General features: G+C 40.2%; 3 protein-coding genes across 9 annotated transcripts; 2 read left to right on the forward strand and 1 right to left on the reverse strand.

Moving 5' to 3' along the window:
• Positions 1 to 13623: 13623 nt before the first annotated feature.
• Positions 13624 to 37535, reverse strand: RAB23 (RAB23, member RAS oncogene family). 3 transcript variants are annotated; one of them, XM_075202559.1, is made up of 7 exons: positions 37437 to 37535; positions 29527 to 29730; positions 25329 to 25414; positions 21268 to 21424; positions 16841 to 16923; positions 15703 to 15795; positions 13624 to 14462 (listed from the first exon to the last, which is right to left on the reverse strand). In XM_075202559.1, the coding sequence occupies exons 2-7, from the start codon at positions 29679 to 29681 to the stop codon at positions 14323 to 14325; spliced, it is 714 nt and encodes a 237-aa protein (XP_075058660.1). In that variant the 5' UTR covers positions 29682 to 29730; positions 37437 to 37535; the 3' UTR covers positions 13624 to 14322. The 3 variants fall into 3 exon arrangements, with proteins under 3 accessions (XP_075058660.1, XP_075058659.1, XP_075058661.1); XM_075202558.1 differs by lacking the exon at positions 37437 to 37535 and adding an exon at positions 37287 to 37430; XM_075202560.1 differs by lacking the exon at positions 37437 to 37535 and adding an exon at positions 37167 to 37236.
• A 224-nt stretch (positions 37536 to 37759) lies between these two features.
• CEP43 (centrosomal protein 43) lies at positions 37760 to 40381 on the forward strand. Its single transcript, XM_075202557.1, has one exon. The coding sequence runs from the start codon at positions 37775 to 37777 to the stop codon at positions 39110 to 39112; it is 1338 nt and encodes a 445-aa protein (XP_075058658.1). The 5' UTR covers positions 37760 to 37774; the 3' UTR covers positions 39113 to 40381.
• A 12721-nt stretch (positions 40382 to 53102) lies between these two features.
• Positions 53103 to 193549, forward strand: PRIM2 (DNA primase subunit 2). Of its 5 annotated transcripts, none has more exons than XM_075202562.1 (14): positions 53104 to 53251; positions 53691 to 53889; positions 56092 to 56195; positions 56664 to 56743; positions 78934 to 79054; positions 94286 to 94381; positions 99952 to 100089; positions 140190 to 140257; positions 146668 to 146740; positions 148530 to 148715; positions 170340 to 170466; positions 171211 to 171293; positions 183195 to 183263; positions 193172 to 193549. In XM_075202562.1, the coding sequence occupies exons 2-14, from the start codon at positions 53733 to 53735 to the stop codon at positions 193394 to 193396; spliced, it is 1527 nt and encodes a 508-aa protein (XP_075058663.1). In that variant the 5' UTR covers positions 53104 to 53251; positions 53691 to 53732; the 3' UTR covers positions 193397 to 193549. The 5 variants fall into 5 exon arrangements, with proteins under 5 accessions (XP_075058666.1, XP_075058667.1, XP_075058663.1 ...); XM_075202563.1 differs by lacking the exon at positions 53104 to 53251 and adding an exon at positions 53270 to 53413; XM_075202564.1 differs by lacking the exon at positions 53104 to 53251 and adding an exon at positions 53279 to 53339.
• Positions 193550 to 288358: the final 94809 nt, after the last annotated feature.

Below are 288358 nucleotides of genomic sequence, written 5' to 3' on the forward strand. Positions count from 1 at the left end.
ACAGAATTCAGGGACCAAGAAGATCTGCACTATCCTTCCACATGTGTCGAACCAACAAGAAAACATCAACAAAATGAGAATATAGGGCAGTAATGGCTAACCTGTGACACTGCAGGTGTTGTGAAACTACAAGTCCCAGCATGCTTTGCCAGCTATCAGCTAGTTATCTACTGGCAAAGCATGCTGGGGCTTGTAGTTTCACAACACCTGGAGTGTCACAGGTTAGCCATCACTGATATAGGGTATACTATTTTAACCAAATGGTAATGAATTAAAATGATGTGCTTCTCACCCTTTTTTTTTTTTTTTTTATAATTTTTTATTTTCAGTGGTCAATCAAGAAAATACAGACAAACTATAACACTGTGTAGCATACACAGTAAAATCACAACAGTTATTGTGGTGTATCGCATATTAGGAAACCTTTAGATAAAAATGACCGGTTTTTACATTTTTAAAGAGTAATATAAAATGGGTGTAGGAACAAAAGGGATTGCGGGGGAGGGGTGAGGGGGGTAGGACCACAAAGATAAGCACTGTAAGTATTTAGAGGATAACTAGGGTGTGTTGAGCCTATAACAGAGGGGGAGATATGTGTCGGGAAGAGTTAGGGTCATCGCACATGGGTCAGGTCGGAGGACGCGGAGCGTTGAGGGGGGAAGGTGAGTTCCACGGCTAGCCATGGAGCACAGACTTGATTGAAGACATGGCCTCTATCGTGGAGGTAGTACGTAATCTCCTCCATAGCGGCCACGTGCCAAATCTGCCTCTTGAGAGCCAAAAGGGATGGAGGTGAGGTCTTTTTCCAATTAAGGGCTATGAGTGATTTGGCTGCTGTCAGGATGTGGGCAGTTACTTTTTTGGAGAATTTATCCACTTCTCACCCTTTTTAAATGTGATCTACTCATGTAAACATATATGCTGAAAATGTGATTACTTCCTATCTTGTAGTCTTCTCAATTTTCTAAAATTTAAATGTAAAAAAAATATAATAGTGCAGAATATAGTGGTAATCTGGTTCACTTTATAATATTGAATATATTTTTCTCACCTTAAATAGGTGAGAAGAAAATATTGAAATCAATTCCAAAATATCAATAATCTTATATTCACTTACACCATCTCCTAGCACATCAGGGATGGATGTCCATTATGTGATCAGTTCACTTATTTACACTCAGTATGGATCCCTTTACATCTGGACTACTAAATCCACTTTTGTTCACCTGTATTACCTATCTAAAACTGTACTTTCCGTTAAGCAGAAATGCACTGTAAACCATTAATTGCCTTTACAAGTCTATCAGTTTATACTGCACTACAGCCTGCAACAAAAGTCTCATCATTGCTGTTTGACTAGGGCAGGGGTCGGCAACCCGCGGCTCTTTCAGTCATCTGCTGCGGCTCCGGAGTCCGGGTGTTAGTGGCAAATGGGGTGACAGAGCGCCTCTCTGTCACCCCCTTTGCTAAACTAATTGCAATTTGAAAATAAAAAAACCGAATGGGAGCCTGCAGAGGAGAGAGCGCTCCTCCCCCGCCACTGCTCCCTGCTGGCTGAATGACCTTAAGGTCACGTCAGCATCATTCAGTTGACAGAGAGCACACCGAGGAGAAGCAGAAAAGACCCAGGAACGGGACACCACCTGAGTGAAGGTAAGTAAATAAGGGTTTTGTGGCTCCCAAAGTTTTTTTTTCCTCAGGAAAAAGAGTCAAAATGGCTCTTTAAATTTTTAATGTTACCTACCCCTGGACTAGGGTCTTCATATTGAACCTAATTAACCTCCAAGTGACATCACACTTGCTGTTTCAGCACACCCATCCAATCTATGCTACACCTGGTCATAATGGTAATCAAGCAATTGAGTTTTCACCCCACTATAGCCTGGCTTATATATCATAGCAAAACAGACTATTCAACCCTTTACATCCCTGTGGAAGCCCACATTTGAAGGATGAAACGCATTGGCTTTCATTGACTTTATTGCCTTAGTCTTTTACTCACTAACAGACCTCGGTCCTCCACTTTACTTTCCCCCACTAACCAGAGCGGCTGCTGTCAGTGCTGCGGCTCATGCAGCTAGCCGCTACATGCTGACTTTGTGGAGTTTCTATGTTCTCCCCGTGTTTTTGTGGATTTCCTCTGGGTGCTCCGGTTTCCTATATAAATAGCTGCTGCTGATGATGATGAAGCAGTCACTGCTGTGACTCTCGGCTTAACCGTTGGAGCTACATCAGCACTTAGTACAGCACCATTTCTACCAGGCACTTCAGTCACCCCCGCACAGCGGTAAAAACCTTGACTGCCGTCTACTGAACTACCGTGAATGGACAGACACAACAATCTCGCTATTAGAAAGACAGCTAACCCCTGTGGGATAAGAACTCGAGACTTGCAGAACATGCTACACATGTAAGTCATTTTCTAAAGTTTGGGGTAAATTATTTGAAGGGATTCTGAAATAAATTGTAGAAAATAATTTGGTGTCAGCATTGTTTTATGAAGGACCAACTTGCCTAACAAATATGATTATGATGTTATTGTTGTCACTGATGTTTCAGTACACTGGTAGAGGCAGAGTCCAGAATGGACACCAATTCTTTGGAAGCAGGCAGGGGAGGCTAAGCAGCCATTTTCAAAAATATCCTGGGAACCCCAAAACCAGCCTATTGAAATTGTCAGGGACATCAGATATTATGGTAAAGGTCAGATTGCCAGTCCAGGCCCATGAAATGCATTCACTTTTTTTAAAAAAATTTTTTACACTGGTCAAAAAAACAGATAGTTGAGAACTAGTCCCTCATAGATTACAACATGTTTAATATATTTGTTTACTAATTCATGTTCTATTAAGTTCTCACAATCAGAAATGAAAACAATTATAGAGAATAAACAGGAAAGATTATGATGTATCAAACAAATTAAATAGATTGTAAGCTTGCGAACAGGGCCCTCTTACCTCTCTGTCTGTCTGTATTACCCAGTATTGTTGTATTTATGTTTGTTCCCAATTGTAAAGCGCTACGGAATCTGCTGGCGCTATATAAATAAATGATGATGACGACAAAGAAAAAAAAGACCATCTTTATTATGCTTCAGCACTCAAGGACAGAGTCCCTGATGCTGAGTAGGATGTTTGCCTGTTTGTGTACAGTAAAATCTGTACTGCGCAGAAAATAAACCACACGCATATGAAAGCATGCTGAGTTGCACATATCCACACTTGCGCCACCTTATGTCTGGAGAGGTGGGACAGGGGAGGAAGGTGGATTACAGTAAGGTTCACACAAATGTGGCTGAAGTAGACCAGCGTAGAGACGCGTATACACCTGTTAGGAGCTGTTTCTTTTGCACCTGCTAGAGGGCAGGTGCAAGTACGTTCTAATGATGAGGACGATGACTACCTAGCCGCTGCTGATTGCAAATTCACCTCTGAAGCCGATAGGTGCTCTCTTCATTGATCTTGCATATATTTTATGATTTTGTGGGCATATTTTAAAAGTATTATTTTTCGCTACCACAACAAATGTTAACTTTTCTTGTGTTTATGACCAGATTATATGTATATGTATGTGTGTATGTGTATATGGGTGTACGTATGCCAGGCATATGTGCTGCAGGTGCAGATCTTATGATGCCTATGACTCAGCATGCTGGAGTGAACATGCTATTTTCATGGGTGCCTTTTGTTTATGCCCAACATGTGTCCAAATCAGCATTAGGCCCATAGTCTTTACCTTTGCTCTGCTGCCCTTCAAGTTGACAGTCAAAAATATTCTGATTATTGGGAATCTGATGAAGAAGCTTTCAGTACTTAGAGTCTCAGAATGGTTGAGGCAGGTGACCACTCAGAGAGTGAGTAATCACACAAAGACAATGTCTGCACCATGTCCTGCTGGGACACCAAACAAATTGTCCTTTGGCAAGTGTACTACACCTGAGAAAAGGGATTTATTCAAGTACAGTGCTTTAAACACTAACCCCACAGCATCCAAGACACTGCCCCCAATAACTTTTTCACACACGACTCCAAATAATGTTATTACACAGACACTAGCTAAAATTAAAACCTGAGGCTCATTATATACTATGACCACACTACTGATAATATAGGTGAGTGAGACTTCTGTGTTCCATCCAACAAAATGTTTCAAGCTACTGGACAAAGGTTTATGGTTTACACAAAATGTATTCTTGAACTTTCAAATGTCACTTACTGCTCCATCTTTGTGAACACACCTGTCCTACCGCGCATTTTGAATGGTTTGTGCATACTGCTCAATCTGCTTTATATACTGATCTGGCACACCTATGACATGACGGCTTGTATGCACACCTATATTTGCCAACATCACTCGCACTGGTAAGGTATGTTTGTCCTTGTGCACAGTGCCTGAGCAATACAGGTGATCCAGTGTTAGTTTCAAACCTTTGTATCTGTTCTTGTTATTGTCATCATCTGTTACTGACACAGCATGTCTCTGCTTATGATTGATTGCTAGGGACACGGCGTTGGCTCGTGTACTGGCTGTGTTGATTGACCAGTCCCTGACTACTTTATTCATCCCCATTTCATCTCCTTGTCCTGTCCCTTTTCAGCTGCTGCCCAGTGGGGCTATATGGAGGTCACAACCTGTAAGTTTATTACATTTCCAATACCCAGCATAGATTTAGGTTTCAAAAAACGTGAAAAAGATCCTGAAAATCATAAACTGCTGGTTATGAAATTAATTTATGTCATCTGATTGTCCACATTTTATACAAATGAAATATGGCTACAATTTACACATTGTAGGAATTGAAATGTTAACACAGCAATTAGATGTTTGCTATAATTGGATATCTAGTTTACATAATCAACATTGGCTCATAATAGGATTTTTTTTCCCCATGCACCCAAAAAACATAAATCAGGGCTGGAAAGATACTAAGTGCCCCTCCACCTCAGACAACCCCTATCAGAATGTCTCCTCTCCAAAACTGTACCCCCATTTATTATCCTGTGTAGGCAGCAGACAGAGTAGGGGGGTGTCCATATTAATGCTGCCTTCAACAATGGCGGCTGTCACTGACGCAGAAAAGTAGCAACACAGCAAAATGTCAAATTCCCAGTATATCACTGACATTATGACATGATTATGGTGTTCTTCCAGTTGATTAGTTTAGGAAGCAGCAACATCTTCCTGCAGTATAGTAGCTTGGTGATATTATACATTAATTTTATTAGTTATTATTTCATTTTATTTATTTTGTGGCATGTGAACAGCAGTTGGAGTAAGCTGTTTGCCCAAGCTCCCGCTTTTCCTTATTGTCACAAATTTAAATCACTGAATATTTCTGAATACTGTTGGCAAACATCACAGCAACGCTGCGGATCAACTTCATACCAAAAACAAGGCTGCTCTAGGACCTACTGAACGACCATCTCTGTCCAGGCGGCAAACATCAGTTCAGCTGCCCACTAAGCTCCATTGCAATTGCTGTTGCCATCTCTGGCTGCTGGACCCTCCGCACCCAGCTGTCAGTGTCCTGGACTTTATCGTGTAAGAGCTACAGAAACTGCCTACACTATTAACCGCAGCCAGGGGGCAGTAAAGTATCCTTCAACTCTTCCTTTGCCCTGTACCATTTGAATCAATTGTCCCTTTCCACTCTCATCACGTACGCCAGCTGACACAAATTCATTCACATCTCTCCATCCTGCACCTACTCAATTTATAATCTGTCCTATTTACCATCACCACACTTCTCTTCAAACTCCTCTTCTCCCTCCCCTTCCCTATTTCCCTCCTCACTAATCTGCACGCATTAACTTTTTGTTTCCTGCACTCACCAGCCTACATAAACAGAAATAAACCTCACACCCACAAATCCTCCTCGCATACCCTCTTCCTCTCTCTGCTCCTACTCATGGCTGCTGGTGACATCTTGCCTAACCCTGGACCCTGTTCAATCCCCACTCTCTGCTCAATCTCCTTGCTGCATGCCAAACTTTTCCATCAATGCCATACTTGCAATCCCCCTCCAACCTTATCCACATATCTCCATTACCCTCTCTTCCCTTCTCCTGTGCACTATGGAAAGTCAGATCTGTTTATAACAAACTTGCCTTCATTCATGATCTATTCATTTCTAAATGCCTCAACCTCCTTGCCTTTACAGAAACTTGGCTCACCTCGTCTGACACTAGTCATGGCCAATAGTTTTGAGAATGACACAAATATTGTTTTTCACAAAGTTTGCTACTTCAGTGGTTTTAGACCTTTTTGTCAGATGCTGCTATGGTATACTGAAGTAAAGTTACAAGCATTTCATAGGTGGCAAAGGCTTTTATTGACAATTACATTACGTTTATGCGAAGAGTCAATATTTGCAGTGTTGACCCTTCTTTTTGAAGACCTCTGCAATTAGCCCTGGCATGTTGTCATTCAACTTCTGGGCCACATAATGACTCATTCTTGCCTAATCACTGCTTGGAGTTTGTCAGAATTTGTGGAGTTTTGTTTGTCCACCCGCCTCTTGAGGAATGACCACAAGTTCTCAATGGATTAAGATCTGCAGAGCTTACTGGCCATGGACCCAAAATGTTCATGTTTTGATACCAGAGTCACTTAGTTATCAATTTTGGCGTATGGCAAGGTGCTCCATCAAGCTGGAAAAGGCATTGTTCATCACCAAACTGTTCTTGGATGGTTGGGAGAATTGAATGATGTTTTGGTACCATTATTTCTCTTTCATCCAATTTGGGGGACACTGCTACCATGGGGTTGTATGAGGACACATTGAGTTGGCACTTAAATAGTTAAACTGTCAATGTAACTGTTGACAGCAGCTCCTCCCCTCTGCAACCCCTGAAGTCAGTGTTATTTAAGTGCCCAAGGAGTTGGGCTGTTCTCAGTACTGCTCTGCAGTACTTGATGTTAGTTAAAATAGATTTTCTGTTATTTATTATTACTATTGTTTATTTTTACTTAGGATGGGGTAAGTGCTGTAAGCAGCACCTGCACCTACACCCATAGAACTAAACGGAGCCCCGCTCCGTCCATTTCAGTTACGCTGGAAGATTTCTTCAGTTAGAGGCAGTGACAGCCGCGCGTTGACGAGACGGACACTGATTTCACCTGACAGGTCCGTGCCTCAGACATAGAGCGTTGTGCCCTGATCAGTGAGCGGCCATTACAGGGAGAGACCAAGTCTCCCGCTGAGGCGGAGGGGGGGACTTGAATCTAACTGGCCAGAAAAATGGGAGAGCAGACAGTGCGGGGAGTGAGAGCAGAGTTTAGAGTTTTATTATAGAAGGCTCTAAAGTTAATGCAGACAGTATTTTACATGAGTGTTCAGTTAAATTATTCTGAGACGTTCATTTTATTAACCAGGTATTCATTTCCATACTGTTTTGAGGCATTAGCCAGGGTCAAAACAAAAGTGGTTCTACTATCTATTATCTCTGTGGTCTGATTGTTTATGGCCTGTCTGTTTTCCTTTTAAATAATAACACATACATTTTACTTGACAGATACAAGTACTATTACACACATATAGTGGTAAAAACCTGAGGAGGAGCCTGTCATGTTCATATAGGACTGCTCCCCCTACACAAATTGGTATGTTCCATTGGAGCCAGTGCAGGAGAAGTGACAGTTGGAGACAGTTAAACAAACTCCTGAGCAGTTTTACCTCAGACACTGTTTGAAAAAAAAACCCCACAAAAACCCCTCTGCCCTAGACCTGGTTCTGGAGGGATGAGACCTTACATCAGTTGTAACTTACACATATCTGTACAAATAGATATCAGTAAAAGTATGTAAGTATTCTACAAATTCCTTCACATAGATAGTCTTACTGTTGAGATTCTATTGTGAAGATTTTTCCATATATTATATTAACACAAATTGTGTTGGGGAGTACAACTCTGGGTTTATCCCTGTAGATTTAGGAGATATGTATGTATGTGTGTTTATATAAACACATAACTATCTATATATATATATATATATTTAGTTATATGTTTAGTTCAAAATAAATAAATAAATGTAGTGTAACTGGGACTATTGATATAGAGTTGCAGGTTACTTATTTCTGTTGCATCATAAATATTGCGAAAACATGTCCGACAAAAGTAAAACAAACAAGGTGGAATATTTTACCTCTGCAAAATGTTTAACCAAACTAACCCAGTGGATGGTAGGACCTTGAGTAAGTTTGTGTGGACTGTGGTGCAGATGGCTAAGATGTGTGCTCACAAGGGCATCCCTTATATGGGGATCCAGCATAGGCGACTGCATTGGGACAGTCAGTGGCGACAGTATTTCAGTTGCGCGCCCATTCTGTAGAGATACTCACAGTGGATGCAATTATCATTCTGCTTCAAAATCAGTGCAGCTTTCTAAGACAGCTGCCCTTACGACATCTTCAAAGGTTGCAGGGGAAGTCTGTCCTATCAACTCTCCTTGATTCCCAGGGTCAAATCCAGGTGGAAGTTTCTTGGTCTACTTCATTGGCACAGAAACTTGAAAAATTAAATACATTTCTTGAGTCCATGAAAACTCAGACTTCCTGTAAAAGGCATAAGTCTGCTCCTCCTCTCTTAGTGGTCTCTGCTTCAGACCAAAGTGGTAAAGAGGCTGAAGGTGTGTAGTCTGCCTTCCTCCTTCTGAAGAGCTGACAAATCTCATTGAGTCAGCATGGAAATGGCTCGGAATGCAGCCTTAGGGGTATATTTAGTAAACTGCGGGCTTGAAAAAGTGGAGATGTTGCCTATAGCAACCAATCAGATACTAGCTGACATTTTGTAGTCTGTTATTCAAACTCAATCAGCATGACAAAGTGATCTCCAGCGTTGTCCTCGTCAACACTCTCACCTGTGTTAACGAGAGAATCACCGACCTGATGTCAGCTGATCCTTTTGTGGCAGGGCTGAAATGCAGTGGAAATGTTGTCTTTGGGATAAAGTGCATTGTCATGGCAAAGAGGGACTTTGAAATTAATTGCAATTCATCTGATCACTCTTCATGACATTATGGAGTATATGCAAATTGTCATCATAAAAACTGAGGCAGCGAAAATTATTTGTGTCATTCTCAAAACTTTTGGCCATGACTGTACATCCCCTGCAGCTTTCTCCTATGGGGGGGGGGGGACTCTCCCTCAGCCATACACCCAAACTCAGAAACAGACAAGGTAGTGTAGTAGGCATTCAACTTTCTCCAAGTTGACCCTTCCAAATCATACCCTCTGAATCCTCACTTTCATTCTCTTCCTTTTGAAGTCCAAACTATCCGTCTATTTTATGCTCTCCACCTTCGGCGTTGCTCTCATTTAACACCCCCCTATGTCGAGTTTCACAATTTTTTGACAACTTTGTAGCCGGGCTGTTATTTCCTATCCTTTGACCTGCCTACTCATACTAGACGATTACAACATTCCCATGGATAATCCCACTGTCGTTTTTATCACTAAACTTCTTTCACTTACTTCCTCCTTTTGTCTCTCCGAGTGGACCTCATCTCCCACTCCCTCGTCCACTCTCACTATTGCACCATCTCTAGTTTCACTAACTTAGCATTCCCACTTTCCAACAACAACCTCCTTTCCTTCAGCCATGCCTTACCTCATGCCCCCCCCCTTCCCCCTTGCACCAAAAGCCACACATACACACCACCTAAGTACCCTTAACCCAATCCACTTTTCATCTTCACTAAAACAACTATTTTCTCCTATGTGTGTCCTGCCCTAATCAGGCCTCCTCTTTCTGCAACAAAATACTCACTTCAGTTCTAGACAATGCAGCTCCAGCTAAAGCATACAGTCTCCGATGATCCAAACCATGGCACACCAAACAGACTCGCTACCTGCAAAAGTGCTCCCACACTGCAGAGAGCCACTGGAGGAAATCTTGTTCCTATCCCAATTTCCTTCACTATAAACACTACCCTTTCAATTGCCAAACATTCTTCAAATCTCTAATATCCACCCAGTCTTCAAACCCACGTCGCCCTTCAACTCGCTTCTTAGCCCACCTGCACCTCCTCCCCCTTCCCCAGTCACAGCCCATGATTTTGCCACCTCTTGCAAAGACAAAATCGGCACCATTCGACAAGATATTTCCTCATGCCAAATTTCACACACTGCACCCACCTACACTCCCCAATCCACCCTTAATTTTCTCCAGTAACTGAACACGAAGTCTCTACACTCCTCATCCTACAACCTGTCCCCTCAACCCTATTCCCTTCCGACTTCTCTGCTCCCTCTCCTCTACTGCATGCCCACCTCTAAATCATCTATTCAACCTCTCTCTCGCCACCGACACATTTCATGTGCTCATTTCACCAATTCTAAAGAAACTACCGCCCTATTTCTCTCTCCTTTGCCTCCAAACTACTTGAGCGATTAGTTTACAAATGCCTGTCTCGCTCTCTCTCCTCTTGCTCCATTCTCTGAAATCAGGCTTCCGTCCCAAACGTTTCACTGAAAAACTGCAGTAAGTAGACCATCTATAACTTTTGTGAGCAAAGTCTGAGGTTTATATTTACTAAACTGTGGGTTTGAAAAAGTGGACATGTTGCCTATATAGGCAACAGCTCCACTTTTTAAACCTGCAGCTTAGTAAATATATCCCTGAGGGTCATTTCTCTATATACTCATTCTCCTGGACTTCTCTCCTGCTTTTGACACTGTTGATCACCCTCTTATACACACCCTTTACTCCATTGGGCCTTCGTAACAGTTCTTTCCTGGGTCACTGCCTACCTACTGAACAGTACATTTAGTGTTTCTACCCCTCCGACACATCCTCCACTCCACTCCCACTACCTGTTGGGGACTCGCAAGGTTCTTTTCTTGGCCATTTGCTTTTTTGATCATACCCAAATCTATAGCTCTTCCCCTGATCTCTCCCCTTCTGTACTATCATTCGGCTACCGCCACATGGATGTCCCAACGCTACCTAAGGCTCAACATATCCAAAACTGAGATTATTATCTTCCCTCCTGCCAGAATCACCACCTCCCCTCAAATCTCCCTCACTGTTAATAACGCCACAATCTCCTCAGTCTCCCAAGGGCACTGCCTTGGTGTCACTTCACACCGCCCTCTGCTTTGTTCCGCACATCCAGACTCTCTCCCAGTCCTGTCAATTCCATCTTAAAACCATTGACCCTTTTCTTACTCAATATGCTACCAAAACTGTTATCCATTCTCTCATCATCTCCAGTCTTGATTATTGCAACCTCCTGCTATCTGGCCTTCCCAACACCCATATATCCACACTTCAATCCATCCTAACTGCTGCAAGACTGATCTTCCTCTCTCACTGCTCCACCACTTTGCAAATCCCTACACTGACTCCATGGGTCCTCCAGAATCCAAATCAAATTACACACCCTTACCTACAAAACCCTCAACACCACCACCCCTTCATACATCTCAAATCTCATATCAAAATACTCTACCTCTGACCTGCGCCTTGTCTCGACTCTGGTAACCACCTTTCACTCTCGCCTACAAAATTTCTGCTCCCACTTTCAAATCTTTAAAAACTCATTTTTTTTTTTATAGCCTACCTTTTCTGATACTATTTGCACTAATGCAACCTCATAGCTGTCTCAATCTCCACTCTAAGCCACACTCACTCCTCTTGTTTCAGCTGTGCCCTCTTTCACTTAGAATGTAAGCTCTCTAATGAGCAGGGTCCTCTACCTTTTGTTTTCATGTCTACATTTCTTTTGTCTGCCTTGTGTGTCCTGGTTTTATGCATGCCCTATTTTCCCTACTGTACAGCTCTGCGGAGCACTGTAGCACCTTACAAATCTACGATAATAAATAAATTAGCACTTATTGCTAAAATTTAGATTTTTCTTCCATTTTGTATTTATATATACAAGGTTGTTAATCTTCCTGCCATACAAACATCTTTTATAGCTGTAAGCAAAAACAAATTTACTTTTGGATTACCCATTGTGCTTGATCTTCAATCTCTTGCTTCCCATTTCAAACCCGATGTCCCATGACCTTTGACAGCTGGCTTTCTACATTGTGGTGCCACAGTGAAAAAGTCAAATTGTCTGGTGTGGTGCCCTTGGACAAACTGTTGTGACTTTTTAATTGCCAAATAGCGGAACCCAGAAATCACATTTTCAATTTTGTATGTTGTCAAAAGCAGAGAACCTTTCAAACGAAATCCTATCAAGCCACATTTAAGTGAATGACTGGAAAAAAAACAAAAATACCACTACAGATATAAATTGTATGTAGTGTGAAATATGTAAAATAAGAAAGCACTGTAATGTATTTCAAAGCTACAGACAAAGAAGTCCAATTTGTCAAAGTGGTTTATTTACACAAGATAATAAACAAATATTCCATATTAAGAATACAGACAAGCAAACCTGGAATCTGATCCAAGCCACCCTATGGAGTCCCCGGATCCAAGTGGAATCCTCTTCTATATGTACTGAATGACTAGTGTGTAAAGCAGTTTCTTTTCTTGTGCTTTTTTCTGCACATATTACAGCCCCTATACAGTATGTGCTCACTCTGCACAGGCAAACAATTGTGTGCAATTAAACTTTTGCCCTGCACATTCTGTAGTGACATGTAGGCTTTGGAAATTTTCATTAAAGTGCACCTGAGTTGAGGTTTGTCTAAACATTAGTTAGTATCAAGTTTCAGTTAAATCACCTATTAATAAACTCTGCCTTTAAAAAATATAAGTAATCATACACTTTAATATATTGTTTAATACAGAACTAAAATTTGCAGTTTAAAAGGCTTATAGTTTTGTACTTTGTTTTGGAAAACTTCGTTTTAAGTATACTGACCCACAGGGTACTAATTAGTTTTGGGTAATGTTATTTCCCCATCACCTTCTTAGCATGAGCAGTCACTTGGAGTTATTAACTGACAAAGTGCAAATGTCCGGTAACCCACAGAACCAGACATTTGTTTTCACGTACTAACTTGCATTAAAATTGACCAAAACCAAGTAATCCCCACTATGTGATTACCTTTATATTATTTAGCTAATGCAGCCTTCCGCCAAACAAATAGGATAACAATTACTATACATTGTCACAAGTAGGCATTGATATTTATCACTAATATTTTAAGTAAATGCACTAAATTCTGAGAAATAAGAACAATTAAAGTCCTGCCAAAAGTATTTGAAATTCAGCAGGAAAATCAGTTTAGTATTTATATATGCCACATAAGACCAACCTTAAGGCCTCATACACTGGTGCTGTAAAGCATCCGTACTGAGGGTGCCTCCCAAGTGCTGAGAAAATTAGGGTTCGAAGAAGCCTTTGGCAAATGCTCACTCTGTACACAGAGCACTCGCTGTGATTGCCGGGTTGTCTTTGGACAGAGGCAATGCAACGCTGCCTTGTCCAGCGCCCATGTGTCTAAGACATGACAAATCTTGGAATAAGTGACAGCCTAAATCTCCAGAATTACATCCAGACCAGTTATGTGTTATCCTGACTGTTAAATAATACAACTGATTTAGAGATATACATATATATATATATATATATATATATATATATATATATATATATATATATATATATATATATATATGTATATATATATATATATATATGTATATGTATAAAAAAAAAAAAAAAATCAAATGTTTTCAAGAAATAGAATTAGGTCACTCAAGTTATTTTACAAAATAAACAAACAAGAAACAACCCCAAACTCACATTAGCAGCTCAATGTGAAAAAGAAGTTTGGCACTGTGCACATCACTTAGTCAGTTCAAGGTCCCCAAACATGTACACATTTCATCAGATATAACCTGTATTTCTGTGTAAATTGAATATTAAGAATTTTGCAATGTTTGACTGTCAAAACTGGAATTAACATCCTTTATGAAGAGTTTAATAAACCTGACAATTTCATCGACAGTAGGCAATGTTTAGTGATTTAAATTAATATTGCACATGTATCATGTATGATGTACCCTATTTTTACATAGACGATGCAGCCAAGCATCCCTGTATTTTGTTATATTAAATATGTATTTATCCTCAAATACTATCAATATTTGGGTTTATTCAAATTCAAAACACTGTAAAAACCATATTTGGGCAGCATTTGTTCTGTTGATACACCAAACATGTGATATCATTGTAGAACACTAGGTGGCCTAAGAGCTCATGTAACATTTCTGAAGTAACCCGCACTGCATTATCTTGACAAGAACAAATTCAGCTAAATATGGACTGTTATCTCTGGAAGTGGCTGTATTCCTCTTTCGTTAATTGCACTGCAGTCCCAGATTCCTAGTTCTTCTTCTTGATCTTATAAATACAGTTCTAGAGGACGCTACAACTGCTGAAAGGACTTTTGCTTTTCTTGGTCCTCTGTTTATTTGGCCTTAGATTGATTACATCTCCTCCATTCATAGCATTAGATTTCTGTCCGGAGTGGCTGCCACCAGCTGTGTTAAATACACCTTAATTGAGAAAGATATTGTACAAATTATAGTTTACAAGCATAATTATACAGTTAAACGTAGAAAAAGTAAATACAAAATATATGTTTATTTCTTCATTACTGAGGGAAATCTACTGTAATATAGTTACCACTTGCCACTGCGGCTCGCTTCCCCTCAATGCCCCTCGTCCTGGCCTCGTCATGACGTCCAGGACGTCTGTTCCGCCGCTACCCGGCTGTTGCCAGGGCAACGGTCGGGGCGCTCCTTCAGTCGCTGTACGCGTCCCAGCAGGCAAAACACTGCCGAGCGCGTGACCATCCAATTAGCGCTGCGACCCGCAGGCGCAGTTTTATCAGTTCAACATCTGGATCCCATTATCTGATTATGGAGCTTGCCTCCTTATTGGCTGTTGTCCGTACTTAGGGCTTAGCCTCCCTGACTGCTATAGCGTCCAGTCTGTGCTGTGCTGACCTGCTCTGTATTCTTGTATTGCTGTATTACTGTTGTGATCCTCTGCCTGTACCTTGGAACTTGCCTGCTTGCCTGTGACCCTGGCCTGCCGCTGCGGTGTTGTATAACAAACTTGCACTACGCTAAGGTAAAGGTGGCTGCTAAAGGTGAAGACCTCTGTCATCAAACTGGCAGCCTAACACCACTTCATTCCTTTGCTCATTCTTTTAATATTTCATCACTCTTACAGCTGATCACAGCTTAATTTTTCTCTCTTTTGGTCACAGTTGACACACACACAAACGTTGTTACGATGGCAATGCTATGTCAAAATTGTAGTGTGTCTAATGTGTGTCTAAAGCCCAAGTCACAAGAATGCCCCTAATGATCAAGAAGGATATGGGGGTGGAAGGTACCCCCAATACAACTTACTTAACAATTCTCTGAACGGACTCATTTTGGGCTGACCATACATAAAAATTGTATCAAGAAATAAGCATGCAACCTATTAATTCACCAAGAATGTTTGAAATTAATGAGAATGCAGACTATTCACTAGAATTCAGTGTTCCTAGTGAATCAATAGGCTGCGTTCTCATTAGTGTCCCTGGTTCCTCTCAATATCCTCCTAATGTAATTTCACCACCAGCTATGTTCACTGCACACCATGACACACCAAAATGCCACCTTAGCTATATCAGTTTTAGCTTACATTATAATATAAACTAAAATGTCTTATTATACAAACAAAACCCTAAAAAAAAAAATCTCATACTGAACCTTTGCCTTAATATATTCATATACTTACCAATTTTGTTGCCACTAGTATGCACAACTTCTGTATCTTCAGCAGTCTGTTGTTTTAGCCTTTGTAGATACTTGTCAGCCAAATATTTAAAAACTGAAAGAGAATATTTGGTTAACTGCTGTACAACCAATCTATACTTTAGTATAATTTATTAAGGGTGTTAGTGACCCTGAAATTATAATTTATCAAGATCACTTGATACACGGTGGCTAAGTGATTAGCCCTTCTGCCTTACAGCACTGGGGTCATGAGTTCGATTCCCGACCATGGCCTTATCTGTGTGGAGTTTGTATGTTCTCCCTGTGTTTGCGTGGGTTTCCTCCGGGTGCTACGGTTTCCTCCCACACTCCAAAAACATACTAATAGGTTAATTGGTTGCTATCAAAATTGACCCTAGTCTATCTCTGTCTGTGGAGCTTACAGTCTAAATTCCCTAACATACGCACAATGGGGCAGGGACTGATGTGAATGAGTTCTCTGTACAGCGCTGCAGTTTCAGTGGTGCTATATAAATAAATAGTGATGATGATACTATCAGAACGTTTGATTGCATGGACAACAAATTGGTTAGAATTAAATGAAAAAAAAAAAAGTGACCTCTGGATTGTTATGGACACAATCGGCACATAAGGACATGGAGCAGTATCAGTTAGTTTCCTGTACTTACACGAACATCTGAAAAATTATTAACCTACACATTTGGCAAATTAACTTTTGTTCTTGATTACAGTATAAAAGGCACCCTTTATTTACATGGATTAAAGTGACACTTATTGACATTTTAAGGTCCTGCCGAGAAGCGCTTCCTGAAGTCTTATATACTTTGTGGAAAGAGTGTCTTTGGCATCTGTTAAATAGCCTACATAAATGAAGACACAACATTTTGTGGTATGATAACCATATGATCATGCCCCGTCCTTTCTAGAGTACTGTTGGGAGGACGCCATTATCCTGGCATAATGTCTACCCAAAGCTGAACCATTCGAAAGCACTTGTCAGAGTAAGTTATTTCCCACCAAGTGACTGGTATGATGGCAAATCCACAAGAGATTTAAAATTAAGTAAATTGCTCTCCTTTTACATCCCTGTGGGTGGGATATACTGGTGCTTTATAAATTTGAGTAATAAAATAACTCACCTTCAGTAACATTTAAATCTTCCTTAACAGATGTCCTGTAAAATCGCAGTTTTAACCTTTTAGCAAGACCTTCTGCTTCTTCACTTTAATAAAATAAAAAGGGAGAAAATAAACATCTATGAGTCACTAAAAAAAACAGTACAGGGCTGCATAACAAAATACTTATTAAAAAAAGATTTCAAGAGATAAAGCTCTGTACAGCTTATAGGGAGAAGGCATATAGGTAATATTATAGAAACATTGCAATATATCAAAAGTATTAACAGGAAGGCAGTAGCTTCATCATCATCATCATTTATTTATATAGCGCCAGCAAATTCCGTAGCGCTTTACAATTGGGAACAAACATTAATAAGACAATACTGGGTAATACATACAGACAGAGAGGTAAGAGAACCCTGCTCGAAAGCTTACAATCTATAGGACAATGGGAGTTAGAAACACAAGGGCATGTGCTACATCATTTTGCATAATGGACCAGCCAGACCGCAAAGGTAAAAGTACTGAGTGGGCTGTGTGTGTTGCAATGTTGGTCAGAAAGTTGTTGTCTTGCGTTAGCAGTGTAGAGGATGGTAATAGGGTAATCTAGGGAAATTAAGATGATGGTTGAGGAATATCATAACCTTGTCTGAAGAGGTGGGTTTTCAGTGAACGCTTGAAGGTTTGAAGGCTAGAGGAAAGTCTTACTGTGCGTGGGAGGGAATTCCACAAAGTAGGTGCAGCCCGAAAAAAATCCTGTAACCGAGAATGGGAGGATGTGATGAGAGTGAAGGAGAGACGTAGATGTCGAGTAGGGAGATATTTAGAGACAAGTGAGGAAATGTATGTCGGTGCAATTTTGTTGATGGCCTTGTACGTTAGTAGAAGAATTTTATATTGGATTCGTTGAAATACAGGCAGCCAATGTAGAGACTGACAGAGTGGCTCAGCTGAGGAATAACGGTTTGTAAGGAAAATCAATCTAGCCGCTGCATGCAAAATAGATTGTAGGGGTTCAAGTCTGACTTTGGGAAGACCAGTAAGGAGGAAATTGCAATAGTCGATGCGGGAGATGATGAGTGCGTGAATTGATGTTTTTGCGGTGTCTTGTGTCAGATATGTGCGTATTCTGGAAATGTTCTTTAGGTGTATGTAACGTGATTTAGATATAGAGTTGATGTGGGGAATAAACGACAGTTGTGAATCAAGGATTACACCTAGGCAACGAGCTTGCGGGGTGGGATTTATGGTCATGTTATCAACAGAAATAGAAATGTCAGGCTGGAAGCTTCTGTTGGTGGGTTGGAATATTATTAATTCAGTTTTTGAAAGATTGAGTTGGAGTTGGTGAGAAGACATCCAAGATGAAATGGCAGAAAGAGAGTCAGTAACGCGAGACAACACAGATGGTGAAAGATCAGGAGAGGATAGATAAATTTGTGTATCATCCGCATAGAGATGATACTGAAATCCAAAGGAGCTTATTAGTTTTCCAAGAGAAGTGGTGTAGATAGAGAATAGCAGAGGACCTAGGACTGAGCCTTGTGGAACTCCAACTGATAAAGGAAGCGGAGCAGATGTGGATCCAGAGAAATTAACACTGAAAGAGCGATTAGATAGGTAGGATGAGAACCAGGATAGGGCAGTGCCTTCAAGACCTAGGGATTGTAGCATTTGTATGAGGAGAGAGTGGTCAACAGTGTCAAATGCAACAGAGAAATCCAGGAGAATTAGAAGAGAGTATTTATTATTATTTGCTGTGATCAAATCATTGACAACTTTGGTCAGCGCAGTCTCTGTGGAGTGTTGAGAGCGAAAGCCTGACTGCATGACTGCTTTAAAAATAAATATTCTAGACAAGGGACACTTTGTAATCAGAGAAAGATTTAAAAGTAACACAAGTAAGAACTTTTTAGAGAAAGGGTGATAGATCTTACAGTAAAAGAATAAACACAGGGGAAGGCAAGAATAAAAATTTTATTTAATTTAGCCCTTTTCTCCCAATAGGGCTCAAAAGATAGCCGAACACATCCTGCAGGTCCACCTAGTCTATCAATGTCTCCATGTGTATAAGTAAAATGTTATTTTTAAAAAGGTTCTCCAGTGGGGTGTTCAAGTTTTTGGTTTTATGTGGTAGCAATCTGAAGCATTACTCTTTTTCTTTTTTTTTTTTTTTAAATAAAAGTTTATTTTTATTGTTTTTGTAGAATTACAAAACTTACAAACAAGGTACATACACTATGGTCTATAGTTAACGAACGAAACATACAGATTATGGTTGGACGTTGCTTCATACTGTGATAAGTAACTAAAGCTAGATAATTAACCAACACTGACAACACTGTTTATTTATAGAAACAGTAATACATTCATGACCTGGGGCCTGATTCATTAAGGATCTTAACTTCAGAAACGTCTTATTTCAGTCTCCTGGACCAAACCATGTTACAATGCAAGGGGTGCAAATTAGGATTTTGTTTTGCACATAAGTTAAATACTGACTGTTTTTTCATGTAGCACACAAATATCAACTTTCAATATTTCAGTGTACAAATAAGCTATCAAGTATTTGTGTGCTACATGAAAAAACAGGCATTTAACTTATGTGCAAAACAAAATCCTAATTTGCACCCCTTGCATTGTTACATGGTTTGGTCCAGGAGACTTCAGAAACTTTTTATTTCAGTTAAGATCCTTAATGAATCAGGCCCCTGATCTACATCAATGCAGTGTACTGGGTGCTCAAGATTCTGCACCCGCAGGCACGTCATTGTTTGTGAGACCTACAGCAGAACAAGTGTGGGTCCACCCTTCCCAAATTTGGTCAAATATTAAAACCCAATTTCTCTTGGTGTATATAAGTTTCTCATACTCCACCGTATAATTTACTACAGTTATCCAGTCTCTGAGTTTGGGGGGGAAGGGATGGTTGCACGTTCATTAGGTATTGCCCGATTATCCCTTTTATTACATCCTTCAGTTTTAGTCCTGGGGCTGAGAGTGGGATGGAGATGCAAGTTCTGGTAATGCATATTCTGACCATTCGCCAGTATGTTTGTATCACAGAGCTCTCCCAGAGTAGGTGCCAGAATATTCAAGCCACAAAGTGACATTTAGGACAACGCAGGCTCAGAATTCCCCCAAACCTTAACCAGCCTTGTAGGAATAAGATACACCCTATGTATGATGTAACCATGAATCTGAGGTCATTTCCCACGGCTGCACATTATAGCCTCCCATGCCTTGTCCTGCATGGCTCCTAAATCCACTTGTTGCCTCCATGGGGGTAGTGAAGAAACGTGTTCTTTAATTTGCCAAGACGCAAAGATGCTCAGGATAAAGCAGAGAACAAGGGTGTTGAAACTCAAATAATTTGGCCTAGACCTGAATGAATTGGAAACAATTTTTCTGAATTTCCATGGCACAATCTGGGAAAACTCTTGGTTGTCATGCTTTAGACCATGCTGTCTAACTAATTTGAAATCTGTGTCAGGGTTTTTAGAATATAAAAACATGAAAATGAATATATGAGGCGGGCCTCAAGATTGCAGGCCATGGGGTGAGAGTGGATGCGTTCTCTACACTGCAAACTGTGGGGCAAAAGCATCCCTGCCAAATTCCTGAGTGAGCCATATTTCCAAAATTGCTTCCAGGTTGGACCCTTTCGGGAACATCCACAAATCGAACATTATTTCTGTGTGCGTGGCCTTCAAGGTCTGAGAGCATTTGCTTCCAGGTGTTAATTTACAATATTATATCACTCACCGTTGTCTTACTAAGTTGGGGAGGAGGACGGTTGCAGAGGTAGCCCCCTTCTTACCAATAGAAAACTTGCCTTTGATAAAGATGCTGGTTTGGCAGGAGTTTTCATGCCACTGCCGGTCTTTGAATGGGAAGTAGTAAAGTTTGTACTGGAAGCTAGTTTCACCTCGTGCTGGATGCTCTGGTCTATGGAGGGATGTAGTATGCACTCGCCGGAGGGGAGTCAGAGGGAAATGCCGCACACCACAGAATATTCGCTCACAGGCAACAGCCCCTCTCTGTCTGGAGGCTATGTACATCGGCAGACTGTCAACTGTGCTATCAACTCAGACAAGTAAGGGAAACTGCCAAAAGACTGTCACCAAATCACTTAAAAGCAGGAAAAAAAAGCAGGTTCACTAGCGGGAGAATAGGCAGTGTGCATCACACTTTTACACTCAGGAGGCCATGTCACCACTCATTATTTTTAAGAATTTACCCAACACAACAAAATATTAAATCAGTTTTAGGAGGGAAACCAATATAAAAAAATTGTTTTCATTCTGGGCTTTAATGATTCATTTAACAAAATGATTAAGTTTTGCACCTTAATTTTCCATATCCTCTTGTTTTTACACATCAAGACAAGCAGATAATACAGGGTAAATATTTCTCAAAGATGGTATACAGCAAATTTAGTGACTTACTTCTTAATAACTGTATCGTCAAGCAGGTCAATTTTATTTTGAACAAGAACAGTGGGAATATCTCCAACTTCAGCCATCACCTTCTCTCTCCAGCTGGGCACTGCTTCAAAGGATTCCCGGTCCGTGGTAGAAAATACCAGTACACAAGCTTGGGCACCTATCATTACAGGATTAATGCAATCACTTATACAACATATAAATACAGAAGTCCTTAAATTCACTAAACCAAGACAATGGGACTACCACTGCTTGGAGAATCAGCAATTGATATATACTCAAAATAGGTTTTTGATGCAGCAAAACAAGTGTCAAATAACTGAAAATAACTAGAATCCCGACAGTATGTATGTGTTTGAAATAATATTAACAGGGTTTCTTTTAGCAGTTTGGTGCATTTATACTTATAAGGGACACTGAATATAATACAATACAATACAATACAATATATAAAACACATATACACCGATCAGCCACAACATTAAAACCACCTGCCTAATATTGTGTAGGTCCCCCTCGTGCCACCAAAATAGTTCTGACCTGTCAACCAGGGACTCCACAAGACCTCTGAAGGGGTCCTATGGTATCTGGCACCAAGATGTTAGCAGCAGATCCTTTAAGTCCTGCAAGTTGTGAGGTGGGGCCTCCATGGCTTGGACTTGTTTTTTCCTGCACATCTCAAGTGTTTGATCGGATTGAGATCTGGGGAATGGAGATCAAGTCAACACCTTGAACTCTTTGTCATGTTCCTCAGACCATTCCTGAACATTTTTTGCAGTGTGGCAGGGCACATTATCCTTCTGAAAGAGGCCACTAACATCAGAAAATACCGTTGCATGAAATGTGTACTTGGTCTGCAACAATATTTCGGTAGGTGGCAGATGTCAAAGTAACATCCACATGAATACCAGGGCCCAAGGTCTCCCAGCAAAACATTGCCCAGAGCATCACACTGCTGGTTTGCCCTCTTCCCATAGTGCATCCTTGTGCCATCTCTTCCCCAGGTAAACGCCGCACACGCAACAGACCGTCCACATGATGTAAAAGAAAACTAACACTCATCAGACCAGGGCACCTTCTACCATTGCTCAATGGTCCTGTTCTGGCTTTCTCATGCCCATTGTAAGCACTTTTGGTGGTGGGCAGGGATCAACATGGGCACTTCTGACTGGTATGCAGCAAGCTGTAGTGCATTGTGTGCAAATTTTTCAGCAATTGTGCTACACTAGTTCTTCTGTGGAATTAGACCAAACGAGCTAGCCTTTGCTTCCCACGTGCATCAATGAGCCTTGGGCGCCCATAACCCTATCGCTGGTTTCGAGATTGTCCTTCCCTAGACCACATTTGGTAGGCTATGACCACTGCATGTTGGGAGCACCCCACAAGACCTGCCATTTTGGAGATGTTGTGATCCGGTTGCCTAGCCATTACAATTTGGCCCCTGTCAAAGTCGCTCAGATCCTTATGCTTGCCCATTTCTCTTGTTTCCAACACATCAACTTCAAGAAATGACTGTTAACTTGCTGCCTAATACACCTTGACAGTTGTCATTGTAATGAGATAATCAATTTTAAACACTTCACTTGTCAGTGGTTTTAAAGTTCTGGTTGACCGTTGTGTATATACACACACACACAAAATTTCAAGGGGGGATGGTCCGCACACACCCTAATTTCCAAAATTTAGAGGCACTAAATGAGGCAAGTCACATATCCTAAAATTATAAATTGTTAGTGTAGGTACCCATCTGAAAGAGGTCAATTTGGCGTGATAGATTGGCATCGCCACTTCGATCAAAATGTGCACCTCATGTTTATTCTAGTTGTATTATAAGGTGTATTTTACTGCAGAGTTTAACATATCTGTCTTTAAATTATTTATATATACACACACACACACACACACACACACACACACACACACACACACAAGTTAACCCGTGCATGATACTCATGCATTCTAGAAAATGTTTGTTCCCCGGGGGGATGTTAGGGCAGGGCGATTTAGGCCCCGCCCCCTTTCCGACTTCTGAGGCTGCACAGTATGTGCAGTGTGCAGGTCTGCTCAGCAGTGACAGTGTGCTGCCCGGCTGCTCCGATTGTGTTTAAAACACAATCAGAGCAGCCGGGCAGCACACTGTCACTGCCAAACAGACCTGCACATACTGTGCAGCCGTCGGCAGCAAACCCCTGCTGGGGGGGGGGGGGGGGGGGGCGATTGCCCCGATCGCACCCCCCTGGATCCGCCACTGTACACATGTGTGTTCATGAGGTAAAATTACCTCACGAAAATGAGTTTGACCCCTCAACTCGTCAATAATGTCAGTATACCAAATTTCAGCCCTTTTTGAGGGTTTTTTTCCCACACACACTAAGAATTTAGTAGGTCAGTTAACCCGTGCATGATACTCATGCATTCTAGTCAAATCAAGCTACTTAAGGTGTTAAAGACTCCCCACTGTCACCCCCGGCAACCACCAACCACTCCCAACTGTCACTTCTCCTTCAAGAAATATATATAATTTTTTTTTAAAATCTTTATAAACACTTTTAACAATTAACAAATTAAATTAAATTAAAAACATCTTAGTATATCAAATTTCAGCCCTTTCTGAATTTTTTTTTCCACACACACTAAGAATTTAGTAGGTCAGTGTATAACTCCGCCCAGCAGGTGGCGCTGCAGCTTGGTTTTATTTTTTCCACACACAAACAGACTAACACACGCCACTAGCCATTTATAATTATATATATATATATATATATATACACACACACACAGGATATCGATTTAGGTAATTTCTAACTCAACATATTTTTTTTTCCTAACTCAATAACAAGGCAATTTCCAAGTACAGAATATAAACCGCTCTCTGTTGTTCTAGTTCTTCCAATAACATCAGATCACAATCCATTTATATAGGTCATGCACTTAAGCTGTCTTCTTGCGAGAGGACTATCACACGATTAACATTAATATAAGGATTTTAATTTTCCTTCCAAGCCAAGGCACTAGGTAGGTTTGCCTCCTGTACTTACTTGGTTATGCCCTTGCTAAGGAGCAGCTTGTGCCTAGTACTCAGCTGTGAAGGTTTGTGTGTGGAAAATAAAGGGAAATGTTGATCTTTACATAGAGATTAAAGGTGTTGTATTTGGACGCCCTGGTCCATTGCTGTAGAGATGAATATATCATTATGGATTTCTGGCAAATACTCAGTCTCAGTATTAACTGGGGTATATCCTCCCTGCAGAATGAGACAAATGTGTCCGTTGCTGCATATATACAGGCACCACTATAATAAGTGAACCATGGTATGTATGTACATAGGTTACATAAAGAGGACCAAACAAAAAAAACAAGAAACCACACAACCTCCTTGCCTAAATTAGTAACGGATATGAATTTCTTAAAATTCCTGCCAGTCACCCATTCTGGGTAAAATGTTATTAGACAGATTCTCCTCTCCAATATAACTAATAACACTAGAGTCCACTATATGCGCTCCCTGTCCTTGTGTATCCTCCTATGTTAGGGATAACAGATATCCGGATTTGGTGAATAACATTACATGGTCCCTGTCATAGAATGAAACAGCCCGATCAAACTTAGGTTTCCATTTCTGCTATAAGCGTAGACATATCTACTCTCCAAAGTGCCCTTTTATTTGATTACAGTGCCTCTTCCCATCTTGTTTGATGATCATATAGTTACAGAAACACTCTGTTAGGCTGCTGTGATGTATAAGTAACCAGTTACTTAAACTCCTCAATGAATGCACTGCTGCCCAGAAAATTAGATTTATATATTTTTTTTTTTTTTAAAGTTTGTCTCACCAGACAGCTTCACACAGTCAACAGAAATCATCCACAGCCATATGGAATAACTTAGCTTCATTTCACTTAAAATAAATAAATAACCTCTGCCTTGTACACTGTTCCCGTGGGTTTAACACTAGAATACCAACATTGTTTTCCTTGACAAAACAAGTTTCTTGGTTGGAACAATTATTTTTTGTTTTTGGCTTAAACAGTGGTTTATCGCAGATCATTTTTTGCTATACTAACCCCTGTAATATGCTTTAGTAATTGCATCAAACTCCTCTTGACCAGCAGTGTCCCACAGCATAAGTCGAACATCTTCATCATTTATCCTAAAAGACAAAAATCAAATGCGAATATTAGTCATAGAGGCTCTAATGGTGTACAAAAGCATGCAATCTCTGATCTCAGCTATGTTGCCTGAACATTTCCTGTACCATTATGTTTGATTAGATTGTCACCCATGTTTGCCATTGCCAAATTCAAGAAGGGAATTAACAAGTTTAAACTGACAAGGCACTTTCTGGCTGTGCCGCAGAATTACAGCCTTGCTTTAATGTAAAACAGCTTGTTAGTTTCTCAACACACTGTACCTGGATCTTTATAATATAATACTAATGAAAGCAAAAGTGGCTCAGAAAGACAGTGGTGTTATGTTTGTCTTAAATTTTTCTTGGGTTGAGTGAATACAACTTTTCATGAACATGGTTGGTAGGGGGGTGAAATGTAATGTAAGAATGTAACCAACAATTGTAAATAATTAAGGCCCATAGAAGAAAAATATATTAGGCGATTACTTAAAAAAACAAAACAAAAACACAATTCCTGATTAGGCAGGAGAATGTGCTTATTGAGTAGGTGGTGTCGGTGTTTAGTTTTAAAATATGAATGTATCATTTATTTTTGGATTAAATAGCGCTGAACTATACAGCATCTAAATGTGCTTGTGATCAAACCAACAATGCGCATGTTTAAAGCAGAATTAAACATGACAATTCTAGATGCACCTTTTTAATGTCTTATGCAAATATTAAACTGTAATGTTATCCCTATAATGGCAGCTCTCATAATTGACTATTTTTTTTTAAGTTTAAGAAAATGTTATTGTAAAACACAACAATAAAAAATGGTCTTTAATACCTCCTTTAAAGAGCATAAGGTCATGCTCTAAACGCCAAACACAGTGCTACTGAACTCTACATTCTCTAGGTCATGCGGTCTGGAGGGTGAAGCAGTCTAGACTAGAAGAAGTCTTACCACCTTATCCTGCCTCAACACTATAAAGCTTAGTGAGCTGGAGTAATGCAAAAATGTGTCAACAGAAGCACAATTGTAAATCAAAAACTAGCTACAAAGCCAAGTGACTTCTGAGATGTGCAATGTTTTACTTGCACTTTCCTGACGACTGTCCGAAAAGTGTAGTTATTCTTAGGATTGCTTAGTTTCATTCACAGGATTACGAAAGCAATGTTTTTTTTCTTTGTGGCACGTTTATTCAAAAGCTTATGATTATTTTTGTACTCATCTATTTTAAAAAATATTATATTGTAGCTGTAAGTAGCTCAATGGTACTGTAATACTACATAAATATTCTGCAGTAGTACTCTCATATTACCTACTGGGGCTTTAGTTGTAAGTGAACCCATGAATCCAGCTCTGTGAGGCAGCAATGCTAGCCTTGGTGCCACCGTGCCATGACATGGAGGCAAAACATAATCTAACAAACACAAAAAATAATATGCCATATTGGTTTATAATGGAGATGTCAGCTCAGGAGTAACATGGATAGCTTAACAACCTGCACAAAGACTATTCAAGTAAAGATGGGAGCAGGAGTGTAGTGAAGGTGAGACATGTTGATGGTAGGGGGTTCAGTTGCTAGGATGACACATACAGTGTAAGGTTATCAGAACAGTCTTCCATCTCCTGGATGCTCGGGTTTGGCATATGGTGGACTGGGTTGATATATTGGTGGAAGGGATATGGGAGAACCCAGCGGTTATTGCTACTAGTAACAAAGTTAATAGTAAACCGATAAGCCTCAGAAATCAGGTCAGGGAATTAGGCTGTGAACTTACCGCAAAGACCCCCAATGTAGTATTGTCTGAAGCACTACCTGTGCCACATGCTACACCTGAAAGACAGCGGGATGTTAATAGTTGTTGAAGTTGGGGTTTGGATTTTCAGAGAACAGGGCCGATTTCTCTCTCGACTACAGACTCTACACTAGGGAGAGGCTACAGATCAATGGGGTGGGGGGGGTACGGCTATAAATAGAAGCTTGCCCAGAGTTTGGACTAAGAACTGGCAGGTGAAGATGGAAGACGTAAGCAATATAGCGTACATGTAGAACAGGCCGTATAGAATCGGGGAGAGGGTGGGGGTAGGAATTAGAAAAGGAGATGAGGAGTGTAAAATAAAATAGCAGACCTATAGCAACTAATGCTAGAGGGTATATTTACTAAACTGAGGGGCTGAAAAAGTGGAGATGTTACCTATAGCAACCAGACTCCAGTTATCATATATTTAGTACATTCTACAAAATGACAGCCGTTGGTTGCTATAGGCAACATTTCCACTTTTTCCAAACCTGCAGTTTAGTAAATATACCCCAAGGTGTCTTTCAAACAAAATAGCTGCGATGCAATTAATGGCGTTAGAACAAAGTTATTATACAGTGAGCTTAATAGAGACTTGGCTGAATTAAAATCATGACTGGACCCTGAATTTGGAAGGATAGAACCTGGAAAGATAAGAAAGGGGTAGGGTTTTGTCTACATGTAGAAGACCTGCACAGCGGAATGATATCTGAAGAGTATGACAATAAATTCTCATGGAGAAAAAGTACTCACTGGGGTTTGTGAAAAAACACCTAGCATAAATGATTGTATGGAATATTACATATTGAAATGGAAGAATAGGAAAATGTGATCCTCCTAATGGATGATTTTAGCTAATGAAATTATGAATTTATGAATTTAGCAATGAAAATAGCGCAGGCTCTGGCAAAGAAAGTCAATTTTAATCTATTTTATGTGAGAGGATCTCGAGGAATAGTGATCACAACATGGTAATATTTTACTTGAGGTTCAATGGAACATTCTGTAAAGGAGCTACAAAAATGGAATTTGCTCTCAATTTCTGAGAGAAGCATTAAAGAAGAATGAAAAATATTTGCATTAACTACTGTTGCAAGTAAATATCATATAGCAACAACGTTTAGTGGCATAAAAAGAATTGCTAAAGAAAGCAAGAGCAATCCCAACATGTTCTCTTTCCCAAGTATATAAATTAGAAAGAAAAAAAAAAAAAAAAAAAAAGAACTGACACCTGACACACCAAACCTTTAAGAAAAATGATTGTAGTAGCTTAAAATGAAGCTGATCTTTTATTGTTTTTGTCTGTATTCACAAAGGTGGAAAAAAAGCCAAGATATAGGGTGTGCATACCATAAAATGTTACTTGTCAACATTTGCAAATGGGTACACATTCCTAGAGTAAATTCATGAACAGAATCTAAAGATGGATTGGATGCCTCTCTTTCAAGAAATGATATATCTAGCTTTATTAATTACCGGACATCATGGGGTGATTGAACTAGGACATTTACCATGTCGCAACTTTTGGGGTTCAGAAAGAACCCCCCCATAGATTATTTTGCCCTCCTCCGAATCAACACAATTATAAGCTATGAAAGGTTGCACATGAAGGACCATTCTCTTTATTTTCCCAAGCTAACTATGTAATTATCTAACATTTGCTTTAGGTAAGACAGATTTCCACAAATTGATCACCTGTTGCAAGTGCCGTTTCACCTCCAGTAGGGCTACAATCTAAACTGGGTGAGCACAGCAGACTGGAGACGGCCTAACTATACCAACAGTTGGAACACGCAGTTCATACCTGACTGCAGTTTTCCCCAAGGTGCTTTAGGGCAATTCCAAAAATAAGTTCAGAAATTCTGTTCATTTCTAAGCATTTCAAAATAGAGTTAGTTATGCACAATGGAAGTAATGTTGGATCTGAGAAACAGACACATTTCTGTTTTGGACCTTTTTATTTGCAAATATATGTTACTTAATTACGTCAATGGTTACCAGAGCATGGCTAGAGAAGGAACTGTGCTGCAGACCAAACTTTATGTTTATCTTCTGAACTGTCAGGTGAGAGACAGAATGTGATAGACTCCTATCTAAACATAGTGGGCAGCAACCCTGCAGACCTGGGCACTCGGGGCACATTTCATTTCTCAAATTAAAGCTTTTTTGGTCTAGGGTGTAAACTTTTATATTTGTAGAAAAACAGCTTATATTTTCTATGGTACATCACTACTATATATATTTTAACATCCAACATTCTGTACCGATATTTTATGCATATATTTATTTTACTTTAATAAGGAAATAAAGAAAGAGGAAAAAATGTCAAAATTACTAATACATACTCAAGTTGCCTTTCCAAGAAGTCTACTCCAATTGTTTTCTTGTAATCCTTTGTAAATATCCCCTTGCAGTATCTCTGAATCATACTTGATTTCCCAACGGCACCATTTCCAACCACCACCACCTTAATGGCCACCTCCATATCCTCTTCCAACATTCTGCTTGTCTGATGTAATCTGTGCTGTAGGAAATCGGCTTTGTTCAGTCTGCAAACATTACACAGAAAGTTTAACCTCTTACAGTTTAGAGAAGACAAACATAATGCAATATACTAAATTAAATCAAGTTAAAATGGAAGATAACATTCAATTTATATTAATATTGTTTGTATTTAATTAAAGTTAACAGTATAGGCAGAGTTTGGCACAATCAACATTTATTCATATAGCGTCAGCAAATTCCGTAGCGCTTTACATTTTGGAACAAGCACAGTAATAAAACAATACTGGGCAAGACAGACAAAAAGATAAGAGACTTGCAAGCTTACAATCTATAGGACAATGGGAGTATGCTACATATCGCATATAGGTTCAGTCAGATGGCAAAGGTAAAAAGTGCTTAGTGGGCAATATAATCCAATCACACAGCAATGTTGGCCAAAGGGTTGTTGTCTTATGTGAACTGTGTAAGGGTGGTAATAAGGTATCCTAGGGAGATTCAGATGGTGGTTGAGGAATATTATAAGCTTGCCACCTGATTTTGCCACCTACTTCAAGGCCAAAAATCGACACCATTCAACAAGATATTTCCTCATGTCAAATTCCACACATTCGCTCCTCTTTTTTCAGCTGTGCACTCTTTCACTTAGAATGAAAACTCTGTAATGAGCAGGGTCCTCCGCACCCTTTGTTTTCATGTCTGCATTTATTTCATCTACCTTGTATATCCCTGTTTTACAGTCTACATTTTAATTCCAAACATACAAATTGATTATAAACAGTAGGTAACATGTAAGGTGTCCTTGGCCGGAGCACCTAGATCTTGAGCCAGTATTTTCCTACAGTACAAATAAGGCCTTTTAGGAGCTTCTGTAGCTTAAACATCAGGGTGTATGTATCTCAAATAGGGTAGTCAGGTATGAATGTGCACACACAGTTAGATCACAGAGATTGTTTAATTGTATTTTCTGTCTGCTAACAATCAGATGTAGATCCAAATTGGTAGTCATTTTGAATCTACAACTATTGGCGATAATTTATTCTAACACTACTATATTACAAACAGTAAGAGTTTAGAGGGCTCTGCTTGTGACAGCTTATAATTCAAAGGACTATGTTCCATCTCTGTCTATGATTTGGCATAAACAATAGACAAGGATCCTTCTATTTTCACATGCTTCTTAATAGCAGTTATTTTAAGTAGTACTGCATGGGTGGAAGCGTAAGTCCATAAGCTGATGAAAAGCCAGTAAACTGACATTATTCCAGTACTACATAACATTTGCTAGAGCAACATACAAGAAGTCTATAGATATAAAGGGCTTTAACACAAAACAGTTAACTAAAAACAAAGAAATACACTTAATCATCTATGTATTGTGAGTCAGGCAGACAATCTGCAGAAAGAATTATTGGCCCAAGTCTAATACCACTTTCATACTGCCGCCCCTGCAATATCCCGGGTTTTTGCAGGGTCTCAGAGCGTCCCAGCTCAGAAACACCATTCATACTGCACCTCGGACCCGGGAATTTCCCGGGTTGACTCCATTCATACTGCACAAGTCTGTGCCCTGGCAATTTGTGGGAGTCATCACCAGAGCACTTTTCAATGGCTGAAAAAAGGTGATGTCATTCAAAGGTGACTGGTTTGTTGACGCATAAAGATGATGCAAAAGTGGGTGGTGATTGTTTACCACATTACTTTTCATCATGGCCGACGACTCACTTTTGTGTAGCCCAGAGTTCATGTTTACTAGTGTGTTTTTGCTGTTTTATGCAGCAAATGAGAGTTTGCTGCAGCTGCTGACACTGTGCCCTCTTGCACAGTCCCAGTTCAGGAGGAGGAAGGCGAAGTTTATGGCACAACAGAAGAAAACTCGGTGTCTGTATATGCGCAGAAGGAGAGCTTTTCTCAGGGCCAGCATTGCCTCAATTTTGAGATTCAGTGCTGCCAGTAACCGAACCATGCGTGCCAGAGAGCGTAGCCACGGAGAAGCTTTCTGGTCTACTGTGGAAGCGTTTGAGGAACAGCAGTGGATGCAACACTTCTGAATGTCACGTGGGAAATTTAACTATGTGCTGGACCTTATTACCCCAGCACTTTCCAGGAAGGCCACTAACTTTGGGAAACCTATTCCACCATGTAGGCGCCTTTCTATTGTGTTGTGGTGGTATGCTACCCCTGGAGAATACCGGACAATCTCCTGCTTGTTTGGAGTGGGGATATCCACGGTATGCACTCTAGTGCATGAAGTCACCACGGCATTGCTGGAAGCCCTGTATCATCGCTTCATCTCCTTACCGCAAGGTCAGCGCCTGGATGATACAATTGCAGGATTCCTGAAGCGTGGGTTTCCACAGTGTGCTGGAGCCATAGACGGGACACACATCCCCATCATTGCCCCCACAGACAACCATGCGGATTACTACAACCGCAAAGGCTGGCCCACAATTATTGGTAAGCATTTTTTATGGGGTTTTTTATGTGACTGTGCCATGTGTAATGCGTATTGTAAAACATTGCTATATGTATTTTTTTATGTCAGTTTCACAGATGTTTTCATCGACTGGCCTGGACGTTCCCATGACGCCAGAGTTCTAGAAAATTCAGACCTTTACCAAATTGCCGGCCTTACCTCAATATCATAATCACACAAGAGGGCATGTCACTGTCCCCGACCAATTCTGCACCATTCACTGGAATACGCTACAGTACTGTGAACATTGCAATGATCTGACTGGCTGAAAATTGAATGAGATCCATAATAGGAACGATTTTACGCCTAGATACAATAAGGTACTGACCACAGTAAAATGCTCCAACCATTGCCGAGTGGAATAGAGAGGAGCACTTACCTTGCCATATGTATACCAACTATTTCTGTACCTTGGTCCAGCAGATACTCGGGCATTAAAAGATCTGTCTTCTGTGACCTTTGCTACATGTATCTGGTAGGAGTACCTGCACTCTATATCATGTATTGTTTTTACCTTGGATTTTAACATTTTATTATAATAAAGTGGTTTGTACATGTTTGACAAATTACACTAGATTTTTTCTTTCAAATTGACTATGTTTTCATTCACAGTTCACCATTTGTTTATATGGAGATAGACAGCGCTTGATCTCACTTCATTTGTTTGTTGCGCACTTTAGAGAGGCTAGTACACTGATTGAAGCAAGCAGCCAGAGAACATGGCCCAGATCTATCACAATCCATACAGGTGAGCAGCAAGACCACATGAAGAAGCGTTAATTTCGCCACTTCCTCAGAGAATGGGGAGGGGCGGAAAGTGTTCTGGCAACAGCTTTGATCTTCAAACACCAAATGTAAATGCAAGAGTTGTGCATTTCTCAGAAGATGGCCAAACATAACACTACATTCCCTATTGACTAGATGAGGGCGCTCCTAGTTTTTCCACAGTGTATTTACATTTGCATGAATTGGACAATTAGGACTGAACTGAATTGGTAAAGCATATTAATCCACTATTGGCAGCATAGTAACAAAGAGATAAGGTTTCTATGCACTACCAAAATATGAAATGTTATTCTGCACACACAACTTAATTTCACAGCATATTTTCATGTATTAATGTAAGTGAGATCTGCTCTCTGTTAAATGAAATATATACGCTTTCAAAAGCCTCTGGCCAAATTTTGAAAGTAAAAAAAAAACAAAAAAACAAAAACCTATGGACTAATGGTCTTACATTACAAACTATGTTTAATCTAGCATCGCCTAATAGATGTGAGTATACAGTCATACAAAATAAGAATTACTTTTAAAATAAATGTATTGTTTCAAATAAAATAGCTATTTAATTGAAACATTTTATAATTACTTTTATAAGATAAGTAAGCATGGAGCAGATCAGGACACAGAGTAGTGTAAAGTAGGTAAACAACATAGCTTAATGTACCTATAATAATACAATCAGCTGATATGATAATTCTGTAGACTGTATAGCTCAATATTTCAAAAAATACATGCAAAGCTTTCAGATCTACTTGCTTTGCAGGATATAATAATCATGAGTGCAGCATTGACATAAAATTGAATATTCTAATTATTTTAAATCTACCAAATTAAAAAGTACATTGCTAATGCTATATAAATATGCCATTAATGCCCTGTGAACCAAAGGCACGAAGCTTAAAATCATTCACATTAGTTCGGAAAGAACATAACTGTACAGCCATAGACGATTCTTGGGATGTTTCACATTCATTAGCAAAATATTTTGGTTGGAAACATATGTTCAGGGCGTTGGCAAAGAACACTTCAGTATTTCCAATCTGCTGAAATGAAATAGAAATCTGAAAATGTGTGCTGAAAAGGAAAGCAAATACAGATCTCTTATAGAACAGGATATTAAAAAAACATTTTCCCAGTATTAACTAGTTATGTATCATAAGGTAAACAGAGTAATCATACATAACATGGTATCTATTCACATGCAGCAAAGACACCTAAAACAGGCTGAAATTTAGGTGTGTACACAATGGCAGATCAATGCTCTCCAGGTTGCACTAACATTTATCAAGATAACAATGACAGATTTGTATGTCTTCCCTGTAAGGGGTGTTGGGTGGAGATGGCTGCAAAGCAGTTGCCATGGTAAGGTCAGTTTATTTAGCCAAGGGCTGAAACAAAAACAAAGTGTAACAGACATTGACCCAAGCCATCCTCATGATACCCATCAATCACCGCAGGAGTGATTTTTACCAGGAAATTAAGTTACACCTTCAGCTATAACTGATCATGGAGACAATGTGTAAGAGCTCAACAACTTTTAGCACCCATGGTTTGACAAGCTTTTGTTTCTGACTTGTCATACAATTACATGTTCTAATAGAGTGCTTTAAAAAGAAAAAGGCTTAAGTTAAACAAAAATATTACTTAAGTTTAATAAAAATGTGTCTGTAGTGATCTTCTTGGCAAAACTAAAATATGGGCATTACCATGTATGAAAAATACAGGGTATGACCTACTAACAATGTGAAATCTGTAACCCATAGGAACTAGACATTTGCCTGCATTATATAACATGAACTACTGTAAATCAATCAGCCCTTACTTGTCCAGATGTTTTGTTTTTTTACCCCTTCATGACAACACCATTTTTCACAAATATGCCATGAGTTGGTTAATGTAGGGAAATCTATGTTATCACTTAGTCTTCCCCAAGGAATTTTATTCCCTCAGAGACACAAGGGCTTTCTTTTTGAAGATATATCTATATTATATCCATCCATCTATCTATAATACATACACAAAATTCCTTTCAAAAGGTTATTACAGAAAACTCATTAAGTTGAATTCATCGTCTTATTCACAATACAAAGCTAAATGGGACAATTTTTGGGCAAACATCTGTGTGGATCCATATTTGGAAAAAATTGCAATATTATCTCATAAACCTCAACGGAACTGCTTGTACCGGTTAGTGATAATGGGCCCGATTCATTAAGGCAAGAACTTTCTTACTGAAGTCTCCTGGACAAAACCATGTTAAAATGAAAGGGGTGAAAATTAGTTTTCCATTTTGCACATAAGTTAAATACTGCCTGTTTTTTCATGTAGCACACAAATATCAACTTTAAATTTCAGTGAACAAATACACTATCAAGTATTTTCACCCCTTTCATTTTAACATGGTTTTGTCCAGGAGACTTCAGTAAGAAATTTCTTGCCCAAGTTCCTTAATGAATCAGGTCCAACGGGTTTATTTGTAGCAGGCCAACTAACTGCAGAATCCCTTACTTTATGAAAATGAGCACTGGCTCTCAAGTGGATGATTATTTTATGCGGCATGTTTGCAATAGTGAAGTCAGGAAGGAAAGGGAACCATTATGTTCTTTTTACATATAGTGTTAAAACTATTCTATCTACATACAAGATCAGTGATCGAACATCTCAAACAATATCTGGAAGTCTATTACTCATAAATATGTCTGGTGAAAGACACCAGTCTACACAGATACATGCCTGTTATACTTTACCAAACAGGTGCAAAGTCGTGTCTAGCATCACCTCCCATTAAGTGCTAGATACACGCGCTTCAATCTATTTATTAACCACTATGTTCTACTTCGCAAAAAAATCATAGTAAATGCATTAATAGCAATAACTTTCATATAGGAAAGTGTGGTATGTACAGTAGCTTCATTGTGACCATGCACAACGCAGAGAAACGCCTACATTTGTCTTGCCGTAATCTCACAAATTGTACAGAAAAAAAAAAGGAGAGACTGGCATACCAGCTACACAACCAACAGAAATGATGCCCATGACACTGATCATATGATCAATTTCTTTACATGATGTAGTCATATCAAGCTCAAATTCATGCAAAAAGATGACAGCTGAAGCCAAAATTATACATTTTGGGCACTTAGTTAAATGACCCTCTAAACTTTAAAAAGAAAAAATATATATTACTACCCATATGCCTCCTACTCATCCAGAATGTAGATCTATTGGGTTAAGCAATGCATGCAATAAAAAGTATTCAATATTACTTAAGTATTCACAATTTAGAATAGATTAAGAAAAAGCAACATATTCTTCTATTCCTCACAAAAAAAGCGGATACAGTTACAATGTAAGCTATTTAAATAACATTACACCAATATATAAGATTGGTCCAAAACAGCACGATGGCTAAGTGGTTAGCACTTCTGCCTCACAGCACTGTGGTCATGAGTTCAATTCCCGACCATGGTCTTGATCTGTGTGGAGTTTGTATGTTCTCCCAGTGTTTCCAAAAACATACTGGTAGGTTAATTGGCTGCTTTCAAATTGACCATAGTCTCTCCCTCTGTGTCTGTCCCCCTCTCTGTGTCTGTCCCCCTCTCTGTGTCTGTCCCCCTCTCTGTGTCTGTGTGTATGTATGTTAGGGAATTTAGACTGTAAGCTCCAATGGGACAGGGACTGATGTGAATGAGTTCTCTGTACAGCGCTGTGGAATTAGTGGCGCTATATAAATAAATGGTGATGATGATAACAGATAAAAGAAAAACTATTTTAAACTCAAAATATATAGGTTTATTAGATAGGAACCTCCATGTATGCAAAATAAATTAAATGCACACCCATAAGCTAAACCAACTGTTCGCATTACAGTAATACAAATTGCTCGGTAAAATATAACTGTATTAGCAGAGACAATAGTCTTAACCAGGTTAGCTTCTAGAACAGTGTTAACGTATTGTAAAACGTACTATATATACACACACACACAAGATGAGGAGAAACAACAAATCCTGCAGCAACAGACAGTCCTAGAAGTCGCGGCAGATATACAGAATAGTGATGAGAGGACCATCCGGGGAGTTGTCAGGGTGATACCGGCTGTCACTGGGAGGGATGTGCTATATACACGACACCGTACAGAGCTACTAACACCTCGGGGTATGGAAGCCGCTCCCACCCGGACCACACAGCTCATACAACCCACAGGCCGGGGCGCTGACTGACCCACAGATAGCGGATGAGAGGATGGAGCGGTACCACCGGGCAGGTACACACTGACGGATGGGGCGTATAACTATGGCCACACACTCACATAACCAGACAGACAGAGAACCAGCTCCTCACCTGCTTCCGGCGGCGGTCACCAGGGTATAGCTGCCACGCTCTGCGCCGCACGGTTGCCAGGTGCCCGGGGAACGCGGGGAGAACTAGTCAGAGAAACACAGATAACAAGACCAGAGCAGTCGAGCAACAAAAATCGATTCAAGGCTTCACCTTCATCATGGTGCGGCATACAATGCCTGAGAGGGAGGAGCTTTACGTTGCTTGGCTACGAGTGAATGGAAACAGTAATGAACTGAGTTGTGTATCAGTTGGCGCTGAAACTTAGCGCGTCTGTGGCGTCACACACTCCACCCTGTGCATCCTCAGCTCTACTTCAGCAGCTCCATGACAGTTGTGGGCATTAGGACTGAGCGGTTAGTGACGTTACTGCAAGAAGCGAATCGAGTCAGCAGTTGTCACGCTCGATGATTTCGGCGATCCTCGCAGCCTAGCCAGCTATCCCCGGCTGTGGAGCCGCTGTTCCAGCACGTTTTACTGTGTGGTGGGAGATGTCTGCGGCGGAGGAGGACACCGAGCTGAGGGATCTGCTGATCCACACCCTGGAGAATAACGGCGTGCTGAACAAGATCAAGGCGGAGCTGCGGGCCTCGGTCTTCCTGGCGCTCGATGAGCAGGAGCGGGCTGATAACAAGTCCTCACTCATCAACGAAAGTCTCCGGCAGTTTCTCGGCACTAGAGATGGCCGCCTGGTTGTCGGCCTGGTCACTGACTTTCTGCAGCACTTCCACCTGGACTTCACCCTGGCCGTGCTACAGCCAGAAGCCGGCCTGCCCAACACACCTGATGACCGGGCTGTCACTGCCCGGGAGCTGGGGCTGTCAGAGGCGGGGAGGAAGGGTCCCCTCATCCTTGAGCTGCTCAGACACTACCAGCAGAAGGAATCTGCAGTACATGGAGATGAAAGGCCCCGGTCCCTGCTCCAGGAGCTGTCCCCCGGCCACACAGCTGAAGCGCAGGCAAAGTTTGAACTATATGCCCGGGATAAAAATGGCGAACTCGGTAAAGAAGAGTTACTGGCGCTCCTTGCTGATCTCTTCCCCCATATACAGAAGAACACGCTGGACAGATATGTCACCGAGTTGACAGTCGCAGACAATGACTCCAGAAATGATGGTATCGGCTTGCAGGAGTTCCTGGGTATGTATATACGTCTGTCCAATCAGTGCAGAAGTGTGTCAGCCCAGGACTGCTCCGACCTCATACACTCCCAGCACAGGCAGCTGGATGGCCACAGCAGGACTGAGAGCCACAGTGACAGGATCGGCTCATCCTCCACAAACCTCACGGACAACCAGAATGCAGACATTGAGCTGAAGCTGAGTGATGTCCCGTCCGCACATGTGGAAATTGAAGACCCCAAATTGGACGAGGACGACATTGAGGGGGACTCTTTCTTTGATGACCCCATACCAAAGCCAGATAAAACGTATGGATGGAAAAAAGAGACCAGCAAGCCCAATGGGAGTCTTTCAGTCCACACAAGTTTGCTAGCTTTAAAATCAGAGCAGAGCTCCCTATCAGGGGCTCCTAAGTTTAATGATTTAGACAGAGATGCCCAACACAACACCTTAAAGTACCTAAAAACAACTTATGATAAAATGGCTTCTCTGGAAATAGGAGCTGGTAATGAGGATGACTATATTGATGACTTCAATAGCACCAGTCAGCGTTCAGATAAAAGTGAAGTCAGCATTGGAGAAGATCTGGAAGAAGATCTGTCTGTTGATGATCTTACTGGTAGTGACAACAAACTAGAGGACCTAACCTTGGATAATTCCATATCTCATATAAGTGATGTCGCAGACTACCTGGAAGATGTTTCATGAACACTGTGATGCTATCTTGTTTCAAAATATAACTATTTTCTATGGCTTAATTTCATTCTCTTCCTATTTTGTTTGTGTGGGATATTTTTTTAATGTAAATATATAAAAAGTACCTCTAAATAGTAAGTGTTATATGATTCAAGGTGTCATTTCATCCTTACACGAAACATGTTTACAGAACATGTAGTTCTCTTCAGGGAGAACCCTGTACTGTAGTACTAAAAGTGACTGTGAAACGCTTAAAAAGAAATGAAGGGAGAAGTGTGATGTTATTTTTCTTTGATTTATTATTACCTGTGCTGATTTAAATATAGTTTCCCAGAGATGCATTATGTCTCAATATCATGTCCTAGAATTTCACACAATTACTGTTAAATGTTAATACTGCTCATTTAAAATATTGCCACCTGTGAAACACAAAGGGTAAGACCAGGTAACGCACCACTTGCTGGCAAAGGATTATGAATGTAAAGGATATTTTATGTTTTGGGGTTTTTTGAAAGAGAAAAAAATATATATCTATCTCTATATCGGTGGTAGTTAGTGTAATGATACTGACAACACCGACTGGGAAGAGCCTGTCACTGCTAATTTAAGGAGGCACCGGCTGTACATAGCTCTTTACGAAGCCTACAACATTGTACAGCCGGCGCTTCCTTGAATTACCATCTTAACAGTCAGAATGACAGTGGGGAACTTGAAAGTGATGTCATTGTAGCCTGCCAGGATGTTCCTTCATCGGAAGCTATTTCAAGTGTCGTTTTCAACCTCTGTATTATCAGCCTGTTGTGGATTGCACCTTTGGTGTAATCGTGTCAGCCTCTTCATAGTCTGTGTTATCACTATTGTTATAAGGTACCTCACCTGTGTGTGTATGTATGTATGTATGTATGTATGTATGTATACTTATGGGGGGAAAAAGTAGGCAAATTGACCTATAAACCTACACATACCCTTTCTGCTCAGCCTTCACATTTGAATGTTTCTTGCATAATTCACAGGTGTTGATGCTTGGTAAAATACAGTGGAGTTCTATGGGAGCATTTTAAGTACATTTAATACTATGCTGCAGCCAAGCAAGAACAAAATTGTTTGGCTGCTATCAAATTGACCTTAGTCTCTGTGTGTGTGTGTGTGTGTGTGTGTGTATGTATGTTAGTGAATTTAGACTGTAAGCTCTATTGGGGCAGGGACTGATGGGAGTGAGTTCTCTCTACAGTGCTGCAGAATTATTGACGCTATATAAATAAATGATGAATGCTCATGGAATGTGCAAGTCTTAATACTATTAATTTACACTGGAGAGTACACAGAAATAATTTGTTAGGATCTATTTATGGAGTCCAATACATTGTTGTTATCAGGAGGTCGCTCTACATGTTCATTATGACGTAGGAAGAAGCCACCCAGGAGTGAATAATAATCCTTAGCAACTGTTATTTGTGATATTCATATATGTGTACAAAGCTATTTCATCTCTTGGTGGAGGGAGTATTGGTGTACTTTTTAGGACATACAGAGGCAGATTCAATTAGCCTCAATCTTCTGCATTTTTACTATTTATACGGTAAAAAGTAACGCTAACTTTTACTCTCATTTTTATGGGGCACAAGCAAAAGTGAGTGGATATTTCACTAAAAGAAATCGCCATGGAGTGTCTCGCGGCCGTTCTGGGACACTATGCTCCAAATTTTTTATTTTTTTTTACAATTGAATCTGCTCCACAAAGTGCATAATGCACTATGTAAAATCTCCCTTAGGTGAAATATGACTGGTCCTTATTATTATGGTTCAAAACGTAGACCAGGGGCTAGATTTACCAAGCTGCGGGTTTGAAAAAGTGGGGATGTTGCCTATAGCAACCAATCAGATTTTAGCTTTCATTTATTTAGTGCTTTCTACAAAATGACAGCTAGAATTTAATTGGTTGCTATAGGCAACATCCCCACTTTTTCAAACCCGCAGCTTAGTAAATCTAGCCCCAAGCCTTCAATAAAGTACACATTTGGTATGCCTTTTTAATATTAGAAGTTGCATATAGGATATATTCTACATGTTGAATTAATTTTGTGAAAGTAGCTAAGGGAAAAATTATTAAAGTACATTTTTTTTTTTAAAACATGTTTTTCGCCATGTAATGGCCATGAATTGATAAGCTATTTACTGGCCTGTTTTCTCAGAAAGAAAGCCCAATCTGTCATAAAAAAAACAAACTACAAAGCAAAGAAACTCCCCAAAACTATATATAATTTTATTTAGGTAGAGTATAAACAGCTAATCTAGTCCAAGCCAAATCATGGCTTCCTGCAGCATAACCATTGGTATTGGACAATAGCTAAAAGCTTCATCAGTCAATGGCAGGTCAGATGATGAAAGCAGATCTGGCTGCTATGCTTTGTTGCACATTTGCATTTGTCAGTAAATAACTCCCCACTATATACTAGTCTAGGGGTCATCAACTCCAGGCAAGTGTGCCAGACATGGCACACAGATCAATTCTCTCTGGCACACAGTCACTAAAGTAGCCAATGATGGCCGAAATGGAGTTTCGTCCGTCATCGGCTGCTCTAGTGAAGTAGCTTCCAGGTTTCTGGAACGGAAGTTGTATCGCCAAAGGTAAGTATGAGAAACACTATAAATTGAAGGACACATCGATGTGACATGTTATGAATTGGGGGCACATCTATGTGGCAGACTGAATTGAGGGGCACATTTCTAGCATCTGTGTTTTTCACCAAGGCCTTTTTCATCCATACATTTTTGCATAAATGTATTGCCCTTGGATATTGCATGCTACAGCTCTGTGAATAGTATGTAATTTGAGTTGTGTTTTAGTCAAGTGGCAATGAAAATAAACTGCCCTAACTGTGAAATATATATATTCTGCTAGTTAGTTTTTGCTTTTTTTGTCTTTTAGTCTTAAACGATTTCTTGTGATTTTTAAAGAAAAATAATGCAATAGGGAATATATAAATTGCATAGTCAGGGCTATGTGTATGTGTGTTTACTATATATTTTCATTGCAAGCATATTGAAAATGTGACATTGAGGGGGGAATTCAATTCCCCAAGGAGTGCAGCCAGAACGCATTCCACGGCAATGTAACATCACAGATATTTTTCAACACTGTGGAAGGAAATCAGTTGGCCGTGTTACTGCCGAAAGAAACGTGGCCTGCGCTATGTTACAGTTAATATGGTAATTTTAATCCGGATTTCTGCTTGTGACTCAGCTGCAAGCAGAAATCAGCGTTAAACATTACCGTACTAACGGTAATAATGCGCAATATTACTTTAGTGGCGGTAATAGTACACAGGACTCGTTACTTTTGGCAGTAATGCGGCCAATTGAATTCCCCCCTGTGCGCTCCCCTTGAATGCCTCTAAACGTGTGTGGCTGTTATATAAATAGCAAGTTCAGTTAGTGGAGTTTACTTCCATAACTGACTTCTTCAGAAATCATCATATAGGAACAAACATTTATGTTGGGGCTTTTTCTGATGGCTCCATGTTGAGTACAATTATGAATTATTTGTTCTTCTTAAAAATAAATAAATTAACTAATGCATGTTTCTGCTCTGCTGGCAGAGTAATATAGTTTACATGCAAATCGGACAGTACATTAGGTAGAATAGCTGTGTGTGTCCATAGCAGAAGATAATCAATGTCTCTTTGCACCATAACACATCCAGTTCTCTTATTCTGGCAGAGGTAATTGCCACCAAGAATTATACTTAAATAATAGTGACATTTCCTGCAAAGGCCCAAAATGAATTGACAATAATGCCTTTAGCATAATAAGATCCCGTTGTGCTAAGAAGGGTCTAATGTGTGCTACTAAAATATTCAATGGCCGTCTTCTGTCGATAATGACGCTCAGTGCTGATACTTGTACTTTCAGAATTTTGGGAGCAAAATATTGTCTTTAATTCTTCCTGCAGGAATTGTAGAGCGCTTCTTCTGTTTGTACAGCAGAAGATAAATGACGCCCCCCCTCAAATTCTGTAGTAAATCACTGCCAAATTCTGGTTCTGACAATACCTCAATTACATTACTAAAGACTTGTCGCTAGACAATGCCTACTACATTTCTACACCATCTAGGGGAGTGTACTCTGGTTCTGGTACAAAACTGGTCCCTGATGCAGGGGGTCCAGTTAAAGTGAGAGGCCAAGGTTGTTCTAGATGTATCTCCCAGGCAATGGGAGAATGGCTATCACTTTCACTGCTTCCTTCTTCGTCTTCAAGGGTTGTGGGATGAGAGTAAATGGAGGGAAAACATATCCCAAATGGAAGTCCAAGGACATTGGCAAAGCATCATTTCTTCTGCTCTAGATCTTTGTGATAGGCAAGAAAAAACATTCATCTTGGTATTTTGAACCGTTGCAATTAAATCTGTTTGAGAGTAGCCAAACTTCTCTATAAGTATTTGAAAAACCTTGTGCAGTGACCATTTGCTTGACTGAATTTGATAGCGGTTGAGAGACTGCCACTATGTTGCTTCTGCTTGGCTTCATGAAGTGCTAAAGAAGAGATTGTTCTCTCCCCAAGCCATGGTTATTATTATTATCATTTATTTGTTAGGCGCCACAAGGTTTCCGCAGCGCCGTACATAATACAAACAGGAGACCATACAGGGTGACATAGTACAGAGCAAAAAACACAAAGTACCAATACTTTAGTGTCATTTTGATCTGCACATTACTATCTCTAATCTGCTACTTTCGGCTTTGCGATCGATTCCTGCGATCAATAGCTATGGAAGATAAAGTATTAAATGTTCAAAATGACATTGTACGAAAACTGGTTTTGGTCAGTTTCCTTGAGAAGCATGTTTTCAGCTGTTGGGGGAAGGTGATCACACCTTCCCAGAGAAATCCTTTGAATTAGCCTATGATCAGCAGACAACTGGAACATCATTAACCCTGAGCCAATGAAGACCCCTAGACATGATGGTTGTTTACATAGTAACATCACCAGTAGTTTTTTCTTTACTGAAGCTGCATTTAAGCACGATGGCTCATTGTTCTCCCTCTCTGATCCTGACTACAGACAACATGAAATTATCTTGTCCTGGATGAAGTGTAATAGGAGATGTCATGTATTCCGTGTTTTTATACTTTCCTGCTTTATTGTAACATCTTTAATGCGTAATAATGGCTTGCTGTAAATCCTGCTATATTTTACAATTAAATATCTTTGTGTTTTGGAACCACTATAATCGCATTGGACAGTGTTTTATTGGCTTAAATACTATTAAAAAAAAATTCTCGCTTACCAAGATCTGCCAATTCAGTTTTTATTTTTTAAACGGTTGCTCTGAACTCGGAAGTTATGTCTGTTTTGAAAGTGGTTAACAAGAATTGGATAGATCGAAGAGTAACAGGGCCATCGATTTCAATAAACTGGGCGTCATCCTGAAAGGGAGGAGAGCTCTTTTGCGATCCGGTGGTAGTCACTATCACGATGACAGCAGCACAGACATCAAAGACAGCGACATAAAAATAACGAATAACATGACTGCGACAGTGAGTATATATGTAAATACCATAATTTAGATGTACAGCATCTCCAACAGCTCTAATACCCGTCACCTGTAAATTTCGAATACACAAAAGGCGGCGACTGGGAAGGACGTCATTCACACTGCTGACAGTGCGATTGCTGCTTTTAAGGCGGCAATGGGTGGAGCCCCCACCTCTATCATGTATTCTGGCGCGGGTCCACCCATTGCCGCCTGAAAAGCAGCAATCGCACTGTCAGCAGTGAGAATGACGTCCTTCCTAATCGCCTTTTGTTTATTCGAAATTTACAGGTGACTGGTAAAAGAGCTGTCGGAGTTGCTGTACATCTAAATTATCATCATCATCATCATCATTTATTTATATAGCGCCACTAATTCCGCAGCGCTGTACAGAGAACTCATTCACATCAGTCCCTGCCCCATTGGAGCTCACAGTCTAAATTCCCTACTATAGACACACACTCACACACACAGACAGACAGAGAGAGAGGGAGAAACTAGGGTCAATTTTTTTTTTTTTTTTTTTTTTATTGCAGCCAATTAACCTACCAGTATGTTTTTGGAGTGTGGGAGGAAACCGGAGCACCCGGAGGAAACCCACGCAAACACAGGGAGAACATACAAACTCCACACAGATAAGGCCATGGTCGGGAATTGAACTCATGACCCCAATGCTGTGAGGCAGACGTGCTAACCACTACGCCACTGTACATGTAAACTCACTGTCGCAGTCATGTTAATCATTATTTTTATGTTGCTGTCTTTGTTGTTGGTGTTACTGTCATCGGGTATACATAACCCACCCCTGCGATCTGGGTGATGATACCTGTGCTACCTGACGTGGTGTTTTGGAGATTGCATGTGATTGGGTTTGGTGATAGGTTGATGGAGTGGCATTGGAGCCATAGAAATTTACTGGAGGAGCCAATTTGGTCAGTTCCACTTTTTTAGGTGCCATAATGGTATGAAACAGTGTTTTTGTTATGTCAGTAAGTGCTTACAGGCCCCCTGAGGGTCTTTGGATATTCCCAGCTTGCAAAGCGTGTTTTTTATGGCACTGGGCAAAGGTATGTCAATTATAGGTTCAGTGTTAGAAGTAAACTATGCATATCTGAACATAGGGCATTTATTGCCAGTGGAAGATTTTGTGACTTATTGCAGTTGGTTACAACAATGAGTTGCAGCAATTAGTTGGAACAGCCAGAAGGTGGCATTGGAGCATCACATTCAGCAACTTGTGTAATCTGGAGAGGGACTCCTGCTGTTGAAATTTGTTGTATGAGATCAGAAAAGTAAATTGTAAGACTCAAAATCCAGACAGTGAGTGTATGTATTGATATGGTTACAGTACAATGAAAAGAGATGTGTAATGCAGGTCAAATGTGAGCCTTGCATGTGGTAATATACAAAGGAAAGCTCACAGGTCTCAGGGAGCTAATGGCAGATTTATCAGAAGCTATACTAACTTAAACAAGGCTAGATCATAAGGGGTCCAAGGACTCCAAAATACAGATGGGCAGTGCAGCTTCAGCGAGGATGGAAGTTCAGGACCTGTGATGAGGAGCACAGCGTTGCTCCTCTGTGGTTCCCAATATGGCAGGCTGGTCAGGGTATAAACAGCCCAGGAGGCAGGTCAACGTTGTGCAGCAGGTGTGAACTGTGTATGTCCACCAGTGAGTATGATAAAAGTAAGTTCTGTAGGGGCTGTAAAGTGATGCAACAAGATCTGGATATTCCAAAACTTGAGGCCGTGGCTTCACGGACCTGTTGATGGTAATGCATAGCAGTGCCTTGTTCTTGGCTCCCTGTTAGGGCATCAAAATACTTCTTTATATCTTACCCAGGTAGATGTGGGTCAAGTTGGTCTGTTTGAGGAAGGCAAGTCCCAAATAAATCTTGATTTATTTATTTTTGCTGAAAGGAGTCCACTGTAACAACATCTGTTCAGAATGGCCACGCTACCTGTAATATAATTTTAATTGTATGAATTGAAATATCCTTAACACAATATTTTTAAAGAAGTTGTTTCCAAGTAGATAAACTTTCTCAGATGTCCCAAAGGCTAGTTTATTTGAGAAGTAAGGACTAACCACAGGACAGAAGGTCCAGGAATACATTGTAAAGCAGGAAAACCACAAATTACTTGTGTAAGGTGTAGGGTGGCTACATGTGACATTATCACATGACAATGAGCCTGTTGTAATCCTATTGATGTTTACAGTACAGCATAATTAAAATATGATGTATGAAGTGTATAAAAGTTTTAGCTCATGTTTAATAACCATAATGTCTCCTGTTTAAAATTTTGGACTCCTAAGACAATGTTAATCAGTAAATTTATATATGTTTGGAAATTTAATGCTGTAGTAAAGAATGTTTTTCTTCCCAAATTTGTTTCAATTGGGAGATTGTAGATTTTTTTTCTGGAACATCCAAGGAAGGAGGCAGTGTGAGGGGAGTGTCCTGGGATGACTGCAGTATGGAAAGTTGCTGTCTATTTGATAATCTGAAACAAAGCACCTTAAATACCGTTCCAAAGATTCATAAATGTGTTTTTTTCTGACCATTATTTTGAGGATGAAGTGAGAAAGAAAGGGATCTGTCAAAAGGCCTTATGAATTTTTGTTTTACTCATTTTTATTTGTTTTTCAAAATTATAAAAGGGAAAGGGTACAGAAAAAAAAGTTAGAAAGAGGGAGGAAGCGGTATAAGTCTACGGGCATTACTGTTTGCATTTCTTATAATACTTTAGTTCATGCAATATAGTAAACATTTTTGTGGGTTGTAAACATAAGGTTTTTAAAGATTGAGGAGATGTAGAAGCACCCTAAGTGGGATCTGAGAAAGGAGGAAAAATGCTGGCATATTAGTATTGGTATGGTAGGGAGAAAGAAAGATGGGGGGGAGGGGGGGGGCAAAAGCTAATTCTGTGTTCATGTCAAAGCCTTTAGTCCTGGTGTTTCGTTTGTCATGGAACCCTGGCTCCATTGCATTGTTATGGAATGGAGGCAGGGTTTAATCGGTCTTCATGGGAATGAATTGAAAGCCAGGCAAGCAGGCTGGGGGTGTAAACGGGTTGTGACTAACATGCAAAGGGTAGGCATGGAGAGAGTCTGGGGGCCCAGAGCTGAGTCAACACAATGAGACAGGACTCTAACCCTTTGGTTTGGCCACAGCCCAAACAAAAGGGTGACTGCACAACAAGACAGGCTGGTAGTACCACAGACAGCTCTCCAGAGAAGAGAGCAAACATATAAAATATAACATTATGAACTTTTGTAGAATGCTTGCAAAAACAAACGAGAACAAATGTTGCATAAAACTGAAAAAGGTATGGGAATAAAGCCTAGCCTGGTCAGGGGCGCACGCAGGGGGGAAACCCCTCCCCTCCGCTAACGAAGTGCCCCACATAGCCTCGGCTGCTGTATAGTACAGTGCTGCCGAAACGGAGCTGCTGCGCGGACGCATGCGCAGCAGCTCTCTCGCGTTTTTTTTTGTTTTGTTTTTTGGGAAGGGGGGGAAACCCCCCCCTGTCCCCTAAAAATCCTGCGTGCGCCCCTGCTGGTTTACAATGTAAAAAAAGAGACTGTTATCAAACCTAGACTCAAAGTTTTCATCTTTTTTGCAGTGTTTTCTACTGCATTTCATCCTCGTCCCTCTCTTGGGGCCTGATTAATTAAGGAAAGTTAAGCAAGAAGTTAAGTAAGTTTTCTTACTCAGGTTTTCTGGACAAAACCATGTTGCAATGCAAGGGGTGCAAATGAGTTTATTATTTTGCACACAGGGCCCGATCAAGGGTACCAGCCGCCCTAGGCTATTACCGCCGCAGCGCCCCCCCTCCCCTCGCTGCTAGCTGCCTGTCAGGACGGCCACGGGCGCTTCTTACTGTGGTCACGTGAGATGCGGAAGTCCTGATCTCACGTGACCACAGTAAGAAGCTACCGCGGCCGTCCTGACAGGCAGCTAGCAGCGATCGCTGCCAGACTGCCTGTCATGTAGTAGTGACAGTCGGGCCGCCCCCTTTACACCAGGGGCGATCCCGATGATGCAGGCCCCGGCGCTGCCTGAATAAAAAAAATAAAAAAAGGCAGTGAAAAAAAAATTAATCTCCGTGACGCTGCGCCCCCCCAGGCTCCAGCGCCCCAGGCTGCAGCCTGGTCAGCCTATTGGCTGATCAGGCCCTGTTTGCACATAAGGAAAATACTGGCAGTTTTTTCATGTAGCACACAAATACTTGATAGCTTATTTGTACACTGATCTAGGAAAAAAAGCCAGTATATAACTTATGTGCAAAATAACAAAATAAAAAACTAATTTGCACCCCTTGCATTGTAACATAGTTTTCTCCTGGACAAAACTATCATAGCTACATTTTTCTGACTATTGGGATATCATGGAGGAGCGGGGCATCACCAGGGGCTGTAAAAAAAAATAAAAAAAATAAATACATAGGTTTCAGTTTGAAGAGATCAGGGTTAGCACTAAACTAATACCTGCCTATTCAGGAGAAGCCAGGAATTAAAGCACTGTTTCTTTTTTTTTCAGCATGTATCAAACACCAAGAACATTACAGTATTTAAGCTTTCTTAAAGCAAGGCTTTTCTTATTTCCATGGTTGGGTAAGATCCTAGACTGAGTTGCTTCAGGCAGAGCCTGTGGTATCCCTAAACTCTTAAGTCTGTCCTCAGGAAATTACCTCTGTGCAAGACACTTTCATGAGGAGGTGGAATGGGCAGCGCAATCCAGTTGGAAATCTGAGAATGGAGGCTTGGGGAGGCATTGTTGGAGTAGTCCCTTGAGATATTTTGAAAGGGTATCGCCGTCAACTGATTTTGGAATATTTTTTAACCATATATTGTTCTGTTTTGATCCCCTAGTTCAGGCCTGTTCAACCTGTGGCCCTCCAGGTGTTGTGAAACTACAAGTCCCAGCATGCCCTTCCAGCTATCAGCTGGTTGTCCACCAGCAAAGCATGCTGGGGCTTGTAGTTTCACAACACCTGGAGAGCCACAAGTTGGACAGGCCTGCCCTAGTTGGACATTTATTATTTCATTATTTCCAGTTCCTGACACACATCTGTCAACTTCTGTTCTACTGTCGTTTTGTAATTACATATTTCATCAAACATCTTTTTGAATGAGTCTGTGCGAGACCCTAAGTTTCCTTTACATTTGTGGATGATTGCCCACATTTCAGCTTGTATTGTGGTCTAAGGGCTAGATTTACTAAGCTGCGGTTTGAAAAAGTGGGGATGTTGCCTATAGCAACCAATCAGATTCTAGCTTTTATTTATTTAGTACCTTCTACAAAATGACAGCTAGAATCTGATTGGTTGCTATAGGCAACATCCCCACTTTTTCAAACCCGCAGCTTAGTAAATCTAGCCCTAAGTCAATTTCATCAGCTCAGGAGATGAACAAATAATAACTGTTGATTTCTCTGCTTAAGAGTCTGTGATTGGAAAGGTCCTTGATCCAGTTTTTCTTTAAATTTGAAGAAGGATAAGATGTCTGCGTGTGCAGTTTTTATTGGACGGTGAGGCATGTCTCTTTTGCGGCACAGGGATATTGGTGGATGGATTAGATTTCAGTGTATAGCTCGGGCCAATTGTGATGTTGTGTTCTCTCATGTTTTAATTCAGTTGCAAGGCCAAGACCCTTAGGTCATCTAGTTGAATAAGGAATTAGGAAACTGCTCCCTATGCTGCTTGACTGCAGCAACCAGATGGCTATTTTTCTGCTTACAAAATGGCCACCTGCTTTAGGTAACTTTCCACAAAGTAGTGTGGAGACCATACAGATTAATCCCCCAGCACACTGCTGTGGATCAGTAAAGGAGATACTATGCTATTTGTACATAAAATGCAGGAGTCTCATTTGCACACATTTGCATATATAGGTTAAGTCATCCGCATAGCTCCAAACATCCAGAATCCCGAAAGAGCAATAAAACAAGCTTCCCGTCCAGCACAAACGTCGACCGGTTATACCCAAAATCCACCCACAAATGGCCATATTTGGTAAAAACACAACTGCTTTCCCATTAAGCCCCTGTACCTTTTGTTTGTGGGCTGCGCATCGGGACGTCCTGCCAAAATAGGGACAGTTGAGAGGTGTGCACTCGCCACCTCAAGGCGCTTTTGATAAAAGAGTGGACCTGTCACGAGCCGCGGCGGTGCCCAGCCGCCGAGACTCCCCTGCCCGCGTCCCGGCCGTCGCTATGACGACCGGGACGTCACTCTCGGGGCCAACCGGACCGTTGCCGTAGCAACGTCCGGACGCTAAGTAAGTTTAGCGGGGCGTCCCGGCACTATGGGGCAGCCGGGCGCGTGCGCAATATGCTTACAAGCCTGCGGGCTATTTAATTATTTTATCAGTGGCCAGGCAGACTGCTAGGAGAGAGCTAGGCTCTTATTGGTTCACTTCTGTATTTAAGGCAGGGAGGGCTTAGCCGGTTATAGCTTCCAGTTACTGTGTTTCTGCCTGCTGCTGTGTTCCTGTTGTTAGCCTTTTGGATCTCTGTTTGCCCATGTATGACCCCTTGGCCTGGATTTGGACTCTGCTTGTGTTTCCTGTGACCCTGACCTCTGGCGTGTTTACCGTTCTTCCAGTTTGCTCGTGACCTCGACCCCTGGCGTGTTTTCTGACGATTCTTCCCAGCAAGTGACCCCTGACCTCGGCCTGTTCCTTGGATTTGCTATCTGCCATTTCCCTCTGCTCCTGGGTTTCCCGCAGCCAGTGCACACCACACGACCCTCTGTAGTCTGCGGCCAAGTCTGTCCCCACCACTAGGGGCTCCAGCGAACACCAGACTGTCAGAGCAGACTCCGGGTGCTGCTGTACTGGCTGAGGGGTTCCTGACAGGACCTAACTGTAAAAAATTAAAGTCCTCATATTGGGTCATAAATTTTAAATTGAGAGCTAATTTACCCAGAAGTACCCCAGCAAACTCCAAAATGTCAATAAAAGGACCAGCTACTGATACCATACATGCCTCACTGACAGCAAAACAGAAATTGAAGTTGGTCAATGTTGGCCCGAACAGCCGCTAGACTGAGCGGTCCGGGTGCCCGCTGCCCCCCCGGTCCAGCCTGCCCCTGGATGCGCCTGCTTAACAACAGACACATTCCTCAGACACATCCAGCTTGCAAACATCTAAAAAAATTATTTTAACTTCAATAACCTAGCTAATACGGCAGGATCAACTTCCCGTCATGCGTACAAAAATATATTTTTATTTTATCCGGCTGGGATTATGAAAAAAACATGTAGCCCAGGGAAAAATGACTGCACATAGCAGCCCCTGGGGTTCCTGCTAGGGGAATCACTAAGTTAGTAAAACATATATGGCAGACTTGCCAACTCTCCCGGAATATCTGGGAGACTCCTGGATTCTGGGTAACTCTCCCCGACTCCCGGGAGAGTATGGCAACCTCCTGCATGAGCAGAATTGGATCCAAAATGCCGCAATTCTCAGGGAATCGCGGCAGTTAACCCCACCCCCCCCGCTGTAAAATGTTTGCGTCATTGCGCCACAGGGGTGATGCCAAAATTACGCGGTTTTCTGAGCCCCACCCCGCACGCTCACCTCGGCAGCTCCCGGACGCCGACTTCAAGAAGTCGCCAAGAATGATATATATTGGATAGTGGTGCAGCTTTAATGTTAATTAATTCAGCCAAAGTTGGTACAGTAGGAAGATAAATGAGAAAAGCAAAGGCAAATTATGCTCACACTATCATCTTCAATTTATTTCATAGTTGCCTACTCTCCCGGAATTTCCGGGAGACTCACGAATTTCTTGGGAGAGCAGGGCAACCTCCTGGTTCCTAAAATAAATCTAGAATAAAGTGACGGGGTGGGGGACTTATGACGCAAATCAAGTGTCATCTTTGCCACATCCCCTGCTGTAATTGGACAGAAACTGTGATGGACACGCACATTAATCTACTAGTGTGTTTTGTTGGAGGAAACTGGAGCAAGCACGGGGAGTACATACAAACTCCACATAAATAAGGACATGGTCAGGAATCAAACTCATGACACTAGTGCTGAGAGGCAGAAGTGCTAACCACTAAGCCACCATGCTGAATAAAATTGGCAGTTTTATTTTATATTGGGTACACTTGCTTAAGAAATGTAATGTGCGTGAAATTAAATAATAATTCAATACAATAATCATACTTGTATAATTCCTAAATCGTATGTTTGATCTATTGACATTTTAAAATAACTATAAACATTCTGGTATCGAAAATAACTATAGCGCGCCCTTGTGACAACAAACATAACAGCAATAGCTCATTTCCACCAAGTTAATGGCCGCGTCTCCTTTTTTGGCGTCAAGTCTGAGGGTTTGACGTTCTCCCAATCAGTAACTAGAGCATCTCTGTGACAGTGCCCCAAGCTCTGCTATTGGACGTGCATTGGCAGAATAGGTAATTAGACGTCGAATTCCGAACGCTGAATCGGCGATCAGCCCTGTCGTCCTTACTTTCAACCACATCTTGTAGTGTCTTAATGACTTAATCGATCTGTTCACTTGTGCAATTGCTTTGGTCTAGGCTCAGCTTTCATTTCCCGCGTTCAATTTGGCGGCGCGTTAGCAGGAGAGGAGAAGGTAGTGATGTTATTACTGTCTCTGGCTGTAGGGCTGCTCCTAGTCTCATGGCAGCTACAGATGTGTTTATACTGAATCGCTTGCAGTAGTTAGTAGTACAGTTCATGTATAATTCGGAGACGCTGAAGTATTTCATAGCGCTGTACATGAAATGATACACAAGTGCGATATCCCCTGTTGTATTTATGTTCCAGTGATGATTTTGTGGTTGCGCTACCACTTAGCATAAAGATATTACAAATGTGATTCCAATAATAGGAGCCCCTGTGGTTTTATTGTGGGTGGGTTCAATATATAAAATGGGAACGCTTCAAATCTTAGAATAAAACAGCGGCAGCATGTTATAAAAGTTAAATGCAGACCAACTTTTTCAATTAAGTATTTGTCTTTAGTTACAGTAAAGGATATTATGCAACTAACTGTTTTCATGTAATTGCAGGCAATTGATTTTGATTGACTACATCATCATTTGTGTTTGGCAATGGAGTTCAGGAAAAGAGGTGCAAGGCTTAACCCCAGACTAAATGGGGATAGGAAGGGTGAACTTTTTCCTTACAGTCTTCAGTTCTACCAGCTTCCACCTACTGAAAATATTTCTCTCTCAGAGTTTGAGACCTTTGCCATTGAGAGGCTTAAACGTAAGTTGTGATGTCATTATTCGTGCTCTCCAGTGTGTAATTCTGCTGAAGTGCATATATGATTACAGCAACTCGTGCCTTGCTAAATTAAAGCTTTGCAAATGCGATTGTTGTGTTTAAATTTAGAACCGAGTAAAGCTACAAGGCTGCAGTTAGCTTCTTATTTGGCCAGCTGCTTATTCACTTCTTCATGCTCCAGCTTCTTATTCAGGAAAGCTTATTTTTAAAGGATTAAATCAAGTTGGATCACTGATTTCACAACAGATTAACACTAAAGGGTGTCCCTTATACAAACTGCAATAGTATTTAGCCTGACCCAACAGATAGTATTCTGCACAAGGTTTGGAAAATAATGGAAATGGAGAGGGGCTGGTTGGATGCTATAAGCTGGGGTAGTCTCTGGCAGAGGTTAAGACATCCCTACTTGGTAACTAACATTTGGCAGTCTCTCGATTCTTAACTATTTATCCTGTTATTTCACTATTAGATTTTGAGGAATCCTATTTTTTTTTTTTTTTTAGTAAGGTTTACATACGTTTAAAGTTTCTTTTCATTTCCTGACTAAAGGGTGTGTGGGTGCTATTACAGATTGGTGACAGGGTTGTTGAATGCAGAGTATTGTGTTGGAGGATGTCATGTTTCTTTGATGTATCTAATTATTCTCATTGGTGAAGTGATGCAGTAGTTTTTGTGCAGGGATTGTAGGATAATTGGGTTTTATGATAATGTGAAGTGTATAGTCTGTTTTATTTTGGACAAAGTGATATGGGATTTATTTTTGTCATTAATTAAAAAAAATCAACCCTTGCAAAACTACAGCTACATATTCAAAATGATCGAAATGCTATCTGTGCCCACTTCGCCACCTGATTTCATGCCCAAAACAGTGTTAAGCCAGGCAAAGGACAGGTGTTTTTTATGTAACTGATCACCCTGTATTGATTCTCACTATTAAGTTAGTGGCCCAACGGCATTCTACCCTTGCAAAACTACGGCTACTTATTCAAAATGATAAAATATGGTGACTTTGCCCCCTGATTTCATGCCCAAAACCTTGTTGGGTCAGGCTAAATACTATTGCAGTTTGTATAAGGGACACCCTTTAGTGTTAATCTGATGTGAAATCAGTGATCCAACTTGATTTATTCCGTTATAAATAAGCTTTTCCTGGGAACATTTTAGCTAGGAGGCTGGGAGGTACCGGTGTGTTTGAAGGTGTATAAGACCGATGTCAGTGTGCAGTTAGGGTGTCAGGTGTAGATCACACTAACCTGGCAGTCTGATTGCGGTCCTTGTAAGGGAGCCGATCATGTGGTGAGGAGAAAGTGAGAGAGAGAGCGCCTGGTGGGTGCTGTTTGCAATCTCGGGCGGCTGACGGGCAGATCACTTGGTATCCGTATCGGAACGTTATCCTTGTGATGTCTATCCTGTAGACCAGCCTGATGTGAAGCAGGGTGTAGCTGGGGGCTGCAGGGTCTGCAGCGCGTGTTGTGCGGTTCGCCCCAAAACTGGTATTGGGCTGTATACAGGCATTGGAACCGCTGTGGCGCCCAAGACGGGTACCGAAAAGAAGCTCAGCGTGTCGGCAATCCAGTGAGGTGTATTTCAGCTGGCCTAGCCACACCAGAAACAGAATATCTGCACTTTTCAATTCACTGTGGCAGGAGCCGTTGGAGAGTGTGTTCGTCCTTCTTGGCTACCAAGCCACGCCCCCTTAGTGTACTTGTAATGTAAGATCAGTGAAAAGGACTCTGAGCCTGTCGTCGTGGTGCCGCTGGAGGAAACCCTACCAGGACAGGGTCTGTGTGAGCCAGTAACTGTTTTGCTAATCGGTAGTGGTAATATTGCGGGAGGATAAGACTCTAAAAGAGACTGAGATTATTACTTGCTACATACATGCTACCATTTACCCTGGTAGCATCTCGTGGTGTTGTGCTGTCGTAATAAAGCCTCATTTTGGATATATTCTGGTCTACCCAAGTGAGTTGAATCCCACAGAAGGTAACTGCCATCCCAGCTAAGGGTGGGATCCTCACAGCGACCATACACACAGACATTGTCTTTGAGCACCTTCTAATAAAGTAACTGAGGAATGCAGCTTTCTTTTTCTTTCTTTAAAAAAAAATAGGCACTGCTGATATACAATGAGATATGTATCTATAACTTTCAGTCATAGATTTATGTATGCGTTTTGCCTTTTAGTTTTGAAGGCCATAGAGAATCTTGGTGTTAGCTATGTGAAACATACAGATGACTACAATAAAAAGCTGGAGAGTGAACTAAGAAAGCTCAAGTTTCCATTTCATGTAAGTACAAATGTGTGGAACATCTTTTACCACAATAAGTTCCTTCAGTAATACTAGAAGAGGAAAACAGCGCTACATATGTCAGAATATTTTGTTTGATTCAGTCATTTCCTGTAATGTAGATGTTTGTTTGCATATTGTCACTAGAAAATTTCTTCAATATCTCTCTTTTCAGTTTCAATGAGGTTAATATCTAAAATATTTATATTCACAGTACAGAAGGTTAAATATTGTCTTATTGCTTGTGTATAGAGCCCTTTTTAAATATGCAGGGAAATTAATTTGATTAACATAACAAAATATATCCCTAATTGGTAAACAGAATCCTTTAGTATGTCACAACTCTAGAAACATATTTAGGTTTTCATTTCCATTGTTTTCATACAAATGAACCTTTAACTTGATATGTAGCTAGCACATTTCTTGATATATTTATATTAATCTGTTACAAATTAATTGTGTACTCAGCTTCTACAGGATGACCCTTATGACCAACGGAGGAAAGATTACATATCTCACTTTATTCTGCGTCTTGCATACTGCCAATCGTAAGTTAACATTCACTTTTATCACTACACAAATGCTCTTTCTTACTGAGCTCTTTGTTTTATTGTGTACCTGTAAAAACATATTTTTAGTTTAGTGTGTTTAATGCTGTACATCCACTAAAATGTTATTCTAATAGAGAACTAGCAATTCTGTTCTGTTCTGCACTTTGTATGGAGGCAATGTGTTAGAGAATGGACTATCTAGAATCTCTTGGGAATCGGTTTCCTGTGGAATCAGCAGGTTGGTTAAATTTAAGTTGGGAAAAGTAACTAGTGATGGCACAAATCAAAAAATATGACTCTTGCATGATTTGCTCAGTGGAGGCGCATCTTATGGGAAAGCCACCTTTAAGAAAGGTTGGGTACGAATTTCCGACGCTAAAACTGTCGACAGTTAGGCTGTTGACACCAAAATGTCAACAGTCTACCTTTCAACAGACTGTCTACATACTTAAAATGGGACATTGTGATTGTCGACAATAGTAAGGACCTTAAACAAGCATTGCTGGTGGGTCCAGTGACTATGCAGCTGGCACAAAACAGTGATAATAAATAAAAACACTAAAAAAGCTTCATCAGCTATTTATATAGCGACACTAATTCCGCAGCACTGTACAGAGAATTTGCTCACGTCCGTCCCTGCCCCATTGGCGCTTAGTTTAAATTCACACACACACTGGCTCAATTTGATAGCAGCCAATTAACCTACCAGTATGTTTTTGGAGTGTGGGAGGAAACTGTAGCGCCTGGAGGAAACCCACGCATATATGGGGAGAACATACAAATTGCTTGGGCTTGCTGGGACCTCTAGTGCACCAACACAAAATGGTGTCTTACTAAAACATTTTATTACCCCACACCCACTACCCATTTTTTTGTGGACCCCATCTTCCTAGGGAATTCCCATACTGTAATACAATTAGGTGGGACCCTAACATTTTTGTCCAACTGATTTTGCCAGTAACAGCACTAGGGTTTATTTGATTAGGGGTGCTCTTCCAGAACAAGTTTACATGTGTTTTGTGAGTGCGGAAGGAGGGTAGTTTTAAGCATGGGTAGCACTGTGGCTTAGTGGTTAGCACCTCTGCCTCACAGCACTGGGGCCATGTGTTCGATTCCCAACCATGCCCTTGTCTGTGTGAAGTTTGTATGTTCTCTCTGTGTTTGCGGGGGTTACCCCTGGGCGCTTCAGTTTCCTCCCATAATCCTAAAACATAAGAGTAGGTTAATTAGCTGCTTGATTGACCATAGTCTGTCTGTGTATATAGGGAATTTGGACTATAAGATCAATTTGGGCAGGGACTGATGTGGGTTTTCTGTACAATGCTCTGAAATTAGTGGCGTTATATAAATAAACGATGATGATAAATTAGTGATATTGTTGCCTATCGTCACCAATAAAGATTATCCAATGCGTCCACTGTGGTTCCAAAGCACAAAGGTTTTATTAGCAAAGAATTTGAAAGCAAAGTTTAGTATACATAGGCTTGCACTCAAGGACACCAACTCGAGCTTCAATCTGACTTTGGAAACCAGAGCGTTCTGAGGTGAACAATTTATACACCGTACAGTTGGAAAAAAGTGACATCATAAAGATTCACAGTTAAAGTATTAAGGTCTTCATTCATAGGTCTCCCACATGATGTGTATGAATCGAAGTTTCTAGACTTCCAAAAATCTGCTATACGATCACAATGGCCAGGAGGAAAAAGTGGATGCTTGGCAAATTCACTTATATTTTCCATAAGGTCTATCTTACACTGACTAATCTGCATAAGATGGGCAGAGGTGTAACTCTGTATGCTCAAAAATGTAGGTTTCCTAAGGCTACATTCTGGCTTATGGTAATGGAATGGTCCTAGGTAAACACATTTTGGGTCTCTGCTTGGAAATGTTTTCAGAATACCCTTCCTGTAGTTTCATATATTGTGTTCTGGGACCCAATGGAGGAGCTATTTGAAGAGTATGTGGGTCCCAGTATACAATGTAGGAGATACCGGAGGAAGCCTTTAAATATATAGTTAACTTGACATTCCTTGCTAAAGTCATTATAGTATGAAGATGGCTAGCTGCTAACCCCCCACCCCCACGATGGGATAGATTTAGTTAACCATACAATGAGCCATGAGATTTATGTACGCAAAGAGAAACACCAGCAAGAAATATCGCACAATTTTGTGTCATTTGTATAACTAAATTTGCTTAAAGGTCTCTGGATCATGTGGATGAATAAAAAACATATGAGTGAGGCACTTATAAATTTACACTTTGACCACTGGATGCAAATATGAATGTCTCATGCTGGCACACTTCGAGCACTGTGTGTGTGTGTGTGTGTGTACAGTCATGGCCAAAAGCTTTGAGAATGACACAAATATTGTTTTTGTCAGATGTTGCTATGGTATACTGAAGTAAAATTACAAGCATTTCATAAGTCTCAAAGGCTTTTATTGACAACTACCTTAAGTTATGCAGAGAGTCAATATTTGCAGTGTTGACCCTTCTTTTTGAAGACCTTTGCAATACGCCCTGGCATGCTGTCAATCAACTTCTGGGCCACTTACTGACTGATAGCCGCCCATTCTCGCCTAATCAATGCTTTGAGTTCTCAATGGTATTAAGGTCTGGGGAGTTTCCTGGCCATGGACCCAAAATTTCGATGTTTTGATCTCCGAGCCACTTAGTTAATAGTGGAAAAGGCATTGTTTCACCAAACTGTTCTTGGATGGTTGGGAGAAGTTGGTCTTGGAGGATGTTTTGGTACCATTCTTTATTCATGGCTGTGTCCTTAGGCAACATTGTGAATTATCCCACTCCCACTAGTGCAGAGCTTGCTCAGTAAAGGCAGCAGGCAGGTGTGAATGCATCTGCAGGCACATTGAGGCGAAAGCTTTTGGAGGATGGCATGGTGTCAGGAAGGCCAGCAAAGAAGCCACTTCTCTCCAGGAAAAACATCAGCAACAGACTGATATTCTAATAAAGGTACAGTGATTGGACTGCTGAAGACTGGGGTAAAGTAATTTTCTCTGATGAATCCCTTTTCAGATTGTTTGGGGCATCTGGAGAAAGAAAGGTGAGCGCTACCATCAGTCCTGTGTCATGCCAGCAGTGAAGCATCCTGAGACCATTCGTTTGTGGGGTTGCTTCTCAGCCAAGGGAGTGGGCTCACTGACAATTTTGCCTAAGATCACAGCCATGAATAAGGAATGGAATCAAAACATCCTCCAAGAGCAACTTCTCCCAACCGTCCGAGAACAGTCTGGTGATGAACAATGCCTTTTCCAGCATGATGGAGCACCTTGCAATAAGGCAAAAGTGATAACGAAGTGGCTCGGAGAACAAAACATCGAAATTTTAGGTCCATGGCCAGGAAACTCCCCAGACCTTAATTCCATTGGGAACTTGCGGTCAGTCCTCAAGAGGCGTGTGGACAAACTAAAACCCAGAAATTGTGACCAACTCTAAGCACTGAGTAGGCAAGAATGGGCGGCCATCAGTCAGTATGTGGCCCAGAAGTACTTACCCTTGTACTTACCTGCAGACATCTGTTGGAGACATTCTCTGTAGAGAATAATGGGTCCGCTCTGCACTGACAGGCAACATGGCACCAGTCTGATATGTTGCCTGGCTGCCCGTCTCCATCAGATCACTAACCGGCTGAACCGGTTAGCCCCGCCCCACCTATCTGGTAAGTGGAGGGGGGGCAGGTGGTATTCAGTGCGGGCCTGGGCCCCTGTAATTAGTACCTGCTCCTCCACCCTCTCAGCGCCCCTACCTCCAGTGACAGGTGAGCAGTGTTGTAGGAATCCAATATCCGGAGGAGGGAGCATTGTGCCCTGTGACGCTTGATAGCAGGTCACCCTGCTGCCCCCCCCACTGATGACATGAATGACACCTGTGGCACCGACTTGCAGTATGTAATTTGCAGCATGTCCCAATTTAATAAGTTATAGTCAGATCTAACTAAATGTTGTTTAGTGTGCTATAGATCTTCATGTACCATTGCATAATCATAAAGTACTGTATATTAGAATATAACAATGCTTTGCTGTGCCTGGTTATATGTTTAAGTAGATAAGTGATTATTCCCTCTTAAGTTTTAGTCAGATGGATTACTCTGGTTGCTCAACCTATAAGGTTTATGCTAAATCAAAAACCCAGTACTGGCAGGGGTTTTATGAAAATAATCTAATCAAAGTAGTTTGCAACGTTTAAGTTATCGGATACTAAATAAAGGGGTGTGGTACGAAATTCCGACGCTGAAAAGGCAGACACCAATAGAACACACTAAAATTACAATTCCTACAATACAGACATGTTAGTAATACCGACCATAATAAACAGATGCAAGAAAGACAATATAATAAATAATTGCTAAAATGCAGACACAATAAAATGTCGACAGTGTGATTGCTGACACTGAAAATGCCATCGGTGACACTGCCTAAATTAAAGGGGCAATGCAAGCGGGTCCGGCAACAATACAGCAGCAAGACCCGCCGGCTGTATCTTCTATAAAACTAGATAAATTAAAAAAATAAAATGAAAAATGTGAGGTCCCCCCTCTAACCAGTATTAACCCTAGCGTTGTTGGGCTAAGTGCTAGATGCGGCAAAATTGGAGGGAAAAAATGTGGGTACCCCAGATTTCACCATAGCCAGCACTAGGCCAACCAGCCAGGGGATGGGTGGCACTATGGCAGGGGTCCCCCTGCCATAATGACAACTAAGCCCAGGCTGGTCAGCACTGGGCTGAATTTCCTAGGCAGTGGTGTCCGCAACAAAATTGTGTGGGCCTCCCCTCTAGAAAGAACTAGTCCAGTGCTGAAAGCACTAGGGCTCTTCCTACTCCCCTGGGGCGATGGGTGAATGGTAATACGACGGGAAAAAGTTAAAGAAAGAAAATGCCATTTTTGTTTGTGGAACTGCAAGTCTCATCTGGCCTGGGCAGAAATTAAGTTTGGCCTGCTGGTAGAGTTACAAGCATCGGCATACCCATGGCGGCCAGGGCATGCTGGCACTTGAAGAACCACAAGTGCCAACATGCCCTGACACCGATGGCTTGCTGCATTCTGTAGTACCACAAACAAAAATGTTAAATAGATCTCAACACCCTTTTTAATACCACATTATTTTAATAAAAATAAAACAAAACACAACACTCTTTATAATCACATCTGTTTATTAAAAATAAAAAAAAATAAAAAATGCTTACCAACAGATGTTTTCTTTGATATCATCTTTTGTTCTGAGAAGCTTGCAATCCAATTATGCTAAACCATGTCCAAATAAAACCCTCATATTTCAAATTGGTCCATGAAGTTGTCACAAATAATTTTTAATTCCAAATTGGTCAATGGAGTTGTTTTTTTTGTTTTTTTTTAACTTTTTATTTATAACAGCAGATGGTACAGGTCATACACAGTATCCCAGTACCGGGATTACAAAAATATAAAGACTTCAGATAAGAAAAATAAAGAGCGCAGAAGAACAACAGAAAAGATATAAATATATTTTACACATCCAAGTACATTCCGAGAGGGAGTTAAAGATCTGCAAAATGAACAATGAGATATAATATTTTTCCCAATTCCTAAGGTGCATCCTGTACCCTTGTACATATCCAGCGGATAGAACAAACTGCCATGATTTTTTTTTTTTTTGGGGAGGTACGGGGGGAAAGGAGGGAAGGGGAAGGGACAGAGGGGGAAAGGTGAACAGAGGGAACACTAAGAGAGAAGAAGAAATAAAGTTATAGAGATTGAAGAAAGAAGAGGAGGGGAAAGCATCTAAGACTTAGGAGAGGCCTGGCATAGAACTGTTGTTAAAGCTATACCAAGGATCCCACACTTTGTGGAACGTGGGAACTGTGTCATGGAGGAGACTTTTCACATATTCCATGGAAGCCGTGTGCCAAGTTCTTTTCATAACACCCTCTCTAGAAGGTTGTGAGGCCTTCTTCCATTCACTAGCTATTTGTAACTTAGCTGCGTTATAGACGTGTCGGATCAGCTTATCTGATGTTTTGGTAATGCCCTTGATAGGTTGGTAAAGGAGCACCGAGAGTGGGGTCTTAGGCACATTGATTGAGGTAACCTGTCGGACTAATGAAATTACCTCGTCCCAAAATTTGGCCACCAGAGGGCAATTCCACCAGATATGAAGGAAAGAGCCCACAATCACGCCAACAAAGATCTGAAGTTTGAGGAAAGATAAAATGGAGTTTCTCAGGGACCATATACCATCTGGTATAGACCTTGTATGAGTTTTCACGGATAGCTGTATTAATAGATGACCTCGAAATTCTTTCACGAATGAGCGACCATCTCTCCTCGTCTAGGGTCACCCCAAGATCCTGTTCCCAAGCCTGCTCGAACGGTTCCTTAGGAGGAGATGAGGAGGTCACGAGAGAACTATACAGGATCGATATTTCGCCTCGGCGACCCGAACTATAAATACAGTGTCTCTCGAAGGGTGTTGGCAACCGCAACCTAGATGAATGAGTATGGGCCTGAATAAAGCTTTTAATTTGCATATAATGAAAGTAGAGGTTGCTTGGAAGTGCGTGTCTCTCGCTCAGGTCTGTGAAAGAGTGTAGAGCATGCTCACCCACCAAATGAAAGAATCGGTCTAACCCTGCTTGCCTCCAAGGGTAAGCAAAAGCATTGATGCACCCCTGTGGGAAACGAGGGTGTCTCCACAGCTGGGTGAGAGGCGAGGGTATGGGGCCAGTGTATATTTTTTGTTCAATTTGTCCCATACCTCCAGCGTAAAACGGATGGAGGGCGTAACAAAGGCTGAGGCTGGTCTGACACTCCTAGGGATCCAAGGTAAGAAGCGAACTCATATATGGAGACAACAATTCTTCAATATCCACCCACTTCTTGAGTCCCAATGGTGAGAGCCAAGAAATGAGATGAGTCAATTGTGTAGCTTGGTAATATTTGTCAAACAAGGGGAGGCCCAGACCACCGTTATATCTAGATTTAGCTAAACAAAGTTTACTACGTCTGGGTCTCTTACCCTGCCACACAAACCCACCGCACATAGATTGAATAGAGCTCAAGAAAGAATCAGGGACTTTGACTGGAAGGGTCTGGAATAAATATAAAAGTCTGGGTAAGACATTCATTTTAATGGCATTGATCCTTCCAAACCACGAGATGTACAGAGAACCCCAGGTCAATAAGTCATGTTTTATTGTGGACAACAAAGGGGGGGGTAATTAGCCTGAAACAAAGTTTCGTAGGAGCTTGTTATATAGACTCCCAGATATCGGATTTGCTCGGGGACGCCATTGAAACTCAAAATTAAGCTCTAAGACTTTCTTTATGTGAGGTGGAAGATGTAGTGGAAGCGCTTCTGATTTGGAGTTGTTCACTTTATATCCGGGAAGAAAACCGAAATTTTGCAGTTCCGCGAATAAATTAGGAAGAGAGGTTTGAGGTGATGATAATGTGAGAAGGACATCATCTGCAAACAGCGATATCTTATATTGTCTACTCCTGACCTGGATTCCCCTCACATCCGGGTTCAGTTGGATCCGAACAGCAAGTGGTTCGATGCATAGTGCATAAATAAGAGGAGAGAGAGGGCATCCTGGTCTCGTCCCATTCTTAATGCCAAACACGGAAGAGCTCAAACCATTTGTCGACACCGAGAAGGATGGGCTATGGATATAGGGCTTGAATACCTTGAAGAAAATTACCAAAGAATCCAAAGGATTGGAGGGTTTGAAACAAATGGCCAGGAGAGCCTATCAAAGGCTTTCTCTGCGTCTAACGCCAAAACTACAGAAGGGAGTTTGGTTTGGTTTATATAAGAAATCAAGTCTATAGTTCTGGTGTTGTCCAGAGCTTGTCTGTTTGGGACAAATCCAACTTGATCCGAGTCTATATGGTGTGGCAGATGGTTGTTCAACCTATTCGCCAGAATTTTGGCAAATAGTTTAATATCCGTGTTTAGCAACGAAATGGGACGATAATTAGCGCAAACTGTGAGATCCTTATTGGGCTTGGGTATTACTATAATATTGGAACGTGTGGTGTCTCTATGAAATTGCTCCCCCCGAAGGATTGAATTGAAAAAAGAAAGTAGATGCGAAGACAGAATGTGTTTAAAAGTTTTATAGTAAGAGGTGGCGAATCCATCAGGACCAGGAGCCTTGGAGGTTTTTTGGGATTTAAGAGCTGCCTTAAGCTCCTTCACTGGTGTCCTCGTTCAGTTTAGAAGCTATGTTCTTGTCTAGTTTTGGAAGGTTACACGTCCTTAGGAATTGTTGGATCATAGATGGTGAGGGGGGTACAGGGGCGCCCTCTTTATTCAAATTATATAAAGATTTGTAGTAACTGTAGAAAGAGTCGTTGATAACTTTTGGGTCATAACTCAACATGCCCTTCTTGTCTGTTACTGCCATTATTGCCTGAGCTGCTCGTTTTGCTTTCAGTTTATTTGCTAGCATAGTGTCAGATTTATTACTTTTCTCATAAAATTTTTGATTGTGCCAACAAAGGGCTCTCTCGGTCTTTTCCGCTAACAAAGATTGCATTTCCCCTCTAATGGAGAGGATTTGCTTATAAACTAGTTTTGAATGATTTTGTGTTTGAGTTCCCTCGAGCTGTTGCAACTGGGCAGTAAGGGAGTTTAGTTTCAGGGTTTGTTGTTTTTTACGAAAAGAGGCAACTTAATAATGGCCCCTCTAATGACTGATTTATGCGCCTCCCAAATCGTGGAAAGTGAAATGTCAGGCATTAGATTAAGATCAAAGTATTCTTGGAGGTGAGACTCTATCTGCTCTTTGAACACGGGCAGTTTGAGTAAAGATTCGTTTAATCTCCATGATGAGCTACTTTTAGCTTTATCCAACAGATCAAACGAAGCCGTGACTATTGAGTGATCCGACCAAGGGTTGGGGAGAATGTCAGTGCGAGTGAGAAGTTGTATAACTTCACTGCAGCCCATAATCATATCAATTCTGGAGTAAGAATTGTGTGGGTGGGAGTAAAAGGTATAGTCACGAGAGGAGGGGTTATGGGCTCTCCAAGAGTCGAACAGACCAGCCCCAGCCATGTGTTTGATCAGCGCTTTTGTTTGGGTAGTAGGCGTGGGGACATGCCGCGTTCCTGATCGGTCTAGTTCCTCCAACAGAATAGTATTAAAGTCCCCGCCTAGTAGGAGAAGACCTCTCTGTATTTTACTTAGCTCAAGGAAAAACTTGTTAAAGAAACTAGACTGCCCTGTATTAGGGGCATACAAATTTTCCACAGTAATAGTTTGATGTCCCACCTGACCCACCAATATAATGAAGCGGCCCTCATGATCTAGACTAGATGCTGTAAGCTGAAAGGGTACGGAGTTCCATGACGGCAACTCCACACCGCTTGACTGGTAGGGAAGCATATTCCACAATGGGAAATCTACGGGAGGACAAGGAGGGATGGTCGGCCTGTGTAAATTGAGTCTCCTGTAATCATACAAAATCAACTTTCAAATCTTTTACAGTTCTATGTAGTAGTGATCTCTTTTGTGGTGTGTTAAGCCCCTTAGCATTAATGGAAGCAAAGGTCAGCGACATGATGTTCTACAAGAGTATCGAGGGGCGTACTAAGTTAAACAAAAAGAGCGAGGGGGAGCAAATAGAACTCTGCTAGCAAAGAGAAAGGAAAGTATAGGAGGGGAGTATTGGTGAGGGGATAAGGGTAGCTAGTGATCGACCACCCCACCCAACGAAGTGTGGGGGGAGAGGTGACCACAGAGGTTGAGCCCACGGAAAAGTGGGAATTCGAACCGTTTCAAATAGAACGGGTCGAATGGGCTCAGAGGTTGGGTTTCAAGTAACTAAGTTTAAGGTATTGTGAACAGGGAGATTATGAGGACTAACCTGTCCCCACACTCCTATGACCCAATGTATATGGGGTGCAAGGCCGGGCAGACAAACCTAGCCCAACCCACCCAGAAACACGTATTACAAACAGAAGTGCAAATCCTTACAGAAAGCTCCAATAAAACAATAACGTACATGCAGGAACATTTTAAGCAATATTAAAGACTTAAATTCTAAAACATAATTAAAGTTAAAATTCCGGGGGACCATAAATCATCACCCGATCTCCGGCACCAGGATGCGGCCATGCCCCACGAGCAACCCAACAAAGTCCTCAGGTACCGGCTGTAAACAGAACCATGATGGCGACCAGGCCCCATCACTCACAATATGTGAAACAGCAGGAGAGCCCAGGAGACATGGCCACCCCCCAATCGCAGGAAGTTATCCTAAAGAACAATCCGAAAAACAAAGTATAAGCAGAACATGAACACATTTAAACGAGCAATAGCAAAAATAACACTTGAATAAATGATCAACATATTGTATGTCATTTTTATAGAACAAACTAACTAATATAATTTGTAGTTCAAACTTTACTAAACAACTACACCTAGTTCCTTTCAGTTGAAGGTGTCAGGACCAGTGATACTTGCCGAGGATGACAGATTTCGATCCATGGAACGTCACACTTGACGGGAAGCCATAGAAGCCCAAACTCCATTCCAGGAGGCTGACGTTTAAAGTAGTCACTTAGTAACAAAAGGAATGAAAAACTTTCTATCGCTGGCCGGTGATCGGATCCGGAACTGGACGACCCAAATCAAGTTTACGTACCAAGTCCTTGCCTTCGGTCGGATCCCTTATGGTGATTTGGTGGCCATCTGCTTCTACAATTAAGCGGAAGGGAAAACCCCATTTGTATTTATATCCATGCTCTCGTAAAGTTCTTGTAACGTCCTTTAATTCCCTACGCTTCAAGATTGTAGCAGGAGCCAGGTCCTGGAAGATTTGAATCTTCAAATAGAATATAAGGAGAGTTCCTGCTTGCTGTAGTTATGCCCTCTTTAGTTTTAAAGGACAGGAATTTAAGGACCACATCCCTGGGCGGTTCAGTGTCTTTAGGCTTAGGGCGCAAGGCCCTATGTGCACGTTCAATGCATATGATTTGATCTGAGAGCTCAGGGACTAGTTTTTGAAATAGTCGAACCAGATAGGGTTCTAACTGCTGATGGTCCACCGTCTCCGGAATGTTACGTATCCGAAGATTGTTCCGGCGTTCTCTGTTTTCAAGATCTTCTGATTTCTCTTTGTAGAATAGCAACTCCCTATTTAGATAGTCAATATCTTGTGTTGTTTCCTGCAGCACTTTAGAATTTGATTCCACTTTATGTTCGATAGAGGCAGTGCGTTTGGTCAACTGCGCAATTTTGCCGCGGAGATCCGCCGACCGCTTTTGGAATTCAGTTGTGAAGGTGTTCTGGAGTGATAACATCATAGCCTGAATAGTGGCTAAAGCGTCCGCAGAGTCAGTCGGGGTTCCCGCTGAGGCTTGAGGAGACGGAGGGGGAGAGGTGGTGTGCACGGGAGAATCCTGTCTTGACATGTGTTGGAGGATTCCCGTCTGTGTCCCCTTTTTGCCTCTGGAGCTGTTCTTATGCATGATTAGTAGTAGGACACCAAGCAGGATTTATAGGCAAAAATAAGTGTGTCTCCGGGTGGGCCGGGCCAGATAGTATTAATTAAAAGAGCATGACGGGAGAACAAATGTCCACTCCGAAATGGAAACTAGAAGATGTTGTTTAAGGCTGGAGTGATTAAAAAGCCACTTGGTTGTGTTAAACTCGTTCCAGCTGAACTATCACTGGTTGGCCCCTATATCGCAGTGTAGGCACAGTAACAGAGAAACTGTGTTATATAGCAGGCATAAGAAAGTCCAGATGGCCAAATTTATAACCTACACAAGTTGGCCACTAGATGGCAGAAGGGCACCGAATAAGATTTGTGACGAATATAGTGTATAATTTAGCCACAAGATGGCAGCACCAACTCTTTGAGAATTTTTCTTTACAGATGTAGTAGCACAAAAACGCCACAAGGTGGCAGCAAAGTCTGACTTTTTGTGTGTAATCTGCCCGGTAAAGACGTAGAGCCTCACTTTAGGTGCGATATTACAGACTCTAAGATTTTCTTGAGGCACAATAACAGTGAGGATACTCAGCACTGATATGTGCTTTGGAGGCTTCAGTAATCGGGCACCGCTGGGCCACTCAGGCAGACTGGTTAGAGATTTCTCGGTAAGCCCCGGAGGACTTCCCAGCAGGCACTGCACTGGCTCCAGTAGCGGAAGTGAAGGTGGTAATGGCGCCAGTGATATCCGGTCACTTTCAATCCTTACACCGGGACCCAGGGAGAGCGAGGGGAATCATTGCAGCCTCTCAGCAGCGCAGACACCCCAACAATTCTTGCAGGTACTTAGTATAAACGGGCACTGTCCGTTCTCTGGCCTCCTCCCGCGCTGCCTCACCTCTATACTTCCCGATGCTGCGTCCCCTGGGTTGATTTTATTACAGCCTGCAACTCTCATAACCTCCAGAGTGTACTTGGTAACAGCAGCTTTTCACCTCCTGGTGGAACAGCGAACTGCGGCTAGCACTGTGCGGGTCCCCGCATCTCCAAAACCCCTGGTCCATCTCCACGCTCGGGGTTAAGAGACCCCAGCTAGTCAGCCCAGGACTTAAATAACTTTTATGGCGCTGTTTAATAGATGTTACTTTTGGGAAAACCGCCAATATAAGAAGGTATTTAAGGTAGATGAGCGGAGCTCAGATGGAACACGTCCGCTCTATATGGCAGTCAGGCCACGCCCCCAATGGAGTTGTTTTTTGAAGCATACTTTTTACATTATCTACAAAAAAATGTAATTCCCTCTTTCTTAGGCATAAGTTTAGGATGCCTTGGGGTATATTGTAAATTCTAGGCTTCCAAACTGTTTACATAAAATTATCTGCTATCTCCTCCTCCTCCTATACCCTGCTTCTGCAAGGACTTCAGATTGGTTTGTGCCTGGCAGTGGAGGGGGCACTTTTCATATATGGGAGATGCCTTTGTATATGTTTGTATATTTGTAATTTATTTTCTGTTTGCGGCTGTGGTTTTCAGAAGTTGCAAGCACACAAAACAGCTGAATGTTGTTGAAAAGAGGGCATCGGAGGTGTTCAGGCTGATGCCTCCCCCCAGCTCGAGGTTCCGGGAATCTTGTTATTGCTGTCAAGGGGCCCATTTTAGCCACTGCCTGAGTGAACAGAGGAATTGGCACCACAGTGGGCAATGGTCTGCTCCTAAGGGGGGGGGGGGGGAGTATATGCAAAGGGGGAGACTGGGCCAGTAGCAGGCATAATGAACATTCTGCCCACCCAGAATACGGTGTGGGAGGGTCCTGTTTACTCCTTTTCCGAGGTCAGTTTTTCTGTACTACACAGTTGCTTGGGTGAGAGGAATTGGGGATACATGATAGATCTCCTCAGTATTCAATGGGTCTTACACAGACCAGAAAAATCTTTTGGCTCTGAGATAGGACATTCAGTCCCTGCCTTCTTCAGGGGTGGTTTTAACAGTCCTGAACCATCAAAATGGGGTTTTTCTCCAACCCGTGCTTGGTTCTAAAACCTGAGTGCTTGGGCAGGCCCATCAAGAATCTGAAATTCTTAAACACTCAGCTTCGGGTGGACAGATTCAACTTGTAGTCCTTGAAATCGGTAGGAAACAGCATGGAGTGGGACACGTTTTTATTGGCTTTGGACAATAACACATATTTACATGTTTCCATCTGGGAGGGACATCAATGCCCTCTCAGATTTGATGGTCAGTCCTATCATTACCAGTTTTGGGGCTTTTCCCTTTGGGGTTGCCATGGCCCCAAGGGTTTTCACCAAAGTCGTGGTGACTCTGTTGCGGTTCAAAGAAGTGACAATCGTTCCCGTGAAGGGAGAGTCATTGTCCGTGCTTCTGTTCCATGTGCAGGTGTTGTTTCCATAACAGCGGATGATATTTTTCAGTTATCTTTTTGACGTTAAGAAACAGTGTATTCTTGCCACCCACCTGGCCTGTGTCTTTTGAGGCAGTGGTATTCTGGTCTCAAAGGTGCGTCAATTCGTCCTTCTTTGTGTGCTTATGGAGAATCTCTGCAGGGGTCGTCGATTCTCAATCTGGGATTGGCCTTTGGTAACAATGGACGTGAACCTTCAGGGTTGGAGGGCTGTCATTTTTCCTGTCTGCTTTCAGGAACTTTGGCCCTTGTAGGAATCCGATAAATATGTTGGAATTGCGAGTTCTGTTCTGCGCTCTGATCAACACAGAGCAGTTGCTGTAAGGAATGGCAGTGAAGATAAATGGACAGTACTACAGTGGTAGTATTCCTCGTCCTCAGGGCAGCATCAGGAGTGGGTTTTTGCCATGCGAGAGACTTGCAGGATCTTTCGGTGGGCCTTCTGAGACGTTCAGACCATCATAGCAGTTTTAATCTCGGTGGAGAACTGGGAGGAAGATGTTCTGAGCTTGCAGACTTTTCATCCAGGCGAATGTTCTCTTCACGTCGGCATGACAACGCCTTGGTTGAACTACAAGGTGGAGCTGTTCTGCTCCAGGTCCAGATCTAAGGGTTGTTTTCCTAGAGATATCATCACCTGGTTTACTTGTTTTCTTTAGTAGCAATGTCCTGAAGGTCTTCAAGAAGGTGAAGAAAGAGTGTTTTGGTCATTCTGGTATTTACAAATTGGCCTAGAAGGGCCTGATACACCGATGTTCTTCTTTGCATGGTGGCGGGTCAGTTGTGGCATCTGCCACTCATCCAGGTCTATGATGTCAAGGGCCGTTTTGTTTCAATTTGGAAGCAAAAGTGTTGTATGGCGCAAACCATGCTTCGTCGGACAGAGATTTCCAGAGTGTGGAGAACATATTTCCTGGTGAGAGAGGAAAGGACTTTCTACCTCTTTTCATTTACCGAGGTTATGTTCTTGCAAAAGTTGTTGGAGACAGATTTACACCTTAATTCTCAAGGTTCAGGTTTCTTTTCTCTCTTTCAAAAGAAGAGTGGCTCGGTTGCAGATGTTCAGACATTTTTTGCAGGGTTTTCTACAGCATCCATATGTCTCTCCGGTGACCCCATGGGATCTCAACCTCTGGTCTTCAATGCTCTGCAGCATTCGACCTCTGAACCGTTGGACTCTGCATAGTTAAAATTTCTCATGTGAAAGACTGTATTCCATTTTGTCATTTTTTTTTTTTCTGCAAGAAGAGTTTGAGCTGGCAGCCATTTCCTGCAAGTTCCTCTTTTCTATGAGGATAGGTAGTTCTTCGAGCCAAACCTTCCTTTCAACCCTAAGGTGGCTTTCAGATTTCATCTTAATCAGTACATTGTCATCCTGGCTCTGGTCAAGAGTAAGTTTCCAGAGGAAGAGGGCTCTTTTGGCTCTCTGGATGCGTCAGAGCCTTGTGGACCTATGAGACAAAATGTATGTATAGGAGTATTCAGTGCTGCTGATTGTAATCACATGGATACATCAGAATACAAACTTGTATTCTTATATAAGCACTACTAGTGATCACATATGTGCGTTTCAACATCTCACACTTTCTCAAGGAACTATCCTTGAGAAAGACCTTAATTGAGAGGTTGAAACGCGTTGGTTTGTATGGGCTGTCCATTTTGGAGTAGGTTGGATTCTTGTATCAACATTGCAGCATACCAGAGGAACTAAGTTTGAGCAGACTCCTGGGAATTTACTATCATACGCTCATCCAGACTTCTTTCTGGCAGGGGTCCATCTATTATCCAATTGGTTTTGATTTTACTTGATATTTTTATATTCCAGTATTTATGTGGTGGTCTATTTTTGTATGTTTGAAGCTGCCATGTCAGCCACTATGTCAAATAAAAATATTTTCTAACGTCAAATGGTATCGCACTAGATTTGTTTCGTTCCATCTTCTCCACATATCGCACTGAGGGATTTTCCCTGATGCAAAAAAGAAGCAAAGACATTTCTGATATCCTGCCTGTTTCTATCTCTCTTCCTGTAAGTGTTCTCACATAAGAATTGGATGGTGAAGGAGTAATTTCGATCACATACCATAAGCATTGGAGCAATTAAGGCGAATATACATTTATTGTCTAGTAAGTTGAACCACAAAGGAGATGGAGCACAGTGGAACTTACTGTATGAACTTACATTTATTGTTAAAAAGAATCAATGGGATTCCTTATAATGTTGAATTATTAGTATTATCTTAAATGATGTAGCACTATGTTGCACTTTATTTCTTTTTACATGTCATGTTTCACTGTACACCTATGAGGAAGAAGTGATCACCAAAAGTGACACGTGGATTTTCTCACCAGTTGAATTTAAGTATTCTCTTTTTTTTATTCATATTGTAATTTGTTATACTGCAATTGGTTTATTATCATCTGACACTTGAAGTTATATGTATGTGAATATACTCAATAACACAGGAGACTTATCACTATATATTCAAATTTCACATTTAGGAACACAGCGTGGTTCCTGTAAGAGGATGTAGTAGTAATGGGGAAGAGTGTATATATACCTATTTAACATATGTGATTATCACTAGTAGTTTGTATTCTGATGTATCCATGTGATTACAATCAGCAGCGCTGAATACTCCTATACATACATTTTTTTTCTCAAATTTCCCCCTTGGAATATTGTGCGATTCCATTAGGAAGGTTAGCAGCAGCTGATTTTTAGCGCAATCCACCATTTTTATATATTTTTTATCTTGTGGGCCTATGTTCATAGGACTGCAAAAGTGCGCAGGATATTTTGGTACTCCATGATGAGCATAAGAGGGTCTGGACGTGTTACCTGCTTCTTTGTTCACCTATTTGCTAGATTTTTTTGGTTTAATGTGTTTTGAATGCATGAGAAAAAGGATTTTTATACCTTTTTTTTATATAAATGCTTTACTTCTAGTCCATTGGTGCACTGAATGCCCTTTACGCTCTAGGTTCTCCTTTCGTGTAACATGTTTGATTAGTGATTTTTCAGGCGCATTTTGTTTTCCTCCTTTGTTCGTTTTTAGTTTCTTTCTGGTGCAAGTTAAACATAACTGAGGTCCTTGCAGGGGCAGGCTATAGAGGGGGATATATTTTAAAGTATAAAATGCCTGGGGGGAGTGGCCTGGTCTAACATGGAGTAGCATGTCTTGCTGCATGCTCTGTGTCCTCATTATCCGACAAATTATCCTGCTGTGGTGTACTCTTGTCTCCGGACCCTCTCCAGAGGAGTTTTGATCCCCCTTTTGTTTGTGCCCACTGTGGTCTGCCTTGCAGATCCCAACTGTCCCCCCTTTGCTGCTGCTCTGTGTTGGCAGCCTATGATCCTCCCGTCTGTGTGGTCACCCACCACGCACCTTTATTGCTAAAATCTTCACTTCAAGGACAGGGATACTGTTTTATGCTTAGCTCACACCAAAGGTCTTTTGCAGTACCAAAATCAACGGGTGGCTGTATTTCCTGATTTCTATATTAATGTTCAAAAGAGCAGGGCCCAATTAGTTTAGAGACTGTTGCAGGAGCTCCAGTTATCATATACTCTTTCTCGCAAGGTTACGTATGGTTACGGATGGCACCACTCACTACTTTGATTCTCCGCATGATGCTGCTACATAGCTGGATAGCAATGTCCCTCACTGGTCCTCCTCTGGGCTGCCTCCTACTCCTTTCTATGCATAATTTCTGACCTGCATTGTCGTTGGACTGCTTGAGTGCTTTATGCTACTGTTTATTGTTTGGTACGATGTTATACTTTTTTTTATAGCTTACAGTTCCTCTCTAACATCGGCCATTTGTATTGTTTATGTATGTGGGATGCTGTCAGGTGTTAATTGGGTACACAAACTACTGTTCATCCAGTTCATTGCTTTTGTTATATGGATGGAGGCCCCATGATAAGGCCAATTACATCCACTTCCTCTCATTTTAAGTTTTATGTTACTGTAGTTTATATTTTGTTTTCTTTACATTGATTCTGGCACCTTGGGAATCTTTTGGGAAGGTTTTATTTAATTATGTTTGGGATCCAGGTATGCCAAAGTTAGGTTGGGGTGTTCAGGGCGGGGGGTGGGGGATGTTTTTGTTTTTTTTTTCTGTTTGTTAGTGCATCACATTTATTTGCATTATTTTTATGGCCCTTTATTAGTATGTTTCCTGGATGCTCACGGGTTATTCTATGTCCGTTAAGGAGGATGCTCACTATGCGCCTACTTCCCTATTTGTTACACTCACTATATAGGCACTGTGACAAAGACCTTTGGGCTGTGTCTAGGATCGTTAGATGATTGAGCAATACGATAAAACGCTCATTGGTGTTTAGGTTTGTTAAGCATTATGATCCTGATATTTTTCTGGAAATGCATTTGGAGGTGTTTAAGGTTCTCTCACTTAAAAAGCCCCTAGCTTAAAATTCCACTCATACATCTAGTTCCAGGGGACTATCTGTTCTTGTTCATAAGCGTCTCCTTTTTTGTTAAGACACTGCAAATTGATTCTCAAGGTCGATTTCTTATTTCAGAAAGCTACCGTTAATTCTGCCCCACTAATACTGTTAGCTGTCTATATACTGTCCCCATACTGCAGCAATTGCAAATATTTTTTTATGGATAAAGAACAGCAGTTGGAGCAGACTTGTAGGGCTTTGGAATCTGTTATATTGTAACTCGTTCCACCAATTTTGTCTCAATTTGCTTACTGCCCATAAAGAGTGGACTGATTACTTTATAGACAAATCCAAGTGTAAATTGCTCTTCAGCAGACATGTCTATTTGGTGTCAGACAGGGATTGGAGTTTTCTGGCCTACCTGACGATCGTGGAGGGTGACAGTACTGCTGTCCCTGTGATTATAGAGAACATGGGAGTTGAGCACTTCCTGATGCCTGCCATAGCTGAGGTCTTTCATAATTTTTGTAAAGAGGTGTAGACATCACAGGCACATTATAGTGTGAAGGACTTCTACTGGTGCTTGGACACAAGCTCTCTCCCCAAACTCTCAGCTGACACTGTTCTTGGATTCTCTTTTTACACTGGAAGGGGTAGACAATGCCATAATGTCCTTTCCCAAAGGTAAAGCCCTGGCTGTGGGAGGTTCCCTATAGAACTTTACAAGCAACACAAAGCGTTTTTTTTGTCCCTATACCTTTAATGCTCTCTCTGAATCTGTAGTGTCCGATTCTATGGCTGAGGCATTGATCGTGGTCCTGCCAAAGCTGGGCAAGGACCCTTGACCATATAGGCCTATATCTCTTGAAGGTGCTCATATACTTTCATGCAGGTGATTGGCTTGAATGCTCAGAAGACAGTGATGGTTTTCCTTGACGTCTGCTAAGGCATTCTATTCCGGGAGGTAATGAAATTATTTGGGTGAATTCTGTCTGTTAATTGGGCTAAGCTCCTTTAACCTAGTCCAGTGGCATGAGTGAGTGTTTACAGCTTTGTGTCCCGTCCCATTAAATTGGGTAGGGACACTCTGCCAGGGCGTCCCCTCTCTCCTACCATATTTGTATTGGCCATAGAGCCTCTTCAGTGATTTATGTAAAGAAAAGTATTCCAGTGGTTTCATTTTGCCAAACCTTAAGATGTATTATTACGCCTCACAAATGGCCTTTTCGAACTTCTGAGTTTTATACCCTGACTATCTTGACTAAGGCATTTTTAAAGCAAGCAGACAGCCAAGACACTCCCCTTCAGATCTTGTTGTTTGGTGTTTGCCCCAGAAACTCGTCTGCCCTGCTCGTATACATTGCAAAAATTTGGAATGCTGCATATAACATGCTCAGTGGGGAAGGAGTGGTTCCCTGTGCTCCTCACTGGGGTCTTACTAGATTTAATCAGCTATAGTTGCTGACTGGGAGATCTCTCTGATTGAGACATTGTATAATCAATTTGGGGAAATTGTATCTTATTAGGGTCTTTAAATCGTTTGAACAACTTGGTGAGTAATTTGTGGTCCCCAAAAAAGTTTTAGTAACTTTGGCATGCTTTTAGTGGCCCAGTTTGGGCAGGAAATTCCTTCCTTTATGGAAGCCCTGATGAAAACCCTGCTTTAACCTCTAGGTTACTCTAAGCTAACATCCTTCACATATTCCTATTTATGAAGTGAATTTGCCACCAATAATCTTGTACGGTGAAGTGGGACGCGGATCTCTGCCCTCTCCCGGATGAAGCCTGGGGGAAAATTCTTCGTAGCTCCCAATGCTCAACAGTCTCCCTCAAATTCCAGCAAATTCAGATTTATTTATTACACTGTCCTAAATGTGGAGACCGTTGCAGCGCATTCTGGCATCTTATTGCAGTTGCCCCCCCCCCTCAAAAAAACCCCCCCAAAAACACATTTTTGGTCTAGTCATCAAATGTATCACAAAACTGGTGTCACAGTCAGGGGAATGCTCCTCTGCCCCCCAGCTCAGCCTGCTCTGATCACAGTACCATTGTATTCGCCTGACTCCCATTATTGATGGCTCCCTCTAGTCCTTATATGCGTAATTAGATTACTTTCCTAAATATTACTGTGGGACATGAATGATTTATCTATACCAGTAGGTAATGTCCCTTGAAGTATGACAATATTTGGGTCCGCTTGCTAGACTCCTCTTTTGCTTTAACATCTCTGGCGAGATCCTCTTTAGTGAATGACAATCACAGGTATTCTCATCACAGTTTTCTTTGTTTTGCTGTTCCATGCTCAAATTGATCTAAGTTGCTTTCTTGATTTACCTTGCAAGTTTCTTGCTATCCTCTATATTTGTCCTATTTGCATTTTTGGATCTTTCATATTGTCTATATGTTTACAATGACCACTATACCTGAACAGTGCAGCTGTAATATACCTCGTATATGTTATGGGATGCTTGTCTGTTCACAGTTATTGTTTTTACTGCCAGTTTTTAATTTTTTAAAATTAGTTTTACAAACAAAATTAATTTTTTTTTTTTTTTTTTTAAGTCCAGTGCTTAAATTCCTGAACTCCTGGTGTCTTCACTATACCCCAAGGCATATGGTATCCCTGGACTAAGAGAAAATGCTTTAACACAAGTATAAAAATCCTGTTTTTGAAATACATATAAAACATTTTTGTGGTATGACCTTGATTTTTAATTTTTTTTGGTTTCTAGTTTTTGTGTAAATTATGTAAAATCTGAGGCTATTTAGCATTGTTAACATTGGTATGGACCCTGTTATCTCTCTATAATCTTGCATCAAGAGCAACCTGTCATCTGAACACAAGTACTTTCTAAACGGTTATCGGAACAGACAACAGAATACTTTCTTGTTCACTTGTCTACATGCCAGCATGAAGTTAGCCCTCTTCTGGGCATTTGTGAATATATGTGTATAAATGACAGCATCAAAAGCCCACATACTGGCAGGAGCATTCTTGGTGTGCTTATAAGGCACATTGTATGACATCACTCTATTTAAATGATATCTAAGTTGTTTATAATTAAGGGGCACAGTTTTATAGCTTACATTTCTTAACAATGTTATGTGTATTAATAACTGTACTTTGTAATTACACACTTACTCTGTACTAATAATGTTGCATTTTTCAAAACTATATACCAGGTATACATTTTAAGGCAGCATTTTTACATTTTCATGTGGCTGCCATTTACATTTCTTCAGTGTCTGCCGATGAGGCAGCTTCTATTCCAATCTTCCAACACACAAACTGTAATGACTGAATTGCTCTGTGGGCATAATACCTTAAAACTTTCTGAGTTTGTCATTCATGTAGTCCGTGAGCTTCCACAGTGCTCCATATTAGTAGCAGAGTGGTGCCAAATGGAAGAATTGTTCATATGGAAGAATTTTGTTTCTTGCATACAATGGATTCCTGCACCAAAAAATGAAATTGCACCTGTTTCCTTCAAATTTGCTTTTGTGCATAGACTCCTAAATATACAGCATGGACCATGGTGTATTGGGGGCCTTGGTGGTCTATCTTATTTCATTTGACCTGCGTCTGTACAAGATAAAACATGTCACAACTCTAATTATGTGTATATTATTTAGGCATATTGGACACTAATATTTATTTTGTCATTTATAATGTGCTGCCAATATTTTGACTGGGGTGCAGGTAATTCATGAAAAAAGTAACAAATCATAGTGTGAATGTATTGGTCAGAATATGTTGGTCATATGTAGTCACTCCTGAAATAGGATAGAATAGCTGCTTTTACTACTCTTCCACAGTTATATGCACTACAAGCTTTGTACAGGTGAGTTGTTTGCCTTTTTAATTCCATGCAGTTTAAGTATAAAACATGCTTTTTGTTTTTGTAGGGAGGACCTAAGGCGCTGGTTTATACAGCAGGAAATGGATTTGTTCAAATTCCGATTCGTCCAGTTAAAAAACAATAAAGTCCAAGAGTTTTTGAAGTTGAATGATTTGGAATTTGTTGCTGTAAGTAACTTTACCTTAAACTGTACTGTATATAACTTGGGTAAATTCATGTTTCAGGAAAGCGGTTTTCATACATCATTCTTAAAGTTTAATAAGAAAATGAATAATGTGATTTGATGGAAGTGCTAATGTTCTCTCATATCTTGTTTTTTGTATTCATCATAACATTGCCCCTAAGATTCATTTCACTTTTGATAATGTTGAATGTAATTGTGATAACCCTGGTATATGACACTCTGGTGTTTTAACCAGAAACCTCTTTGAACAGCATAAAAATCAATATGCTGAACTGTGAACAAACCTTGACATTAGCTGGAACCTTCAGTTGTATTGAGCTAAAGCTTAGATTTAGATCTTACAATATTGATTTGTATTTCATTGAGTACTATTCTGGTCCGGTGGATTATTTTTTATGTAGTGTACTTTTCTTCACCTCTGAAAGTGAGTGCTCCTTCCACTTAAATTAAGAGTTAAAAATAACTCGTACATTAAATGTGTACAATTAGGGGTGAATTGAATTGGCAGCGAGGGGACGTAATATGTTTCTGAAACAGTCTGTGAAGGAAGACCCATCGCGCCAGAGTTCTTACTAAAATCTCTCCTCATTTTCCCTCGTGTCCCTTAGAGCTGCGAGGGAAAATCGGCAGTGATTCTGTACCGTATTAGCTGGCATTGTGCGCAGCCAGGAATTAACGCAAATTTCCCCCTTAGAAATGAGAGATTAAGTGGAAAAGCTGATGTAGTTGTGCTGAAGGAATCCGTATGCATCTAAGGAACTAAACAAAAAAGGGAAGAGGTTTAGTTATGAAATTGACCATAAGTCTGATGAAGTTAATAAATAAATAAATATATATATATATATATAAATAAAAACAGGGATACTCTGCACTCTCCAAACACATAATTAATGCTGTACCAAGTACTGTTCTATATTAAAAACAGGGAATGTTAGTTCCACATATTGCAATATATGTTAAGCTGACCAACTAACGCCAAAGTCTTCCCAATCTGGTCAGTCCTAACATGATCAAATGCTATGCTATTTATCTGGGCTTAAGGCTTACCTGCACACAGCTTTTAAAGGCAAGTCTTTCCCTAGCACTAGCAGCCATGGGAGACCTGGGACTCACCTGACACTAGTTGGAATTAATTAATGTAAAGAATTGGGTGCAAGATAAAATATATATATAATTACTAAAGTTGCAGGGAGTTGTGTATTAGAAGTGGCCGGCTCAGTGACCTTTAGGGCTTGGTCACTCCTATTTGCTGCTAATGTACTTTTTATTCTCTTATGGACTTACTGCCTTAAAAGTACATTAAGTAAAGGAAGACTGGTTTCTTATGGCCTTGACCACCATCATTACTCCGATTTTAATGACGAGCTTAAAATTTTAGAATGTGGCACAACCTATTTCTCATATTTTAATGCATGCTACCAGTACAATAACTTGTATTCGCAAAATTGCAACATATAGAAAATGCACCACTAAAACATGGCTTAGTTTTTGTGTGTTTTTACCCATTTTTCCAGTGCACATGTTTGAAGAGAGCCCTTAGCTCTTAGACATGCAAGTTTTTTGTGTGAGAATTCATTTGATTTACTATTCAGGCACATTCCATCTGGTTAAACTTTCACTTTTCAAATGATAAAGGTTATCGTTATAATGTTGCTCTGCAGTGGTCCCAATGCAAACTCCCTGAGTATAACATTTACTTTCATAACAATTAAATTCATGTTTACGTTTAACTTTTCCTGCAGATTTAATATCACATAGGTAAGGCCAATAAATGTCATCATTTGCAAACACAATTTGATTTTTGGTAACCTTTCTGTTTGTTGTCATTAGGGGGAGCCCTTGATCTATTCAGCTACTCCTTGACAATACATTTTATCTATGGAAATGTCAGAAAAGGACTGTGTAACTAATAGCTAAACTCGAGCCATTTTTTTTATTTCTATTTTTTTTCGGCAAAAAATGTTTTTTAAAGAAAAAAAATCTTAGAAGTGTATTTTTACTCCTCCTTCATATTTATTATCCTTTTGTGTGTGTTAAACTTGGCTAGCTAATGCCGAAACCTCTGCTGATAACACCCCCTCCCCCCATATAAATTGTAACAAAAAAACGAGTGACGGCACTGTTGCCTTTTATAAAATACAAAAAAATTAAAATAAAGTTCAATGAAAAAAAGGTTCAAAGTCTGTCTTGTATGTTTTATTATAATTCATAAAACTTCTTTGACACTCCTTAAAGGTGCCGTTGTTGTTTCACAGTAAGTAGCTCAAAGGTAATAGAAACAACAATTAATAAAGCATGTAGTTGAAACGTCAATATTTTTTTGTTGAATTATTTTTTTTTTGTACTTTTAGAAGGACAATAGCGCTGTCACTCCATTTGCATGTTGGAGATTTGTGGGTGTGGCTTGGAGGTGAAGTGGACTGCATGTGTCTTTGCAGTGCGCTTTGGTTTAGTTATTGATTATCACGTACTTGCCAACCTCCACAACCCCTATTTATAAATTTCCTAATGAAGAAACACTTGTGCTGCTCATAGCGCCAATGTACTTTTCTTATAATAGGGGGTTACATGTTTCCTGCATAATCTTATTAACAATTCTGGCTACTTTTTGTGTTATACTGCCACAAATATACAGATATTTATATAGTGATTCCTACAAATATCTTTGTTTTACTGGCCGTGTTTTGATTGTGTGAGCAGACTTTACACTTTCATATCTTCAATGACACTACAAAGTATGTGTTGTGCACTTTAGCTTTCTGTTGTTTTCTAGCTTTTGTCATGCCCTGCTTTATATTTTTGTGTGTGTGTATATATCTTTATGGGTGAGTGGGAGGAGCAATTCATCTATACTCCCAATGAATTCTCAAATAACATCATACTGTACAAGAGATATATAGATGATGTCATCTTGATCTGGAGAGGAAGTACCACACGTCTTCAAGAATTCTTTCTTTATATTAGTAATAATAGTTTCAACCTTAAATTCACCATGAAATATGATAAAACCCAGATTGAATACTTGGATCTAATATTGGTGGGTCAAGGGGATACTATAACACAAAATTATATTAAGTCAGTTGACACCAACAGTTATCTTCATTTCAACAGTTCTTATGTAAAAAGATGTAAAATGAATATACCATATTCTCAATTCCATCGAATTAAACGCAACTGCAGTGAGGAAGCTTATTGTAACAACCAACTGGATCTATATGCAGATAGGTTTAAGCAGAGGGGATACCCAGAAACTCTTGGTTGAAGCTGTAGAGAAAACTAAAAAGCTGGAACGTTCTAACCTACTTCATTATAACAAAATAGAAAACAAAGAATGTTCTGTTCCTTTCATTACTGTCTATAATAGCAAAGAAGGTCATATTAGAAAGGTCTTAAACAGACATTGGAGTGTGTTAATGAATGATCCAGTGCTACATGGTATACTTCCTACTAAGCCTAACATCATCTTTAGGAAAAGCAAGAATCTCAAAGATATTTTAGCCCCTAACAAACTTAGTGTCCAGTCTCTACATCTTCTTCCTCATTTTTGAACCTTAAAGGTAGTGTACGTTGTACCCATTGTAGTATTTGTAAGTACTCGCCACCCATTAGTAAAGTCTTTTTTAATTCTAATAACGATCAGAAATATAACATCAAAGGACTTTACAATTGTCTATCTGCTTCAGTCATTTATCTTTTAGAATGTGACTGTGGCTTAAAGTATGTAGGAAAAACTAAGAGGATGCTAAAGCTCCGCATACAAGAACATGTTAGGAACATAAAAAACAAAATACTTAGCCACTCGGTCTCCAGACATTTTCTGGAGAAACATCAAGCAGAACCTACATGTCTTAAGTTTCTAGCCATTGAAAGAGTTGAACTTGGTTCTAGAGGAGACGATTTGGACAAAAAACTTTCTCAACGGGAGATGTATTGGATATTTACACCGAAGACACTTATCACATATTGGTCTCAACGACAGTTATGAGATAGCGCCTTTTCTTTAGTCATCTTTATCTTTAGCTTTAGGGCTGAATATTGGTAACATTGACATTAATATATTTTTTATACTGTCCTCTTTGGATAGGATCCCTTTATAATTAATATTTGTATGTATCGAATAGTCCATATAGTGCTCTACTTCAATTTCATCCAATAAAGTTATTTCTCACTTTATATAGGTTTTGTTATCGCTGTTATAGTATATGTAACACTTGGTTCTTTCATTACTAGGTCTATATATAGAGGCTGTGTGCCTCACACTATTGGTTATGAGGTTTTCCTCTTATTGTTATACTATATAACCTCGGTAATTATCATTATTATTTCTAAAATATATTATGGTGTTTAATTAGAATTGTTTATGTATATGTGCTATATATTCATGGGCCAATAGGGTACTTTATATACTCCCTTAGTATGCACTTTAGGTGTTATTATGGAAGTGTTCCCAATATTGTTGGGTTAATTTTTCATGCTCCTTGGTGTTTGAATAGTTTTAGGGCAGGGGTTGGCAACCTTTTTCTATCAGAGTGCCGGCTAAAATCTAGTGAAGCCCAAGTGTGCCAGTCGGATGTGATTATACATACATACATACATACATACAGCTGCCTAGAGAAATTCATGGCCCCAGTACAGCAACTTCATGTGTCCCCCCTTATAGTCAAGCATGGTAAAAAAAAAAATGCTGTGCCATGCAAGTGGTTGTACAATTGGGGCATGGCAGTGCATCATTGGGGGCATGTCTAGCAGGTGAAAAGCACCAGGCCACCCTCTTACAGAAAAATGCATTACTCACACATGCCCCCTTGCTCAGCAGCTTTGCTCACAAATGTCCCCTCTGCCCACATACTATAATCACACTTGCCCCCCCTCTGCCCAGCACTTTTAGTCACACTTGGCCCCCCTCTGCCCAGCACTTTTAGTCACACATGCCCCTCTCCATCACCTTTAGTCACAAATGCCCCCTCTCCAGCACACCTTCTTCTTACCTTATTCTCCACTGCACAGCATGGGAAGATATCCAGCAGCCCGCCGAGTACCATGTGACCACTACAGTCACATGACCTTTAAGATTATTTTAGGTCTCCAGTGGGGACTCGGGCCACCAAGCAGGTGGTAGCCGCCCCCTCCCCTCTCGGCTATATATATATATATATATATATATATATATATATATAATGTCTCATTTTATGAGGCTAATATCATATTAACAGTAAGGGACCAGCAAAAAAACGTTATGCCGCACAGTACTGCCCCAGTTCACTTCATACCTCATAATTGTGTCCCCAATTTATCTTATGCCTCATAGTTGCCCCCAGAAACTCATAGTATGCCACAGTTGCCCCCAGAAACTCATAGTATGCCACAGTTGCCCCCACAAATACATGGTATGCCACAGTTGCCCCCAGAAATACATGGTATGCCACAGTTGCCCCCACAAATACAAAGTATGCCATAGTTGCCCCCACAAATACAAGGTATGCCACAGTTGCCCCCACAAATACATGGTATGCCACAGTTGCCCCCACAAATACATAGTATGCCACAGTTGCCCCCACAAATACATGGTATGCCACAGTTGCCCCCACAAATACATGGTATGCCACAGTTGCCCCCACAAATACATGGTATGCCACAGTTGCCCCCACAAATACATGGTATGCCACAGTTGCCCCCACAAATACATGGTATGCCACAGTTGCCCCCACAAATACATGGTATGCCACAGTTGCCCCCACAAATACATGGTATGCCACAGTTGCCCCCACAAATACATGGTATGCCACAGTTGCCCCCACAAATACAAAGTATGCCACAGTTGCCCCCACAAATACATAATAATCCACAGTTGCCCCCACAAATACATAATAATCCACAGTTGCCCCCACAAATACATAATATGCCACAGTTGCCCCCACAAATATATAATATGCCACAGTTGCCCTCAGAAATATATAATATGCCACAGTTGCCCTCAGAAATACATAATATCCCACAGTTGCCCCCACAAATACATAATATGCCACAGTTGCCCCCACAAATACATAATATGCCACAGTTGCCCCCACAAATACATAATATGCCACAGTTGCCCCACAAATACATAATATGCCACAGTTGCCCCCACAGATACATAATATGCCACAGTTGCCCCCACAGATACATAATATGCCACAGTTGCCCCCACAGATACATAATATGCCACAGTTGCCCCCACAGATATATAATATGCCACAGTTGCCCTCAGAAATATATAATATCCCACAGTTGCCCTCAGAAATATATAATATGCCACAGTTGCCCCCACAAATACAAAGTATGCCAAGTATATGTGCTCCTCACTTTGCTGCTCTTACTTACCTTTGTAGACTCGTCTTTCTCCTGAAACTTGGGTTGGAGCTGCTTCAGTAAAGCAGCCAATGATGGCCGAAACGGAGCTTCTGCGCACATGCACAGAAGCTCCGTTTCGGCCATCATCGGCTGCTTTACTGAAGCAGCTTCAGCGTCGGCGTGCCAGACAAAAGTGGTCAGCGTGCCACGTCTGGCACGCGTGCCGGGGGTTGCCGACCCCTGGTTTAGGGTATGCAACCATGGAACATCTGTAGTTATTACCACTGTGGTTTTACTATTTTATGTACTTACTGATTTACAATATGCACCTGCGATCATGTGATCGCATTATTTGATGTGTTAACACTTTATATAGTCTTCATCGGATGCACTGTTTATTTTTACTTTTTGGCGATGGGAGAATTCTCATCTGCTGTTGAGCATAATGGATGATGCTATGTTTTATATAGATTTGGTGTGCGTTTAATACTACAATGAATACATGGTAATCCGAGATGCCCGATTGGATTGTGTGTCAACGGGTTTCATATATGATGGTACGCATGCGCAGTCCATCTGTACGTCTGTTACGTTTTCTAACACGTGGGTTGACGCTTAGCTTCTTACAACGCTGGACACCGATCTAGTTTGGGATACTATAAATATGTGTCCCGTACATGTTAAAAAATATGGATATTTTCTACCTCCTGATGAAGTCCAGATGTATATGGGCGAAACGCGTTGAGTACTGAACTTTATTTCTCTATTGGATATCGTGGTACGACTTGAATAGGACCATTGTGGAGATTCATTGAGAACTGTGTATTTCATACACCCCAAATCTGACCACTTCCTAGATGAGTACCCAAAGATACCTTTATATGCATTTTACATGTGGTTTTATGTAAGTTTGATACTTACCGTTTTATTAATAAATCTGTGATATACAGTATTACACTATCACAATTTTTATTTGTATGTGGATCTGAGGTTCCAGCTGTCTATTATGGATCCCGCATCTATGAAGAGTGTTTTTGATTGAAGATATTACTGTTGAAGATACCATCATCTGCGTGAATATATATTTTTTTGATGCTATATCTGGTACGCAGAATTATCACTTTCAGTGGTGTTTATATCTGTTATCGTAGACAGTGTTGCACATGAGTGTCTATTTCAATCATTACACTGGTTATGCTTTTTATCTCTGTTCACAATACATCTTGTTTCCAGTGTGACTCCACTTCATCACACTGCTCATACTTCTTTTATAATATTGTATTGCGGTAATACACTATGTGGCGCCCCTGTCCTTTTTTTGCATTATATATATATATATATATATATATATATATATATATATATATATATATATATATATATATATATATATATATAAAATATATATAAAATATATATAAAATATATATATATAATATATATGTGTGTGTGTGTGTGTGTGTGTAGGTATTTCTGTCGTTCCCTGGAGGACACTGGACCATGGGGTATAGAGCCTCCTTCAGGACATGGACATTTTACATAATAATTAAATGCTCCTCCCTCTTATACGTTCCTATCCTGCAGGGAAATCAGTTTTTTTTTTTTTAGAGTGTCCTCAGGACAGTGTTTTTGCTGGGCTGCCTTGTCAGCCTTTTTTTTTTATTTGAATCATCTAGGGCAGGCAGTCTTGTCGGCCTGTCTGCAAACGGGAGCAGGGAAGAAGTGTCGTGTAGACACAGGTTTCCCTAACCCTGCTTCCCAATGTGGGAAGTCTCACTGGGCCTTGCACCTCTTCCGCCACAGGTTGTAACTGGGGGCCCGGTGCTGCCACCGCACCATTGGGTAGGTAGAGTAGTATCTGGAGAGCAGCAAGGTAAGTACTCCTTCCTGGCACTAGGAAGGGGATGCTAAAAAGACAGTCAGCTTCTGTCCGGTGGGGCATGGAGCCTGCTAAGCAAGGCCGCTGCAGAGCCAAGGCTCCACTTGGGAAGCAGGGTCAGGTGGGGCCTCCTCATCAAAGGTAGACCTGCACTAGGCACAGTCGCAGCACATTGGAGCTGTCCTCTGGGATGCTGGCTGTTGACATGTGGGCCCTTGGGGGAGCTGTAAAAAAGACCCCTGCACCATATCGTTCACCTCCTTCCTGACTGATTTCAGCTGTTCCGAAGATCAATCTAAACCAGTCGTTTTGCCAGCAACCCTGCTGCCTCTTTACCTGCTCCTTTCCTTATGTCGGATAAAGAGAGGTATATGACTGAGTCCTGGGAAGAGAGGGAGGTGCAGGCTCAAGCAGCATCATTGCACTCGCCTCCTTGACTGTTTTCAGGTGTGTGCTGAATATCAGTCAAGGTCAGACACTGTGCCAGCAAGTACTCTTCTCTCTCTTCAGCAGCAGGTATTTACTGCCAGCTAGAGTGCCATTGCATTGCGATTGTGTGATATATTTCTGCAGAGTTTTTGTCTATTGATGCCTGGTAAAATTTTCCATATTGTGTACACTGTATCTGCTGTTTTTTTATGCTCTTTTTCTCGTCCGGTTTGATAAAGAGGCTTCTGACTACATGACCCTCGGGGAGGTACAGGTAGCATAATTTGCATACCCCCCTGACTGGTTTCAGATGTGTACTGAATATCAATATACTGTAGATCAGACACTGTGGTGGGAATTCAATTCCCCCCGAATTCCCGCGGCGTTAAAACTATTATCGTTATTATGGCAGCTTTAACCCGCTCTCTGCTCGCACCTCAGGGAGCTGCGAGCAAAAAGCCGGCGTTGACACTACCATAATAACGGTAATGACGCGCATTATTACCATAATAACGGTAATGTCGCGCATTATTACCATAATAACGGTAATGGCGCGCATTATTACCATAATAACGGTAATGGCGCGCATTATTACCATAATAACGGTAATGGCGCGCATTATTACCATAATAACGGTAATGGCGCGCATTATTACCATAATAACGGTAATGGCGCGCATTATTACCATAATAACGGTAATGGCGCGCATTATTACCATAATAACGGTAATGGCGCGCATTATTACCATAATAACGGTAATGGCGCGCATTATTACCATAATAACGGTAATGGCGCGCATTATTACCATAACGGTAATGGCGCGCATTATTACCATAATAACGGTAGTGGCGCGCATTATTACCATAATAACGTTAGTGGCGCGCATTATTACCATAATAACGTTAGTGGCGCGCATTAGTACCATAATAACGTTAGTGGCGCGCATTATTACCATAATAACGTTAGTGGCGCGCATTATTACCATAATAACGGTAGTGGCGCGCATTATTACCATAATAACGGTAGTGGCGCGCATTATTACCATAATAACGGTAATATTGCGCAGGCCGTGTTTTTTTCACTCGTTACGCGACCAATTAAATTCCCCCCTGTGTCAGCAGTGCAACTCTCCTCTGTCTCCCCAGTATTTACTTCTACCTGAGGCGGGATTGCATTGGGAATTGTGTGTTCTACATCTGCTGAATTAAATTTGTCTCTTGATACCTGGTTCACTCTTCCATATTGTGTACTCTGTTTTTCTTTTTTTTAGGTTGGATATAGAGAGGTTTAAGCGTACTGGGTGTTGGGGGGGAGGTACAGGTAGCATAATTTGCACCCCCCCTGACTGGTTTCAGGTGTATACTGAATCAGTCTAGATCAGATACTGCACTTCATCTCTCCTCTGTTTCCCCAGCAGCAGGTAGTTATTTCTAGCTGGAGTGGCATTGCATTGGGGATGGTGTGGTATATTTCTGCACAATTTACTGACGAGTTTGTTGCTGTCTGTTGATTTCTGGTTCTCCTTTGCTATCTTGTGTACTTTCTAATCTGCCTTTCTTTATCTTCCTTGCCTGTCATGTCAAATAAAGGTAGGTCTAGGATGGCGGGGCTTCATCTGTGACTTGTCATACTTATGTAAAATATCAGGGATGGCTGGAATCATCTCTGGGTGGAACCAGCCTGGGCTAAGTCACTAGCGTGGTCTATTTCTGCTTTTATCCAGCAGCTCGCTTCACGTCCACTGGTTGTAGGAGATGGGACCTGTCCTTCCAGCGACCTTATTGGTACGCTTCTGGAAGGAATGTGTATTTGGGGACACAGCCCTGGATGCTGGTCAAACCGGGGACAACAATTTTATCTTGATGGTCTCAGCTTGCCGAGCCAATTGGCTCAATGATTGGGAGTCAGATGCATAGTCAAAAGTAGTCGGGAGTCCTTGTGTTTTACGTTGACGTCTATTTGAGATTGACTTGGATAAGGTTATTGACCAGGCGACAGGTGAAAGAGTTCCTTCTGGCATATTTGCCAAGAGCGCAGGATTCTTGGTTTCTTTCCTTTTCGCGTAGTGGTAAAGGCACAGGGGTCAGGAATCTCTTTGGCAGTTCCTGGCTCCTCGTGGAGGACAGTAGGCGTGTTCCACTAAGATGCCATCAGCCAGGTTCACTAAATAACAGACTGCATGATTGTTATTCTTCCCACCCGCAGAGGCAGCTGTGTGCCTGTCTGCTGATTTATAGGGGTCAGTGGTTCAGTTCCACTTCAGATTTCTGGGTGAGGAGATAAATTGATTTCCTACCTTCTCACTACTTGTCTCCTTAGGGGCCAGCTTTAATTGCCATGCGGTTAGCCAATCCCACATTACTTACAGCTGGTGTGATTTTCTTTCAGTGTTAGTATAATACAGTGGGTGGGGTTATCTTCCCAAAATGTGTTTGTGTTAACGTATTAGACGGATTCATTCGGCAGGATGATCCTCGGGACACTCAGCACTCATGTTCAGGTGGACATACTCAGATTAATAGGGTGTCGGCTCTCAGATGGACTCTGCTCCTCTGGAGGTTGAGATGGCAGCATTAACAGGGCCTGTCACCTGGTTATATCGGATTGGACAATTGGGACAACAGATGCTTGCTCTTAGTGCTGAGAGGCTGTCTTCTTTTACGATCTGTTCTTGCAAAGCTTCCGATAATTGTTCTAGAATAAAGAGCGATGATAAACACTAGCTCAGGTGTTCCTTCTGTCACGGGGATATCCCATACAGATTCAGTTGATTGTTGACTATATATACACACATTTGCAAATATGGATTTCTGGTTATTTCTAATAGTTGCTTTGGGTGTGATGTAGGACATCTGGAAAGGGTGGAGGGGGGGCTTAGCTGTTGAGCAGGGCTAAGCAAATCACAGCCCCGCTCAACATCTGATTATTTTTTTTCTTCATGAACCAGGTAATTAAGTTTTCAGATTGTGGGCATGAAATTACTTTGCTGTAGATTTGTTGTTGCTTTTTTTATCTGGCATTTAAAAATTAATGAAGATGCTGAAGCAAGAAGCACATTTTATACAGAAATTAGGTGCCAGACTGCACATAATGCAGCTGTCTTTGTAGGGAAAATAAATCTATTAGAGCAGTGACAGGCAATCTGGTACACTTCAGAGGCTACATGGACAGCCCTCCACACTTCAAAATGGCCGCACATAACTGTTAACCCCAGTAGTAAGTTAAAATGATACATTTAAACAAAGAGATACCTATTTATAATCGTCCATAAATATTGGGACATCGTCACAATTCTCATATTTTGGCCTCTATACACCACCACAATGGATTTGAAATGAAACTAACAAGATATGATTTAACAGCAGACTTTCAGCTTTAATTTGAGGGAATTTACATCCAAATCAGGTGATCGGTGTAGGAATTACAACAGTTTCTATATGTGCCTCCCACTTTTTAAGGGACCAAAAGTAATGGGACAAACTAAACCATCCTACATCAAACTTTTTAATACTTAGTTGCAAATCCTTTGCAGTCAATTACAGCTTGAAGTCTGGAACGCAAAGACCTCACCAGACGCTTGGTTTCATCCCTGGTGATGCTCTGCCAGGCCTCTACTGCAAATGTCTTCAGATCCTGCTTGTTCTTGGGGCATTTTTCCTTCAGTTTTGTCTTCAAGTGAAATGTATGCTCAGTCGGATTCAGGTCAGGTGATTGACTTGGCCATTGCAGAACATTCCACTTGTTAGCCTTAAAAAACTCTTTGGTTGCTTTTGCAGTATGCTTCGGGTCATTGTCCATCTGCACTGTGAAGCGCCGTCCAATGAGTTCTGAAGCACTTGACTGAATATGAGCAGATAATATTGTCCGAAACACTTCAGAATTCATTCTGCTGCTTTTGTCAGCAGTGACATCATCAATAAACACAAGGGAACCAGTTCCATTAGCAGCCATACATGCCCATGCCATGACAATACCACCACCATGCTTCACTGATGAGGTGGTATGTTTTGGATCATGAGCAGTTCCTTTCCTTCCCCATATTCTTCTCTTCCCATCACTCTGGTACAAGTTGATCTTTGTCTCATCTGTCTATAGGATGTTGTTCCAGAACTGTAATGGCTTTTTTAGATGTTGTTTGCCAAACTCTAATCTGGTCTTCCTGTTTTTGTGGCTCACAAATGATTTACATCTTGTGGTAAACCCTCTATATTCACTCTTGTGAAGTCTTCTCTTGATTGTTGACTTTGACACATATACACCTACCTCCTGGAGAGTGTTCTTGATTTGGCCAACTGTTGTGAAGGGGTTTTTCTTCCAGGGAAAAAATTCTTCTGTCATCCACCACAGTTGTTTTCCTTGGTCTTTCAGCTCTTTTGGTGTTGCTGAGCTCTCTGGTGCGTTCTTTCTTTATAAGAATGTTCCAAACAGCATAAACATTAGGTGTGGCTAAATCAACTCTGATGGGTTTGTTTTGATTTTTCAGCCTAATGATGGCTTGCTTCACTAAAAGTAACAGCTCTTTGGATCTCATATTGAGAGTCGACAGCAATAGATTCCAAATGCAAATGTCACATCTAGAATCAACTCCAGACCTTTTGCCTGCTTAATTGATGATGAAATAACGAGGGAATAGCCCACACATGTCCATGAAATAGCTTTTGAGTCGATTGTCCCATTACTTTTGGTCCCTTAAAAAGTGGGAGGCACATATAGAAACCTTTGTAATTCCTACACCGATCACCTGATTTGGATGTAAATACCCTCAAATTAAAGCTGAAAATCTGCTGTTAAAGCACCTCTTGTTTGTTTCATTTCAAATCCGTTGTGGTGGTGTATAGAGCCCAAAATATGAGAATTGTGTCGATGTCCCAATATTTATGGACTTGACTGTATATCTGCAAGCATTTTAAACAATGTTGCAAACCATAACGAACAAATCTGACAATAAAGCAGGAAGTAGCTGGGGGCCACAGATGAAGGCTCAGATGGTTGTCTGTCCGTCACTGCATCGGTGCTTCCATAGCTGTACTTTAAATATCTATGGAAATTACTTTCATATACTAGCAAAACTAACCTCATATTTTGTTTCATATACCTGCAAATATGTGTACCATTCACCCCTTCCAATGTACCTCTGCCGATTTGGATGAACTTTACTTAAAGGATATATGAGCATTAAGTTACTTATACATTTAGAAATTGAGTGCAAAAAGTTACTAGATGGTTACTTCAGCTATACAGACATGTAACACATCTCATGGTAGATCTTGGGACCCCATGAGAAAGCCCAGTCCCTTCCATACATGTACACGCAATGCTTTACAAAAGCTCATATAATTTATACCCACAAAAGGTGCATATAAGAAATTGAATAATAGTTTCTAAATAATTTTTAAATTCCACCTACACCCATTTGCCAGATAGCAAAAAATTTTATTTAAAAAGAATGTGTCCCCAGCCAGCAAGTGGGCAATAACCGTAAGAATTTTTTTTTTAAAAAAAATAACATTTTTCATTTATTACTGCTACTTCTTAAAGCCACCTGACTGGCAATATTTTCTGGGGGGAGTACTGCAGACTCTTGTCTACCACTGACTTTAAATATTAAATGCAAATTATTATTTAATGTTCCACTTGGTCCTCTGACCTCTGGCATTGTCTGACATTGGGCTGACTTAATTTACTCATTGATAAAGTCATCTGCCATGGAAAGAATGTGAAGAGTTACTGTAATGAACACTATATTCTTTCCTAGATTCTAATAGGGCTGTGCACATCTATTTATGATATGGTATAGTTGTGTATGGTCCAGTTTTAGCATTTCATATCTCTCCATTTGAAACTCAATCTTCCTGCACTCTGACCTCCGCCTCAATGCACCTCTCATTATCTGTTCCCATGCTCGCTACTAAGACTTCTGCCGTGCTGCCCCTAATCTTTGAAACTTCCTACCCTCATCTCACTCAACTCTCCTTCAAACGCTCACTCAAAACACTACCTCCTAACCATTCTATCATCACTTTCTCTTCCATCTCTATCTCTTACCACCCCTCCCTCTAGAATGTTAGCTTTCGCGGGCAGAGTCCTTTCTACCTATTTTCCCTCGTATGTCTACTGTCTGAGTTCCTCATTTGTCCTGTCACATCTCTTACTGCACTATGTGATAGTTCCCCATAGCATTAATCACACTTAGCTGTGCTACTTATATGTATTACCGCATTTATTTGTTACTTCTGTATCCGTTGCTAGGGAATATGTGGTGCCTAATAAATGAATAGAATATTTTTTATCCCTTAGGTGATGTCCATTTCATATATTTTTAGTTTAAGATATTAAATGTCATTATTTTTTTTAATTTTTTTTTTTATAAATAAATTTACTGTAAAATGACTTGGTGCCAACATAACTGATGCACAATGGAACCTCAGGATAGATTATTAGTTATGAGCACAAAATTTTCGAACATGTTTCAATCTGATCCTACTGGTTTCCCACCTGTTATGATGTACAATGCCTTTGTGTTATTTTTGTATTCTTTGAAAATTTAAAAATGTTTAATGGAATATATGTCTTTAGATTAGTGAAGAAGAAAAGAACATGCATCAAAAGGATCTAATTGATTCAACTCATTCGCTCAGTTCAGTTAAAATGGAAGATGTCGATTTTTACAAGGTAGGTAATTATGATTGGTTACTTTACCTCTAAATAAATAAAAATATATATATATATATAATCAGTGTAGGTAGTAGTTGTTTTTTTTTTTTCTGTAGAATGTGGTCTTACCTTCCTTGGAGGCCCTGTTAATGCTGTACGCTGTGAATTAGGCTGGTTTAGTGTGCATCAAACTGCTGCCTGAGGAGCGGATCCAATGCAGAAAACGGCTCATTGCGTCAGGAGACATTGGGATTAAAGATGGCGGTCAATACTATGTCTCTACACAGAGCTGCTTGGATCACCTCTGCAGAAGGGAATCGTTTTACATACTGAATATGGTAGATGTGGTTCACCAGTTCCTGATTTCTATTGAGGATCCCATGGATAGGAAACTAGAGAGCTGTTTTAAAAAGTTGAGTATTTCTTCTAGAGTTGCTCTGATGTCTAGGGTGACTATGGATTCAGTGGCAAGAGCACTTAGATTATGGGGGGACACCTTATACAATGGTCCATTAGCTTTTCCTTGAGGGCATATGTTGAATGCATCAAAATTATGCAAAAAGGCATAGAATTTCAGTGTGTAGCATCTCTGGATACCATTGCTTTCTCAGCAAGGACAATGGCCTTAACAACGGGGGACTAGGGGAGGCTCTAGCTGCATCTTTTGATCATCTGCTGCTCAAATAAAAAAAAAAATAGTCTGACCAGTCTTCCATATGCAGGATCCCTGATTTTTGGTATTAAAGTGAACACTCTTGTATAGTGGTCCTCTGGGGCTAGGTCTAACCATTTGCCGCGAAGTAGAAGGTCTAAATACCCTTATTTGGCTCATCAGCAATTCAGTGATGTGAGGAGTTCTAAGCCAAGAGACATTTTGACAAACAGAAAATGCCGACCTCTTCTAAGCAATACTTGAATGTTACCAGGATCAGCCCCCAGTGATACCAGTAGGGGCAGAATAGAACATCATTCAGATATATGGACCCACTCCATCACAGATCAGTGGGTGTTGAATATTTTAAAAAAATAAAAAAAATGGTACAAAATAGTTTCAGCAGTACACCAAAAGAAACCAGATTGTTCAGTCCATCTGTAAACATTGTTAGAATCTAATAAAATTTAAGATCTATATTTACTTTACTGCATAGATTATCATATAAACATGCCTGAGCATTATTTGCCTCTTTAAAAATGTAGATTATTTTTTTACCCCCCTCATAAGTCACCATGGACAGTTGGGGATCCTTATAGAAATATATTAAAAAAATACCCTTTGTATAGTTTCCGTGCTGCATTTTAAGTGGGCTCCTTGCGCATATTGTTATCTTCTCCATGCCAAGAAAATGTGTATGTCATAGACCAATATCTTTTAACTCTGATGCCAATATCCTTGCTAAAGTTTTGACCACTCGCTTGAATAAGATTATACTGTCATACATGGGGATCAAACGGCCTTTATGTCTTGTAAATCAACTTCAATAAGTATCAAGTGTTTATTGGGCGTTACAACTCTAAGATAGTCCTATCCTTGGAGGCAAACTAAGGCCTTCAGTTATAAAGAGTGGAACTCTATGGTGGCTCATGGAAGGTTTTGGTATTTTTTTTTAAATAGGTTAAACTTTTTTACAGTTACCACAAGTCTACTGTTTTTGTGTTCTCATTCCTTGACCTTTAAATTTCATTAAGATATGAAACAACACTAGTTGTTTGTCTTTGCTATTGAGTCGCTACCCTCTTATTTGTAATACTGAGACTATACAGGATTTGCAGATTGGGTCCCTCACAGAAGATGTAGCCTTGTGCACTGATGACACACCTTTTTTTCCCCTAAATGATATTCCAGCCTCTCTCCAAAAGGCATTAAAAGTTATTTGTGCTGCAGATGAACTTGAGCAAATGCTGAATTTTAATTATTTATTCAAGAATCCTGCATAGAAATACCTTTTGAGTATCATTTGACATGGTGAAATACCTTGATGTCCTATAATTGCTTTACGATAGCAGGACTATATTGTATATTAATTGTGCATAAGATTTAAGCTAAAATTGATATATGGCAGTCTTACACCACCAATCCCCATTAGTCTATCAGTGAAGGTCAAAAGTGATCCTTACACATTTGGAGACATTTACATAAGTAGGATCTTTTCCTCAATTCAGTATTTCCACCAAAAAATGAAATACCTCACCAGTGGTTTAATTAGAGCTTTGCAGGTATGATGTGCTGAATGGGGACCAGATGTCGCACAGTCCTTTTAGATAACTTTTTTGGCAGTCCACTTCCTACAAGGCACTATGGAGTCTATTCATTAAGTAGTCTAAAGCCTAAACTTTGGTGAAAACTGCTGTTTTCTCCAGAGAGGCTATTTTAATACTTCTCTTAATTTAACACTAGGGAAAACACTGATATATTTTTTTTTTTTTCCCCAGTGTTAATCCCTTTATCAACAATTTTCGATTTCCCCATACTGCTCTGTTTAGGAAAGATGGCGTTAACCCATATCTGCATTGCATTTTACTCCTTTCTGAGTCTGAGATTGAATCAGCGATGAGGAAGTTCACCTCTTCCTGGTTCCTTGGCAGCAGGCTGCTTGCTCTTCCCCCTTTAAGCCCCGTGTTCAAGCCAATGTATGCCTTGTACTATGATCAAGCTGCAAATGGAGATCTGTCTACTGATCAATTAAAGAGATGACAAGTTCTGATTTCAATGGACAGGATGTCAAATATTTCTGCAGAGCTGAAAGACAGAAAATATGTATTAAATGTAGGGGAAATGGTGAACTTGATGTGACCTTTTAGATGCTGGGGTCCAGATCAGCTAGCATTACAACTAATCTTTTTGACACCAATGAATAATAGGGAGAGTGATGAAGCCGTCATGGCTGATTTCTATCAGTACCAGAAATAGATTTATATGAACACTTCTGTCAAACAGAGGACATAATTATACCATTTACTTATTTAGGCTAGGTACACACTGGAGTGTTTGTGTCCAATAATCGGGCAAATCAGCAGACATATTACCGTTCAGTCAGAAGTCTGGTTAGTGTGTATAGTGACACAATGGTCAACAGTTGTTCCAAAGTGTCGATTGTCGGCTCATTTGGTACTGTTTAATATTTTCCGACCAATCGCCTGAAGATCGTGTGTATGCACTCATGCTCACGCTCTCCATAGAGTTTACAGAGTCATGCTCTTTTCAGCTTAGAGGGTTCATTATTTGTATCTATGTACTTGAATGTTTGTTTTGTTTAAAAATCAATAAAGATTATAGAAAAAATAAGGAAAATGAAATATTTTTCCTCTTTAGTATTGGTGACCTAATTCTTTTCCATAGAAAGTAGTCTCGGGAATGCCCTCTCATATTGGCCAGCAATCTATATGATAGATATAAGGGCTGGATAGAACCATTCTACTTAGTTTTTGTTATTGTTTAGAATTGTTGCACAGTCCCACGCAGAATACTGGAATGTACCTTTTTGCAACGAGCACTTGGCAAACATGTATGGCTGGGCAGCTTCCCCATCTTATATAACCTGTAGAAGGCATGGTGTCTACAATAGCTTAAATCATATAACTAGAAGAGATTACCACACATATGTGTGCCTATTTTCTACTTCCGGTACTCTTTGCTTAAACCACTTACATCTTTAAAGCTGGGTACACACTACAGGATTTTCACCCAATTATTGTGCCAATCACACGATAAATGACCGTCAGGTCTGATGTTGCATTAGTGTGTATACTCACTCGATCGGGTTTTAGTGTACAAAAGCACATCGTCGACTTTTAACTTTATAAACTGACTAAAATCATTACCAATGAAAGAACGATGTCTGGCATATTGTGAAGTGTGTATGCTCTCACGACCAGCAGTGTAGGCAGATCTCTATGGAGTTAACAGAATCACAATCTTTTCAGCAGATTGTTATGACAGATGATGAGCACAGATCTGAAGATAAATCGTGTAGGTGTGTACTCATGAATCGTCATGCTCATTGGGACTTTAAATCATTCGTAAAATCGTTACATATATCTCGTCAGGAGATATCTGTAATGTGTGTACCCAGCTTTACACTTAGCATAACAAGCAGAGGTGAGTGTTAGCCGAGATCTCTTCAGAAGTTTATAAAAGAAAGAGGTAAATTTAATAATTTCGTGACCATGGACCAGGATCTGGTATAGTTGCAATTTTCTGTAGTCTGGAGATAAACTATTGGGAGATGAACTTATGTCTTCATCAGTAAAAGGTTCAGTGTCATTCTAAATACTCTCTTAATGAAGAGTTAAGCCAAGATCAGCCTCAGTAGGGAACATATTGTTGTTGTATTTGCATTGTTAAAAAGACACATTTAAGTATTCAGGTTACTGGAATTGAAGTGTTTCTTCGTGCATCGGCCACTTGTCTCTTTGGGCTCCGTTTGAAGGATAAAGTTAATAAACTGACAAAAATGTACATTTCACAGTTATTGATGTTGTCTAAGGTCTGTATAGCGAGGCTGTGGTTGGCCCCAACGAGTCCCACGGTTAAAAATTGGAAGGTACTGGTTAATACCACCATTAGGCACGAGAGATTCATCTATACTAGCAGACAGACTCTGAAGAAATTTGAGAATATATGATATAGATGGTGAGTCTCCATTCTACCCTGTGTCATCTAGTTCAGATGCTCTGAGTATTTAAATGTATGGCTCCCACAGTTCTTATAATAAATATCTGAGTCCATATGGTAAACCCTGCATGTGTAACATACTTATGTACGAGCATTTACGATGTATGATCCTGAATGAGTATAGCACATATACTGTTATTATGCTTTACTGAAATCTTGTAAATTGCGTCATTTAATTCTGATATTTATGTGATTGTTTTACTTTTCGTTTTGTTGTTTGGTATGTTTGTATCTTGAAAAATTCCAATAAAAATTACTGGATTAAAAAAAAATAAGACACATTTAAGAATCAAGCATCCTTAGGGCAGCATGGTGGCAAAGTGGTTAGCACTTCTACCTCACAGCACTGGGGTTGTGAGTTCAATTCCTGACCATGGCCTTATCTGTGAGGAGTTTGTATGTTCTCCCTGTGTTTGCGTGGGTTTCCTCCCACACTCAAAAAACATACTAGTAGGTTAATTGGCTGCCATTAAAATTGACCCTAGTGTCCTTCCTTCCTTCCTTCCTTCCTTCCTTCCTTCCTTCCTTCCTTCCTTCCTTCCTTCCTTCCTTCCTTCCTTCCTTCCTTCCTTCCTTCCTTCCTTCCTAATGTAGTCCCATAAATGTATGCATTTATTATAGAGGTGAATGCAAGAAAGTTAAAATATGGCATTGTAATTGTCAGGGCTAAGAACTGACTTGGGTAATGCTTGTATGTCTGAAATGCCTTCATTTTCTTAGCAGAAGGCAATGATCTATATAGAATGGACCTTATGATAAATATAGACCCGTTACTGATGATGATTGCAGATCTGCTGCTATCAAGATTATTTTTATTAGGGTTTTCTACATTTATAAATGTATTTCTGTGGGTACTAGTTACAGATAAACAAGCTAGCGTCCTTCGGTTTAAATAACAATTCTCTTTTATTTTAAGGTTCCCTTCCAAGCTGCTCTTGATTTAGTGCGACCAAGAAAAGTGTTCCTCTCGCAAGGATTTGCATTCATTCCATCCACAGACATCGTTGCAATCGTTCAAAATGATTTCAGAGTTAGACTGTCTAAAGCTCTGGCTGTAAGTAAATTATTTAATCTGTGTCTGTAAGTACTTTTACCAAAAATACTATGACTATTTCACCCAAAATACGTCAAATCAGATCACTGTTGATTGATGAACCTTTATCCTGACAAAGTTCCAATACTGGCCCTTGAGAATCCCAGAAAACTGTAAGCAACAATTTTCCAACTGATGGTTGACTTTTGAACTTTTTCTTGGTTGGCGATTGAGGATGTTTCCATTCCATACTATGCCGTTTACTCTCATGTCTTGTCGCCAGTAATGATCCTTTTTAAGAAACTTTCATCTACCTTAGCGTATTGGTCAAATTTTGTTTGCAGATGTCCAGACACTTCTGTTTGTGCTCTTCTGTGAGTTGTTTCGGCACCCATCTCTCATAAACTTTTCGAAACCCAAGTCTGTTGTATAGGCAGAGCCATGGCTGAATTGCAAATGATTTGCAGTATAATCCACGGTTCATCTCTCCAACTGAATCCGTTCATGTGCACGTCCAAGTTCTCTTGAGACGTGGACGAGTGTCCTGCTCCTCCTTCATGGCTGACACTTGTGCGACTTTCTTTGAATTTCTCAATCCATTCATACACAATTCTTCGCGACAAATCACTTTCTCCATAAAAGTGTTTTATAAATATCGGCACCAGACACACCCTCAGACCACAAAAACCAAATCGCTGTATGATGCTGCTCTTTCATGCAATTCACAAGTGGGGCAACCATTTTTTTTTTGGCACTGCAGTCAGAAATGAACTTGCGTAACATGTTAAAACCTGCACAGCAGTGGCTGGGGAGACAGCGACCTAGCGTTGATAAGACAGTGCGGCCAAGAGAAGTTTTAATATAACAGGAGTGAAGTCTAAGTAAATAACTTTGTCAGCTGTGTTTTGTGGGAGGGATGCTTAGGATGTGATTCCATTCAATGTTCTAGTTTCACAGAAGAGTGGGTCTCGAAGGATAAACCATTTCTGTCGGCACAGAAAGTGAAAGTTTAAAATTACAAAAGCAATGTGATACATTTTACAATATGCAATATACCTGAGAAAATTGCTCATGCCATTGTAGCCTGGTAGTCACAATTTGTCTAGCTGTTGTTTGGAATTCATATTTGTAGTAATGAGTCTGTTCCATAATACTTGCTTTATTAAGTATAATTATATTATGGAGGCTTAGAGAACTAAGGACAACAGTTTATATGAATGTGCTAATTATTTTACCATCTAGTTAGTTTGCAAAATAATACATTGTGTTTATTGACCATTATTTGGATTCTAAAGTTTGTTAAATTTCTTACAGCTCAGATCTGCTCCTCTTGACACTTGGCTGCACCTAGACACAACAAATTTTCATTCACATTACCCACTATTGCTGAGAAAAGGAGCAGTTTTTTGTTGCTAGGAGACTGTAGAAAAGTCGAATAGCTTATTTGTACTTGTAAATTCAGGTTTGACAGTTCTACTTTTAAACAGCAAAATGTATTCAATTACAAATAAAAATGCATCACCTGCTTACAGTTAATTTGAAGGAATGTACTTGGGGTGTTTCTGTATATAGAAATATCTAAGTTACCAACTCCTCTAAATAGAACGGAAAAGTATCTAGTGTATTGATTGTGGTAGCGTGAAATAAGGAAGATATGTAGTGATTCAAAATGCAATCTTAAATATGTGATCTAATGTGATTCAAATGTGTTATTTTAAGATTATGACTCGTAGGTGGGTTTATGTTGAAAGTAACCTTAGATTATAGTTTTATATTTTTTTACGAAACCTCTCAGTGGCTTTAGATCCAAATTACTTTTCAATTGTGCAAAACAATTTTTCTATCTTTAGATCAGTTATAAGCAACCTGATACACTTCAGGGGTCTCATGGGTGACCCTATAATCTTCAAAGGTACTGCACCTTTACCTTTAGTAAAAAGAGAAACAGTCGATCGCACCAGATCTTTTAATAGGGTTGTTTAATTGTGCTGTTAATCCCCCCACCCCCTTTTTTTTTTTTTTTTGCTATAAAAAGTTATAAATTAAATTGTGGAGGTTCTACTATGAAATGTATTGGATGCAGGAAAGTAGAGAGCAAGAGCTGATTTAAGTGTTGACACCCTAGCCTTATATCATGCCTTTAATTAAATGTTTCTTTAGCATTAAAAGATACATTTTTATTGATTCCTTAGAATAATAAAAAAAATTGTATTTAGTGAAAAGTGAAAAAATTAGGTGTTAAAATGATCCCACTGCGTGTGAGTAGAAATATCACAATACTTTGTATATCAGTTGTCCTAATTCATGTGTAGTTAGCGAAGAGGTTGTTATTTTGACATATTAAAAGGAATACAGATTTCATCTGTACAGATAATTCTTTATTGAAGCAAAATTATTAATATAGTTTTAGAATGTATTACTTGATTCTTCCTTGGTATAGAAATAAAACAAGTTCGAGTCTTGTTACTGATGTAGTATTAACTTATTATCTGTTACAATGATACACACTTGCTTTTAATTGTGCACAGATGTTAGTGAGGGATACACATTTTATCTCAATTTAGAGAGATCATATGTGTGGCATATAATAGCAACAGTGTTACCTAGTACTGGAGTGAGTCTGCTTATTTGTATCAAATATTGGTATATATTCACTTTCTAACTGTTAATATTGCGGATGCTACACCACATTCTAATCCTCAATCTGGTCTCTCTCTTCACTAGTAAAGTAAATAAAGTCAATTAGTTTGGGACATGAATACCCCGCGAGCATGCTAGTGTGCACTGGTACTTCGGGCAGGATATTTAATCAGGCTTCTACCAATCCTAGTGCTGATACTTTGCTGATTGGTTGCTTGTCTTTTCTTCACCAAGCTATTATTTAATCTGAGAGACAAACCAGATTGACAAGTATCTTTACAAGGGAAATCTGGATTAATTTAAAAATGTTAAAATAACTATCTCTTGGCTAACTACACTTGTATTAGGACAAGTAATATATACAGTAAGTATTATGATATTTATACTCACCCTCAACAGGTAATGTTAACTTTTTAATTTCTTCACTTTTCACTAATAACACATTCACAAATTAAATCTTTTGCTGTTTTTGTTACACTATTTTTTAATATTTTAAAGAATTATCAATAAAAAAAATACTTTTTAATGCTGAGGAAACATTTAATTAAAAATATGATTTAAGACTAGCTGGCAGTGTACTATTTGTATCAACTCTTACTCGCTACATTACCCTTAATATCCATTAGAAGTTAAAATAAATGTGTTCGATGAAAGAAAGAGACACATCCGTAGTAACATAGTATGCCTTTTAAGTGTCACAAGCTATAATAAACAAATCTGACCATAAAGCAGTAAGGAAATGGGGGATGCAGGTCAAGACTCGGAGGCCCATCACTGCTATACATGGATTACTCGCATAATGTTTTGCATCACAGTAGCACTTCACTTTTCAAAGCATTGCCCAAGTTTCTAGAATGTTTTATATTTGAGTCTAACTTATTTTCAATTTTTTGACAGTCCAGGATTTTGAAGATATATGGTACACATTGAGTAATGTGTTTTCAACGTGTTAACACTGATATCAATTGACCTGTGTTGTGATTTTGTATTTGGAAGTCTATGTGAGAGACGAGTGTGAGAAACCGAATATGTACTGTACCTATATGTCTGCTATAGTTGAATTGTGGAGGATTTGTTACTATTTTTTGTCATCTTCTCTGTTCCAAATATTGGTGATATTCTAATTTTGCATTAGACATCACTAAGGCTCAACTAGTAGTTTCATTTTGCTGAAGTGTTTGAATCTTTACTTAGGAGTGACATCCATAAGCTTGTTATTTCTAATTATTTTATATTGTATTATTCAATATTTAAAAATCTTTGTGACAATCCTCTAAGCCTGAAATTAGAAACAAAGGAATAAAAGAGCAATGTGCTTAATTGGGGCACTTTTCCGATATTAGCGGACTCCCTTATTAATATGAAAGTGTAACGTTATTGTTTATAACAATAATAGTCATTGATGACAAGTATCACTTTTGATGTACCGTATTTTTCGCTCCATAAGACGCACCTAGTTTTAGAGAAGGAAAACATACACTGGCCCCTTCACTCACACAAAATACACTGGCCCCTTCACTCACACTCACCAACACACACACACTATTAACACACTGATCCCCACTCTTAGACACACATGCTATGTTAGCACACTGGCACACACACACTATAGCCTCCAGCACACACACAAACAGTATAGCCTCCAGCACACACACAAACAGTAAAGCCTCCAGCACACACACAAACAGTATAGCCTCCAGCACACACACACACAAACACTATAGCCTTATCTTATTCCCTCAGGTGTCTTCAGCGCTGCGGATCCTCCTGAAGGAAGGAAGAAAATAAAACTTACGTGTCCAGCGTGGAGAAGCGAGTCCTGGCCAGGCTGCAGGTCCTCCTGAGCGTCCGTCCCCCTGCCTATCTGTGAGGACCTAGCTATCACATGGGACGTCCCATGTGATAGCTAGGTCCTCACAGAAAGGCAGGGGGACGGACGCTCAGGAGGATCTGCAGCCTGGCCGGGACCCGCTTCTCCACGCTGGACATGTAAGTTTTATTTTCTTCCTTCCTTTCTGGCATGCAGTATTCGCTCCATAAGACGCACACACTTTTCCCCCCACTTTTTTTGGGGGAAAAAGTGCGTCTTATGGAGCGAAAAATACGGTAATTTATAACATTTCATTGAGGGTATAGTTTATAATGTAGTAATAATCCCTTTGTATTGTGGTCACAGTAGCTGGATACTAATTTACTTGTAGATGGTCTATTGAATATACTCTTGTTATAAAGGGCAATTCACATATCAACTCTCCCAGGAATTGGCTTAATATATACCCAGTCCACCAGACCAAACTAGCAACCTGCGCTATTGTATAGCAAATCAGTGGTTGCTATAGTAAGAATCCCCATGTAAAAGCAATCGTTCTTATTATCCCTCATTCATTCAATGGTATCACACTCGTACAACGACGATTGATAACAGACTCAATTCTATCTGAGTCTGATATAAAGTTATAGTTCTAGGTGTCAAAAACTTTTCATTGAAAAGTTGTTTTTTTAGGAGCTAGGCGAACGGCGACTCGCGTTTCGCTAACTCGCTTTTTCAAAGCATTATATCAGATGTGATTCTTATTATCAATGACTACACAATAATGTTTCACTTTCGTATTAATAAGGGAGTCAGCTAATATCAGAATAGTTTACTATAAACTATAAATAAACGAGAGATCAATATTGTATGATATTGAAGCCATTTATTTCATACACAGAAGCGAGGCATAGCAGATTTTATTGATACTTTAATTCACCATTGCACTTTAATCACTTTGTACTTATCTTCTAATATATATAAGCCTAGCGGCGTGTGTTAGTCTGTGTGTGGAAAAAAAACAAACAAGCTGCAGCTGCCACTTGCTGGGCGGAGTTATATACTAACCTACTAAATTCTTAGCATTATCTAATATATAAAAGTAAAAGCCTAGCGGCGTGTGTTAGTGTGTGTTAGTGTGTGTTAGTGTGTGTTAGTGTGTGTTAGTGTGTGTTAGTGTGTGTTAGTGTGTGTTAGTGTGTGTTAGTGTGTGTTAGTGTGTGTTAGTGTGTGTTAGTGTGTGTTAGTGTGTGTTAGTGTGTGTTAGTGTGTGTTAGTGTGTAAAAAACTATTTTCTCAGAAAGGACTCATCCAATTGACCTGAAATTTGGTATACTGACATTATTTGACAAAAAAATTAGAATAGTGAAGTCCGTTAACTTCCATCATCCCCCCTTCCCCCCGTGGGAGGGGTAGTAAAGGCTAAATTTACGAGTTGAGGGGTCAAACTCATTTTCGTGAGGTAATTTTACCTCATGAACACACATTAAAAAGGGGGCTTGCGTCGGGAAGTAACGCTCTTCCCCTGAGGAGGCCTGGGCTAGGCCCAAATGCATGACAAGAACCTTTTTAAGACCTTAAGTAGCTTGATTTGACTAGAATGCATGAGTATCATGCACGGGTTAACTTGTTTTAAATATTTTGCTAGCACTTGATTATATAGGTAGGAAATAAGTAAGTTTTATTTTTAATTGAAACAAAAAAAGAAATGCAAATTTATCAGAATTAGAATCGCTGAGTACCCCAATTAAGTACATTTCTTTCTTTCCTCTTTCTGATTTACATACATTTGTATTTGTATTTTTTTTTGTGTGGGTGCACCATCCAATATTAACATTATCAAAGAGATTAATTATCCTCCTGATAATAGTTAATGATTCAGAGTAGCGATTTCCTAGTGCAGTGGTAATCTTAAGGTAAAGTTACATGTGCTGGGTCTTTTAACAATTTAACTTTAGCATTTAAACCAGTGCGCCTTTAAATTTTGAATGACATTAACATAAAACAAGTACTATGGGGGGGGGGGGTCCTATTAGAACCATATATGTGCTTATGTTTTGTGTTCCTTGAGGTACATACAACTTATCTTCATCAGCTGCAGATATTTAAGTTTAGATCAGGAGTTTTCCCTTGATTGACATTTTTTACTCTATATTTAGCATTATAATTATTTTTATATTCAGTGTATTAAAGTAATTTTATCGTTTTCAAATAAGCATTGCCCAAGCGATTGTATTGTGTTTCTAACGCACAAAGTGATTTATTTTAGCAGATGTAAATAGTCAACAATTCAATACATTATTAGATTATGATACAGTACAGCACAGCCAATACCAAAAGATACATACATATCGCGCTCTTATTGCATGCATTCGCTGCGCATCCACGGGACCCAATGGACAGAATATCTGCTTAGAATACTGTGTCAGAGTTGACTGAGGGCCGTGGGGGTGCAGCTATGATTATATACAGTACAGTGTTACACAGTGAACAATAGAGATGACGTAGCTTGCTTCTATAGGTCCAGACAAAGGGTGGCTCCAGGGTAAACAGGTCATAGGCTGATTCAATCTAAGGAATCCAAAGGTGGGGGTCGTCTCTCCAGGGGGTCTGCTCCTTTCATAGCCAGCATCATACAAAGGTTTATTCCCTAATATCAATAACTAAAGTATGCAATGTGCGATCTCTTCGCCGACTGCACCGGACAGCTGCTGATGAATAGGGGATCAATATGATATCAGGCATGACACCTTTCCTATAACCTAAACCTTTAATAACACTAAAATGTACATATAATCATGTTATATAAACTAATAATAAACCAAATACTATCTGCTCATAAATTACAGTGTAACGGAACCAATATGAATATGAATTATATAGATAACTAAATGTTGTAATGCGAGTGTGTGCGTGCGTATTTTACCGTGCGATCGCACCATGCCACGTGTTAGGTGGCGTTCGGATCTGTGTTACGTGGCGTACGAATCGCAATCGCACGGCAAAACAATATTAACCAATATACTTTCGTTCATCCAATTATACGACTTCGACAGTCCACCCTTTGATGGTATAATAAACTATCACCTTAAAGATGTTATATGCAGAATCTCAGTACAATGTTTCATTGTTATGTAATACAAGTCCCCCTTGGTGTATGACCACGCTGTTTGTAGCTCTAAACAAGTTATCATAATAGAGAGTCTTAATCCTCAAAACAATTTCTTCTTTTACCATAGACCGTATATTTCTGGAGCTTGGAGATAACAATTTGTATGCCCTTCAAGGGTGCAATAAAACACGTAATACATTATTCGGAAAGGTACAGAGTACAACAGAACATGTATCAGTTATACAGAATACTCTACTACAGTTCTTCAAGTTTAACAGGTTCTTCTGTCCAACGCATGTCTTTAAGCTCAGAATACATTTAAACACTTCATTTTCATCAATAGATCTTCCTATGTCTATCAATAATGTCATGTACAATCTCCTTCAGCTCGCGTTAATATACACATTTCTAATAATGTCATCAGTTCTTTTCATCAACACTTGTGGGCGGACTATTGTCTGTTCGGTCTTCCCAGTCTCCCAATACTCTGGTTTAATATTGGGAGACTTCAGACTAGGGGGCCTAGGTTTCCTACTTTTTTCCCTAGTGACCTCCCACCTATAGTTCGGGTACCTCAAGAATATTTAGTGGAAAGAGAACTAATCCTACTTGATATAATCACTGAGGCACGTGTGAGCACGCCCAGCACTTTGTTTGGTCTAAAACCTTACCCTCCCAAGAATGATAATCATTCTCAAGGATGCCTGCTCAAGTCCGAATATTACTGGACTGGCATCGCTGGTTGTATCTCTTTTTAACCATGGGGTCGCCGTACTTACAGATGTAATGCTACTCAGACAATAGCCCCTCGCACTTTCTCCAAGCTCCAAGGTTTCCAGATTTTCCTTTACCCCTGAATTGAATAGAGTAATTGGCTGGACCGATTATGCTACGAACTTCTCCTTCATCCCCAATACCTCCTTATTACCTGAACCAGCCTCTGTCACCTGCTAATAATCAAAAGAATTAACCGTCCTGAGAAGAGAATGAAATGAGAGAACACAAAACAGGAAAAGCTACAACTTCATGCTGGTCAACAGTCTTAGCCTTTGGCTCAGGTGCTACTAACTGCATTCGAGGCCTTCCAGAACAGACTCATGAGTGCCCTTGGACCCTTCTCTGAGTGTTGGCCCCTCTGCAGTGGGTGGAATGGGCTCCAGTGTGTCTCTGCTACCCTTGAAGCCGTGATGCTGGTAGCCTACAACTGGTACCTGTCTGTCAAATAACCTGAGCCTAAGAAATTACTGCTCCACAACTTACTCTCCCGATCCAACATCCTGACAGTTAGTGTGACCTTTCAGGAAAGTGTTTTGGACGTTCTTGGTTGCTGTCTCACTATTTACTTTCGCTCAAGATCTAACCTAGCCTCCCAGTTACAATCTCCTCTCAGGAGGGGTCAAGAACATTTCAAAAACTGACAGGTTAAGAGTCTGCCCAGGAGTGATCTTTTGGTAGCGGGACAGGACTAGTGGCCAAAGCTATCAGTCACTTTAATCAAGTTCCAACTCTTATTCTATTCAATTCCTTCTACAGAGTACCGTTACTTTATGTTCACACTGGTTTATGGCTAATTGAAAGTATGTGATTTGTTACCACTACTCATACATTATACCTCTATTATCAATAACATGAATACCCCTATCATCTATTATAACTCTAGGACTATCAGATTGAATAACAAAAGCTTTGAGTATGACCCAGTAATACATTAGACACATTTTAATATACCTTTACCCAGACATATTTCATTGGTACACCAGTGTATACTTGAGGATCCTGCATGGTGGTAATTGGATGTCGTGTATTTGTTTTACCTGGAGGCAAACCCATCAGCAGGAGGGATATGGGATGGCTCTATTGGTATCATTTTCCTGACATTCTCTTAATCAAGATAGGACGTTGCCGTCCTACTAGCTTGAGACAAAATATCTGGTTCACCCCAATATACTCTTACCAGCTTGCACATACCTTCTGTACCCAGCTGAGCCAGACCATTTGCTGCCTCCTCTGGGACTGGGAGATACACTCTGGGAGCTACTGGTCTACCTTGTCCATCTCTCCATAGTCCACCAGACTCCTCACCACATCTCTAAAACTAAAACAATACAACGAAAAACAAAACAAAACATAGATTTGTTAGCTGTCACATAAAACCCTGCTGTCTATTTGACAGCTATGTTCGCCCTGGTGTGACAGCCATGTATGGTCGTGTGTGTAAATATGGACTTTACTAGCAGCTACTTCAGTTGGTAACTGTGTCACTGTATAAAGTCCTCTATGTAGTGTCCTACTCATGTGCTGGTATTGCTATAAAAAGATTTTTCAGTCACCTCAACATCGCCCCCTAGACTAGAAAAATGCTGAAGACCAATGTATAGAAATCTATTTTCCCTCTGCCAACTCACATGCCATTCTCAGTACCTCACATTCAGCTACTTGACTAAGTGGGAAAAGCAAAGGGGTCTATTTCTATAACACTTTCTTCAAATATAACAGTATCCAGTACATGCCTGTCTAACAGTGAAAAAATATAAAACATGAAAATTCTACATTTTCTAGGGTTTCACATTAGGTCGTATCTTGTGGCACAAATCCTACTCCACTGTTCTATACAGAGATGCATATCTGTATGCTTAACCTATAGCATTCTTCTGTCCTCCTGTCCTCCCCACCCTTTGTGCATCCATATAAAGGCACATTTTTGTACAGGAGGCACGAACCAAAACAAAAAAACGAAACAGATATGCAATCTATAAAACATGAATCGTATTTCCACAACAGAACCTTTCTGCCTAAAATCAGCAGTTTCTGTACGCATGAAAACAAAACCCCTGACTGTTTTTGTAACTCATGTCAATCTAGTGTGTGTATATCTGAATTTGTCTTATGTAAAAAAATAAAAATATGTCTTAGGATGAGACTGTGTCTGATTTTATCTCTACCAGAGCAGAGAGAGAGAGAAAAAGAGAGAGAAAGATAGAGGGGTACTAGCATAGATGTAAAGAATGAGAAATAAGAAAGCAATGAATACTGGGAATCAAAGATTTGAATACAAACATACATATAGAAAGGGAGATTTTACAGCAAAAATGACATTGGATTTGACTCTATGGGAAAATGGCTGAATTCATTCCACTGCTCCCCTTAGCTATTTGCTAACTATGACCCCTCCCCATACTTGATTAGGGGGTCTTAACCAAGCAATCCAGTGTCGTCCGTCATTTGTTCATTAAGAACTCTGTATCACATTGACTACATACCTTTTCAATGGACTTTCTAACTTATGGCAGAGAAATATAGAAGTTAACTCTTGATGACTCATCTGAGATACATAAAACAATATTTTTGGAGCAAAGTATGTACATACTTCATTTTTGGATAATGATTCTCAGCCAAACAAATTATCATGAGTCACTGCAGCCTGAAACAAAGAGTGTTCCAATGATCCATTGTTAATTAGTCTTTCAAGAGTAATCTTTCTATTTCTCTACCTTACCCCTTTAAACACTAAGTCTATATATCTTCTGTGTACCCTTTATCTGTAAGAGGAAAACAAGATAGTTATCTTAAAACAGCAAACAAAACACATTTCCATTCTTTTAGCATAGGCCAGCGATTTAGGAAAGCAAAGATGTGACAACATAAAACAAACAAGCAACATCAACAAAGATTACCTTTTTAAATCAGTTTTTTTTCTAAGCTTTGCACCTTAATACTTACCACCGAGTATTATTTGTTTTGCCTGGTCTTAACTTCCTAGCTTTGGCTCTAATATTTTCTTTACAATCTTTCCTCAAATGTCCCTTCTTAAGACAGTTAAAACACTTTAAAGATTTCTGTTTCTTTCGTCCCTTATAGTGGTTTTTATAATTCTGAGGTTGTGAATGTAATTTTTCTAACGCCTGGATACCCGACATCATTAACCTATCACTCTGTGCTTTTTTTTTTTTTTTTACATCTATTTTTATCATGTTCTATGGCATTCTCTCTAATTTCATTTACCGTGAGACCTCTCCAATTAGGAAAAGAGGTTTGTGTCGAGGTCCTTAGATTCTCCCGGAGGCCTACCATTAGTACTGCAACAGCTACCTCCTTGTAATGTGGATTTACCCTTATATCTGATATTCCTGTGTACTTAATCATGGCCGCTAGAGCCCTTGAAAAATAATCAGTTGTAATCTCATTACCTTTTTGTTTGATGGTGTATATTTTGCCCCATTCCATTGGGGAAAGTATCGAGAGGAAGACAAGCTCTAAACAACACTCGCCAATCTTTATTAGTAGGCTCATGTGCATTACCTAAATATCTAATAAATTTCTGACACTTGGCCAAATCTTTTCTAGGATCAGGGAAATCAGACATAATTGTAAATAGTTCCGTCTTAGACCATGTTCGGAGGTGTAGGAAAGAAGTTTGGAGGCAGAAATTCCAGTGGAGTTGTCTACTGGGATGTTGAAGACCCCAATGATTGGAGCTGAGAGGTAGGAAGAAAGGAAGTATGAGTCAAGTGGCAAAGTTGTAGAGTTAGTGTAATGTGGGCCCTGGGGGCAGTAGATAACTGCAGTGCAAAGGTGGATATGAGGTGTGAGCCTAGAAGGAAAAGAGAGGGGACAGTTCAGGGTAACAATGTTGATGGTGCAGCCAGGTCACAGTAGGATACATACGCCTCCACCCTGGTGGCTATCGGGGTGGAGAGTGTATATAAAGGATAGACTGCCATAGAAGAGGGCTGCAGGGATAGCAGTGTATGTGCAAAAATGTTATTCCATAGTTTTTCACCACACTTATCATACTAGCAAGCACTTTTTTAACCCTTGACTGCAATGTTATACATCCCAGAGTGCCCATCATTGTACAACCCCATCTTACTGATGAGCTTTGAAGACACCAATTTGACAAGTATTCTGTGCAGACCTCATTTGTACAGTATTCAGTACAGACCCATTTGATAAGTAATGTGTGGCACCCATATAACTAAATAACATATAACTAAAGGCTCAGATAAGGTCTTCACTGCAAACAATGCACCCCCCTCATGCCATTAAGTCTGTTCAGCAGGTGGTTGCTTGCAACTGGTGCTGTCACTGAATACAGCAACAATAAATAGCAGATATTGCCCAGGTACATTTTTATTGGCACAAACCCCTAGAATTAAAAGTGGATTCTATGTTCCATCTCCCTTAGTGAGATACCGTCAGGTTAGGACAGGGGTGGGCAAACCTGTCCTCAAGGGCCATATCCAGTTCATGTTTTTAGGATTTCTTTAATCATGTACAGCTGAGTTAATCTATTTGGCTGGGTCAGTAATTATCCCACCTGTTTCTACAGACAGAAATCCTAAAAACATGAACTGGATATGGCCCTTGAGGACAGGTTTGCCCACCCCTGGGTTAGGAGGTACTGGGCAATGATTAGAAGGCGTATTCAATTGTTCCTCCGGCCGCCGGGAAAACGAGCCCGTTAAAACTATTACCGTTTATACGGTAATATTGTGCGTAAAAACCGTTAATACGGTAGTTTACTAGCTGAATTTCATCTCGCAGCTCCCTGAAATTCAGCGAGTAATTACCGTATTAACGGTAATAGTTTTAGAGCGCTCGTTTTCCCGGCGGCCGGAGCAACAATTGAATACGCCCCTTTGTCTCTTTCTGATTTTTCCAAGCTTGATTGGCAGAAACAACTACAGCAAATAGGATTAAGTGACAGTATTGAGATGAAGTTGCAAAATAATTTTTGTTTTGACCTTAATAGAGAGTTAATACTATAATGCTGGTCGTCATTAATGACATCTCATTGACCTTGTCATTACGGTAAATAAAGTTTTTTTGCTTGTTTAATGTTTGTTTTATAAAGGCCTAAAATGTTTTTTGTTTACTCTTTCTGTTTATATTCTTGTCCACACCACTGCAGTGACAGCTGTTTGGGAAGTGTCACATCGCATTCACTGAACTCCCACAATCTGTCATTTAAATTTAATATGTAAAAGGTTGACTCCTGCAGCTTGTTACATAGTCATCAATGGAGAGCCTTTATTTTCTTTTATGACAAAGAACTGTCACCTTGTCTCTGTAGTTCCTATACCATTTATCTTTGCAAATGAAAAAGTATTCTCTCTAAAGATATCACCTGCAGCCATTTTAGGCACCAGGTGTTGAAAAGTAATATGTTGTCAATCTTAATTTGCATGAAGGTAAATGCTTAGCGATTTGTGTCCTTTTTAGAGTTCTAGCCAACCACCCTCTCACTGATGCATGATATAAAAAAAGTAATTATTTTGTCCAGCTTGATGGTATGAATACATTGCATTGTGGTAAAAATACATTGTATATAATTATATCAGAAGAATGTGTGTTATATATTTGCCAGTAGGAGAATATTGAACAGTGAAGAGGAACACGTGTACATTGTGTGGCATCGGAAAAATTGTATTTAGTCTTGGTTTCAGTTTTACTATTAAAGTGCAATTAAACATTGAAACTTTGATGTTTGGCAGGATTAAATAAACACCAGTGTATTAGAGCTAGTACATTGTTAGTAGTGCTTGTTCTTTGTTCATTGATGTGAAATTAGAAACATGCTCATCAGAAATACTTTAACTGAGCAAGTACTGCGATTTAATGTTTACAACAAAGCAGGGTAGAAAGAACTGGGCATAAAGCAGGTTAATGTAGCAGTAATAGCTTGGCATTCTTGGTATATACATATATAAAATGAATAGTTTAAGTGAGATGTGTGGGAACCCAATCCATAATCTCATGAATGTGATGTTGGAAATATTCAGCATCCCATGCTTTGAGAGGTTGGTGTCTAAAAATTGTGATTAATGAGAGCCGTGTCACTTGGAATTCATTTCAGATATTATCTCTTCAGTGTTAAAGCAAAGTAATTCATTGTAACATAGATGGATGATTTTTATAATAACATGCAAACACAAGGTTAGCAAGGTAATAACTTTGGCAGGGCAATATAAAACATGATTAACACAACTTTGTCCTTTGACTATTATACATTTGATTGAACTTGATTATAAAGAGTCCAAAAGCAATTTTTGTTTTATTGCTGAATTAGCATACCTCTACTGCTCTGCATAGTATATCATCTGAGCGCTGAAATAAAATATCTTTTGAAATATGTTTCATTAAAATGCTATTAATTGAAATGTGACTATTTCTCCCTATTGTTAAAAAGGATTTAATTCACATGCAGACTCTAGTTTTCAGCGTATTGCTTAGATATAATGCTGTCCAAGCTTTTCACAGGAAAGTCTGTATGTGTACATTCATGGTGCAGTGAAATTATAAGAATTAAGCACTATAATCTGATAGTTTATAATGCTAGATACAATTTATATGTGAAACACCAATAATACTGCCTTGGATAATGTCCAAAAATACAATATACAAATACCCTGGCAGAATTTTTTTTTCTTTTTACATTACTTTAGTGAATACAAATATTTATAATAAAACCTTGCTTGGTTTCAGTATTAAAACCAGTTTATTAAACTCACAATCAATAAAATACATTTTACAAATGGTATCTCCATTCATCATCATAAGAACATGAAAAAAAAAGAAAATGCTTGCATGAACTGCACGTCATATGCATTACCTAAATATGAATATATACTAAAGTATATTAAAAATCATACAATTCATCAGCTTCACTCATACTTTCTAAATGAAGAAGTCCCAATGCAATTAAAGTCTATAATCTATCCTAAATTTACTTATTGTGTCTAAAGTAAGTTTGTTTGCAGATATAAATCAGTAATGTTCTCCTTGTTCCATTTTTGGTATATAACAGAAGTCCACGAAATTCTTACCAAAAACCAAAGATATTCTTCCCTATTGTGTGTCCCACTCGCCCTTGGCACTCAAGGTGTTAAAGATCTGTTTAGTAAATTGTTGTGTAAGATCGCAAAAATGTTTTCATTGGACCCAGACTCTAAAGTTTGTGTATGTACAAGTATTGAAATTAATGCCTATTAAAATACATGGAAAGAGGTACAGGCCGCACTGTTTAAAGGGATAAACATACAGAACACCTACTGTTTCCTAATTTGGAATAAGTTGGCTCAATAAAGAATATTTTGTATATTATATTTAATAAAATGTTAAATGAGTTTCTGATTTGACCGTAAAAGTCCGCGTAGACTCCTCACCTGAATGATTTTACTCAAATCTCCACTCATATTCTCTAGTGTCCGATAGAGATGTGAGGAGAAAAGAAGCAGATATTTGTTACAGTATTGACGGCAATGTGTGCAGTCGGACCTTGATGCGATGTCCGACTGCAACTCCGGGACCCTTTAAATCTACCCTTGTGTGTTATTTTTACTCTTTTAATGTAGTCGGCTGGGTTGCTGGGTGGCGAAGTGGTGGGCACAGATTCCCAAAACAAAAAATCCACCTGCTCACCATTGCTGCCTGCTGCTAAATGATCAAATTAGGGAGTCGCTGTGACAGCCATCCACAAGCATTTTCCACACTGGCTGCTTGTGTTTGACAATAAATTAGTGTCTGATCCCACATCCGTAGAGACTAATTTATTTTTTCAACATTTCTATTGAAGTGGGAAAAATCAACTAACATTGCTGCCTAGCTCCATGCAGCTTTTTCCATTCAATTCAGTTCAATGGGCTTTTTCCATATAGCACACATACTGGAAACACCATTGAAATAAATATGCCCGTAAAGAGAGTGGATAAAGCTCAGATTTTTAAAATATTCCTGGGGTAATCATGTGTTCATAAAATTTCTGCAAATCTCATGAATTTGAAAGAATTTGCTCTTTGACAGATAATTGTTGGGATAATGACCCCCTTCCCATTTTTTGTGACTTCTTCTAGCAGTTTATTCTAGCAGTTTTTTAAAAAAGGTGTGAAAACTGATCATTTGTCCTCCCCCTTCCCAGTACCACCCACCAAATTAATAAAATTTCAATTATAAATTTCATTAGTTGGAAAAAATATATTGATGCCACTAAACCATATATCTATTGTACTGAATTCAAGCAAAATGAATCTCTTAAGTACAGGGTTTCTAATCTCTACACCAACACAGCTAACAGATCACAAGACAACAATAGGGGAAGTTAATTACAAAAAAAAAAAAGCACAAAACCTTCATTTTCATGTGAAGGTGGCAAGTGCCTCCTAGTGACCGATGGAATATTGCTGTTAGGAGTTTTGCTGTGCTACCTGTCCTCAATGTGCAAGAATTTGGAAGCATTGTCTGATCAGCATTGTAGACTTGCGTAAGTGTTTCTTTTACATCGTTGTTGGAAAATGTGTTGTGAAATATAGGACAGCTTGTCCTTAAAATATTGTTTATCATTCTAAGTACCGTGATGGTGCCATAGCCGGATTAAGGGGGGGGGGACGTGCCCCGGCCCCCCCCCCCCCCAGCCGCCGCACGCATAACCTCTACTGATTTTTTCTTTTCTTCTTTTTCTTTTTTTCTTAATGGCGGCGGGGGGCCCTTGGAGAGAGGAAGGGGGGGTTGCGGTCGGGTTTAGGGCTCCCTGCGTTGGTGGGGGGAGCAGGATAGTGAAAAAAAAAATATAGATACTACTCACCTCATCGCAGCGACGGCGTCCCTCCTCTCTGCACTGTTAACACTGAATGACAGGCGTGACGTCATCAAGTCACGCCTGTCATTCAGTGAGGAGCGGAGAGGACCAGGAAAGAAACAAGAAGAAAGAAGCTACAAGAAAATTAAGTAAAAAAAAAAAAAAAAAAGGGAATAACGAAGAAAGGGACACTATGTAGGAAAAAGGGGGAGAAGAAAGGGGCACTATGTAGGAAAAAAAGGCACACTGTAGGAAAAAGGGAGAGAAGAAAGGGACAGTATGGAGGGAAAAAAGGAGAAGAAAGGGACAGTATGGAGGAAAAAGGGGGAGAAAAAGGGACACTATGTAGGAAAAAGTGGGAGAAGAAAGACACTATGGAGGAAAAAAGGAGAAGAAAGGCACACTATGTAGGAAAAAGGGGGAGAAGAAAGGGACACTATGGAGGAAAAAAAGAAGAAAGGGACACTATGTAGGGAAAAGGGGGAGAAGAAAAGCACACTGTAGGAAAAAAGGAGAAGAAAGGGACAGTATGGAGGAAAAAGGGGGAGAAGAAAGGCACACTATGTAGGAAAAAGAGGGAGAAGAGAGGCACACTATGTAGGAAAAAGGGGGAGAAGAAAGGGACACTATGTAGGAAAAAGGGGGAAAAAGGCTCACTATGGAGGAAAAAGGGAGTAGAAGAAAGGCACACTATGTAGGAAAAGGGGGAGAAGAAAGGCACACTATGTAGGAAAAGGGGGAGAAGAAAGGCACACTATGTAGGAAAAAGAGGGAGAAGAAAGGCACACTATGTAGGAAAAAGGGGGAGAAGAAAGGGACACTATGGAGGAAAAAGGGGGAGAAGAAAGGCACACTATGTAGGAAAAGGGGGGAGAAGAAAGGCACACTATGGAGGAAAAAGGGGGAGAAGAGTCACAATAGTGGGGACAATTAATTAATTTAAGATGGGGTGGTTTGGGCGCTACTGAATGTGGGGGTGAGTTTGGGGAGAATGAGGTCCCTTTATTAAATGTGCCTATGAATTATTTAATGGCAGTGACGGTTGCGGGAAATAGGTATATTTCTGAAATGTAAATACTATAAATTTATTGCTGGGGCTGTTTGTAGGGAGGGAAATAGTAAACACATTTAATAAATAAACCTATTATTTTAATGTTGGGGCTGGAGGAAGGCCTAATTATTAAACATGGGTGGTACTGATTTAATGCCGGGGGTGGCTGTAATTTTCTAAATTTACCCATTTTTTTTTTCCAAGTAGGGCCCCTAACATTCCAGGATCCAGACAAGCCGCTCCCCTCAGTGACTCTCAACCTGTCATCCGTGCCCACCCTCTTGGGCCATAGTTACCTGCCTATACTCACTTTTCCCCTCCCTCCCTCTCTTTTATGCTGTGCCTGAGCCCCCAGAGTTATAGTGCTTACTGTTACTTGTACTGTGCTGTTTCACCTTGTACTGTGCCATTGTTTGTCCTTGTACGGCGCTACGGATACTTTGTGGCGCCCTATAAATAAAAATTAATAATAATAATAACTAAAGAAACCTGCAGCACAGGTGGTGAAAGTGAGAAGAACAGGTAGGAGAGATCAGCAAAGTCTGTGAAATGTTGTGATTCTAGTGGGACAATCCCAATTTTTGGTGACCGTTCAATGGTGTACACAACAATGCAGGTTTTTTGTCTAGGAGGGTGGCCTGGCCATGCCCAATGATGCATTATCAATGGTATTTTAATTTGCGGTATCATTGCTAGTTTTAGCGTGCGGTATCATTGCTAGTTTTAGTGTACGTTATCAGTGGTATTTTTAATGTATGATATCATTGCTAGTTTTAAAGTGTGGTGTCAATACCCATTTTAATGTGGTGTTTTGATGATTGTTTTAATGTACAGTATTTTAGTTTGTGGAAGCAATGATTTTTCTTATGCAGACAACCTAAGCGAGCCCTCTGGGAGAGCTGTAAGTGTCATACTGTGGGCTGTAAGTGATGTAATGCAGGATGTGTCACTATGCCCTTAATTTTAGATCTTAGTGGCCCCCCTGTCTTAAGTGTCCCAGGCCCCCCGAAGCCTTAATCCAGCTCTGGATGGTGCTTCTGTTATCATGATCTGTGTGGTTGAGACTCCAGTGCAAGAATCCCTTTATTTTCCTAACTAATCCACATAGTGTCATGACAAAATCTTGTAATCCTGTAGCACATTATCAAATGATTTATAAATTTCAATGTTCAAAAGCTTTCCCTTTTAGAATATGTACAGCAGTGGTGAATGAAATAATGTAGAATTCATGAACCAGTTTGAGCCTTTAAGGAGTCGGGGAGGGGGGATGACATGTAATTTAGAATTCTCGTACTGTAGCCCTTGTGTAACAATTCAGTTGATCAATACAAAATGGAAATATATCTTTAATCCATGAATGATCAATGGAAACAAACATTTGATTGTAGCAAAGGTAACGTGTGTGTGTCCAGCTATTGTAAATGTCTACATAAATACATTGTTTTCTTTTTGAAGTGCTTATATGCCCAAGTACAGTGAATGTCATTTTGAATTTATTTCACTGGCTGGAATCTCCTGTTAGATCTTTGTGTACCCATAGGGATACACATTTATTTCAGGTTGAGGAGCTGTTTGCTTGGCAGCTTATCTTAACCATGCTATGAATGGTTGGTGCACAGTTTGGCCTTATTTTTCAGTGCTTTCACACTAGCTGTGCATGTAGACATGGCCTGCAATCCAAATTACAATGGTAATACAGAGTACTAAAACAAACCTTCAAGTTAGTCGATATAGTTAAATTGATAAAGTCTGTGTATGTATATATATGCGTGTGTATGTGTGTGTGTATATATATATATATATATATATATATATATATATATATATATATATGTGTGTGTGTATGTGTGTGTATATATATATATATATATATATATATATATATATATATATATATATATATATATATATATATTCCCATTACAAACTTGATTCGTTTATAAAAAAAATCAAGAACATGTACAGATTAGTGCGCTTTCAGTCTCCCACATATCAATTACAAATATATAAATACTTATATTTGATCTCTTAAGTGTTCCCTAATAAAAATAATTTGAACAAAATAGTGTAATATTGTATAAATTAATATACATATATAATAAACATACAAAATATGTAGTCTGTGATTCTTTGTATTTATTCTTTCACAGTGTGACTTCCCCTTTGCCAAAACTTGTGAATAATTCATGATAAAGTGTAAATCTGAACTGCATTCCATAGTGAATATCCCCTCAAGGTAGTGTACTTACTAGAAACAGCTTTGGCTTTTCACTTATCTGAAGCCTAAATGGCTCCGCAGTAGTATGTATAGGGATGTTTTGACAAAATCATGAAGGGAATATTCCCATATGGATCGTTGTGTAAATTTATAAATAAATATCTAGTGCAATGTTTTTGTTTTTTAAATATCAAAATGTGGATTTTTGTTTGCTCTAGTGTAAAGCAACAAACAGGCAAATATAATGTAAAGGTATTCCTACCAGAAGGATGCAGATAGCAAGCATATCAAGTAGTTGTCATATATATCCCATGTAAATGATAGCTGACAACCCTTATCCATTCAAGCAGTAGCGTCTGCCTCATATAGCCAGTATTATTTGATGCATTTCAGCCCAAACAATGGGGTCTTTTTCATGGTGATCAGTAGGAAAGGTAAGCAGCCTTCTATATACCCGGGTTCAAAGTGTGGTGGGAAGGGTTGAAACTGTGTTCATCATCCCGTGTGTGAATCGAATTTTAGTGAAAAAGGAGTTTAAGGGGTAAGACTGCAGTACACCATTCCATTGCGAACATGTGAGCAGGACGGTGAAGGCAAGCAGGAAGCCACAGATTGAGAGTTATATAGTAGAAGAAGCAGGGCCCTCCGAAAGTACAGGGTAGTGATGCAGAGAAATTGTGGTATGAAGCAAGGTCCTACTAGTTTCGCTTGATTTTTTTTTTTCTCCCAAACCCTATTATCCTCAATTGCCTGCTGTGTATGACTCCACACTTATCTGAGGTTCCTCAAGATTATAGATTTTTTTTTTCCAGTGTAAACATTATTATATAAATAATATTTATGTAGCTTTATAGTCTGTAGGAAACTGGATGGAATGTGTTTTGTTTATAACTCCATTTAAAATAGTTTAATATGTCTCTTGTATGTGTCTGTAAGACAATATAGCAGCCAGAAGAATGTCCACATAATTCGTTTACCTTCAGTGTTTCAATGATTTTTGGAACGTGCAGCTTTTTTTGCTTCTGAGTGCGCAAGTATATTTATTGTAAATAATGCTGGATCAGCATGCTCTTCTGTGGAGTCTAAATCATGATAGCTGTGGATATCTTTTTTTTTTTATATGTCTGAAAGAGTAGCATCACTTCTTGCAGAACCTGCACACATTTTTCAGAGATGGATAAATCCGATAGTGTTGGATTGTCAAGGACACTGGCTTTAACATTCAATCATTCGCACTCTGGAGATAAGACATTCCTGATAGATGAGAAGGGGAAGTATGTGCACAATAACAGTGCAAAGTGTCTGACATGTTACTTCATTGATTTCTTGGAAAAGATGACAAAATACATTTGCAGACTACAATGCCATGCACTGGGTATACTGTTAGTAACATGGTGGTGTAGCAAAAAGAATAAAAAAACCCTTTTATATTATGTTACCGTGTAACAAACGTCATCTCCATAATGCTCTGCTTGTGTGGTACTAACCAAAATAAGCCCTTAATGTTAAGTGAAGGGATGAGAAACAGAGATGGTTGATTGCATATGAGAACTTTATGGGTAGTTGTATATTCTGGACTTAAAAAATGGCCTGCAGTCCAATATTAAACTCTAGTAAAATACAATGGCATTTTATGGAAACACTTGTCAAAGCACTATGTAAAGTACATAGTACTTTATGTTATGAAGCTGGCCTGAACAGGGACAAATTGCCTATGCTTCAACAAGTATTGTTTTTCAACATCTGTATATACGTAACCTAAAGGAGCAATATAAAAGAGCTGCCAAAATATTTTGCAAATGATTTTATCATTTGGAGAATGTGAAATTAAATACAAAATATTTGAGTGGATTTTGCCTTGAACTCCGATCTTTTTTTTTTTTTTTTTTTTTTTTTAAACGAATAAAATTTTTATTGGTTTTTAAAATTTTTCAAAAGGGGTACAGAAGAAAAAAAAAAGGGAAAGGGGTACATAAAGGAAATGGAACACAAACACAATGCACCTGAAAGCATACAGAATAGAAATCAAAAGTATCTGTCTATTTGATGAATACAATGAGCTTGATTACTTAATACACTATAAATTCACCAACGTCATTGTCATTAGTGGGCGGGGGTAAGGAACGTGAAGGGTTACCCTCCCCATCAGTCACATAAATGTGCCAAGCTCTCCATTTGATCAGCGGGGACGATGTTGAGGTGGAGTATTGGAACCCCCAGGGTTTCTATTTCAAAATTTAAATTGATTTTAGAGATCACCTTGGCCAGGTAGGGGAGAGAAGAGGCTGTTTCCATGCATGAGCTATAGCTGCTTTGGTTGCTATCAATATTTGGCCTGTCACGTATCTATGCCAACTGGGGAGAGAAGGGGGATAGTATTGCAGTAAAGCTAATTCTGGCGTGGGGAGGACTGAGAGTGGCCAAGAGCTGTGCTTATCAATTGAAAAACCTTGTTCCATAGAGGCTTTACTAGAGGGCATGACCAAAATATATGGAAAATATCACCCCGCTCAGAACAATTGCGCCAACATAGCGGGGATATGGAAGGCCAAATTTGATGAAGTTTGTCTGGGGTGGCGTACATTCTATTCAATAATTTTACCAGCATCTCCGTATGATTCAGGCACTTGGACATTTTAAAGGAGTTGTCAAAAATATGCTCCCAGTCTTCTTCTGACAATTCTAACTGGATGGCTGATTTCCATTGGATCTGAGGTTTAGACTTAGATGTCGTATTACTGAGACCCAGCAAGGTTTTATACCAGAGGGTAATGCTGGCTCTACTAGCCCCTTTAGTTAACGGGGAGTGATACCTGGCCAGGGGAGGACCTATTGCCATATGTCTCAACGGAGGTGAGGTTAATTAATGCCTGATTTGGAGATATTTATAAAAATTGCCTTTAGGGAGCAAATATCGGGCACTGAGATGAGAGTAGGAGAAGAGCTCACCTTTGTCCAGCAGGTGACCTAGAGTCTGAATACCCCTACTGATCCATCCAGATAGATTAAAGTCTGGTATTTGTTTGGCGACCATCTGTAGGGACACACCTGTCGTGGGACGCAGCAGCCCCTCAGTATCCTGGCATAACCGATCCCACACAGTCAAGGAGTCTCTAATAAGAGCCAGCAAGGTCTCCCCGGGAGGTCTCCACTGAGGAGGTACCCACAAAAGATCCGTCAAAGGGAACTCTGGGATATATGCTGATTCCAAGTCAACCCAGGGTTTCACCCCCCCCCCCCCCCCTTCCCCCGGTAGGTACCAGTCACGAACCTGGGACAAAATACAGGCCTCATGGTATTTTGTCAGATGAGGGAGGGTCAGCCCTCCTTGTCTTTTCCCTCTAGTCATGCGTTGAATAGCAATACGGGGGGGTTTAGACTTCCAGACATATGTTTTCAACAGGGAGGACAATTTGGCTAGCAGGGGAAGACGAAATGGAAGCAAGCGGAATAAATACATTAGTTTAGGGAGAAGCATCATATTAAACGCAGAGATCCTGACTAACCAAGAGATCGCAAAACAAATCCAGGAACCTATAAGCTTCAATAATTGTTGATGTAATATAGAGAAGTTGTGTTCTATAATTGAGTCTAGATGAGGGGTAATTTGGATCCCAAGACGTAAGTCCAGTAGTCTTCCAAGAATAGCTAAATTTATCTTTCAAAACTTGTAATTTGTCCACCGGGACGTTTATAGGGAGGACTTCTGTCTTTGAGGTATTCAACTTATAAGGGGAGGCTTTCCCAAACTGAAGCAGCAGATCCTGGATCGCTGGCAATGAGGTCTCCGGGTCAGTCACAAATAGGAGCACGTCATCAGCGAATAGACACACTTTATGGGATGTCCCTTTTACCTCTAACCCTGAGCATCTTTGGTCAAGTCTTATCCGTGCAGCCAGCGGTTCAATGGCCATCAGATATATTATGGGGGACATGGGGCAACCCTGCCGGGTCCCATTTGTGATTGCAAAGTTTATAGAGAGAAATCCATCACTATACACTCGCGCTGAAGGGTTCGAATATAGGGACAGTATGGCGTTTAGGATATTACCGGCAAATCCGAAGGTATGAAGCACCTGAGTCATGTAAGACCAGTGTAACCTATCGAACGCCTTTTCAGCGTCTAGAGAAAGCAGTAACATGTTATCGTTATTTTTATGACATTGTTCTATTAGATGCAATATACGTCTCGAATTATCAGGGCCCTGTGTACCTGTCACAAAACCCACCTGGTCCGGATGAATCCGTTTCGGGATGATCGGAGCGAGTCTGTTGGCAATCAGTTTTGCAAAAATTTTAACAGTATTTAAAAGGGCTATGGAACGATAGTTCTTGCAGTCAGTAGGGTCTTTTCCGGGTTTGGGGATTACTACTATATGAGATTCTAACATCTCAGATGGGAAGGAACCAGAGTGGGTTCCAGCCTCATATAATTGGAGAAGGATAGGTGTCAGTACCTCTTGGAATGTGGAGAAGAATGACTTACTATATCCATCAGGACCAGGTGCCTTATTCTTTGGGAGTTGTTTAATAACCCTGTCTATCTCCTCCAGGGACCAAGGGGCATTTAGTTCTGCCCCGGCTGATGGGTAGAAGTGTCAGTACGTAGATTATATAAGTCTGTATAGAAGGCTGCAAAAGAATCTGCTATAGCTTTAGGATTAGTAATCCTAGTACCCTCGGAAGTCGGAATGGTTTTAATACGATTCCGGGCTTGCAGGCCTCTGAGTTTACGTGCCAACAAACCGCTCGCTCTGTTACACGCTACGTAGTATTTTTGGCGTAGCTTAGCTAGTGCCATTTGGGTACGTTGCATAAGTAACTTTTGCAGTTCGGCTTTGACCTGTGTTCTCTCGAGATTTAATGCTTTAGACGGATGTGTTTTGTTCTGAGTGTCTAAAAGTTTAAGTTTCGTCTCCAGTTTCGTCTGTAAGTACATGTTCGCCTTATGGAGTCTGGAGGCTAATTGAATAATTCTGCCCCGAACTACGGTCTTTACTCACTGGTGCGCCCTAAAAGCGGAAGTATCAGCTGGGTCATTAGTTTGTGTGAAAGAGTAAATAGCATCTGTTATCTCTAATTTCGCCTCGAGCGAGAGTAACAGGTGTTCTGGTAGCCGCCATGGCCGTAACGCAAAGGGTATTCGGTTAGATTTCCATGACCACATCACAGGAGCGTGGTCGGACCATGACATGGGAAGAATCTGTGTTTTGTAAGGACCATTTGTCAGAAAGGATGAGGTCAATCCTAGAGTAAGTATTTTGTACTGTAGAAAAATAGGTGTAATCTCTATCTTTAGGGTTAGCTGTTCTCCAGACGTCATATAAACCGAATTCAGCCAAAAGTCTACCCAGGGCCATATCCGAGGTGGAGGAGGATTGTGACTGTTTAGATCCTGATTTTAGAGATCTGTCTAATTTGGGCTCCACTACCAGATTGAAGTCACCCATAATCATCAAACTACCTCTTTTAACCTTTTCAATCAGGGCTAGGGTGTTTTTCAGGAAGTGAAGTTGTCTGGAGTTAGGTGCATAAAGTGACACTAAAGTTATCCATTTCTCATTCAGTTGACCTATAACTATCAGGTATCTACCCATCTTGTCTTCCACTGTATTGGAGAGTTTAAAAGAACATTTCGAACTAAATAAAATGGCTACCCCACATTTTTTATGTGGCCCTTTAGCAGTATAGCATATAGGAAACCGCCGATCCCTAAGGACAGGGGGGAGCTTTGGCAGCAAAGTGTGTCTCCTGAATTGCTATTATGTCAGCTTTCAATTTATGAAATGATGTTAACGCCAGCCTACGTTTAACAGGGGAATTAAGCCTTCTAGCGTTCTGAGACAAAAATGTAACCATCACTTAGCAAGAGGGGTTAAAGGCATATCGACTATAAAGCTATCTATGAGGCATCGGTCAGAGATGACCTAGCCTTTTAATGGAATCAAAATTTTTGTCTTCAGGTGCTGTGTTCCAAAGGGTGAGAGGAGGGACAAACGAGGGGCGGTTATATATCCCCTCTGGGGATGGGGAAAAAAAATAATCCCAAACATGGGATTAACATTTTTGCCGGAGAGGGGAAATACCGGCAAAATCACACACTTGGGGTGCCCGACCAGGGCCAGTCAGCACCACCACCCGCATGCGTAACCCAATTCTTAACCTACCGTCAAATAGATAAATAAATATGAGCACATAACAGAATCTATCCCACAGTATGCATAACATAACGAGCAAATATACAGTGTTTCTAAATTCCCCAATCACAAGGAAATACTATGTATAAAAGTATCATAAGGGAGATTATTCATATCAGACCCCATAGTATTATACAAGTATACATATAGATCTGGTGAGAAGTAGACATCTCCTTTCCTATAAATGAAATGACCAGGTAACTATCACAGCAGTGGGAAATATAAATGATATACAAGCTATACATAGACTAACTTTGTAGTGAATTAGAGCTCCCTCTAGCTATATTATAACAAATATACAAAATGCCGATGAGGGCAAAAAAAATAAAAATCAAATCAAATATAACCTTAACCGATGGATGTGTCGGTACAGAATTGTCTCTCTATTATAGATCAGTCTCTGAAGGCCATGGAGTCGCTACAGTCGTATGTTAGACCTTATTAAAGACCAGAGAGATCTAGGCGGTCTTGATAAGAGATTGTTCCAACGGATCTCGCTGTATTATCCTTAAGTTGAGGGGATAGAGTCCCAGAAGAGTTTGTAGATGTCTGTCCAACAGCTACTTACGCTTCCTTAGGAGGAATGTGTACTTGAAACTCAGACCGAACAAGAAAGAACTCAATTCGAACTCTGGATCTCCTCACGGATTGGAGATTCTCTGCATCTTGAACCCCCCTGGGTAAACCAGTCGTTAGAAATGTGGGGTCTAGCTTTGGGGTCAAGTTGCGATATCTGAAGGTTCCAGGATTCTAGGAGTTTTGTCCCTTCTTCAACTGAGTTTATGATGTGTAGCACATTATTCCTGTAGACCATCAATTTCACTGGGAACCCCCATCTATATGAAATGTCATTACTTCTTAGGGCTCTTGTAACTGGTTGAAAAGCTCTTCGCTTCGCCACAGTATGCTGGGAAAAGTCTGGGAATGCTTGGATGTCTTGAAGGAGATCTGTGCCTTCTGCTTCACTGGCCGCCCGCAGAATGCGTTCCTTGATATGGAAAAAGTGAACGCATAATAAGGCATCTCTGGGAACGGTGTCCGGCGTTCTCCTATTTTTAGGAAGCCAGTGAATGCGGTCAATAGTTAGGTCTAGTATGGAAGCTGAAGGAAGAAGTTTCTGAAACAGATTTGTGGCAAAGGATGGTAGCTCTGCATTAGAAATCTTATCTGGTATTCCCCGAATCTTGAGGTTGTTACGACGCAATCTGTCTTCCATGTCCGCCATCTTATCTCCCATAGTGATTACCTCTGCCTCCAATTGCTCATGGGAAGTAATTAGCTCATTATGTGAAGAGACCAGTTCTTCTGATTTGTTCTCCAGATGTACCGTCCTGGAGCCCATTGCCGCAACCTCTGCTTGAATGGCTTTCATAGAGGCTCTCGGTTCCGTTGATAAATCGGCTTTCAAAGAAGCTAATAAAGATTGCATTGACTTTAAATGAGATCTGAGCCTCAGGATAGGTCATACGAGTAGCGGACTCAGAGGGCGGGGTGGATGTCGAAGCAGCATCCAGCTATTCAGAGTCGTCTCCCTGTCCACTCCCCGTATCCCGGAGGGGGGTATAGATTGCTGTTTGTTCTATCTGAAGAAAGTGAGCTGCGCAGTTGCGCTAGGTGGATTAAGCTTTTTAATCTTTTTGATCCGTCTCGGAGCCATCGGAGTAAATTATCAGTGCTCCCTGTTTAATGAGAATAACCAATAAATAGGTCGTTTCAACTTAGCAGACAAGGAGATAGAACGAGATATCCAGTCAGAGATCTATATTATTATAGATAAAGGAGTCAGTTAGTTTTGGAGTAATTCTTCAGTGCTGTAATATTGACCCAACATGGAGCTTAATCCCAGGATCTGGTAAGGCTCATTCTCGCCGAATAGGACACATGCGGGTGGTGGTCAGAGCATCATGTATATTACATGGAAATTTTTAGCTAGAACTGGATTCACTGATATTCGGCAGCTGTCACCCAGTCAGTACATTGCAATAAGTCATTTGACCACTAGATGGCAGGCAACCCCTGTGAATGGGTCTGAACGTGGATCTATAAAGCAGTTACAGCTTGGGCACTAGAAGTATTGATGTAATTGAATACAGCAGTTGACTTTATCTGATCAGGGACTGCAGCAGGCAGGTGCTGTAAAGATAAGTTATAGACTCAGTCTAGTAAACAGCCATACAGGCATACATCAAGCAGCTCATCTCATCTGGGGGAGTTTTCAGGAACAAGCAGTATTCAGTAGCAGTGTTCAGACCCCTCTCAGGGAACCCCAGACTGACCTGGTGTACAAAATCGACAGGATGACCAGCCAATTCTGCCCACAGCTCACTTGATCTCCTGCTGGCGATCCACCGCTGTTCTCCGCTGTCAATCAGCCTCCAGTCTGCTCCCAGAGTGCACTTATTCAATTCCCAGACCGGAAGTGAAGCCTGCAATGGCGCCCCGCTACTTCCGGTCCAGCGTGCCCCGGACAGAAGCCCCGAACCAGGCCAGGCAGACAGACCTCCAGCCGGGGACCAGCCCTCCAGGTAGGCTCTCCGCCTAAGCGCTCTAGATGCCGCCGCGAGATCAGTGTCCCGGCACCCCTTCTAAGTTCACTGCTTATTAGCTCTCCGGGGATATAACGAACGTGGTTTTCCGGCTGGCGGGTCTGCAGCACTTCCCACACTATTTCAATCCGTCTGGGCAAACAGGGTGGCCGCTTAGTTCTGTATTAGCGCCGATATAGGTATCAATTTCTCGGAGCTCTCCCCAGACACGTCCACCTCCCCTGATCTTTTGTTTTAATGTTTATGCAGCGCCAGTATCCTCTGCAGTGCTTTAAAATTGGTTACAGTAATGCAACAAAACTGGGTGCTACCAGGTAATAAGGCCCATCTTAAAAATGTATCTGTAATTTATACATTTTGTGCTGGCAAATGTGTAAAATAGTCATGACAACAAAGGAGAACAATGGACATATTTTAAGGATGCAGTTTAACACTTTCTATATACAACTGGTGCACCGCACCTTTTACCAATGCCATCTATTGTAGTGGTATCACGTTACCGCATGCGAAGAAGTGTGTGCTTTGTTCTAAAAATTTGAACTTTCCGTAAAAATTTTAGAACGCAATGATACCAACTAGCTTTTAAGAATTTAATAATTTTAATGTAGTTTCCAGGTGTTCACAACTAAAAAAGTGCACTAACAGGAGATGTGGGTAAATCCTAGCAGAGGGTAGAGATTACAAGTAGGATGTTAACTTGGCCCAATATCATGCCTCGAGGTTTTTATGCTGTGTAAATTTTCCACTAAATTTAGTACTATACATACATGTAGCTGCAATATAATGTCCTTTCAACAGTATTTACGTTTTAACTGAAGTGTTGGCTCTTATCAATGTCCTTTCACTTTGTTATTTATATGTATGAATTAAAAAAAATATATATAGTAGATTTTAATATCACATACTGCATTTGCTTCCAGCTATACCGTTGCCACACTACACTTTTCCCTATGTAGTAAGATTACTCCTCTATCGCAAAGGACATAGACCATCACAGTATGACCCAACATATGATGCAAGCTGATTGTATGCGCCTCTCCACAGCACAAAGGGTTGAGCCTGAGCTGATAAAGTATGGGGATAGCAGCCCAATAATTCTGTCTGGCTCCAAAACTGCCATTAAAAGTCCGTTAACATAAAGTCAACATGGCACTTTAAGGGTCAGGGTCACCATATGCAACATAGCTGTTCCTGTTTCTAGTATCAGAAGTGCTGTAGACTTCTATAGTAACTCATTTTGGAGCACATTGCTGCTCTTTTTCCTCTGCCAGCTGACACTTTTCTGGAAGAGTGTCAGGGTTTTGAAAAAGTGCAGGAATGCCTGAATATCGGTTAGCGTAATCTCTGCATGTATATTTTCCAAACAATGTGTATTAAAATATAATTAAACTTTGATGTTTGTAATGTCACCAATTTTGGCTCTCATTCCAATCCAAGTAGGTTTATAAGCATAGTTAAGACAGACCGCCCTGACATGGGAATGGTATGCTCTGGGGAAAAAAATAGCTGCTAATAATTATTATTGAAGAGTGTATATTTTAACTTGATTATAGTAGTAAATGTAGTAAGACTAGTGAATCTAATGATTCTTGACTAAAGGTTTTCCTTACAACAGCCTTAATAAGTAAAATTAATTTTCCCTGACAGTACACTGTGTTTATAAACTTGCATTTCAATAAATCATCTTGACTATTCCTCAACCATGAAAATGCTTAATGAATTTGACTTTCCCCTTTCAATCATGCCTGATGCACAGTGAAGAATAATTTTGGCATATGAACTGTACATCTGAAATAGCGAATTTCTTAGACTCCAAGCCAGCATACTTTGCATACATACAACTGGTATTTATGTAATACAAGCACACCTCTTAAATTTTTCTGTATTCTGGGGTATGTAAAGCTGATTAATTTAAATGTTTTTTGCATGCAAGCTCCCCTTACGCCACACTAGAATATCAGAGGGTTCATCCCTTGGGACACTACCCTGCACTCAAGGCAGCAGCATCCAGTACATAGTGTGACAGGGAATGACGACTTCTTGCTGCAGGAAAGACAAAAATAAATAAAGGGAGAAATGCCACCCAGACTTTGTTTGGGTGCAACTTGTTTCCAATGGCTTGTTGGCCTTCATGTCCTTGTGGTGTTGGAGAAGGCCAACTGACTGAACTATAACAGTACGTGTCTTTTTGCTAGATTTCCTTATGTTAATTATGCACATATTATAGAACTAAAGATCTGTCTTTGACATGTATGACACGTATACCTGTCTGGAATAAAATATTTTTTGGTTTTTGTGCATTATATAGGGCCCTAAAATAGGTTTTACCTTATCCCTTATTTCCCCTCAATTGTAAATCAATATATTATTTTTTTTTCTTTTGTAAGTCTAGGAGACAGTGTTGTCTCAACATGGCTCCATCTAGAGTACGGGCAGGACATATTAAGAGTCAGCATTTGCAGCTTATACTTTAATAGTGTCATTACGTCCTTCATGTGTACTACTGACAGTCAGATATTACCTTAGTGATTGCCATTAAAGTGGTTGTGCAGACTTATCAGCTACTTCAGAATGTGTAACGTTGTGCAGATCCCTAGTTGAAAACTCCTCACCCTGGTCTTGTGTAGTAACCGTAGCATACGTCTCCATATTACAGACCTATGTAGACAGGATAACAGAACAACTGGATCATCTGCTGGTTATCCTCAGTCCAGTGAATTCCTCATCAATGTTAAATAAGTAATATGAACATGCAAGACTATATTGTACAAAAAATATTCCTTAGCCACAGAATTTAGAATTCAGAAGTCTATACTTTGCATCCGTTACCTATAATTTATATAATTAAATTTTTTTGGTGCATTTTTTTTTCTGTATTTCTAACTTCAAGGTTACATACATTGGGTGAAGAGATTTATTAGCAGATGAGACATGATTTAGGTAAAAAAAAAGAAAGCATTTGATAGAAATTGGGAAAGGCTAGTATTTTTTTCCCCCCTGTAGTTATACATCTATGTGATGGGCAGCAATGTGATTAACACTGTTACCTCACAGTGCTGGGTTTGTGGGTTCAATTCCTACTAGGATACCATCTGTGTTTTCACCTTGATTGCGTGGGTTTCCACTGGGTGCTCCGGTTTCCATCCACAGTCCATAGATATAGTGGTAAGTTACTTGGCTTCTGATTAAAGTACCCCGTGTGTGTCTGTCTCCATGTGCTATGGAATATTTATTGTAAGCTCCACTGTGATGTGCTTCATAATATTTAGGTGGTATGTGAATACCTCTTAAGTAATATAAGGTTGGAGGATGTATATGTTGAGGTATTGAAAATAACCTTCCTCTGTAATGGATTGATATTGTGTTATTGTTGGTGAGAGCGGGCACAGTGTAACATGATTAACAAAAATAAAATAGTAAAACCAGTACATATCACATTGATTTGACTATATGTAAAATTAAATATACAAAATGGATTACCCTGACCTGCCTGTATATACTTTGTGATTAGATTCCATCAGAGGTGTCGTTAGCCTTTGGCACCTGTGGTCCATGCTCTGGTCTCCAGGATTATTGTGCAACTTGAGACTGCAATTCTCTTTCTCCTCTCTATTTTTATAAGCTCAAACATGCAGGTTATGTGTAGTGCTATGGCTAGTCATTTGGTCTTTGTTTAAATACTGTTTCTGGTTTTATGGCTGTTAGTGAAAGTAGTGAGTGAAAATTAGATGGTTGCTTATGGATAGCATTGCTGTATGCTTGTGAGCAGTGATGGCTTTTAATAGAGAGAAATGGTACAAATTTGATAGTTAAGAACCATTTTACTGTTGAAAGTGGGGCTAAAATAATACACAATACACACCAACCATGAACATTAATTATCTACTTGCAACCTCACAGTGTAAATTGTCCCTTATTCACTTATTTTGTGATAAGTTTTCTGCATGAATAAAATCTAACCATTGGGGCGCTGGAGCTTACCTTTTAGGAGAGATATGGGGAAAGTAAAGCGATATGTTTAGGAACGACCAAGAACCTATAACTTTTCTCTGCTTATCAATAGTGAAAATTGCTATTGCATTCCTGGTTGTACATTATTCAGTCACCCATTAATACTTGACCACAGTTTATTGGTATTTGCTTCCAAAAGAGTTATGCAGGACAGATACATGGATGTTACATTTTCTTTCAAAGGAACTTTTAATGCTTTTGCTAGTATTAAAAATATATTTTGTTTTCAATGACCTCAAAAGCCATTATATCAAATTTTGTTCATACTTGTATGAGTGAGGCAAGGACTGATGTGATTCAGTATTCTCTGTACAGTGCTGTAAAATATGGTGCCACTCTATAAATAAACTTTAATATGCTTGTTCTGCAAAGAAAACCTATTTAAGTGTTGTGTGTGTAAATAACATTTTTACATTAAAATACATCAATTAAGGTATCTCTAAAGTATTGCATATTCCACTAGGTAATTTTGTGAACCCACCTTGCAACAAAATGTTTGTTTCCTCATATTTTTCTTTTTGTCTCCCTGTGAGCACTTGCCAATGGACTAATTCCTACTCTGCTGAGCAGGGAAAGAAAACATCTGAGCCTATATAATGTAACTTCTCTTCCTTTTAGTGTTTAGCCCAGCTGAATAGGTAGTGTGTGTATTGTTTGGAAGGAATTGCCACAGACATACAGGGGGAAATTCAATTCTCTGCGTTCTAGAGCGGCGGGGGCTGCTCTTAATTACCTTTACGATGCTAATTTTAATGCAGATTTTTGCTTGCAGCACACAGAGCTACGAGGAAAAAAATAACATTGAGATTACTGTAGAAACAGTAATAGTGCACACTGTTACTTTTGTAACGGAATTCTCCCCACAGTATTGTGCAAAAGTTTTAGGCAGGTTTGGACACAATTCTGCAAAGTAAGAATGCTTTTATAAATAGAAGTGTTAATAGTTTATTTGTATCAATTAACAAAATGCAAAGTGAATGAACAGAAGAGAAATCTAAATCAAATCAATATTTATACCCTTTGCCTTCGGAACAGCATCGATACATCAATTCTTCTAAGTACATTTGCACATAGTTTTTGAAGGAACTTGGCAGGGAGGTTGTTCCAAACATCTTTGAGAACTAACCACAGATCTTCTGTGGACATAGGCTTGCTCAAATCCTTCTGTCTTTTCATGTAATCCCAGACAGACTGGGGTCTTGCTGCAGAATAAATTTGAAGCCAAGCAGATTCCTCCCTGATGGTATTGCATGATGGATAAGTACCTGCCTGTATTTCTCAGCATTGAGGACAACATTAACTCTGACCAAATCCCCAACTCCTTTTGCTGAAATGCAGCCTCAAACCTGCAAGGAAGTGTGGGTCTGTCAACAATGACTATGGATAATCTGCTCAGCTGCACAGTGTCAGCACCTGGGTGTTCTAGTGTCTTTGGACAGAGAACTCATTTTGCCCGCATTTACTACTAAAGTATAGTACCAAACGGCCCAGGGAGACACCTCTGTCCTGGTAGGCATCCCCAACTGAGTGACACTTCCTAGAACTACTAAGTTAAGGGTAAACAAGCATTCCAGCAAATAAGTAGCACAGATACAATTTAACTAGCAGATTTGAAAGTCCTTACACTATAATATTGTGATTATGCCTGCAGGCTCAAGAGGCACAATAATAGCATAGATGGGCCTAATATTCTGCACTGTTATAACCTGCTCTGCAAACCAGGAACTCTTTCATGGGGAGCCCCTGTGCAGATCCACACAGATGCTGTCCTCTGTTAGCCTGCACACAACCCAACAAGTGTACTATATAGTAACCATACCAAAAACAAATGGCAAACTGCCTAATGAAAAAATCCTCAAAAGGAGATAATACAATAGTCAATCCAAAAGTTCAATTCATGAATGGAGCAGAAACAGTTCAGAATGATGAAATTAGTTCATTTTCTGAATTCAATCAAATTTTGATGACTCATTTGGTGAAGAAACAGCGTAGTACATCAACGTGGGGATTTCTGAGCAGCAGCACCTGATGAAAATCGGCTCACAATCATTATAGAAAGGGTGGAACATGTGCCATATAGTTAGATATAGCTATATAGGGGAAATATGTCTTAGGGTTTGTTGTTATATGTTTGGATGATATATGAGTGCATTCATTTTATCTTCTGGGCCATATCTGGTATTTAGAACATGTGATTTGGTGTGAGATATTTGCTATTTTAAGATTACGATTCAGGAATGTCTTCATTTTTTATAGTAGTATGTACCAGTTCTGTTATTTTTCATGTTTATTTACTTTATTACTTTAAGCTACATTCCGTTCAGAATATTTGTTGTTGGTATGTTTACTGGGAAACTCCCATGGCATTTACATTTTTTTAAAAAAAATTGTTAATATAATTTAAGTTGTATTAAAATATTTGTAATTAAGCTGTTTATAACTAACTTTTGGATGTACTTAAATTTTCAAACAACATTGGTCTTTGTTCTAGAGAGAGGTATATTTTTTAATAATTCAACGTTAACAATAAGCCAAGAGGTGCTGTGTAGTTTGGTTCTTTACACTTCTGGGTACAATCTTCCAAGACAATGTCATATTATACTATTAAACTAGGGTAGTAAATATATTTAGTATATACTTAAATCGCACATACTTATTCTGAGACTTTTTTTCTACTCTATATTAGAATAAACTCTTATGCTCAGTGAAAGCACACACAGTGTAGCTACGATTATGGACCATATTTCACACCACTCTGTTCAATAAGCCCTTGTTCTGATACCCCATAGAAAAAAGTTTCAGAGCGAGTATGTTAGGTTTAAGTTGCAGAGCAATCCTAGACATATGTGGTCCAACTTACATCACCACCACCAAAACAAGATTACATTTTGAGTGAATCAATTTGCAGTCCAACTTCTTTTCCCCGCCTGCTGCTCTCTGCTAGCCTCTACACTGGCTTCCTAACTGATTCAGCATCTAACTCTTTACACTTACGACTTCTCTCCTACCTACATATCCAACTCATTTCCATCCACACTCCTGCATCCAGTCTAAGCCTTCCAGTCCTCCTGACTTTCCTGCCTCTGCATCACCCACCTCTTCTTTCCCAGTCAGTTTAACCCTCTGTGTCCTTCCATGCTTTCTAGAATGCAAGCTCTCACAAGCAGGACCCTCTGCTAATGTTTTCGTTTTGTAATTATGTTAATTTTGTTTTAATTTATTTAATTTTGTCACTTTTATACTTAGATTATTTTACTATTTTGTTGTATATCTATTGGATTCTATTAAGTGTAATAAATTTTACATTCAACCTCGCCATGATAATATGCTTGCTAGAATTAAAGACTAGTTTATTTTATTTTAATACAACTTACATCCAATACTTTTACATAAGTTTCCCCTTAAATATAGGTTTCATAATGATCGGATATGTATACATTTGTGTGTGTGTGTGTATATTTGTGTGTGTGTGTATATATTTACACACACACGCGCGCACACACACACACACGCACGTGTTTTTTTTTTAAGGTTGGGAAGTACATTGGACCAATATTCCAGATCATTCATGTCCTAAGGCCTTTGCTTATGAACTGCTTTATTAATTTTAGACCATGTTGTATTTAGGGATGAGGACTGAGGTTATTGCAGTATGCTGGTTTTTCTATCTGGCAACCATTACTTTTTGCTTTTGAAGTATGTTTGGACTAATTGTTTTGTTGGAAGTTCCACCTAAGGTACAGCTCTCTGGTAGTGACAGTCATGTTGTGTGCCAAAATATGCTGATAACCTTGATGATACGAAGGACCCCAGCAAAACACCTCCATAAAATCAACAATTCACAACCACATTTCACATTTTATATAGGTCCTTTATTTGTACGCCTACTGCTTTTGACACCAAATGTATGGATGTGTTGGCAGAGAGTTTAATTTTTCGTCTGTAATCATAGCACCTGTTTCAAATTGATGTCCAAATGGTGTTTAAAGAAAAGACCATTATCTTCAATTTGTTTTTGGTTATTACAAATAACTTTTTTTATTGTAACGCTTTAATTTGCATGTTGGCATGAAGGTACCATCTAAGTCAACATACACTGCATATTCCAGCTTAATTACAAATTAAAAAATAGACAATAATTGATTACATCAGTACTCACCACCCTGTTTTTATACTTGTATTAAAGTAATTCTATCGTTTTAAAATAAGCATTGCCCAATCAATTCTATGTGTTTCCAAAGCACAAAGTGATTTTTTTTTAGCAGATGTAAATAGTCAACAATTCAATACATTATTATATTATGATAATGTACAGTACAGCACAGCCAATACCAAAAGATAAGTACATACCAATGCTATCGCATGCGCTTTCTGCGCACCCACGGGACCCGGTGGACAGTATATCTGTTAGAATACTGTGTCAGAGTTGACTGAGAACCAGGGGGTGTGCAGCGATGATTATTTACAGTACAGTGTTACACTTGAACAATAGAGATGACGTAGATTGTTTCTATAGGTCCAGATGTTGAGTGGGTCCAGGGTAAACAGATCATAGGTTGATTCAATCTAAGGAATCCAAAGGTGGGGGTCGTCTCTCCAGGGGGTCTGCTCCTTTCATAGCCAGCATCATACAAAGGATTATTCCCTAATATCGATAACTAAAGTATGCAATGTGCGATCTCTTCGCCGACTGCACCGGACAGCTGCTGATGAATAGGGTTTCAGTATGATACCAGACATGCCACCTTTCCCACAACCTGAACCCTATATATCACTGAAGCGTACGTATAATCATTATATATATTATATACACATATATGTGTATATGTGTGTATATATATATATATATATATATATATATATACTACTAATAAATCAAATATTATCTGCTCATAAATTACAGTGTAACGGTACCAATATGAATACGAATTATATAGATAACTAAATGTTGTAATGCGAGTGTGTGCGTGTGTATTTTACCGTGCGATCGCATCACGCCGCGTGTTACGTGGCGTACGCTTCGCAATCGCACGGCAAACCAATATTAAACCAATATACTTTCGTTCATCCAATTATACGACTTCGACACTTGCTTTGAATGATTTTTGATTTTCATGCTGAAGTTGTTTATTTTATTTGACATAAGACATTGCATAAAATGTTTGTGTTGATCTGTGGTAAGAGTTATCAAATTAATCTGCTTAGATAATGTGAGGAAATAAAATACTGCAAATGGTGAATGGAGTGAATTTGTTTTTGTAGCCCCCTGGTGCTATAAGAATAAGAAGAGCTATGTTGTCTTTGAAGTAAGTTTAATTTGAGGGGGAGATGTCCCTTTTAAACTTTTTACAACTCATTGTAGTCAACATATTTTCATACATTGATACATGCTTCACCAGGTGTAATTTAAGTAAGCTGATTACAACATTTGTGTGTAATAATTAGTTGTAGATGTTTCATGGTTTTAGATGCCAAAATTTCACTTTATTACAAAAGCCATTTGACAGACTGCTTGTATTTGTATTCTCTCCATGCAGTGTAGGTGTAGCATTGTGACAGGAGGCATGCAGTAAATTTCCCAGTTGAGATCTGTTTCAACACAGATGTGATCTTTGTCTTATTAAAAGCCAACAGTTTGAATATAAATGGTGTAGTCCTCACTTATGTGCACATTCTAAATCAAAGGGCAGAACAGAGCAATATGTTGTGGAGGCATTTACCTTTAAATCATTAGTTCAACATTTCATAAACCATGTACTTGAATTTGAAGTCTGTGAATGTCATCAGTACATTCCACCCCCAGTTTCTCACACACACACACACTTGTTTTTATTGTGAGGACCCATGTCTGGAACACGACACAGACACCCCTTCCTAATTGTCAGCTGGACAATCATATGGGTATGTGTAGGAGCTGTTTGATCAAAGTCAAACTGTAAATCTCAAGTGGTAATTCTGGTAACACACTGTTGACACAGACTGCAAGGTGGGGAAAGTTTGATGTGTTTTGGGCGTCTGAAGACATCCACATACTCGCATACACCAAGCGATGGAGGTTACAGTCATGTTCAACCACTGCGTATCGTTGCAACAAATTTTATTTCTCTTTACAGCTGTTATACTATTCATTATGTAGAGTTTCACAGCTGTCAAGTTTTGATCTTTCAGTGCTGATGGCTCAGCCATGATGCATGCGACGCAATCATGCTTTGTACACACCCGGCATGTTTGGATAAACTTGATCGTGTGCTTCTCCACAGCTTGAGTTCAATCTCTGTCCCAGGTTTTTCTCTGCACTGCATTACGATCTGAAAGAAAGCCAAGTGGTCCATTACAAATCTGCGAAAAACAGAAAGGCAACATGTTTTTGCATAATAAAACTGCTACATCGACCTGTGGAAGCCTTGGCTGGGCACTAGTCCAGTGTTACCAGGTCCCTATACAGTCTCCCTTCTGACATGGAAGTGACCGGCATGTTTTTAGTTTTCTGAGAAATAAGTATTGGACAAAATTCTCTAGTTACTGCCATATTGCCATTACTTTATAGCTTTGAGATAATGCTATAACATTCCCCTAAAGGGGATCTCACTGGCTGATCCCAACACTTATTACGTGTGATAGAGTAAGCATCCAAATTCGCCACACGTGGCTGACCAGATTGGATAAGATTTTCTTTGTTTGATCCATTGTCAGTACTGGTACATTGTGATGGGTACAATTTCTGTAGAATAAGTTTGTATTGTAATATAGAATACCTAATGATTTATTTGTCAAACAGACATTTAAATATTTTTTGTTATTTTCTTTTGTAAGAACTTTCTTAATAATTTTCATCAGACAGTATTGGAAGACCAAGTATGAACACTGGGGACCAAAGGAAATGACAACCTATAATCCAATCAGGGATTTTTTTTTATTTTTTTTTTAAAGTTAATTTACTATGGATTTTATTTGTTTTTCAGTTGTCAGCCCGGTCCCTTCCAATAGTACAATCAGATGAAAGACTGCAACCTTTACTTAGTCACCTCAGGTATGTTCCTTGGGCATATTGTTTTGACATTTTAAATGTGTTTAAAGACACATGATGTTATCAAACCTTCTATTAGGTAGGATGGACTTCCAATTGTGTTTCCTGGGTCATTAGTGGAAGAAATGAAAAGTTTATTTTCAATTTGCATGCAAAGTAGTTAAACCGCAGGCAAGCATTGCATCCAATTCACAAATCTGGAAGTTTCATCATTTTGTCAATATAATGCACCACCTGGCTACAACATAGCTGTCGCTGCGTGCAGACGAAGTTGATTAGCACAACCTGTTGGTGTAAAATTAGCTCACCCACTGTCCATACCTACAGAGCATTCACATCAATGGGCATAAAGCTGATGCCCATACTTTCGTATTGGTTTTCCAGCTGCCACTTTAACAGACAGTCCATGCCAGCTGAAATTGACTTACACAGTAACTAAACCAGATATTGAGTTGTAATAGTGAAAATACTGTTCTCATAATCACAAACAAGTAAGAGTGTAAAGTCATGAACAAGAATCCGCACATGCAACTCGCATTCATGCAGACATAGAACCCTGCTCTCTATTAAAGACACAGCCCACACTGTTTGGATGAATTTAAACAGGATTAAGAGCTAAAAAACTGACACGTTCAGAATACTTCTAATAATCACACAATAGCCCATCTCCTCTTTTCTAAATATGGGATCATCATGGGCACTAATCACTCCCAACAAAGAAATAGGCATTTGCACATGTGAAAAAGTTCATTTTAGTAATCATTGGTTAACATTTCATCTTAAAATGTGACCATAAAAAATTAATATTATGGAATCTTCAGAACACTGACATGATGGAGGTGTTAGGACTTTGAAAGTAGGGTTTTAGCCTACTGGACACCCCTTCACATCAAGTCAAAACTATTTTAGAAGAAATTCTACCTTACATTCTCTCATTTCAATTAAATTTGGTATAATAAATGCTGCCGTGGGTGTAAAGAAAACCCCCAAATCTTAGGCTGATATGTACTCTGGTTTAAAAGTTATATGCATTTAAAGCAGCAATTTTTTTCCATTAAAAACTCCTGTTTTAACGTTTTTTTAATTTGCATTTGTAGCTCACCTGATTGAGCTAGTGAGTTGGGTAAGGTCTCATTTTAAAGCTCTCTTTATGGGCATACGTATGATATATAACACAGCAGTATCTTTATAAACAATAAATAAATAAAAATTAAGAAAATAAAAATTTCAAAATCTAAATTTTGATTTTCTCAAAAAGCCATATTTTACATTTTTGAAAAACCTCTAAAAAATGATTCATACTATTAATAAATCCCCAAAGTTGTATTTTGGGATCATGATGGGATTATTTGCTACAGGAATTTACAATTTTCGTGAATCACTCAAAACTGAATTTGAGGCACTAAACATCTGAGAAAATTAACAAAACAATATTTTTCCCAGTTCACTTCATTAGAGGATTGAACGTTCCTCTTCAGGTGTTGGGGGATGAGATTTTACAGGCAGCGCCTACTCCCACTTCTGCGGTGGTGTGTGAACTTAAGTGGAAAGATACTTTATATGGAAAGACACTTCAATTGTGTTGAATAGGCCTGCCTTTTACAGTGACAGGTTAGGTTTTGGTGGGCTTAAATTATTGAAGAAAAGCCCCTTGGTCACTAATTTAAGCCCATCCAAACCTTACCTGACCCTGGACCATTTGTGTCACATTTGAAAAAGCGGAGTGTTTAATTACAGGGGAGTATCAGACTGGGAGGATGTGTGCCTGGGAGCAGGGAGGAACAACAACTTGGAGAAGTGGTGCTGGTAGGGAGAGAGAAAGTAGACTGGAAGCAACACTGTACTCACAAGAAGAAGCCTTAGTCACCCGGCCAGGCAGAGAAGAGAAGTCACAGTCCATGAGGCTGCTGCTGATCTCCATGGGTCAGAGGAGCATGTGCTCCTCCAATCAGAGCTCAGCACATGCTCCTCTCACCCCTCAGCAGAGTCTCATGGGAATTATTTCTCTGACTCCCTGGCAGCCCAGTCAGTCTTCTGTGGTGTTTTAAATTGGTTTAGAGAAGTAAAGAAGAATAAAGAGGAAAGTAACGGGTACCTTATTGTTTCTACCCATTTAAAAATGCTACTCCTACTTCTAATAAGAAGGGGTTGAGAACTGTTTCAAAATGGATGTGTAAATTATTTTCTGAAATGCCAAAAGTTGCAAAAGTTTGTGCCAGCTGCAGAAAACAACTTGGGACACTTTGAAAAAAGCAAAAGGATCATTGTTCAGGTCCTCAAGATAATGTAGGATCAGCTTCCACTTCTCATCAGAGGGTATATAACTACTGTCTATCACAACAAATGGTGCTTCACATTTATTCTGGAGAAAGATGAAATCATTGATTAAGTGAACAGGCCAAGATAGTTCTCATTTTAATTATTTGAACAAACAAGTGAAAGCTCTTATAGCAGATGATCCCATCATAATCTCAAAATAAAACTTTGGGGATTTATTAACAGTGTGAACAATTTTTGAGATGTTTTTCAAAAAAATAAAATATATGGCTTTTTGAGAAGCTACATAAAAATAGTAAAATTTTCAAAATTTTACAGTTTTAATTTGTATTTAAATATACTGTTGTGTGTTATACCATATGAAAGCCCATAAAAAGAGCGTTACAATGAGACTTTGCCCAACTCTGTTGCTCAATCAGGTGAGCTACAAATGCCATTTAAAAAAATGTTAAAAGCAAATTGTTTGGTTGAAAGTGCAACTTTAAAGGCGTATAATTTCAGAACTAGTGCACATATCCGCCTAAGACTTGGTGGTTTTCTTTACACCCAGGACAGCATTTATTATACCAAATTTAATTTCAATCTGAAACGCTCAGTTTGTAACTCAATGTTGATTTATTGTGAAATGACTCAGGATCGCAGATTATAACCCCCTTAGGGTTGGGTTGCTCAATAGGCTCTTGTTGAATCTCTTATGTGTTTTTGGTTACCTGCGTATATTTTTATTCCTGTGTTTTATGTGCGTATGTATGATCTGTATAACAATATTTATTTAGATGTATGTGTGTGGTATACCAGATATCCTCAGCTAGCACATAAGGATGCCTCTGGTGGACCAGCTTAGGCCAAGTGAGTAACAGAGCTATGCATAAGCCCGGTATCCCCATAGGGAGAGATATTGGAAAGGTTAGGGGAACAGAGCTAGGCCTCAGGTACCTACAGTGGAACAGACAGTATGTCAAAGCAATAGCTGCATGAAAATGCAGTATAAGTCAAGTTAGGTTTTTAATTAAATACAAAAAGATACATTTTATTTATAAACTAATACAAAAAGTTAATTATTTAAACTGTATAGTGTGCATATTATATAGTAAAATCTGGATGTTCATGAAAGTAGTTTGACAATACATAATCAGTCTTTGGTCTAGGTGGCATCTTGATCCTTATAGCCAGGTGCATCACTTTTTTTTTTTTTTGGCATGCGTTTGGACATAGAATCGGATTTACTTTTCTGGCTTCGGCAGTACATCTCTGAGCCAGTGAGTGTGGTGTATTTAGCTTTAATATGCCCTTTAAGAAAAAACTGTATAGAAATCCAGAGAACACTGCTTCATAGTAGATGCTAACCCATTCTGTAATCTTCCCAGGTAGCTTACTCAGCAAGTACACTATAGAGCTTGCTAAATAATTTGATGAAATCTGTTATGGTAGATTTTTTTTAAATGTTATGGGACATTTTTGGTATATTCAGCATATTGATTTAAATTTTAAGCATCCAATATAGATGTCTGAGTGTTTTAAGAGGTCTAGTTTTTTTCTGTGTTCTGCTTGGTTTGTGTCTGAATTGGTTAGTCTGTTAAGAAGAGCTGTGGGAGAACTTTAGCACAGCGTACAAGTCATTAATTTGACACTTAGCTGCTCGCTTTTTTAAATTTTGACTTAATATATTTGGGTTTAATATTGCACTGACTTCAGTTTGTTTGACTTCATGGTTTAGGTATTAATGAATAAAACGTTGAAAATGATGTGTAGTTGCACAATGATTAGTTTTACACATGAAATAACATTGCTATATTGCAAGATCTTTCCAATGCAGGTGTAGCAGTTGTACTGCTGTAAATGAGAATCGATCAAGTGATCATCATTAAAGCTTTTACCTATATTATCATTTGTAAATGTTGCCTTTATACAATACAGTTTACTAAACAAGTACTAATTAAATCTAGTTTGATGTGAATAAATATGCGCAGATTAAGGGTCTGAGTCTGAAAGACTACCCAGTATTTTTCTCCTCTGCCATTATAATCAGAACATAGAACTTAATAGAAAAGTTTTTTTTTATTAAATTTGCTTAGTGTATAAACTATGCACAGTGTTTCTCAAGTAGCACAATACAGTCTCTGGCATATAATACAACTCATTCAAGAATAGCTGATACTGAAAACAAACCGCAATACACACACAGCAAAATTGAACTTGTGCCCTTATGTGTCTCTTGGATGGCCAATCCAGTCATATCCACTTGTTAACAGAAGAATTTGGAAAGAAAAAGGTACAGTTTTTTCTAATATATTATAATCCCTGACTTGACATATTTATCCAAAAATTAGGAGCCAGTAATTTTGTAAGAAAAATAACTTGTGGTGTGCAATTTCCAAACAACTTTGGCACCCCTCATCCCAAAATGTACCCTCATGCCCCAAAATTCCCTCACATGCCACTCAGATCTTCCACTTGCTTCAAAATATCATGACATGTTCTCACTGCCACTTGTAACAAAATGTCCCCACATCTATTTCAAAACTCCCCCACATGCCACTCAGATCTCCACAGACCTCTACACAGCTGAGCCAGCAGAGGAAGGTAGGAGAGAGTGTAGTCAAGAAAGCACTGCAATAACGACTTCCCTTCCTCTGGTTCGCTGTTTTTGCCTGCAGTGTGCGGAAGTGGTCGCTTAACTAGGAATCCAGCTGCTTCCATTCACTCTTATTTTTGCTTGCAGAGAATAAGTGGTATCAAGAGCAGCAGGCTGGAGTCCTGCAGCTGTTGCCCATCCCTACCTTAAACAAAGGGGAAGTTCATAAAGGGTACAACTGGATATCTGCTCTGTGCCCTACCAGCCTTGCAGTTATCTTCTCACAATATAAAACCATTAAAAGTTTGCAAACTCTGTTAGAAATTATAAGATAGTACTGAGAAGTGTCATCATATCAAGGACAGAGTGATGACACTCTCGGTTAAGTTGTCAGACCCAGAGAGCTGCTGCCGCTACATCTTCTGTGAACATGGGATACAAGTGTCCTTGCTTTGTTTTCATCTGCCAGCATAAGGCCAAAAAAATGTACCAGGCACACCTTTACTACTGCTATCTTATGGGTAACATTGATCATGGCAGTCCAGGCAAGTAGCAGAGGAGGTGGAAGTCAAGCACTCAAGGTGCAGGAGAGTATGTTGAAGGGGGGAAAATATTAGAAATATTGGACAGGTGACTGAAAGAACGGGGACAGGAGAGGTAGGAAGGAGGGAGTGCAGTTGACAGTAGAGGATTTAGAAGAAGTGGAACAAGGAGAGGTAAGGTAGGGTGTGAAGGAGTGATAGGGAGATGACTGGGCAGGGGATAATGAGGAAGGAGAGGTATTAGAGGCAGGTAGCAGAGTGTTGAGGCAAATTATATCTTCAGCTTGATGTGGATGTTCGACACGTGGTTCAGAAGTTGCGGGATAGTTCACTGAAGCATAGAAAAAGCGGTGAACGGTGGGGGAATCCCAGGCACTGTCTGAGGGTGGGTAAAGGAGAGCTGCAGGCTCGGTGGGGGATTGGCCAATCCCACTCTGGAAGAGATATCCCTTTTCTAGGTTTCCCAATACCAGAGCAGGTGTCAATCAAGAAAGAGAGAGTCCATGCAGCTGCTTGCGGTGCAGTAAAGGTTGAGGAGAATTCTGCTGCTTGGGGAGTGATGACAGGACCCTTACTCTTTGGGAGATACTGTTACCTCTTTGTCTTATGGTAATTCTTCTGCCACTAATGACAGTAGAGGTCTAAAACTTATTGGTCAGTGCTCTCGACACATTGCAATGTCACAGAAGGGTCACTTCACACACTTCATGTCAGGAGGACCAGCCACTAGCCTGCCCACAGACTGTTTGTATTTCCTGAATTGGAGTCCAATTTACTAGTCTAAAACTTCTGTTGATTTAGATCTCCTTTAAAATATTCTGCTGGATTTTAAGTTTGACTAACTGGCTTTTAAATTCCACATCTTACATCCCAGTTACCAGCAGAATTGTTTGGTAATGATGAAGTAATAGAGCTGCAACTTTTCTGCTTGTTAAAAGTAATTATCATTTGCCAAAAATGAATTATTTTGTTCTTAAACCTTTTAAATTTTTAAATTTCTTTTTTTTTCTATTTTATAGCCATTCATACATTGGTCAAGATTTCAGTTCACAAAGAAACACTGGGAAAATTTCCCTGGACCAAATTGATGCAGTAAGTATTGTATATCTATGATCCACTTAATAATCCTTGTTCCTAAATTACAAGTGAAAGTTCTCTTGGTATATGGACTCATTTTAAAATTGAAATGTCATCTGCAAACAGTGTAGGAAGCCATACCTCATTGATATTAGTCCGGCGGTAGTTCAGTGATGATACTGCTTCCTAGCAAATTAATAGGTTGCAAACTGAGTTGGCCAACAAAATGAATGCCTCAGTTTTTTTTTTTTTTTTAACGGGTGAACCAATTGTTTTGAATTCAATTGTATTATCTGGATATGTGTATTTTAAACAAAATAGATGCCACGGCACAGTGCAAATATCTGATATAAACCCATCTCTGTTTTGCAGTTGTTTAAATTTCTTTTTTTTACTTGTATCGTGGTAGCGAAAATAACATAAGCTGTTGGGTGGAGAAGCAAGCAGGCATTTTTGCTTATCTGCGGAAGTTGATTATGGATACGACAACCATAGACTGTATTCATTTTAGAAGTTTAATTTGAATGTCATTATGGTCATGAAGACAGTATTTAATGTATGCAACCTCCAATATGTGTGGCCAATTGTAATGCCAACTGTTTGTAAATTCAATCAGATGCACTGATTGCAATTTAAGTTTGAATGTATCATAATTTCACTTGTCCTCCCTGATACAGCTTTCTCTAACAAAACTCATTTCGAGCTCTTCACAACGTAGGTGCTCTCTGCCCTCTGGAGGACAGTACATGGCTAACTTTACCATACCTCATAAAGGGGCTTTAGCCTAACTGGAAGAATTGCCTGTTTTTGTAGGCCTGTTGTCTTCCTTTGAGACTCTTTTTGAACTCGGATAGTACGTTAAAGGAATGCAGCCTTCACTTGACTTCTGAGTTATGCACTTTGATCTGGTTCTTGAAAGCCTGGCAAGATGGTTCCCTACATTCAGTATTAGTCATTTTTAATGTTTATGTTTGGTGCTCTCAGCAACCAGTAGACTGTTTCGGCTGGAGGAGTTAATAAACTATGTCCAAGCTGCTCAAAAATATCTGTAAACAAATCAAATATTAAGCTGTGTGTGCAGTTATTTGTTTTGAGATGCTAGGAATGTATGGAAATGGATAACAGAAGGAGGCAAGGATGGGAGAGTATTGTGCTTGTGACTGTAAGGCGTATTTTTTTGAAGGAAGGGGTTTACACCATCATCATCATTTATTTATATAGCGCCACTAATTCCACAGCGCTGTACAGTGAACTCATTCAGATCAGTCCCTGCCCCATTGGAGCTTACAGTCTAAATTCCCTAATATAGACACATACATACATACATACATACATACATACATACATACAGACAGACAGACAGACAGACAGACAGACAGACAGGTAGAGACTAGGGTCAAATATTGATAGCAGCCAATTAACCTACCAGTATGTTTTTGGAGTGTGGGAGGAAACCGGAGCACCCGGAGGAAACCCACGCAAACACAGGGAGAACATACAAACTCCACACAGATAAGGCCATGGTTGGGAATCGAACTCATGACCCCAGTGCTGCGAGCACAATTGCTAACCACTAGGCCACTGTGCTGCCCAGTGGTTGTTTTGAATGCGTTCTGTGACGTGACCCACCTGAATATTATTTTTTTATTTTTTTTACTGTAAACATTGCCAGTCTTACTGTAAACTTGGAAATGCTTTGTATATGAAGTAGGTAAATATAAATGAATTTTAATATAAAAGTATCAGTGACCTTTAGCATTGTTAAACTTTGTGACGTTGAATGTGTTATGTTTTACTCTTTCAGCTTGCTTCAAAGTCATTTCCTCTCTGCATGCGTCAACTGCATAAGTCTTTGAGAGAGCACCATCACCTGCGTCATGGCGGGCGCATGCAATATGGCCTTTTCCTGAAGGGAATCGGTATAACACTAGAGCAGGCACTGCAGTTCTGGAAATTGGAATTTATAAAGGGAAAAGTTGACTCTGAAAAGGTACGCATGCATTTGTAAATGTTTAAAAGATTAGCAGTAACAACACAAATTAATGTCACAAAGGTGCTCTGAATGCTACCAGGTTTGCAGCAAGAAATGTGCTAGTATTCAAAGAGCACAAATCGATTACTATTTTACAATCACTTCAATGTGTACATGTTCATCACCTCAAATGTTCATCAAAATAACGTTGATGAGTTTTTACGAGTGTAAAGTCTGTGTGACAGGCCAATTCACTACTACCCACAAAAGAAAATGAAAGTGTGTTCAAAAAGTGAGGCACTCTAATGGCCATAAGCCTTAAAACTTATAATTTTATTAATAGTCATTAGAAATGGATATTTTTAATGACTATTAATAAAATTATAAGTTTTAAGGCTTATGGCCATTAGAGTGCCTCATTTTTTGAAAACAGATTTTCTTTTGTGGGTAATAGAGATTCCAATATAGTTTGCGAGTGCACCCTTCATTAAGTATTAGGGAATAAAAATTCCTTAACCATAAATATAAAAGGAGTAAAAATGGTCTACTTGGTGCAGTGCAATCCAACTATCTACTCCCAATTCACTGTCTGCACGCGGAGCGATCTGAATGCTAATGGGTTTTTACCTGGCAAACAGCTAGTGTTCAAAGCACCTGTGTTACCCACCCCAAATCCGATCTGTCACACTTATTAAGAGGGAGGGTTTAATAATTTAACACAAAGAAAGCAGGTTTATTTTTGTATAGTGAAAATTATTCTTATCACACTATTGTGTCTTGTTTTTTTGTTATCATTTCTATGTCTTGTTTTTATATGGTCTGAGGTAGTGGTTGAAGTGGGCCGATATGACATACTGCCACTCAGTGCTTTTTTTTGTAAAAAAAGAAAGGGGGGGGGGTTGTTTTCTCTTTTTTCTCATAAGGGCCATGTTTCTATCACCCTAATTAATAGCACTTTCCCCTCTTACCATCAGGTATCTTTATAATGCCACTTTCTCAAAAAATAACATTTTTGGCCCTTATTTTAAGCTGGTGTTATAAAGGCTTCTGGGTACCTAGGCAACCGGAAGAAGTCTCAATCATTAAGTTCACATTTCCATACCAACACTAATTTCCCACTTTGACTGGTTTGAGGTGATTACAGAATTTATGTTATTAAGGATGCAGTGTTCTGAAGCTCCCATATTAACATGTTAATGGGAAATACATACCGTGTTTAAGAAGGTGTACTGTTTTAAAGTGCCCCAGGAAAACCATAGAATTTTAAAAAGCCCATGGGCTAGATTTACTAAGAATCGTGTTTGAAACCGCCACCCATCGCCGGCGGTTTAGTGGTTCAAACCGCCGCATTTACTATAGGGCGGCTTGAGGCTTCAATTTAAAATGACTGGCGATGTATGGCGGATTGAAAAAGCTAAACCGCCGGCGGTTTGGTCAAAACCGCCATCCAAAAGAGCTTGATAGCTTAAATATGCTGTTTGAACTATTTTGCCATTCAGAACATTAGAGAATGCACCATTGACATTTAAATTATGTTGGCAATCATTATTTATTGATTAAGGGGCAAAATGAATTAAATATTGACTTATGAGGGAATAAAAAAATGTTATTATATTAAGGGGATAAAATTATTTCATTATATTATTTGGACAATATGTCATGACAAATTGCGCAACATAAATAATTATATCCACAATTAACAATCCGTTAATATTATATTTTCACATTTTCTACATAATATAATGCTATAATAGTGCTCCTTTAAAAAAAAAAAAAATTCTCTCATAAATTACTATTACATTTATTTTGTCCCTTTAGCAATAAATAATGATTTTCCAAATGATTAAAATATCAATGGTGCTTTCTCTTATGTTCTGAATGGCAAAATAGCTCAAATAGCAGCTGTTTGATCAATCTCGCCTATTGCAACCACCTCTTTCACTTTGGCCGTTTGGATGGCTGTTTTTTGGCGTTTTTGAAAACCCCAGCTTAGTAAATCCGGCTGTTTGTATGTTCATCATTGTTAAAATCAGGATGGCGGTTTGTAAAGTGGTGGTTTTGAAAAATGTAATTTCTGGCCGTTTTGACGGCGGTTCGGGCTTTAGTAAATCCAGCGGTTTCAAAGCCGCCGAAAAACTAGCCAAAAAGTGGCGGTTTAAACAATCTGCCCGTTAGTAAATCTAGCCCCATGTGTCCTCAGCCTTATTTGGAAGTGTTGTATACACAGTCATCCTGGACATGCAAGACCTTGACTTTCACTTGCACACTGGCCCCTGAGCATTTAGTTAGAAAGATTGCCATCATAAGCCTGTTTTTAATATTCAAAACTCCAATAAAACTTTACAATATCCTTTCAAAGCTATTTCTGGGATAAATTGACTAAATTAAAACAGAGTAAAAATAGTTGCTTGTGTTTGGCAAAATAGTGAAACCTTGACAATTGCTGAGAAATAATGTACGTATGGGAGTAAAGCAAATTGTAGTGGTAACACAGCATAATATTTGTGTAGAAAATAGCTGTACATGAAATTGAAAAATGTACAATTTGCATTGCTATTTGCTTACAATATTATCTGTAGGTCAAGACATGCGTGTCAAAGTAAATCTAATTTTTGGTTTCTCTCTTACATGTATATAGAATATAAATGTTCCTAAATAAAGGAACATGATGATAAAATAAATAAAGGAAGTGCTTTTAAAGAAGCATTCCTCGCTAAATGTTAAAGTTTAACCCAGCTGCCCCTCCACCTTAGTTGGAGCCTCAGGAACCTCTTTGTAGACAACAATAGCTGCATTGACAACTGTAGTGATTTTCAATTTCCTATATTTTTTTCAATATATGTTTTGCTGATTCCGTCTGTACAGACAACCTATGTTTAAAGTGCTTCTGTAGCCTAGATAGGCAGCCGTTTTGTGAGCTTCTTATTCATGCGCCAGCATCCTAGCCATTCACTAGTGCCTCGGGAGTATTGGTTTAGTGTCTTAGGAGCACATTTATCAATCTTTTCATAAAGTGAAAAATAGTTTTCAATCCTTATCGCATTGATAAGGATTGAACTATTTCTCAAATTTAGGAAAAACAGAACACAGGAACAGCAGTTCTGATAAACTGCAGTTTCTGTGATAAAAAAAAAAATCACACTTACCTCCCTCTTCGGAACTCGTTGTCTCCGGATCTCCTCCAGGTCTTCTTCGCTCCTCTTCATACATTAATTGCGCGTGTGCAGTTTGAAGATCTCCGCTATAGTTGCAGAGACAGAGCAGTGAGTGACAGGGAGGGATCATGTGATCCCTCCACACATGCGCTGTCCAGCTCTGCTCTTCAGAGTAGAGCAGAGCTGACTGCATTGGGATTTTTCATTTATGATGTACGCCAGCTTCAGATTGTGGACGGGAGCAGTCACCATACTGTAGAATGGTGACTGCTCCCAAAAACAAAAAGAAATGCAAAGCAGCAGATATCCACGATATCTGCTGCAATGCACCCTTCTTAAATATGCAGGGGACACAGAGGGACGTTTTTTTAATGGTAAGTGCACGATAGTGCACTAGCATTATTTGTTAAATATGCCCCTAAGTGATGTAACCTGTTTTTAGTGAATATAATTATAGGCTGTGCACTCATGTATATTAGTTTAGCAATCAACATAGATTTATCCACTATTTGTAAGGAATGGGTGACATGCTATTTATGAGTGAATGTAAACAAATTTTCATATTTTCCCATTATTTGCGACGTGTGCAGGTAAGTAAATTGAAAATAGTGTTTCTATTTTAGTTCTGGGTTCATTTCTATATCCTCTAAACAAATGTATTATATAACAAAGTAAAGTGTTTCTTTCTACAGTAAGGAGGTGGAGCACACACCACACATATAGTCTTATCTGGAAATACAATAAGAACAATTAATTTTGTTGTAGCCACTGACAGAATTGACAGAAAGCTAATCTGTAATAACTTATTTTTAAACATATTTCTTTATAACTTCATTTGATAAAATGTTTGAGGTTAGTATGCCTTTAACTTGCAATCAGTTTTCTAAAAACATTCAGTAAAAATTAGGCCATAATTTTCATTACTGCAAACTATTACTTTGTTCTAATCTGGCAAGTAGAAAGAGGGAAGTGCAGTATTCATACAAATAGATGTTTCTAAAATGGCTGCTCTCACCAGATAAAGTGATTTTTCAAAGGAATATAATGGTGCAGTGGCCTCTAAGCTGTTGTCATATAACAATTGATCTCTATATAATTTGTCCAGCACCCATGAATTGCTACATGTTTTCTTGTAGTGATGGGCTACAAAGTAGTTCTATGCAGGCAATACATTTTTAGCCTTGCAAGCAAATCATACTGAGGAAAACTGCTCAAATATCTGGACCTTTTTCCCAACTTGTTTTTGAAGCCAGTATGGAAACCATTTTAATTGAATGGAGTTTTTCTTTCCCCCTGGCTGCTGACCTAAGAAAAGTGTGTGAGACACCAGACTTACAGGTAAAGGTGCCAGACTACCTAGTTAATTTTGCAAAGCACAAGCATTTTAGCAAAGTATATTTAAAGTATATCTAACAGCCCCTGATGGCAATATGTATTTATCAAGAAAAGTGTGTGTGTATTATAGCAATCACATATTCTCAATGTTTACAAGAATAACAGTGAATGTATTATACATTTCTGTATAGAAATGTCTTTAGGATATGAAGGTCCCAAATTAACAATATCTCTTTAGCTCATGTTGTCTCACTACCCCTTCCTCCAGAATGTTAGCTTTTATGGGCAGGCTTCTGTTCCCGATGCCTCATGTCTGTCCAATCTCTGCCTTCCTTGTTAATTCTCTGCCATACACTGAAATGTTTTTGTAAGCCATGTGATTTTTGTTCTGCTCATTGCATCCATGCAGCTATTATTCTGCTCTGTATCCATGTACATGATATGTTCACTGTTTTCATGTATGTCATATTTCTACCACTCTTAGGCACTCTTGAATCTGTGGCGCCATACAAATAAAAGATAATAAGAACCCCTTACTGTGGATGTTCTTAGTTTTAAAGCTGGTTGGCATAGACCAACCTTTAGCTAATCAGATCATGAGAATGTTTACAACAGGCAGAGTGACTCCGATAAGTGTTCTGATCTTGTATAGGCCGTGACCTGCTCAGACTTTGATTACGCTAGTGAGGACTGGGTTGCCTGTGACAATGGTAGTGTCATATGTGTGGGAATGAAAGCAAGCAGGACATCACACTACGGTCTCACCTGGTGGAGAGCCAGGGAAAGGCAGAGTGTAATGTAATTTGACAGTGGGCCAAAATGCAAAGAGCTTTTCATAATTTTTGTTCTCTTTAACCAATGGTAACCAGACCCTTTCCACCCACAGGTTTTCTTGGGAAGCTAGTTGTCTTTAAAAATAAACTAAAAGCTGAACATAACCTTTAATGTTAAGGAAGTGTTGGTTAAATATATTTATCAATAGGATCATTTACTCTATTGCATGTATTGTCAGTTTGTTATGAAGGAAGGAGTCAAGTTTTCTTTTCCACTTTGGCTGTTCCGTTTAATACAAATAATGCAGAATGGCTTCTAAAAATATTTCACCTTGCTTAGCAATTATTTATGTGTTGGTAGGACAGTATTTAACGTGAATTATCACTTTCCTTTGTCTGACTCTCAATTGCCAGCTCTGATTGAGCAAGAGAGAAACGTGCACCTTTTAGTGTGTAACATGGAAATATTGAACAGAAAGCATTGTGCAATAATTTAATGAATATATGCAGCAGTGCAGGAAGACTGCAAAATAATTTTCACAAAACATATAAAAAATGATGGGTTTATGGAATTGTACTTAAGCAGTGCTGATACATTCAGTTAATATGAGCTGAAAATTGAACAGCTGTGACAGTAAAATTCTGTTCTACTGTATTGTTGGTCTCTGTTATCATTCAAGAGTTACACTATCAAATATTAGATCATGTTTACACACACTGTGGCTATTCATATTGCATGTCACAGCTAGTAGTGCCTCCAGCTAATTGCAGGCTCTGGAAGCTGATGTCAGGATTGACTTGTTGATCATGGTGTTGCATTTACCAGTGTTAGTTTTTTGTAGCCCTATTTGATTTTTGAAGTCCCACAATTTATGCTTTTGCAATCCAGTGTGGAGTGTAAATAACAAACAGTATAAAACATTCTAAAGCATTAATTATGTCAAGAAAATTTAAATGATATGGGGGGGGGGGTGTTTACATTTTTAAAACTGAGTGAATGAGAAGTTTTAATTAAATGCAAAAAATGCAACAAAGTAGGTAATGGTAAGTTTAGCAAAGATAGAAAGTGAAAATGTTATATCAAACGTGTGTGTTTTGTTTAGCAACTAGTTTTTCACATACCTGCATAGAAAGCAATTGCTAGACCAGTAAAAGGTAAGCAGGGTAAATTAATTGGAGGAGAAATACAGGGTGATTCAAAAGTCGCAGTACACCCTTTTATTTCAAAAACTCTATAGGAAATTGGGAAACCTGAATACTCCAGTAAGGTATGGGTGACGTGGTCTATCTTTTACGGTATGTACCAAACATGGGCGCCATCTTGAAATCGGCCAATCGGCCCAATTCCTGTAGAGTTTTTGAAATAAAAGGGTGTACTGCGACTTTTGAATCACCCTGTAGATAATTTTCTCTTTACGAAGGAGGCAAAAAATTCCAGAAAACATATTGAGCTGTATTAACCAAAGCACACCACTGAGTATTTGTTTAACACATAGGGAAGCGCAATTTCCATCTAAATATTAAGATGGGTAAAGCGGCTTTGAATATTGAATCCACTATTGCGTTTTAAGTAAAATCAGTTTGGTAATGGATATGTTTCCATTATTTTTAGTATATTTTCTTTGTTATATTTTTTAATAGGATCTCAAATATTTCATCCAAGACTGATGAGTCGGCAAGGATTTACCAATGATGCCAAACTATATAAAATATATATATGTATATATGTGTGTGTGTGTCTATGTATATGTGTGTGTATGTTAATATAATAACCATTGTTTAGCATAAAAGAATGGCAAATTAGATTAAAGTACTAGCATAGGGGAAAAGTCAGAATATGAAAAGAGATGAATGTTAGAAAGCAGTCTCATTGTAAGGGCAATGTTTTTGGATTGGCCTAAAATTATTTGTGGGGTATATTGGGGTTCAATATGGGCCCTATTTTTTTTTTATTTTTATTTTTTATAATAAAAGCTCCACATGCAGAGCAGGTCATTAAGGCTACATAACTATTGGAGATTGATTGTCTGCAGTTCAGCTGTTTTCCATGCAGTGTGACCACTGCTTGAGTGGACCTGATCATAGACAGCATTGACCTCTATAGAGACTGCGGTGTCTTCACCCGATGATATTTGTTTCATGGCCAGAGTAAAAAATATTATAAGCAACTCTCTGGTCCGACTAGTGCATGAGAGAAAGTGTCGCTGAGTACAGACAGTGTGGTTCCCATAGAGATCAATGATCTATATAATTTGATCCTTTCAATTTGCAATCACAATGCACAGACACAATCTGCAAACCTAGCTTGTGATAAAAAAAATATTTGGGCAAAACAACAATTTGGACAGAAGCTAATGAGGTTCACTATAGATAAATGTAAGACAATGCACTTGATATGTAGCAATTATATCAGAGAAGTCCTGGAGAGCAATTTAGAAAAACTAGTAGACAAGTAGGCAAAAGTTTCAGCACTCAATAAGAGCAGCTGCTGCAAGGGATAATAAAATTCTGGCATGCATGAAAAGGGGAATAGATGTATGCGGATACCTTTTGTGTAAAGGGAAGAACAACATTTTTGGACTGTTCCTGCATTCAATTAAAGTGAGAATAGTTTATATGTCACAATCAGGCAAATTTTAATCCTTAAAATGTTACTATCGAGTGTATGTAAAGACAGCATACTTGTTTGCCGTACAGAAGACAGAGCCATTTTTACAGTTCTTCAGAAAACACTAATAAGTTAGATTTGGGTTTTGAGTGTGCATGGAATACAAATCTTAGTAGTTTTGTTCTCCAGTAAATTCTAGTTTATAGAACACATAGAATTGTTTTTAAATTGGAATTCGATAATCCATTTTTGTCTGGTATTTTGAGTCAATATTTTTATTAGTGAAAAATTGATTATTGAAGCATGTATGATTTTGTGTGCATATTTATTTTAAATAGTTTTGCTCTATATTGTAGCTCTTTGATTATTTTAACTACACCCATTAGGAAGATCTTTTTCCCTTTTATTTCCCCTGGCACACTGACCAGAAGAATATATCTATACCCAATCACTGATGAATTTCGTGATAGATTATGTGATATCTGGTTCCCAGACTGAACAGACTTTGCCTGGTGAGTTCTTCACTGGGGCTCAGTATTTACCATCATTTGGGCTCCTAAAATCATCTGGAAAATCCCAGGCCACCACCTCCTTCTGTTCCACTGGCCATCCATACTGCCTACCCTCAGCTCTGGATCCACTGCTAGCATAGCCTCCAGCTTTGGCCTAGTCCTCCTACCTAGCCTTCCAGGTCATTCACAAGGCCTTCCTCCTCACTAGGGGTAGGGATCAATGGCATTCTGAATGGATGAGACTCTACTAACTCCAATGCCATCATATTCCCCCCTGGCCCCACTGCACTCCTTTTTGGGCTATTGCAGTTTGTTAAATAGACCCCTAAATTTGTTATCAAGAATGATTTATGATGAATTGTGTTGACTGCTGAAACAAGATGTTCTATCTACACACAACATTCTTAAGTGATAAATTTGTTTAAATCAGTGCTTTGTAAGGCATTTGATTTGTTTGTTTAGATCATTTACCAGATTTAAATTGAATACAAAAAGCTTAGCAGGGGTATTTATTACAGTTAAGCAAACTTTTTGAAACTGTTCCACACAATATTCACCTCCTCCCACGTATCAGTAAAATTTTGCATGTGGAATTTTGCGTTGATTGTTCCCAGACTTAACCCAATTACACGGCACAGTGGAATAAATCTCATCACTAATCATATACCATAAATTCATAGAATTAAAATCCAGTTTGGAATGGTGTTCTGCAGTATGGCAAAGCGGAACTTGGAGACTATGGGCCTGATTCATTTAGAAAACTAAAGCAAAAAAATAAATAGTAACTTTGCACCTTGGCAAAACCATATTGCATTGGAGGGGGAGCTAAATTTAAAATGTGGGGACAGGTTTATTGTTGGGGAAGGGCATGTCCTAGATCATCTTTCTGTGTAAAAAATAAAGCTATCTAGTAATTGTGTGCTACATGGAAAAAAATAGCCAGTATTTAACTTATGTGCAAAATAATAAACTAATATGCACCCCTTGCATTGTAAAATAGTTTTGTCCAGGAAAAAACTTTGCAGACCTGAAATCTTTTCAGCCTAGCTGGTAGAATAATGAAAGCCACTCACACCAAGGCGAGTGCATAGTGTGTCAGAAGACTATGCTGTGAATATGTTAATCAAGTGATTTAGCTTTCCAACTTAAGCTAGGTACACACTACAGGGTTTTTGTCCAATAATTGTCTCAACCAGCCGACATACGATCGCTCTTTCAAAAGTCGGGTCAGTGTGTGTGGTGACACGATGGTCGAAAGTCTGCCCAAATGGATGATTGTCGCCTCATTTGGTTGGTCCGTTTAATATTTTCGTTCCAGTCTCTTTTCCGATGTGTAGTGTGTATAAACTTCCGACCGATCCACGACAATCCTCCGATACTTCTTCGACCTGGGGGGGGTGTGTGTATGTAAATTTGTGATGCCTGTACCAGCCCCACGTGGTGTGGTATCCGCACTTCACTGACTTGTGTTTTGCATAAAACTTCTATTTTATAGGAAAGAATGAAGAGACAGTGTTGCCTCCTCTTCTTATGTGGCTTTGGGTGTTAACTATAGTGAAATCTCCCTTTATGCTAATGTCTTTGGTATATTGTTACATGCCCCGCAAATGATGCTTCAGTGTGTACGAAATTAAAATTATTTCTCACGACAACATGGCTGTAAAAAGACGCTAACGGGACAGCCGCTCTTCCCTTTATCATCTAAAACAAGGCTAGTGTGTATGCAGTCCATGGACCGAGCGATCGGATGTAAAATCGATCGACATAAAAAGTTGGTGGAAAATTCTGTAGTGTGTACACAGCTCAATTTGGAAGATGTCTGCAAATTTCCTCTATTGGGAAGTTTCATGTACTTCACTGGTGCACATGCTATATGCAGCCCTCAAGGCATTTTTTATATGGCCCATGGGATGAAGGACAAATACTTAGAGATCCGGTGCAGAAATTCTACCATATTTCTCTGCTGTGTCCGACTGTGTTTGTCCCGCATTACACAGGGTCTCACTTTGACAATGGGCGTCCACCCCTGCAGCCATAGTAAGACCTAGCCATTTGTCAGTGAGGTCAGTCTAGCAGCAAAGCAGAATGAATGAGTCACTCTTGATTATCTGCATTCTCCTGTTATACTACTGCAGAGCTTATCGTTGCTCGAGAGTTTAGGTAAGAAATTTGTTGGTATAGGGGATTGTGTTGTTACAGAGTGAGGGATGTGTTGTCACAAAGACAGAGGTGTTGCTTCAGGAGTATTATGGAGTGAGACGAAATCTATTATAGGAGTGGGGGAGGGAACGTGTTACTACAGGGGTTAGTATGTTACTATAAGTGTGTTATGAGTGGAAGGTCATGGCTCTGCTACCTGTGTAACATGAACACATCCACTATATATGGCCACACCACCTTTTGTGCACAGTTTTCAGTCCCCATTGTTGACTTCTTAACAATGTTTAAAGAATTGCATTAATGCAAATAGGTGAATCTTTTCTTGTAGTAAATTCTACATATTTTAAAAGTTTAGGCATATTTTTTTTTTTATTATAGCCCCTTCAAATAACTACTATTACCCAATGTGACCCTCAGACCAAAAAAAAGTGCACCGCTGATCTACCATATCTATTTGGTCTGGTGTGAGGCTAGGTATGGTCTTTTGTAATGTCCTTTTCAAACACAATAGGGGAATAGGCCATGTCTCATCTTTCTGTATTTACTTCCCCTGTAAAATACCATATTTTCATGTTGGGTAATTGAATATCCATGGTTTCCTATCCTCTTGTGAATTTGTGTTCAATATCACTCAGGCTAATACCACATCTACAACAAATATAAATTAGTTTATTTTTTACAGCAATTATAAATTTCTGTTTGCCTAAGTCGGTGTTTGACCTTGGAAACTTGGGTCTTTTTTATGTAGAAGAGTAGATAAAGTATTACTAATGAGAATATCTTCAGGACTTAGTTATGTAGATTTAAGAGAGTGATGTACTTTTAATTATTCTGTACAGCTAATGTGAATGCCGATTGAACTTAATTATACCTCTGTGTATTGCTCAGTGAAGCATTTTCATTTCTGAGACCCTAACTAACTGCATTCATTGGTGCACCCCAAGGTTAAGCAAGTTGTTTAAATGTTGACACTTGATATTCATTTCTTCACAAAGAGAAGCTATGTATTTTTGATAATGTATGCAGTATTTCATACATGTTCCTGGCTTAATAAAAGATCATTGAAGTGATTGTCTTCATTATAGAGTATGGAACATGTTTTGTATAAAAGCCAGAAGAGAATCATAAAGTGTGAGGCTAAATTAACTCTGTACTATATAAATATATAGTTGGTAAAGGTAGTTTTTGGAGAAACTGGTATGAGTCACTCCTTTTTAATTACTGTTATAATCTGTTACTATATCTGAGCCATCCATTGTTTTAACCTTATTATGTATACCTGAAATTTGATTGCGTTGTGCGCAGTTATTTTTATTGTCTCTTTAATGAACTTTGGTTTCTGTTTTCTCTGATTATTTTTTGGTGTGGTTAGGTTGTTCTGTGTAGGAATGTAGGGATCACACATCCCTTCTGCTTTGCTTTCTTCAACCAAATAGCCAAGTATACATTTTTAATTCCTTTCAATAGTGACTGTCCTAGAACAACCAACCAGGGAACTTTCTGTTTTTGTTATATTAAACACATCAGCCGTCTACTGTTATCCTTTACATTGATATGGGATATGACTTCTGCGCAGTTGCTATCTTTGTATATAAATGTAACATTGGTACTTGTTTAGTGTAGCAGCAATGACTGCCAATTGGGCACTGTAAGAAAATTCTCTCTAGTTTAGGGCAAGAGTAACTTATTTAGCATTAAAAACTTGATGTTGTATCATCTTGAGTCATATGCAGAATCTTTATCTTTCTTTTCGTCTATTTTATTTGTTGTCTTCAACTGTGTTGTAGAGAGGAACAAATTTTTTTCAACTTTTTCGCTCACTCTTCCTGTAACTTTTCTGTTTGTTTGTTGCACTGAGAAATGTTTGTCTACTGTTATTTGTTTGTCAAAATATTTATCGTTCTCCTGCATCAATCATTATAAACTCCTTCATTGTGCATTATTATTAATCCTTTATTATTGTTACCATTTATTTATATAGCGCCACTTATTCCGCAGCGCTGTACAGAGAACTCACATCAGTCCCTGCCCCATTGGAGCTTACAGTCTAAATTCCCTAACACACACACACACACACACTAGGGTCTAAATTCACACACACACACACTAGGGTCTAAATTCACACACACACACACTAGGGTGAATTTGTTAGCAGCCAATTAACCTACCAGTATGTTTTTCGAGTGTGGGAGGAAACCGGAGCACCCGGAGGAAACCCACGCAAGCACGGGGAGAACATACAAACTCCTCACAGATAAGGCCATGGTCGGGAATTGAACTCATGACCCCAGTGCTGTAAGGCAGAAGTGCTATCTGCCATGCTATCATTAACACCTCTCCACCATGCTACCCCCTACATCAGTTCCCTTCTGAGAGCTATCACGCCACTGCTGAGTCCGATTGAGATACTGATCTGTGATCAGTTGTCCTCTGAGCAAAGTTATATATATTTTTTCAGAATGCTAAAGCTGTGCGCACAGCATTTTGGGCGCCTGTTAAATGCCTGCATTATTAGTAATAACGGAGAGCTCATTACATAGTTCTCTACTGCCCCTACACCAATCCCTCTTCAACAAGAGCAGCATGACACAGCATCGTTTGGAGCAGGCCTGTCCAACCTGCGGCCCTCCAGGTGTTGTGAAACTACAAGTCCCAGCATGCCCTTCCAGCTATCAGCTGGATGTCTACTGGCAAAGCATGCTGGGGCTTGAAGTTTCACAACACCTGGAGGGCTGCAGGTTGGACAGGCCTGGTTTTGAGGCCAATGAGAAATGTCCTGTTTCATGCAGGGCATGGCTTCCCAGGATTAGACACCATGGTAGTCTGTTGACCGTTATTTGTGGATATGTTATTTCAGAACCTGTAGTATGAAATGTCGACAGTCATCTGATGTGTCCAATATATAACAGCCCCATTGTGTCTTATTTACACCTAAATATTTGTAAGCGTTCCCTAATTTATTTTTCATTTTTTTTCCAAATCGCCTGCCCGAGACCGCTGTCTAACTTGACTTCATTACATACACATCCCTGCCTGTACGATACCACCATCATTACTTCAGTTTTCAGTAGGGGCGTTATTGCTAACCTCCGTATCCGAATGCACCAAGGCTAGGTCCAGAAATATTTGGACAGTGACACAATTTTCATAGTTTTTGCTCTGTATGCCACTACAATGGGTTTGAAATTAAACAACAGATATGCAATTGAAGTGCAGACTTTCAACTTTAATTCAAGGATTTGAACATTAATATTGTATGAAATGTTTCGGAATTGCAACCATTTTTTACACAGTCCCCTATTTTCAAGGGCTCAAATGTAGGTGGACAAATTAAATGAATCATAAATAATTTGTTAATACTTAACACTTTGTCACTAATCCTTTGCAGACAATGACTTTCTGATGTCTGGAACCCATGGAAATGACCAAACACTGGGTTTCCTCCTTTGTTATGCATTCCCACGCCTTTGCTGCAAATGCCTTCAGTTATTGTTTGTGCATCGTTCTTTTTGCTTTTAGTTTTCTCTATAGCAAGTGAAATGCTTGCTCAGTCGCGTTGAGATCAGGTGATTGACTCGGTCATTTCAGAATATTCCACTTCTTTGCCTTAAAAAAATCCCGGGGGTTGCTTTCGCAGTATGTTTTGGGTAACTTGCTGAAGCTGAGCAGACCGTATATACCTATACACTACAGACTTAATTTGGCTGCATCTGTCTTCCATCACATCATTAATAAACATTAGTGACCCAGTGCCATTGGAAGCCATGCATGTGCATGCCATGACACTGCTTCCACCGTGTTTTACATATGTGGTATGCTTCAGAGCCATTTCAAGCCTTCTCTATACTTTTTTTTTCTTCCTGTCATTCTGGTACAGGTTGATCTTAGTTTCATCTGTCCAAAGAATGCTGTTCTAGAATTGGGCAGACTTTTTTTTTTTTTAGATGTTTTATGGGCAAGTCTAATCTGGCCTTTCTATTTCTGTGGCTTGTGAATGGTTTGCTCCTTGTGGGTGAACCCTCTATACTTACCCCCATAAAGTCTTCTCTTTGTGTTAGACTTGGATAACGATATGCCCACGTCCTGGAGAATGTTCATGTTTCTTGGATGTTGTGATGGGGTTTTTCTTTACCATGTAAAGGATCCTGTGATCATGCACCTCTTGTGTTCCGTGGATATCCAGGCCTCCTTGTGTTGCTGAGCTCATCAGTGTGCTTTTTTTCTTCTTTTTTTTTTCCTCAGTATGTACTAAGCTGTTGATTTGGCCACTCCTAAGGTTCCTGTTATCTCACTGATGGACTTTTTTTTTGTTCTTGCAGCCTAAGGATGGCCTGGTTCACTTGCATTGAGAGCTCCTTTGACCGCATGTTGTGAGTTCAAAGTGCTTCCAAATGCAAATGCCACTCTTGGAATCAACTCCAGACCTGTTGCTTGCTTAATTGGTAAAACTTTTGGTCCCTTGTAAAAGAGGGGTCTACATATTAACAGCTACAAGCCCTAAACCTGTCCTCCAATTTGGATGTGAGTACCCTCAAAGTAAAGTTGATGGCACTTTAGGCACATATTCATTATATAACTGTAACTTGAATATGTTTTGGTAAACAGCTAAAATAACATGTATGAACACCTTAAAAATACATGATCATTCTCTCTTCTGCCAGAATGAAAGACTTACAGTTGCTGAAATTGAATATATTTTTGGCGATTAAAGCTTCCAAAACCCAACAAAAGTCTACTGCTGTCAGTGTGTACTATTCAACGTTTCATATATCATTATTTTTCCAATGGTACTTTTCAATTTATGAACTACCTGACTGAGGCTGTTTTTCATAGGCATCCATCGCTGTTTAATATCACTTGCATAGTTGGTCTATGCCTTTAAATAGCTTCAATGTAAAAGGTGTTACGTGATGATGTACGTAAAAGTCGAGGGTTGACAGCTTTTTTTTCTAGTACACCAGCATCTTTTAACTGATGAGTTTATTCTCCTGCTGTTTGTTCAATGCCTTTGCTGGCTGTAAATTATATATTCATAAGTATGGTAGTATCCCATCTGTTTCTGCAGCGTACGGCTGTTCTGTTCTGGGGATAATTATTTGTACAGCACATCTCCTTAGATTACTGAATAATTTTGGTGCATAGCAGAAGCAAACAAGATCTGCGGTAAAGGTTGGCTGCTCAAAGGCAAAGCCAGACATTTTATGGGTGACAACTTCACTTCCAAGATCACAAGTCAACTGGCCACTCACTTAATATGGAGATTAATATTGTTTAAATCAGAAAATCTGAATAAGTTGCCTTCCCAGTTCCGCTTAACATGCAAGTACAAAAGGCTTATGTTCATTTAAAATATAGTATATTGAGTGATCGAGCAGGAATAATATTGCTTTTATGTCAGGTTTTAAGGGGTGGTCTGTTCTGTGCTTATGCTTTAAAATGGCATTAAGGTGCTATCAATTTCACGTATCGCGAAGATTATAGCGATAACCAGAATGTGTCCTCACAATCTAGTAATAAGGTGAATTCCTTTGATGGACTGTGGAAAAACAGCTGAATTGTTTTAGATTGTCAAAAATGTGATGGGGGAAATGTTATTTTTTTAGCAGATGTCTCAGACTCGTTTTGTATTCAACACAGTAAACATTTGGAAATGAATTCCCCTCCATTTAGGAATAAATAACGCAGAATGGAAGTTTTTGATCAGTATCCATCAATTTGCAGATGGTGCTCATGGCTTTAAAACACTTTACATAACACATCACTTTCTGGATAATTTCCTCTCTGGTTAACCCAATATTCAAGGCTGCCCTGTTCATTTCACAGTGTATAACTGTGGTGTTAATACCATTTTCCATGTGAAAATGTGTGTGACTTGTGTTAAGTGATGCCATAATTCATTCATATTCATATAGTAGTGTAAATATAGAATATAAACATTAATTCATTTTGTTTTGCTTTTATTATATTCTGTTGTTGGTCTTTACAACTTTATACACATTTTGATACCATAGAAAATAGGATTCCCCGGCGCGCTGGATGGGGGGGGGATAGGGAGTATAGGAATGGAGGTCTGGAATGGAATAGGAGAAAAAGTGGATGGATATTGTAAAGGATAATACAATTGCAATAAAACACGAGAGTGATCACTCTAAGCATACAGCAAAAACAATGATAATGACAAAGCAAGACAATATCACATGATGCCAAAATCAGCTGGCTCTAGGTACCATGTTCTCAGTATACTAAGCTATTGTGTATATACACCGTACATTTTTCTTGCATTAAAAAAAGGACATTCCCCCCTACTCCTTGCCCCTGCCATATAAACTCAGGCTAACTAATAGATACCATTGGGGATATTCTTTTATAGCCTAAATATAGGTAAACAAACTGTTGTAGGGACAATAAAAACAAAGATGCAATAGTTTCTGTTAATTTTAACCAATGAGACAAAATTGCACTCTATTTTGCGGACATTGCTGGAAGGTCTGCTAGTTACAAGGGAGTATTTCTTAACCAAAGATAAACCATGGAGAAAACACACCTTCCTCATGGTAATTTAACTTCCCAAAAAAGGACAACTGGAACAAAAATAAGTGAGTAGATCCAGCAAAACTGGCCATCACATGATCTCAGAACTGCTACTACAGAACACCATATGAATAGAAAAGATTGCCTCTCTATTATTGGCACCAGTAGATGTTGGTGGTCTATAATGTATAAAGGTTTCTTTTTATTCATGGCATAAGTGAGATGTTATGACTAATAGTACAGAGACACAGTCTTTATTTGCATTAGTATTAAAAAGATCTGCTTTCAATTTGAAACTTGAGACACAAATCTAACTTGTCATTGCGTTATTGCACAGAGTATTTTTCTTTTTTTTTTGTTTTGTGCAAATATAGGCGCCAAACAGAGGATGGATGGAGTAGTATATCAATTGGGTTTTTTTCAAACAATTGATTAGTTAATTGTGCATGTTGCAGGAAAGGACCCTCACATTTGCCTTGTTGAGATTTTAGAATTTGCCAGGCTTTATTTGATGAATGTGCTACATCCTATTTGAGACATGTAATCTAGAAGGCCAAACAGCACCCACACCACAACACCTGTGCTTTGTGCAAGTGTTCAGTGGAAACTCTAAATTCCTGGCTAACTTCTACCCCCACATGGGAGGAGCCTCTGGTCATTGCTTCCCATACATTTTGGATCACATATGAGCACAAGATAGGCAGACAGCGGGATTGGAGTGACAGATAGGCAACCCGATCAGGTTTCATAGGGCTGAGCTCTGCAGCAGGAGATTAGAAATCTATTTGCTCTGACATGATTATAATGCACGGACAGTGATGAAACTTTTTTATTTAGCATCCCTGCTGTTGTCTCAATAAGGCTTTGCACAAAATTAGTAACTGTATGAAATGGTACCCAAACTAACTTTACTAGACATTTAGGCTGACCTTATGAGCAGGCAGACACTTTTAATGGGCATTTTAAAAATAAATAAAAAAAGTTAAATATTTTCTCTCTACTAAACTACAAAGAGCAGATCGCATTGTCATCTTGGACTTTAAATCCAGCTGGCAATATCTGAATGACACAGGAAAAGCTTTGTGTGGGGTATAAGGGGTTGGTGTTTCTCTCTATACCGCCATGCTGAGTGGTACAGTTTCTCATATATTTATGTTGAGTTACCATGCACATTATTTTAGCTGTCTACTATACATTTCTTACTCCACTTCTTAAGTCCTACTTAACTATGTCATCCGTTTTGTATTATGCACCGCCTTATTGCTGCAAATATATGCCCTTAATGTTAGGTTATAGCAAATACCCCCTAAAGTGTGTTCACTTATTCATAGTAACTGTAAACTAAGCACTTTGGCATATTTTTAATACTTAGAATATAACACTTTGTTTTGTATACATTTTATTTTTAGTAATGTGTTATGAGTGTAACAGGCTTGAAGTATCTCTTCAATTCATTGTTTAATAGATACTGTGTTTGATTATCTTGTTTTGCATTTCTCAAGTTGTGGCTTCACATCTTGTCTCATCTATAATTATGTATGAGCTGGTGAGTTGACTGTAAGGCAATGATCTGAGTCATTGGCAGACACTTGGGAATACCTGTCTGAAATAATTTGGCTTTCTGGTTTTCAATATTTATTTTTGGGGGAATTCACTGTTAACTTGTTCTTGCTTTTTCAGTGATAAATATTCCATAAAAAATATACTCTGTTTAATGTGGTGTTTATCTTGTTTTTTATTTAATAATGTAGACAAAAGCCAGATACAATGTTGCGCAATATTCAATAGTCTGATTAAAATTCCATTCATATAATACAAGTCTGAAAAAGCAATCCTCATGTACAGGTGGCTGCCCCACTTCAACAACCCAGATGGTCGTTCCGGAAACTAAAAAAGAAGAGTGAGGGAAAAGGTCGCCTAATAGTGCAGTATTTCAGAACACATGGTCACCCCAACGAATAGTGGCATATATGCATATCATATGGATATAGGCAAGAGGCATGTATTAGATTCTCCCAGGTTGGATGAAAATTCTTCAATGGTTCCTTGTCATCTCAAATGTAAACATAAACAAAAACCAACGATAGTATAGTATCCGATAAGTGAGGCCCCACACCACACCGTTTGTGTTTATACGTACCAAATAGAGGATGAGCTACATATGGTGTGGTATTTTCAAATCAATAATTAGGGTTTAATAAACATATATAAATGTATATTGTGAGTGCATTTATGTTTATTAAACCCTAATTATCAATTTGAAAATACTACACCATATGTGGCCTCTCTGTTCTATTTATGAGGATCTACAGATTTGTGATGACTTAACAGCATTGCGTAGTCCAGATAAGGGCATCACATCCTCTATCTGGTACGTATAAACACAAACGGTGTGTGTGGTGTGGGGCCTCACTTTTATCTGATGATACTATACTATCGTTGGTTTTTGTTCTTTTTTATATTTGAGGTGACTAGGAACCATTGCAGAATTTTCATCCAACCTGGGAGAATCTGGTACATGTCTCTTGCCTATATCCATGTGGTATGCATATATGCCTCTATTTGTTGGGGTGACCAGTTCTGAAATACTGAACTATTAGGTGCCTTTTCCCTTCCCCTTTCTTCTTTTTTAGTTGTTTTTATTTGTTGAGACTAACATCATTTCTCTTCAGCTTAGGAGGATGGAGAAGAGTGTGCAAGGGGGAAAGGGCAGTGTGTCATGGGACAGGATGCCAGGATAGAAAGCAGAGGGTGTTGGTGGACAAAGGCGCCAGGGAGGTGGGCAAGGTGCCATAGGAAAGGGTTGCATGGCAGTGGACTGAGTAACATGGCAAAAGTTCCAGGATGAAGGGGGTCGAATAGTGATGGGTGGAGAAAGGGATGCTAATGAACTACTCGTCAAAGATGCTAAAGATCTACAGATTCACTTCAGGAGAGGTATAATATAATTCAGTGCAACTTGAAGGAGTCTGTGCAGACTGAAGATTAGCCCAAGAACTACACCATGCTACATCCTGGGCTTTATACTTATGGTTATGCAGGTATGAGAAGCAGGCTGAATTTTGTGTGCTCATCTTGCTTCAAGTGTCACTGAGGAATTGGTCTGTTGTTAAATGATCCAAATGTTGTTCAATCCTATTGTCTACTGTTTAACGTAACTATATGTGGTTCATTGGTATAGTGTAGATTCAGTCTCTTAGAAACTGAACATCTTTCTCCTGCGTCATATTTTCTACACCTAGGGGGGGCATTCAATTACAGTCAAAGAAGCGTCTTCTCACATTACCACTCATTTTTAACACATTAACGTGAACAGTTTTAAATACTGCTACTCTATTTCACTTTTTCATCCGCGTAGATGACCAAATGAAACGCGCTTCGCTACTTTTCAAAAAGCCATAATAAAGTGTAGGCAGGGACGAAAAAGGGCATTGCCTTACCGCCTACAATAGAAAATAGCTATTGCTCTGTTTGTGGCTCGCGCCTCTGAGTGTGGTCAAAAAGCATTAGCATATTTGGAAGAAACGTGCTATTGCTTAAAAATTGTATGTAAAAACGTAGGAAATATTTTGTGTATACCAAATTACCTTATTTTATGATCTATAAAAATACAAAAATAAACCAAAATGTATCTTAAGTATACTAATACATGACTATCTATTTCTTCTACAGAATGCAATAACTGACATAACAAATTTATCAGTAATATAAATCTATAACTGTAAAAAGGCTATGTATATAAATGTAAGAGAAGTGTAAATTGTTTGGGGTGTGTTGTGTAGTATGTAGGGTTGGGTGCAGTATATGGGATGTGTAAGGATAATAAATACATTTAAATAAATGAAACAGGCATAAAACAGTAGCATAAGGTGCAAGCCAATTAGTCACCAAAAATCGCTGTCCATATGAGGAGCAGAATCGACCAGCCAATAAATCACATCAAATGGCAGTTGTGGATAAAACATTTATAGAGGCAGAAGCGGGAAAAAGCAAAATCTCCTCCCATGCAAGATCACGCATTACATGGTTTTGGCAACAAGAGGGTGGAAATGAGGTAAAAATTGCAACATTTTTGTTTGCAGGTTTAAAAATAATTTGCGAGATTCAGGTGGAAAAGTGTAAAAAATTGATACCTCTGGGACAATTGATTACCGCACCATAATGTCATCTGCCTATGAAATTATTCTGAATAATACGGTGTATATGCCAGTGTTAAAAGGTTAGCCTCCTTGTATTTAATTGTTCAAACAATTGGCTTAAAACTGCTTGGTATCTTCTTAATTTACCAGTGGAACAATGTTTGTCTGTGAGGATGGTGCAATTTGGTTTTTGTGGCTATATGCTGTGACTGTGCCACCTACCACTTGCTGCGCTGGCACTTGTGTATTAGTGAGTGGAACTAATGCGTAACTATTCATTGCATGTTAAGTTCTGTTTGGCTACAAGAATAATACTTCATCTTTATGCATATGTTCTATTTATTAATGTTATTGTTTGCTCTATTTCTGTTATCTGGTTCACTCTTGATAGCTACTTATATTATAATAAAAGATCTTTTATGTTTTCAGTTTGACAAAGTGTATGCTTATTCCATTCGCCATAACTATGGTAAAGAAGGAAAAAGAACGGACTATACACCATACAGTTGCATGAAAATTATTCTATCAAATCCACCAAGTCAAGGAGACTATCATGGTAAGTCTTTGTGATTAAAATGTCTTGTCCAGTGTCTTCTAATTGTTGTTTTTAGCAGCTCCGTATAAAAAAAATAAATGAGATGTCTGTGAAACTTGTGCCCCACTGCAGGTCTGCTTAACTTACAAACTTAAGGGCAATTCATTTAAAACACTGAATGGACCAGTCCACATTGATCACAAACAACGTAAATACACTACAGTTAGACAATGGCATTTTAATAAGAATGAAAATGGGAAAAAACTAAACACACATACATGTGCGTCTACTGTTTGTGGTATAATGTTCTCTCTTTACACAGATTATAACTGGTGTTTAAGCAAGCATTACATTATAAAAGTGGATGGCATAAAGGAGGGAGGGTGGGGTTTAATGTGAATAACCTTGCCGTATGAAGTGGTATTGAAAATTAAAGACCAAACACCCATATGATCAGTATTTTTTTCTGTACTGTATTTGGCTCACACACTTCAGTTTTTAATTAGCTAATTTTGTTCATAGGAAGTAAATGTTGTCTCTTCCTAGTATAATGCTACATGGAAATCTTTAATCTGCAATGCTCTAATAACCACAGAAGACTTCATTTTGGAAGAAAAAAAAAACAATGCAACAGTACCGCGCATAAATAATTAACTTTCCTTTTATCATTATTGGGTTTATAGTTAATTAGAAGTAATTTAGTCAGTTTAGTAAGTATCAGCAATGTTTGTTGTCATCCTTGGTTAAACATCTCTTTTCTGTTAGGTTGTCCTTTTAAGCACAGTGATCCCGAGTTGTTGAAGCAGAAGTTGCAGTCATTTAAAGTTTCCACTTCCGGGATAAATCAGGTAAGTTTAATATCAATGATTATTTGGGTATGTGAAATGTGTATAAATAGTTGCTGGGCACAGTATATTGTGTGGGCAGTAAGCAGCGATGACCAGGTACCAAGCTCAAACTACTTATGATTCTAGGCTTCATCCCTTCCATATAAGGGTTATTTTTGTGGGAAGAGTCCCAAGTTTTCCTTTTTTCAGAAATAAAATTCCATCCCAGAGAAGTCAAATATTGAGATACTGATGTATCTGTTGCTACCAGGTCTTGTTGTCATGCAAAATGAATAAACAAGTCATTACCACCTTGTTTTAATTATCTGGGGAGGAAAGGGAGTAAACATTTGAATGTTAATGGTCCTATAACAACAATGAACAGTCAGTTAGGTCAAAGATGCAAATGTCACATTTAGACCCCCTAATGTATTTTTATCTAGCCCACCTGTGTTAAGGTGTGCTTTACTGATCTAATCTTGGTATAAATGTATTTCATTTTTATGATTATACATAGAGCAGTCTCTGTTTATAGTGTGCAGTAAAATGTATTTCATTAAATGGTTTGGACAAGTACCACTCAGGTTAAACATTTACTCCACAGGCTGCTCCACCTCAGCAAAAAAATATATATATCTTAAGGCTAGTTACCCACTGGCAGTAAGAGAATGGCCGGGCACATGGGTTAGGTTAGTGGAGAACACTTTGTATGGACCCGAGTAAATAGAGCTAGCAGTGTCCAAAAGTTGCCGCTGCTCACAATCACAAGTACAATATTGTGATATTCCATCTACATACTCGTTTACATGCTTTTACCATCATAACAAAATGGTAGTAAAACCATGATTTTTACCACCAGTGTGTAGCTGCCTAACATTGTAGTCCTGTCCTAGTTCATATCTGTATATATTTTATTTGGTTAAGAGTTGTACCTACTAGACTAAGTATCAGTGTTGCCATTTACCATATGTAAACTTCATTTTAATATTTTTCTTTTATGCTTCAAATGTTATAAACTTAATGCAAAACGTAAAGGAATTTAAGTTATTCAGGTGTGTTTTTTTTTTTGGGCAAACTCCAGATGGACTTTCTTATGTCTCTCTCACAATAGAGGGGCCTCCTGGGCCTTTTACCATATACTCCTCTTTCTTTGAGTTGGTTACTGATGGTGCAAGCTGAAGCAATTGTACCTTGTGTCTGAAGTTCAGCATAAATCTTTTCTCTTTCTTTACTCCATTCAAACAATCCTGTGTTGCAATCTTGGATCAAGTTTTCTCTTTCCAGTGAGGTTTACAGTGCCGTGGGTCTTAAACTTTCTTTTAACATTGTGTACAGTGGAAACAGGAACATCATGGTCTCTGGAGATTGATTGGTAGCCTTGAGATTTTCTGTTTGACAAACTCAAACATTTCTCTAGCTTATTTCTTTTATCTATGCTCACAGAAACTTGACTAGCCACTGGTCTGGCCCACATTAGTTAATTTTTAATCAGCTTTCAGAAAAAAAATATCAGAGATCCTAACTAGTCTTGTGTGTCTAGCAGCCTGTATTCTGCATATGTGTGTAGTTAATAAGATCATGAATAGCACCACTTAGAAACAGTTAGAAGGTCTTTTTAAGGATATTTTGGTGAATTATTTTTTCTTCTTTTAGTGTGAATTATTTCCAGACTTTTAAAAGTTTGATTTTACATACACAGTACACAATTGCATGATCATTAAAAATACCAGAACTATGAATTTGAGCAGGATGATAGAATCTCAGATATCCAGGGTTGTTACATAGGTGTTTATTTCAATGTTTTAATATGCTTATCTTTTGTCTCAAAGCATCAAGGGTGTATGCACTGTTTGAGCATAAATTCTATGCTAAACTAGGGAAATGTATATTCAAGGTTTCTCAAGTCACTTTATTGGGATACTTTCCACTGAAGGGTCTGTAGGTGGTTGAGGAAAGTCGTCAACACTAGTAGATTGGCCTCAGCCCATTGCTTTAAAGGCTGTTTCATGCCTAATTGAATAAGCTGCAATTCTTCAGAATGCATTACTCCCATCATAGTTCTTGCCTTCCAACTCATTGGCCTCCGGAAGTTATGGCCAGTTCATTTCAAGCATGCCTTCACTCTGAAACCTATTTTAAAGTATCCCAATCTACTGTATTTTGTTTAAATAAAGTGTTTAGCAAAAAGGTGCAATCCATGTCAACACTTGTGGTCCCTGTACTTTTCCTGTATTAATTTTATATTTATGGCTCCTAAGCCCGAAATATTTAAGTAGATGCAATAAATCATGCAGGTAGTAAGCTCCTTTGTGGCAGAATGTTCTGGACAAGGCACTATGATAGAGCCCTATTTCTCTTCTTCCTTCAAACTCCTTGAACGGGTTGTCTACAACCGTCTCTCCTCTCACTCACTCCTTGACCTGCTCCAATCCGGTTTTTGCCCCCTCCACTCCACTGAAACTGCCCTCACTAAGGTCACTAATGACCTTCGCCTCGCTAAATCCAAAAAACACTACTCCCTTCTTATCCTTCTCGACCTCTCTGCTGCTTCGATACCGTTGACTACGCACTCCTTTTGCAAACTCTCAAATTTATAGGTCGATGTAATACTGTCCTCTCTTGGTTTTCCTCTTACCTCACCAACCGCTCCTTCTCAGTCTCTACTCATGATTCTACATCACCCCCTCTTCCTCTACCTGTTGACGTTCCTCAAGGCTCCGTCCTTGGCCCCCTGCTTTTTTCCCCTCTACACCTCCTCTCTTGGCGTCCTCATCCGCTCTTTTGGCCTTCAGTACCACCTCTATGCTGATGATACCCAAATTTATCTTTCATCCCCTGACCTTTCCCCTTCCCTTCTGTCTCGTGTATCCTGCTGTCACTTGGCCATCTCATATTGGATGTCCCAATGTTTCCTTAAAATCAATATTTCCAAGACTGAGCTTATAGTCTTCCTCCCTTCCAGGACTTGCCCACCTCCCCCTCTCTATTTCTGTTAATAACACTACCCTCGTGTCTGTCCCTCAAGTCCGATGTCTTGGGGTCATCCTTGATTTCTCCCTCTCCTTCAAGCCTCACATTCTGTCCCTTTCAAAATCCTGCTACTTCCACCTTCGGAATATATCCCAAGATACACCCCTTTCTCACCACGGAAGCTATGAAATCCCATGTTCACTTGCTTGTAATCTCTCGCCTTGACTACTGTAACCTCCTTCTCTCTGGCCTACCTCACTCTCACCTTGACCCTCTTAAGTCTATCCTCAATGCTGCTGTGCGCCTCATTTTTCTCTCCTGACGCTCTATCTCTGCAGTCTCCCTCCAACAGTCACTACATTGGCTCACCATGCCCTACAGAATTAAATTTAAACTCCCCACCCTCACCTTTAAAGCTCTTAAGCAATCTTCCCCTCCCTACATCTCCAATCTCATCTCTACCTACACTCCTACCCGCCCCCTCTGCTCTGCCTGTGACCACTGCCTCACTACTTCACTGACCGCCTCTTCTCACTCCCGTCTTCAGGACTTTGCCCAGGCTGCTCCCCTGCTGTGGAACGATCTTCCACGTTCCATCAGGTTAACATCTACTCTCAAAGGCCCTTAAGACTCATTTCTTTATTCAAGTCTATCAGCCCTCCTCCTAATTCCTGTGTCCTGGCTCTCTCTGCCAGTTAGTACCACCCTATTTGTGTCTCCCCCTTTCCTTTAGGATGTTGTCCCTCAGGAGCAGGGCCCTCTTTCCCAGTGTGCTCCTTCTACTATTCCATCACCCTCTGTACCTCTTGGCTGGCTTCGCTAGCCCTGTTTTCTTTAGCTCCGGCCTACTAATCGCTGATTTCTACCACCCCTTTCACGAACTGTCCCAGATAGAATTTTATTTGCTTTACCTTGTTACCTGGGCTGGGCAGGGGGCGGATGTGCTGGTACGAAAGAAAAATGGGCTTCTACGGTGGGGATGGGGGGGTTAGAATGTGGGACCTCTACAGTGTGGATGGGGGGTTAGAATGTGCTGCTTCTATGGTGGGTATAGGGAATAGAAATGTGCTACTTCTACGGTGGGTATGGGGGTTAGAAATGTGCTGCTTCTACAGTGGGTATGGGGGGTTACAATGTCCTGCTTCTACAGTGGGTATGGGGGGTTACAATGTCCTGCTTCTACGGTGGGGATGGGGGGTTGGAAAGTGCTGCTTTTACAGGCTGGAGGGAGAAATTGCTGCTACAAGGGAGGGGGGTGTATGATACTATAGGAGTGCTCAATAATTTAAAATAAACTAGGTGTGCCCTCCTTTATTTATTGATTATATGTTCAAAGAATTTATACTTCGGAAGCATCACTCTTGTTAAAATACAGAGATAATTGTTTTTCCCCACCTTTTTGTGCTTGCATACTGGTTTGAAACATCATGGTTTTTTTTTTTTGGTTTTTTTTTTTAGGTCTCTCAGTCTTTGAATCCAGAAGCATTACTGTGTCTTTGTTATCATCTGTTTTTGTCTCTCTATCTTTTAACTGCATGTAGGCACTTTGTTACCATTATCATAATAAAGTAATTTGCGTGTGCTGCAATAGTAAATTTCGTACCAGCTGAGGAATTAAGAGATTGCTCATTGCTTTGGTTACTGGGAATACATGTTTTTATAATCACCGGGAGGTATAGCTCGTCTGACTGATCAAATAAAGGCATTGCGTTAAAGCGGCACCATCTTTACATCTGACAATATAGTGCAGTGTGCTGGAGGATAGACCATCTGGGTTTGGCACATGTATCTTTTCATGACCTGAAATCAGCCTGGCAGTTATGAATATCTAGCAGATTCAAGCAAATCAAACTGTCTAGCATGTCATACGTATGTGGGCTTATCTATATATTGTCAACATTATGTAAGTATACTAAATTAGCTATGCATTCTTGGATAATGTGTTATGTATCACAATCTAAGTATATTTTAGGGTAATCTTTCTCCGTTGAGGAAGTTTAAGCAAAGAATCCATCAAAAGTGCTTGGATTTTGGTACCATCCCCATAGAATCTTGTTGGATTTGCAGCGGTTGATAAAATGATCCAATAGGACTATTTACACTACTACATTGTTTCATTGACAATTGCCATGATAAACATGTCTCTAAGCCAAATTATTGCTATTGATGTTTCTAGTACCCATGCAGCACAAGTAATAAGACTGGAACAAATTGATATAGAAAAAACATATATACAGATTACATTTAACTGGTCTTTGTATAATAAAAATAAACTAAGGTCTTTATCAGGCACAAAGTGGTTGTTGTTATTATTATTATTATTATTATTATTATTATTATTATTATTATTATTATTATTATTGATGAAACTTTTCCCATACTGAAACAACCAAAAAGTAAAAGTGCCATAGCCTCTAATCAATGTTCCAATGGAATATGTCTTTATGCAGGCCACCATTGTTGCCCATTGTTTTGGCTTATGAGCTCGCATTTTCTTAAAATATACTTAAAAATATATTTATTTTTTAACTGACAGCATAAATATAGTTGAAATGGGTAATTGATCATTTCCACTGTTGCATAAATAAGATTACAGTCATGGCCAAAAGTTTTGAGAATAAAAAAAAAGTATTGGTTTTCACAAAGTTTGCTGCTTCATTGTTTTTAGACCTTTTTGTCAGATGTTGCTATGGTATACTGAAGTAAAATTACAAGCATTTCATAAGTGTCCAAAAGGCTTTTATTGACAATTACATTAAAAAATGCGAAGTGTCAATAATTGCAGTGTTTACCCTTCTTTTTGAAGACCCCTGCAATTCGCCTTGGCATGTTGCCAATCAACTTCTGGGCCAGATACTGACTAATGACCGCCCATTCTTGCTTAATCAATGTTTTTGTTTCTCCACCTGCTTCTTGAGGATTGACCGACCACAAGTTCTCAATGGGATTAAGGTCTGGGGAGTTTTCTGACGAGGGACCCAAAATTTAAATGTTTTTATCCCGAGTCACTTGGGGCCTGATTCATTAAGGATCTCAAATGAAGAGGATACTCATTTCAGTCTCCTGGACAAAACCATGTTACAATGGAAGGGGTGCAAATAAGTGTTCTGTTTTACACATAAGTTAAATACTGACTGTTTTTTCATGTAACACATAAATATTTGATAGCTTATTTGTGCACTGAAATTTAAAGTTGATATTTGTGTGTTACATGAAAAAACAGTCAGTATTTAACTTATGTGTAAAACAGAACACTTATTTGCACCCCTTCCATTGTAACATGGTTTTGTCCAGGAGACTGAAATGAGAATCCTCTTCATTTAAGAACCTTAATGAATCAGGCCCTTAGTTATCATTGGCCTTATCACAAGGTGCTCCATCATGCTGGAAAAGGCATTGTTCGTCACTAAACTGTTCTTGGACGGTTGAGAGAAGTTGCTCTTGGAGGATGTTTTAGTACCATTATTTATTCATGGCTGTGTTCTTAGGCAAAATTGTGAGTGAGCCCACACATGAATGGTCTCAGGATGCTTTACTGTTTGCATGACACAGGACTGACGGTAGCGCTCACCTATCCTTCTCCAGACAAGTGTTTTTTCCAGATGCCCCAAACAATCTGAAAGGGGGGATTCATTTGAGGAATTAACAGTCCTCAGCAGTCCAATCCCTGTACTTTTTGCAGAATATCAGTCTGTCCCTGATTTTCCGGTAGAGAAGTGGCTTATTTGCTGCTGGCCTTCTTAAAACCAGGCCATCCTCCAAAAGTCTTCACCTCATTGTGCATGCAGATGCAGTCACACCTGCCTGCTGTCATTCCTGAGTAAGCTCTGCACTGGTGGTGCCCCAAACCTACAGCTGAATCAACTTTAGGAAATGGTCCTGGCGCTTGCTGCCCTTAAGCCTTGTTCACAACAGCTGAACCTCTTTCCTTGAAGTTCTTGATGATCCGATAGATGCATGATTTAGGTGCAATCTTACTAGCAGCAATACCCTTGCCTGTGAAGCCCTTTTTGTGCAAAGCAATGACTGTACATGTTTCCTTGCAGGTAACCATAGCTAACCGAGGAAGAAAAACAATTGCAAGCACCTACCCTCCTTTTAAAACTTCCAGTTTGTTGTTCTAACTCAATCAGCATGACAGAGTGATCACCAGCCTTGTCCTCGTCAACACCCTCACCTGTGTTAACGAGAGAATCACTGACCAGATGTCAGCTGGTCCTTTTGTGGCAGGGCTGAAATGCAGTGGAAATTTTGTTTTTGGGATAAAGTCCATTGTCATGGCAAAGAGCGATTTTGAAATTAATTGCAATTTATCTGATCACTCTTCATGACATTCTGGAGTATATGCAAATTGCCATGATAAAAACTGAGGCTACAGACTTTGTGAAAACCAATACTTGTATCATTCTCAAAACGTTTGGCAATGACTGTAGATTGGTAGTAGTGTTAAAGGTTAATATTAGAAGCTTAAAGTCAAATTTAATAAAAAAACACTTTTGTCAATATTTAACTTTATGAGTATTATGCAACTGACATATAATTTCATTACTAACAATATGTGCGGCTTAAATTGTGCAAGTTAAGGATAACGATAGCAATCCTGCTAAAATGGTCACCGAGCTTTGATTTTTAAAGATGTTTTTAATTAGTGTTATATTTCACATGTTCAGCTGACATGCAATTAATATGCTAATCTGGCACATTTTGAATTTATGTATAGGGTTCACTAAATATGTGATTGCTGACATACTAAACATTGCTAATTTTAACTGTTTTGTTATATTAAATCTTAGAATGGTTTTGAAATTATTTAATTCCGTATCTAATGCGACCAATATGTTTATAACTACTACTAAAGCAGCTATACTTTGCTTCTACTAATTTGAACTATAGTCAATTTTATGTCTGTTTTGTCAAAATTTGATGGGCACAACTGTACTGATATTTTGTAATATGTGTAACATTTTTGTCAGTATTTATTATAACTTATGTAAGCAAAGTAGATTTTTGTGTAAATTGCTGACAAAATTCTCTAGTGTGGTAATCAATAAAACAAAATAAACAAGCCCAACAATTTCACATTTATTTAAATAAGTAGAGTTACTAGCAGTAGATGTTGAAATGAACAAAATGTTGGTGTTAGTACAATGATCTATTGTCTTCAGTGAACTAACCACCGCCACTTCAGTAGATGCAGCCACATTGACTGCCCCGTGCGCAGTACAGCTGTGTTTGAATATTACAATCCGCTTTTTTCCATTTGAAACATGTTTCATAAGGAATTATGCACACTCGTATGTAAAATAAGGATAGGTTACCTTGGAGGGTTTGTGACTTTGGATAGGGAGAAGCTACTTTAACACCAGGGGGTAAATGTATCAAGCTGAGAGTTTTCCGGCGGGTTTGAAAAACCAATCAGATTCTAGCTATCCTTTATTTAGTACATTCTACAAAATGACAGCTAGAATCTGATTGATTGCCATAGGCAACATCTCCACTTTTCAAACCCGCCGGAAAACTTTCAGTTTGATACATTTACCCCCAGGTGTCAATATATCTGATTTCATCAATAAAAACCTTAATATTGAAAGTGAATATTTTAAAATTTCAGCATTAGAAAGTGTATTGGCTGATTAGAACAGAAACCTGAGATTTTTATTTTTTTAAAGTCTTTTAACAGTCCCTTTACATAATTATTTAATTGCCATTTTAGTTTATTTCAATAGACTTACCTCAATTAGTTGTTTAGCATATTTAAAAAAGAACATTACTACAGGGACTTATCTACAGGTTAAAGTTGAGGCCAGAAATATTTGCACCTTTGCACTTCATTTTTTTTACATTCATAATTTTGACTGAAATTTTTTCAAGAAATAAATGGGGATACAGAAAAAACAAAGGGGAGACTCAAGAAGAAATACCCACGCAGGGCGTTCGGTGGGGGGGGAATATTTACTCAGGTAGATCAACATAATCACATTCATCAGCAGTATATATAAATGGGGAGACAGGTAGACAGTAATACACGCTGTCTTTGATAGAAGCAAACTAAGAGAGTAAATATAGGATATCAATAAGGTCAACAGATTAGTATATCAATAAGGTTGGGGAGATCCAACCACTTTTTTGAAATAACTGACAATGTCTTCTAAATATAAGTTGAAATTTATCAACATCATTTGGTCTCAACAGCTCTTTCTCTGTTAATATTACAGAACCTTTATATATTTTTTATTCTGAATTTACTACTGTATGTAATTTTATATTGGAAAATGAAGAGATGGCATTGACAAAATTATTGACACCACAGACTTAGTTTTTGGTAGCACAACCTTTGTCAAATAACTGCAATCACCCACTTCCTATAGCCATGTATGAGCTTCCTGCAGCTCTCTACTGGCAATTTTGTTCAATCTTCTGCAAAATCCTTCAGTTCTCACAGATTCGAATGCTGCCTCTCCACTTGTGTTCTATGGGATTTAGTTCTGGACTATTTGTTGGGCTTTTCAAAACAGTCCAGTGTCTTGTCTTGCACCATTCCTGGGTGCTTTTTGAAGTGTTTGGGGTCATTGTCCTGCAGGAAGACCCATGACCTTTGACTGAGTTTTCTGATACTGGGTTCAACATTGCTCTCTAAAATGGCTGGGTATCCTCAGATTTCATGCTGCCATGCACATTGTCAAGGTACCCAGTACCAGATGCAGCACAGCAATCCAAAAACCTCACTGGACCTTATCCATGTTTTACTGTAGAGAAGGAGTTATTTTCTTTAAAGGTTTCATTTTGCTTTCTGTAAATATAGGGATGGTGTGCTTTATGAAACAGCTCTAATTTGATCTTGATCGGTCCACAGGACGTTCTCCTAGAAGGAATTTGGCTTGTTCAGGTGTTCTTTGGCAAACTCCAATTGGGCTTTCTTATCTGTCTTACTTAGTTGTGGGACCCTCCTGGGCCTCCTACCCCATATAAATTACCTTTCAGTAGGTCAGCTTGTATCTGTTTGGCAGTTGATTGAGGTGTTTTCTCCACCATTTGAACAATCAATGCAATATTCCATTAAGCTTTCAATTGCGACTATGTCCCTGGAGGTTGGCTACAGTGCCCATAGGCCTTTAAACTTCCTAATAACATTGTGTACTTTGGAAATGGAAACATCAAGAGCTCTGGAGATCGATTTGTAGCCTTAAGATTGTCCATGTTTGGCTACAGTCTTCTGTCTGACCACCTCAGACAATTCTCTGGCTTGCTTTCTTTTCTCAATGCTCATGGAAGTACTTCCACAGTGTCACAAAACAGGAGAGGGAGTCATTTTCTCTATTTAAGATCATTTAATGAGTGATTTTTATATTGCAGGCATCTTTAGCTAAACACAGGTGAATTCAGTTCCAACGTAAAGGAGAGCCACCTGCTTGAAATATAATTATTTCAAACTACTTTTAAAATGAGCCAATAAATTTGTCCTGACCATTTAATGATTTTGTGTTTCATAAACTACAATTTAGTATTTTTCTCTGCATTTTGTGTTATATTCCAATGCAAATAAAATAAGTACATATGTGGATACCAAAATATTTTTTCACATTTCAATAAGTTTCTGGAGAAAATGGTCCATTATTAGAAAAAACTGCAATGGTATCTATACCTTAAGGTAAGACTAGCAGCATAGGTGCACATGTGCAGTAACACATAGCAACCAATTAACAATTGATCTGCATAGTGCTGTTTCACTAAAGGAAGCAGATATCTCATTGTTTGGAATACTGAACCTGTTTACCTATGCACCTATGTTAGTAAGTGACCCCCCTATGTCACAATTGATGTTGTGTAAGGGGTGTTATGACTTGCAATGTTTGTTAAATGGCAGATACATTGCTGATTTAATGAATGTGTACATATTGTGTGGGGATAATCAATATGCAGCGATGCATAATGAAACACTACTGCAATTTACTATGCTAGGCTAATGCTGCCAATGAATGCGCAATACACATGCGCATAGTGCCGGCTTTGTGGCCCTTCGCCACTTTTTAAATAGACCCCATAATGTGAATTTCCTTCATTCTCACAAAAAGTAGTACAATGAAAAACTGAAATAGCATCTATCTGGTTTATAGCAGAGAAAACCAAATGGTTAGCACTTTCTGGTAGTATCTTATGATTTAATCCATTCACTAAATGCAATTTATTTCTGAAACCTGCAATAACTGTAAGGCAGTATCTAATAATGTGGACAGCAGGGATTTTAAGCTGACTCAATTGCTATGTCTGACATGGAAAAGCATGGCTGTAGAGAGGAGGGGTAAAATGTCACCTTTCTTCAATTGTGTACTCTTCTAGGTTATCTCTTCATAGCAGCAATTTCCTGTGTTTGATAAGCTGGCAAAGGACTTCTTTTGATTGTTATATGGGACTTAGAAAGGGATGTTGTCTATCCGCTATAAAGGTCAAACAACATTGCATTTTGTTGATAAGAGTTGGAGAGTATTCAACTCTGAAGAGATTACATAAAATAAAATTAAGGCGCAAATTGTATTTTTAAAAGGTTGTCATTTTAACAGATGTTTAAAATAAAAGTCTAGTAGAACAACGCTCACTTAACTGAAACATTGCTAAATCTGATTGCATAGCAATATTGAGTTTCATTGTACCTTAATAGATAGATTTAAAAGGTGGTGAAAGCACATTGTTTTCATGTGTATCTGCACTTAAGGGTCACTTTTCAGCATCACATGATTTGTCCACAACTCATCCATTTGTAAATGTGTGACATGGATATTACATATTTTGATGTCCTTTTATTTAGTTTTGCTATTATATTATTTGGTTGTTATATTTTATTCAACATGTATGTAACTTTAAATTGACTTTAATTTTCTGTATTGATTTTGTAATCTGTGTGATGATTAAATTGACTAAATTTCATTTACACATTGATTCCAATTTGTGTTTCAGATTTTGGACCTGGTAAAGGGTATGCATTACCAGCTGGCATGCCAGAAGTATTTTGAGCTAACACACAATGTAAGTTAATAGTTGTGCATATGTACTGTTTATTTGAATAGCACCACTGGTGTACACATCACCTTACAAGATTACAAGTTACAGTAAAGAGAAAAAGTAGATATTGTAAAGGAATTTGTTTGTCAGTAATGAGAAGAAATGAGTGTGTTCTGCCCAGAAGAACTTAGTTTAAATTATATTTTGGAACATATAAGGGCACGCTAGAGTGAATTAGAAATTAATTTTTTTTGAAACCAAGCAAACACATGAATCATAAAGTGCAGTAAGCCAAGTTTTCAACTTTGAGGAGGTTAGCCTTCAGCTGTGACTTGGGTTTGTAGAACATTTCAGAGGTAGGGAACAATGAGTAAAAAGAGCGTCTGCAGCAGTGCTTGTAAAACGTGCAGAGACTATTCAGCTTTGAGAGGAGCAGGAATACGGCTCTCAGGTTTACACAGTATGTAACAATGGCTGGAAAAGAAATGTAGGGAGAAGCAGAGGAATGCAAGCCTTTGTATGCAAGTAAAGAATTTTGCTGGGTATCCTAAGATTGAAAGGAAGCTAAAGGAGAGTTTTTAGAAGAGCAGAAGCATTTTGGATGCATTGAGTTGGGGCACCTGATGGAATAAGGGCACATCTTAGCAATGTTTCAGAGGAAAAAATGGCATGATTTTGTGACTGACTGTATGTTGAATATGAAAAAGAACGAGAGTATGCTCTGCACTAGGAGTTAGGCAAACTCCTCCTGTGTGAACTAATCTCCTAGATAAATTATAAATAAATCACACTAATATATCCATCCCGCAGAAGGGGGTGCTAGTCCCGTATATACCAAGAAAGAGAGGATGACCAAAGGTTCAACAAGTAGGGCTTCTTAGCACTCTGCCCCAATAATGTATAACTTTTATTAATAATAAAATTCCAACCAGACAAAAAACAGTGAAATATTACAAGGTCACATATACACAATAGACATTTTTGCCGGGTTCAGCGACTACTCAATACATACGTTGATTCAGCACCATTGTTATTGTTAGCAGCAGCACCTTTGTTTTCAAGCAGTATGCTTGTTTGGCCTTTGCCGTGGCACTAATTTGAGAGAGACCGATTGTGGAGGATCAGATAGACAGCATATAGCGAGTAGTTCATACAGGCTGGTTTTGACATAAATCGGTGTACAGGCTAAATATTTCCAATTAACCTTAACCTTAAATTCAATTACTCTGCCCATCTACAGAGGCAGTCTTTAGTCTGGCTTATGTAAATAGTAATCCTGACGGTTGTCTCTCCTCAGTTACTTTGTTGTTAGCACACACAATGACATTGCGCCCTGGCATACATGAGTTTCAGTAAAGATTGAGTATTAAAGGCTCTGCTCACACACGATTATCTAGCGCACTAGACGTATAACAACTAGGGATGTGCACCGGCGACTTTTGAGGTCTCGTGTTTTGTGTTTTGGATCCGGATTTTCGTTATTTTTGAGGTTCGGATTTGTCTCGCAAAACACTTGACGAAAGGTCTCGGTTCGGATTTAAGGTATTGGATTCGGATTTTTTTTGAAAAAAACATAAAAAGTTTAAAAATCAAGTTTTTGGGCTTATTTTCACTCCTAGGCTATTATTAACCTCAATAACATTCAATAACAAGCATTTCCACTAATTTACAGTGTATTCTGAACACCTCACAATATAGTTATTAGTCCAAAACGTTGCAACAAGGTATCTTTCTGGACTGCGTAGAGGAGTGGGTCACCACAATATATATTAAAAACCCTGAACTTTTATGATTCGCACCAATAATTGTACCTGGACTGCGTAGAGGAGTGGGTCACCACAATATATTAAAAACCCTGAACTTTTATGAATCGCACCAATAAATGTACCTGGACTGCGTAGAGGAGTGGGTCACCACAATATATATAATAAGAAAACCATCAACTGGTTTGATTCGCACCAATAAATGTACCTGGACTGCGTAGAGGAGTGGGTCACCACAATATCTTAAAAACCCTGAACTTTTATGAATCGCACCAATAAATGTACCTGGACTGCGTAGAGGAGTGAGTCACCACAATATATATAATAAGAAAACCATCAACTTGTTTGATTCGCACCAATAAATCTACCTGGACTGCGTAGAGGAGTGGGTCACCACAATATCTTAAAAACCCTGAACTTTTATGAATCGCACCAATAAATGTACCTGGACTGCGTAGAGGAGTGGGTCACCACAATATATATAATAAGAAAACAATCAACTTGTTTGATTCGCACCAATAAATGTACCTGGACTGCGTAGAGGAGTGGGTCACCACAATATATTAAAAACCCTGAACTTTTATGAATCGCACCAATAAATGTACCTGGACTGCGTAGAGGAGTGGGTCACCACAATATCTTAAAAACCCTGAACTTTTATGAATCGCACCAATAAATGTACCTGGACTGCGTAGAGGAGTGGGTCACCACAATATATATAATAAGAAAACCATCAACTTGTTTGATTCGCACCAATAAATGTACCTGGACTGCGTAGAGGAGTGGGTCACCACAATATATATAATAAGAAAACCATCAACTTGTTTGATTCGCACCAATAAATGTACCTGGACTGCGTAGAGGAGTGGGCACTGGGCACCACAATAAAATATATAAAAAACCTTCAACAGGTCTGCATTACACTACACATACGGCTGCTCCTCCATCCTCTCCATCATATACATGTTGGAGTTTTAGCGTGTGACAACCTCTTGTTTTTGATAATGTCAGTGCATTTTGAATATTTTTCAATTTGCCCCACACCACTGAATGTACTTTATCTATGATACGCGTGGGTGAAGCTGAACCACTAGTCATGAACACGGGCCAGGGCCTAAGCCGTTCCTTGCCACTCCGTGTCGTAAATGGCATATTGGCAACTTTACGTTTCTCCTCAGATGATTTTAAGTTTCTCTTTTTGCTACTTTTTCTTAACTTGGGCTTTTTGGATTTTACATGCCCGGTACTACGAGATTGGGCATCGGGCTTGGAAGACGACGTTGATGGCATTTCATCGTCTATGTCATGACTAGTGGCAGCAGCTTCAGCATTAGGAGGAAGTGGGTCTTGATCTTTCCCTACTTTATCCTCCAAATTTTTGGTCTCCATTATATGTAGCACAAGATACTGCAGAATGTGTGAACTTGGTAATATTGCAGTACCAATGGACTTATAATGCTGGATTGGTTTTGCAAATTTGGTTATAATTATTATATATTTTTTTTTTTTTTTTAATTTTTTATTTTTTTTTACTTTTTTTTTATTTTTTACAAACTTGGGAATAATGGGGAAATAACTATGCCCTTAGAAGCACAGAGCACAGGACACAGCACCACTGGACTGAACAGGACACGGCACAGGACCCAGCAGCACTACGGAACTCAGCAGGACAGAGCACAGGACACAGCACCACTGGACTGATACTGCAGAATGTGTAAACTTTGTAATATTGCAGTACCACTGGACTTTTACTGCTGAATGTGTGAACTTGGTAATATTGCAGTACCAATGGACTTATAATGCTGGATTGGTTTTGCAAATTTGGTTATAATTATTATATATTTTTTTTTTTTTTTACATTTTTTATTTTTTTTTTACTTTTTTTTTATTTTTTACAAACTTGGGAATAATGGGGAAATAACTATGCCCTTAGAAGCACAGAGCACAGGACACAGCACCACTGGACTGAACAGGACACAGCACAGGACCCAGCAGCACCACTGACCTCAGAAGGACAGAGCACAGCACACAGCACCACTGGACTGATACTGCAGAACACAGCACAGCACAGCACTAAACAGCACAGCACTAAACAGCACAGCACTAAACAGCACAGAACTAAACAGCACAGAGGACCACCTAACACACCCTCCCTCTACCCTGATCAATGCCCGAGTGAAGATGGCGGCGACTAGCGGGGAATTTATAGGATCCGAGTATCGCGAGATCCGACAACGGGATTATGAGTCAGAGCCTCAGTTTCACTTTTGAATTTGGCGCCAATACCCGGATCTGTCTCGGATCCGACTCGGATCCGCAACGTTCGGGTGGGCTCGGATTTCAGAAATCCGAGCGCGCTCATCCCTAATAACAACAAGCATGTTCTCGAGTTAATAATAGGTGGTGCTACATAATAGCTGTGACATCTTTGTGCATTTGTGGATTGCCAATTCTGCATTCAGGACATCCTGTAACAAAGAGAACCATCTCACTATACAAACGTTATTTATTTGTTAAATACAAGGCAGTTCCTTACACCATCTATGAGCGCCCCAAGTAATAGGATTGGGATCACAACCGCAATATACAGAATGGTGGCTATCATTCAGAATTGAGATATTTTTGTGTGTTTGTGTACAGCCAACACATCTTCTTTGAACATCCCTTTTTCTATGGCTGAGCATATCATTTCAATTATTGAATATTTTACATTCCCCGCCAGCAAGGTTTATTTTAATCGCATGTTTTATTGTGTATATGACCTTTTAATATTTCATTGTTTTTTGTCTGTTTGGAATTCTATTTTTAATAAAATTAATAAGTTATATTTTATTGGGGCAGGGTTGCTAACAAGTCCTACTTTTTGAACCTTTGTTTATCCTATTGCTTGGTGTATTCGGGACTAGCACCCCCTTCTGCAGGATGGATATAATGTGATTAATTTACAATTTATCTAGGAGATTAGTTCACGCAGGAGGCGTTCTCCTAACTCCTGGTGCAGAGCATACTCTCTTGTTTAATGTATTCCAAGACTAGCTCTAGCGCAGGAGTTTCTATAATGTGATCAATGGAACATCATTCTCCAGACTTAGAGATAACTTTAAACTTTTGTTTTTGATATTTAACATCTATTACACTGTATAGGCATTTTGTGATAATATACCAGCCACCTGTTTATTGCATCAGAACTGGGGACTATGTGGTTCGCACTTTGGCCAATTTCAATCTCACAGTTGACCTAAGTAAACAACAAGAGAGGTGGAATGATAGCCTTGATAGCATATTTGCAACATCTTTTGTTGTAACATTTTCACTCACTTGGTCATTTTGTTCTAAGTGCACGCAAAATATGTAGGCGCAAGTCGAAATTCTGTCCAAATGACAATTTATGCCCACAGAAACAGGTTTTTGAGACTTTAGTCTCGAGAGCTTGATAAACTTGTCCATGACAATCCAAAGATTAATAAATATAACTTGACTAGACAAGAGAAGAACCCTCTCCTTGAGATTGAAAAATGGGAGGACTGTCACGAATCTGATGCTAGAACGGTTTAATGGACAGGATCCTGACGTAATCTAGATACTACACCCTAGCAAGGCGCGGAGTCTAACGAGGAGACGGTACTCACCAGGGACTAGTCGCAAGGCGGTCTGGGCTTAGCTGCGTCTTCCTCGCAGGTTGCGGCCCTTACTAGGAGTAACTAGGCAGAACTTCTTAGAGGAAAAAGTCAGGAGGGTCAGCAATGGCAAACAATAGTAGGGTGTCAGCTCTGCAGACGACTGTTTAACACTGAAATGGCGGCAGAAACGCTTAGTAGGTGTTTGTTCAGTAGTCAGTAGATTTCCACAAGAACAGAGAAGCGCTGTGTCGACTCTGCAGACAAACAGGAATAAGGGAGCCACGTCTTGTATGAAGATAGTTACACAAAGAACAGGCACTGAGGATACAGAGGAGGTGCCTTTTAAACTTTGGAGCCAAAATTCCAGCCAATGAAAGGGAGACAGGAAATTTGATAAAACTGGTCGGCACATGCACAGACCCGGAGCGAAGGTGGCGTCGCCCAACCCAGAGTGAGTGAGTGGATGGCAGGAGCAGGTGAGCTTGCCGGGGATCGGGTGTATGGCCTGATGGCCCGGCATGTGACAAGGACATTGTCATCAGGCACTCAGACAAGGGGGGCAATGTAGTCTTCTGTAGTCGATATGTACAAGAAAGAGGTACTCCGCCAGCTTGGTGATGGATCTGCTCCCCCCCTTTACTAACCCAATAGAGGATTTCAAAGACTAGTATGAATCAATTATTAAAGGGGCACATGACGAAGGTACTATTTCTAAAACTGAGTTAGATTTTCTAACAGTTGAACATCCTAAAATTCCAATGCTGTACCTTCTTCCAAAGGTCCATAAGAATAAGTTTAATCCACCAGGGAAAGATCGATAGTTTCCGGAAAAGACAGCCTAATAGAACAGTCCAGTCTCTTTCTGGATTTTCACCCCGCAAACATGTCATGACCTTCCCATCTTGCGTGAAAGACACCACAGACATTTTGAAAATGTTAGATGGGGTAGCGCTGGACTTGGCTTGGGACATGGTGGTGTTGCATGTTAAATTCAGAAAGAGAGTGGAATATTATGTTACAGGATTATACTATGTTTGTCTTTTTCCTTATCTTGCATATATTTTTGTGAGGATGCTTAAGGAGCTTCACGATATCTGAATTCGTTGGTTTGAGCAAACTTATAAGTTGGATACATTCAAGTTCAAATGAGACGTTCTCAATCAATACATTGAATCAATTGTATGAACACTTTCTTATTGACACTGTTTAGTGACATTCTCCCTTGGGACTTTGAGTATTGTTTCAGTCACTAGCGCCCTTCCTGTATTCATTTGTTTATAAAGGCCCATATAGATGCAGATGGTGAAAGACATGCTCTTTCATGGCAAAGACCTGTGGTTTGATTGACAAATTTGGGAATAGACACGAGATACTGGAATTCATAAATTGCAATACAAAAGGAGTTGTTTATCTCCAGACATGCCCCTGCAACCTAATTTATATAGGCAAAACTGGCCGCACTCTGAAACGTTGCATTTTGGAGCACGTGGGATGCATTCAAAATGTTTCCAACGACAACGAACGTCTAAGACAGATATGTCCAATTGCTAAACATTTCTTTGAGGTACACAAGAGCGACCCTTGTAATCTCACGGTTTTTGGCATTGAACAAGTTAGGATGGGGATAAGGGGAGGTGATGCTGACAGGATTTTACTGCAGACGGAGAACAGGTGGATCTTCTTGATGAACTCACTGCATCCCGCGGGATTAAATGAGAGAAACCGCATAGCATGCTTCTTATAGGCATCTGCAGAAGACATTTTGTAGATTCTCCAAAAGTTCCAGGACAGAAAGTGGTCATCGCCATTAGTATTCAACAGGGTGATACCTCTGTCAGGTCACTACATTATCTCCTTATCTCACATTATTGTTAAACATAAGGGTTGGTACTGTGACATTTAATAGGCCAATTACATGTGATTGTCCCTATGTTCAACAGTTATCAGCTGTTACCTGAAATATTTTATATTTATGCTATTTGAGCGGCATTCAGATAGGCAGATCTGCTCATCTAGCATTATTATTAAATAACTCACTGGCTAAATTGTACAAACATGATTGTTGATCAGGCCTCATACTGTTTAACATTGGCTTTTCATTTGGTTTGATTTTCTAGATTCTTCATACAGTGAACAGTTCCAAACACAAAACATATTATTTGTTCTAGGTTAATGAGCCTACTTTTGTTTTCACTTTTGAACTCTTAATGTTCTAATAATTTTTTGTGACTAAAATACATTGGTAATAAACTTGAACATTCAAGGATCATATAGGCATTTTAAGACTAGAGATGAATGGAAAGGTCAGAACTGTAATAGAGTATGTAACTGTTTCTCATTTGAATTGTTAGAGGAAATAAAAAACGCCCTCTAAAATTGAGGACACCTCTCACCCTGTTCATTAATACCGGTAACCACAAAGCATTGTGCATTGTAACATTTGTAACATGACCGGTTTCATTATCAGCTACCTTCTCTAAACCACTTAATTAGACCCAAAAGAAATTCCTATGTGTTGCAGCAGTGCATTAATTGCTCTAAAACCACATTTAGCCTGAAACCTAAAACTTGTTTGTGTGAAGGTCACTATTCCTAAAATGTAGAATCCCAAGCAGATAAGAAAGATAGCATCAGTAACAAGATGTATTAAACCTTAGTATGACAGGTACATGCTGATGTTTAATTAGTGATGGTGGCAGTATTAAAGGTGTATACTAATATCATTCATAATGTACCTAGGTATTGTCTTTTAATATCGTATATCTAAAGTGTTCACATGCTTGTTTAGTAGTTTTTCAAAGGAAGATCAGATAGAGTTCACTAATCCCAAGAAGGCAGTACACATAAGGCTCTTGTGGTAGTATCTGCTGTTTCTTTCCTACAATATCTATAAGCACACATGCAAATGCTTTACACTGTGTAAAAACATTTGGATGAGTTTATGTGAATGTACTAGTTGGTTTTAACAAATGCTACATACTTTGCATATTTTAGGAAAAGCAGACCAGAAATTGCTGTCCTGAGCCATACACGTATTTGCACGAGTTCCTGTACAATGGCACCATTACATTATCAGAGCTTAAGAATTTTCAGATTTCCATGTATTTAAGTATGTAAAGTTATAAGTGCAAGCCAACCATAAATGAGCAGTGTTTCATCCTGTTTATAAGTGCTTCCCATGTTAAAATGTTAATGCCTATCAACTGTTTATTTTATGTTGGAGACTTCACAGAAATGGACAGGACGCGGTTCATACTATTCTTGATCTCGGCAATACATTGTTGTATAAAATACTGTACAGACAGTTAGCTCCCATATCTGGGGTAAACGTCAGTGATGATATCATCAGTGTCTGCCATTCTGGAGGACTAAGTGCTACTGGGTTGTAAAGCCCAAATTTGTTCTAACTGGTAAAATAAAAAAGGAAATGGTCCCCATCCCCCTTCCCCACCACCACCAACCCAAAATCAATACTAATCAACTGTAGGATATGGTAATTAACTGGCTTGGGACAGGCCACAGTAATTTTAAGATGGGTCAGAGCATTTGTATCTCTAACCCACTAAATAAAGATGGTTACCTATTTCAGGAAATGTCCACCGAACACCAGACAGTTGCAATTACATTGCATAAGCCAAAAACCAATTAGAATGGTTCTAGAACATGTGATCACTGTAAATATTTATTTGTACATGGAATAATGTACCCTCTAATGTAAGTTATAAGGATATGATTTGTAATCCGGTCACGGACTCCTGAACTGAATTTCAATAGCCGTAATAATTTATAGCAGGGGTGCATTATTCCTTATTGCACAACTTTTCAAAATAAGCTCAATTGATTCCATCAGAATTTACTGATTTTTAAGGGATGACATCAAGGTTCAAAATCATACTGGTAGGTTAATTGTCTGCTATCAAATTGTCTAGTCTAGCCTAGTCTGTGTGTTAGGAAATTTAGAGTATTAGCTCCAATAGGGCAGGGACTGATGTGAGTGACCTATATTCTCTCTTTACAGCGCTGTGGAAATAGAGGCGCTATATTTATAAATGATGATCATCATTTGATCATGAGTGAGAAGTGCTGGCTACAGTGTTGCTGCTTTTTAATAAAATTAAAAAGTTTATTAAAATTGTTTATTTTGCACTAACCGTTTTGACATTGCAGACAGCTCTAACTTCATTTTTCTTGCTAGTTATTGGTATTTGTAAATCCGTTAGATGATTGTAGACTGTAAAGAACTACAGGTTAGAAAGTTAGGTATTTTATTTTTTGTTTTTAAATGTCTTAGTGTTTCATTTTTTTTATTTTTTTTAAAAACACATACTAACCCTTGTCACTAATCTTACATGTTTGTCAATGCAGAAATTGTCCCAATTTAACTGCATATTGTATGGGCAACGAAATTAATAGATATATACATATAAATTTTGTTACTGTTACTTAACTAACATTAAATGATTTATTCTTTAAAATCTCTTTAATCTTTTCTCACACTAGCAGTAGCTATAGTCATAAACAATTTTATTTTGGTAATGTCTCCTTACAGGTCGATGATTGTGGGTTTTCGTTGAATCACCCAAATCAATACTTTGCTGAAAGTCAGAAACTGCTTACTGGTGTCCGAGATATCAAGAAAGAGCAGACACAAGTAGAAAGTTCTCCTGCATCCTCTGCAAGTCAGATACCTAGTTCTTCATCATCGGGTTCAAACTTCACAAACACACAATCCGAAAACATGGAAGATATGGAACAGCTGTTAAGTGATTACTGAATCTCCATTTATGCAGCTACATTCTGCTGATGACAAACATTTATTTTCTGGTTTGCTATATATTATGCACTGCTAAATAAGGTATTGCTGGCTAGTGTTCAGAGAAATTAGTATTTTAGCATTGGAACAATAAAGATGCACCTTGTATTTGTTCATCTCTGTGTATTTTTTGCACATACATGTAAACTCAGCAGGTGGCTCGCAGCAAACAACCAGTATAAGGAATTGTTTAATATTGGGCCACCAACTAAGCCTCAAATAGAGATTCATGGCTGGGAAGCAAGGAAAAATATGAGAACGATGTACAATTCATTTCAGTCAGTGAGCTCAGAAAACAAGTCCAAAAAGTCTCTCTCTTAAAGATTATTAATCATAAAGATTGACCGTGTACTGGGGCATTATATATTGCAATTTGAGATTATTCATATTATCAAGGAACACAGCACAATATGAAATGCATATTGAACAAATAGCATTGACGACATTACTGAGGATACTATAGACAGAAACTAGACATCCCTGAAGTAATAAGCTTGCCACAATGCTACGTTGAGTCTTATGTTGAGTAAATGATACAATGAGGACTGTAGGACAGGAAATCCATAGCTAGCAATCAAGCTTTGTTTTGTGGTGCAACCAGAAAATCTTTTTTGTAGGCAAGCAGGCAGCCATTACCAACGCCGTTTCTTACATAGAAGCCACTGAGGTACAGCATTGTTTGTGGGAATGTCATTTTAAAGGACTGGAACAGCTACATGAGCTAGAAGTTTGTGCTGACGAAATAATTTTTAATTTGAGTCCCACAATTGTTGCACTAGGTAATTTAAAAAATAAATTAAGAGTAGCATGGTTCTGTTTGAGTAGAACAAAAACAGCAAAAAGAACATTTTTACTTTAAAATATTTGTGCATATAATATACAGCTAATCATTGTGAATTTTATCTGTCACTGGCATTAAAGGGTTTATTACATTTCATAGTCTGTGTGTAGAGATCCAGTCTGTCTTGAAGAAAGCATGTGATTGTTTCCATGCATGTGACATGCCAGAAATTTGTCTTTGAATGTTGATATATGAGGAGGCTCTGCTGGTTTCCAGTAGGCTGCAATAACAGACCTTGTTGCTGCCAGCATGTGCGAGTACAGTTTTTTAGAGTGTTTAGAAAGAAGGTAGTAGAAGAGGATATTTCGGTTCTGGAGCCACTAACAAGACGTTTAAAAGTCTATCCCAACTTTAACCCAAAATTGAGATATCTTGGTGCAGTACCAAAATATAGGTTAAAGGAGACGGCATACAAACTATACTACAGGTGTTAATAAACATTTACTTCTGAATCGGAGTTGTTATTGAGGTATGGGATGTTCTAGCCCTGATCTCCTCCAAATAGTCTGCCTCAGGTGGGAGTCCAAGATCAGACTCTCATTCACACTCATGTTTTCACTGGAAATATCTTGATAATTAAATAAGCATATTTTTAATTGTTTAGATCATACTCCTTAACAGTTTTCTGGTATCAAAGAGAGAGAGTTCACAAAAAAGTACTCTGAGGACATTTGCCCTTTAATCTGCAGTACCACCCTTCCCCATACTACAAGATGTCATATTTATGCAATCGATCTGCACATGTGCTGGAAACCCTAGTCACAGGAATTAGAGACTGCTTTAAATGACTGCATGTAAATAAAAGCCAGCAGCCTAGTGCCACACTTGAAATATCTAACCAGCACCTTCTTCATCTGTACGGGGGTATAGTCGTCTTGAATGGGATCTCCCTAGCCTGCCTCTACATCCTGTAGGCTACTAGTCTCTTCCCAGTACCACTGGATTGTGGGTACCAGGGTCATAGCTAAAAATTGGGACCATAGAGGGGCTGCTCTACCAATCCAGTGATCCCAGTATAATGGTAGCGGGGTCACTTATATCATTTCTCCTTTATTCTAACATATAATCAGTAAATAAATCATTGACACTTATTTAATGTTTAAAATTGGCTTTTACATCTTGTCCATTGTATTACAAGAAGATAGAATATAGAAGATTTCTAATAAAATGATTAGGGTGTTTTAATGGTCCTAATTCAGTAAAAAAAAAAAAAAAGTTAGCCCTTGTCTCTTATTTACATGCATGCAGTATACTATGTTACAACAGTATAATGGTGGCTGCTTCTTTTCATTTCATTTTCAGTTTTTGCATGTTGTGTACGTGCTATAAGTCCCATTGAATTAAATGAACCGGTGTGTGTTTTGTTACATCTACATGCTGGGACTTTGTTGTTCTATACCAGTGTTTCCCAACCCTAGTCCTCAAGTACCCCTAACAATACAGGTTTTCCAGGTGACCAGTGATCTAATTGGTACCACCTGTGGATCTTTAAAAATGTGTCCATCAGTAATGATTACACCTGTGCTCCAGCAAAGAGATATGGAAAACATGCACTGTTAGGGGTACTTGAGGACTAGGATTGGGAAACACTGTAATATACAATACCTGATATACTGTGCTATATACCCAACATAATTATCAAATGTCTCACTGTACATGATAAATTTATACTCTGCGGAGGGAATTCAATTCCCCCCGAAGTACTGCTGCTTTAAACGTATTACCGTTATTACGGTAATATTAACCCGGCTTTCTGCTCGCAGCTCAGGGGGCTGCGAGCAAAAAGCCGGCGTTAAAACTACCATAATGGTATTTACGTGCACTATTACCGTAATAACGGTAATATTGCGAGTAACGCGGCCAATTGAATTCCCCCCTACAAACTGCTTTACTTTTATTTTATTTTTGTGGCGATACAAAATATTTTTTTCCCCCAGTTCACTCTGTTAATGCTATTCTGAGATGAAAGAACAGGTATTGCGGTGGTATATATGATATAGATGTTACTGTCAGCAATAACCCTTTCTGCAGGAATGCAGTACATCTTACTCAGCCTCCTTACTGCACACTGTTTCATTCTATGGGGCGTATTCAATTGTTTGCCGTGACCGCTGAAAAACGAGCGCTCAAACTATTACCGTTTATACGGTAATTTACTCGCTCAATTTCAGCTCGCTGCTCAGGGAGCTGCGAGTTGAAATTGAGCGAGTAATTATCGTATAAACGGTAATAGCTTTAACGCGCACGTTTTTTTGCGGTCACGACAAACAATTGAATACGCCCCAAATGTGTTTCTGTACAGCACTGCTGTAACTGTACTGTACATTGCAGTGTGCTCTGTCAAAGCCTCAAATGTACATTTAATGATTGATTCTGTTTTGTAATAGTGTAACAACTAATAGTAATGTTAATTGTTTCTCTACTACACCCTGAACAAATTGGTGGTGTTTTCCTGGTATGGGCACTCCAATAATCAGATGGCCCTCATATTCAGTGCACATGTACAATGGACTGTAATCTAACCCCCCAACATCGCCATTCAACCAGCAAAGGAAATAATTGAAAAATTAGCAATGTTCATATTGTATTGACAATAGTATATACCAGTGGTTCCCAAACTTTTGCAGTTCGCGGCACCCTTAGGGGCATATTCAATTAGCTTTTGGATTCGCGGTAACGCGCCGGAACAGCCGCGAAACGTAATACACGGTACCGCAATAACCTGGATTTTCGTTCGCAGCCCATAGGGTTGCGAACGAAAATTCGCGTTAATGCGGTACCGTAATACCCGCAAGAACGCGCACTTTTCGCGGCAACGCGCGTTACCGCGAATCCAAAAGCTAATTGAATATGCCCCTTAGAGTCTCCAAATTTTTTCAAGGCACCCCTCCAAAATAATTACTGAGCAGTCCTGTTTTAGAAGTAGTTGGGTCAAAAAATTGTAATAAGTATTTAGGTCACGACAAAAATACTTATTTAGTTGTATGCAAAAATGCCCCTCTGCATCCAGGCACACTGCCCCCTCTGCATCCAGGCACACTGCCCCCTCTGCATCCAGGCACACTGCCCCCTCTGCATCCAGGCACACTGCCCCCTCTGCATCCAGGCACACTGCCCCCTCTGCATCCAGGCACACTGCCCCCTCTGCATCCAGGCACACTGCCCCCTCTGCATCCAGGCACTCTGCCCCCTCTGCATCCAGGCACTCTGCCCCCTCTGCATCCAGGCACTCTGCCCCCTCTGCATCCAGGCACTCTGCCCCCTCTGCATCCAGGCACTCTGCCCCCTCTGCATCCAGGCACTCTGCCCCCTCTGCATCCAGGCACTCTGCCCCCTCTGCATCCAGGCACTCTGCCCCCTCTGCATCCAGGCACTCTGCCCCCTCTGCATCCAGGCACTCTGCCCCCTCTGCATCCAGGCACTCTGCCCCCTCTGCATCCAGGCACTCTGCCCCCTCTGCATCCAGGCACCTTGCCCCCTCCTCTGCCCTCTGTCACGCTGTCCCCCCTCCTCTGCCCTCTGTCACGCTGTCCCCCCTCCTCTGCCCTCTGTCACGCTGTCCCCCCTCCTCTGCCCTCTGTCACGCTGTCCCCCCTCCTCTGCCCTCTGTCACGCTGTCCCCCCTCCTCTGCCCTCTGTCACGCTGTCCCCCCTCCTCTGCCCTCTCTGTCACGCTGTCCCCCCTCCTCTGCCCTCTCTGTCACGCTGTCCCCCCTCCTCTGCCCTCTCTGTCACGCTGTCCCCCCTCCTCTGCCCTCTCTGTCACGCTGTCCCCCCTCCTCTGCCCTCTCTGTCACGCTGTCCCCCCTCCTCTGCCCTCTCTGTCACGCTGTCCCCCCTCCTCTGCCCTCTCTGTCACGCTGTCCCCCCTCCTCTGCCCTCTCTGTCACGCTGTCCCCCCTCCTCTGCCCTCTCTGTCACGCTGTCCCCCCTCCTCTGCCACGCTGTCCCCCTCCGCTGTCCCCCTCCCCTGCCCCGCTGTCCCCCTCCCCTGCCCCGCTGTCCCCCTCCCCTGCCCCGCTGTCCCCCTCCCCTGCCCCGCTGTCCCCCTCCCCTGCCCCGCTGTCCCCCTCTGTCACTGAATATAGACGTCAGTGACCAGCTGCTGCGGGAGAGAGGAGGCTGCTGGGTCCCGGCGCCGCGCTGATTGGTAAGTTTCTGTGTTCTCTTTTTTTATGTCTGGCCCGCGGCACCCCTGGGAGCCGTGGCGCACACTTTGGGAACCGCCGGTATAAACAGTAAAGTATTTAGCACTCTAATAAGGCTCACGGGCTCACAGATTATGGCATATGTAGGGAGCTTTTTTTTTTTCTAATAAAATAGTAACAAGTATGCTCTATAGTCACCATTTAAACCAATAATTTACACTTTTTCTGATTCCATGGCATAATTGATACTCCACACACTATAGAGTGCTATAGACCCCACTGAATGAGTCCACACTTTTAAAATGAATGGTTTGTTTTCTATGTAAGAACTCACTTGGCTGAGACTATGCATAGAAAAATACAATAACCGATTAATGTCAATATTGCCCCTTCACAAAGTTATAATGCATACAACCAGGAGTCAGAACATTTTAAGTAGATAAGCATTTATTGAATATATTTACTATTTATCCACTTAGTACATACATGTTGCAGCTAATTGTGCTGTTAAAACACATCCAGAATGTAATAATGTGCCCTCCTTCAGCTTGGAGGTGATGCTAGGCCCATCTCCAGCCACTTACATTTTTTTTTAGGCAAGGTGCTGTAGAATGTTTAAACAGTTGAACACAATAAGTATAATTCCATTATTATTGTTATTGACTGGCTCTGAATATCTTAAGCATATTTTTCTATGTAGCCTTACTTTTTCTATTTCTATGGTCATCAGAAAATAGGCCTCTGTTTCCTTGCTTTCTGAAAGTTGATTTGGCAGTGCCACTTACCTCTAGAATCAATGTAGTTCACACTGACTCTTGTGTACAAAACATATTGTACAAGTTATAACTGGGCACACTGGTGTGGTTCTTTGTGGTTACTGTGTTGGATATAAATCCTTGTACAGTCCTGGATATGAAGTGCTATGTTACAGATTAGAGCCCCCTAGCAAAGTGGTCTGTTTTGGTTATTGTTTCTGGGATGCCAGGGTGGTCTAGTCAGTTGTCAGAGCTGGTGGTGCTGGTTCCTGCATCATTGATCTGATTTTCAGGTACTTCACTGCTGCTGGGTACTTGCTTTGTGTGGTACGAAAGGGTTTCATCGCTGTACATGGGCCACATTGGAAGTACTGATTCATCAAAATCTAGTTCACGAACCTCATCCAGGAAAGCTGTTGAATGGACCACTTAGTTAATGGGAAAAAAAGGTTTCTGACAGCATCTTACACAATAATTTCTGATGCTGCTGGTCAAGGTTTTGCTCAAGTTCTTAATGTCCTCTCTCTCTCCACTCTTTGATGCCCCACATCTGGATGTTCTAAAGCAGCTTGTTGTAGTTGTTAAATTAAGGCTACAGGCTTAAGAAGTCAAACTCTGATTCAGCTCAGTGAAAGGATAAGCCCTCGCGCATAGTGTCATCACCTGTCAGTAAATTCATCCATTCCTTTGTGGAGCAATACAGGTGGCAGGTTCCGAGCTGAGTAGCCCTTTAGCAGTTGCATCCATTCTGGGTTGACTTGGGAAAAATGTCAAAATTTGTGAAATGAAGGACTGGTTTTTGTTGTTTTTTTTAGTTTTTCCACTTGGTGGCTTCAGCAAATACTCTTATCAAGACCACTAAATAGAAGCAAGGTTGGAAAAGGGGAAACCTGGACTGTAGCGATAATTGAAGTTTAACAACCTGTTTTTGGAGATCATAATGTCCCAATACATTGCTAAGTGCTGTCACACTGTTTGTGAATATTGAGAGCTGCTGTGGACATCATTTTTATATACAGAAGTGCAGCAGTAACAAGGTATTGACGTTGTTTTGTATAATAGGATAAGGATATTATAATAGGATAATTGGATTTATGGCACATTTCACGGCACAAGTGTTTGCAGGTACTAAATGAAAACATTACACTGATACATTGCAGTTTTTGTTATCTTCCACAATGTTCTTTCTGACAGCTAGGAATGCCCAGACAATTTGACGTTGTATTGGTTTACAAGATTTATTCTATGACAATAGAGGGCCATCTTGGAGCAGTCATTCAGAAGTGGCTACAAAGTTCAATTTCTATGAGCAGACAAAGTGCGTTGTACCATGCCAGAGGACTAAGAATCCATACCATATTTTTTATGCAATACATATTTTCACACAGTATTTTTTGTATTGATATGTGTAGCTAAAGAGAAAAGGGTAGCCCAGGACTGTGGATTGACAGTTGGAACAATTCAGTGATGATTTATTCATGGATGAAACATCTGTGTGGCTTTTGAGCATTGTTCACAGCGATCAGTTAGAAATAAAGGCCAAATCATTCTCTGAATGTCCACATATGGGATGTCATCATACAAGCTAGTCCATGGCCAATATTGATATTTTTAACATTTGTATGTTTACAGAGATTCATGTCTGTTTTATGAATATTTGTCTGTGCTATATTTGAATATTGTCTATAGCAAATCTGAATGTTTACTAAAAGTTGTGCCTGCATGTATAACTCATTTCAATGGTGTGAAATTATTAAAGGTTGTTCTCAAGCTTTATTTCTGTGGTTAAAAAAAACAAAAACGGCTCCTTCAAGTACATGGGTTTTCTGATTGTTGGAGATTACATTAATGTGTAGCTAACAATATATTAGATACTGGTCTTATTTCCACGCTATACTATGAACTCGCTTCACTTACTTTAGACCTTAAAGACCTTAGTGAGATTCTACTAAACGAAGAATGGTCAGAGAGAAATTAGAATTCTGCCTCCAGTTCTATCTGCATTACAATAAAAGAGAATGTCCACAAGGTGGTGTTCCAAATGTGCTATGTGCCCTCCCAGCTCCACCGTATACTCCTTGACTCTTCTGACCGCTGTTGTCGGGGGTACTCCCACGAAGGTACCTTCTTCCACATATGCTGGACCTGTCGCAAACTGACACATTTATGGGCAAATGTTAAACATCTGATTCAATCAATACTTTACTTCAGGTCAATGTGCCTTTGGAGCCTACATTTTTTTCTTCTACCTCTGGGGGCGCCCTCAGCGACTCACTATCCTTTCAACAGCCACCTGACAAATTGCAGGGAACTATCGGCAGCAAACTCCCCCATCCCTTCAGACTTTAATTAATAGAATGTGTAAGGTACAACAAATGGAATGCATGACTAGAATTCTTAGCAAATCATCTAAATTTTTTCCAAGGTATGGGATCCGTGGCTCTCATTCTTTAAGGCTCGTTCTCCCTTCTCTTGACATTAGACCACTATTAGTCCTCCCTTTTTTTCTTTATTACTCCTTCACAGTCTCGCTTATTCTGATATGGAAATAGCCTCTTAATCCCTCTTTCCCTTCCTCTTCTCCCCCCTTATCATCTTTTTCCCCCTCTTTTGCAATTTAAATCCTTGGTCATTTAAAACGCTGCCATTATGTTACTCTCGCATTGCGTTATGACGTTAAGCTGGTCGTATTTTATGTTTAATACTTTTTTTTTTTTATTTACATTCAGACTCTTAATGCTGGTTGCATTTCTGCTTGACCTTGCAAATATAGCACTTTAAAATGTATATATATGTCAAGTCCATAAATATTGGGATATTGACAATTCTCATTATTTGGGCTCTATACACCACCACAATGGATTTGTAATGAAACAAACAAAATGTGTTTTAACTGCAGACTTTCAGCTTTAATTTGAGGGAATTTACATCCAAATCAGGTGAACAGTGTAGGAAGTACAATGGTCTCTATATGTGCCTCCCACTTTTTAAGGGATCAAAAGTAATGGGACAAACTAAACAATCCTACATCAAACTTTCACTTTTTAATACTTTGTTGCAAATCTTTTGCAGTCAATTACAGTCTGAAGTCTAGAACGCATAGACATCACCAGACACTGGGTTTCATCCCTGGTGATGCTCTGCCAGGCCTCTACTGCAAATGTATTCAGTTCCTGCTTGTTCTTGGGGCATTTCCCCTTCAGTTTTGTCTTCATCAAGTGAAATGCATGCTCAATCGGATTCAGATCAGGTGATTGACTTGGGCATTGCATAGCATTTCACTTGTTAGCCTTAAAAAAAAAACTCTGCTTGCTTTTGCAGTATGCTTCGGGTCATTGTCCATCTGCACTGTGAAGCGCCATCCAATGAGTTCTTAAGCATTTGACTGAATATGAGCAGATAATATTGCCCGAAACACTTCAGAATTCATCCTGCTGCTTTTGTCAGCAGTCACATTATCAATAAATACAAGGTAACCAGTTCCATTGGCAGCCATACATGCCCACGCCATGACACTACCACCACCATGCTTAACTGATGAGGTGGTATGTTTTGGATCTTGAGCAGTTCCTTTCCTTCTCCATATTCTTCTCTTCCCATCACTCTGGTACAAGTTGATCTTTATCTCATCTGTCCATAGGATGTTGTTCCAGAACTGTAATGACTTCTTTAGATGTTGTTTGCCAAAGTCTAATCTGGTCTTCCTGTTTTTGGGGCTCACAAATGATTTACATCTTGTGGTGAACCCTCTATATTCACTCTTGGAAAGTCTTCTCTTGATTGTTGACTTTGACACACATACACCTACCTCCTGGAGAGTGTTCTTGATTTGGCCAACTGTTGTGAAGAGGTTTTTCTTCACCAGGAAAAAAATTCTTCTGTCATCCACCACAGTTGTTTTCCGTGGTCTTCCGGGTCTTTTGGTGTTGCTGAGCTCTCCGATGCGTTCTTTCTTTTTAAGAATGTTCCAAACAGTTGATTTAGCCACACCTAATGTTTTTGCTATCTCTCTGATGGGTTTGTTTTGATTTTTCAGCCTTATGATGGCTTTCTTCACTGATAGTGACAGCTCTTTGGATCTCATATAGAGAGTCGACAGCAACAGATTCCAAATGCAAATGTCACACCTAGATTCAACTCCAGACCTTTTACCTGCTTAATTGATGATGAAATAACGAGAGAATAGCCCACACATGTCCATGAAATAGCTTTTGAGTCGATTGTCCAATTACTTTTTGTCCCTTAAAAAGTGAAAGGCACATATAAAAACCGTTGTAATTCTTACACCGTTCACCTGATTTGGATGTAAATACCCTCAAATTAAAGCTGAAAGTCTGCAGTTAAAGCACACATTGTTAGTTTCATTTCAAATCTATTGTGGTGTATAGAGCCCAAAATATGAGAATTGTGTCAATGTCCCAATATTTATGGACTTGACTGTGTGTGTATATATATATATATATATATATATATATATATATATATCACACACACACACACACACACCTGGATAGTATAGGGGGGAGTAGCAGGTACAAATCTCACAGGAGACCAAGCATCAAACATAGGTAAATAACCCTGCTGTCCATAATAGAAACAAAAACAAACTTGTGACATAGTCCTGAGAAACACGGATGCAAGTTCGGAGGATCCAGAGATGGCTTATGAACAGGCTATGAGAGGGCTAGGGTAAGCAAGCAGCTATCCTAAGGTACCAGGGAGCCCAAACAAGGTCAAACTTTGTAACTTGTGGTGGAGATAGTAAATGATACTTTCCATACTTGTGATATGGCAGACATAGTTAAGACCCAGGAGGGGGGATTGGGGTTTAAATTTTTTATTTGGGGGTGTTTGTATTCTGTGGGCATTATGGATAAGTAGTTTTTTCCAAGATTATGAAAGGTTCTTGCTAGATATCATAGGCTCCTGTCAGGTCACCGTCTTTTTAATAAAACAGTCAAAAGCACAGCTTATCTACAGCTTTCTTGTTGGAGGATAGTGTCAATTAGGTCCGCACACCAATTGAATAAGTTGCAATTCAGCACATTATTATGGTTGTCCATTGTAATGTACTATAACACACGTGGTACTTGTGTTACTATGCCAAGTAGAGCCACATTCCCACCCAAGCTCATTAAAAAAAAGTAACACCGGTGTTTCAAAGAGGGGAACGCCTTCGGTCAACTTAGTGTGCTCCTTTTTATTTCTCTCTGGTAATCACCCAAATAAAACCCCCACAATATTTATGTAAATGAATTGGGTGGGGCTGGCTCTTTTAGAAACCAAATTTCTGTCTCTTCCCATTTGAAGAGGGAAGTCCTGTCATTCAGACAACGGAGACCCTTTTTATTTTGTGTCTGCTGATCAATTGTGATTACCTGAGAAAAGATAGATTTATGTAAATAAAAGGTATATTTGTACTCATGACATTCCTGTCTTCTAAGTCACCCAATAGCAATGGAGCACCAATCTTGTTGGAAGGGAAGCAGTTATTCATAAAGATATGACAATGCAACTTTTTTAACTACTTGTCCAACTTTAAATAAATGAAAAATGTGAAAAATTCCCGTCTATTGGGCCTCCTCCTGGAAACTATTGTACATTCCAGGCTTGGATAACAAAATGTAATTGACCCTTCATTTATTGTTTTAGGTTCCTAAACGGTATTCCCTCCCTTATGGATCTGCAACCTTTACAATGCACTCATTTTGGATTTGAAAATAAATGTCACACAGACCATGGTATCAGCTTAGGGAGGTGTCCGTACAAATATGCTAAGTAACCCCATACTAATAGGGTACCATTTTATCAGGAAATATGCAGCAATTTCTAAACGTATATCCCTTTTTAAATGTTTGTCCAACTTTTATTTTAGCAAATAAATTAAATGTGTTATTTTCACGTGGGTGGAGGTAATAGGTTTTTGATTGAAGAGCGTTCGACAAGAAAATGGAGACACCGATCAAGTCATAAATAAGTTCTTATTTAGAAGAATAGAGAAACCTTGACCTATGCAAAGTCTCAGTCTAATCTGTGAGTGTATATATATTTTTTGAATTATGATGTTACTTTAAATAGGTCAGGATTTATCTATTTAAATGAGAAATGTTATCCTACTTTCCAATTTGTTTCTGATTGCCTGTTGAATGGGACATGTTCCTGAAAGTTGTAGCACGAATACAGATCCTGGTTAACCAGGATCACACTTCACCATAAAGGAATATAAAAGAAAGAAAAAACTCAGGTGCTAACATGAGAGGTGGGGGATTACAATTCAAAAAAAAAAAAAAGCTTACCTAGGGGGGATATTTCAATCTTCCTACAATAAACACATATATATTCCAAGAAAAATAACCACACTTATTGTAATCACAATAAAACTTATAACAACCAGTGTAAAAAACTATATTTATTTACTATCTCTAATTGGTGAAAACTCAATAGGCTGTTATGGTAGGCTCAATATAGAATTAGATACATGCTGACATATACATATGAAGTACGAAACAACCATTATCTCACATGTGTCTCGGAGAAGAAGCTGGATCAATAATGGTGATTAAAGTTATGTCAGAAAGTAGATGAAGTCCCAAGGAATTTTCCTTCTGATGAAACCGTAAGAATAGACAGAGAAACACATTAAGAATATGTATTACTGTTGCTACATGAACTAAAGACCTATTGTTTTTCCCCATGCTTTGGTCTCATGAGACTTGTCTACAGCTGACAACAACACTAACCTGTGTCGTCTTGTGGAAGGATTTGATATGCCGGATGCAAGCATCTCTTTGAGTGGTGAGATTGTTAAATACCACGTCTTTTACAAACTGCTTTATACCAAGGATAATTGTCCAGAAGGTTTTTATCTAGTTAATAAAGTTAAACAGGTTTCTTGGTGTAAGTGCATTTGGAGGTAAAGATTTCTCATCATCTCACAAATTTAACATATAAAGTAGGTAAAGAGGATGCCTTAAAGCAATTGCTCAGATGATTTTTTTTTATTTTTTTTTAAACCGTTAAAAGGAGATCAACACATGGATTTCAGTTCTTGCAATCTCACTTATTTAACATATACAGTAATAAAGTAATTGTCATAATAGATAAAACAATGAGATTTGTTTATATCCTGGGAAAAATAGGTGAAGTAATTAAATTATGGTAGGATGTTGTCTCTTTCTTTGAAATAATGTGCAAGAAAGTAGAAGCAACAAGGGCAGACAAATGAATGCCAGGGAAAACCCCTGTGATCACCAGATAACAGATGTCTCCACAGAGAATCCTCTCTGAAATTCATTAGAGATCATTGTATGAAATTTGGCAAGAGAGGTACAGTCTGGAAAGGGGTTCTGAGAAGAATTTCCCATGAATAGGAGCAAAGGTCTTGGTCAACTTTTCTATCCCATAACTGAATTGGTAGTTATATTGCGTGTTCCATATTATTGCTTCATTTCTATTATATGACGGATAGAACTGTAATATTGTAACAGTGCGTTTATTTAATGATGTTTAGTATTTTTGTTTTGCTTTTTTTTTGTATGTTTAATTGTGCTGTCATGCCACTGAAATATTAAGTTGTTCTAAGTAGAATGATATCAAGGAAAAAAATAAATGTAAATAATAATGTGATAGAAAAATATATTTTTAAAAAAATATTAAGTGCTATGTAACTGATGGATAAGTTAAAACAGAGATACAGTCCATTTTCTGTTATACCAATTCTGGACAGACTATTTATTCTTCTGTGCAAAAAAATAGAAGTTTAAAAGAGATATTAAGAACAATATTGTATTACAGAGGACTACTTTGAAGTTCTGGTGAGCAACGGACAATACAGTGATATTTAATACCCTTTTCCTGTCTGTGCATACCTAAAGTCTTGCCTTTTTGCAGGGATCATGTATTTAATCAGAATGGGCAAAATGAATTGTCTTACAGTAATTGTTTTTTTTATGCAATGTTAGCTGGCCACAACTATGCAACAAATAATAATACTTCCATAGTTCATTAACTTAGCACACACTGCACACTAAACTGTCCCAATGTGTAATGCCTGTTTTTAAAATAATGGATACTTATACCATATATGTTTGTTTTTATCTTTCAAAGTCATTTTTTTTTTTTTTTTAAATTCTTTATTTTGGTTGGTCATATAAGCAAATACAGGGAATAAGACTGTTATTATTGAACAGACGTACAAAAACAGTCAGAACAATTGAATCAACATGTACATAGAAGCTTATAATGAGACAACCATTTTTACAATTTTATATGCGGTATCAAATTGTATATAACTGTAGTGAAAGTGTGAAATGTGGGAGTGGGGGGAAGGGAGTCAGAGAGGAGGGGGGGGGGGAGACCACAAAGCAGGTATATGAAAGAGCTCAGGGGGTGGAGAGTGTGTAGACGACTCAAGAAGATAAGGGGGCAAAGCGTATAAGGGAGCCGGACTTACCCCACATGGGTCCTATCACGGGGCTAATTGTTAGGGGGACGCGAGCTTTCCACAAACTGCCAAGGAGCCCAAACCTGGTTAAAAACATGGCCTCTATCATGGAGGTAATAGGTAATCTGTTCCATGGCTGCGACATGCCAGATTTGTTTTTTAAGGGCTGTTAGAGAGGGAGGGGACGTTTTATTCCAGTTTAGCGCGATAAGGGATTTAGCTGCTGTCAGTATATGTGAAGCTAGTTTTTTGGAAAATTTGTCAAGCTCTGGAGGAGGATAGCATAGTAGAAACACCCAGGGGTCCTTTGCAACGGGAGCCTCAAATAGAGAGTTTAGAATGCCACAAACCACATCCCAGAAGGAGGAGATAATTGGGCAGGTCCACCATATATGGAGCATAGTTCCCCTGTGGCCACAACCCCTCCAACAATAAGGTGAAGAAGAGGGAAACATGCTGTGGAGTCGAGTAGGGGTATAATACCAACGGTAATAGATTTTATAAGAGGTTTCTTTAAGTTTGGTGGATATGGAGCTTTTAGCTATCCCCAGTCTCATGTCATCCCATGCTTCATCGTCCGGAGGGGGGCCTAGATCCTTTTCCCAATCAGCCTCATGTGCCCTCGGAGTAGGAAGGACAGCAGCAATAAATATACCATAAAGTTGGGATATCAAGCCTCTGTCCCTAGGGTGATTTTTACAAAGATCTTCAAAGGGGGTTAAATCTCGCAAAACATAAGTAGGTGGCAGGGACCGCAAAAAATGACTAATTTGGAAAAACTCAAACGGACTAAGTATGCGGGATGGGGAGTGACGTTGGAGTTCTGCCAGTGGGAGCCAGTGGTTTGCTTTGGATAAGTCTATTGGGAATTTAAGGCCAGCTTTATTCCAAAGACGAGCTCTCGCGGCGGAGAGTCCAGGAGGGAATACAGGATTGTGCCAAATGGGGGTTAAGGGGGATAGTTGTGTGGTAAGCTTCAGTTTAAAGGAGTAAAAATCCCATAGCTTGATGTCAAACTTGATAGTAGGGAGCATTTTAGATGCAGGAGGACGATGTGCAGGGGAGAGACCCCATAAGGGTGTAAGATAGGGCAAGGTAGTATAAGCTGATTCTATATCGAGCCAGGAAGTGGAGCCTGGGGGGGCATATGAGGTAACAATTTGTGAAAAGTGGGAGGCCAGGTAATATAGTTTAATATCGGGAAGACCTCTGCCGCCAGAAGAGATTGGCCTTTTGAGAATGCTGGCTGAGATCCGTGGGGGTCTATGATTCCAAACAAAACGGATGAGGGATTTTTGTATGTTAGAAAGGAAGGAGGCAGGAACTGCGACCAGGAGTGTTTGAAAGAGGTATAACCATTTTGGTATAATAGACATTTTGACTGCTATGATCCTGCCCAGCCAGGAGATAATGAGGCGTTTCCAGGAGGTCAGGTCAGAGAGCATCTTAGCGAAAAGGGGAGGGAAGTTTTCAGGAAAGAGGAGGTCATAGCGTGAGGTGAGGAAAACTCCCAAATATTTGATCTTTCTTTTTTGCCACTTAAAATTGAAGGTTGTCTGGAGGAGATCCGTTTCCCGAGGGGAGACATGCAGCAGCATGGCTTCTGATTTTGCATAGTTTATTTTATAACCAGAGGTGGTCCCATAGGCTTGAAGAATTTCATAGAGATTAGGGAGGGAGATCGCTGGTTGGGATAGAGAGGAGGACGTCATCCGCAAAAAGAGAAATTTTGAAGTTGATGTTACCCACCTGCACCCCCTGAATGTTGGGATTGGATCTAATCTGGGAAGCCAGGGGTTCGATCACCAGAGCGAATATAAGGGGTGATAGGGGGCAACCTTGCCTTGTGCCATTTTGGATCAAGATCGGGTCTGAGGGTATACCATTAATCAAAACTTTGGCAAGAGGAGTCGTATATAATGCCAGGACGCCAGTGAGGAAGCTGCCAGCAAATCCAAAGGCCTCAAGGGTGGCCCTCATAAAGTCCCAGGAGATCCTATCAAATGCTTTTTCAGCATCGAGAGAGAGCATAATAGTTGGGGAGGTCCTTGAGTTGACAACGTGGATAATGTCAATGGCTCTTCTGGTATTATCTCTCGCCTGGCGTCCCGGGATAAACCCCACTTGGTCATAATGGATAAGGGAAGGGAGGATTTGGTTTAAACGATTCGCCAGAATTTTGGCATATATTTTCAAGTCAAGGTTAAGAAGGGAGATTGGTCTGTAACTTGCACAGTGGAGGGGGTCCTTCCCTTCTTTGGGGATTACTACAATTCTAGCTTCGAGCATTTCAGGGGGGAAGGAGTCTCCCTGAAGAACATTGTTGTAAAGGGAGCGCAGGTGGGGAGCAAGCAAGCCCGAAAACTTCTTATAATCGGGCTTGAAGCCATCGGGGCCCGGGGCTTTGCCTTTTTTTCTTAGCCCTTTAATGGTTTGCTGGATTTCCTCTATCGATATCTCCTCATTGAGATGTTCAAGAGCTTGGTGGGGTAATTTCGGAAGTTTGGAGTTGGCTAGAAATTCTGAGATCAGAGTGGCATTGGATTGTTGTGTTGGGGAGGTGGGGGAGGGTGGGAGGTTATACAATTCTGTGTAATATTGTTGGAAGGATGTTCTGATGGCCGCAGGATCGTAGAGAAGCTGGTTGTGGGAGTTACGGATCGAGACAATATTATTATTCGTCCTAGCGGAGCGGAGACGTGATGCCAGAATTTTATCTGCTTTGTCTCCTTTCTCATAGAAAGTTTGGCGAAGCCATTTGAGTCGCTTGGCAACTTGTTTGGAGAGAAGGAGATCCAGTTGAGCTTTTATTTTATGTAAGGCCACTAACGTGGCAGGGTCAAAGGTCATCTTATGTTGGATTTCTAAATCATGCAGTTGGAGTGAGAGTTTATTGATATTGGAGAGAGTTTCTTTTTTATTCCTGGAGGCCATGCTGAGCAGATGTCCTCTCATGACCGCTTTATGCGCCAGCCAGAGAGTAGACTTAGAGATCTCCTGTGAGTCATTTAATTCGAAGTAGGTCTCTAGGTGTGATCTAAGCTGGGATACTATGTCTACATTGTGGAGGAGAGATTCGTTAAGGTGCCATGTCATGGGGCGTGGACGAGGTGTGAGGCCAGAAAGATCAATGGAGATGGGGGAGTGGTCAGACCAAATCAGGGGATGGATCCGGGCCTCCTGGAGGTTTAAGGCAAGGTCATGGCTGAGCAGGATCATATCTATGCGGGAATAAGATTGGTGAGGTGAGGAGTAAAACGTGTAGTCTCGAGCTGTTGGGTCTTTTACTCTCCAGGAATCATAAAGAAGCTGGGACTTCATGAGACTGAGGAGAGATTTAGAGGAGAGTGGGTCTGAAATGGGTAGGGCTGCAGCCACAGGGGAAGAGCGGTCGAGAGAGCTATTTAGGACGGTGTTGAAGTCTCCCGCTACTATAAGGTCCCCCTGACGGAGTCGTGTCAGCAAAGTATCCAGTTTTGAGAAAAAACAATGTTGGTTTTGGTTAGGGGCATAGATGTTAACCAGGGTACAGAGTTTATTGTTAAGTTTACCTACTAAGATGAGGAACCGACCCTCTTTATCAGCGAGTGAGTCAATGAGTTCAAATGTAAGGTGGCACGAAAACATAATGGCCACTCCGCGTTTCTTGGCTGAGTGGTCGCATGCATGATGAGTGTTGAGGATGAGGGTAAATTTTTGAGCGTAACTCGGGGTGGCAGTTGTGTAGAAAGTGCGTTTCTTGTAAGAAAATTAGATCGCCTGTATGAAGTTTGAGAGTAGCAAAGAGTTTACCGCACTTCTGGGGGGTGTTAAGGCCCTTTACATTAAAGGAGAGAACTCTAAGACCCATGTGAGGTAAGAAGGAAAAAGATAGAGATAGAGCCCAATGTGTAGGGGGCCGTGGGAAGTCTCAAGAAAGTGACAGGAGGGCACTAGGGGGGTTGTGCAGTACACGGGGGGGTAGACGAGAAAGTCATATCTGAATGTTTCATGTGGTCGGTTTGAAAAAGGGAAAGGTTGGTGGTGGGAAAAGGAGGGGAAAGGGTAGGAAGTAAGTCACACGGCAGAGTAGGCCGGGACCAGTGGTGCCGACATCGGGAGAGGATACTATGTACTGGGGGAGTACATAGGTCAGCATAGGAGCTAACAGCTCCAGGGGAGCGTGGCGAGGCATCCAGCAGACGCATCGCGCTGGCCAAAAAGAACGGGTCAGAGGGGTGTATCCCTCTGGGTTACCTGAAATAGAGGCTTTGGTAGTGGATTAAATGTGGGTGTTGGGCGAAGCAACCTGGGAGGGAGGTGGGGATAATGAATTCGTGCAATATTGTAAGGGGTGGGAGTTGAGGTGAAGTATAGGAGGGGGATGGTAGGGAGTGTAAGAGGAAGAGGGCAAAGGTATAGCGAAGAGTAGAAATATGGAAGGTATAGCGAAGAGTAGAAATATGGAGCAAGACATATCAGTGTAACCAAACATTTTGAAATTAAACAGTAGAATAGCACTAAGTGGTATTGTAGTGAAATACTGGAACCATATAACCATATATTTAACAATTACTCATGGAAAAGAGGTATCAGTTGCTAGTGCAGTAAAACAAAGATTGATAACTGATCGGGTGGTCTCATGCAACAGCCCTCATTCAAAACAGGTTAGGTGGATAAATAAAGCAGGAAGATTAGGCAGATGACAGCCTGGGCCATCAAGAGGCACCTGTAGTGAGGGTCTGCGACACAAGAGCACCCAGCAGAGATGCTAATAAACAGTACTACTAGCGAATATAATGCAGCACAGTACAGGGGAAAAAAGTTAAAGATCTAACAGGAGCTAGGGCCCCCCAGACAATATTAAACAAGATGAACCTAACCATGTAATAATATAGCAAGTGGCATACAAAAACATAACGGGATTTTAACATGTGAGACGTTACGGAATAAAGTAGTGTTCCTTTGTGAACCCCTCAAGATGAGGGGAGACCTCACTAGAGGTGAGGGCCCATTGGTAAAAGAAGAACACAAATTACAGAGAAAACAAAACCTGAGAATGGTAATCAAGTCACGGAAGCTTCATCAGGTGGTGGCGATGATGTCGGCACGGTGGACCATTCAGCACTGGGAGCTTGACGTGACGGGGGTCTTGCTGTTTTCTGAGGGAGAACGGATGACTCAGAAGGGGTTGGAAGACCGGTAGTAATTCCAAGTTTCGGGAGTAGGGAGTGGGCTTCAGAGAGAGTTCTGGCCATTAGCATTGAGCCCTGATGCCAAATCAGGATGCGAAAGGGGAATCCCCAACGGTATTTAATTTGTCGCTGTCGAAGAAGTGTGGTGATAGGCTTAAAGTCTCTCCTTTTGGCTAGGGTGATTGGGGAAAGATCCTGGAAAATTTGAAGGGTAACATTGTCGAAGGTGATAGATTGAAGGCGGCGGACTTCTCTCATGATTTCTTCCTTCGCTGTGAAGTAGTGCATTCTAAGTATGACGTCCCTGGGTTGGGACGGGTCCTGGGAGCGGGGTCTCAGCGCCCTATGGGCTCTGTCCAGGAGAAGGTGTTCCTCAGGAGTAGAAGGGGAGAGCTGAGAGAAAAGTTTCTTGAGGTAAAGGTCCAAGTGAGCTGGCTCGATCTGTTCCGGTATCCCGCGGATTCTCAGATTGTTGCGTCGCGCTCGATTGTCTTGGTCTTCTTGTCCTTCTTGCAGCTGGGTAATGTCTTGGCGAATTTGGTGAAGGTCTGTTTCGTATGATTGTTGATAAGTTACCACTTCTTACACTCTGTGTTCCAGATGATCGGTTCTACCGCCTATTTCAGCAATATCTGCTTTAAGTGAGTGGAGGGCTTGGACCGATGTTTTGACCTCCTTCAGTTCTTTGAGGAGAGATAGAAAGTCTCGGCGAGTCAAAGGAGAACAGTCCTCACTTTCAGGATCTGAGTCAGAGTGATCACTAGATCTGGCCGGAGTTTTCTGTTTGGAGAGATAAGGAAGGAGATCTCCTCCTGGAGGTTTCTTTCCTCCTCTGGGCATCGTAGTAGAATGGGGAGAAAACCCTTTGAGGAAGTGGTGAGGGAGGAGGGTCGGTTGCTTCGCTATAAGTGGTTCAGGGCCGAGGGGGATAGAGAGACATGATTAGCATCTAAACATCTGTCGATCGTCTGGTGGGAAGTGTGGGAGCCCCCACATTATAAGGAATTTGTCGGTCAAGGCCCTTCTCAATAAATGGATTCACCGCCCAATACTGGTAGCAGATAATGTCTGTTGATAAGTTGAACTATGCTTAGAGCAGATGCTACCAGGCGGGGGGGGGGGGGGGTTAGCTGTAGGTTGGTGCTTACGTTTTGGTTTTTTTGTGGTTTTTTTTGTTGTTTTTGTTTGTTGTTTTTTTTTTGGGGGGGGGGGTATTGTATAAGCACTGAAGAGACCTATGGATATATAGGTATTATTTCTTAGAAAGTTATAGAGCACAGTGTCCGGTATTAGCCACTGGGTGGCAGCACTGGTGTTGAAGTGCAGATAGGAACAAGCAATTTCTATTGTATAGATCTGGTTGACCCAAGTGGGTTAATAACAATGAAGATTTATGTTCCTCCGAACTCCTATTCCCAGCAGGGGATCTTAGAAACTTGTGGGGCAGCCAGCCTCAAAGGGGAAAGAGGATTACTTGTATAATTACAGGAGGGGAGATTTTCACCTCTATGAAGTGGGTTTAAGCTGGTGAGTGGATCCACTTGCACACTATGGAAATGTGCTAATCCGTCTGTGAACCAGGCAGAAGGAGGGTATTGTGACTCACCGCTTGGAAGAAGACAGGAGCAGGTCAATTCAGCACCAGCAGCTCCCAGGATGGACATGGGCTCCCAAGCCACACAGCCAGCAGACTCCAGGGGGAGAGAGGCCAAATGAAAGGGAGCTGCCCTACAATCCGGAGGTCCTGTGGGGAGAAGCGCCCTCGCGGCAAGATGGTGGCCGCGGGGTCAAAATCGAGGCCGCGGCTTTCCGGCGCGGGCTAGGCCTCACCACTGTCAGGAGGACCAGGAGCACGGCGGATATCCCGGGGGCGGTCTGGAGTACAGCAGCGACCTCCGGTAAGTCGCGGAAGCGCTATAGGCAGGGCCTTGACTGTTGGGGAGCAGTGTGGAGTCCCTATTGACAGTGGGCTTCCACGGAGCTCAGAGACAGCGCGACCGTCCGTTATGGCTGACAGGCCACGCCCCTTTCAAAGTCATTTTAATTAAATGTTACAATACAATTCTTTGTATATGTGTATGTATCTTTGGCTTGTCTGCTGAAATTTATATATTTCTGTATTCATTTGTTTGTGTGTATTTTGTGCTCATCTACCCTTTAACTTAGAGGTGAAAAGTTATAGTTGAGTATATTTACATAATAATTTGTGTTTATAATTTCAATAATTTTACATCATTAACAACAAGAAATTACTATAGAGACAAAATAAGGCAGTTCTCTCAAACAGGAGATGCTGTTGGAGCAGCAATATTTAGGAATCTTATTTATATTATCATTTATTTGTTGGGCGCCACAAGGTTTCCGCAGCCCCGTACATAGTACAAACAGTAGACCATACAGGGTGAAACATTACAGAACAGTAAACACAAAGTACCAATGCTTCAGAAACTCCGGGCAGACATATGGAGTAAATACGGAGCAGAAGAGTCGGTATGGAGACAGGAGGGGAGAGGGGCCCTGCTCGTGCGAGCTTACATCCTAAGGGAAGGTGGACAAAACAGGCACGAAAGGGAGACAATGATGCGAGGGAGAAAAAGGGACCAGAGGAGAGGGGGAGAACTACAGAGTAGATGAGGGGTTAAGTGGATGGTTGAAAGGCTTTCAGGAACAGGTGAGTTTTGAGTGCCCGGAGTTTATACATTATAAATTTCCTTGATGCAAAGTTTAAATCTTGTTTTGTAAGATCATATAATAACATGAAAATAAAATGACAATATTCAAACCATATTTATTTGCATTTATTGTTTTTTTGGGGGTCTCAATACATTATTTATTTTTATCTTTAACAAACTAAAATAAATGGGACAATGGTCAAAATACTAGATGTTAGTGAGCCATTACTAAGCAACAGCTGTTTCACAAATCATTCGCCAGCCATGGAAGTATTCATGTGTTACAACAGAATATCTTTGAAAGTGCGTTATCCTTAAAACATAGCTTATTTTAAAGCAATTTCTCTTTCACATTTGCACATGTGAGTAGAGTAATAATACATACTTAAAAAGGCTGTGACTTGTACATGTGTCAGGCTGTACTTACAAAGTTTGATAACTTGGAAGTAAAATTAATGTCAATAGACAAAGTGTATTAGTTTAAAAAAGCGCTTCCAGTTAAATGTTGAAGTTTACCTCTCTTCTCTTTCCCCTAATAGAGCCCCGAAAACTGCACACTGAAACAGCTTTTCTCAAGAAACCAGCATTGCTGTAATATAGCACTGCAAACGTTTGTAGCTTTCTATTGGTCCTTCCACTCACATCCATTTTTAACAGCCATACTAGAATGGAAATCAATCAGCACACTCATAGCTAACAGCGAGGGCCCCTTTAGGTAACTTTCAGCTCATCACCTTACAAGAGGAAGATGTAAAATGTGCAGGAGCAAACACAGGATTTCTAGTTGGGTTTTTCCACTCTGAGAGTATATGAAAGACTCGTGGTTATCATTTGAGACAGAGCTAGGCTGCTCTCCATCTCTTTCCATCCTCTTCAAATACACAGGCAATAGCAACCAACTGTCCTGATTGTGTTGGGACAGTCACAATTTTATTTGACTCCTGTTCATTCAGGACTCTTGTTGCAACTGCAAGAATAGTTGGTAGATATGTCCTGCTTACACTGTACTGCTTACATCAAACTGTGCATGTTGCTTGCCCCTGATGAGCAGTACAATGTGAAGCAGGATATGCATCCCAACTATCATTGCACTTGAGACAAAGGGCTAGATTTACTAAACGGCGGGTTTGAAAAAGTGGAGATGTTGCCTATGGCAACCAATCAGATTCTAGCTTTCATTTATTTAGTGCATTCTACAAAATGACAGCTAGAATCTGATTGGTTGCCATAGGCAACATCTCCACTTTTTCAAACCCGCAGTTTAGTAAATATAGCCCAAAGTCTTTACTCCGCGGGACACTCACACAAAATCAGGACTGTCCCAACAGATTCAGGATAGTTGGCAGACTGTGCTGTGCTCTCCTTCTTGTTCTTGTAGTTCTCACTACCTGTGGCTGCTGGTCTCTTAAGCTCAGTTGCTGCTTTTTGGATCCTGGAATGATGGAGCCCTGTTTGGTAAAAAGGTAGATACATACAATATGGACAGTCTAGCAGTGAGTGAGCCCATTTAGACCTCAGTTCCCCAACCACCCCAGACGTTAAATCAATAGCTCCTACATTTAGTAATTGGGCCTTCCTAATTTAAACCAGTCCAAAATTAAAGTAAAAGTATTCATAGTTAATAAATAAACCTATTTCCGCCCTACCAACCCCATCATTAAATGAATAGCCCTAACATTTAATAAATGGTCCTATTTGCTCCCTACCAGCCCTGTCATTAAATTAAAAGTGTTCACATTTAATAAATACAGATATTTCCCCCCAAACAGACCCAATATTAAAAATTAGTATTCTCATTTAATAATTAAACCTATTTCCAGCCCAAATTACCGCAATGTTAAATACTCTGTATTCACAAATGCTTGTTAAACTTAGTTCCACATTAAATTAATAAGCCCCAAACCACCCTAATATTAATTAGAATAATGCTATCACATCACCTTAAATTAATAGTCATTACTGTGAACTCACTATTCAATTAAATAGTCCTCACCATGGAAATTAATTTCACCCCACCAATAAATTAATATTTCCCACCCATTTTTAAATGATTATTACCCATCATTACTACTATATTAAACAGTTAGAAACACAGGATATGTTATAAGAAAAATAGCATAAATGATGTTTAATTACAGTAAACATATGAAGTTACTTTTCAAAAGCTATTTTATTTTGTTTGTAGTAACACCACATACCATACATGATAGTACAGTTGTCTATAAAAGGAATACCTGTACTTTGACTATGTGTTGCTGAAAGTAAGTTATTATTCAATTATGTCTTCAACAATTACGTCAGCAACAACGTCTCCATCGGCTCTTTAGTGTGTGCCACATGATAGTGGCAGCAAGTAAGACTTACTAGATACCCCCAGCATGCTCCAAATATCAGAGAAGCAGTGATGACATAATGAACAAAGTAGGTCAAAGCTCTTGTCAGGGTCAGTAGGTATCAGTCAGTGGGTTGTCCATAAGTACAATAATGAAAAACTATATAGGCGCTAGTTGATATCCACAGTTATAAGAGTGATAGGAATAAATTACTGCTTAACTATAGCTGCTGCTCTAAGTGGGCAATCTACTGAAATTGCCCCTTATGGAAACAAAGAATAATGAAAAATGGAAGCGCTGATATAATAGCTGATATTTATTCAATAATTAAAAAATTCTCAAACATGTAAATACATATAATGTAAAATTGTGCAATAATATCCACAAATAAATTACTAATTAAAATCACTAGACTGGTATAAATATGCAGCCTGCAGGCATTATGTTAAATTACTTGAGCTCATGCAATAGACAAGTATTTCTTTCATTCCTTCTGTGAAAAAGGCCAGACAATTGAGTATACGTATATCCTTACTCCTCAATATAATCCTCAAAAAGCATTGGCTATTAATGAACCAATAGGACGTCTCAGATAAACAGACTAGACATCAAACAGACCTAGTTGGATCTTCTATATGCAGATATATCAACTGCAAATACCTTGAGAACGTATTATAATCCACTTTAAGTGACTGATGACAAGATACCATCCATAGTGGATTTATTTGATAAACACAAGGGGGTAAATGTATGAACCTCCGGATTCTTCAACTCCTGCAAGTTCAGCGTCTTCAGCGCTTAAATTTAAAGCGGCGCTGCCTTTAAAGTTGAAGAATCCGGAGGTTCATACATTTACCCCTAGGTATTAATAATCGTGTCTTATTTCAATCTCCGTTAATAGGATATCACAGTTCTTATAATTAGCCAATCTTGGCAGAAAAATCTCATTGATATAGGCACATATCTTAACGAGGAGTCACTTATCTGAGCTGGAACACAAGGAAAGTGCATGGAATTCCATCTTTTCTAATCCCATGCAAGTCAGCCAGCATGCAAGCAGCACTGTTAATCGGAAGTGATGATGTCACCTAATGCGTTTCTCTGCCCGTAGGTGGCGGTTTCATCAGAGGTTGTCCATAAGTAGGAGAATGGTGAATTGCTGGTCAACAAGGATAAGAATACAGGTAGGTATCTGGGTAGGGCAAGGCCAGTTACTGGGCATTACTCACCAAGCTACAGAGGCAGTAAGACTGCCCATATATGAGAGAGGCAGCACTTATTAAGGGCAAGTTATGAGAGTTTCTAGTGCGGTGCATGCTGAGAGGAGAGTAAGAGCGTAGAACTTGATGTCTGTTTCTATGATATGAAGCCTGCCCAGTGAAAGAGAAAGGGAGAAAGTCCTGGGTGGAGTGGGGTAGGCGTTTCTGGGCAAACCCCTTCTGAGTGCACGCCTGATGAGCTTTCCATATATCCCCCCCACCTAATGGAAACAATAAATTAAGATTTAGGTCTTTGATTAATAGCACAACCTAAATGTGAGCACCTAAAGTGCCCAAAACAAAGCCAGTTGCTTTAAAATAATATTTTTTCAAGAAAAGAGCTTCATAAAGCCAATATTGTCAACACATTTTGTTAAATGGCTATCGAGGGAATACAATCAGTAATGCAACTTGAAATGTGTTCCAAACTGAGAAAGGAAAACATTTGGGAAACATCGTTCTACAGCTGATAAATTACTAACCTTATTTTGTGTAATGAATTATAACAGACATTCATTTATAGTAATGTCTATAAAAATTGTTTGACTTTATATCTTTGATTAAGGTCAAACTAAAATAAAACACAATTGCAATGCATACACATTTTTGGCAGATTATTTTATTTTCCATAAAATAGAAACAGATATTGGTTCCATCATTTTTATTGGATTATGGGTTTGATTTAGAGTTGTACGTAAGTGTATTTGTGTGGCGTACCGATGACTCTTAGTGGAAAACTGCACAACCTGCATCTGTATATAGAGTTGCACATATCTTGCACTACAGCCCCTTGTGCCTGTCGCGATGAATCGGGGACATTAATTTACAAGTACAGTAAGTGTAGACTCAAGTTAAATATACCCCTTGCATTTTATTCTGGGTTGCGTGGATCTTGAAATATATTCTCTAAAAGACACAAATTCGCCACCTACATAAATTGGGTACACGTTTTTGGAGTTGATAATGATTGTCGAACATTTGCCCTGAATGCAGCTATGGACTACATATAAAGTTACACATATCTTAATGTGTTAAACCCAAATATGCAAATGCATATTTGCTCATGCTCAAACAAGTTTCAACTGGAAATTCCGCCCTGTGTTACTATCATTCTCTAGTAGTGATATCATGTTCCCATGTAGAAGAGTTTTAACAACTTTACCTAATTGAAGGTTAAAATTCTGTTTCTACCTGAAAACATGTTTGATATATTTCTAAGCAAAATATTTTGTTACTAGAACTAGAAATATGTTGGTGCTAATAGCAGAATTTACAGTACAGTATGGGGCATATTCAATTGTTAGTTACCCGGAAAAGTAACGGCGCGTGCACACTATTACCGTCACTACGGTAATTGTGCGCGTAATTGCCATTATTACGGTACCTTTCACGCTGGATTTCGCTGCGAGCTGAAATCCAACTTAGTATTACCGTAATAACGGTAATACTTTTAACGCTGCGGGATAATCAAACAATTGCATATGCCCCTATGTGTATAATAGGATCTAGAATTATTTTAGACATGGTGCTTCATTTGTTTACTAGCCCTGAGCACTAGTGTAGAAAGTGTAGGCTCTCTACTGATTTTGCTGACATTGTTGCTTATATTTATCACAGGATATAAATGTATTCTGACTGCCATTTTGTGTCTTAACTGCCAGCTATGAGGAGCAGCCAACTTGTGTTTAGAAGTGTTCTACAAAGTGTACTATGGCAATATTTCTTCAAGTGAGGAGAGAAATTCAATCACCAGGGCCAAAAAGGACTTATACTGTGATCCACATGTCATGTTATATATGTGTGTGTATATATATATATATATATATGTGTGTCTGTACACACACATACTTATTTTAAAATTTAGCAATGAGTTCTATTTGGATATAATGTGTTATCATACTACTATCCAGTTAACTACCCCTGATTTTGACATTTTATTTCCACATTTTTTCTAAGTCACTTGCTTAAATCTAGTATGTTTTATTTTTTTTTTCAGTAGTTTTTAGGATGTAATGAAATTCCCAGTTGACAATTTCTTACATTAGCTTTGATGTTGAAGAGAACAAGCTGTCAATTTGCAGGTCAGATTTTAGACTGGGATACTATGTATTTACAGCCATGGGAAGAGAAATATTTCATGTTTACAACTTTTATACCACCTCTTTTTGAAGGAGCGCTATTCAATCTTCCTGCTGAGTAATCTGCTGAATAATTGATTATTTTTATAGATTTCTGCTGGGTGTGCAACAATTCTGAAAGTATGCGTCTTATCAGAAAATGAACCTGCTTCCTTTTTACACAAGAGAAAAGCAGATTTTTTTATTTTAACATTTTTTGGGCTCTTCATTGTTTCTAAAAATGTGATTCTTTCTGTTTTGTTTTGTATTAATGAAGCAATTTTAGACAGCAACAATGCCGGAGGTCTCCTCCCTTTTCTTGCTTATGATTAGACAACTTTCCTTAGTGGAGCTGTCATTTTCTTCTGTTGTGCAGTATTTTTAGACAGGTACAGCATTCTACAGCAGAATGTATTATGTTGGTAGTATTATAGAACGGTGAACAAGCTTCCTTGTGAGATCTTAGGTATACAATAAATATACATGTAGCACCCTTTTCCCTAGCACACGAAAGGCGCTTCAGTGCCTCCACCCGAATCTTCTACACAGTATAGTGGGATGCGGACTGTGACGGAATCCACCAGGGGCTGACTCTGGAAACCCCTTGTACCAGACCACACTAACCCTCTAAATAATAACGTACCGCAGATTGTGGTTGCAAACAAACCACTGGGTGTTTGTTTTGGGGAAAATAAATGGTAGAGGCGGATTTAAATATAGGGAAGTTATGAACGAGAAAAATGGGACAGTGGATAAGATGTTAATCAAAGTCAACAGGACAGTAATAACTAAACGACAAGATGGCCACCACACATACATTCACTGACGCCCCAAACTCTCCCACAATGCACTCACACACAGTGTGAAAATGTAAACCAACAATAAATACAATCCTGCCAATAATAAATAGTTTTTGAGGTTAACTAATTAACGTTGGTGCATTTGTTGTAACGCTGGTAACTTTCATTATATCTCTGACAGGTAACACAGTCTCTGTTATATGTGCTGCATTAATAGTGTCACAGTTCACTAATAGCAGGAGTCTCCCTCTCCGCACATAGGCTCGCTCTGCTGTGTTATCTTCCTCAGGCTGCTTAAGCAGCTTGATAGTAGATTTCTGAAGGTAGAGGTTCTGGAGGTATTGCTGAATAGTCTGAAAGCAGCCGATTCTGGTACACAGTCAAAGATGTCAGACGCGCATAGGAGATTCCAGCAGAGTGGTAAGGAACTAACCGGTGTGGTACACGATAGCAGATGACAGACATGCAAAAGGGAAATCCGAAAGAATGGTGAGGTTCAAGCCGGATCTGGTACACAACAGCAAAGTAGACAATAGGAGGTCCAAGGAACAGACACAGGAGCAGGCACAGTAAGCCAGAAGTCAGGTGAGTAACCTGTTGCCCTGACACAGGGCTTGTGTCAGAGGAGCGATAGTTATACAGGTGGAGGAGGAGTATTAATTCTCCGCCGGAGATCACATGATCGGGACTGCCTCAACCTGGAAGTGACAGGCGGCCGGCGGAGCGAAGGATCGTGGAGCAGGTAAGTATTACACCCGTCAGCTTTTTCCTTCCTGCCTCTCTCACTACTCCTCACAGACTCTCTCGTATGGCTGACCTCTGCTTCACTCTGCGTTTCCATAGCAACCTCAGCTGCTCAGTCTGGATGCATATGTAATGTCCTCACCATATTCTTGTTAAACTATTAAGAACTTTGCTGGAGTAAGAAAAGAGCTATACATATTTTCTTTATGTCTCAAATAGTAAGCTAGAGTGAAGAAGTGTTTGTAAATAATTTATTTTTATAGAGATGGTCTTGCACCTAACTTATTGAGACATCTATTTGCACTGCACCCTAAGTTATCAGCACCTTCAATGAGACTTTGTTGGAAAAAAAATCTGTGATGTGTGAGGAGCCTCTGGTCATTTACATCATGCCCACGAGCTAGCAGGAACTAGAGAAGGTGTACTGCCTAAACCATGCATCTTTCCACTACACACAGTGGCGGGGGTTGCATATAAGTAAAGTATATCCAAGTTTCCCTCCTTTGGCACCCTACCATGACTAAGTAAGGAGCTGTATGGGGCCATTTATCTGAATGCAGCATCTGAAATCCACATAGCATGGACTCAAATGATCCAATCCCTTTCAGTAAAGTATCTATCTGCTACATTGTGGTTTAGGATATAAAAAGGGGGGATCCCTTTAAACAGCCAAGTTGGCAAGTATAGGGGCTGTTGGCAAGGGGTTGGGGCAAATAATCTCTGTAAGACAAAGTTATATTGTTCTTTCTATTGCTGCAAGACCATAACATTTTTTTTATCCATCCCTGGGCCTCTTTGGATATAGCAAATCATGTTGATTTGGAAGTTTCACTCTCAACATGACTTTGAAAACACATAACATTTTGAGTGGAAATTTGCACAAAATGTGAAACATCTGTAGTGCTTTAGGTAGCCAGTACATTTCCTCATCTTTCTGGCTATGCCCTTTGTAATGGAAAGCCTGCTCCAGTAGCTACACCCTGTTAATGATCAAAGTCTGTAGGCTTGTTTTACCAGGTCAACAATATAAAACCAGACACATATGGAACATACATTGTACATTGCAATTAATCATGATGCTTTTCAGAAGCACTTTAAACAATCTGTGTGATTACCTCATGCTCTGGACTCTTTCTGCACCCATCTCACAAGTAATTGGCTGTAGAACTATAGAAACACTGTAAATAGGGGTGGGCTACTTCCTAATAAGCACACACCACGTTTATATATAGTCTGTAAGAGCTCTCTGGGAATTTAAGAATACTCTGTTTTCATTGCAACAAGAGCAGCCATTGCCCCAAAATGGAGAGTTCTATTTCATCTTTTTCCCTTTCATTGCTAAGATAGTATCCAAAATCCAGTTTAACTTTATCATGGAAACTATGGGAATACTATATTTAACCTCTTTATTGTCACCCATTATTAAGTGGCCCAATGGCATGAATCTGTTACAGATGAAGAGGGTTTTACGCTGATTGATACCAGGATTGACTCTATCATTTAGCTATCCGCAGAATGTTGTAGATAAGTTGTAATATTGCACATGTAAAATGTTAAAATTGAACCGTTTTTTATGTGGTTCATTGCTTTAGCTTTAAATTAATAATTGGGGATATTTAGAACACACATATATTTTTATTAGATACATATTATCTTTAATCTTCTAATCATGTCAAAAATAAGAACAATAACCATGCAAACACTTACTTGACAGCCACTTATCTTTACAATAGTGGTGTTCTTGTGGCAGTTCTCATTAGATCCCTCTACTTCTCTGTAATCAGGCAATGGAGTGCCTGTAAGCTGTACGCAGTTGTTCCGGTTACCTCCAATTGCTCCATGTTGCCCTTATTAAACAAATAATTACGAACAGTTAACAATACTGGTTTTTAAAACATATGTACATGTGATCTGTTCATCAAACAAGAAATTGTATGCTTGTGACTTCCTGTGTTGTGTATAGGTTGCATCAGCGGGTCCATCAGTTTAGAGGTTGAAAGTAAATACCGGTAACCAGAGGACTGGAGTTCAGTCAAGGTGGCTGCCATGGTGTTAATTTGTGAGTATGAATTTATCTATATATGCATGTGTTTATGAATATAAGTACATGTGTGCACTTTTGGAACAATCGTGGGTGTTTTGGGGGTGCAGTTGGTATGGGGCTCTCTGAGACCCTGTGACGGACCCCATGTGCCCCACTTCCCCAGGAGCAGGCTGACATCTGACATTCTGTCCCATAGGGGGTAACCTTGTGCTGGGTCACTGGACCGACTGCATTTTTTCCTTTAAAATGTTCTTAATAGGCTGCCTAGTCTAGTCTTGTCCCCCCTCCTGCGCTAAAATTTGCCTGCCCTCCACATCACTTTCTGAGGCTATATATAGCTGTTTTTCTAAAAAATCAGAGCAGGGTCCTTTTCTGGGTGATGCATGCTACTTCCCTGTTCTGTTTCAGAGTGTGGGGCTCAGTAGATTACAGTTGTATTGCTGGTTCCCTACCCAAACATTGTCATGGGCAGAGTTTCACCTGTGCATACCTGTCCAACTACTGTATATTAAATAAGGATATTAACATTATGTCAGATTATCATGACTTGTATAAACGGTGGTAATCGCTTCAACAATGCCGATAAATCTGACACAGAGAAGACCTACAAGAAAAAATGATTTCATGAAAAAACGACGGCAATATTGACAAACTTACCAACTTACCTGAAAAACGACCTCCTTCCGAATGGACAGCTCTCTGGTCTGTCAATACTGCTGTCGTTTTTTCATGAAATTGTTTTTTTTTTTCTTGTAGGTCTTCTCGGTATCGGATTTCTCTGCATCGTGGAGCCGCACCCAATCCTTGTATAAAAACACTTGACTAACAAGCTCTATCCTCATATTGCCTTAAAAATTATTTTAAAAAAAAAAGACTATACATGCTGCAAAATGTATTGTTCTTGCAGAAATTTGTTTCCATTATATATATATATATATAATAATCAGCTATACAATGTGGGCGAAGAGATGGACATATCTAAAATATTACATCTAATGAACAAAGAAGGAGCAGATATATGTAAGGTTATACAGTATTTACATTTTCATGACAGACATTGTATTATATTTTACACATAGTTAAGTTTTATTTTCTGTTAATGCATTTTATATTAACTACTTTACAAAATTTTATTTTTTATAATATTTGCAACTTTTTCACTTGCAACTGTGTGTGTTAAAGCACTTTTGTTTTACAAAATCTATTAACTATTTAATAGCATTTAAACTGCAGATTTAAATTTACAAGCAGTGATAACTTGGAATCAAAATTTAAGTAATTATTATTATGAGAATACCCCAGCTTTAATCAGGGGTTTGTTTTGTCCATTGGTTATTTTAGTTGATGGAAACTCTCAATCATATTTTTGTAGCATAAAGAATAATACTTATAAAGAGTCCAAACAGTGCTCAAGTCTTATAGATATAAATGTATATACGTTTGTATTGTTGCTTGTATATCAGGTACATCTAAACTTTCTGGGCCTGATTCATTTTTGGATGTAAGTCCCTTAGCGTGCTGTATCTTGCGTGAAATAGTTCTGTGCATGCTCAGAAATAGACTTTACGCCAATGAACGCAATTGCATGCAATTCGTGTCTGAACGCAAATGACTTTTACCACTTACTATGGCTTGAAGGGGCGGGATGGGGGAGGGAATGGGGTGAATGAACATAGGCATTATACAGTAAGGGCGTGCCGACGCAAATGCGGTCGATTCAAGTTCTGGGTTTGTCTTAAATACGTGTTTTTAGTCGTATCATTTGCACCAGCTACAGGACAGGTGTACGTGCTGACAGATAGGGATGACTGTCATGGCATCGCTTTGTATTAAAAACTAACCTCATGCGTGCCACTAGGTAGCACAGAACATGTGTATGCAAGGAAGAGGGACTATAAAAATGGACATTGCACATTAGGAGCATCCTTATTTATGTATTTAATGTAAAAATAATAATACAGTTTAACCTTAATTCATCATCTGTATTTATTTATATAATGCCAGCAACTTCCGTAGCTTTTTTTAAATGGGGGATAAGCACAACAGTAAACAATACTGGGCAATACAGACTAAGAGGTGAGAAGGCCCTGCTTGCAATTTTTGATTGGATTCGATATGTGATTTAGCATACTTTGTTTACATATAAAGCCCACCTATCTGGCAACATCAAGACTTCATACATCAGAAACTAGCAATAAGGCTAAAACTGTTGATCTCAGGATGGGCAGTGGAGAAGTTCTTGTGTCTGAGTGGCGGGTATGTTGCAAAGAACAAAGTACATTGCTCAAGCAAATTTCTGTAAACTTTACTTAGTATTGTGATTGGGGCACACATTTCAGTCTGCAGATGTTCACCTAGCAGGGCCGGATTTACCACTAGGCAACCTAGGCACCTGCCTAGGGCCTAGCGGCTCTCAGGGGGCCCAGAAGGGGGGGACAACAGAAAATATAAAAAAAATATGTATATTGTGGCCCCTCCCCCGACTCATGAGTCAGGAAAGGGGGGGGGGGGTCGGGTGCCACGAGAGGGGGGAGGGGCTAGTGTGGTGGTGGCTGGTCTCCTTTCTCCCTTCTCTGTGTCACATGGGACGTGCACCACATGACAGGTGCCGTCCCATGTCAGAAGACTGCAGAGCGTGGCGCTGATTGAACAAGGTAAGTGGTGGGGGGGGGTGGGTTGGAATATTGTGTCTTCCTAAGAGAGTCACATTGCTAGGCAGAGGGCTGTATGTGTACTATGCAATTATTGACACAATTGCACAAGGCTTTTGTTACAGCACAGAAAGGATGAAACCTGCACTGCTCAGCCAGACACTACGCCCATTGTTACACTCCTGAATTACCACGTTTTACCATCAGGCAGAAGAAATATGCAAAGTAGTAACAAAGCCCTTGGCTCAGGTTCCCAATGAGAAGATGTAACAGTCCTAGAAACTTTCTGTCACGGGTGTTACATCCTGCAGACCGTTCTTTACATGATCTCTCCTGTGTTCTAGTGAAACCATTGCATCATTTCATGTGTGAACCTGACGCTTCTGTTGTAACAGAATTCCTTTCCTCTGATTCATATAGAGAATCAGTCTTATTTATTTACCTTTATAATAAGTGCAGTAGATGTAGATGAGTAATGCAGAGGTGCACATTGATTCCCTATACTGAACACAATGCAGCCTGCGACAGAAATAACATGGTCACTATTCTTAGTATATGGACAGGCAGAACTCTCACACATATTGCTGCAACCTATATACTGTAAGCCATGCACTAAGTGTGCTCAATCGTGCATGTGTACAGTGGACTAAACACTTCCCTATTACAAAGTGGATACACACAATGGCCTCTTGAACCACGGACCATGGCAACTGTTTGATGTATTTTTACTATCATGATCAGTGTGTGTGTTTGTCAGTCAGTATATTGTGTGTCAGTCAGTATATTGTGTGTGTCAGTGTCAACATATTGTGTGTGTGAGCCAGCATATTGTGTATATATATATATATATATATATATGTATGGGGCCAATATATTGTGTGTGTGTGAGGGGCCAATATATTGTGTGTGTGTGAGGGGCCAATATATTGTGTGTGTGTGTGAGCAGGCCCGGCGCTCCCATTAGGCAACCTTAGGCAGGGCGCCGCTCCCACTGACTAGATTTGAAAATCTAGTCAGCGGAGAAAAGTGTGAGTGAGGTGCTGCGGCGGCCGGGTTCGTCCGCCTGGGTTGCCCGGCGCATCACACTGCTGATCACCTGATCACTCACGTCAGTGATCAGGTGACAGACCTTCCCAGCGGCCGTGGCGCCTGTGCTTTAATATATCGCTGGCAGACAGTGTCAATAATGTTTGCTAATACCCATCGCCCCCCTCCCTTCCCAGCATGCATAGGCTGTTCCACCCCTCTCCTTTGTGGTAAAGAAGGTGAGGAGCGGTGGGCAGCCATAGGAGAAGAGCCTCCCAGCCTCAGGATCCAAAAAAGTAAGTATTTCTCTTTTTTTGGGGGGTATTATTATTTTAATTTAATTAATTAAAGTTTGGAGTAAAAAAAAAATGTTGGGGGTGGGATTTTTTATTATTATGTCACCCTTTTTTGTTCAATTTTAAAACTATGGTGGTTAAAATAATTATTCTATTGCACCTCATGCTCTATATTTGACTTGCTTCATGTCAATAATAGAGCATGACGTGCCAATAAAATAATTATTTTATCCATCATAGTTTTTAAATCAAAGATAGAGCATGAAGTTGCAAATAATATTAATTTTTCTCACACTTAGCTTGCATATTAAATATAGAGCATGAGGTGGAAAATAGTATTTTTTTAATGGTATAAAAATTACTATTTTGAAAATTGCTAGGCTGAAAGTTTGCCTAGGGCGCCTAGAGACCTTGCACCGGCCTTGTGTGTGAGGGGCCAATATATTGTGTGAGTGAGGGGCCAATATATTGTGTGAGTGAGTGAGGGGCCAGTATATTATGTGTGTGAGTGAGGGGCCAATATATTGTGTGTGTGAGTGAGGGGCCAAAATATTGTGTGAGTGAGGGGCCAATATATTGTGTGAGTGAGGGGCCAATATATTGTGTGTGTGTGTGAGGGGCCAGTAAATGAATGTAGAGTGTGTGTGTGTGTGTGTGTGTGTGTGCAGTAAATGAATGTAGTTAGTGTGTGAGTGGAGGTTTCTTAATACAATGTGGGAGGTAGGCTAATAATTTAATTGTGGAGGTGGGGACTAATTATTGGGTGCTATTTTATTTGTGGGGTGATGGTGGGGCAATTTAATTTAATAGTGGGGCCTATGAATTTATAATGGGGTAATTAGACCTTTAATTTAATGCTGGGGTGGTTTGGAAGCTATTTATTGATTGTGGGGCTGTTTGTGGAAAATGAGGTCTATTTATTAAATGTAATTATGTATTTTTAATGCCTGTGATTGTTGTGGTAAAAGGTAATATTTGTTAAATGTAATTGCTATTTAAATTATTGCTGGGTCTGTTTGGAGGGAGGGAAATAGGTTTATATATTAAATGTGTTTGCTATCTAATGTCAGGGTTGGTCGGAGGGAAAGAGATCTATTTAGCAAAGGTGAATATTATTTTAATGTTGTGGCTGGAGGGAGGCCTAATTATAAAATGTGGGTGCTATTGATTTAACACTGGGACTAGTTGGAGTTTTCTAAATTTTATGTACCCATTTTTTTACAAATAGGGCCTCCAATATTCCAGGATCCAGACAACCAGCAAATGAGCTAAAGTAACCAGCAGCCACAAGTGGTGACCGTGACAAGAACAGGTCTGCCAACTGTCCTGAATCTGGTGGGACAGTCCCAAATTTGGGTAACTGTTTCACTTAGGAGAGTTGGGAGGTATGTCCCGCTTCACCATCTACTGCTCGTGAAGGCAGAACTGTGTGCACCTAACAGTAGTGCACACAGTATTGCCTGTGTATGTGTCTAAAATGATAACCATGTTACATCATAGGGGGTTACCCTGTCTCAAGTGCCCAAGCCCCCCAGAGCCTTAATCCAGCTCTGGGCCTGGGCATAAATATATATATATATATATATATATGGATTAAGCAACACTAAAATAGTCTCTTTTTCTATAGATAAATATACATTGTACCAAAAACCACCCTTTAAGGATGGGCCGCTACTTATGGGCCAGTGCTATGTGCTTGCTCCCCGGGTTAAAGTCTGCCAGCCCTCCCCTGCTTGTGGCCACTGTGTGTGTGTGTGTGTGTGTGTGTGTGTGTGTGGGGGGGGGGGGGGGGGCACTGTGTGTGTGTATTATGTGTGTGTGAGGGGCCACTGTGTGTGTATTATGTGTGTGTGTGAGGGGCCACTGTGTGTATGTAGGGGGAAGGGGGCCCAAACCAATATCTTGCCTAGGGACCCATGAGGTCTAAATCCGGCTCTGTCACCTAAGTCCTGATGCACACTTGAACGCAAAAATTAGAAGTTTGCTAAGCATTCATATGCCTTGTGGTACATTCACAGGTAATGTACAGCCAATTGTGCAGTTATTAATGTAACCATTAGTATGTTATTATATGGTAATAATTACCATTATTTCTCCTGAATGGAGATTATCTATCCACTTCAATGTTGCAGGTCTCTGAAATAAAGCTGCTATTCCGCTCTCACACTTGTGAGTTCTCTGCAAACGTTTAAAAGTCAAGTCTCATTAAGTCATTTATCAGCAATAACTCCTGGATCCTATTTACTGACACACTTCTCTAGCTGTCAATCTAGTTTCATCAGAGGATATAAATGCTCAGTGAACTCTGCTTAATTGACGTGATTCTATACAAATCCCGTATTGAGTTAATCTATGCTGCTATTATTATCAAGGCCAGCCAGCCAACTTTCGGTTTGATATACAGACATTTCTAATTTATCTGTTTTAGCAATTTGGTTACAATGGAGTAAGAGCCTGCTCATTCTTATTGTGATCTGTAAGAAAAGTTTTTTTTATATGGGTGCAAAAGATGTACTAATGTATATAAGATATTCCAATACTTTTGGATGTATGTTGTAATATGTTTTATGATGATCTCATAATATATTAGATTTTGCAACAACTTCTGGGAACATAGTTATACCACTTTCACATTGTCACCCCTACAGTATCCTAGGTTTTTTAAGCCGTATTTTTGCGTTTCACAGAGCATCGCAGCTCAGAGATCCCGTTCACACTGCACCTTGGACCAGGGAATTTCCCGGGTCGACCCTGTTCATGCTGATTCCAGGTTTGCCTTGGCAATAACTGTGAGTCATCACAAAAGGAGCTTTGATTGGCTGAAAAATGGTGAGGTCATTTAAAGGGGATTTTTTTTTGCAAAGATGAGGCTAAAGTGGGAGGTGACTGTTCACAGCATTCCTTTAGTTTGTTTACCACCTGCTGCTGGCTGCGCTTTATCCTACGCTCTGTTAGTATGTTTGCTATGTTGTAGTAAACTGTTGAATCCTTTACAGTGCCTTTTTAAATTTCCTCCTCTCCTCTAATCACCTGCAGCTCATGTACCTCTTCCTCTAGCCAGTGTGTCATGCTTTCTCCTATCTCTCTTCTCTGCAGAATTGAAATGATGTCATCCTTACAGTTATCCGTATCCCCTCAATCAGCTTCCTTATGTGAGACCCAGGTTGAAAAACCCGGATCACATCGTTCACACTGCAGGCAGCCCGGGACTGACAGGGGAATAAACCTGCAAAAGTCCCGGGTCTAAGATGAACCGGGATTTTGCACTGACCCCCTTTCACACTGAGCCTCAACCCAGGTCGTCAGAGTTCGCCCCAGCATACACCCGGGATTTTTAGGCAGTGTGAATGGCGTATCATATACATTTTTCTAAAATATCTGGAGCATTTCTTCTTGTGTATATCTATCTGTATATCTGTCTGTATGTCTGTATATCTGTCTATCTGTCTATCTATCTCCTGCACTTCCTTTTTTTTTTCTGTTTATGTCCTGTAAAATAAACCTACAGACACTGTAACTTTAAGCCCTCTATTTAAATAAACATTCCCCAACACATACCCTCTTTAACCCTTTTATTCCTAACCTGAATCCAAGGGGAGCTCCTCTTTTATTTTCCAGGCTTGCAATCCAAAGGGTTGCAAAAAATCCCCAATACGGACGCTTAAAAAACTGCTCCTTATGAAGCTGTGCCGCGAGCGAAAGGCTTAGAGCTGATTTGTTAGAGTAATGGGAAAGATGTTTTGTACAGGTTGGTAGTGTTGAGACCCCCACATGAGATCTCAACACTAACTACAATGATCTGCATTGCTGTAATGTAGTTCATTCATAACATATGCTTTTAGCTACATTTTTAGATGTTATATAACACGGATAAGTGTTACAAGCCATAGCAAACAATTATGGAAAAATAAACCTGGAAAGGAGCTGGGAGCCACATGGGAAGACTCGGAGGGCTGCCTTTTTCCCATCACTGACATAGAACATTCAAGTGTAGTGTTGTTCGCCAATCTCTGGTGTCTATTCAGTGAACACTAACAAAATCTCTGGAGGCATAGAAGACAACTTTTTTAAATCTTTGGTGGTGCTCACATTATCTCCTCCCCCATATGACTGAAAAATTCCATTCATAGACATGGTTGGTGGCTACAAAAGCACAAATATTTGGGGTGGTCAAGCACCCCCAGAACTGGCTCCTATGTCTAGTAGCTATGCAAGACCTAGATCTCTTGTGGCTATTGCAGACCCCCACATCTCTGGTAGCAATGCAAAATGGAATATATATCCCTGGCGCCAATACAATAGATAGCCTAGATCCCCTCCTGGCAATACAATACAGACCCAAGGTATCTGGTAATGATACAATGCAAATCCCAGGTTTCTGATGGCAGTAGCTACTCTCAGGTTTTTATTGCTCCATCCAACCATCTAGTTTCATACCTCTTACTCAGAAACATTACACTAATGAATATTCATTTATTTGAAAAGGTTTGATTATTTGTTTCACTTACTTTTGGTGAACATATTGTGCCAACGATGCCCAACATAGAAGAGCACATTGATAATGTCCAGCAATACATTTATACAGTTAGCACAATAGGGTCCAGCAAACTGAATAGTAACCAGCATAGTGTTCAGTAACTGCAATAGTATCCAGCACAGTATATATTTACTATAACCACATCAGTAAGTCAACAGCACTCACTTTCACATCATACCATGTGATGCATAGCCCTGATTCATCATCATCATCATCATCATTTATTTATATAGCACCACTAGTTCCACAGCGCTGTACTGAGAACTCACTCACATCAGTCCCTGCTCCATTGGGGCTTACAGTCTAAATTCCCTAAGATACACACACAGACGGAAACAGACAAACAGAGACAGACAGACAGACTAGGGTCAATTTGTTAGCAGCCAATTACCCTACCAGAACTACAATCAGTCCATAATACTTACTCCCATAACCACCACCCCACCTTCTCCCAGTCACCTCACCTTCTCAGAGTCCCATAAATCAAACATCCTTGTTTTGGATGTGTTTGCATAAAAGAAGGGAAATGCTATACATAAAATGTAAACTTCTTCAATGTGTATGCTGTAAACGTTCTATGGACATCTTTATAAAGGTATATAGTACACCTGCTGCTCATATCACTGAACATTTTAAGGGGTATAAAACAGATTGATGACTTACAGCGCTGAAAGGATCACACAGATAGGAATGCCAGCATCAAAAGAACACTGTAACACAAAAATGGAGTAGACATAGAGCAGTAAATTCCCAACAGTGAATACAGGGTCCAAATATCTTCCAATATCCCTCTTCCAAGTGCATTCAAATTGGCCAATTATAGGGTAACCACATGAGGGACCCCCCTCTGGATGTATGCTTACAGACTGGTTTCTTTAAAACACAGCACATCAACCAGATAACTGATGGAAATCACGATGTCTGCCTTCACTGCATTCTCCAGCAATACACATATGCAAAAAAGGTTACCTTGAAAAAGAATCTTAATGATTCAAAACGCGTCGTACTAACAGTGAGATTTACGCTGGGACTACCTGAGGAGGACGGCAGCCAATAAGAGCCTATTGGACTTTGGGTAATTACCCTGATAAACGCGCTGTATTCCCTTTACCTGAGGTACGCTCCTAGAAGCAGATCAAATCTGTGGATTTTTATTGAGAAATATTGTTGACCAATAAACGGTATTATGCTATGATCCTATTATTTTTTGCATATGTGTATTACTGGAGAATGCAGTGAAGGCAGACATCGTGATTTCCATCAGTTATCTGGTTGATGTGCTGTGTTTTAAAGAAACCAGTCTGTAAGCATACATCCAGGGGGGGTCCCTCACGTGGTTACCCTATAATTGGCCAATTTGAATGCACTTGGAAGAGGGATATTGGAAGATATTTGGACCCTGTATTCACTGTTGGGACTTTACTGCTCTATGTCTACTCCATTTTTGTGTTACAGTGTCCTTTTGATGCTGGCATTCCTATCTGTGTGATCCTTTCAGCGCTGTAAGTCATCAATCTGTTTTGTTAATTTGTTTGGGGAGCAGGCGGCTCCTTATATGAAGACTTAGGCAGCTTTTTGGTACACATTAGCGCTCATTCTTGTTTATTACTATATTTGTATATTTTAAGGGGTATAATTAACAGGCTGTCCTATATCATCTGAATGATTATTAGCACTTTCTGCTTTAATAATTCAAAATTATTATTGCCATTATTCCCATAACAGTCAGGGGAAGAATTTTGAACAGGAATCTGTTATATTTGGGTGTTCCCAGAATAGACCTATTTTTACCATTACAAATCTTTAATGTACAATGCTCATTTTCCCATAATTCAGACACCTGATTCAGTGGCGCACACAGGGGGGGTTTCTGAGTCTCCAGAAACCCCCCCTGTGCTAACCAAGTGGCCACCATAGCGGCACTGTCCTATGCAGCAGCTGCGGCGCTGTCAAAGAAGCGTCCGCGGCGGTGCTGTATTGTATACAGCACCGCCGTGGAAACCCCCCCCCCCCCTTCCTGACAATCCTGCGTGCGCCCCTGTGATCCACAATAGTAAAGAAAATGCATGACATTATTGGTGTTGAGCTATGGTGGGTTTGGGGCATGATCAGGTTCAGAAAGGTCAGGGTACATGACAGATAGCAGGTAAACTACTTAAGTCTCAATTTAGTTTGCCTGCAGGCCACAGAGTCATTAATAACACATAACTACACCTACCATACACTTTCCACTGCTAAGCACAATCAAACAACACACATTTTACGTTTACAGTCACTTTTAAAATAAAAAAACCTTAGACATTTTAGTTTTTTTCTCCATACAGTGGATTTCTTAATTTTTGTTAAAAGAACCAGTTTTTTACATTCACAAAAAGGCCTTATGTCATTGAACTGTGCAACTATGTAACTTGTACTTCCACTTTATCACTGTTTTGGGAGAGGAAAATTTAAATACTGTATGCAAGTTTACAGACTGATTGAACTGAGATTTGAGAGCCATGGTAATCTTCAGCAGAGACCTGCTGAGCTAGTTGCTGTTAATGTGTAAGTGTATTGTTTCTAAACTGCTGAGGTTTGAAATAAGTGGCATCTTATGTCTTCAGTAGTACTTGGGGATTATCTAATTATATTTTGCTCCTTGAGTTTCCCAAATACAAGTAAATGTTTCAGTGCCTCAGAGGCACTGGATTGTAATGTGAAGCTTGCAAATGTATGAAAAGGTAATTTAGAAGAAAGCACTAATCCAAACCCTATACAGAGATACAACTGTACACGTGTGTATAGTATATGTGTGTTTGTGTGTATATCTATCGATCTATCTATGTATCTATCTATCTATATATCTCAGTGCCCAATTCAGCCTGAATGTTTGTGACATGGATTCAACAACGTGCTGGAAACATTCCTTACAGATTCTTGTTGTCACACATTGCACTAGCTAAACCTGCATTATGGTCACTGTTCTCATCTGTTTCCTTCTTTCTGCATTCACTTGCTGGGCTGAACTGAGCAGGCACACACCTGGTCTGCTCAATACTTCCTGCATGCTCTTGATTGGCTAATTGCCTGTCGGCTCTTTCTATTTAAAACACCTGCTTCTCTACCAAGTTGTCAGAACTTCAGGTCTACTCTCCTGTTCAGATGTCCTGATCCCTGGCTCCTGTTTGCTGCCTATTCTCTGAAGTCTCCAGCACATCTATTCACAGATCATCACAGCCTTTGTGACTACTCCACTACCCTGTGGTAATGCTCTGCAGTTTATTGCTACCTGTTCTCTGAATTCTCCAGCACATCTATCTGCAGATCATCACAGCCTCTGTGACTACTCCACTACCCTGTGGTAATGCTCTGCAGATTATCACTACCTGTTATCTGAGTCTCCAGCACATCAATCTGCAGATTATCAAAGCTTCCAGGGCCGGACTGGGACTAAAAATCAGCCCTGGCATTTAAAGTAAACAGGCCCACCTCAGTCCCAGGAGGAAAGAAACTGTGTGCCCAAAAAGGCGTGACCACATTGTTTTGTAGGTGTGGCCAATATGGGGCATTGATACATACATTATAATAAAACATTACATTTATCACGCCGTCCCAGCCACATCACGCCATCCTCCCAGGCACATTATGACACCACTGTACTTATCTATGCTTCTGGTGCTGCTGTCATCCATCAGGGTGGGAACTTCCAGTAGAGTGAGCAGGGAAGCTCTTTGTCTCATTACCAAATCTTGTGAGACTTAGACCTCCTCGGCTTGCTCTGCAGGCTGTGTCCTATTCGGGGACTGGGAGCAGCTATCCGCTCCCTCCTGCTAACCAGAGCTGGAATATCGCTCGGGGGGGCCTGGGGTATTTACGACAGTGGGCCCCTATTATGTAACATGGTTATCATTTTAGACAAATGTTAGACAAATACACAGGCAATACTGTGTACACTACTGTTAGTTGCATGCAGTTCTGCCTTCACAAGCACTACAGTGAGAAGCGGGACATACCTCCCAAATTTCCTTGTAGTCAGACCAAATCTCACTAAACGAGACAGTCACCAAAATTTGGGACTTCCCCACCAGATTCAGGACAGTTGGCAGACTGTCCTGCTCTCTCCTACCTGTTCTTGTCAATTTCATCACATGTGGCTGCTGGTGTCTTTAGTTGTTCCTTGTCTGGATCCTGGAATGTTGCAGGCCCTATTTTGAAAAAAAAATGGGTACATGTAATTTAGAAAACTCCAACCAGTCCTGGTGTTTAATCAGTACAACCCATGTTTTATAATTAGGCCTCCCTCCAGGATCAACATTAAAATACTAGTATTCACATTTAATAAATAAACCTATTTCCCTCCCTCCAAAAGATATCTCTTAAATCTGTTAGACTCTGCGCCTTCTAGGAGGTAATGCCAACGGGAGCAGACTGTATGGGTACTCCTCTGACCCTACTGGTTGTGACAGTAAGATCTGGCCACAAAATGGATTCCGATCAAGAACCATCTGCAAAGGACATGCTGCAGCAAGATGCCACTCAGGTTCAACTACTTCAATGTCTTCAAGCTTTAATTGCCCATGTGGATAACTTGCAAGTCGCTTCTCCGCAAGCTGCAGCTCCCATTCCTAAGGCCCAACTGCTGGCCGCACCCACTTCTTCTGAGACTGCCAACTCCTCAAAAGTTTGATGGCGATCCGAAATGTTTTCGAGGGTTCCTCAACCAGTGCTCAATTCACTTTGAGTTGCTTCCAGAGAACTTTCCCTCGGATCGCACTAAAGTAGCCTATATAATTTCCCTGTTGTCTGGACAGGCTTTGGCGTGGGAGTCTCCTCTTTGGGAAAAAGATGACACCATTCTCTGGGACAGCAAAACCTTTATTTCAGCCTTCCGGAAAATCTTTAATGTGCCGGGTTGGGTTTCATCTGCAGCTTCAAGTATTCTATTACAATTCTGTACTCTTTCATCTGAACTCCAACTAGACCGAATCCTGATTCAGCGAGACAGTCACCGAAATTCGGGACTGCCCCACCAGATTCAGGACAGTTGGCAGGCTGTCCTGCTCACTCCTACCTGTTCTTGTCACTTTCAACACCTGTGGCTACTGGTTTCTTTAGTTGCGGCTTGTCTGGGTCCTGGAATGTTGGGGGCCTAATTTGGAAAAAAAAAGGGGTACATTTAAAAAATTCCAACCAGGCCCACGATTAATACTTAGCCCTTCCTCAAGCCCCAACATTAAAGCAATAGTATTCCCATTTAATAAATAAACCTACATCCCTCCCTCCAAACAGCCCCAGCTGTTCTGGGTACAGAACCAATGTCCCCACAAATAATCCACACTCCATAACCTGCAAATGAACCTATATGCACAGCCGCTATATCGCGGGTCCAAATTCCGATTCGCGCATGCGCGATGACGTCACCGATGACGCGGGCACAAAATGGCGCCACGCATCGCATATATTCGACCCAAATATTCACATAATTAATCCTATTACTCCTGATGAAGTTCATTGATTGAACGAAACATGTTGAGCCTCTATACCATATCTGGAAGACTACTGGCTATACTGCTACACCCTGAGACACATACCTTTAGAATATCCTGCACCGAGCTTCTGTGTGGAGCCTGCTAAGAGATTTCTACTACCTAAGGGGATGAGACTGCAGACCAGTTACTTACAGATAAGCCTATTTAAAGCATATATATTGTGAGTTTGCACTCTAAATGCTATACTTGATTAAAATGTTTTTATAAAATACTTCACCATATGGCTTTTTATATATTTCCTTTTTATGATGAGCGGATAAGTTTGGTGTTCCGGTTGTTTTAGAACATACATTTTATCCATCGCTAAGGAGATTTGGTTGCAGATCATATTCCGGGATTTCTAAGGAGCTACTATACAGATAAGCGGTTTGATTTTATATATCTGGTACGCACGCCACCTATTATTATTCTGCACTATCAAAATACAGATCAATTTGATGCTTTTATCCTGCACTTCAGTTTTATGACTCACTTGCGGTGCATTTATACAGACACCGTCCTGTTATAACTACTCTGGACTATTTTGTGTACATTTGTGTTTATATATATTGTATACACCTGAAGGCGCCGCCCTTCCTCATATATACTTTAATATATATATATATATATATATATATATATATATATATAAACACACACACACACACACACACACACACACACACACACACACACACACACAGTACAGTGGTCGAAATGGACATTTAGAAGTGTCGGTATGGAAAATGTAAGTGAATGGAATTTGATAGTTTCACAGTCAAGGCAGTAGGAGAAGTGACAATATGCTACTTCCACCACTGTGTGTATATGTATAGCTGGTAATATTTTTGGTATAGCAGCTCCCAAATCACAATGGAAGTAATTTATAAAGCACACCCAATGCTCACTGCAAAATACGTTGGTTTTGCACTGCTTCACACAGTAATAATTGCTGTGGATGGCAGTGTGGCAGGAACATTGTTTGGAAGCACATGGCTGCTCCGATCGTTGGGAATACAGTTGTGATACACCTCGATTTTTCTCTGGAATTTCATCAATGTAACAATTAAACATGTCTTTCGTTCTAAATGTAATGTTGTTTCTACTTCCTGGCAGGTGGTAGTACGGTATGGGTCAGCTAGTGTGTAAAATCGTACAAAAATGTCATTAGATTAAGCTAAACTTATATATAAGAATGTTGTGTGTATATTTTAAGATATGAGGTTAGAGCTGTGAAATAGAAATTTTATGTTAAGAAATAGTGTTCTGTGCATGATGAAGATTTATGTCCTGGAAATTTTACTGAAGCATAAAATGCTGACCGCAGCTTTTGCTTTGCTAGTCTGATTCTCAATGACTCCATCTTTCATTAGCTCTGAGACCATACTTTGTTGTTTTGGTTTGTAGACATAGTAATTCTAAAACTATAAAAAGGAAGCAAATTCTGTTCATAAGTTTCTTGCACAATAAAAAAAATAAATAAAAGAAGGCAAACAAATTATGACATTATTGCAAGAGGTTCATCTGACATTTAGATGCTGGATCTAACCACACAATCTTAGAGCAGTGATTACACTATACACAAGTGACTATGAACATTATGTCAGTACATGTCCTGTAAATTACATTTTTCTAAACAGTGCATAGTGATACAATCACCGCAGAAATCAATAAGAACATTTTTATATAAGAAGAAACAACATACTCCTGTAGATAAGAATAATGTGGATAACAAGAATGTTTACAGAAGTACTAAGTGATGTCCAATACAGTAACTTACAGTAATGTAGTATAAATTCGCATATAGGCATATGTACATGACAAGATTGTAGGTGAAATAATCTGTTAGCTACAGATGAGCAAACTCTCAAGTTTAGCGTTTAGTTTTAATTCATTTTTGTTAATCTTGTTATTTTCCGCCTTAGTGAGATTTTTTGATTATAGCTATTTGACTATTCTTTGGATACATGTATCTATGTATGTAAAGTATGTATGTGTATTGTGCTGTTCTTGGCATTTATAGTATGTATGTCTATGGTTTTGGATTGTACGTATGACATAACCAGATGATGAAGATTAGGGATGTGCACCGGCGACTTTTGGTGTCTCGTATTTTGGATTCGGATTTCCGCGATGTTTTGGGTTCGGATTTGTTTCGCAAAACACCTGCCGAAAGGTTTTGGTTCGGATTTAAGGTTTTGGATTCGGATTTATTTTGAAAAAAGCATAAAACGTTCAAAAATCAAGTTTTTGGGCTTATTTTCACTCCTACGATATTATTAACCTCAATAACATTTAATAAGCATTTCCACTAATTTACTGTGTATTCTGAACACCTCACAATATAGTTATTAGTCCAAAACGTTGCAATGAGGTATCTTTCTGGACTGCGTAGTGGAGTGGTCCCCACAATATAATAAGAAAACCATCAACTGGTCTTAATCGCACCAAAAAATGTACCTGGACTGCGTAGAGGAGTGGGTCACCACAATATAATTAATAAAAACCCTCCACAGGTCTGAATTTCCAAAAAAAGAAATTCTGGGCTGTGTAGTGGGGTGGCCCCGGTACTAAATTTGATACTTGGCCCACAATACCTCCTCCAAGTTCCAAGTGTAGTGTTTATAACATATTAACACTACACTAATTCTAGCACGTCAAACCCTCTTGTTATAAATAATGACAGGGCATTTAACTTTTGATTAAATTTTTTGAATTTGTTGACACTTTCTTTTACTTTTTGAACATGGCAAACGACTGTTGAATGGTCACATAATGCCAAAAAAATAGTTGCAAGATGGAATTGTCCTTGGGCCCTCCCACCCACCCTTATGTTGTTGAAATAGGACATGCACACTTTAACAAACCAATCATTTCAGCGACAGGGCCTACCAAACAACTGTGGCTGAAATGATTGGTTTGTTTGGGCCCCCACACCAAAATAACAATTCATCTCTCCCTGTACAAACTAAACAGGCTCTACTGAGGAAAGATGTCGTCCTCATCCTCAAACTCTGATTCCTCCCCCCCTACAGTGTGTACTTCCTCCTCCTCACACATTATCAATTCGTCCCCGCTGGACTCCACAACCACAGGTCCCTCTGTACTATCTGGAGGGCAGTGCTGTACTTCATTGAGGAATTGATTATTCATTTTTATAAACATAATTTTTTCAACGTTGTGAGGAAGCAACCTCCTTCGCCGCTCACTGACCAGGTTCCTCGCTGCACTAAAAACTCTTTACGAGTACACACTGGAGGGGGGACAACTCAGGTAAAATAGAGCCAGTTTGTACAGGGGCTTCCAAACTGCCTTTTTTTCATGCCAGTAACAATATGGACTGTCTGAAATGTCTATTTGGATGGTGTCAGCAAAATAATCCTCCACCATTTTTTCAATTGTGACAGCATCCAATGCAGCGACAGTAGACATGTCTGCAATGGTTGGCAGGTCCTTCAGTCCGGACCAGATGTTATCAGCATCTCCGCCAGCGGCTCTTTTAGGAAAACTGAGCTTTTTCTTTGCAGCCATAGATGTGGAAGAAAATGAGGGTGGAGCTTTTGGCATGTCACGGTCCTCTTCAGAGGACAATCTCCTGACCAGAAGGTCTTTGCACCGCTGTAGACTTGTGTCCGCCGGAAACAGAGACACAACATACGCTTTAAACCGAGGATCGAGCACGGTGGCCAGAATGTATTCCTCTGATCCTGGCAAAGATCTTGGCAAAGCGTACGAAGGGCTTCATCCACAAGAGCTACATGCTTTGTTGGATCGCAATGCTTTACCAGCTCCTCCCTCACTTTCTCCAGCTGCTTCTGCAACAGCCTGATCAGGGGAATGACCTGACTCAAGCTGGCAGTGTCGAAACTGACTTCTCGTGTGGCAAGTTCAAATGGCTGGAGAACCTTGCACAACACGGAAATCAGTCTCCACTGCGCTTGACTCAGGCGCATCCCCACTCCTTTGCCTATGTCGTAGGTGGCTGTGTAGGCCTGAATGGCCTTTTGCTGCTCCTCCATCCTCTGCAGCATATAGAGGGTGGAGTTCCAGCGCGTCACAACCTCTTGTTTGAGGTGATGGCAGGGCAGGTTCATGCTTTTTTGATGTGCCTCTAGTCTGCGGTAGGCACTGGCTGAATGCCGAAAGTGTCCAGCAATTTTGCGCGCCACCGCAAGCATCTCCAGCACACCCCTGTCACTCTTGAGGTAATGCTGCACCACCAAATTAATGGTGTGTGCAAAACATGGGACATGCTGGAAATTGCCCATATTTAATGCCCGCACAATGTTACTGGCATTGTCTGACACCACAAATCCCCATGAGAGTCTAAGTGGGGTAAGCCACTGGGAGATAATTTCCCTCAGTTTCTCTAATATGTTGTCAGCGTTGTGCCTCCTATTAAAGCCTGTAATACACAATGTTGCCTGCCTTTGCACGAGCAGCCATTTTGTAGATGCTGCTACTGATGCAGCTGTTGCTGTTGCTGCAGAAGGCGATGCATCTACCCAGTGGGCTGTCACAGTCATATAGTCCTTCGTTTGCCCAGAACCACTTGTCCACATGTCCGTGGTTAAGTGGACAGTGGGTACAACCGCATTTTTCAGAGCACTGAGGACACTTGATCGTACTTCTCTGTACATTTTTGGTATCGCCTGCCTAGTGAAGTGGAATCTCGACGGGATTTGGTACCGGGGACACAATACCTCCATCAACCCTCTAAATCCCACTCCACTGATGGCGGACACCGGGCGCACGTCTAACACCAACATTGCAGTTACAGCCGCAGTTATACGCTTTGCAATAGGGTGACTACTATCGTATTTTGTGGTCATGGCAAACGACTGTTGGACGGTCAATTGTTTTGTGAAAGACTTAGCGGTCTTACGACTTCCCCTCTGGGAAGATGACCGACTAACAGCAGCAACAGCAGCAGTGGCAGTAGTAGGCGGATGAATCCCGTATTGGAGAGGACTCAGTCTGGCTGCTGACTTGGGCTGCAGGACTCAATCTGATGGAGATTGTGGAGGAAGTTGACGAGGAGGATGTTGCTGGTGTGTATCCAACTTGACCACGGGATTTAGGTGTCCCTGTACCGATGACGGTCCTAGCCCCAGTTCCTGAACTAACCACTGAACTATGAAGGTTATTCAGGTGACGTATAAGGGAGGATGTCCCTAGGTGGGCAAGATCCTTACCCCTGCTTATTTGAGCTTTACATAAGCTACATATGGCCATACATTGGTTGTCCGGATTTGGATAAAAATAACTCCAGACCGAAGAGGTGCATTTTTTGGTCTTCTGACCAGGCATGACGATGGGCTTTTTCATCCCATGGACATCAGCTGTTTCCCCTCCTGGTGCCTCATTTACAATAACCACATCACCATCCTCATCATCAAGTTCCTCCACAGCGCCAGCTACATCATGAATAGTCTCCTCCCGAGCCACCTCTTCCCGTACAGTGATGGGAAGGTCAGGCTTGACAACCACCAAAACCCTTGGACTCGCCTTGAGGATTTGTGATAATTTCTCTTTAGAAGGCAGAGTTGTTTGCTGTTTTGTTGCTGACAGCATAACTCTCTTCAAATTTTTGTAGGGGGGAGCGGAGGAGGAGGGCTAAGATCCTTGGGTGAAGATGGACCACTAGTCAGGAACACGGGCCAGGGCCTAAGCCGTTCCTTGCCACTACGTGTCGTAAATGACATATTGCCAGCTTTACGTTTCTCCTCAGATGATTTTAAGTTTCTCTTTTTGCTTTTTTTTGAGAACTTGGGCTTTTTGGATTTTACATGCCCTGTACTAGGAGATTGGGCATCGGGCTTGGAAGACGACATTGATGGCATTTCATCGTCTATGTCATGACTAGTGGCAGCAGCTTCAGCATTAGGAGGAAGTGGGTCTGGATCTTTCCCTACTTTATCCTCCAAATTTTTGGCCTCTATTATATGTAGCACAAGATACTGCAGAATGTGTGAACCTGGTAATATTGCAGACAGTACCAATGGACTTATACTGCAGGATTGGTTTTGCAAATTGTGTTGTAATTAATTTTTTTTTTATTTTTTTTTTGTATTTTTTTTCATAACTTTTTTAAAAAATTTTAAACACTTGGGAATAATGGGGAAATAACTATACCCTTAGAAGCACAGGACACAGGACCACTGGACCACTGGACTGAACAGGACACAGCACAGGACCCAGCAGCACCACTGAACTCAAAATTGACAGAGCACAGCACACAGCACCACTGGACTGATACTGCAGAACACAGCACAGCACAGCACAGAACTAAACAGCACAGCACGACATCTACCAGGACAGAGGACCACCTAACACACCCTCCCTCTACCCTGATCAATGCCCGAGTGAAGATGGCGGCGACTAGCGGGGAATTTATAGGATCCGAGTATCGCGAGATCCGACAGCGGGATTATGACTCAGAGCCTCGGTTTCAAGTTTTCATTTGGCGCCAATACCCGGATCTGTCTCGGATCCGACTCGGATCGGAAAGGTTCGGGTGGGCTCGGATTCACAAAATCCGAGTGCGCTCATCTCTAATGAAGATATGTACCTTTGAAAATTTTGACCATTATGAAAAAGGTGGGTACCTTTAAAATGCAGTGACTTTTTATGTTTTTCAGAAAGCAAACTTTCATCTGTACTGTATCCTGGCATCCAGCAGTTTACATGAACCTTGATCAAAAATAGCCTGCAAAAAAGAGTGTATTTAAACAGTGAGCTTGTTTCTTACAAGTGATTTTTGCAGAATTACTAATGTTTTTGTACACTAGCTACCTTGTCCATCTGCAGACTTCCAGGAGCCCTAACGGTGGTGTGTGTGTTTGTGTTTGTGTGTGTGTGTGTGTGGGGGGGGGGGGTGTTAGTGGTTATCCAGCTTATATCATGTGTGGGAAGGTTTGACCAGGGACTTGTTTTATCTTATTAAGAGAAGTACTCAGGGCAGAGTGGCTGTCAGTACCCATGGTCACCCAGTTTGGGGATAAGGAGGGAGAGTCCAGAGGTGTGTTCGTTTAGGGAAAGACTAACCTAGGAGGCGATGCTCTGGTCAGTGTAAACTTGTCATCAGGACTCCATTGGATTTGAGTGCTGTTGATACTTTTGCCAGTCATTTACTTTGGTGACTGTAACCTGCCATTAGCCGGACTCTGGCCCCCCTTGGTGATTGTATTTACAGCCGGTGTGTTCTGTTGATGTTCCTGACTTCTAAGTGTACCTGTAACACTTAAATATATTTTTTTGATTTATAACTGGTTTCGGTGGTCCGAGTGATATAAAGTGATATAAAGAAGCCCACATCCTCACATTTGGTGGCAGCGGAGGGTGATCACTCTCCGACCAGGGAAATGAAATCAAGCAGAAATGACTTACAGTAAAAGGGTACTATCTCGGATTATATGGGTCCTAACAGTCTGGCAAATGTGTGAAATCCATTTAATAACGTTATTTATGGCTAATACTGTCTACCAACTCACAAGATGTAGCTTTATTTAAAATGTTTTGTATTCTTAATTAGTATTCTAATTGTAAAACTCATTTATACTATAAAACAGTATAACAGAGTACAGTATATAAACTCAATAGGTTTCGTTTGCTCTATTAACATGGGTGGTATAGTATAGATGTTTTATAAATATACAAGTCATTGTGGGTGTGCTGATTAGCTATTGTGTATTGTAAGGGTGTATGAGTCAGATTCACCTATTGTTAATGGTGTGATTTTATTGTGTGTAGGGGGGGGGGAGGGAGAGATCCCTCAGGTTAGACTCCATTTTAAGCATTCAAAACACATTTCTCTCTTCCATCCACTTCACAACCTCTCACACTATGAACTTATATTTATCTCACTTATTAACTTCTTACATTTATTATTTATTAGTAGAAAACAGCTTTTAACACCCCAGTTGTATTCCAAGGCTTCATTAATGAGTTTTTAAGAGATCTTTTTTACCGGTCCCTTGCGGTATACTTTCATGACATTTTAATTTTTTCTCAAGATTTTTCTTCTCACCGTAATCATGTCAGGGAGGTTCTTAGCCATTTCTGATCTCCTATGGTCTTCTGCAAACTCGAGAAATGCATTTTTGAACAGGTGAAGATGCCATTCCTGGGGCTATATTTTATCCGGGCAAGTCCTGTAAATGAATCCAGAGACAGTTGCCTCAATTTTGCGATGGCCACAGCCCATAGGCCAAAAGGCGATTCAGTGATTATAGGCTCGGACAATTATTATCGTCGGTTCATAACAAACTTTTCCGCTCTTATTGCTCCTATTATTGCTCTTACCAACCAGAAGGTCCCTTTCTATTAATGAGGTTGTTTCCACCTTCCAGGCATTAAAACTATATTTATTAATTCTGACATATGTATTTATGATTAGTTCCATTATTACATTATTTTACTGATATATCGTTAGATTGGCGCTCCAATCTGTTTTTTATAAACTTTCGCTATATAGTAGTATTAAAGGAGGTGGCACCCTTCTCTGCATATATTTAGTGACTAGGAATATCTTTTCTTTTTTTGTTCTAAGGCATTAAAACTAGCCTCCTGGTCATACTCTTGTCTCTTACAGCCACACCCAAATCAACCATATTACGTAGAAATTAATGCTTCCGCTCTGGACGTAAGGGCAATTCTATCTCTGAAGGATTACTCTGGGAAGTTACACCTGTGTGGGGTTTTCTCTATGAAATTTTTCTTTGTATCAAGCTGCCCTGAAGGTATGGTGATCCCACCTTGAGAGGGCTAAGAATCCTCTAACCATTTATACCGATCATAAGAATTTATTTTATCTTCTAGCCGCCCACTGTCTGACTCCCTGACACGCCAGATGGTCATTATTTTTCTCTCGATTTAAATTCATTTTTACCTTTTTATCAGGCTCCAAGAATAGACAAGGTTATGCTTTATATCGCTCTTTCAATTCCATCTTTCCCTTGTGCCTGACCTATTGTGGACCTCATGAGCATTGTAGTTCAAACCACCGCCTCTCCCAAGTTTCCTCCTGTGGGGCGTTCTGTCCCCATTCCTGATTCTGCCCCAAAATCCTACAGAGGGCTCATGGATCCAAATTAGCAGATCATGCAGGAGCGAAAGTGCCTTTCTCTAGTCTCTAGATATTATTGGTGGCCTTCTCTCTTATGAAATGTGCAAGACTATGTCCAGGCGTGCCCTATCTGTGCACAACATAAAATTCCATGGCAAGTAGCTCTGGGTCCTTTATTACCTCTACCTATCCCAGATACCCCTTGGAGCAGTGTTTCTGTGGATGGCCCTTGGCCTCTGTTCCAGCCTCCCTTTTCAGTAGGGCTGAACCAAGACTTAGAGCTCTTCCTAACAATGCTTAGCAGGTTTCAATCTCATAGGCTTTCTGAAGTACCTGCCGTAGATGCCCTTGTCCATGACTTTCCTGTAATATGGTCTCAAACCAAGGCTTACTTATTACAGCTTTCTCAGTGTTAAAAGAAAATTGCTGAAAATTGTAGACATCCAGTTCCGCTGTTGAGTGTGGGTGACAAAGTTTGGCTTTCCACAAGAAGTATCCATCTTAGAGTACCCTCCATGAAATTGACTCTACGTTACTTTGGACCATTCTCCATTCCGTAGATCATCAATCTGGTAACCTTCAGACTCAAGTTACCACCCTCCCTCCAGATCCACAATGTATTTCACATTTCTTTACTCAAACCCTTGGTCTTAAATAAGTTCTTTACATAATATTAACCTCCACCTGCTATTGAGATTAGGTGAAGAATTCGAGATCAAACAGTTATTTGACTCGATTAGAAGGGTTATGGTCTTCAGGAGAGATCCTGGGTAGGTGTTGAGGAGGGCACTATTCAAAGGGGAGTAATATTAGGTGCCGCCCCTGCACACAGGGATTGACGTCTTCTGTCCCTGCTGATGTGCCTCGTTGCTAGGTAACAGAATGTGTCTTCTGCCTTGTACATCAGAGCGTCCTGTTGCTTGACAACATAGAAACGCCTTCCGCTCTGCACATAACTCTTTCTATATTATGTGCAGAGCGGAAGCAGGGCACTCAGCTGACCCTGCTGTCCGCCCCTTCCTCTCCCTTCTCTATTTAACTCCTGTCTGGCACTTCTCCTGTGCCAGAGAATCAATTGTGTGAGCTCAGATTCTGTTTCTGCACTTCTGCTGTTGTTTGGATTGATCTCGGTTTTGACCCCAGCTTCTGACCCGACTCTGCTTCCTCTTCTCGAATTGACATCTCTGTATCATCTGGTTTGACCTTGGCTTTTCCTGACTAACCGCTGCTTATTCTTTGGTACCTGTTTTGTCCTATTGATTTTGACCCAGCTTGTTCACTTACTCCTCCAGCTACTTTGCTAGAACTGCCTCGAGGGCCGTGACCTACATGTCCCACACAGCAAAGCCTATACCTCCTTGCGGAGACCAGGGCCATGTTATCATCTCCAATCAAGCAGGTACACCCTCTAGCTTAGTGGTCAGTGTGACATATGTAGAATCAGAGATGAAGGACAGGGAGAAGTATTTGCAGCAGCTGTTATTTACGTACCTGTGAAGTGCTAGAAGACCTTTGAATTACTGTATGGCCAGAGGTTTACGTAGAAAGTTAGACTTGACCTGTCAAAGCTGGTAAGGGGCATTCCAGGAACTAGAGTTACTACTATTGGAGTTTGTAGAGCAGTTACGAGAGAAATTACAGTGATTGATGTAGCTCATGGTTGATCATGTTCAGAATGCACTGGTCCAACTGTCTTATGACTGACAGGCTCATGAGCTGGAAGTTGGTCAGAAGGTGATGGCACTACCAGCGGGAAAGCACAAGCTTCAGACAACCTGGGCTGGACCATGCACCATAGTAGAGCTGCACGGTAGCACTGGACAGCTCTGGCAGGCATCTCAATACTTACCAATTTAAGGCCTATATAAGTCGAGAAGTAGGGGCAGTAGCTATCTGCTGTCTGCCCATGGACGACCCCAAAATAGGTCCCATACCAGACCTGTTAGCCATAGCCAAAAAAATATAAAGGTAGAAGCAGTGCCCATTGGCCTGCAGTTGACCTACAGGCACATGCAGCAGATGAAGATTGTATTGGATGTACAGCATTCCCACTTCACTTAAAGACTTTGACACACCATGGTGGTAGCCCATGATGTCAACAATGGCAATGCACGACCAATTAAACAACCCTCATACAGGGTGGGTCGTGAAGTGTTGAGCATGATCATAAAAGAGTTCAGCGATGTGCTAAAACTAGGAGTCATTGTACCATCCAGCTTATGGGCATCTCGTGCGGTGTGCTCAAAAAGGACGGGAGTACATGGTTCTACGTGGACAATGCTGACAATCACAATGCTGACACTAAAAGAGCAATGTCTGTGAGTCCAGGGACTACACAATAAGAGATTTAATACCTGATCACATCAAATATGTAGTCATAGGTTTTAAATATCTTATTTAGTATAAGGACTGCTTATGCTCTTGTTCTTTGTATATCCTCAATCTAATCATTCTATAGAGCATTAATAAGGTCAGGCACTGATGTTGGATGAGAAGGCCTGGCTTGCAATCTCCATTCCAGTTCATCCCAAAGGTGTTAGATGGGGTTGAGATCAGGACTCTGTGTGGGCCAGTCAAGTTCTTCCACACTGAACTCACCAAACCATGTCTTTGTAGTCCTTGCTTTGTGCACTGGGGAACAGACATGTTGGAATAGAAAAGGGCCTTCCCCAAACTGTTCCCGCAAAGTTGGTAGCATAAATGACTTATTATACTGAAGAATTAAGATTGCCCTTCACTGGAGATAAGGGGCCTTAGCCCAAACCCTGAAAAACAGCCCCATATTATTATCCCTCCTCCACCAAACTTCACAGTTGGCGTAATGCAGTCAGGCAGGTAACATTTTCCCGGAATCTGTCAAACCCAGACTCGCCCATCTAACTGCTAAACAGAGAATCGTGATTCATCATTACACTGAACATGTTTCTACTGCTCCACAGTCCAGTGTTGGTGTGCTTTACACCACTCCATCTGAAGCTTGGCATTGGTCTTGGTGATGTGTGCCTTGCATGCAGCTGCTTGGCCATGGAAACTCATTTCATTAAGCTCCCGACAAACAGTTTTTGTGCTTACATTAATGCCAGAGGAAGTTCGGAACTCTTCAACTTAGGAATCAGCAGACTGCTGGTGACTTTTACACACCATGCGCCTTAGAAGTCATTGACCTCGCTCTGTGATTTTACGGTCTTGCGCTTCATGGTTTATTTGCTGTTGTTCCTGAATGCTTCCACTTTCTAAAAATATCACTTACAGTTAACAGTGGAATATCCAGCAGGGATGAAATTTCACGAACCATCCATCTTATTGCAAAGTTGGCATCCTATCACAGTAGTACGCTTGAAGTTACTGAGCTCTTCATATCGACTCATTTTGTATCACAAATCCTTTTAACAAAAGGTGTGGGTAAAATCGGTCCAAGACTAATTTTGTTTGTTTCTGATAAATAATGAAATTTCTGAAAATGTTCAAAGCGTACCTATGGGAATAATAAATACATCATATATAAATAGTGAAGATTGTTAACTAACATTGCTCAAAGACTCAAATCTGCACTAAAACTATGTCAACCTATTAAACATGTACTTTCACTAAAGCTTTACAGTGCAAAGGTGGAGTGTAACTAAATGTTACGCACCTAACTTAATGTAAATGTCTGTACCTTCAGATGGAAGGAGAGGGGCAAGTTGAGAGATTTCCTTAAGTGTGAATTAGACATTACAAGATAGTTTGAATTAAATAAAGGGATGTAGAATGCACATTTATGGTGACATTCCCAGTTATGTGGGATGGTGCACAGCTTTTTTCTCCCCTCAAAATGAGATTGGGCATTGTTCTGCAGTTTCAATGGCATGTGTCTTGTATCTTCCAGTTGCAGTTTATGGAAAATGCTTTCTAGGCACACTTTGACCAATGTACTAATAACATTCACACTGAAAGTGTCACATGTAAAAATGATGTCTCTTCAATCTCATTATTTATTTAAGACCTAAATGATGCTAAATCAAGGATTATTTTAGTCAAAATATCTCACGCCGGACCCTTTGATTCACATACTGGGATCTGGCATGCTCTGCTTCTATCTTCAATTGGCGCTGGGGATCTACTTCTCTGGAACCGGTGATGATGTAATGAGATGTCTGGCACCCTGTTGGATTTCTTGGGCATGCACAGTAGCGCAAATGCCTGTTCCATTTATAAATTCTGCTTCTGTTCTGTTGGAGTCTACCTTCCCACCATCTATTGTCTCAAATTATTTAAGGCACCACTTACAGCAAAGGGATCCTGCGTATTTGGCTTCTGACTCCCTCAGTACATTCCTGGATTTTCCACTCATTCCATCTCCCATTATGTTCTTGATTATTCCATTCATGCCATAGTATTCCTGGTTATTCCATCCATGCCACTGTGTTCCGGGTTGATCCATCCACGCCAATATGTTTCTGGTTATTTGTTCAATGTCATTGTTTTCCTGGTTGTTTCATCCACGCCAGTGTGTTCCTGGTTGTTCCATCCATGCCAGTGTGTTCCTGCTTGTTCCATCCACGCCAGTGTGTTCCTCCTTGTTCCATCCACGCCACTGTGTTCCTGGTTGTTCCATCCATGCCAGTGTGTTCCTGCTTGTTCCATCCATGCCAGTGTGTTCCTGCTTGTTCCATCCATGCCAGTGTGTTCCTGCTTGTTCCATCCATGCCAGTGTGTTCCTGCTTGTTCCATCCATGCCAGTGTGTTCCTGCTTGTTCCATCCATGCCAGTGTGTTCCTGCTTGTTCCATCCATGCCAGTGTGTTCCTGGTTGTTCCATCCACGCCAGTGTGTTCCTGGTTGTTCCATCCACGCCAGTGTGTTCCTGCTTGTTCCATCCACGCCAGTGTGTTCCTGGTTGTTCCATCCATGCCAGTGTGTTTCTGGTTTTTCCATCTGCACCAGTGAGTTCCAGACTATTCGCTATCTTGTGCATCATGTTCCTGCTTGTTCCATCCATGCCAGTGTGTTCCTGGTTGTTCTATCCACTCCAGTGTGTTTCTGGTTTTTCCATCTGCACCAGTGAGTTCCAGACTATTCGCTATCTTGTGCATCCTTTTATTTATATTAATACATTTTTTGTTTGTCTTTTACATTTTATTTTATTTTTAAAATGAACAAATTTAAGAGTAAAATAAGTTTCAAAAAAATAATCCACCTAGATTGACCAGCACAATTAGAATATTAATAAGTCATAAGGGCTAAATTAATGTCTGCAACACACATGATTTAGTTCTAATGCGACTCTAAAATGTCTGATAACTTTCCCCACTTGACTGGCGCCACTACCACACAAGTCTGGTCGGCGAGAGTCTATGTGGGTTGAGTATGGCAGTTCCAGGCAACAATGACCATCAATTTTGCACTTTGTGCGTATGATCAGTTGGAAGCTGACACCGAAATAGTAAATGGATAGAAAAATAAGGCACAAAGTAAAACTTACTGATATTGCATGTGCATTTGAATGATTTTTGTGCGTCATTGGTGTGATCCTTTTTTAAAAAAAACATTAATTTCAACTGTGAACAACAGTATAACTGTTTTTCATATCAAACTGTCAAATTATTGGGCATATTCAAATAGGATTCGCGCCCTTGGCTGCTCGTATAAAGTGTTATTACGGTACCGCAATGTCGCGGATTTCCGTGCGCACCCCTATGGGGCGCACATGGAATTCCATGCTGTTGCGGTACCGGGACCCGTGCAGCCGCGAATCCTAATTGAATATGTCCCTATGACTTTTCAGTTGAATACGATGCTGTGGGAGAGGGGGGTTCACGACGCCAGGTCAATATTTACATTTTAATACCCCGTTTATTAACAGGTGTATTCGAGAAAAAAAAGTCAATGTCCACAAGTTGATATTTACCTCCTATCTGCATATATATATATATATATATATATAATACACAATTTGTTTTAGGGAAAGTATTCCCCCTCCCTTTCACCCACCGTTATACTATTTGAGTTCACCACTCAGATGCTATATACCTCAGCGTCAATGGGCGCAGACTGAAATTTACGAACACGCGCCAGATGCAAAATGGCGACAATAGAGTGGAGTGTTAAATCTTTATATATATATTATTAATTTTTGGGCAGTTCTTTATCAGCTTCTGACAACAGTGCACTGTGTTTCTGTTTGAAGTGTATTTTGTGAATATTTGCATAGCCTGACAGTAATTTTTATTCTGTATGCTTAATAGCCCATCGTGTAAAAGAAGACCAAGAGGACGCTTAAGGAAGAAAACATATTTTTCAATGAGGATTGGGAATTGCATTATCTTGTTTCTGCTAAAGATAAGATGATTTGCTTGCTTTGTGATACTGCAACATCAATATTGAAGACATGCAATTCTTATCAGCATTATAACATTCATAAGGACCACAAATATTTCAAATTAGAAAGAGAGGCGTGAAAGGTTCTTTTGCAGAAAATAGATGAAAAGCAAAAGCAAAGACAATTCTTTCAAGCAGCAATAAGACCTGTAAATAATGCCACTGAAGCACCTTATAAAGTAGCTTATAAACTGGGGGAAAAAGGGAAGCCATTCAGTGATGTAGAAATTGTGTAAGAATGCATTGTCGAAGTTGTAGGATGCTTAGACCACGATAACGTTTCAGAGTACAAACAATTGCCTCTTTCATGGAGGACCATAAATGATCGGCAGCATGAATTAGCCTTCAACGTAACAGAACAACTTCATGCAATACTCAAAAAGGAAAATATATATTAATCAATTGCTTTGGATGAATCAACTGATACTACTGACTCGGCACAGGTTTTATACTTCATTTGGGCCATAACAGAAAATTTTTCTTTGCAATGAAGAGTTACTTACTCACTTTGGGCACTCTTGCGAGCAGAACAAATACCGTATTTTTCGCTCCATAAGACGCACTTTTCCCCCCAAAAAAAGTGGGGAAAAAAGTGTGTGCGTCTTATGGAGCGAATACTGCTGGCAACACGCTACCATGACACGCCAGCCGGGGAACGGATGAGAGGAGAAAACTTTAAACAAACAGCTGAGACGCCAGCCCTTATCTGCACATGTGCGCACACACAGACGAATGGAGCGGCTGCAGTTTCCACTCTATACTACCACGGACCGTGAACCCGGGAAAATAACTATACAGAAGGTGATTTTCCTTCCACCAACCGAGTAAGTCCATCATTTACTTTTTGTATGTGGCCTTCTGGACGGCTCTAGCACACACTTGCAACCGCAGAAAGTCCTCTCATTACACTCCATATATGTGGAGACATCCAGAAACTGTCAGGAGATATACCACTCGCTGAACTTTCCTGGAAAAGTGACTGAGCCCACCGGGCTTACACTGTGCCATTGGGGCTATTTAACTAAGACTTTTTGTTTATACCACAATTTAACTAGGTGCGTCTTATGGTCAGGTGCGTCTTATGGAGCGAAAAATACAGTAATAGATATCTTCCACAACTTTCAAGATAAATGTTGTGAAGTAGGACTGAGACTGAAATTGGCAAATTTAGTGAGTGTATGAAGAGATGGTGCACCTTGCAGGAAAACATGGAGGGTTTATTACACAGATAAAAAAAAGTATTAACAGATCCAGATGCTCTCATTTCTTTTCATTGTATCCTGCATCAGCAAAATCTCTGTGCTAAAGCTACTATTTTAAGTAACACTTTGCAACAAGCTATAAATATTGTTAACTATATTTGTGCAAATGCAATATGGCATCGTCTGTTTTGTAACATACTAATGTTGGACAATGAGGTATTCAGTGTGGGTTTGCTCAGGGCCGGTACTAGGGTTCTGGGTGCCCTAGGCAAAATTTCAAACCCCCCCCCCCCACTGCCCTGCCGCCCTTGACGAACACACTAAATAAATAAATAAATTAGATTTTATTTATCTCACACTTTTTTCTCCTGAAGTCTCGTCAGTAGATGCAGGGGGGCTCTTCAAACCTCTTCTCCTTTCTTTTCTTTTCTTCTCTTTTCTTCTCTTTTCTTCTCTTTTCTTCACTTCTCTTCTTTTCTCTTTTCTTTTCTTTCTTTCCTATGGCTGCTCCTCGCCTTCTTCACTCATGAGGCGGAGCGATGCATGCTGGGAGGGGAGGGGGCGTCTGGAAAGAACTTTATTCACACGGTCTGTCACTGACAGTGTGATAATGCAGCACAGCACAGGCGCCGCCGGGTAAAGACCTGTCACCTGATCACTGACGGCAGTGATCAGGTGTGCGATGCGCCGGGCAGCCCCGGCACATTGGAATTAATTGACAGTGGCGGCGGACGTCCGCCTCTGCACCTCTCTCCCACTTCTCTCCGCTGACTAGATTTTCAAATCTAGTCAGCGGCAACGGCGCCCTGCAGGTCCCGGGGCCCTAGACAACTGCCCAAGGTTGCCTAATGGGAGCGCCGGGCCTGGGTTTGCTGTATCATTCTAAAGTGCGTTGACTGTTGCAGGGATAGGTATTGGCCAAAATTTTATCTCTGCGAGACAGATAGTTAAATTTTATGATGAACATTATCAGCAATGTGAATTAGAAGATTTCTATAGGAATGCTGTATTTCTGTGTGATATCATGTCAAATCAAAATGACTTGGATATTTCTTTGCAAGGTAAAACTAAGTCTATCTACTATATAAATGCCTAGTGGCGTGTGTGAAAAAAAAAAAAAAAGCTGCAGCGCCACCTGCTGGGCAGAGTTATACACTGACCTATATATTTCTTAAAGGAGAAGTGACAGTTGGGAGTGGTTGGTGGTTGCCGGGGGTGACAGTGGGGAGTTTTTAACACCTTAAGTAGCTTGATTTGACTAGAATGCATGAGTATCATGCACGGGTTAACTGACCTACTAAATTCTTAGTGTGTGGAAAAAAAACACCTCAAAAAGGGCTGAAATTTGGTATACTGACATTATTGACGAGTTGAGGGGCCAAACTCATTTTCGTGAGGTAATTTTACCTCATGAACACACATGTTAAGAGAGGACTGTGCAATGGCACTCGATTAGTAGTGACAGCACTGAAAACGAATGTGATACAAGCAGAAGTTTTGACTGGCTCTGCTAAAGGAGAAAAGGTGATGATACCTCGGATTGACTTATGTCCATCCGAAACAGGACTGCCGTTTAAGCTAAGACGGCGGCAGTTCCCTTTGAAGGTGGCATTTGCTATGACCATTAACAAGTCACAGGGTCAAACACTTGACCGTGTGGGTATTTATTTACCGCAGCCTGTTTTTGGTCATGGACAATTGTATGTCGCATTTTCACGAGTACGGAGAAGCAGTGATGTGAAGGTGCAGGTTATGAATACTGCCCTTCAAGGAAAACTGATTGAGCACAGCAATAAGGTGTTTAGCAGAAACGTTGTGTATCAAGAGGTTTTAGAACAGTAAGACGATGCAGATGAAGGATGTGGCGATGAAGATGAAGGATGAGGTGATGGAGAAAAATGATGAGGTGGTGACATGTGGACAAAACCACGTTAAAAAAGGGCGTTTGCATCGGGAAGTAACGCTCTTCCCCTGAGGAGGCCTGGGCTAGGCCCAAATGCATGACAAGAACCTTTTTTTTTTTTTTTTTTTTTTAATTCTTTATTTTGGATGGTCAGACAGGAAAAGGTATATACAATACGAAGTCAAAAGTTTACAAAGTATACATAGAAGGGCATTAACATTGTAATTGAGTCTAAAGAAAACGTTTTTCGACAACATGAGAGATACATTGACCATATTTTCCTTTTATACTTTTGTATAAATGTAAGATGCAATAATGGAAAAAGTAGAATGGAAGGGGAAGGGGTGAAGGAGAATTAGGAAGGAAGGGAAAGGAAAGACCACAAAGGTTGATGCATGAGTGTAATCGGAAGGAAAGGTGAAATTATGAATATTAGAGGATCAGGGGATGGTGGGACGGGGGCCGAATCCTGCCCGCCGCACACGGGTCACAACGGAGTCGTTAAAGGCCAGAGGGGAAAGAGCGTTCTGCGAACTGCCAAGGAGCCTACACTTGGTTGAAAGCGTAACCTCTATCGTGTAAATAGTACGTAATTTCTTCCATGGCTGCTACGTGCCAGATTTGCTTTTTAAGGGCAGAGAGAGATGGAGAAGAGGTACGTTTCCAATTAAGGGCTATAAGGGATTTAGCGGCTGTGAGGATATGTGCAATTAGTTTTCTAGAAAATTTATCAAGGTCTGGGGGAGGATAACAAAGGAGGAAGATCCAGGGGTCCTTCGCCACGGGAGCCTCAAATAGAGTGTAGATAAAGCCATGGATCGCGTCCCAGAAGGGAGTGATAACTGGACAAGTCCACCAGATGTGTAGCATTGATCCCCTGTGGCCACAGCTCCGCCAGCAGTCAGGTGACGAGGAGGGGAACATTGCGTGGAGACGGGTAGGGGTATAATACCAGCAATAATAGATTTTATAGGATGTTTCTTTTAGTTTAGTTGATATGGAGCTCTTAGCTATCCCCAGTCTCATGTCCTCCCAGGCCTCCTCATCTGGGGGGGGGCCCAAATCCCTCTCCCAGTCAGCTTCATGTGAGAGTTGCGGATGGATAGTGGATTCAAGAAAGATATTATAAAGTTGTGATATCATACCCCTTTGAAGTTTGCAAAAGTTTTCGAATGGGGTAAGGGGCCGTAGTAAAAATTTGGCTGGTAGGGAACGTAAAAAGTGGGTGATTTGGAAGAACTCGAAAGGGTTAAGCACTCGAGCTGGGGGGCAAGGTTGGAGTTCTGCTAGCGGAAGCCACTGGCCTTGTTTAGAGAAATCTGATGGAAATTTGAGCCCAGCTTGAGTCCAATGGCGGTGTCGTACCTTGGAGAGGCCAGGAGGAAATATAGGGTTAAACCAAATGGGAGTCGGGGGGAAAGGGCAGATGTGAGTTTCAATTTGAAGGAGTGAGAATCCCAAATCTTGATATCAAATTTAGTGGTAGGAAGTAATTTGGATGGAGGGGGACGGTGTATAGGGGATAGGCCCCATAATGAGGTGAAATCAGGGAGAGCTAAATGTGCTGCCTCTAGGTCAAGCCATGAGGTGGAACCCGAGGGGGCGTATGATGCAACAATTTGTGAGAAATGGGAAGCCAGATAATATAACTTAATATTGGGTAGTCCCCTGCCTCCACTAGAGATGGGTTTTTTGAGAGTGTTGAGCGAGACCCTTGGGGGCCTGTGATTCCAAATAAAACGTGTCAGAGCTTTCTGGATATTGGATGGGAGGATGGCAGGGACCGCAACTGGCAGAGTTTGGAAGAGATATAACCATTTGGGTATGATATTCATTTTACCTGCTATAATCCTACTCAGCCACGAGATGATGAGACGGTTCCAGGATGCCAAATCAGATTGTGTTTTGGAAAATAGAGGTGGGAAGTTTTCCTGATAGAGGAGGTCATAACGAGATGTAAGATAGATTACCAAATATTATATTTTTCTGGTCTGCCATTTGAATTTGAAAAACGACCGTAACAGTTCGGCCTCCTGAGGGGAGACATGAAGCAGCATGGCCTCTGATTTTGTGTAATTTATTTTGTAACTCGATATCTCACTGTAGGTCTGGAGAATCTTAAAGAGGTTGGGGAGGGAGATGGCCGGCTGAGAGAGCGATAGCAGGACATCGTCCGCAAAAAGTGAAACCTTAGAGTTGATGTCCCCCACCTGCACGCCCGAAATGTTAGGATTAGATCGAATTTGAGAAGCCAATGGTTCAATTACTAGAGCGAAAATAAGGGGAGAGAGGGGGCAACCTTGTCTTGTACCGTTTTGGATGGATAACGAATTTGAAGGTGTGCCGTTGATCAGGACTTTAGCCGAGGGCGAGGAATACAGTGCCAGGACGCCGGTGAGAAAACCACCAGTGAAGCCAAAGGCCTCGAGAGCTGCTCTCATAAAACCCCAGGAGATCCTATCAAATGCTTTTTCAGCATCCAGAGAGAGAAGAATAGTGGGGGATCTCCTGGTGTTTGCAATATGGATGACATCAATGGCTCTCCTGGTGTTATCTCTCACCTGGCGCTCCGGAATGAAACCCACCTGGTCATAGTGGATCAATGATGGTAGAAATTCATTCAGGCGATTTGCCAGAATTTTAGCGTTTATCTTCAGGTCCAGATTAAGCAGGGAAATGGGTCTGTAGCTGGCGCAGTGGAGTGGGTCCTTTCCATCTTTTGGGATCACTACAATTCTGGCTTCGAGCATTTCGGGTGGGAAGGGGGTCCCTTGAAGGGCACCATTGTACAGAGAGTGCAGGTGGGGAGCAAGCAAGCTCAAAAATTTCTTGTAATAGAATGCCGTAAAGCCATCGGGGCCTGGGGATTTGCCACTTTTTTGTGACTTAATAGCGAGTTGGATTTCCTCTATTGAGATTTCTTCATTAAGCTGTTGAAGGGCTTGAGGGGATAGCTTAGGGAGTTTAGATGCAGCAAGGAAGTCTGAGATCAGTGCTGCAATTTAATGCTGTGAGGAGGGGGGTGGGCCTGTGAGGTTATAGAGGGCGGAATAGTATTGTTGGAAAGCCTCTCTAATAGCAGTGGGGTCGTGGTGGAGTTGGTTGTTGGAATCCCGGATTGATATAATGTTTTTGTGGGTCCTGGCTGAGCGAAGCCGTGCCGCTAGGATTTTGTCCGCCTTGTCTCCCTTTTCCTAAAAGGATTGACGGAGCCATTTAAGGCGTTTGGCTACCTGTTTGGAAAAAAGGAGATCAAGTTGGGCCTTGGTCTCGCGGAGGGCTAGTAAAGTGGCAGGGGCTGGAGTAGTTTTGTGTTGGGCTTCCAGGGATTGAAGTTTGAGGGATAGATCGTTAGTCAAGGTGAAAGTTTCTTTTTTTCTTCCTAGAGGCAATGCTGATTAAGTGTCACCTCAAGACTGCCTTATGTGCCGTCCAAAGAGTAGTCCTAGAGATCTGTGGGGTGTCATTGAGTTCGAAGAATTCTTCAAGGCGAGCCCCAAGCTGGGAGAGTATATCCGCGTTGTGAAGTAGAGAATCATTGAGGCGCCACGTCATGGGGCGGTTTGAGATGCCGCAGAGGTCTATAGAAATTGGAGAGTGGTCAGACCAGATTATCGGATGTATTTGAGCCTTCTGGAGTCTCAGTGCTAAATCATGGCTGAGCAGGATCATGTCTATTCGTGAATAAGAATGATGGGGTGGGGAGTAATATGAATAATCACGCGCAGTCGGTTCCTTCACTCTCCAGGAGTCGTAAAGAAGCTGGGATTTCATGAGACTGAGGAGCGACTTGGAGGATGTTGGGTCCGAAGCGGAAGGGGGTGCGGCCACAGGGGTGGAATGGTCCAAGGAGTTATTCAAGACAGTATTAAAGTCTCCCGCTACGATAAGATCTCCTTGATGCAGGCGGGACACTAAGACATCTAGTTTTGAGAAAAAGCGGTTCTGGTGTTGGTTGGGAGCGTATACATTAACCAGGGTGCAAAGTTTATTATTAATTCTGCCTACTAAGATAAGGTACCTACCCTCTTTGTCTGCTAGGGAATCAATGGGTTCGAAGATGAGATGGAGGGCAAATAAGATTGTAACTCCCCGTTTTTTTTAGTTGTGTGATCACATGCATGGTGTGTATCAGGATATGCTTTTGAACGAAGTTCGGGATGGGAATTGTGTTGGAAATGTGTTTCTTGAAGGAAAATTATATCGCCCGAATAGAGTTTGAGGGTAGTGAAAAGCTTACCCCTTTTCTGAGGGCTATTCAGCCCTTTAACATTAAATGAGAGGACTCTAAGACCCATGTGCATTGAGGAGGAAAAAGATCAGGAGATGGCTTGGTGCAGTGTGGCTGGTGGGTAAATGTTTCATGTGGTTGGTTGGAAAAAGGGAAAGGTTAATGATGAGGGGAGGGGGGGAAAGGGTAGGAAGTGGGTCACACGGCAAAGTAGGCCGGGACCAGTGGTGCCGACATCGGGAGGGGTTACTATGTGCTGGGGGAGCACATAGGTCAGCAAAGGAGCTAAGAGCTCCAGGGGAGCATGGCGAGGCATCCAATAGACGCATCGCGCAGACCATAGAGAACGGGTCAGGGGGGTGTCTCCCCTTGGGGATCCTGAGATAGGGACATTGGAACTGGATTAAATGTGGGTATTGGGCAAAGCAACCTGGGAGGGAGGTAGGGATAATAAAATTGTATAATATTATAAGGGGTGGAAGTTGAGGTGAAGTATAGGAGGGGGGTGGTCAAGAGTGTGGGAGGAAGAGGTTAACGGTATGGCGAGGGGTAGGATTATGGAGCAAAACATAACAATGTAAGTAAACATTTTAACATTAAACATGGTAGAATAGCATCAAGTGGTATTGCAGTAAAATACTAGAACCATATGACGATACATTTTACAATTGCTCCTGGTAAAGTGGTATCAATTGATAATGCAGTAAAACAAAGATTAGTAAGTAATTGGGTGGTCTCATGTAACAGCCCCCATTCAAAGCAGGTCAGGTAGGTAAATAATGCAGGAGGATTAGAGAAATGAAAACGTGGGCAATCAGAAGGCACGTGTGGTGAGGGTCTGCGACACAAGAGCACACAGCAAAGATGCTAAAAAACGGTACTGGTAACGAACATAATGCAGAACAGTTTGAGGGACTCCAGGTCCATCCGCCCCGTCCCCCACAGGAGTAAAAGAGCCAATAGGAGCCAGGGCCCACCAAATAACGCTAGATAAGACTAACATACCTATATAATGACATAGGAAGTAACATATAAAACAATAAGAGGTAAATATCATGGAATAAAGTAGTGTTCCTGTGTGAACCTCTCAAAATGGGGGGGAGGGGGACCTCACCGGAAGCGAAGACCCCGAGCCATACCTAAGCTGGACATCAGGGAGAGAAAAAGAACACATAGTGTAGAAAAAAGAACAACAAAACCTGATAAGGGTAATCAAGTCCCGGAAGCTTCGTTAGGCGGTGGTGATGATGTCGGTACGGTGGTCCATTCAGTGTTGGGAGCTTGACGTGACAAAGGTCTTGCTGTTCTCTGGGGAAGAGAGGATGATTCGGATGTGGCTGGGAGACCAGTAGTGATTCCAAGTTTTGGAAGCAGGGATTGGGCTTCAGAGAGAGTTCTGGCCATAAGCATTGAGCCCTGATGCCATATCAGGATGCGAAAGGGGAATCCCCAGCGATATTTAATTTGTCGTTGGCGGAGAAGTGTGGTGATAGGCTTAAAGTCTCTTCTTTTGGCTAGGGTGAGTGGGGAGAGATCCTGGAAGATTTGAAGGTTAGCGTTGTCAAAGGTGATTGAAGGCGGCAGACTTCTCTCATGACGTCTTCTTTCGCCGTAAAGTAGTGAATTCTAAGGATGACGTCCCTGGGTTGGGATGGATCCTGGGAGCGGGGTCTCAGTGCCCGATGGGCTCTATCTAGGAGAAGGAACTCCTTGGGAGTCGAAGGTGAGAGCTGGGTGAAAAGTTTCTTGAGATAAAGGTCCAAGTGAGCGGGTTCAACCTGTTCCGGGATTCCGTGGATTCTCAGATTGTTGCGTCGGGCTTTATTGTCTTGGTCCACCTGCCCTTCTTGAAGTTGGACAATATCTTGGCGGATTTGGTTGAGATCTGTTTCATGTGATTGTTGATAAGTTACTACTTCTTCCACTCTGTGTTCAAGATGATCTGTTCTATCACCTATGCCAGCAATGTCTGCTTTTAGTGAGTGGAGGGCTTGGACCGATGCTTTGACATCCTTCAGTTCTTTGAGGAGGGATAGGAAATCTTGGCGAGTCATAGGAGAGCAATCCTCAGTGTCCGGATCCGAATCAGAGTGTTCACTGGATCTAGCCGGAGTTTTCTGCTTGGAGAGATAAGGAAGTAGATCGACTCCTGGCGGTTTTTTACCTCCTCTGGCCATCGTGGTAGAATAGGAGGGAAACCAGTTGAGGAAGTAGTGGGTTAGGAGGTTTGGTTGCTTCGTTACATATGGTTCAGCGCCCAGGGGAGTAGAAAGGCATAATTAGCACTCAGGCATCCGCAATTTGTAGGGCGGAAGAATTGAAGGGAAACGTGGGAGCTCCCACATTGTGAGGAATTTGACAGCCAAGGCCCCTCTTAGTATGGGAAGTCACCACATAGTACTGGTAGCACACAATGTGTGTGAATAAGTTGAACTGTGGTTAAAGTTGGGGCTACCAAGTGGGAGGGTAAGCTGTAGGTTGGTGCTATTATTTCTCTGGTATTATGCAGACACTGGAGAGACTTATAGGTATATATGTATTATTTCTTAGGAAATTACAGAATACAATGCCAGGTATTGGCCACTAGGTGGCAGCACTGGTTTTGAAAAGTGCAGATAGTCAGGCAATTTGATTGTATAGATCTAGTTGATCTGAGTAGTATAGTGACAGTGGATATTTATGACCCTCCGGACCCTTATTCTCAGCAGGGGGTCTTACAGAATTGTGGGGTAGCCAGCCTCAGAGAGGGTCACTTCTACATTTGGTGAAGAGGAGATTCTCAGATCTACAGAGTTTGGGGACAGAGGTCTTCTTTACACACTACAAGAGTGTGCTATTTTGTCAGTGATCCAGGCAGAAGAAGGGAGCAGTCACTCACCACTTGTTGGAGGGTAGGGGAGGTCAATTTTGTGGCGACATCTCAGGAGCAGGTCCCAGATTGAGTGTGGACATCCAGGCTGCACAGCCCCGCCGGGCGCTTCAGAGGGGATCCTGGATCCAGAGGAGGAGGCTGAAACAGCAATCTAGGGGTCCCGAGGGAGGAAACGCTCCCGCGACAAGATGGCGTCCGCGGGGACCGGAAAATCGAGGCCCCGGCTTTTCAGCGCGGTTTAGGCCTCAGAGGTACTGGATGGTCTGGGAGCACGGCGGGCGTCTCGTGAGTGGACCAGAGCACAGCGGGTAACTCCGGTAAGTAGCGGGAGCTGGGAAGGTGGGATTGTGGCTGGTAGAAAGGCTCACAAGGTGCCCAATTAGGAGGTTTTCCACGGAGCTCCAAATCCGCGTGGCCGTCCGATATGGATGACAGGCCACGCCCCCCCGACAAGAACCTTTTTAACACCTTAAGTAGCTTGATTTGACTAGAATGCATGAGTATCATGCACGGGTTAACTTGTATATTATATATGGCAAAAAATCCAAGCATTTCGGAAAAAAGCTACCTTTTTTCGAAACACTTTTTTTTCAAAAGGAAATTTCAGATGAACATTTTCCCCAGTTAGCAAAGGTCATTGATAGCAGCATGATATATGCGAATCATTTGAAAAATATGCAGCTTGTATAGACTTATTCATTTTGACAATACATTGAAAGGTTCACTGACTTTGAGAATGATGACATAATACTTAGTAAAAACATAAATTAGTATTTCAGTCTCACCTAGTTGATGTCACCAAGGCACCTAAAGAACTACAGATGGAATTGGTTGAGCTCTCAGTAGATGACATTATAAAGTCATTATTTGATGATAAGAAAGCTCCAATTGAAATATGGAAAAATGCAGTAGAATACCCACGCCTTCGCCAACATGCCCGAAAAGTACTTTCTTGCTTATGAAAGACTTATTGCTGCGGGTCTACATTCTCCTACATAACCCAAATCAAGATGCACTTAAGATCACAAATGATCAGCTGAAACTGCGGAACCAAAATATTCAAATGCTTTCCAACAAAAAGCAGATACAACAAAGTCATTAAAAGATTAGTTAACTTTAGAATTAACAAATTGTTTTCATTTTTGAAGTTAGTAAGTACAAACTAATTAGACATTTATCAAATAATGTACATTTTTAAGTATATCTAATTGAAGTTTCTTGAATGCAGCCTTATTTGATTTAAGCTAAATTAATGCGGTAAACCAACATAAAAAGGTTTCCTACCCCTGGCCTATCCCGTACCTCCTTGTGGGGGTCCCTGATAAATACCAATCTTTTGTTAGACTCCGCACCTCAACTACAAGTAGAGTCAAATGAATCTGGCTGTTTGAAACGAGAAGTTCCTGTATCATGACATATTGTTTTAACAATGCTACTTTTTAGGCGGGTCCACAAATATGTATAACTAAGCACATCCCCCTTATTGGGCAGTTACATGGAATGGAAAATGAATGTGCACCTTGAGATAAGGTTATCGGACAAATTGTGTTAATTTTGCAAAAATAAAGAAGCGGTACAGGTTCGCATTTTTGCGGTTCACAAATAAGTCTGGCTAGCTATCCTCCTGTCCCGAGCAGATAAAAGTTAATGTTTTCCAGCTATTTAATATAGCTCTTGATCACTGATGTTATATATTACCGGTACATTCATTGAATCATAATAGTTTTACTTGAGTCATGCCAGTACAGTTGCAATTACCACAATTAAAAGACATATTTTACAAGACACCGAACATCCATTATGCCAAGTATTGTTGTAATTTATAATATGATGTATGTTGGCCAATTACTATTGTGCTGTTGAAACTGCAGCTTACATTGCTGTTACTCCGAGAATGTATACTAGAACAAGATGTTTATATTTGTATGTGCGTATTCTGGCAAAAAAACAAAACGAAAAAACTCAAGTCTTGCAGCCTGACTTTTATTATCAGCATAGGGGCGTATTTAATTGTTAGCGGTAACGCTGATAAACGAGCGCTCAAAAAATATTACCGTTAATACAGTATTTACTCGCGGAATTTCAGCTCGCCGCCCCCTGAGCGGTGAGCTGAAATTTCGCGAGTAAACTACCGTATTAACGCTTTTCGCGCGCAATATTACCGCATAAACGGTAATATTTTTTGAGCGCTTGTTTATCAGCGTTACCGCTAACAATTGAATACGCCCCATAGAATGTAAAAAACTGTTTAATTTATGTTTTCTGTGACCAACATTTATAACGCTTCTGCTAAGTAGCAACTGAGTCTGTATCTCATTTCTTTCATGTTACCTACATTTAAAAGAGTAAATACGTATTGTTCTCAAATTGAAATCAGTCCAAACAAACTGAAAAGCAAGTAATAAAAGAACTGGAACTGTCAGCATTTTTCACGTGTCGCTGCATATTCATTTGCTGCAAGGTAAGGAATATCCTTATTTTATGAGTAATGGAAGAAGTGTGGATAAGCTGTTCTGAGATGAAAGTGGAGCTACACCATAAAGTGGAACTAAGGTGGTTTTCTGACCTTTTCTGAAATGAACGACATTTATTATGTAGTGTAACTGTATTATGGACCTGGCAACTTAAAAGGGTCATTACTCACCTTCTTCTAAAGGACTAAACCTTGTAAAATAGAGGCCACTGGGTATCTATCTTGAACTTGTAGGAAGACATCTTTTTAACAACACTGGGCAGAACTCCCCTTTCCTACCTTTCAATTGGCTGTACTGCACAACCAAATTATATACAGCACTGTACATGTCAATGCAAAACATATGACCAATCTGCAAAAAATAAAGCATGGACTTTTGTTTTACATTCATACTGTGTGTAACCTATAAGGAAAGAACCAGAGTTTATTTTATTGCTTCTTGTCTCCAACTTCCTCACTGAACCCGATATTAGCACAGATATAATCATGCTCGTGTTTATTTAATAAGACACAAAAACACAGTCAAATAAGATGCTAAGTGACAAAAACATTCTAGTTGCAATTGAGCAAAAACAAGACCACACTTGAATCAAACTTGTGTACAGAAATACGGTACTACTAAAAAAGTGAACCAACAGGACTGCTTATGTTTTGAAAAGCCATACATAAGTGTTCTACTGATGCAAACACACAATCACATTAAAGTGTTTGCCTGCTCATTCTTGTACTGGGTTTTACTTATCACAAAAATAAAGTTAGTATATATAGTTATGAAAATGGTTTACTATTGGACTGAGCATGCCCAAAAGTGTTGTGTACTCTGAGCATCCCCTAAAGAATTGTTAGATCCCCAGAAGGTCCCCTTTGGTTAGAGTGACTGTGCGAGTGGGAAAAATCTAAAAGTAACTGCAATATTATTTTAGGGAAGGTAGCAAAATAATATATTCTTAACCAAGGAAGGCAAAACAAAACTCCCTTAGCCTTGCAGGTGAAAAAATGTATTTTCCTGACCCCAAAATATTTCAATTGGATAAATTTCCTATATCAATCACCCTCATAATGTATTCTACTTAATTTTACATTTTGTAAGTGAATTTGCCATTACCACCTCATGTGGTAAAGAACCCTGCAGCTTACCCACACTTACAATAAAGGACCCCTTCCTATGCTGATGGCGAAATATTCTTCCTGATGAGTACATCGCTGTAGAGTCTTTGGACAAAAAGTTAGATAAAGCTTTGTTTTGACCTTGAATATGTTTATATATAATAATTGGGTCTTTGTTATCAGGCTATAAAATTCAACATCAATGACTTTGAGTAGTCAAAATGGCAGTTTTCATGCAGTAATTTCTGATATTATAGAAATGATTTGCTGAAAACCATCATTGCTCTATAATTGTTTCAGTTTAAATGGTTTCGTTCAGCTTTCACCACATATCATTGAAACAAATTCAAACACAGTATAATACATTTTTAAGGTATACACAAAAAAACGTGTTTCAATTTATGAGTTTCTCATTATCTGAAACTCCCGTCCTTGGCTTTGCTTACCTAAATGGTTGGTTCTCTCCAAATGTGCAGATGTTCCACTCACTTTTAACACATAAAGATGTAAATTATCCAGGGCATGGTTTAGACCCAATGGAGATGGCACCTTAGATAGGGAGATCCTGTTGTTTATAACTCTCCCCTTCTATATTTTGAACCAGTCATTGGCGCTGGATTTTCCAAAAGTGTCTTCCTAACCTAGAACAAACACATTTTCAAATGTCACATGCTGTGTATGTGTGTATATATATATCTATATATATTAGAGATGAGCGCACTCGGATTTCTGAAATCCGAGCCCACCCGAACGTTGCCGATCCGAGTCGGATCCGAGACAGATCCGGGTATTGGCGCCAAATTCAAATCTGAAACTGAGGCTCTGACTCATAATCCCGTTGTCGGATCTCGCGATACTCGGATCCTATAAATTCCCCGCTAGTCGCCGCCATCTTCACTCGGGCATTGATCAGGGTAGAGGGAGGGTGTGTTAGGTGGTCCTCTGTCCTGGTAGATCTCGTGCTGTGCTGTTTAGTTCTGTGCTGTGCTGTTTAGTTCTGTGCTGTGCTGTGCTGTGCTGTGTTCTGCAGTATCAGTCCAGTGGTGCTGTGTGCTGTGCTCTGTGCTTCTAAGGGCATAGTTATTTCCCCAATATTCCCCTGTGTTTAAAAAAATAAAAAAAAGTTATTTAAAAAAATACCAAAAACTAATTTCATTTTTTTTTAATTACCACAAAATTTGCACAACCAATCCTGCAGTATAAGCCCATTGGTACTGCAATATTACCAAGTTCACACATTCAGCAGTAAAAGTCCAGTGGTACTGCAATATTACAAAGTTCACACATTCTGCAGTATCAGTCCAGTGGTGCTGTGTCCTGTGCTCTGTGCTTCTAAGGGCATAGTTATTTCCCCATTATTCCCAAGTTTTTAAAAATTAAAAAAAAAATTATAAAAAATATTAAAATAAAATTTTTTAAAAAAAAGTAATTATAACCAAATTTGCAAAACCAATCCAGCAGTATAAGTCCATTGGTACTGCAATATTACCAAGTTCACACATTCTGCAGTATCTTGTGCTACATATAATGGAGACCAAAAATTTGGAGGATAAAGTAGGGAAAGATCAAGACCCACTTCCTCCTAATGCTGAAGCTGCTGCCACTAGTCATGACATAGACGATGAAATGCCATCAACGTCGTCTTCCAAGCCCGATGCCCAATCTCGTAGTACCGGGCATGTAAAATCCAAAAAGCCCAAGTTAAGAAAAAGTAGCAAAAAGAGAAACTTAAAATCATCTGAGGATAAACGTAAAGTTGCCAATATGCCATTTACGACACGGAGTGGCAAGGAACGGCTTAGGCCCTGGCCCGTGTTCATGACTAGTGGTTCAGCTTCACCCACGGATCTTATCCCTCCTCCTCCTCCCCCCCCCCTCCAAAAAATTGAAGAGAGTTATGCTGTCAGCAACAAAACAGCAAACAACTCTGCCTTCTAAAGAGAAATTATCACAAATCCTCAAGGCGAGTCCAAGGGTGTTGGTGGTTGTCAAGCCTGACCTTCCCATCACTGTACGGGAAGAGGTGGCTCGGGAGGAGCCTATTGATGTAGCTGGCGCTGTGGAGGAACTTGATGATGGTGATGTGGTTATTGTAAATGAGGCACCAGGGGGGGAAACAGCTGATGTCCATGGGATGAAAAAGCCCATCGTCATGCCTGGTCAGAAGACCAAAAAATGCACCTCTTCGGTCTGGAGTTATTTTTATCCAAATCCAGACAACCAATGTATGGCCATATGTAGCTTATGTAAAGCTCAAATAAGCAGGGGTAAGGATCTTGCCCACCTAGGAACATCCTCCCTTATACGTCACCTGAATAACCTTCATAGTTCAGTGGTTAGTTCAGGAACTGGGGCTAGGACCCTCATCGGTACAGGGACACCTAAATCCCGTGGTCCAGTTGGATACACACCAGCAACACCCTCCTCGTCAACTTCCTCCACAATCTCCATCAGATTGAGTCCTGCAGCCCAAGTCAGCAGCCAGACTGAGTCCTCCTCAATACGGGATTCATCCGAGGAATCCTGCAGCGGTACGCCTACTACTGCCACTGCTGCTGTTGCTGCTGTTAGTCGGTCATCTTCCCAGAGGGGAAGTCGTAAGACCGCTAAGTCTTTCACAAAACAATTGACCGTCCAACAGTCGTTTGCCATGACCACCAAATACGATAGTAGTCACCCTATTGCAAAGCGTATAACTGCGGCTGTAACTGCAATGTTGGTGTTAGACGTGCGCCCGGTGTCCGCCATCAGTGGAGTGGGATTTAGAGGGTTGATGGAGGTATTGTGTCCCCGGTACCAAATCCCGTCGAGATTCCACTTCACTAGGCAGGCGATACCAAAAATGTACAGAGAAGTACGATCAAGTGTCCTCAGTGCTCTAAAAAATGCGGTTGTACCCACTGTCCACTTAACCACGGACATGTGGACATGTGGTTCTGGGCAAACGAAGGACTATATGACTGTGACAGCCCACTGGGTAGATGCATCCCCTTCCGCAGCAACAGCTGCATCAGTAGCAGCATCTACAAAATGGCTGCTCGTGCAAAGGCAGGCAACATTGTGTATTACAGGCTTTAATAAGAGGCACAACGCTGACAACATATTAGAGAAACTGAGGGAAATTATCTCCCAGTGGCTTACCCCACTTAGACTCTCATGGGGATTTGTGGTGTCAGACAATGCCAGTAACATTGTGCGGGCATTAAATATGGGCAATTTCCAGCACGTCCCATGTTTAGCCCACACCATTAATTTGGTGGTGCAGCATTACCTCAAGAGTGATAGGGGTGTGCAGGAGATGCTTGTGGTAGCGCGCAAAATTGCTGGACACTTTCGGCATTCAGCCAGTGCCTACCGCAGACTAGAGGCACATCAAAAAAGCATGAACCTGCCCTGCCATCACCTCAAACAAGAGGTTGTGACACGCTGGAACTCCAGCCTCTATATGCTGCAGAGGATGGAGGAGCAGCAAAAGGCCATTCAGGCCTACACAGCCACCTACGACATAGGCAAAGGAGTGGGGATGCGCCTCAGTCAAGCGCAGTGGAGACTGATTTCCGTGTTGTGCAAGGTTCTGCAGCCATTTGAACTTGCCACACGAGAAGTCAGTTCCGACACTGCCAGCTTGAGTCAGGTCATTCCCCTGATCAGGCTGTTGCAGAAGCAGCTGGAGAAAGTGAGGGAGGAGCTGGTAAAGCATTGCGATTACACCAAGCATGTAGCTCTTGTGGATGTAGCCCTTCGTACGCTTTGCCAGGATAAGAGGGTGGTCACTCTTTTAAAGTCAGAGGAATACATTCTGGCCACCGTGCTCGATCCTCGGTTTAAAGCGTATGTTGTGTCTCTGTTTCCGGCGGACACAAGTCTACAGCGGTGCAAAGACCTGCTGGTCAGGAGATTGTCCTCTGAAGAGGACCGTGACATGCCAACAGCTCCACCCTCATTTTCTTCCACATCTATGGCTGCGAGGAAAAAGCTCAGTTTTCCCAAAAGAGGCGCTGGCGGGGATGCTGATAACATCTGGTCCGGACTGAAGGACCTGCCAACCATTGCAGACATGTCTACTGTCGCTGCATTGGATGCTGTCACAATAGAAAAAATTGTGGATGATTACTTTGCTGACACCATCCAAGTAGACATGTCAGACAGTCCATATTGTTACTGGCAGGGAAAAAAAGGCAGTTTGGAAGCCCCTGTACAAACTGGCTCTATTTTACCTGAGTTGTCCCCCCTCCAGTGTGTACTCGGAAAGAGTTTTTAGTTCAGCGGGGAACCTGGTCAGTGAGCGGCGAAGGAGGTTGCTTCCTCATAACGTTGAAAAAATGATGTTTATAAAAATGAATAATCAATTCCTCAATGAAGTACAGCACTGCCCTCCAGATAGTACAGAGGGACCTGTGGTTGAGGAGTCCAGCGGGGACGAATTGATAATGTGTGATGAGGAGGAAGTACACACTGTAGGGGGAGAGGAATCAGAGGTTGAGGATGAAGACGACATCTTGCCTCAGTAGAGCCTGTTTAGTCTGTACAGGGAGAGATGAATAGCTTTTTTGGTGTGGGGGCCCAAACAAACCAATCATTTCAGCCAAAGTTGTTTGGTAGGCCCTGTCGCTGAAATGATTGGTTTGTTAAAGTGTGCATGTCCTATTTCAACAACATAAGGGTGGGTGTGAGGGCCCAAGGACAATTCCATCTTGGAACTTTTTTTTTTGCATTATATGACCAATCAACAGTCGTTTGCCATGTTCAAAAAGTAAAACCAAATTTAAACAAATTCAAGAAATTAAACCAAAAGTAAAATGCCCTGTCATAATTTAAAACAAGAGGTATTGACGTGCTCTAAAACTACTGTATTGTTGTTTATATTTTATAAACACTACACTTGAAAGCTTGAGTCTTTCAATGAAAAAGTAACTGTCCATTACACGAATATTTGCAACAGGGACAATTTTAGGGTTAAGAAAGTCAACTAATAACACTTCGACGCTGTCTGTCTTTATAAACACTACACTTGGAAGTTGGAGGAGGTATTGTGGCCCCGGCACCAAATTTACTACCGGGGCCACTCCACTGTGCAGTCCATATTTAGGTGTATCAGATATTAAACAACGGTGACAGTTGATGCCCAATTTTTTAATTATATTGTTGGCGCTGTAAAAAATTGTGTTCCGGGCACACTACGCAGTCCATACCCTTTTTTGGTGGAATTCTGACCCGTGGAGGGTTTTTTAATTATATTGTGGCCTCGGTACCAAATTGTGTACCGGGGCCACCACACTACGCAGTCAAGATAGATAGATGCGTATCATAGATAAAGTACATTCAGTGGTGTGGGGCAAATTGAAAAATATTCAAAATGCACTGACATTATCAAAAACAAGAGGTTTTCACACGCTGAAACTCCAACATGTATATGATGGAGAGGATGGAGGAGCAGCCGTATGTGCAGTGTAATGCAGACCTGTTGAAGGTTTTTTTATATATTTTATTGTGGTGCCCAGTGCCCACTACTCTACGCAGTCCAGATACTATTTTTGGGTGTAATTCTGACCTTTTGAAGGTTTTCTATATATTATATTGTGGTGGCCAGTGGCCAGTCCTCTATGCAGTCCAGATACTATTTTTGGGTTTAATTCAGACCTGTTGAAGGTTTTCTATATATTTTTTATTGTGGTGCCCACTACTCTACGCAGTCCAGATACTATTTTTGGGTGTAATTCTGACCTATAGAAGGTTTTCTATATATTTTTTATTGTGGTGCCCAGTGGCCAGTCCTCTATGCAGTCCAGATACTTGTTTGGTGGAATTCAGACCAGTTGAGGGTTTTATTATTATATTGTGGGGACCACTCTATACCACACTACCACTCTATACAATACTTTAATTCTATTACTAATTCCCATAAAGAGGAACTGCCGCTTCTATTTAATACTTTAATTCTATTAGTAGTTACCATAAAGAGGAACAAAATAAACAAATTTTACCAAAAGTATAATATGACTTACAAACACTACACTTGAAAGATGGTGCCTTTAAATGAAAAAGTCAGTCTTCATTGCACGACTATGTGCAACAGGGACAGTTTTTTGGTTTACTAAGTCAACCAATAACACTTCGACCCTGTCTGTCTTTAACATACTTGATGGGATCTCAATGACGAATGGTCTGTACCATGTTTGGAGGAGGTATTGTGGCCCCGGTACCAAATTGGGTACCGGGGCCACTCCACTATGCAGTCCAGATAGAGGTGTATCAGATATTAAACAACGTTGACTGTTGCTGCAAAAATTTTAAATAATATTGTGGGGAACACTACACTACGCAGTCCATAAACTTTTTGGGTGGAATTCAGACCTGTGTAGGGTTTTTTAATAATATTGTGGTGACCCACTCCTCTACACAGTCCAGGTACATTATTGGTGCGAATCATACAAGTTCAGGGTTTTTAATTTATATTGTGGTGACCCACTCCTCTACGCAGTCCAGGTACATTATTGGTGCGAATCATACAAGTTGATGGTTTTCTTATTATATATATTGTGGTGACCCACTCCTCTACGCAGTCCAGGTACATTATTGGTGCGAATCATACAAGTTCAGGGTTTTTAATTTATATCGTGGTGACCCACTCCTCTACGCAGTCCAGGTACATGTTTTGGTGCGATTAAGACCAGTTGATGGTTTTCTTATTATATTGTGGGGACCACTCCACTACGCAGTCCAGAAAGATAGCTCGTTGCAACGTTTTGGACTAAGAACTATATTGTAAGGTGTTCTGAATACACGGTAAATTAGTGGAAATGCTTGTTATTGAATGTTATTGAGGTCAATAATAGTGTAGGAGTGAAAATAAGCCCAAAAAATTGATTTTTTAACTTTTTATGCTTTTTTCAAAAAAAATCCGAATCCAAAACCTTAAATCCGAACCAAAACCTTTCGGCAGGTGTTTTGCGAAACAAATCTGAACCCAAAACATCGAGAAAATCCGGATCCAAAACACAAAACACGAGACCTCAAAAGTCGCCCGTGCACATCCCTAATATATATATATATATATATATATATATATATATATATATATATATATATATATATATATATATATATATATATATATATATATATATAGATAAACAAAAACAGACATAGATCCTCTGCACTCACCATGTACAGAGTGGGGTGCAAGAGAGGGTTGCCCACATTGTATAGACAAGAAAACAGGGATACTCTGCACTCTCCAAACACATAATTAATGCTGTTCCAAGTACTGTTCTATATTAAAAACAGGGAATGTTAGTTCCACATATTGCAATATATGTTAAGCTGACCAACTAACGCCAAAGTCTTCCCAATCTGGTCAGTCCTAACATGATCAAATGCTATGCTATTTTATCTGGGCTTAAGACTTACCTGCACACAGCTTTTAAAGGCAAGTCTTTCCCTAGCACTAGCAGCGATGGGAGACCTGGGACTCACCTGACACAAGTTGGAATTAATTAATGTAAAGAATGGGGTGCAAGAGTCATGGGACTTACATTGTATAAACAAAACAGACATAGATCCTCTGCACTCACCATGTACCTCAGCTTAACATATATTGTAATATGTGGAACTAACATTCCCTGTTTTTAATATAGAACAGTACTTGGTACAGCATCAATTATGTTTGGAGATACATAGAATACAAAAAAATATTTATATTAATATATATACATATAGTATATATGCAGTGGTTAGTACCTGTCAAAAGTTGTCCAAGGAAGGACAACTGGTGAAAAGATGACATGGTCATGGGAGCTCAAGGCTCATTGATGCGCGTGGGGAGTGAAGCCTTGTCCAATTCCACAGATGAGTGACTAGCACATATTGGTGAAAGAAGTGAATGCTGGCTATAATAGAAAGGTATGGGGCTGTATAGCTGCAGACCGGTCAGAGTGTTCATGCTGACCCTTGTCCATCGCCGAAAGCCCCTACAATAGGCACATGATGCCAGAACTGGGCAATGGAGCAATGGAAGAAGGTTGCCTGGTCTAATGAATCATGCTATTTTTTATGTCATGTGGATGGCCGGGTGCGTATGTGTCGTTTACTTGGGGAAGAGGTGAAACCAGGATGCACTATGGGAAAAAGGCATGCCGGGGAAGCAGTGTTATGCTCTGGGCAATAATCTGCTGAGAAACCTTGGGTTCTGTTATTCTTGTGAATGTTGCTTTGACATGTACCGCCTACCTAAACATTGTAGACCAAGCAGACCAAATACACACTTTTATGGCAACAGTATTCCCTGATGGCAGTGACCTATTTCAGCAGGATAATGCGTAATGCTACACTGCAAAAATTGTTCAGGAATGGTTTGAGAAATATGACAAAGAGTGCAAAGGGTTAACTTTGCCTCCAAATTCCCCAATCCAATCAAGCATCTGTGGGATGTGCTGGAAAACCAAGTAAGAGCCATGGAGGCCCTACCTCATAACTTATCTGCTGCGAACATCTTGGGGCCAGATCCACAGGACATCTTCAGAGGTCTTGTGGAGTCCATTTAAGTGAGATAACAAGGGCTTTTCTTACATCTGACTGGCACAGTCTCTTGACTTTCTTTTTTTTATTTAATCCTCCAGCACATAAACTACACATAACTTTATGTGGGACAAAATTGATCATGTGATCAAATATTGCTAAAACACATCGCTTTCTATGGAAAAACTTCTTTGCAGACTTATGGTATTCAGTAGGCTACTGCACTGCGGGTACTTGTACTGAAATGTTTCTAAACATGTATTATAAAACTTATCTTTCACTTAACATAAAATGTTTAATTTGATTGTATATGCTTGGCCTAAATATCATGTATTGGAAGATGATTTATAGAGTTGCCCCATAATCAGGAGCTTCTCATCTCTTGGGAACTAATATGCTCATTTGACCTCCAGTACCACCTCTACGGTGATGACACCCAAATCTAACTCTTCTCCCCTGTACTATCTTGTGTAGCCAACTGTCTCTCTGCTATGTCCATATGTCCCAAGCTCAGTATGTCCATAGCAGAGCTGATCATTTTTCCTGCTCCCTGAGCCACCTGAAATCTCCCTCACTTAATTTTCTCAGTCTGTCAACCCACTGCTTTGGTGTCACATTTGATTCTGCTCTCGGCTTTATTTCTCACATCCAGTCTCTCTCCTAGTCCTATCACCTCCACCTTAGAAATATTGCCAGAATATGCCCATTTTTCCCCCAGGATTTTACCAAAACTCTTATATATCCCAGGATCTCCTGCCTTGACTACTGTCATCTTTCGATCTGGCACTCCCCTCATTCATCTATCATTGCTTCAACCCCTCGTAAATGCCATATCAAGGCTGGTTTAGCCCCTCTTGCAGCTTCTGGTCCCTGAACTACTTTGTATAAAGGCAATGTCTAGCATATTAACACAAACTCTCTGAAGAATTGTATTCTTGTACATCAAGATGAGATAGGAAAACATGACAAAGCCATCAACAAAGCAGATGGCCAAGGAAAAATTCTCTCATTCATTATACCGACCTTGTGTCAGGAACCCCTCCAACCAGTACAACACCACCCGGAGTCTACTCTGACAGTCGGGTGTTCACTGGAGCCCCTAGTGGTGGGGACAGACTTGGCTGCAAACTACAGAGGGTAGTGTGGCATGTACCAGCTGTGGGGAACCCAGGAGCAGAGGGTAATGGCAGACAGCAATTCCAAAGAACAGGCCGAGGTCAGAGGTCACTTGCTAGGAAGAATCGTCAGGAAACACGCCAAAGGTCGAGGTCACGGGCAAATCAGCAGAAACGGTGGTACAGGCCAAATGGTCAAGGGCACAGGCAAAAGACAAATCCAGGAAACAGACTGGGTTCATAGACGGCAGGCAAAAATCCAAAGGTTTAACACCAAGAGTACCGGAGTACAGCCGCAGGCAGCAACACAGGAATCTGGAAGCTATAACCGGCAGGGAGGCAAAGCCCTCCCTGTCTTAAATACAGGAATCAGCCAATCAGAGCCTAGCTCTGTAATCGCCCTCAGACTCTGCTAATGATAATATTAATTAGCCCGCAGGCTTGCTGAGCTACTGCGCACGCGCCCGGCTGCCCTGTAATGTCGGGACGCGGCACTGAACTGACAAGCGTCCGACCGTTGCTATGGCCCTGGAAGTGACGTCCCGATCGTCATATCGACGGCCGGGACGGAGGGAGGAGAGTCGCGGCGGCTGGGCACCGCCGCGGCTCGTAACAGTACCCCCCCTCGAGGAGGGGTCAAGGCACCCGACATCTGGGTTTTTCAGGGAATTGTTTGAAAATTCCTCAATGAGTTTGTGGGCGTGTAAGCATCTCCACGGAATCCAAGATCTTTCCTCTGGGCCACGATCTTTCCACTGAACTAAAAAATGGATTTGCCCCTGGACCTTTTTGGAGTCCAGAATCTTCTCCACCAAAAATTTATTGCGACCCTCCGGAATAACAGGCTGAAATTTTGGTAAGTAACGGAGCCTAGACTTGCGTGCAGGAATAGCAGATTTCAGAAGAGAACAATGGAAGGTATTCGGCATCCTAAGTGACTGAGGAAGCTTTAGCCTGAAGGCGACAGGATTGACCTGTTTGGTGATCAAGACTGGGCCAATAAATCTAGGGCCTAGTTTTTTGCAGGGCAGTTTGAGCTTGAAATTGTGTGTGGACAACCAGACTTTTTGCCCCACCTTAAATGAACAGTCCTTCCGATGACGGTCTGCACATTTTTTAGACTGGAAAGAGGCCCGAGCTAATGCAGAATGCACTTTTTTCCAAACAAATTTGAGGGATGAAGCCGTGGAACGGACCTCCGGAAGGCCAGAGGAGTTGAGCAGGGACAAGAAATTGGATCTTGGATGAAAGCCAAAGTAGCAGAAAAAAGGAGAGGTTCGGGTGGAGGAATGAGATGCGTTATTATATGCGAACTCAGCCCACGGAAGCAATGATGACCAATTGTCTTGAAACTCTGTAGTGTAGAAGCGAAGAAACTGTTCCAATGATTGGTTCACCCTTTTAGTTTGCCCATTGAATTGAGGATGATAAGCTGAGGAGAGACTGATGTTAATCCCTAAAAGACAACAAAAGGACTTCCAGAACTGGGCAATGGAGGCGAAAGACATGCTGCACAAATAGCACAGCCAGATCTTGAGCACTAGGGAGCCTTGTCAGTGGAACAAAATGAGACATTTTGCTGAAACGGTCCACTATTACCCAAATAGTGTTGTTTCCTGAGGAATATGGCAGATCCACGATAAAATCCATTGATAAATGTGTCCAGGGGTTCATATGCGTAGACAACGGCATAAGTGGACCTGAAGGAGAGATCCTGGAGGTTTTATTTTTTGCGCAATCCTCACAAGTACAGACAAAACTCTCAACATCCGAGGAGAGTGAAGGCCACCATACTGAGCGTATAAGGATTTCTAGGGTTTTATAGATACCCGGATGCCCGGCAGATTTATTCTCATGGACCTCAGTGAGGACAGCTCTACGGAGATGCACCGGCACAAAAAGACGCCCGGCAAGTGTTTCAGCAGGGGCAATCTTCTGGAATTGATGAATGGTGTTCCCGAAATCCTGGGTCAACCCAGCGTGAATGATAGAAGCCGGAATTATAGGTGGTGGTTCACTCATGGGTAATTGATGAGGTAGGAAGCTCCTGGACAAAGCATCCACCTTTGTATTCTTTGAACCAGGTCTGTAGGTTAGGACAAAATTGAAACGGGTAAAGAATAGGGCCCATCGGGCTTGTCTGGAGTTTAATCGTTTGGCAGACTCAATGTACAACAGGTTTTTATGATCAGTGAAGACTGAAATTGTGTGAACTGCTCCCTCAAGTGAATGACGCCACTCCTCGAATGCCCACTTGATTGCCAGTAGTTTCCGATTACCCACATCGTAGTTGACTTTGGCGGCCGAAAACTTGCGAGAAAAAAAGGCACATGGATGCACTTTATGATCACCGGGGTCCCTCTGAGATAAGAGAGCACCAGCGCCTACTTCCGAGGCATCCACCTCCAGGATAAATGGCAACTGTGGATTAGGATGCTTGAGGACCGGAGCAGTAGTAAAGGCATCCTTAAGAGCTTTGAATGATGTAATGGCCTCTGGAGACCAATTACCAGGATCCGCTCCTTTGCGGGTAAGAGCAGTGATGGGAGCCACCAGATCAGAGAAATCTCGGATCAATCTCCGATAGTAATTAGCGAAGCCTAAGAATCTTTGGATCGCTTTCAGATTTGTGGGACGTGTCCACTCCAGGATGGCTTGGACTTTATTAGGATCCATAGAAAACCCATCAGGAGAGATTATGTATCCTAGGAATGACACTTTCTTAACATCGAATTCACATTTTTCAAGCTTGGCGAAGAGATGATGTTCTCTGAGTTTAAGCAGAACATGTTTGACATGATCACGGTGTTGAGAGCGAGACTGAGAATAAAACAGGATGTTGTCCAGATACACCACTACGAACTGACCCAGGAAATCACGGAGTACCTCATTAATGAGGTCCTGGAAGACTGCAGGCGCATTACACAGGCCAAAGGGCATGACCAAATACTTGTAATGGCCAGATTGAGTGTTGAAGGCCGTCTTCCACTCATCGCCCTCTCTGATGCGTATGAGATTATATGCGCCCCGGAGATCAATCTTGGTGTATATGGTAGCATCTCTCAATTGGTCAAACAGGACAGAGATGAGTGGAAGCAAATATGTGTTTTTGATGGTGATCTTGTTCAGGCCACGATAGTCAATGCACGGGCGTAGACTACCATCCTTTTTGGAGACGAAAAAACACCCCGCTCCTGCAGGAGACTTTGAAGGTCTGATGAACCCTTTCTGCAAGTTTTCCTCCACATAATCTTGCATTGCCTTAGTCTCAGGGCCAGAAAGGGAGTATAATCTTCCCTTGGGCAACTTGGATCCTGGAAGTAGATCAATGGCACAATCGAAGTCTCTATGTGGAGGTAGAGAATCAGCCGCCTTCTGAAAAACACATCCTGGAATTCATGATACGCAGAAGGCAGTTGATCCGAAAGCGGCTGCAGAAGCCAAAGAGACATGGCCAAACAGTTTTGAGAACAGTGAGTACTCCAACGAGTAATTTCTCCAAGATTCCAGTCGATCACAGGATTATGGTGGTGAAGCCAGGGATGACCCAGAATTAGCGGAACGGAAGGGCAATCAATGAGAAGAGACAAGGTTTCGGAATGAAGAGACCCAACTGTAAGACGTAGCGGCGGAGTCGTGAAGGATATCCTGGCTCCAGGAAAGGGACCCCCATCCAAACCGCAGACAGTAATAGCGGAATTAATTTTAATGAACGGAATTCCAATGGACTTGGCAAAACTGGTATCCAGAAACTTGCATGCGGCATCGCTATCAATAAATGCTGAAGTAACAGAGGAGTGTGATCCACAGGAAAAATCAATAACAACAAAGTAAACTCTTAGGGCAAGAATGGGTAGGGGGACAAATACTACTGCACGGGGTCTGCCTCCCCGTCACATCAACTGATACAAACAAGAAAAAAATGCAGTAGATTTACTTAGTCCTCCATAAATCGATGAATGCAATGTGGATAGTCTAGATTTTTAATAAACAACATAAAATGTTTAAAATACATAAAACTCATAGATACATGCAGCTATAGGTTCTTACTTCAGATACAAGGAAACTCATACATTAGGTGCACCTATGTAGATTTATCAGTTCCCAATTTGTATCATTAATATATGGTCATGGACCAAAAGCGTTGAAAAAATTGTTCATATGGGCTCCCAAAAGCTTTCAATCATACTCAAGCTGTAATAAGCTCAGATTAGAAGTCTGCTGGATATACGCAGGTTTAATAAAGCTCCTATAATCACAAACTTAAAGTCCTCAATGCGGATATGGACTGTCCTTAACCAATTTAGTTGGTCTTCCGTGTGTTTATCAAAGGAATGTATCTTCACTCGATATATCGATTTAAAAGTTAAAATAAAGACCACTATCCTCCGTAGTGTATAAAGTGTGAGCTTACCCAGTCTCGAGCTCGCAGTCACTCGCTCCGTCCACGCTGACTCTGCCGTTAAACAGCGTGTCGCTGGTGTGTCTCAAACGGAGTCCTTCCCTCGTTCTATAGACCAGGATCCTGGTTCCTACACATATACATGTAGCGGGGGAATTTTGATGTTTCGTTCCTTAGATAAATATGTGATCAATAATGATTGAGGTCTCTTGCGGTGTTTTAGGCATAAGCAGTCCCCGCTCCAAGATCCTTCAGAGGGTTTTGTTTGTGCAGAGTAAGAAATTCCTCTGAGGAAGTTGTATCTATACAACGAAACGCGTAAGATAAGATACTCAGGATTTGGAGTGACCGTTTTTTACATGCAGAACGGACATATGGAGCTCAACAGTTTTTGAAATAGTACCTGGAAATAGTACCTATCGCAACGGTCGGCTGGGCCCTGGAAGTGATGTCCAGGTCGTCATAGCGACAGCCGGGACGGAGGGAGGAGTGTCGCGGTGGCTGGGCACCGCCGCGGCTCGTAACACCTTGACAATGTCCCACATCAAACCTAGGATTCGCCTGAAAGTTGATGAGACAGTAGGGTAGACATAACTCTGAGCTGCGTCCTCAAATTTTCAAATGACAGCACTTTGTGCAAAAGCCTATGATGTCTAACTGACAAATATTATATTATTTAATAATCAATCATGTAGTTCAAACATGTGACATAATCAAGCAAGTCTTCAATTTGTCATGACCATTTGCTAGCATTGCGACATTGATCTGTATGATGGACGACACAGTGGAACAGTGCGTTACAGCACTAGGGCCATGTGTTTTATTGCAACTAAGATACCATTTATGTGGAACTCATATGTTCTTTCCTTATTTGCGTATGTTTCCTCCGAGTACACTGTTATTCTCACACAGTACAAAAATATACTAGTATTTGTGTGGTATGTAAGTTATACTGCAATCTCCAATCTATCAGGAACTGAGTTGAATAATACAATATTCTCTGTACAGCTCTGCATTATATTTGGTTGCTATGTAAATAAAAAAATTATATATATTTAATTATTTATTATTATTATATTATGATGTTTTTGGATTAGGGCACCTCAAACAATCCTGGGCGAATCAGAATCCCCTTTGCTGATAGTTCACTAGATTCAGTGTTGAATTAGCCTTTTATGCTTCCCTTTTTCTCTGATTGTAGATCTGTAGAAATTTTTTGTTTTTTAAAAATGAATCTTTGTTCTTGTTATTATTATAGCATAATAACTTAATTTTGCTGATTTACATATACTGAGGTATCTGCATGTTTTGATTGTCTTTTTTGTTTAATACACTGTTTTAATATGTATGACCTTTACAATGCAATAGAGGAAATTGTATAAACTTCTCAATTGTTTCTATTTTGTGCATTTGTGGCTTGTTTATTTATTTTTCTGAGTAATGATAAAAAAGAAAGAAAGAAAATTTGTTACATGTGTATTGTTTCATAAATTCTAACCAGTGAAATATGTCTGTATAGTTCACAGGAAACAAGTGCAGTGCGTGGTATTATCACAAGGTGTAAACAGGCTTGACTAGATGTGTTGATCAATTTATTCCCAACTACAGCTAGGGAATCGTGTTACTTTGATGAAGTAAGTTTGCCAAAAATATAAATCAACTCTCATTGTGTTAGTCAGCAAAGTTGATACTGAAGAAAAGCACCGAAATGAAATCACAACTGTTATTCAGTGTACTATCTCAAAGCAATCTGTTTCTGTAACTGTCTCCAGTGTCTAAAATTGACACTCTGTTTGATTAAAACATATTAAAGTTAAATCTCTCTCCACTTTTTCTGTGACAGTGTGGTCCTGTATTTATCCGTCTACGTAATAATAAACCAAACTCCTAGTAGAACTAAGAACACAATTCAGGAATACAAAGCTGTCTAAATTGTAAAAGACTACATCAGCTTGGGTAAGCATTAATATGGGAAATATAGTGGCAAAATGGGATTAAAGTCTTTCCAGGTCATAGTGTGCTTAATCCTTAATTTTCTACATAAATAAGATTATAAAAAGAAAAATGTTCTGTAGGATAAATGTTTGCAATGGATGAAGTTGCTCACATCGCATAGCAAATCATAACATTTGGTAATTAACGGTGTTAAAGAAAATGCATATATGTATGAATTTACATGTGTACTGTATGTCACAACAAGACCCTCCTGGGCGTGACATATGGTTGTGAAAAGTTTAACCCAGCTCTAAGCATGAGTATAGTCCCCCAAAATTATATCCCATGGTCAATATTAAGCACTCAGTTCTGCCACACTAAGATTTAGTTCAACAGCAGACAAACTTCAGAATTCTTATTACTTCCTGACTTATCCAACAACTCAATCACAGCCTTACTTAATCAGAGATACTGTAAGTCACATAATACTGTAAGTCACATAATACTGTAAGTCACATAATACTGTAAGTCACATAATACTGTAAGTCACATAATTCCCTGACAAAATGTAGCATTATAAAACCAAGCCTCTTTTACATGTGAATTATCTAAGAACACAAAGACAGACTGTTATTAAATGGATTTTAATATAGCAAAAAGTGACAATGCTTATTGAATAAAAATGTTGATAAAAAATGTACATACACAATCATATAAATATTAAAAAGTTTGCTTAAAACAAAGTAGAAATAAATACAGAAATGGTCATAGCACACTGACATGCGTTTTGCATATTAGATGACTTAGACCATTTAACCTGAATAACCGGTAATTTCTAAATCCATTTCAGCACTGTGAAAACCATTTTCTTTTTTTTTTTTTTATGCAAGACCTCCTTTCCTTGTGACTTCAGGTTAGAGGTGTGTTAGTTTGCTAATCTGATTTAAAACTTTTTTATTGCTCTCTTGTTCAAAAACACTATTAATAGCATTATTTGCTTATCTTGTTAATATGAGTGTATGAGGTGTTTAAAGCAGAGATGGGTTTCCCGAGAACCGAACCCACACGAACTTTGGGTATCCGAGTACCGAGCTGAGTAGCTCGGTACTATCCCGCCCGTTCCGAATCCAAATCGAGGCCGAACGTCATCGTGACGTCGTCGGATCTCGGGGCTCGGTTCTCGCGATACTTCAAGATTATAAATACACGCCTCCACAGCAATCCATCGCCATTTGACAGAGGGAGAAAGCAGGGTGTAGTCACAGGCTGATTAGAGCAGGGACAGAGAATCCAATATTCTTCTTGCAATTGCTCTAACAAAAATCGCTAGAGAAGAGAGGAGGATAGAGGTTTATTATTTTTTGTTAATATTTGGCACTCCCCAGTGCTTTTGGGGTGTCCCTATAATTGTGCATAAATATTTCTGGCTGTCAAAAGTCATATCTGTCAGCAGTATCTACCAACTAATTTTTAGCACTCCCCAGTGCTTTTGGGGTGTCCTCCCTAATTGTGCATAAATATTTCTGGCTGTCAAAAGTCATATCTGTCAGCAGTATCTGCCGATTAATTTTTAGCACTCCCCAGTGCTTTTGGGGTGTCCTCCCTAATTGTGCATAAATATTTCTGGCTGTCAAAAGTCATATCTGTCAGCAGTATCTACCAACTAATTTTTAGCACTCCTCAGTGCTTTTGGGGTGTCCCCCATAATTGAGCATAAATATTTCTGGCTGTCAAAAGTCATATCTGTCAGCAGTATCTACCAACTAATTTTTAGCACTCCCCAGTGCTTTTGGGGTGTCCTCCTTAATTGTGCATAAATATTTCTGGCTGTCAAAAGTCATATCTGTCAGCAGTATCTACCAACTAATTTTTAGCACTCCTCAGTGCTTTTGGGGTGTCCCCCATAATTGAGCATAAATATTTCTGGCTGTCAAAAGTCATATCTGTCAGCAGTATCTACCAACTAATTTTTAGCACTCCCCAGTGCTTTTGGGGTGTCCTCCTTAATTGTGCATAAATATTTCTGGCTGTCAAAAGTCATATCTGTCAACAGTATCTACCAACTAATTTTTAGCACTCCTCAGTGCTTTTGGGGTGTCCTCCCAAATTGTGCATAAATATTTCTGGCTGTCAAAAGTCATATCTGTCAGCAGTATCTACCAATTAATTTTTAGCACTCCTCAGTGCTTTTGGGGTGTCCCCCATAATTGTGCATAAATATTTCTGGCTGTCAAAAGTCATATCTGTCAGCAGTATCTACCAAATAATTTTTACCACTACAAGTGCTTTGCGCTCAGAATGGATTCAAAGCAGTCCACATATGATCAGAATGAGCAACCAGGTTCTGTCACCAGTCCTGATGTTAGTGTTCCCAGTACGTCATCTGCCCAAGGCGATGTCAAACTACAGAGTGTTTCGAAATCAGTCCAAAAAACAATTTTTTTTTTTTTTACTGTGTTGAAGCGAAAAAGAAGTGTTACTGAGCAAAAGTTAAGTCCCGAAAAAAATAATAATTGCCAACATGCCATTCTACACACGCAGTGGCAAAGAGAGAATGAGGCCTTTACCTTTGGCTATTGGTGGCAGATTCCAAAAGTTACAGAGCCTACAATTGGTGCACAACTACTGTTACGCGTCAAAGCCGAGCTGCAAGATAACAGTAAGGCATTAGAGGTTAATGTTTGCTCTGATTCACAAATGACACCAATCCCTGTGGAGAGTCCATCCAACAGTGGGATGTCTAATCGTGAGCATTCTGCCTATTTGTGCCTTAATAGCCCGAGTGTAGCCGGTGATACACAAATTGAGGATGCCACTTTGGAATTAGAAGAGGATGAGGGGGAGATTTGTGGAGGTGACGAAGGCGCTAATGAGGATGTTGATGATTATGATGCAGACAGATACAAAATTGCCTTTCTCAATTTCTATTTATATTCTAGATTATATAACGGCTGAATAGTTTTCTATTTTACTCGTAGTGGAGAGGGGATCTGATGCAGACAGATACCAAACTGCCTTTGTCCATTTCTTTCTATATTCAAATTTCTAGTTCTATTTCTAGGGTGTGGGGGGCATAGATAGCCACAAAACTACTGTGGTCCATTTAATTTTACTTTCTAGATCCACAGTCTGTGCAGGCTGCTTTTTTATATTCAACTACAAGTGGAGGGTGTAATATACACCCAAAGACGATGGCTACATTGCCAATAATCAATAAACCAGGTTTGACTGCATAATTTGCAGACAAGTGTTCGCATTAAGGACGGCCTACCAGGGATTAAACTGTTTTTTCATAACTTATTAGCTTTAGAATTACCTCACTTATCTAAGAAACTGGTGGAGCACTAAATTAGGTTATTTTAGACCAAAAAAATTGTATTTCTTTCAAAAATAGCAAAACAAAACCAAACAAGACCAAAACCAAAACCAAAACACGCAAGGGCGGTTTTGCAAAACCAAAACCAAAACAGGAAGGTAATCCAGATCCAAAACTGAATACAAAACCAAAACACGGGGGTCAGTGACCATCTCTAGTTTAAAGTATGGGAAAATAAGCATTGTGAGATAAAGATTTATAGCAATACAAAGAATGATTATCCTAGCTATACAGTGATATATGGAAGCACTACATTAAGGTAATTAATTGTTCTAGATAAGTGAAGATATAATAAATATTTTTTATCTTGTTCTTGCTTAGTCTTAGTAAGCGTTTCTAGTACTCTGATCTTGTTCTGAGAAATGTAGGCAAACTCTTGCGACTATTTTATTTGATTCTTCAGAGTATTTAAAAAGGTTCCTCCTGTGGACTCCATTTTTGGATCAAATGATTCTGTAACAGTCCGGAGACTGAATAGGAGTCCAGTGGCAAGAAGGAAGGCAGGCAACAAGAGGATTATATCATAAAGAATGGCTAACAGTAGCCGGGTTTGGTACACATGAAGGCAAAATTCAAAGGGTTCAGGCAGAGGCGTTGTTGAGGACAAACAGAGGTCGGTACACAAGTAGTAGGTATCTGTAGGCAGAATGCAGCAACAGGAACGGAAACTAGATTACTGGCAGGAACACATTTATCTGGCAAGGAAGAAAGGAACAGGCCAGGCGTTTATAGGAAGTAAAGAGGAGAAGCTAGAACATGCTGAAACATCAGGAGATTAGTGAAACTAACCTTCAACAAAGAGTAAAGGTAAAGAGCTGTCCAGCAGCCAGAGTAGCTCAGTCAGCAGAGCAGCAGTCCACATAAGCACTGAGCTTGCTAGGTGAATTTGACTATAATCATTGAGCTAGTTTAGTTTATCAATAATATGTATACTGTAAAAACATAGTGGCCATAATAAAGAAATGTGTGCAACTAAGAATTCTGCATTTTTATTTGCAAGTAGAATAGCAGCTCTTT

This window comes from Mixophyes fleayi, chromosome 3 (genome assembly GCF_038048845.1).
Source record: "Mixophyes fleayi isolate aMixFle1 chromosome 3, aMixFle1.hap1, whole genome shotgun sequence".
In the NCBI taxonomy this organism is placed as follows: domain Eukaryota; kingdom Metazoa; phylum Chordata; class Amphibia; order Anura; family Limnodynastidae; genus Mixophyes; species Mixophyes fleayi.

Coding starts and splice junctions, on each gene's coding strand:
- RAB23 (XM_075202559.1), bottom strand. CDS start 29,681: ATGTTGGAAGAGGATATGGAGGTGGCCATTAAGGTGGTGGTGGTTGGA. Junction 16,924..21,267: donor GACGATACAGTTATTAAGAA/GTAAGTCACTAA, acceptor ATTTTATTAAAG/TGAAGAAGCAGAAGGTCTTG. Junction 14,463..15,702: donor TACTAGTGGCAACAAAATTG/GTAAGTATATGA, acceptor TTCTCAATTAAG/GTGTATTTAACACAGCTGGT.
- CEP43 (XM_075202557.1), top strand. CDS start 37,775: ATGTCTGCGGCGGAGGAGGACACCGAGCTGAGGGATCTGCTGATCCAC.
- PRIM2 (XM_075202562.1), top strand. CDS start 53,733: ATGGAGTTCAGGAAAAGAGGTGCAAGGCTTAACCCCAGACTAAATGGG. Junction 79,055..94,285: donor ATGATTTGGAATTTGTTGCT/GTAAGTAACTTT, acceptor ATATGTCTTTAG/ATTAGTGAAGAAGAAAAGAA. Junction 148,716..170,339: donor GAAAAGTTGACTCTGAAAAG/GTACGCATGCAT, acceptor TTATGTTTTCAG/TTTGACAAAGTGTATGCTTA.